Source organism: Nyctereutes procyonoides, unplaced genomic scaffold, assembly GCF_905146905.1.
Source record: "Nyctereutes procyonoides isolate TBG_1078 unplaced genomic scaffold, NYPRO_anot_genome, whole genome shotgun sequence".
Taxonomy (NCBI): Eukaryota; Metazoa; Chordata; class Mammalia; order Carnivora; family Canidae; genus Nyctereutes; species Nyctereutes procyonoides.
Window position 1 is genome coordinate 3182607 of NW_026575146.1, and position 209519 is coordinate 3392125.

A 209519-nucleotide genomic window follows, 5' to 3' on the forward strand; every position below is an offset into this window, starting at 1 on the left:
ACATGCGGAACTGTTGTATGTGCAGGCCATTCTGGAGATGTTAACTGGAAGACAATTGGCTCAATCACTACAGAGTTTAGAAGAGGTTTAGATATGGAAGTTACCAAATCTAGAGTATCTGAAGGTGAACAACAGTACATGGGATTTTCCAGTTAAATGGGCAGAATGAGTGAAGAAAAGAACCAAGGATGAAGCTCTGGTGTGCCCTGGTGTTAGGGAAGAGCCTGGAGATGGAGAAAGAGTATTTATTCATTTATTTGACAAATATTTCTGTGTTTGCTCTGTCTGATGCACCAAGATTGATAAAGGGAAGACAAATAAGATGTGGTCCATGCGCTTAAGAGAAGTCCAGCTAAGAGCAGCCAAAATAAATACAGGAAAAGTAGGAGGATGTAGTATAAGGGGAGATTTAGGAACAAGAAAAAAAAAATTTAGGAACAAGAGTTTCAAATGTCACAGAGAGTTTGAGCAAGATAAGAACAAAAAAATACCCTAACGGAATTGAAAATTCAAATTTTCTGGGGCACCTGGGGCCTCAGTCCATTAACAGTCTGCCTTCAGCTCAGGTCATGATCCCCGGGTCCTGGGATTTAGTCCTACATCAGCCTCTTGCTCAACAGGGAGTCTGCTTCTCTCTCTCTCTCTCTCTCTCTCTCTGCCCCTTACCCCTGCTCCTATTCTCTCTCAAGTGCATGCTCTCTTGCTCTCTCTCTCAAATAAATAAATTCTTTAAAAAAAATTTTTTTTAGTCTTTGCTGAGAATGATTTCTTTGCCTTTGTTGAAGGGTAGTCAAATTGCTCAAGGTGCTTAGTGATCGAGACATGAGCTAATGCAGGGTGAGAGCAAACTGCTCTTTCAAGAGGCTCAACATAAAGAGTCAGGAGATAGGATGGGATGGATGGAAGGGAGGTGGACAGTGAAGCACATGTGGAGCTTTCTGCTTTGAAATAAGAGGGAGAAGATAATCATATTTACACACTGAGGGAAAGTTAGTATGGAGATAGAATTTGGATGTACAGAGCAATAAATGCTAGTCAATGGAGCCCATTTCCACTAAGGGCTAGGAGAGAAAGATGGAATCCCAAACACTGGCTCAGTGGATTAGCTTTGTTATCAAGGAGGAGTAAGTGTTTTAAGGAGAAAAAAAGGGGGGGATTGAGGACTAAAGATGAGTACACATGCAGAAAAAGTTGGAATAAATATGGGTAGGAAAATGCTTCTTACCCAGTCTTTTATTTTCTGTGAAGTTAGGACCAAGTTTCCCTGCTAAGAAGGAAGAGATGGAGATGCTCCAGACAAGTCAGGAACACAGCATGGCTGGGTGGCTCTGCATTCCTTTCGGTGTTTTGTCTAGAAAATACTTTTTTGACATTCAGTGTTATCAGCACCCTGACAGCACTCAATGAAAACAATGAGCGATAAGTCCCCATGCACTCTCTGATATCAGGACTTCCTAAGGCCCATCTTTACCTCCCTAAGGTAGCAACTGCAACTCCAAGAAAGCACTAATTAAAGGTGAAAGCAGAGCTGAATAATGGTAGAGTGGCAATATGAACACAATAATCCAAAAAAGAGATACTATATATTTAGGAGGCTATTTCAGGAGGCTAATATTTCAGTAACCTAAGACTTGCATTGTTCTCAAATACTCACCTCCAGCATCTCTTATAAAAATTTCTATTAGTGTCAAAGATCTTAAGTTTGACAGGAACACTGTTTAAAGTTCATCCCTGTACAAACGTCCTTTCCACACATTGGCTTTCCAGAAATGTTTGGTTGAGTGGGCAAGAATGGAGAGGATGTTAGAGTTAACATGAAGAGAATGGTAAATACCCCAAGTCTATTTCTGCGCCACACTCACTAATGGGGGACTATGGCAGCTGAACCTTTTACTTTGCAAGAATAATGAATTATTGAAAGTGCTTATGAGTGGTGATGTTGTAATCAGTTTTGTTTTATTTTTAATTTTACACAAGGATAAATTTTTAATGCAGATAACAGCAAAGATAAATGAGGAAATTATGAGTGGTAGATCTACTCTGCGGCAAACAAACGAGATTCATGCTCTGAACACTTCTGTTTGTAACAACACACAGTGTGAATGGATCAAATTAAAAGCAGACAAAACAAAGCACAGGCAAACTTTTCAAAACTCTCTTTACGTTAACAATATTAAACTGTGAATTTTACATACTGGATATTTATTTATCTATTTATTTTTAAGAATTTATTTATTTATTCATGAGACACACAGAGAGAGGCAGACATAGGGAGAGGGAGAAGCAGGCTTCTCTGTGAGGAGCTCAATGCAAGACTTGATCCCAGGATCCCAGGATCACGCCCTGAGCTGAAGGCAAACACTCAACCTCTGAGCCATGCAGGCATCCCTATTTTTTATTTTTGAGAGAGAGCAAGACAGCAGAGGAGGTGGGGCACAGAAAAGCAGACAGAGAATTCCAAACAGACTCCATGCCCTGCACAGAGCCAGACACGAGGCTCTGTCCCCTGACCCTGAGATCATGACCTGAGCTGAAACCAAGAGTCAGATATTTAACCAGCTAAACCACACAGGCACCCCCATATTGGATATTTTAAATTGAGACGCATTTGTAAGATATGCCATAGAATGCATTCTTTTTAAATGTAAAATTCACTGCTTTACAGTATATTCACAAATATTTTCACCATTCCCAAAACCCCATACTCATAAATAGTAACTGTCTATACCCTTTACTACCTCAGCCCTGGAAACCACTAATAAACTTTCCTTCTGTATGGATTTGTTTATTCTGGACATTTCATATAAATGGACCAATGCAATAGTGGCCTTTTGCATGTGGCTTCATTTTTCACATAACATAATATTTCAAGATGCAACCAAGTCATAGAATGCATTAGTAATTCATCCCTTTTTATCACCAAACAATATTTCATTGTATGGATATTCTGTATTTTGTCTATCCACCTCTCACTGACAGACATTTATGTTGTTTCTCCTTTTTGGCAAATACGAATAAAGCTCCCAGGAACACTTGTGCATGAGTTTTTGTGTAACCATATGCTTGCAACGCTCTCAATATATATGCTTAAGAGTGGGATTACAAGGCCATATAGTAAGCAGCTCTATTTTTTGACTTTTTAAAATTAAAACACAATTTTACTATTTGTGAGGTGGCTGCAGTATTTTCCATTCTCATCAGTAATGTATAAGTGTTCCAATTTCTTCACATCTTTGCCAATGCTTGTTATTTTTCTACTTTTTAATTATAGCTACCCTAGTGGGTGTGAAGTGCTATCTCATTGCAATTTTGATTTGCATTTCTCTAATGACTAAAGAAGTTGAGCAGCTTTTCATGTGCTACTGGCCATTTGTTTATCATCTTTGGAGAAGTGTCTATTCATACCCATTGCCCATTTTTTATTTGGGTTGTCTTTTTATAGTTGAGTTTTATATTCTTTACATATTCGTGATACTGCAGATATCATATATATAATATGCAAATATTTTCTCCCATTCTATAGATTGTCTTTTCTCTCTCTTGATAATATACTGTGACATGAAGTTTTCTCATGGGTGTGGAGCCTATTTAAAAAAGAAAAGAAAAGAAAAAAGGCATACCTATAGACTCTAACATGATTTGAGAAAAAGCAAAATCAATATATGACAACTTTAAATAAAAGCAAGGTGAAAAATCTAAAGCTGGAAAATATAATGCCAGCAAAGGATGATTTAATAATTTTAGAATGTTTAGCTTCTAAAATGTCAAGATAAGACATGAAAATTTTTTTAATTTTGATGAAGGCCAATTTATCTGTTTTTGATTTTGTGGCTGTGTTTTTGATGTCATATAAAAAGAAACATTGCCTAATCCAAAATTACAAATATTTATGCCTATGTTTTTTTTCTTCTAAAAGTTTTATAGTTTAGCTCTTACATTTATATTGTTGCTCCATTTTGAGTAAATTTTTGTGTGTAGCATGAGGAAGGTGTCTCATTGTCCCAAAATCTTTTATTGAAAAAACTACTTTGACACCCTCACCCCATTGAATTGTGTTGGCATGCTTGTTGAAAATTTATAAATGTAAGAGTTGATTTCTGGAGTCTTAATTTTACTCTCTTAGTCTATATGTCTATCCTTATGCCAGGACAATACTGTCTTGATTAATGTAGCCTTATAGTAAGCTTCAAAATTGGAAAAGGTGAGAAAAAACTTTTCTTTTTCAAGATTGTCTTGGCTATTCTATTTTGGCATCTCCATGCAAATTTTAGGATCAGCTTGTCTATTTAAGTAAAAAAGACAGTTTGGAGATTTGATAGGAATTATATTGAATATATAGATCAACTTGGGGGATATTGCCATCTTAACATATTAAGGCTTCGTGGGATATTTTTCAGTTTACTTAGATCTTCAATTTCTTTTAACAATATTTTATAGCTTTTAGCATATAGGCTGAAATTCTTTGGTTAATTTTTTTAAAAGATTTTTTAATTTATTTTAGGAGGTGGGTAGAGGGAGAGGGAGAAACTCAAGCAGACTCCATGCTGAACATGAAGCCCAATGCGGGGCTCCATCTCATGACCCTAAGATTGATCTGAGCTGAAACCAGGAGTCAGATTGTTTGAGCTGCCCAGGCACCCTGGCTAATTTTATTCTTAAATATTATTTTGATGCTACTATAAATTAGACTGATTTCTTAATTTTAATTTCTTATTTCTATAAGAAATAAAATTGATTTTTAAAGTTTTTATTCAATTTATTTAAACTTGATTATGTATATGCAAACTTGGTGAACTTTTCATTAGTTCTAATAGTCCTGTAGTATATGCCATAGAATTTTTTATATACTAGATCTTATCAGTCTGCAAATACAGTTTTCCTTATTCATTTCAAATTCAGATTTTTTTAATTTTTTAAGATTTTATTTATTAATTCGTGAGAGACACAGAGAGAGGCAGAGAGAGGCAGAGACATAGGCAGAGGGGGGAGGCTCCATGCAAGGAGCCTGAGGTGGGACTTGATCCCAGAACTCCAGGATCATACCCTGAGCTGAAAGCAGATGCTCAACCACTGAGCCACCCAGGCATCCCTCAAATTCAGATTTTTTAAAACTTAATTTTTTGCCTAATTGCTCTGGTTGGAACATTTGATACAATGTTGAATAAAATGGTGAGAAGACAGGTCAGAATGGCTAAAATTAACAGGATAGGAAATAGCAAAGGCTGGCAAGGATGCAGAGAAAGGGGAACTCTCTTACACTGTTAGTGGGAATACAAGCTGATACAGCCACTCTGGAAAATGGTATGGACATTCCTCAAGAAATTAAAAATAGAGCTACCTTATGACCCAGCAGTTGCACTACTAGGTATTTACCTCCAAGATACAAATGTAATAATCAGAAGAGGCACCTGCATCCCAATATTCATAGCAGCAATGTCCACAATAGCCAAACTGTAGGAAGAGCCAAGATGTGCATCAACAGATGAATGGATAAAGAAGATGTGGTATATGTATATATACAATGGAATCAGCCATCAGAAAAGATGAATAGTTACCATTTACATCAGCATGGATGAAACTGAAGGGTATTAGGCTGAACAAAATAACTCAATGAAAGAAAGAGAATTATATGGTTTTATTCATATGTGGAATATAAGAAACAGCACAGAAGATCATAGGGGGAACGTATGAAAAACTGAATGGGAAGTCATCAGAGAGGGAGAAAAACCACAAACTGAGGGTTAGTGGAGGGGAGATGGGTGAGGGGATGGGGTAATTGGGTGATGGGCATTAGGAGGGCACATGATGTGATGAGCACTGGGTGTTATATGCAACTGATAATATTGAACATTACATCTGAAAATAATGATGCACTATATATTGGGTAATTGAATTTAATTAAAAAAGAAAAAAAAAGAAATGGTGAGAAGAGTTATCATTGTCTTGTCTCTGAACTTAGGAAAGCTTTCAGTCTTTGCCATTAAGTTTAACAGTAGATGTGGATTTTCTGTATACACCCTTTAGCAGGTTGAGAAAGTTCCCTTCGATTCTTTGCTTGATGAATCGTTTTATCATGAAAGAGTGTTGTATTTTGTCAAATGCTTTTTCTGTGACTATTTAATCATGTGGGTTCTATCCTTTATTCTATTAATATGGTTTATCACATGAAATAATTTTCTTATGTTGAACTAACCTTGAATTCCCGGGATAAATTTCACATGCTATGGTTCATATTTTTTTTTACATGTTGCTGGAGTTGGTTTGTTAGCACTTTGCTGAAAATGTTTGCACTTATATTCATAAGGGATGTTCGGCTATAGTTTTCTTATGATGTCTTTATTTGGTTTTAGTGTCAAAGTAATAATGGCCTCATGATGCTCTCCCCTTTATCTTTTGGAAGAGTTTGTGAAGGATTATTGTCAATTCTTCTTTATGCATTTGTCAGAATTCAATAGCATGGCCATATAGGACTGGGATTTTTCTTGGGGGAAGTTTTAAAATAATTAATCAATACCTTGTACTTGTTATAGGTCTATTCAGATATCTGATTTTTCTTTAGTCATTTTTAATTTGTGTCTTTCTAGGAATTTGTCCATTTCATTTAGGTTTTCTAATTTGTTGCCATAAAATTGTTTAGTATTACCATTATTATGTTGTTTTTATTTCTATAAGGGAGGTAGCAATGACCTTTCTTGCATTCCTTGTTCTGGTAATTTAATTTGTCTTGTCTCTGTGTTGCTTCTATGAGGCTTCTATGTAAAGCCTCAAAGTCAGTCTAGCTAGAGATACATCAATTTTGTTGATTTTTTAAAAAAATATTTTATTTTTGGGGGGCAGCCCCGGTGGCGCAGCAGTTTAGCGCTGCCTGCAGCCCAGGGCGTGATCCTGGAGACCCTGGATCGAGTCCCGTCCCGCGTCAGGCTCTCTGTTTGATGCCTGCTTCTCCCTCTGCCTGTGTCTCTGCTTCTCTGTCTCTATGAATAAATAAATAAAATCTTTAAAAAAAAAGATTTTATTTATTTGAAAAAGAAAGAGAGAGCAAGTGAGAGAGAGAATGAGCGAGTACATGAGTGGCAGGGAGGGGCAGAGGGAGAGGGAGAAGCAGACTCCCCACTGATCAGGGAACCAGCTACGTGGCTAGGATCCAAGACCCTGAGATCATGACCTGAGCCAAAGGTAGATGCTTAACCAACTGAGCCACCCAGGTGCCTGAATTTTGTTGATCTTTCTGAAGAACTAACTTTTGAGTTGGTTGATATTGCCTATGTTTTTTCTATTTGACATTTCACTTATTTACTCTCTGGTCTTTATTTTTCCTCTTTCTGTTTGTTTTGAGTTTAGTTTGCTTTTTTTTTTTCTGAAGTTCTTAAAGTAGATTGGGTTACTAATTGAGATATTTCTTCTTTTTAAAGTAGATATTTATAGCTATATATTTCTTTGTAGCACTGCTTTAGCTGCATCCCATATGTATTTTCTTTTTTCAATTTTATTCATTTGAAAGTATTTTCTAACTTATTTTGTGATTTCTTCTTTCATGCATTGGTTATTTTGGTGTGTGATACTTGATGTCCACATAGTTGTGAATTTCCCAAATTTCCTTCTATTATTGATTTATAATTTCATTGTGTTGTGGTCAGAGAATATATTATGTATGCTTGATGCCTTTAAATGTATTGATGTCTAAAATATTATCTCCATTGGACAATGCTCCCTGTGTGCTTGAGAAGATTAAGTATTCTGCTATGGCCAGATGGAATGTGTAAGTGTCTGTTAGGTCTAGTTGATTAATAGTGTTAATCAAGTTTTCTAGATCCTTGATTTTCTGAATACTTGTTCTATTATTGAAAATAGATTATTGAAGGTTTAACTATTATTGTTAATTGTGTATTTCTCCTTTCAATTTTGACAATTTTTGCTTCATGAATTTTGTGCTTCCTTTGTTAAATGCATATATATTTATTATTATTATATCTTCTTGATGGACTACCCAGTTTATCATTATGAAATTTCCCTCTTTGTATCTAGAGACAATTTTTTTAAGTCTATTTTGTCTGATATTAGTATATCCATTCAGCTCTCTTTTGGTTACTGTTTCCATGATATATCTTTTTTTTGCATTCTTATCTTAATGTATGTATTCCTTTAAATCTAAAGGTATTTAGATTTAAGACTATACTGATTTCGTCAATTTTTCCCTTCTATTTATTCTGTCTACCATTTCACTATTTTCTAAATGTTTTATGTCTTTTATGTTCTATTCCTCCATTACTGCCTTTGTTTATGCTAAATATTTTTCAGTGTATCATTTCTATTTCATTTTTGTTTCTTTCATTATATTTTTAGTTTTTTTTCAACAAAAAGATTACCCTGTGGATTACAATTAACATTAGGTTGAATGTCTAGCCAGACATTCATGTTTACCCAGAACCCAGAATCTCAGAAAATAGTCTTCGCAGATGCAATTAGTTAAGATGACATCAGACTAGATTGGGATGGGCTGTAAATTCAGTGACTGGTGTCTTTTTAAGAAGAGAAGACCCACAGAGACAGACATAGGGAAGAAGACCATGCAATGACAGAGACAGGGATTGAAGTGATGCAGCCAGAGCCAAGAAATTCCAAGGATTGTCAGAAGTCACCAAAAGCTATAATGAAGCAAAGGAAGCATTCTCTAGAGCCTCCAAGGAAGGCTGGAATCCCTGCCACTTTGATTTCAGACTTTTAGACTGAAGAACTGGAGAGAATAAATTCCTACGTTCTTCAGCTACTCAATTAGTGGTAATTTGATGTGAAAACCCTAGGAAACTAATACATCATGATTTATAACAATATAGTTAACGTTAATACCATCTTAGTATCAAAAGCATCAAAAATTATGCTCCTATATATATCTCCTTTCCTTCCCCTTCAATTGTGCTATTTTATATAAATTATATATTTATATGTTATATGCCCATGTATACAGATTTATAATTATTATAGAACTATCTTTTAAGATGAAAAAACTTACAAGTAAGAACTGCATTTATATTGACTTTTATATTTACCTGCATAGTTACTTTTACTAGTGCTCTTTATTTCCTCATGTGGATTTGATCTACTGTCTAGGTTCTTTCTCAGAGGTCCACTCTTTCTCAAAGGTCTCCACATGGGGGTGGGACATGATTTCAATTTTCAGCCTTCTATGTAAAGCCTCAAAGTCAGTCAAAGGTAAGGGCTTATGGTCTTCTTAGGTCTTTATGGAATATGCATACAGCCCTACGTGTGCTCATAAACTTAGAGATTACCAACAAAACCCTCCATGAACATGGCATTCCTCAGCCTTTCCTTTTAAATGTTTTCATTAAACTATGTTTGCCCCAGCTATTATCACCACCTCAGATAGCTACAGAGTTTAACTATCACTGGTTATTTCCAATAAATGCCCCTAGATAAAGGCAGTTCACATTGGGTGATCTCTCATTCAGGTCAAATAAAGATATGCATTGCAAGTGGAATTTGCAAAGAAACTTCCAGATAGTTTAAATAATTACATTTCTCTAAAAATGGGACTTTGAAATACCTCCAAACCCATTCTGACTTCTCCCGTTGCTGTTAGGCTGCCAGTCTTCACCATAATTATAAGTTCTTGGTTGTCAAGATTTCCGTGGAGCTTAGGAGAGGAAGATGGGATTGGCATAGGTCAAAATGCCACAAAGCTTGTTGTTCTTACTGAGATTCAGCCATTTTCCTTGAATAAATGTTCCCTGGATTGTTGCAAATCTTTGGTTAATTTCCTGAGTTCTGAAAAAAGTTTATTTTGACTATATTTGCCAGTATTTTCATTACTCTTATGTAGAAGAGGACATTTGAGGTCCATACTCTGATATTCTCAATAATGTCACTCTCATATTTTGAAATTTTAAATAATGAAATAAATTTATGACCTAATAGTACATATTACATAATTTATAAATGAAAAGTTCCCTTGTTTTTCTTCTCATCAATTGTACATTTCATTTCTCATGTGTACCTCCCCTAGAAAGAGGGAAAAGAAAAGCAAAGGATATAAAACTTTATCTTTCACTTTCCCTGTGTTGCTGTGGCAAAGAATTTCATAAAGATAGAGTTGAGTCTGATGACTAAATGAGAGATTTGAGTTATCTTTATGTGTAATTTTTATGTTAATTATATCCTTTGTCATATTTTTAAAGTATTAGAGGTATCATACATATAATATTTGCTAAGATATAGGTTAGTCAAAAATGGTTAACTCATCTTTCAATTTTCAAGTAATACAAGGAATGCAGGAAAAAGCTAAATGAGGAAGTAATCAGGCAAAGGCAAGAGATGATTCTCACAGAAATCTGGTCCAGATTTTTCAATAAGTCAGTGTCATTAAAAAAGGGATTGTGCTAGTTTAAAAAGACACTTAAAATATATAGCAACCAGATGTAATATGTGGGTTTAGATTAGATACTGCATTGGACAAACCAACTATAAAGAACATTTTGTAGAATTGGGTATTATTGAATATAACCTGGGTATAGGTAGGACAAAAATTTACTGAAAAAGAAAATAGAAATCATTAATTGGGAAAAATAACTCATAAAATGATATTTACAGTATAATATCAATTAAGTAAAAAATATGCTTAAGAAAAATCTAGAAATATAAAAACTAAAGTAGTTAAGTATGATTATTGTTGGGTGATAGAAATTTGATGTTAGGGGCAGCCCAGGTGGCTCAGCGGTTTAGTGCCGCCTTCAGCCCAGGGCCTGATCCTGGAGACCCGGGATCGAGTCCCACATCGGGCTCCCTGCATGGAGCCTGCTTCTCCCTCTGCCTGTGTCTGTGCCTCTCTCTCTCTCTCTCCTCTCTGTGCTTCTCATGAATAAATAAAATCTTTAAAAAAAAAAGAAATTTGATGTTAATAGTTCTCATTTTTACCTATATAACCTACATCCCTATATTTTACATGTACTATTTTTTAACACTTTAAAACATCTTTCTTAGAATAGCAGATTTATCTCATGTTCTCACATGAACAACATGCATTTTACAATGTTCACTTCCAAAAATTCCCACAAATATACCTACATTATGCAAGACATACCTTCTCCACAGCACATGAGTGAGACTCTTCATAAATCCCATTATGCTTTTGGTAGTATAATCTGTATGGATTTTAAGGCAATATTACAAATAACATCAGGCATCTTTGTTACTAGCTAAAGAATTCACTTAATTTGTGGGGTGCCTGGGTGTCTCTGTCAGTTGTCTCTGCCTTATGCTCAGGTCATGATCCTGGGGTCCCGAGGTCCTGGGATCCAGCCAGGTCTCAGCAAGACATCTAGTCTGCTTCTCCTTCACCCTCTGCCTCTCTCCTTGGCTTGTGCTTGCTTTTTCTCTCTGAAATAAATAGATAAATAAAAATCTTTTTTTTAAAAAAGAATTCACTTAATTTGTAAGAAGTTTTGGCCTCCTTTGCCCACATCACAAAATATTTCATTTAAAGGATGCCCCTCAAGTGTTTCTATCACATTCAACCAAAGATGCACACAGTGTCCTTTACTGTCTGAGAGCCGTAGACACAACTATCACAACAGCTATTTTTTTTTCTTCAAGTTTTTATTTAAATTCCAGTAAGTTAACCAACAGTGTGATATCAGTTTCAGGAGTAGAATTTAGTGCTCATCACAAGTGCCCTCCTAACACCCAGCACCCATCTAGCCCATCCCCTAGGCCACCTCCCCTCCAGCAGCCCTCAGTGTGTTCTCTATAGTTAAGAGTCTGTTTTCTGGTTTGCCTCTCTTTTTTTTTCCTCCCTATGTTCATCTGTTTTGCTTCTTAAATTTCACATATGAGCAAAGTCATATGGTATTTGTCCTTCTCTGACTGACTTACTTCACTTAGCATCATACATTTTAGCTCGTCGAGCAGCTGGGCGGCTCAGTTAGTTAAGCATCTAACTCTTTTTTTTTTTTTAATTTATTTATTTTTATGATAGTCACAGAGAGAGAGAGAGAGAGAGAGAGAGAGAGAGAGAGGCAGAGACACAGGCAGAGGGAGAAGCAGACTCCATGCACCGGGAGCCCGATATGGGATTCGATCCCGGGTCTCCAGGATCGCGCCCTGGGCCAAAGGCAGGCGCCAAACCGCTGCGCCACTCAGGGATCCCGCATCTAACTCTTGATTTTGGCTCAGGTCATGATCTCAGAGTTGTGAGATCGAGCCCCAAATCGGGCTCTGCACTTTCCCTTTCCCTTTGCCTTCCTCTTACTCTTTCTCTCTCAAATAAATAAATCAATCCATCCATTTATCTTTAAAAAAAAAAAATACACTCTAGCTCCATCCACACAACAGCTGTTCTTAACAAAAGCCTCATTAAATGTTAATTCCCTGTTACCCATCTTCTGAGGAGTTACTAATGAATTGAGTTATAGATTAGTTTCCTACTTGGACAATGGGGATCATAGTTTCACTTATTCAGTACAAAACACTTGAAGTTATCCTTGATCTCTCCTTTTCTCTTATACTTCATTAAAGCCACTGCTAACATCCTGGCCCAAATCATCCCCTTCCTTTGCCTGGATTACATTAGGCTGCAAACAGGTTTCCATGCTTCTATTCCTTGCTCCACCATAACCTAGACTCAGTACAGCAGCCAGGATGATCCCTTTAAGAGGACCTCAGCATGGAGTAAGTCAGACTCCAAGCCACATAATGACTCCTCACTTCACATAAAAGGCAAAGGCTCACAAAAACCTTCAAGGCTCTTGATCTCGTGTCCCATTACCTCTTTCTCTGTCTCTCCTGCTATTTCCCCCAGCACTTATACCTCCTCAGCCACACTGATTTTTCTTGCCATTCCTTGAAAATATTTAGCACACTGCTCTCAGGGGCATCTGTACGTGCCACTGCAGCCTGGCTGGAACGCTCTTCCTCTAGATAGTCACTCTAACTTTTGCAAGTCTTTGCTCAAATGTCTTCTTAAGGAGGCTTACTCCGATCACTTTTTTAAATTGCAAGCTGCCTCTCACCCCCTCCTTCCTGATTCCTCTTTCTCCTATTTTTATTTATTTTCCATAGTGTTTCCTTTCCATGGCCTTTTACCAGAGATCACGCATAATGTTTCACAAAGACAAAAGGGTCAATTTATCAGGAAGGCATAATAATAATAATAATAAAGTATACGCTTGTTACAAGCTTCCAAATACCTGAAGCAAAAACTGACAGAACTGAAAACATATAAATCCACGATCACAGTTGGAGATTTAAACACCTCTCTCTCTCAATCATTGACAGAGCAAGTGCAAAAGAAATCAGTAAAAGAAAATTGAACATCTGCATGATGCTTACCCAATGCTACAGCCCAAGCTGCAGAATTCACATTCTGTCCCGTCTGGTGCACATGGGTTGCCATCAACATTGGCCGTGTGCTGGGTCGTAAAATGAAAGTCACAATTGGGGCAGCCCGGGTGGCTCAGTGGTTTAGCGCCATCTTCGGCCCAGGACATGATCCTGGAGTCCTGGGATGGAGTCCCATGTCGGGGTCCCTGCATGGTCCCTGCATGGAGCCTGCTTCTCTCTCTGCCTGTCTCTTCCTCTGTGTGTCTCTCATGACTAAATAAATAAAATCTTTAAAAAATTTTTAAAAATAAATAAGTCACAAATTTCAAAAGTTTGAAAAATCTGAACACAATGGAATTAGAAATCATTAACAACTGCTATCTATAAAATTCCCATTTGGAAAGTTAATAGCATTCTTCTAAATAAATAAAAGAAGGAATCGTAGGAGAAGTAAAAAAGTATTTTTGAAATAAATAATGAAATAATATCAAAATTTGTGGGATGAAAATGAAGCAGTTTAAGGGAATTTTTATCTTTTGATGCATATATTAGAAAAGAAAAAAAGGCTTAAAATCATTTATCTAAATTTCCACCAATAAAAAGCTGGTAAATAAAGAGCAAATTGGGGGCACCCAGGAGGCTCAGTGGTTGAGTGCCTGCCTTTGGCTCAGGGCTGATCCCCAGGTTCTAGAATGGGGTTCTGCATCAGGCTCCCCACGGGAGCCTGCTTCTCCCGCTGCCTATGTCTCTGCCTCTCTGTGTGTCTCTCCTAAATAAATAAATAAAATCTTTTTAAAAATAAAATAAAGAGCAAATTAGGGGCACCTTGGGTGGCTCAGTCGGATAAGAGATGGACTCTCGGTTTTGGCTCAGGTTATAATATCAGGTTCCTGGGGGCCAGTAAGTCCCAAATCAGGCTCCACATTCAGCAGGGAGTCTGCTTGAAGATTCTTTCCTGCTGCCCCACCCACTGGGGCATGTGCTCTCTCAAATAAATAAAAAAACTTTGTTTTAAAAGAGCAAAAAGAGCAAATTACACACAAGGTAGAAACAAAGAAAATAAAGAGAAGAGGCAAGAGTCAGTGTCATGTAACAAACAAGGGAGAAAAGCAAAGTTGGTTTTTTGAAAAATTTAATAAATTCGTAATGCCCTATCATAAGTGATAAAGAAAAAAAAAAGGTTACACAAATTACTAATATTAGTCATGAGAGATAGGCCATGAATGTAGATCCTGTAAACCGAAGTATAAGGAGTCCCTTTCCTGGCACCATGCTCCATGCTCCCTCTGCTGCTGCTCCTCTGCCCTGGGCAGTTTGTCCCTGCTCCTAAAACAATGTTCACTACCATTGGCAGCTGCGAATGCAACCCTCAGGAATGCCCCCCCCCCCCCAGCCCCAGACTGCACTGCTACTCAGAATTAGCTCCACACATGAATTTTGGTCATAAAATTTCTCCTCTCATAACATATTTCTGAAACCTACTAATTTATCAACATTATATCTTCAGGGCTATTATTCTAATTTTGTAAACTGAACGTAATTGGTGTCCTATGTGGCTCAGTCATTACACTGAGTTACATTCAAGGAAGCATGATTCATAAGTCAAAGAGTTTTAGAATAAGAATTCCAAGCTTTATTTGTCTCTGCCAAAGAACATTAAAAAAAAATATTCCACAACATAAGCTGTTTTAGTATTTTTCAAAACAACCTTTTCTCTCTGGTACCCTGGATCCCAAAGTTTCCCAAACTTTTCTCCATGTTCCAGCTCTGGTACCTTTGCTCTATAACTTGTATGTTTACCCTGTACTACCCCAGCATCCTTGACAGAAAATCTTGCCACTAATTGAATTTAAATTCACACACAAAAAATTTTTTTAAAAAAAGTCTTGCTGGGGATCCCTGGGTGGTACAGCGGTTTAGCGCCTGCCTTTGGCCCAGGGCAGGATCCTGGAGACCCGGGATCGAATCCCACGTCGGGCTCCCGGTGCATGGAGCCTGCTTCTCCCTCTGCCTATGTCTCTGCCTCTCTCTCTCTCTCTCTCTGTGTGTGTGTGTGTGTGTGACTATCATAAAAATAAAATTAAAAAAAAAAGTCTTGCTATTTCTGCATCACACTGGACCAGTACTAGTAAACAATAGGATTTGATAACTTCCTGGTCCTCCCTTGAGCAGAAAGGAGTGAAACATAGAGGACTTTCAAGAATGTGATTCTTTTATTGATTCCATCTCAAGAAATACTGAAGATTTTCTGAAGAACAAAATTCAATACTTTCTTATCCTCTCCAGTTGGCAAAAAACAAAGAAGATAATTTTGATTTTTTAATTGTCCCTAATTTAAAATATTCAAAGGTTTTTATAAGAAAAATCTAAAGAGGGAAGGAGGGACTTCCAGATTTGGGAGTTCCCTAAGCATTTGTAGTAGACTTAAGTGGGCATGATTCTCCCCATTCCCATATAGATACACACTCATTTGCAATAGGACTTTGCTGCTTCTCCCATTGAAGTAGTCTGTCCCCGCCCCCCCCCCCCAAAAAAAAGTAGTCTGTCCCTATCCTTTGAATCTGGGCTTGGATATGTAACTGCTTTGGAAAATGGGACATTAACAAATATGGCAAACCATGACTTAGAGTGGGTTTGCACATTGGGACTTTCTCTCTTGCTGTTCTTGCTACTCTCACGTAAATAAGCTTGGGCTAGCCTGATGGATGACGATGAGGGACATATAGCCTAATCATTCCCATGACCCCTGCCAAACACTGCCAACTGCCAGACATGTCAGAAAGGCTGTTTTAGATCATCTAACCTCCAGCTGACCCATCAGCTGACCATGGATGTGTGAGCCAAACAGACAGAGATCAGCCAAGTTAAGCCAGATCAGAATAGCCCAACCAACTAATCATGAGCTAATTAAACATGTTTCAAGCCATGAAGTTTTGGGGTGGCATGTTATGCAGCAAAAGCTAACTGAAACAGCACTGAAAATTATTCACTCATTTTTCATGATTAGTTCAACAGGTATCTATGTGTGTAAAGCCCTCTGCTAAGCTCAGGAATCCAAAGTCAAGTAAGTTTCTACCTAGAAACTCTAGGTAGTTTCATTCATTCATTCATTCATTCATTCATTCATTCATTCATTTATTTATGATAGTTACACACACAGAGAGAGAGGCAGAGACACAGGCAGAGGGAGAAGCAGGCTCCATGCACCGGGAGCCCGACGTGGGATTTGATCCCGGGTCTCCAGGATCGCGCCCTGGGCCAAAGGCAGGCGCCAAACCGCTGCGCCACCCAGGGATCCCTCTAGGTAGTTTCTACCTAGAGTGACCCACAAGTGTACAGATACCAGCAAATAGATAAGAGCGGTACAGTGTGATAAATACTGAAAAGAGGTACAAGTGAAAAAGGGGGATGGAGATCATAGACAAGAGTGATTCAAGGGCTTAGGAGGATCTAGAAAAAAACAAGTGACATCAGAAATGGATCCTCACCAATGAACCAAGGTTTTACCAAACAAAGAAGTTGGGGGAGGGCATTCTAGACAAAGGAAAGGTATAAGTAAAGGCTGAGAGACCCGAAAGTATATTCTGTGTTTGGGAAATGGTGCAGGAATGTAGCCTACAAGGAGATGGAATAAGAAGTGATGATTAAGGAAATATGGTCAAATGATATATTTGGTAATAAGTCCTATTATAATATCATAAAATTAACAAGAAATCATTAAGTGAAAAATCACAACAAAGTTATTACAGTAGAAGTTATTGCAATTATTTTCCTTCTTCTGATTCTCTTTGACTTCAGACCCTGTTGCAGTGGGTAAAGCTACTGCACTGCAAGTCTCCTCATCTACTGTTTATTCTGATCCTTTAGTTCACACCATCAACCTCATTCAATTAATTGATAAAGTTTTTTTTTATGATTTATTTATTATTTGAGAGAGAATCTCTGCCTAAAGCATTTCCTTCTCTGGAACTTCTCCATTTGTCCATGTGTCTGGCATAGTTACTAGATTTTATGAGAAGGGCAGGAGGAGGAGGGGAAGGGAAGGAAGTAGGCATTCCCTGTGTAGCCTCAGTCACAACCTTCCAGAATCAAGCCTCCACTATGCCTGGCATGAGTGCTCAATAAATGCTTGTTGAATGAACAAAGTGACAAATTCAGCTTTCATTTCTCCAAATATCAAATGAGACCCTAAACAATCATTAAAGTATCTACCAATCCCAAGATTCAAATGTTTCTCCCGCAAGATAATACAAAAGAATACAAAATGTATACAATGGTTCAATTTATTAATTTAGTCTTATGTAATACATCACTGTATTTGCTCTTTAAAAGAAACACAAAGTATAAAACTATAAAAAATGATCCTGAAAATTATACAAATTGTCTTCAAAGCATGATTTTAAAAACAGACCTTTAAAAAATGTGATTGAAATGTTCCCCAAAGAATCATAAGAAAAGGTAAAAGGTGAAACATAAACATTGACACTGAAGCCAATTGCTCAGTTCAAATTGTATTAATAAATTGTGATGAATTACAACTTTATTTCTGCTGCTGTTAGCAGTATTTCTGTGATGGGATTCATGAATTTCATTAGGACTTTAAACTGAATAAATTTGTCACATTACTAATGCTGTAAATTAATTCATAACTTGAGCATTTCACAAAACTTGAGAGCAAGGTGCTTTTTGGCTTTGGTAATAACTGCAAATTACTCCCGTTTTGTAATTGTGGTTAAATACATACAACATAAAACTTACCATTTTAAGGTGTACAATTCAGCGGCATAGTCATTCACAATGTTGTATAATCAACACTATCTTGTTCTAAAATATTTTCATCACTAAAACAAAAGCAGTTCCCATTAGCAATCACCTCCCACTATCCCCACTCCTCCCCGCCTGCCCTTAGCAACCATTAATCTGATTCCTGTCTCAATGGATTTACCTATTCTGGATATTTCACATAAATGGAATCACAGTTTGTAGCCTTTTTATATTTAGTTTCTATTACTTGGCAAATTTTTCAAGAACTACCATACCCTTTAGCATTTCAAGAAAAACCAACCATAAATGTAAATCATGGGAAGAAAAGATATATTGGAATCTAAATGACATATGAGGTAAGTGAATGAGTCAGTACAATTACCTTTCAGAATGCATTCAAGTTTTTAGAACTGATTGGTGCTTGAACACTGATCAAATGAACATTTTATATGCAGCACAAAAATCTTAAGAATTCATTTCCACTGAATTAGTAACAATTCAAAACAATTTATTTCATATGCCAGAGTTTTTATCACAAAGCTTTTGGAATGTTGTAGGAAATCAATACCATTCTCTATTTCAAATCTCTTCCTAATATAAGTCATAGTTTTTTTAAGTTGTCAATTGATACAAAAGACACCCATGTGACGTAATTAAATATTCACCGGGTAATTCTACTCTCGGACAGATGTTATACTTAAATCATTTCCATTTACATGGTTTGACTTCTTATAATCAAATAATGTAGTTAAATCTGAATGCTGACTTGTTTTTTATAGCTACAAATTTGTAAGCTGAGACTTTAAAAGAAGCTGAATGTGTTATTTAATCAAATCTAAACTTACCAAAACTACTAGACATAATGCTGATTAGAACAAGTTTTTAAAAACTCTACGTACTTCATCTCGGTTATTTTGATCAACAGGTCAGAAAGCTGAAGTCGAAGCATAAAAAAGCAGTAATGACAATTAACATGGAAAAAAAGGATTTCACTGAAAAGAGAATTCCAGGAGGACAGCAAAGAGCAGGATCTCCTATCTTCAACTTCAATCTTTTGAGCAATAACACATTATCGCTACTGTTTTTATATTATTAGATCAATGAATAGTGTAACAATTAATGTTACTCTTTGACTGAAAAGGGGTGTGGAAAGCTATCATGTGTCAGTTTCTTTGCCATAGAATGAACCAAGGCTTACATCAATCTATTTATATGTTTCAGGATCTTGTCTGAGAAAAAAAGAATTCTAGCACTTTATATTAGAAGAACATAAAAATTAAACCTGATGAACTTGCTTTTCCTGGGAAAGGATGATTTTACTTGATGAGTTGGTTAGTCTTAAAGAGTTCAACAGAAACGTAGTTTTATTACTTTCAAACACACTATATTATCACTACTAGAACTAGCTATGTATTGAAGAACCATTTCCTATCACAATACTTGCATGCAAATAGATTAATAAAATGATTTGGGGGATGCTTAAAATCCCTGGTGTTAGTGAAAAGAAAAAAACTTAAGTTGTCATTTTGCTTCAGAAATGCTTTTCTTTATAGTAAACAATACTCAGACCAGCATGTCAAAGAGAAAAAAAAAAAACAGTAGATTCATATCAATGACTTTTTACTACATAAAGCACATTCATGAAGCATCCTGATAACCATTTCTTTGTAACTATTGAATTAATGAAAAGTCACTCCCCAAATAACACATTTGAAGTCAAGCATTCTGAACACAAAAATGTCAGTTTTGAATTTTTCTAAGGAGGGCAGCCCTGGTGGCTCAGCGGTTTAGCGCCGCCTTCGACCCAGGGTGTGATCCTGGGGACCGGGGATCAGGTCCCACATCGGGCTCCCTGCACGAAGCCTGCTTCTCCGTCTGCCTGTGTTTCTGCCTCTCTCTGTGTGTGTGTGTGTGTCTTGTGAATAAATAAAATCTTAAAAAAAAAACTGTTCTAAGGTAAAAAAGGAAAAAAACACCTCAAGATGTATCTCTGTTAATATATCTCAAGATCTATTAAAATCCTCTTGGCCAATTTATGGCCAAGATTATACATGCAAATAAGTACTTGTAAAAACTCAGCAGAAGACCTAGTTTTTGCAAAGGATTTTCAGAACAACACCCGTACTTCGTTTATTTCTACTTTTTTCCCTCTTGGTATTACCCAATATAACTTTCCAAAACAGATATTAGGAATCAAGTATGGTAGGCAACAGTATTTTCCAAAGTAATTTCCTTGTATCTAAGTGTCCCTTCTCTTTCTGCATTTGTAAAGTAGAAGAGTAAACCATGTCAGGACACATTTCTCTGAAGTATCCCCAGAAAGTCATCAGTACTCAACTCTGAGTACCTCAGTTTTTTCATCATTAAAATAGAAACTTGGAAAGATTTATCTTTTGAACTTACTTTGATCTTTTAAATCAAAGAAAAGAAAATAATTACATAAAAGGTGACATTAGAAGGAAACCATCCTTCCTCTTCTCTTATTTAGAAAGAAGTTTACTAAAGTCGGCCTTCATTTATACACCTCAAAACTTTTTTTGGAAATCCGATTTAGATCAAATCCTAACAAAACCCATCACTGAATTACATTAAATACAGTCGATGAGTCATTGATGAGTTGATTTTCTTTAAAGGGATGACAAATATTCTCTTACTTTCTAGGCCTCATGAGTGTGTTAAATAAAACTACTTAGAGCAATATTTAGACAACCAGCCAAAACACCTATTAGTGAAATTCCTTCCATCAAGACTTTGTCCAGTCTACTGAGAGAATGAGGGCCAATTGCTTTCTTCTATTACAATTCTGAACATTCACCCCTGGAGGTGCCAATCCATCACCTTCTGATATGATATATCATGCAGGAAACACATTTTTTAATGTTTGCATAACTATCCCTTAGAAAATTTTTTAAATTAATAAATTCTAGGTCTTTTTAGATTGGGATGCAACATGTAAAGAAATCTATTTTACTTCTAAATGCCAAAAACTACATTCAGATTGCCAGAGGTTAACCATATGCTATCAATATAGTAACATAAGCTACCATATGTTCAAGGGATAAGGAAGTTTTGTTGAAAACCATATTATCTTCAAAGTTACGAAGATCCCAATATCCATGGTCAGGGGATAATTAATAGCAAGTACATTGCTGGGATATGTAGCATAGGGTTAAAGAGTAAAACAGATTCTACACTACTAATAAACCAGAAACTCAATCGTTAGTATCTCCTAATGATAGGGTTGAAAGGATTCTCATATTTTTGTAGGATTTAACCCAGTATTTGTCTACTTCTACTCTTATTCTAGAAATCTAGTATGTTCACATGACTGCAACCACTGAACAAGAATGAGAACAAATGATGGCTAAAGGTTAATGCTAATAAACTGTAAGTTGCACTGCAATTTACTTTGAAGAGAAGAAACACAAGTGAAATACTAGTAATAACAGTAAATCTTAAATATTAGTAAATACCAGTTTTTAAAAAAATGTCCAACCACCATAGTACCCAATGTACTTTGTCATATAGCTATAAGATGGAGACAACAAACATCATTTAACTTAACCGAATGGTAACAAATAAATTGCCATTACTCTTAATTTTCAATTATACGTGTATATATACACAAACATACCCACTCCAATACCACATCATTCAGGAGAACAGCTGGCAAGTCCCAGGCTCCTCTCTAAGTTCTCATACTTAACTGTGAAATCAGAATCCCCTGAAGGCCTTTCTTAAAGCAGACTTACTAGTTTCTACACCAGAGCTTCTGGTTAGGTCTACAGTGAGACCCAAGAATCCACATTTCTAACAAATTCCCAGGTGACGCTGATGCTACCGGTCCAGGGACATTTTGGGAACCTCTACTGTAAATAATCTGTGAATCTCAATAGACAGAGAGAAAGAGAAGGACAGAGAAAGGGAGATAAGTAGATAACAGGTGATACTGTAGTTATTAAATTAATGAAAAGAGGGAGAGAAGGAGCGAGCAAGAGTGCATTCTAAAGAGAGAAAGAGAAAGACATGCAGTTCTGGCAAAGGAGGCAGCAGATAAAAGTGAATACAGATATTTTCTTCCATCTTGATACTTGCCCTTTATCTTGCTGATTAGAAAAAACTAAGAAATGAGCAAAGAATGACAATGACATTTAAATGACATACAAACCTTTTCACACTTAAAAGGCTAGATAGATTTGTTCCCATGACAAATTTTAGAAAAACAGTATCGGCAGAAACTCTTCAGCCTTTCAATACTCTTAGATGGGACTACTTTCAGGAGAACACTGAAAGGGCACAGAAAGTTAATTGAGTTTTTCATATTAAAAAAAAAAATTCTCACCAGTAAAACATGGGTGAGCAACGATAACAAACAACTCCTACAATATGCGGAAAATCTACTTAGAAACACTGCTTTTGGAATCTTTCAAACAAGTATTAAAATTTTATTTAAACAAAAGTTTTTCCTTTTAAGTTACTGAGCCACATAAAGGAAAAATATTAATTTTATTAGAATTTGAACAAATGTTGCACAAAGAAAACATTTTAACAAAATCATATGGTGGCATAACAAACAAAAAAGAAAACAGCCAAAGATGTGTAAAAGAAATATAAGGTGGAAAACTGTTAAATATCTCATGATCCAGTGTAGAAACAAGGAATCTAAACTTAAAAACCAAACAAGCACAACCATAAAACAAAACATTAATGTTTGTGCTATCCTAACCAGACACATTCTTCAGCAAAACTTGGAAAGGCAGTTCTATCTTAGAGTTTTTTTATCTTATTTCTGACTTTTTCAGAAATAGACAATTTATATAATTCAATCTCACAGTTCAAAGTTTAAGTACTGAGAAATATTCTAACTGAAATGATAGGTGAGACAAAGCAATTGATCAGTCTTTAATGCTATATTTTCAACTGTAATAAGGGCTTGATCCAACCAAAAGGAGTCTTAAGCAGTTCAGAGTCCTTCTCTAATGCCCAAGGAACACATCTGCCCAGTTTAACTGCCATAGTGTTGTTACCCTAGTAACAATAGAGCACTCTCAGGGACTAATGTAGCAAGAGAAGACACAATATAAGTTTGATATTGTATAACAAGATAACTTGTCATCCATTTTAGACTACCAAATACTGAAAGCTAATTGAAACAAATTATTTAAGTATTCCCCAATCTTTGAAATTTATTTCTAAATATTGATATATTCATTTTTTAACTGACCACATTAGGTTAATAATAGTGTAAATCAATTTGAAAACTATAATACAATACTTCAAAAATAGGACTCTGAATATTTTTCTGTTATACCTTAATCTTCACACAAAGATGCAATTCTTACATTTTGGTAGAGAAGTATATGGGAAATAAACCTGGAAATGGTTTAAGGAAACTGTCAACAGAGACATATTTTTCCATTTCATGATTGTCACTTTACAAAGACCCCAAATTTCACATTGTTAAACGTCTTAAAATAGTATCAGTTGTGACTTTTATAAACATAAAAAGGCAAAAATTCTAAATGCTTAGGAAATAAAGTTAAGCCCTTTGCATTCTGATTATTTGAAATTTATTCATACAATATGTCCAATCTGAACTTTAAATGAGGTATATTTTCTTCTTTCCAATATCAAAAACCTAGCAAAATATCATACCATGAAGAGTTTCAAATTTAAATAAGTTCATGCTTTTTGTTGGCTTTCATTTTATAAAACACATTGCTAAGAGTCTTTGGATGTGGTGTCTTAGAAAAAAAGGAAGTTGCATGTGGTCACTCTTTGTATAAGAGCTGCAAATACATAAGATGAAAACACTTTTGTGGGTATTTTTAAAACATGATAAATGCATTACCAAACATTAATCATGATTTTAAATATTACATAAATATATATTAAAGATCATCAATGTATCAACAATTGTATAAGGGGAGCACTAAAATAAAAATCTTTTGATTTATGGCAGTCCTTAAACAATTGAATGTCTTTATCTGAAAAACTTATGCTGCAAAAATTTGAATCAAAGTTTTGCTTTCTGAATGCATGGGTTATAACCCACAAAAAACATGAGGGACAAATTGGTCAGGATCTTGTTAGTTTAAGAAACAAAAAATTTAAAAACCAAAATATGCACACCATTAAAAATACTAATTCTGAAAATTATGCAGCTAAAAATTAAATCACCCTGTCCAGCAAGTTCCAAAAATTTCACACATTTCAAACATTAAGGCAACTTTTTCCCAACTAAACAGTACTTTATAAAAATATATGTCACTTCAAAACATTATATACATAGTGGCAATAAATTTATCTAGTTGTAATCTTTAATACATTAATAAAGTGTCACATATTACAAAGAAATTATACTAGGTGCTTGCATGTGTGTGCAAGTAGAATTACAGTTTTTAAAGTACAGGTTTTAAAACTGAGCGGAGTGAACGGCCCTCTTTAGTGAGTTCTCGTGTCACACACATACATGGCAATGGGATGGCTTCTTCCCGTTTCTCTACAATATTGTAACTGCATTTCTTCAAGTGGTCAGCCATGCTTAGGATGTCAGCAAATTTCCATTCATTAACAGAACAAAATGCAGTGCTGAATCGCCACACCTAAAAGAAAATTCCACTTCAGATTTAAACAAGTCAATTTACATTAATCAAAATACACTTCTTACTCCACCTGCAAACATTTCTACTGTTAGAGAAATATCCTATAAAGTTCCAAGCAGTTAGCTACAAAACTGAAAAGGAGTAAATCCATTTGGAGACAAATCTGTTTATCAAATAACTATAGAATAAATCACTCCTATGATATTTTAACTTCGATAAATGCAGTAACCAAAATAAATAAATAAAAAGCAAAAATCGACATTAAATACTACACCCAACTTGACTTATTAAGTAATTTTTTAAGAGATTTTGAGAGAGAAAGGAGGGAAGAAAGGAGAGAGAGGACCCAAGTGGAGAGAGGGACAGAGAGAATCTCAAGCTGACTCCCCATTGAGCATGCTGAGCCAGACAAAGGGCTCAATCTCATGACGTGAGCCATGCACCAAGCCACCCAGGTGCCCCTAAGCAATTTTTAAAAAATCATAACCTTGTAAATTCAGAGGTACTTCCTAAAATAATATATTACACACTCTTCTTTCAACTTATCCAATTGTCCATATAGAATTACTCAGAGTCTGGAGATATTGATGATACACGTATTATTTTTTTTCTGAAGTTTTTCTTCCATTCCTATTATACTATATGAAGTATACTAAAAAATACACTAATATGGGGTGCCTTGTGGCTCAGTTAAGTGTCTGCCTTTGGCTGAGGTCATGATCCCAGGATCCTGGGATCAACCCCACAATGGGCTCCCTTCTCAGCATGAAGTCTACTTCTCCCTCTCCTCTGCCCCTTCACCTGCTCATGCACTCGTGCATGTTCCAATAAATAAATAAAACCTTTAAAAAATACACTAATATTTTGCCAAAGTGCCTTATCATTCCATTATTTATAAGCACTAAAGGTACTTAGTAATATTCATGAGTACAGGTATTTCAATTTATTCAACACGTTTCTGAAAATTTATATAAAACGCTTTTGTAAAATGAATCTTACTTTATTCCAAATCATTGTAAAATGCCATTTCTAGACAAAAATTCAGCTGCCATCCCTATTCATGTGTCTGTTGGTAAAAATATGAGCTACTTCCCCTTTAGCCAGCTCAGCAACTCTAAGCGATGAAACAATGTCATCTTATTAGTCCAGCAATGACAGTTGTGGCCTCTTCTCATCTTTACAATTCTAAATATAAAGATACCCAAACACAGGTAATAAGCACAAATGGAGGACAGACCCAGGTACAAGCATGAATGGGACAGATGAGGCCTAGGCATCCTAGCTAAGCTCATCACCAGGCAAATGTTAGTGCACACTGAATGTCCAGTAAACAGCAGATACTCTAAGAAAGCAGCCACGGATTTGAAGAAAGCCTTCAGCACTCATTAGACCGTCTCATGAAAGGAAGGTAATGCCTTCCAAGGTGGCCAGATACCTTCAACTTCTTTGGGAACACTTATTTTTCAGCTGGCAACAGAAATCACCACTGTTCAGCATAAAAGGTACTTACTCCCAGTATTCCTTAGGGTTATTATATTGATTATGCCTACTGTAGGGTTCTTTCCCAGGAGTCCATGAACGCCTAGAGAGTAGCTACCAATAGACATTACAGATATCACTAGCCTCCCTTACAATTCCCCATACCTAAGAAACTATAGGAAGAATTAGGAGTTTTGTTAAGCCTCAGCAGAACAAATTCATGAAAGATTCAATCACGGCAGACAGCCTCCCCACTTCCACAAGAATCTGGTGAAACACTAAGAAAAAAATGGATGATTCCCATCTTCTGATGACATGGTTTCTTAATAATGGGCTTTCATCCAGAAGTATTCCTCAAGTACTTACTTAGTGCCCACTACATGGCAGTGAGGTTCTAGGCAGTAGATATTTGGTTCCCAGAGTCTCACTTCTCAAGGACCTTACAGTCCAATGAAACCAACAATTCATCAGTGAATTATGAAAACAGCATACAGAGTGCTCTAGTAGGGGTATGCGGAGTAGAAGAAATATATTGGAGTACAGAGCAGTACACCTCCCTGAAAGCTTCAGGGTAAGGTTCCAGAAGGCTTTCCTAAAGAAGTAAGATCTGTAAAATGAGCAGATGATGAACACCACAAACTCCAGAGACAGGTTTCCTAGATGTGAATCCATCAATTGGTTGGACAAATTACTTCAGCTCTCTAAACTTCAATTTCTTCATCCATAAAATAGAGACAGAGTAAATAGGTTAACAGAAGTCTAGGATATTGCAAGTGTTCAGATGTAGGTATTGTGTTAGGGAGCACATCTGAAGGCCCTAAGGCAAGAAGTGAAGAAAGAAAACATCAGGAAACTGTAAGTAAATCAACATAGCTGGAATATGAAATGACAAGAAGAAACTGAAGAAGTAAGTAAGAACAAGATTATTAAGTCTTAAATGGTTCATTAAGGAGTCTTTCTCTGTCCCAGAGCAATGAACAAACATAAAAAGTATAAAAACTTAAAAACTATTAAAAACTATAGTGTAAGAACTGTATTTATGAAAATATTTATCACTCTAGTCCTTATAAAGAGAGTATGTTGGGAAGTGACCCAGTTAGGAATAGAAACCCAGTCAGGAGACAGAACATGAGAGACTCCTAACTCTGGGAAACAAACAAGGGGTAGTAGAAAGGGAGGTGGGTGGGGGGTGGGGGTGACTGGGTGACAAGCACTGAGGGGGACACTTGATGGGATGAGCATTGGGTGTTATTCTGTATGTTGGCAAATTGAACACCAATAAAAAATAAATTAAAAAAAAAAAAAGAAAGAAACCCAGTCAGGCTATTGTGGAGAGTTGAAGAGGATAGAACTAGGCAGTGGGAACAGTAAAGCAAACCTGAGGGGTATGAAGAAGGAAGCCTCAGGAGGGTTTTATGATTACCTAGATATGGAAATAAAGGGGAATAAAAGAAGTCAACTCTTACTCCCAAATTCCTAGTTTAGGCAATCTGATAAATAATAATGCCACTCGCTGAGATTAAGAGGGACAGAGGGGCACCTGGATGGCTCAGTGGGTTGAACATCTGACTCTTGGTTTCAGTTCAGTTCATGGTCTCAGGGTGGTGAGATTGAGCCCCACAGTGGGTTCTGTGCTCAGTAGGGAGTCTACTTGACATTCTCTCTCTCCTTCTGCTCCTCCCCAATGTGCACAAAACTCTCTAAAATAAAATAAATCTTTTTTTTTTTTTTAAAGAGGAATAAAGATGTGGAGTAGGTTGGACATGCTGCTTTTGATGAACCTGTGAGATAATCAAGTGAAGATGCTTGTATATAACACTGTGGAGTTCAGGAGAAAGTGGCCAGGATATGGATGTATGAGTAATCTGTATAAATGATGATAATTTAAACTCCAAGAGTAGGTAAGATTTTCTTGCAGGAATAGAATCCCTAGAAAATATTTCATCTCATAGGTCAATATTAGTGGGCAAGGACAAAAAGAGATCATGCTCAAAGTACCCCATCTCAAATGGTAGAAAGATACCAAGTTATCTGTATGTGTATACACACATATACACAGCAAGTATAAAACTTTCTGCCATCAAAATTCCCATTTGGGGAAAAACATAATAAAATAAATAGTATATTCAAATTGTTGGTCAAAGCCTCAGAAGAACACAGATGATGATGTAGAATTCTGAAAAACTGGAGCAATAAGTAAAAAATCTGAGAAAAACTAAGGGTGGTAAAAACAAAGCCAGAAATTTGAACTCTGCAACCAAAGTGAAATTTGCCAAACTTTTCTTACTTTATAAAATGCAAAATGTTTATATTCTAAAATGAAAAACTCCTGCAATAAAATATATTTATAATGACTTCTAGTTTCTATTAGTGCCTCAAACAGAAAGTAGACAAAAGTAGGGGTGCCTTTCTGGCTCAGTCAGTAAAGCATATTGACTCTTGATCTCAGTGTTGTGAATTTGAGCCCCATGTTGGGTGTAGAGATTACTTTAAAATATAATAATAAATAAAAATAAAACAAAATAAAATAAAGGTGGGCTAAAATGGATTTTCACAAGAGAAAAATGGTGGACCCAGGACTTGCTCCCAGATCTGCTACATCTACAGGTCAAGCCTCCAATATGCAACACTCTCTTGTACTCTACTAAACCCAGAGTCCCTACCAATATCAAATCTAACTACCCTACTCTTACCTCACTTCGACCTAACACTTTTCCACATCCATCATGTTTTCTAGACCCCAAATACTCCATTGGTCACTTACTAGTAGTAGCAGCTGTAACTCTTCTCATTTCCCTCTTTTTAAGTTCTACCTGAAATACTAAGTTCTGAGAAAGAAGTTGCTAGGAATGGAAAGAAACTGCCAATTATAAGCAGCAGAAAACCTCTTCTTGCTTCTTCCATTGTCCTACAGTGAAAATGTTTCAGATGGAACTCAAATTAGAAGGCAGTTAACACAGACTCAAAAGGAGTTGTTACAGAACAGAGTATAGAACTGCTCAACCGAAGTAACAGAAGTGGCCTTCGTCATATTAAATTAGAACCTAGTACTAGGATGGCTGTAGTAAACATGTGATTATGACAAAAAGTCTAGTTTTTCATTAATTATTATTTTTAAAAAGTCTGTTGAATTAAAGTATAAGTTTTAAAGGGAGGTCAATTTTTCAACAAGATTTTAACTTTATTAATTCTGCAACATTAAGTATCTACTGTATGTCAAATAAGGGGATGATATAGTTAAGATTCAACTAACCTTTTCTTTTATTTGCCATGACGAATTTCCTTCTGGATACTTCCTTTTCCCCCACTGCAGTATGACCATTCCACGAGACTGAAGCAGGCTGCCACATACATCCCTCATTAACCTGGATACACAGGAGAGCTGGCATAAACTGAAGCCATCAAGAAAGCCTGCAATATGTTGTAGGACCTCAAATGGAAGACTACTTAGATGATCACTATGTAATCCCAATACACAGTTTCTAGCAGGCTCTACTAATACTGTAGATACACATGGTTGAACTCCAAATGACCTCAAATGGCGGTCATGGATAATCTTTGCTCCTTGTGTTGATGGACAAAATCTACGCTGAGAATAGGTACAACCATAATATGCTAAAGGACACCTCTGTTCCATCCAGCCATTGAGTCCAGCATGAATGTCACCATGCACATTCTTAAAATGGGAAGAAAATTCTTTTCTCCTAAATAACTGTCCACAAACAAATGTAAACATTGAACGCTGCTTGGGTTGGTACCTAGCAACACATTCCAATACTAAATCCAGCCCAAGTGTCTGAAAAGGACTTGGATTTGAAAGCTGTGGGTTGGCATGATCACAAGCTGAAGCTGAAGCTATTTCTCCAACCATTGTATTTGTAGCTAATATTGCAGATGGAAGTGAAAAAGTCTGAGTCCCAAAGTCAATGTGATAAACATCAACCATGCGACTATCAGATATACCCCTCCCACCTGGAGAATCTCCTAGACAAAAGAGCAATGCTGCTGTAATTAGATCTATTCCTTGGAGGCCCATTGGATCTTCTGCAACCTCCAAATCTGATGTATCTACTGCTTTATCCTCTTTTGGTTTAGACCAACAGGAGTTAGAAAGAAATTTGAATGGAGGATGACCTAAAGATAAGACATCAACATTCCTCAAGTCTCCTAAATCTACTTTTCTCCAACACAAAGCTCCTTCATCCCCATCATCTGGCATGAGGATATGCTGAACTGTGCCATTAGGCAGAGCACTAGATGGTAGTGCTTCCCTAAGTTGTGCTGCTACTGAAAGTGAACTGGAAGGTGGTGAGGTGCCATCTGATGCTATACATTCTCCATTCGTTAAGGTACTTTGTTTTGAATCACCATGTAATTTCTGATTTTGGTCCATGGCCTGTGTACATAGATTTTCCAAAGAAAAGCCATTACAAAGAGCAGAAGTGACATAAGAACTGGTATTCGAGTCACACAATAAATCACTGGAACCATTTTGTTCACACTGGACATCCAGACTTGCGTTGTTATGGTCAATTCCACCTACTGCTCCTATCTCATCCTCATAAAGATGGTCCTGGTCTTTCAAGTGTTTATTTTGCAAGCCTCCCCTGGCATTTTGCTCTTCATTCATTTCACTTGGGGAAGCGCAAAGACTTGTACTTAACATGCCAATGTCTCTTGTGGCAGTATTCAGGATATCTAAAGCAGCTGCCAAACTTCTGGTTGTTTCTACAGTAGCTTGATAAAGTGCACCGTAAGATTCTTCATCAACAGACACCAAACCATTAGCATGTGGTATTTCTGGGACACTTGATTTAACTGAGATTTGTTCTCTAGGTTCTGATACTTTATCAGTCGCTTTTGACATCATGGTGGCTACTTTGAGAGACTCTAAAAGCATCCTTTGGTCTTGAAGGGCCAAGGCCATATCTAATTGTGCCACTTCATCAACATCTCTGCTTAGATTTTCATATGATTTCCGATCTGCATAACTAACTGGCCATCGGTTCCACTCCATAGTACAGCACACCACACTTGCAGGACACATCTCTAGATGTTCAGCAACTTTATTTCGAGCCATTGTAAATGGACATCCAAAGTCACTATTTAAGCAAGGCACTCGTTCATATGGACATAAAAGTCGATGCTCATCAGCTTTACAAGAATGGAAAACTGCTCCACACACCAATGGACAACCAATCAAGTCGCAGGAAATCCCAGGTTCTGGTCTGGTCATACACCGTCTACTGACACAATTCACACAGTGTGAATGCTGCAGCTCCTCCTCCATAATGGCCAGTCCAACTCTAGTTGTTGAGATGGAAAAAAGAAATTAGGCAAGAAGTGGTTAATTTTTAAAAACTGCTGAATAACATAAATCAAGTCATAAAGGTATAGTGACTTATCTTATGATGAAATATATAAAATAAGCATACTGAACAAGTTTATTTTACATATAATCAATTTATCTTGAAACAACTTGTGTACTTCATATCAAGTAACAATGCAAAAGTTCATTTCTATATACCATATAACAACATGCCTAAGAGGCCAAATGTTTCAAAATATAATGCTTATTACAATTCTAGTATACTGTGTAGTATATAAATTGATGCCAAAAACAAATTTATGCATATTTGACTTTTAGATTTCATTTTTTTAAAGGGGGAAGCTATTCTTTTTTTTTTTAAGCTTTTTATTTATTAATGAAAGATACACAGAGAGAGAGGCAGAGACACAGGCAGAGGGAGAAGCAGGCTCCATGCAGGGAGCCTGACGTGGGACTCGATCCCGGGTCTCCAGGATCACGCCCTGGGCTGAAGGCGGCACTAAACCGCTGAGCCACCCAGGCTGCCCTGACTTTTAGATTTCAAAGAATGCTTCAGCTTTCACTTTTTCAGTTTCAAATAAACTGATTCTGGAGCACTCCATAGTACACTGACCTCATCATATTCTTAAGAGAGAATGATCTGAATTTCATGAATATATTTAACTAATACTACTAGAGGTTTTCTTTTTATTCCCCTAAATACAGGAATTCATTTAAGATTTCATCTATTGATCACTCCTACATATGCCTTAATACATTCTACACCAAATCACCACAATAAGCCTTAATTGAAACAAACAGGGAATTTACAAAATACAAGTTCCAGCTCCAGTTCCTGGCTATGCGCAAATCACTTACTTCTGAGGGCCACAGTTTCCATTCATTCATTCAACACCTATTTATTGTTTAACTACTATGCACTGTGTTTGGTTTGGCAATATAATGATTAGTCAGACATGGTACCTCCTCTCAAGGAGCTAGAGCAGGAGGTCAGAGATACAACAGTAAAAGTCATGTCATGTTATTATGTGATCAATCTGACAAAAGTAAAATCGGATTAACACAGAGAAGATAATTATCACTAAGTGTAGGGGCTTGAGAAGAATTCACAGTAATCTTCAAAGATGGGAAATCTTAAGCATGGAAGGAGAGCATTGGCAAGGAAGGGAAGTATTCAATGCTGAAGCAACAGCATATGTAAATGGAGAAAAACAAGTAGCAAAACATGATCAGGAAACCACAAATTTCCTAGCATTGCTGGATCACAAGGTGTAATGCTAGGTAGCTGTGAGATAGGGCAGGATGATAGAAATAAAGCAAATCATGAAGACTGTGCTATATGTTGCTCTAAGGAGTTCAGACTTTAGGTAACAGGAAATCACTGTGCAGTATATCAGTACAATATACTGATTTAAATAGAAGTACTAATCCTATTCAATGTGTTTTTGTCTATAATCTTCAACTTCTTTATTGGCTTGTTCCTACGAGCAGTAAAAACTTAAAAAAAACTATTTCATTTTTTAAAACCTAAATAATAAAACCGTATCTCCCTCTACTATTGTTTTTCCTTTTCAAGCTTCCAGAATAAAATGAAAAACCAATTAAAACAACAACAAAAACCCTTCATACCTCCCATAAGCTCTACAGTCCTCTAATCTGGCTTTCTTTTGACTGCCAGTCATTAAAACTTCTCTGAGATCCTCCGGGCTAAAACCAAAGGGCATTTTTTTTTTTTTTTTTTTTTTTACAGACTTCATTATGACTATTCCCTCTTTTTTGAACAATTTGTCTTTCCTTAGGATGTTTTATTTCCCTGGTTTTCTCCCTACCTTTTTGGTTATTCCTTAATCTCTTCTTCTAAAATGTTCCTCTTCAGGAATCATGTCATTTTCAACAAAAGAAATGTTCATTCTATACATCCTCCCTGGGTGCTCTCAATTTCTATACAATATATGTTCATTCTATACATCCTCCCTGGGTGCTCTCAATTTCTCAAAAGCTTCAATTACCACCCATATGCTGAAAACTTCTCTATAACCCTTGCCCAGATCCCTCTCCCAAACTTCAGATCTCTACAGCCAAATGAGACAGGCAACTCATCTCAATATTCCCCAAATTAAATTACACTGTAATAGACAACAATTTGCTGGGCAAATAAGTCAATTATTAGCCTGTTTTCATCACTTCAATGCATACAAGATTCCTAATTCTCTGACATATTTTTCTACAAGTGCTATCTGGGTTCCAGTTAGCTAATGTAAAATAATTACTCCTGAAATTGCTATTTATTTTTGTCCAGTCCAGGGTTGATTTTCCTCAAACAAAAACAAAATAACAAAAGTCTACCTCATATTGTTAGAGCTCTACTGATTAAGTAGAGAAGTTCTGAGTTGATATTATGGCACTTACTGATAATAGGGGTGAATCAAATACTTCTGAATGTTTATAGGTTAAGACAGAACCCATAAGTTAAACACAGACATGCTAAAGATCACAGTAGAAGAAATGACAGCCTAATGACGACAAACATTTGTAAATTAAACAGATGTTAAAAAAGAAACATTAGTAAGAATTAAGGCAAATTTTACCAAGTGATTAGATTATGAAAGCAGCTGTAGTGTTCTTATTTTGCAACAACTAGATGGAGTTCATCTCACATGCTGAGGGTTATAAGCCTGTTACTAAAAAAGAACCTAAAAATACAAGCAGTTCCACAGAAGTGACCACTGCTCTCGCAACTTGTAGGAACACTTAATGTTATGTGCACATGATATGACCACACTAGGCCGAACACATCTCGGAAATATCACTTAATTCAAAAGTGTTTAAAATAGCAACTGCTATAGACAACTAAGTTCAATGTAAAACAGCAACAAGTTTGAAAGGAAGACATAGAGGGCTCTCAAGCTTCAAAGTAAATAGTTAATTCCACACTACTCCCTTCAGAATAAGAAAATTGTTTTAAGGGCAGCCCGAGTGGCTCAGCAGTTTAGCGCCGCCTTCAGCCCAGGGCCTGATCCTGGAGACCTGTGATGAGTGCCAGTCGGGCTCCGTGAATGGAGCCTGCTTCTCTCTCTGTGTGTCTCTCATGAATAAATAAGTGAAATATTTTTTAAAGAAAGAAAACTGTTTTTAAAAAATAAAAATATCCACAGCAATGAGTGCACAATATCTCTTTACTGAAGCAGACTTAGAAGGAAAAAAGAACACTAATTTGTACCAGTTTTCTCCTGTCTCCAATTTTCTCACTTAATGTTCCTTAATCCTCATAACAATCAAGAGCAAACTGAGGTTCAGAGAGGCTGAAGGGACTTGTCCAAGGTCATCCCCTAGTAAGTGGCAGAACTAGGATTTCAATCTGGATCTGGATCAATGCACATGGACAACAACAGATACGTTTACTCATAAAAGTTTAAGAAAACAGGCAGCACTTCAGTAACTGGTGATCCAATTTTAAGACGTTATTTGAGGAATGGAGGTTACACAATTTTGCTTGTAGTTTATTCCAACACTTAATCACCCCTGTGGTCAAGAAAGTCTTTTTGGCTCTCTGTGATTACAATAGCACATAGCTTTGCTTTGAATATCAGTTTTAAAGACTATTTTTAAAATAACTTGCATTTGAAAGTAAAATTTGCAGAAAAATATAAATTTCGCCATTTTCAAAACAGCTAGCTATACAAAGAATCAAGTGTAATTCATTTTACAAGTAAATATATTAAGAAATAAGTTAAGAAAATGGACTAGAAAATAACCAGAGTATTCTGGGAATAAAACCCTCCGCTTCAGAAATTAAAACTTTCAGATCCATCCTTTTTCTTTCTTTTTCTTTTTTGATCCATCCTTTTTCTAATCAAGATCATTACCAGATTAAATATGCCTCCATAAAGTATCTTGCAATTGCTCATGAATTCTGTGAAACGAGTTTAAAACATCCGTCCCTGATATATCAGTTGAACAGTGACACAGCAGGCCCATCAGAAAACATGTTGCTAAAAATGAGGCTTCAAGTTCAACATAACCTTAATTTAAAACTCAATATTAAGTTTTATTAAACTCTCTTGAAAACGAATCTTAACATTCCAAGTAACATCTCTATAATTTACACTTAAATTTGAACAACTGGAAGAAGTCTCATTAGATTAGAAAATATTTGTAAAAAAAAAAAGTAAAAAAAAGAAAGAAAATATTTGTAAATGATTAAATGTTTTACAATAGTTTCAATTTTTTCAAACAGAAATTCTTGGCCAATTCATACTCTGTGACTGACAAGCAATCCATAAAAATAGTTTTAAGACATGGCATTGTCCCATACAGTGAAAGGAGGCCTTGTTATTTAAAGCTATTTCTATACATAAAAATAATTGCCTTCAGAAAACCATTTCTTTATTTTTCCAGATTCGTTAAAATAATTAAGGAGATAAATAAAGCATTGCAAGTTAGTGTGTTTTTAAAATATGCTAAGTCAAGTCACTCAAAGCACTCAACACAGCTTGCTGCTGCTATGTGTACCTCTGTCAGCAAGACACATGCAAAGATGGGCGGCGCCCTCCCACCCCATAACTGCTGCCTCAAATCTTTAATCTCGGCCCATATGTTACTTTCCAAATACCAAAGACAAAGGTATGGATCTCATATGATGCTGTGTGCTCATTACACATTGTATTTTTCCTTGGTTATACTAGTCACAACTAGTCATTATCCTTTAATATCTACCTCCACAGGAAAACTATAAGCTCCATGAAGGTGGCAGAACCATCTCACTCTCATCCATTCCTATGTTTCCTATATTCCAGACTGTGCCTAATTGGAGCTTCACTTATTTTAGAAAAATGAATAAATGAAAGATTTATACTATAATAAACAGGCAAATGGATTCCAAAACGAGATTCTTGATTTCATGGAAAACTACATATACTTCATCAAAAAATACAATTTTACAAACCTAGTATTACGCAATCAAATTAAGTCAAAATTACCTTATTGTACCAGCTATAAAAAGTCTATAGCGCTCAAACATTTACTGAGTTCCTAAGTCATACATTCCAAGCATTATATATAGAGTAAGATAAACCGTCTATTAAAAAAAGCAAGTCCGGGATCCCTGGGTGGCGCAGCGGTTTGGCGCCTGCCTTTGGCCCAGGGCGCGATCCTGGAGACCCGGGATCGAATCCCACGTCGGGCTCCCGGTGCATGGAGCCTGCTTCTCCCTCTGCCTGTGTCTCTGCCTCTCTCTCTCTCTCTCTATGACTATCATAAATAAATAAAAATTAAAAAAAAAAAGCAAGTCAAAGGGACAAGGAAATCAAAGAAAGTTCATTTCAACCTTCCATTATTTTAAAATCTTAAAAAATAGTCATAAAAGGCACAGAAGTAAACATTTACTAGTATATTTTCCCACTATTTTAACTCCCTAATCAACTGTGTGCTCTGGTTACTGGTTACTTGGATATAGAGGCATCAGTTTCGACACGAAAAGCAGAGGTTGAGGTGTCCACACATACGCACGTGCCTGAGTAGGTACAGGGCTAAGAAAAGCGGCTCAAAAAAGGAAGTGGCATCAGCCAACTGTTTAATATTGCAGTTAATATGGTACTAGATGAAACAATTCTATTCTATGTTGCTTCAATGTGAGGCTGAAATAGAACTAGACAGACCTGTTCAATTAGTTAACACAAGTCTGTGACTGAAATTTTACATTTAGCAATCAGTTATAAGCTCCTCTGCGTAAGTCTCATCCTTCTTGTATAGTACTAGAGTAATACAATTAGTTGTACAATTAATATTAAATACAAACACCTGCTGGGTGATTTGCTGACCAAATGCAGTTTTAAAGACCACAGCAAATCTATAACCTCAGCTGGACATCTTATTTCACTGGTTTAAAAGGGGTGTGTGTGTGGGGGGTGTGTGTGTGCGGTGACTAGGCAGGATTAAAAATCCACTACCTTAAACTCCAAACTCAAAGCACTTGCACTCCTGATGAGTCCAAAATGGCTAAGTGGGTTACACTGTATTCATTCCTTTTATCAAATTTTAGCTCTTTTTATTTATAGAATGACGACCTAATTATATGGAAAATTGTCAAATGTTTCACCCTTCCAGTTATGATATAATCAAAACATATACCTTCTGTGTCTAAATATGGTCATGAGTAGCTAATTCCAAAGTGATAGTTCTAACTACTTGCAATGTTCTCCACTAAATAAGCAAATGAAATTATTACAGACTTACATCAGAACTTAAAATAATATTAATATTTAACGCTTTGGACTAGAACCTGTTTGCGTCGATCCTCAGATAAAAATAATACACCTAAATGGTGGTACTCAGCTTAGTAAAATGGGCAGCATGGCACAGGGGAAGGGGTTTCCAAGGGATCTCAGCTTTGTGACCTTGAGGCAATTACTCTACTGTGAAAACAATTTAGAACTCTACAGAGATTGGTTATGTGTATATCCAACAGGATACAGTCTAATACTCAGAAAAGGGATGTACTCACTTTACACAACAGCCATGTTTATGTAGGCAAAGCTTTCTATAAAACTATTTTTTATATCAGGTCATTTCTACTTGTAAACCTTATAAAAAGCAATTGCATGAGAAAATAACCTATGTTAGTTAACATTTTCCAATGAAAAGATGTACCTTTTTTGTAAAGGATTTTCAGAGACTGGATTTTAATTGAGGTATGCTTATCTGTATTTAACTATCTAGCTACCTACAATGTAAAAACCATGAGCCCAATGCCAATCTCACATATTTCATCAACCTGAATTTGAAATTAAGTATTTTACATAGTCTATGATTGAAGACTGTCAAAGAAGCCAAATACGTCCTTTGAATGAAACAATCCTAGGAACTCAGTTAAAAGAGTATCCAAGAAAAAGGGGGGGGGGGGAAGATGTATCCAAAATCATACAAAGTAGCATAGGACTTATCCCATTAAAAGCCACATTTCAGTAATACAGTGTATCCAATAGTAAACACACATTAACCACACCCACGTGGTGACCTCAAAGTACCTGCCTAACTATATGTGTTATTTCAAAGTGTTATTGTCCTTTAATAGGTATTTTATTATGACACTTTGTATTTTTTTTAAAAGTGTCCAACGCTAGAGATGGGAGAAATACTGGATTGAAATAAAATACCCAGCACACCCAGAGTGCATAAAAGTTTGCCTGTATCAGAAACTTCAGTTCTCTGAGAACATTTACAAAACTCCACCGAATATTTCCAGAATCATACACACACACAGAAACCTTATGCCACTGCATGAAAGTACTAGATAAAAACGAATCGGCAACTTACAAGTTACCAAAACACCATGTTATCCCCGATTAAGCTTCTGGAGTCAGAAACTGTGACTAAGCATGAAGAACAGTGATTCAGCGGAAACTGTGTACAACTGAAAAAAATGAACCCTTAGAAAAATTCTTAATATAAATAAAAAAAGTATTTTCTTTAAAAAAAGAAAAAAAAAAAAAAAAGGAAGTGAGAGCACCTAGGTGGCCCGCTCGGTTAAGCGTCTGCCTTTGGCCCAGCTCAAGATCCCGGGATCCCACACGGGGCTCCCTGCGGCGGCGGCGCCGGGACCTGCTCGTCCCCGTCCTCTGCCTGCCGCTCCGGGTTTGTGCTCTCTCTGTCAAGTAAAAAAAAAAAAAAAAAAAAAAGACAAAAGAAAAGAGAAATCCTAAACATGCATTTTATGCTATTCTTTTCCCTTTGCTGCGTTGGAAAACTGGAGTGCTTTCTAAAACCTTAATAAATACGGGCAAATGCACAGTCTGTTCCTATAACTTCTTAGGTCTCTAAAGGACACACAAGGCAGTATTGCAAAGCAGCACACGCACACGCACAAACAGCCCGAAGAGTTCGGGAAGTTCGTATTTATTCAAAGTGCTAAGCTTTCATCTATCTGCACTGGTATCAGAATGCCCGTAAATAGCGTCATCTTGGATCAGGGTCAACAAAGCGGCTATGGAATAAGAGGTCAATTCCTTCCCAACAACCACCCTTTATCTGGGACTTACGACACGGCTCGCAAAGAAAAACAAGAGGCGAACGCAGTGCGGGAAGCGGCGCGGTCGACAACACGCGGGGCCTCCGGCCGACAACCGACCCCGACGACCGGACTCGGAACCCAACGCGCACCCCACGGCCCCCTGCGAGCAAGGGCCCGCAAATGACTTACAAGGGGCCACAGCCCCCGGACCTAGAAATCAGGAAGTTTCCCTTTAACAGGGGCTGAGGCTAAGACGGGAGCCGCTCGCTACCATGATGGCAAAGTTACCAACTTCACTCATCCCGGAGGACAGCGGAGGGCGCGGCCCCGTCTTCCTCGCACCGACCGTCCCCCGTCACACACCCCAGCTTCGAAGGCAGAGGGGCCCGACGCCGGGTTCCCGAGGTCCCGAGGGCGTCCCGAGCCCCGCCCCCCGCCCCCCGCCCCCAGACAGGCCAGGTGACACGGGGGTCGGTCCCCGGCCCCGGGGCGCCATTTGCCGTCCCTCCTCGGCGGGCCGGGCGGGACCGCGGGCGCGGACGCCCAGCCGCGGACGGCGGCCCGGGACCCGCAGCGCCGGCGCGGGCGGCTCTGTTCGCTCGGCGCAGGCCCGGCCCTCGGGACCGACCCACGGCCGCGGGCCTCGCACGGCCCGGCCGCCGCCTCCGGCCTCCCCCGCCGGCCTCCCGACACTCACCGCCCCGCGCGGCCCTGCCTGCGGAGGCCGCCGTGCTCGGCTGCTCCGCGCGGTCCCGGCCGCTCCGCGCCCCGCAGCCCCGCGCGGTCCGCCTCCGCCGCCGGGCCTCTCAGCCCCGCCGGGCCGCCGCCTTTTCTCCTCCCGGCCGGGGCCTCTGCCACCTCCCCCGGCGGCCGCCCCCCTCAGGCGGCCCCGCCCCGCTCGGCCCCGCCCCGCCCGGCCCCGCCCCCCAGACGGGCCCGGCCCGGCCACGGCGGCGGCTGCAACCCCGCGGAGACGCGCACGCTGAACCCCGCGGAGACGCGCACGCTGAACCCCGCGGGGACGCGCACGTCGAGCCCCGCGGGGACGCGCACGCCGCCCACGGATGCTCGCCCGGAAGCTGCAGGGTGGGGTCTCGAGAGTCTGGGGCTTCGCGCGTCTGGCGGGCGCTGGGTGCTTTCCGCGCCAACACTGCTACCAAGTCCTGTTGGACTTTGGGAGCTCGTATTCCTAGAAGGAATCGTAGACCCGGAGTTCGGGAATTGAGGAACCAGGCCCATGTGGACTGGCGTGTTTAGCGCCCTAAATTGCAGGACAGGCAGCCAGATCCCTTAATTCTCCGTGCGGTGCTCTTCCCATTAGGTCATATTGAGGAGGAAGCGGGGCAGCTTTCTTTGCAGGTCGCTGCCACCGGCCTTCCTGCCTGCTAACCCAATGCACCTGAGTCCTGCAGCTCAGGGTCCCTTGCAGGTTCTACCTATCCCGGGACTGAGCTCAGACCAGGACTGAGGCGTCGCGGAGCCTTACCGGGACCCAGGCAGGATAGCCCAGCAAGGTCTAGTTCCGTAAGGGCCTGCGGCTTTCTGCAACAAGGCGGTCTGCATGGAAAGGTGCCTTGATGCCACTTTTGCAGAAGACTTTACAAACGACTGAGGATTAAAGAAGTATCACATGGCCATGCCAAAGGATTGGGGTCCATATTGGGGCTCACTGCCGGGCCGCTACTACCAGCAAGCCTTGGTCTAAGGCCAAGAATCAGATTCAGAACCGTGGGGGGAGGGGACATCTCTCATCCCCTCCCCATAGACCAGTGTCCATCCCCTGGGCTCCTGCCCAGTACCAGCAAGAGACCTATTTTTGATAGAGAGAAAATTACTAATCCTGGCCTTGCAGGTGGAAGCAGAGACAGGAAAACACTGTTCTGTAATCTTTTCTATGGCTACTATTTACCCCCCCACCCCCCGACCGGTATGGCTTGGAAAAGATCACACACAATTTGCCATCCTGCAGAGAAGTGACTCTCGGATATTTAGATTTTCAAGACCAGTATAAAAAAAAAAAATCCCAAACTGAAGAAAGAACTTAAATTATTCGCTCTTATTGTGCTAAGAAAAACGGTAAAAAAAAAAATGGCACTACTGCTATTAATGCGCTTCATTTCATACACGAAAGGAGATTTTAACACCATTAGCCAGTACATGATCACAGAATAAAGGTCAGTTCTTTAAATGAATGAATTTAGCTTTTTGAGAAATTCAGTCTATTTTTCTTATTTTGTCAAATTTGCCTGCGAGTCCAGAGTTTGAGAGACAGAGAATGATGCAGAAAGGACAGTGAAGCAGGCAGGATGACGTGGTGGGAGAATACATGGGGGCTGCTACAGTCTTGCCTCCCTCCCTTGCTCACTATCCTGGATTGAGTCACATATCTGCCCTTTGCCTCAGTTGCTCTCCTACAAGACGAAGTGCCGGAATAAATAATCCCTAGAGCCCTCTCTAGCTTTAAAACCTCATGATTCCATGATTGTACTTACTGAAATCTGGGGCTTTTCCCTTTACTGCATCACCGAGCTGATACTTAGGTCACCCCCTCAGGCTGAGTCACTCAGGCTGTAAACTTCAATCCTCTTTACCCTTTCTATCTCAGTACTTTTCCATGCCCAGCAATCCAAAACAAAACAAAACAAAACAAAACACAAAACACACACACACACATAAACCCCTTTCTTCCTTTCACATTTATTCCTAGTTACCATCCTAGGCACATTTGGATTTCTGCTGTTCTCTACGAGTCATTCCTCATCCAGTGTTTCCCCCCTCAAACCCACCACTGACACAGTTCTTCCTAAGACATCCTTTTCATAATGTTATGCGTCTATTCAGATATCTATAGTGGCCAGGGCCCATTGGTAAAGTCTCAACACCTGCCTTCAGTGGCTCAAAGAACATCTTTCATTCTAGCCTGAATAGTTTCCTTTTTTTCTGCATCAAACACCATGCACAGGGATCCCTGGGTGGCGCAGCGGTTTGGCGCCTGCCTTTGGCCCAGGGCGCAATCCTGGAGACCCGGGATCGAATCCCACGTCGGGCTCCCGGTGCATGGAGCCTGCTTCTCCCTCTGCCTGTGTCTCTGCCTCTCTCTCTCTCTCTCTCACTGTGTGCCTATCATAAATTAAAAAAAAAAAAAAAACACCATGCACAGTACAGTTCCAGGTCACTGGTGCCCATGTAAGGAAGGTCAGGCACTTCCTCCTTCTTAATCTCCAACCCCATGTCCTCTGTGAAAGACTGCTGTAGCACATACTGTTGATTGTCAGCACTTGGACCTGTGCCTCATGGCGGTGTTACCAGTCTTACAAATGTATGTCAGCTTACAGAGGATCTCAAATCCCTGGAGGTGTGTATTGCATTGGTTTTGTATCTCCCCTCAGTATCTAGTATCCTACCGTGCATACTGTAGATACTTAAGGAATACTTGCTGCTTCATAAACAAAATATGTACTCTTCTCCTTTCATCTTATCCCCATTTCCATTTTCTGTCCTATGTTCTAACTCCTTGGATAAACTTCTCTTAGTGCCCTTTCTAAGGGAAATGTATCTAAAACATCAGTGACAATCAGAGAGAATGCCACAAGTCACAGGTTTCCTCAAATATTCTCTCTTCTCTAGTATATACGCAGTTGACATGGACTTCTAGAACAAAGCTATTGTCTGTGTGGCTTAATAGAGGAGTGAAAGGAATCCTGGAAACTTAAAGTAAAAAAAAAGAGGTCTTTCTATAGGACATTGTTAACATTGTCAATCGTGTGCATTCTAATGTTTCACACCTGAGTTGCATGATAAGGAGTAGGTAAGTTTGAGCTACCTACTGCCTCAAAAAAAGGAGGACCTTACAACTCCTCCAAACACACTCTGCAGGCTGTCTTGCACTGGTTTAGATGGAGGCATAGCTCCTAGTGTTTTTTTTGTTTTGTTTTGTTTTGTTTTTTCTAGAGGCCATTCTTAAGATGGGGAAGATAATGAGAACCATAAGAGTATAATAACATCACAAAGAGAAGTACAAAGCTTGGGATCCCTGGGTGGCGCAGCGGTTTAGCGCCTGCCTTTGGCCCAGGGCGCGATCCTGGAGACCCGGGATCGAATCCCACGTCGGGCTCCCGGTGCATGGAGCCTGCTTCTCCCTCTGCCTATGTCTCTGCCTCTGTGTGTGTGTGTGTGTGTGTGACTCTCATAAATAAATAAAAATTTAAAAAAAAGAAGTACAAAGCCTAAACACCAGACTAGACTGTAAGAAAGAGAAGTTGCCAGAGAATGTAAATTCTGTTGATAAGGCAAATTCAACAATCAGACAAATTGTTCTTCCTTTTGTTCAATGTCAGGAAAATAACATCAACATACAAGAAGGTTTTCTTTCTTAGACGAGCCTACGCTCAGGTAGCCCAGGGACCAAGGCAACAGATAAGTCTGGACTGAAGTTTAAGTCATGTACTAATTAAGGAAAGCATCCTTGGCCAGAGACAAGTGTGAGAGGGTGGGGGATGATTTCAGCTGTGAAATCATGGGACAATTGGAATTCCCAGCTGGGACTGCAGTGGGAAATATCATTCCTCTTTTGTGCTATGCTTGTAAGGAATTACAAAAAAGAGCCACTTTGAATCACCTAATTGCCAGAGTTTAGAATCTAATAGCTATAATTATATTTTCTATATAAGTTTCTTTGAGGTATGTAGAATATGACAATTAGCATAAATTATATGGTAATTTAGAAAGAACCTACGAACGATAATATTCATAACCCCAAATCAACCTTGCAGCCGTAGGCAAATAGAGGAATTTGAGCCAAGGAGCCATGGAATGTTGGAAAAAGTGAAGAATCCAGGTACTGTTTGTTTTTTTTTTTTTTAAGATTTTATTTATTTATTCATGAGAGACACAGAGAGAAAGAGAGGCAGAGACACAGGCAGAGGGAGAAGCAGGCTCCATGCAGGGAGCCCGACGTGGGACTCGATCCTGGGTCTCCAGGATCACGCCCTGGGCTGAAAGCAGCGCTAAACCGCTGAGCCACTGGGGCTGCCTGGTGCCTGGTACTGTTCTTATATAGCACAGACTCACCCTACGACATTGTTGAAATTATGTGCATTTAAATGTTTCATGATTTCAGTTATTATAATAAGACATTAATATAATTCCTACCACACAAAATATATATCCATTGACCAAATAAACACACAAATACTTCTGTCCCCAGAAAGGCTGTTGAGTACCTGCACGGTGTTGTGTTTACATTTCAGGTAGCCACCACTAGGTTGAACCAAATGGTGCAGGAGCCATAAGCAGGCAGCCTTCTCCCAGGTGGGGGTAATAAAGTAGTCTCAATCAATTGTCTACAAATATAAATGTAACTTTAAATATTACCCCACTCCCAAATGCGCTCTTAGGTTAACAAAGTTAATTTCAATGCATCAATTTCACATTATTCACAGAAATTGTATATAGGTTAGGTATCTGGGAAAAACCACTTTTAATTTATCCTGGAAATGAGCTCACTGTTCAGTGCTCATACCCTCATCTCTGTTCAGTTGCAGAGGAAGCAAGTTGCCATCCTGCAGCTCGGTGGCCTGCTAGTAACAGGAAGTGGGCCGAGGGCAGTTGTTGGGATCAGAGAAGCACATTGTTACAAAGTTGTTACTTAGTTCTAGCCCAGAGCTACTGCTGCCTGAAAAATGGAGCAGGGAGTGTTACCCTAATTTCTGATTATTTTTGTAAAAGCTCCTGGAGATTTAGATAATTGTGTCCAAACCACCTCATGTTGTTTTTAATTTTTTTTTTTTTTTTTTGAAAACCTGTGTGGGGGAAGACGATCAACCTCAAAAAAGCCTACATCATCAGCAACCCTTGTTTTCTTAACTCACCTGAAAGGTGACACAATAGAAGTCCAGACTTACTTCTGTGGGCAGCCAATCCTCAAGCTATTTGAGTCTCATTTCCCTCTGGAGCTAGATAGTCTGTGCTCAGATGCTGGCTTTTCTATTAGTGGCTTATCCTGGGGCAAGTGCTATAGAGTGAATGTTTATGTCTCTACCTAAAATTCATATTTTGCAGCCTTAATCTTCAAGGTGATAGTATTAACAGGCGGGGGCCGTTAGGAAGCGGTTAGCTGATGAGGGGAGAGCCTTCATGAATGAGATTAGTGTTTATAAAAGAGACCCCAGGGAGCTCCCTGGCCATTTCTGCCACGTGAGATTATAGTGAAGTGGGCCCTCACCAGACACTAAATCTGCCAGTGTCATGATCTTGCACTTCTCAGCCTCTAGAACTGTGAAAAAAGAAAAAGAAAAAAAAAAAAAAAGTCTGTTGTTTATAAACCATTCAGTCTGTGGTGTTTTGTTACAATAGCCCAAAAGGGTTAAAACTAGGTAATTTGGGGCACCTGGGTGGCTCAGTGGTTGAGCGTCAGGCTTTGGCTCAGGTCATGATCCCAGGATCCTGGCATCAAGTCCTACATTGGGCTCCCTGCAGGGAGCTTCTCCCTCTGCCTATGTCTCTGCCTCTCTCTGTGTGTCTCTCATGAATAAATAAAATCCTTAAAAAAAAAAAAAAAAAACTAGGTATATTACTTAACCTCTATCTGTGTGCCACACAGACTCTGAGATGGTCCCAAATGATCTATGTCTCCTAGTAGGCACACCTTTGTATAATCTTCTCTACCTTGAGTATGGGCAGGATCTGTGACTTGCTTCTAAGCAGAATGTCAAAGGCTTTGGGTTATCGTTTACAAAAGATTATGACTTTTGTCTCCCTGGTGGGTTCTCCCCTTACTGGCTTTAATGAAACAGGTCACCATGCTGGGGAGACCCACATGACACAAAAGTGAGGGCATCTGCTGGACAGACAACAGCCAGCTAGGAACTGAAACCCTCAATTCAATGTTCCAAAGGAACTGAATCTTGCCAACAGCCACGTGCATGAGATTGGAAACAGAGCCTTTCCCAGTCAGTCTTCCAGCTGAGACCTGAGCCCTAGCCAACACCTTGACTGCACTCTTGTGAGACACCTTAAGAAGAGGCCTCATTACGCCATGCTCTGACCCATAGAAAATGTGATATAGTGTTTGTTGTTTTAAGCCACTATGTTTGTGGTGTATGTCTTCTGTTGTGTAGCAACAGAAAACTAATATATCACACCTTACCTTTCTCATCTCTAAGATGGGAAAGATAATAGCACTGCCCGCCTGCACCCAACATAGGCTTTTGTGCAGCTTAAATGAGTTCATTTAAGCTTGAGCCTAAGTGAAGTACTTAGAACAGCGCCTAGTGCATATGAGCACTCAGTAGTGTTGTTGGTCTTTTCTTCAGGTAGATCCTGGAAGTAAAGTCAGGCATCCTACCAAGGAAGGTATAGCAGACAGAAGCTGAGAGAGCTGTTTCAGTGCTGCTTCAAAACCATGTGACAAATTATGACATCGTGTTGGACAGAGGGAAATTCATTTCCACTTGTGTACTGTCAAGGGCAACTTTGCTGCAGAGCTGGAGAGAGCTGCAGGGCTACCCATGGAAGCCAGGGGAGCCATGTCCTCACGGAGGGCAGAGACTCAGCCTCTCTCTCAAGCCGATGGGCAATGAGGAAGAACCTAGACAGAAAATCATCAGTGGGTTTATTTTTGAGCACATGTGACAAACTCCCTGTGAAAACCCAGAAACCACTAAGCCGGCCTGTGAGATCACCCTCTGAAGAGTAAAATATGCCCTACCAATTGAGATTTGTAGCTGAATCCTTCCATTAAGGCTTGTTGTGTCAGTCAGGTAACCCTAGAAGCAGGGTCTGTTGTCTATCTTGTGTATTCCTATATCCCCAGAATCCAGGGGAAGATGATATAGTTTATGAAAAATAAATATTTACTAAGTGACATTTGTCTTACCCCAATATTTATAAATTGTTATTACTCCTACTTTGAAATGACAGTACCATTTTCACTGATCTTTCTCATGCCTGACCTTACACTTGACAGTGAAGGAAAGAGAGTGCATGATAATACTGGGCCAGAACCTCACCTGCCCACAGCTACTATGGTACATTTCCAGGAGCAATGGCAAGCTGATCTTGAAGGTGTGTGCTTTCCACTCCAGGGAAATACCTGAGATGGCAAACTAAGTTAATTTATCTTGCTAACGCAGATAATTTCCTAAATAAATAAACCAACATTATTTTCATTTCTCTTTAGTTATATAAACAATTCAGAATGTATTCAGAATATGGAAGATGGGACTGGAGAAAAAAAAAGTGTGTAAGCAAATCAGTAATTATGAGTTGATACTAATGATTATTCAAGGTGGATCAAGTCACTGCCCCAGGAAAAACTCTATCACATAAGTCTTAAAAATAAAAATGCAAACTTTAGATAGTTTTCTCATTAGAAGAAGAATTACATGTCTTTTAGAGCATGGATGAGAGAACAGAAAGACCCAGAAAGCAAGAGTGGGCCTTTCTAATTCTCTTTCCAGTATTCAAAGGATTGAAAGGTAAGAGTATTGTCCGTTTCTAAAGGTCGACAAAGCTGAAGCTAATATCTGGTAAATAGCCTGCTGGTTTCTCTCTGGACTGACTCTCCCTTGAGGGAAACAAAACCTGGGAAGAAATACAAGTCTTGTCCTCTTCCTTAAGATTGGTAAGTCTGAGGTGTACGCAGCTGTGTAAAAGTCAAGTGGGACACATGTGTTCCTTTGATGATTATGATGTCTTCTAGAATAACTTAATAAAAGACAGATAATCCTGGAATAGGTAGTACTTTATCAGGGACTATGGACATTTGGTGGCAGCAGCAGATCTGAAGTGTGGGAATGGTGGATTCTCAGTGACTCAGGATGGTGACAAGGACCAAATGGGGAGATGCAGGCTTCCAAATTTAGCTCTGAAATTTCACCTCCTCTTCATTCCACCTATGAACTTAGGTGAGAAACTAAATCTTCCACCCAACCACCCTAAATCCATATCTGTTTCTTTCTTTCTTTTTTTCTTTTCATCTGAACTGTACATTAATTCCAGTATAATCAGAACTGGCATAGGATAAAATTCTGACATCACCCTGCCAGATTTGCCTGGACCTTCCTGAACAAATTTTATTCTATGTAGATGTTTTATTGAGTTTCTTGTACACAAAGGAAGAACCAAAGTTAATTGCCCCTGATACCCTTCTCACAGAATTCCTGGAGCTAGCTTCACTGGCATTTTATGTTCCCCCAAGGCATTATGACTGTTCATATCACCCATATTTTGTAAGTAGGAAGGACAGTAAAATCAATTTCTGAGCCAGGGCCTGAGTCTAGGACCTGGCTCCCACACACTGTGATTTAATTAACAAGACATTGAAAACAAACACAACTCACACAAGAACTAAATTATCCCTAAATTGACTTAAAAATCACTTATCAGATGCTTAATTTCATTTCCAATGTGATTTGGAAAGATTGAATGCAAGCCTGTGTAGGTCATTCATTAAAACTGATGTCACTACACAAATGCCTCATCATCTTTTTTGGGTATTGAATCGGTACCCACATCTCTCTCAGATATTCCGGAGTCCAGTGAGCTGGCCACATCCTAATCTGCTCCTCCAGAATCTCTCTGCTTATTGTACTCAGAGAAACACTATAAACAAATAGCATATGCTTCTGTTCCTTCCCTCCCTTAGTGAAATCACATAATAATGTTCTTCGGAGAAATAGAAGTGACTGAAGCGTCAGCATCAGAATAACTCTCAGCTGCTTCCCACATTTGGGTAAAAGCCTTTAATGTTTATTAAAGAAGATAAACATTCGTGAAAGAGGAGAAAGCGCACTTCAGAAAGAGACAGAAGACAACTAGTACTATTCAGGGCTGGCCTTAAAACAAAGTACATCAAATTAAATGCTCCTGATGGTTGTACAAACTCAAAGCTAAGACAGCCCTGACTTGACATTATGTGAACAGCAGCATCAGAGCATCCTTTAAAAAAGAAAAAAGAAAAAAAAAAATCCTGAGTTGACCTAAGATGTTTGAGAAGATATAGACGTCAGGATCAGGGATGAGGGGGGGTAAAAAGAATTCACTGAGATGAGGAGCTGCTCAAGAATGTCCTCTTTATTTCTTAAGAGCCCCTAAGGCACATGTAAACCTAGATTATCCACAGTAGCTTCCAGCCTCAGCCAGACTTTGCTTTAGTAAAGGCAGGTTCCCTGAGCCAGAAAGGATATGACTGGCGCACACACCAGGTCAGGAAAAATATTGTCTGTTTCCATCCTCTATTCTTGACTCAGCTCGTGAAGTCCTGGGTTGGGTTGTTCTGCTTGGCTATTTTCACTAGCAAAGGCAAGGTCTTCTGCCCCAAAAGTCAGATGAGTCTATCTGGATAAGTACCATTGCACTAAGCTAAGTTTAGGTGAAGAGCCCCTTACATTCTTATAATACATTTTAAATTATTTAAACCATTATAATCCAATTATTATAACTTTGCTATCACTTTTGTGAGTTACTCAAGATATCCCTCCTTAGCATTTGGGGAAATAGGGAGCATTTAAGCAGGCTCTACCTCCTGGTCTTTCAACGCAGAGCTGGAAATAGAACTGGGATTTCCTGATTCTCTATTTGCCCTCTTGTAGGAACAAGATGAGCAAATAAGTTGGACCTTAGCGATGATTAACCCATCATTTTATAAAAGAAGACACAAAATGCAGATACTAAGTGCTGTCCAAGGCCAGTGTTAATCATTGCAGTCAGAACAGCTGGGACTCAGCAAACCTGTCTTGACACTCATGTCACTTTGAGCAGCACCTTGTATTGAAAAGAGCAACACAGGGGGGCCTGGGTGGCTCAGTTGGTTAAGCATCAGACTCTTGATTTCAGCTCAAGTCATGATCTCAGGGTCATGAGATTGAGACCCACATTGGGCTCTGCACTGGACGTGAAGCCTGCTTGGGATTCTTTGTCTCCCTGGGACCTGCCCTCTCCCCTTGGCTCTCTCTCTAGAAATAAGGGAGGGGGGGGGCAGCACTGCTGTGGGGAACTGATACCTCCTTTGTCAGAGTGTTTCCAAGTCTTGCTTTCCAGAGTGGTGAAGCTCACAACCACCAATTCTGAAAGAGGACCTATTTCTGCATAGTCTCTACATGTTACATACAGGCTAGTGAGAGAACAAGTTTCCTTGCTTGAAAGTGAAATCATACTTGTCAGGATGGCAAGGAAATTATTTAAAACTTTGGATGTCGGTGTACATGGAGAGAAGAAGAAAGGGGATAGGTAATTGAGGAGGATTTGGTTGATGAAAATATTAGGAATTAGATCCTGAACCCATCCTATAGGCAGCAGGGTTTCATGGGTCAAGGGCAAAGGTGCTCAGTGGGATGGAGAGGAACCTATGGGGATAAGTAGATCCCAGAAAGGAAAACAAACAAAACACTTCACTTATTCATAACTTTACAGAGCTGCTCAGATTGAAGTGGATTAAAAAGATAGTTTTGTTTCTAACATTAGTTTGAAAGGTACTTCAAAAAGTCATCTATATTGTAATACAATTTTGCTGTATTTGTGACATAGAAAATAATGGCTTTGTGTCTTATTTCATTCACAAATCCGTTTAAATAATAAAGCATGCTATAAAAGGGTTCTACTATACAAGGGTTGTACTATACATGGGTTCTACTATAAACCACACAGGAAAGAAACATTACTTACTATTTTTTTAATACACGAAAAAAGTCTTTGAGATTATGTTTGGAAATAAGGCATTTACTTAAAAAAATAATCCTACATTTCTCATAGAAGTCAGTCAGGCCAAATTGTTTATTGATTGTGTTTCTCCAATTTGCCCTGATTGACATGGGTTCAATATATGACTAATACTAACTTTAGACTCAGAATGAGCTGCTGAAGCCCCAACACAAAGGAATTTATTGTCATTCAGAAGCACTGGAGGTGGGGAGGGAAAAGCAATGTAATTGGAATCAGCACCTGAGATACAACCACTTGAAGAATGCCTGGTCACAGGGAAAGGCAGGGCCAGGGCGGAGCCTTCTGTCCTGAGAACTCTGATAGGCTACACTCTGCTTTGACCTCCCCTGACCTGGCTGCCTCTGGCTGCATGACCCAGGCTTCCTTGCCAGCTCTTTCTGGCATGGCTCCTGTTGGCTACCTCCTGCTCTGGCTTGAGCCAGGCTGGTCCTGGCCTGTGAGTGTGCTGTCCCCTCTGTCTCTGGCCCTGGCTATCTCACTCAGCCTCTTGTCTTCCCTGACTCCCTTGGGAATGAAAAAAGCAGAGGCATACTAAAAGCCTAGAGGGTTTTTTTTTTCTTACAAATATACACTGGAAAGAGTTCTTTTTCAAAATTAATAAAGGGTCCTCATAAAGGACCTTGTAACATAAAATTATTAAGTGTTCCATACTAAGATCCTATATACATGTCTACTATTTTCCCTTATGAAAATTTGCATTTTCCAGAGTTTGAAGCAAGATTGCATGAAATAAAATCTCATAAGTATAGTCCTGCTAAAGAGAAGGAGATCTAAACCCAGGAGGCAATGAACATTTCTAATAACAGACCAACAAATGGCGAAAACTTAAAGAGAGGTCTGTGGTTTCTACCAAACATGTTAACTTTTTAAGGTTAATTTAAGACTGTGTGTGGTGATTCTGTGTTAATAATAGCTCAGAAGCTCAGGACTCCATATCTTACTATCAGGCTAGAACTAGCTTAGTGGTGAAACAAGTGTCTGGAAGCACAAACTGATGCCAGACACGATGGATTTCCAATTAAGATGTGAGCCAGTGTGCTCAAAGCCATCTGGGAATTTAAAAAAGCAACTCATGCTAAGTTTCCATATTTACCCTGGTTTCTCTGACAAAGATTTATTTTTCTGCTTTTTTTTTTCATTTTTTTCATAGAACTAGCAGGTTCTATTTTTTTAAAAAGTCCCTGTATTTTTTTTTATGTTTCACTATGTTAGATATCTCATGTAAGTGGAATCATGCAATATTTGTTCCAATAATCGGTTTATTTCATTTAGCATAATGCCCTCCAGGTTCATCCATGTTGTTGCAAATGGCAGGATTTCCTGCTTTTTTGAGGCTGAATAATATTCTATTTTATGTATCTACTACATTTTCTTTATCCATTCATTCATCAGTGGACATTTAGATTGTTTCCATCTCTTGGCTATTATGAATAATGATGTAATGAACATGAGAGGGTAGATATCTCTTTAAAATCCTGATTTCTGGGATGCCTGGGTGGCTTAGTGGTTGAGTGTTTGCCTCTAGCTCAGGGCTTGATCCCAGAGTTCTGGGATCGAGTCCCACATTGGGGTCTCCTTCAGTGAGCTTGTTTCTCCCTCTGCCTATGTCTCTGCCCCTCTTATCTCTCATGAATAAATAAATGTTAAAAGCCTAAAAAAAGTCATGATTTCTATTCTTTTGGATATATAACCAAAAGTGGTTGCCAGGTGCTAGGGGAGGGGGCAGAGGGAGCTGCTTATAGGTATACAAGATGAATAAATTCTAAAGATCTGCTCTGCAACATTGTGCCTACAGTTGATAGTTCTTTTCAGACAGGAAAAATAAAAATTAAAAGAAAAATCTGTCTCGGGACTACATATTTTAATCAGTGCTGAGGACAATGCTGTAACTGGTGTCTACAATAACATTTTGTAGCACATAAGGAAAAGTAGATGTGTTCAGGAGATTCTGTTTAGAAAAACAGAAACCTGTGTATTTATCAAAATTTCTATTTTAAATGGTTAAAACAAAACAAAAAGTACCACCAAATAATTTTCCAGCTGAAGAGAGTAACACTTAGCGACTTTTATTGCTTGGCTTTTTAGAATATTTAGTTCCCAGAGATTTCTGGATAGTCAAGTTTTCATTAGAAATTTATAATAGAATTTTCTCTAAACAGAACTAACAATACTACTTAGAGCATTTGACTAATCAACTTAGATAGACACAGATCCCTAGAGCTACTCACAATTTAAAGTCAGGATCACCTGAATTAACTCACCTCAATTTCTGCACTAAGAGCTAAAAAATAGTCTATCTATTTACAAAAAGGAAACCCTCTGTCTTCTTTAAATTATAGAGTCATCTGCTCAGTGGAGTTCATTTAACAGACATTTGCTGAGTGCATCATATATGCCAGACTATGACTATTCCTTTATAAAAAATAGACAAGCATTAGGTAAAAAATTTTTTTAAAGATTTTATTTATTTATTAGATGCAGAGAGAAGCACAAGCAGAGGGAGTGGCAGGCAGATGGAGAGGGAGAATCAGGCTTTCCACTGAGCAGAGAACCTGACACAGGGCTCAAGCCCAGGACCCTGGGATCATAACCTGAGCCAAAGGCAGGCACTTAACCAACTGAGCCACCCCAACATCCTAAGCATTAGGTAAAATACTCTTTTTCACATATCGACAAGAAATAAAAGTTCAGAATTTTTGCATCATTTCTGATTTATTGTCATCTTTTGATTTAATAGATATTATAGGCTAAACTTAATCATTTTAATATAAATAGCAGGTTTTCCATGTGGATGTAGAGAGTTTATCATAAAACTACACACACAAATAATAGTGGAAAGGAACTGATAGGTTAATTTCATTACAAAATGGAGTCAGTTAACCAGTGCAATTAATAAATTGGCATATTAATAAGTTTCATGCTATCTTGACAAAGCAAATTATAAAGGATATATCCTCATAGACATTACATGAATGATTTCATAAATCAACTTAATCTATTGGCTGATGACAGTAAAATTAACAATAATAATATCCTTAGATCAATATCAATGATACCCAAACCCAAACTGTCATTTTGGTGTACAGTCAATCCTGTATAAGTCCACATTGTGATGAGAGAATTTAACATTAGCAACCCACTGAGTTCTCTGGGATACTTCTTTTGTGGCTGTTTCAGGGAAGCCACTGAATCAGGATACAGTGTACTCAAAAAGGAACTACCCCATAGGCCTGCATACAGATCTTTGGAAACTACTTTAATAGATATGCATAATACAGTTTTGCAAATCGTAGTGTAGGGTCTATAATGGACAGTTTGTTTTATTTACTATTGCCTCTTCAAAAAAACAAACAAAAGGATAACTACTTCAAAGTTATTTTTGGTTGATAATTCTGTCTTTAAACTATTATTAGGAATCAATGTAGCATGATATCTTGTCTACTGATGTGACAAGGAGTCTCTTTTGGACACAAGACCACACAGCAGTTCAAAACTTGGTGTTCCTGACTTATCACAGGAATCTTACAATGTTGGGATCAGCGTTCAGATACACAGATGTATAATTTTTGTCAACTAAAATAATTGTCAAGTTATCTGGAAGAGAAATTTAAGGCTTTTTGACATTTATTATTTTCTAAGGATGATCTTGGTTGGGCCTATGGCTTTCACCTCCTAGAGAAGTTGAATGGCTACAGGAAAATGTCTTCACATTCTTTGTTTTCTAGTTATCCATTCTAACCTTAGCTCTTCCCCTCAGGAGCCATATGAATGTGTCCTTAATTGGTGACAGAGAAGTTGTTAGCTACTTGCCAGAGATACATTCTTGAATTCTTTGTTACTCAAGTATCTATTAAAAGCTCCATTAAGAGAAACAATGTCCATGGATGATTTTGGAAGGATGCACATTTCATTCATTCCTTTATGTTTTGTTCTCACTGTATTCCAAACATCTATGTCAGTCAAGGGGTAGGTATTTCACAATATTTGTTAATTGAATGAATGCATGAAATTTACCACTGGATTAAGCCTCTTAAGAGCTAAGAGATGAAAAGTATAAAATAAAATGAAAAGAGCAACAAGGTGTAGTGCCAGGGGATCTCTGGGTGGCTCAGCAGTTTAGCGCCTGCCTTTGGCCCAGGGTGTGATCTTGGAGTCCCCGGATCGAGTCCCACATTGGGTTGCCTGCATGGAGCCTGCTTCTCCCTCTGCCTGTGTCTCTGCCTCTCTCTCTCTCTCTCTCTCTCTCTCTCTCTCTCTGTGTGTGTGTGTGTGTGTGTGTGTCCCTCATGAATAAATAAATAAAATCTTTAAAAAAAGATGTATTTCCAGAATATATTGTTTTATTCCCTCTAAAATTGTTCCTAAATTGTATTTGGTATGATGCCCTGGGATTGTACTGAGAATGTCTTTATCAATCCTCCTGTGGAACTCATGTTATTAGAAACCACACTCTCTACTTCAAGAAACATCATACAGGGATGCCTGGGTGGCTCAGCAGTTGGGTGCCTGCCTTCAGCTTGGGTCGTGATCCCGGGATCGGGGATGGAGTCCTGCATCAGGCTCCCTGTGAGGAGCCTGATTCTCCCTCTGTCTGTATCTCTGACTCTCTCTCTCTCTCAGTCTGTGTCTCTCATGAATGAATAAATAAATCTTAAAAAAAAAACACCTTAGGACATTTATTTATTTTCTGGTTCTAGTTTAACAAATAGTCTTGCTCATCTTGAGAAATTGATTTGTTCTATTTTACACATATCACGAATTATGTTACCAGATTCCCTTTTCTAATTCCCTGCCATAAAGAAAAATCTGTAGCCTCAAAATGCCAGCATGATTGCATTTTCAATTAATTCAATTTTACTTCTATTTTTTGTCATATTTGTTTTTCCATTTTCTTCCTAATATAATTTGTATAAATTTATGATTTATTGGCATATTTGGAAGTTTATTATATATTTCATGGATCCCTTTAAGTTATTTTAAACCCCCTTCACAATAAAATAGGGTATTAGCAAATGAAATATTTTATCCATCAATTAAATTAAAGATTAAATTTATCATACAGAAGAATTTGACAATTTATAATCTTTGGTTTTAAAAGTCACTGAGACAAGACAATCTTATGGAGTCTGTTTGCTATTTGTTCTACTGTAAATCTCCTGCGTTCTTCTGGAAAAAGCAACTCTATCTTTTGGAAACTACTTCTCTTTCCACTGCACTCATGCTGTTCTCTGTTTAACTCTGCCTCCTAGAAAGCATTGACACTCTAGGGATGGGCTTCTAAACCCAACTGTTCTACTCAGGCATCCCTTTGATTGTTTGTTGGGGACAGGAATGTAGTATAGGCAGTCTGTCCTATGATGGAATTAAAATGTAAACTTGGGTGCTGTGAGTGATCACATTTCCTGCCTCACGAAGAAAGCCTACCTCCGTGTGCCAAAAAATTGGCACAATGCAGAGACAGCAAGTGAGAGAGAGAAAATAAGCAAGAGAGAGGAGCGATCTGATAACATTCAAATTCTTGATCTATAGTGTCCTGCAACCCAACTGCATCTTTGCTTTTCATGTAGTTTGGATGTTCACTCCTTTACATGTTGTAAGATAACTAATTCTTTTTCTTTTTTTCTATATTGGTTCGAAGTGGGTTTCTGTCACTTTCAGGCAAGAGTCCTTGCCGATGTATGTTGCTTACAAGCTTCGTTGTGTGGAATCTGGAGCATCAACCTGCTTGTGAAGAAAAGCTTTGACCCCAATCCTAAGTCAGCCCCACAGCCTACCTTTGCACAAAGATGTGACTTACTCTTCATTTTGCAAAGGGTATAGCTATCTCTAATTTTTTCTATGTTTTCTTTTTCTCATTTTTTTGTTCTAATTTTCATTTAAAAGAAATTCAGCTATGCCTCTTCTACATCTGGTGTAGAAAACATTTAAATGTTCTTCTGCAAGATACCAGGATGGCAGGTATTTGTCAGCAAATTCAAACTCAGTTTGTTTGCTCTCCTGATTTGTCGAAATTTGGACTTAGACAATGGTTACTGTAGATATAGGGACACAATAACTAGCATCCAGATTGTTCTACTTCTATCTGTGTATCAAACCAACAAAATTATACATGCTGGAGTAGGTAAAGTGGAAGGAACATGAACTTTAGTTCATGCAGACCTGGATCCGTGTCTTAGCTTTGCAACTTAGCCCAGCTACCCAGTCTCACTCAGGTCCTTCTTAGGTAACTTTGAGAAGATCAGTAGCATCTACCCTAGAATGCTGTTAGATAAAATACGTGTGAAGCCCCAGTACAGTGTCAACATATAATAAGTGGGAGTGAAAAGCCATTTCCAGGCTGGAAACACAATAGACCTTTAGAGAGATTACATCTTCTATACTGGCTCAGACTTTCATTAGTTTCAGTCAAACATGAGGAAGGTTTGACATTTTATCTTATTTGGTCAGTGAAATCAGAATCGCCTTAAGGAGTGATGCCAGCTATCAATAGCTAAAATCTGTAAGTATCTTCAGAAAATAATTTTCCACAATACTTACCATGTCTTTGAAAAACATGATATAATGCTGTTTAGAAGGAATAAGATTGTCTCTCCATTCTATCAACAAAGATGTTTAAGACCACAAAAGTGGGGATCCCTGGGTGGTGCAGCGGTTTGGCGCCTGCCTTTGGCCCAGGGCGCGATCCTGAAGACCCGGGATTGAATCCCATGTCCGGCTCCTGGTGCATGGAGCCTGCTTCTCCCTCTGCCTGTGTCTCTGCCCCTCCCTCTCTCTCTCTCTCTCTCTCTGTATCATAAATAAATTTTAAAAAATTAAAAAAAATAAAACCACAAAAGTAAATTTTTGTAGTCCACTGTGAGTATAAAAACATATTTTAAAATGGACTGAGTTAATTTAAATTTAAATGACTATCAATTTTCATACTATTGGCAGTGAAAACAACAAGGAAGATCCTGGGAATTTCTGCTTTAACCAATACAGAAAGAAGAGAGACTCCTTCCTTTCTTAGCCTCTGGTCTCTTTCACAACCTTGACAGTTAGAGGATTGTTTAACTTATGAAATGCCTTTTATATAATCTGTTCTGGAAGGCATTTTGTTTATGCTTTGACACTGTGCCAGCTTTCATAAATTCCCTCCTTTCTCTTTCTTTGTTTCTTTCATCATTTCTTTCTTTCTTTTTGCACCCTCTCTCACATCTAACAGGAAATACTGGATGTTCTGTCTCTGGAGCCCATCTCCCCCCCACCCCCACCATCCCTGTGGCTCCCCTTTCCACTCTCAAAATTGGCTCCAAGAACAATAGATTGAATAAACATCTATCTATATAATGGTAATAAATTAAATTTTGTGTGTTTGTTGATAATTTTATTGCAAGTACATTATATAAAGAAAAATTTAAAGGATCTTAATCTTCAGCCATAAGCTAGTGGGTCATGGTCATGGCACAATGTATAAGTGTCAGAAATAGACACTAACCTGTTAATTTACTCAGTTCCCCAAATGTCAGGATGATCCGTAATTCAAGCTAGGTTATGGATTGCAATTCTAATTGTTAAGCAGAGAGATGCACCCTTTTACTGGGATCTGCAGCCAGAGAGATAACGGCACTTTGACAAAGATTGCCAGGTACCACCTTTGCCAGCACGTAGACCTAAGAACAAGGACAACAGAGGAAAAACAGTCAGAGATGGAGAAAAGAGCCTGCTGGTGCAGTCTCTTGCTTCTGTTCACAGCTGTGCTGCAATGAACTGTCCAGATAATTAGCACAATAAATAAATTCCTTCCCCCCACCTTTTTTTTTTTTTTTTGGCCTTACCATGGTTTAAGATTGATTTTTAGTCTGACTCTGAGAAAGTTCCAACATGTCCATTACTTTTTCGTTGAAATGCAGTGTCACACAATCGTATTTGTTCTAAGAATATGATTTTTATTTTTTACATCTCCAACCCCAACCTCTCCTGGATGGGAAGCTTACCAGTTAGTAAATAGAAGAACTATGATATACTTAGACTATAATATGGAGTAGAGATCACTGTAAAAAAAAAAAAATGTCACTGAATCTGGATATCCAGATTTATTTTCTAGATTTTTTTCATTCATTATTTCCAATAGTGTTTTATTCTTCCCAACTTGAAAGCACCTAGAAAGAATTGAGAAGACATAACATCATGGATTATACTTGATTAAATACCAGGAATCCTGCTGTTGCCACATACTAACTTACAATGTCCTAGGCCTTATTTTGTTCAATGACCCTTGAATAAAGGAACAATAAATGGAAAGATCAAATAGAGTCTGCATTAATTTTATATTACTTAAGCTTCTTTTCTCTGGATTTAGCTTAGCATATGTCACACCTGGTGGCCAAGTCACCACATTAATCAGCTGTGTACAAGCTTTGTTCCTACCTTGCCAAGGGATTGTGACTTTGCAACTCGCATGCCTGGGAAAATTAGATTTGTCATTCTTTCTCAGTTAACTTACCCATGTAGTTTTGCTATTATAACTTGAATTTTCCAGCCCTAATACCTTTAAAAATAGAAGCAAGAATCCCAGGATCCTAATTCTGTCGAATGAGTCACTTTTTATTTCTGCCAACGACCCCTTAGGGAATGTCTAAGGTTTAAATCCTACAAGAGTCATGGGTGGATTTCCTAATAGGTTATGCAGAAGGGTGTGGAATCTGTGGTTTAGGAATGAAAAGCAAAAGAGCACCTGCTATTAACATTCCTCTCCCAACCACCTAACATTTTAGGATTGAGGAGACAGTCTCATGAATGAATATTTATTAAATAAATGCCAGCAAATCACTTTACTCTGAACCTTAATTTCTCTCTTGTAGAAATGAAATTTGCTTTCTTTTTAAAAATTTTTTAATTAATTAATTATCTATTTACTTACTTAAAGAGAGTGTGAGCAGGGGGTGGGAAAGGGCAGAGGGGGTGGGAGAGAATCTCAAGCAGACTCTCCACTGAGTGCAGAGCTTGACACATGGGACTATATCTCATGATCCTAAGATCATGATCTGAGCCAAAATCAAGAGCTAGAAACTTAACTGACTGAGCCATCCAAGTTGCTCTAACATCTTATTTTTAAAATAATCTCCTTGCCCTATGTGGGGTTCGAACTCACACCCAAGATCAAGAATTGCACACTCCACTGACTGAGCCAGCCAGGTGCCCCAGAAATGACAATTCACTTTCTAAGTATGTTTGTAGCAGAGAAAAAGATTTGATGTATTATGTGGGCAGTGTTTAGAAATTAATGCTTAACAAACATGTCTGTTCACCTGGTCCTACTTGCCTGTCCAGTCTTATCTTTCACTATTATCTACCCTCATCTCTCCAAAGTCTATCCTTAACCCTACATGCCATCTGTTTTTTTGTGAAGTACTTTGTTGCAGATACTGTATAAAATATTTGACATACATTATTTCTTTTACTGCTCTAAGCAACCCCAGAGGATAGGTTCTTTATAACCTTCATTTTACAGATGAGGAAAGAGGATCCAGAAAGGTCAGTGGCTCACCTAAGATTTTAGAACACATAAGTGGGAAATTAGAATTCCAAGCCAAGTATCCAGAATTCAGACCCTAGAACACAGCCTTCCTCACTGGCCACATCTAGTTCCCCCTCAAAAGTGAACACTAATATCTCCATCATCAGGACTCTAGTGAAAATGCATAGAGGTCAGTGTCTGCCAAGGTAAAATTAAGTGCAGGTGGAGAAAAGAGTTTGTTTGTATTAAGGAATTAAAACAAGGGGGCTCCTGGATGGCTCAATCAGTTAAAAATCTGCCTTTGACTGAGGTCACCATCTCGAGGCCCTGGAATCGAGTCCCTCGTTGGATGTTCTGCTCAGAGGGGAGTCTGCTTCCCCTTCTCCCTCTGTGTTTGCTCACTCTCTCTCAAATAAATAAATAAAATATTTTTTAAAAAAGAAATTAAAACGAAAATAAAAACAGATGTTACTAGGGTGCCTGACTGGTACAGTGAGTTAAGTGTCTGACTCTTGGTTTTGGCTCTAGTTGTGATCTCAAGGTCTTAGACAATAGATATTATGCAGTATTCTCTGTAATATTGCAGGGTGTCAAGCATCCCTGATGCTTGGCTTCCAAAAAGTTCTTATAACCATCCACTATCCTGAAGCAAACCAAAAGTGCCCTTGCTTATTTTCCCAATTTGAGGGGACTGGTTTTGTTTGTTTGTTTGTTGTTTTTGTTTTTTACTAAATTGTAGATTCTGGTATGGCTTGTTTTATTAGTTATTAAGGTATAATTGTTGCTGGACCTTCATAGTATTTTGGTCCAAATTTTACATATAGGCAAATACTGTTCTTTCTATCCTAGCATTCTTCTCTTTCCCCCAGCCCTGCACAAATCTGGCTAATCCCCACTCATTGTTCAGGTTCCAGTTCATATCCTACTTTCTTAATCTCTCAAACTGGATTTAGGTACTCTATTACAGAGCTTCTTATCATATGGTACTGTTAAGAGTTGGAAAGTTCAGTGGTCAGGGCCGGGGTTCCCAACAGAAAGTAATGGAGTCAGGACAACTAAAAGACAACAGCAAAAAAGAAAAAAAGAAAACAGCACTAACATCCTGTTTTGCAGCCTTTGCAAAAATGACTTCTGCAAAATGTCCTAAAATAAGACAATTAACCACAAAGCATTTGTCACTATCATGATCAAGGGGCAGTTAAGACACATACTCCCAGTTGTCAGCAAAAAAGACTATCAGCACGTGAACTACCTAATAGGTAGACAGATGCGTGACCAAAGCCCTGAATGGCACAACTAAGCACACCCTGATTGCTGAAGATAGTACTGCAAAAGCTCAGAAAAACCCCTAAATTTAGAAACTCTGAGGGCAGCCCTCTCAGGTCCCCTTCCTCTCCAGGAGATCTGTACTATTGCTCAATCAACTTTGCTTTGCTGCCCACCACTCTTTCTCTGGTCTACCTCTTCATTCTTAAAAGCTACATGACCAAGAACCACAGGCAGTAAAGGCAGATAAATCCTGCAACAGTACTTGTCTGGTTTTCATATTTGTCATCTTTGCTAGTAGGGTTTTACAAGTATCAAACCTGGCATTATGTGAAGGATACCTCAACAATTTTCAAATTGGATAATTATAAGCCTAGAATTTGACCAAAAGAAATAAATGAATATGGCCTGAAAACTTTAATGTTGAGTTTATTATAAATGATGTTCCATAACCTCAACTCTTTCTTGTATAGTGATCTGAACCCAGATGAAGAATTTAACTTGAAAAAAAGGAAAGTAACTTTATAGATACCATATGTACTATGTTAGGAAAGTGTCTTTCTAGATCAGAAAAAGAACACTCCTGTATAGGGTCTTGAAAACTGAAAATGTCCACCTCATCTTTTTAAAACAATGTCTCCAAAGATAATAATGCTATTTAGTCAAATGGGCTAAATTTATTTGATCAGCATGTGCATTAAAATGTGTTGGGGGGGTCAACAGACACATGAGAAAATGCTCAACATCATTTGGCATCAGATAAATACAAATTAAAACCACAATGAGATACCACCTCACACCAGTCAGATGGCTAAAATTTACAAGTTAGGAAACAACAAATGTTGGCAAGGATGTGAAGAAAGGGGAACACTCTTATACTGTTAGTGGGAATGCAAGCTGGTGCAGCCATTCTGGAAAACAGTATGGAGGTTCCTCAAAAAATCAAAAATAGAGCTACCCTATGACCCAGCAATTGCACTACTAAGTATTTAGCCCAAAGATGTAAATATAGTGATCCAAAAGGGCACCTGCATCCCAATGTTTATAACAGCAATGTCCACAATAGCCAAACTATGGGAAGAGCCCAGATGTCCATCGACAGATGAATGAATAAAAAAGATATGTATTACAAGGGAATACAACCCAGTCATCAAAAAGAGTGAAATCTTACCATTTGCAACAATTTGTTTTTTTTTCTTTTTTAAGATTTTATTTATTTATTCATGAGACACACACACACACACACAGAGGCAGAGACATAAGTAGAGGAAGCAGGCTCCATCCAGGAAGACTAATGTGGGACTCAATCCTGGGACTCCAGAATCACACCCTGAGCCAAAGGCAGATGCTCAACCACCGAGCCACCCAGGTGTCTCACCATTTGCAACAATTTGGATGAAACTAGAAGGCATTATGATAAGTGAAGTAAAACAATCAGAGAAAGACAATTATATGACATCACTCATATGTGGAATTTAAGAAATAAAACAGAGGAGCATATGGGAAGGACGGGAAAAATAAAACAAGGCGAATCAGAGAGGTAGACAAAGCATAAGAGACACTGAACTCTAGGAAACAAACTGAAGGTTGCTGGAGGGGAGAGGGTGAGGGGATAGGGTACCTGGATGATGGAGATTAAGGAGGGCATGTGATGTAAGGAGTGCTGGATGTCAGATAAGACTGATGAACCACTGAGCTCTACCTCTGAAACCAATGATATATTATATGCTAATTAATTTAATTTAAATTTAAAACTGTATGTTGGGGGGAGATGGGGAAACGAAAATTGTTTCTATTGTAATGCAGAATGTTTTAATGGTCCCTGTGGGGAAGGCCTTGCACCTGATGTGTTAAAAGGCAGACCTAAGATTGAAAATGGCCCAAACAGGGATCCCTGGGTGGCGCAGCGGTTTAACGCTTGCCTTTGGCCCAGGGTGCGATCCTGGAGACCTGGGATCGAGTCCCACATCAGGCTCCTGGTGCATGGAGCCTGCTTCTCCCTCTGCCTGTGTCTCTGCTTCTCTCTCTCTTTGTGACTATCATAAATAAATAAAAATTAAAAAAAAAAACTTAAAAAAGAAAAGAAAATGGCCCAAATAATTCCATTTTTTGTTTGTCCTCTTTCTCCAGGGACTCTAAAAGCACTTGCAGGCCTTATACCTAGTTAAACACATTTTTAAAAAAACTAAATTGTTTTCTGCTTTCTTTCTTTCTTTTTTTTTTTTTTTAAGATTTTATTTATTTATTCATGATAGACAGAGAGAGAGAGAGAGGCAGAGAGAAGCAGGCTCCATGCCGAGAGCCCTATGAGGGACTCGATCATCCGGAGCCTCCAGGATCGCGCCCTGGGCCAAAGGCAGGCGCTAAACCGCTGAGCCACCCAGGGATCCCAGTTAAACACATTTTTTATTGCACCTGACTGTAAATTTTCTCTAAATCAACATTCTGTATAAATATGGGGAAAAATAATTAGGTTTTTCTTTATGCTCTAACTTTATACCTTTGAAATACTTGTTTTTACCTCTTCTCATACAATGGAAGAGGAAAATGGGTTTAGTACTATAACAGTAGACCTTGAACATCCTTGAAGCCTGCTTTCTCACAATACAGGTGAAATAACTGAAGCCCAAGAGGTCTAGGGGCTCCTCCAAGATGGTGGAGACAGATTTAGCATCCAGGTGTCCTCAGATCTTTCCCCAGCCCTTCACTTTGGCTTTTGCCTTTTACCACTTGACCCAACCAGCTCATAAGCCATTATGTCAGCCAGGTCTGTCTTTGAGTTACCTGCTTCTAGCTCATCATACCCCAGACCATGTGACCTGACAGTATTTATGGTTTCTTGGGGGCAGTAAGAATAAGTATGATTTATGTTTGTTCTTTGAAGAAGGATTTTACTTAAAAAAAAAATTGAGTTACTATGTGATCAATATAAATAGTTTTGTTTTTAATTTTTTCCCATAAAAAATGTTAAGAAATGGCTATAAAGCAAAGAAGTCAGTGATAATGATGGCTTAAAAACAGTCTCTAAAGATGCTTTTTTTTTTAAGATTTTATTTATTCATTGATGAGAGACACACACAGAGAGAGAGGCAGAGACACAGGCAGAGGGAGAAGTAGGCTCCATGCAGGGAGACTGACATGGGACTCGATCCTGGGTCTCCAGGATCAGGCCCTGGGCTGAAGGCAGTGCTAAACCGCTGAGCCACCCAGGGCTGCCCTAAAGATGCTTTCAAAGGAGGAATTCCAACAAGTTTAGATCAACGTCTAATTTTTTTTAATAAGTGAAAAAATCTCATTTAGTTATACAAGTTTTGTAATATGTTCAAGGCATTATGGTTTATCATCAAATATAATTAAATTTTTACAGAATGGTCTGATTTACTTGACTTTTAGTTATACTACAAAGTCACATTTTGAATAGTGAAATGTTCCAGTTGTTTCTACAATAAGGAATTAAGAACATTCTGCATTAGAAAATGAATTTAAGATTATTCTTATGATCAGTCTAAGCATAAACAGATCATAAATCTTTCCACTAAAGGACCAATTCCAGAATACATCCCCCCAAATTTTTATTTGGGTAAATGGAAAACATATATTTTAAGAGACAGTCTAAAGAGTCAAAATGCTAGTGCTGGATGACAGTGTGACCTGGCCTCTCTACAACCATCCCAGAGACCTGTAGTACAGTGGCGGTTTGGATCTCCTGGTGCTTCATGAGGGGCTGACGGAAATGAACTTACTTGTGGTTGACCCTGACTTTGCTCTCCCCATTGCCTGTATTTCTATATAATTCATAGCATAACAGCAAGCAAATCTGATATTAACCAATATGCTTGAGATTATCATGAACCACATGTTCATATATGGTAAGAGAAATATAATGTGAGCATCTTCAGAAGCGTGAAAAGCAAGACAAAACTTATGTGTTTATATGTTTCTGTACTTGTTGAAGATCAGACATAAATGAAATACAGTTCCAACCACTTTTGAAGAAATGAATCTCAACTTTGAGTTTAGCAGAAGACTAACAATCATATCTCATCTAATTAGCCTATCATATTAATACAGTTTTCTTTTAATGGTTAGTTATTGCATTTGCCTAATTGATCTATGTATACTTTAGAAAGTATTGCACTGTTCAAGTGATAGATATACAACTCGTTTTGGTTTAATATGGTGTGTAGCATCATTTATAGAATTTGGGCATGGGGCTTTGGTTAAGGATTCTATGATAAAATCAGAATAAATTTTCAATATTGCAATGTAAAGTACTTTTTTTCTGGGATATTCTTTGTTATGAACACAGGATCTACTTACATTTTGAAGTATATATCATTATTATGTTCAGAATAACTGATCCATGTAGTCAAATCAATGACAAATAGTAAAAGCAATCTGGAAACAAAATTGTCTGTGTTCCAAAAGGCAATGTTGAAGTGTCTTTGGTTTCAAATAATGAAAGACATTTTTAATAAAAAATTTAAAAAAAGAAAGAAAAAAACCAAAGGTCAACCATAGTAATGGTCACAGACTAAGCAGAAGCAAGATTCCAGTTAGAAGAGAATAGTTTTGATCAAAGTTAACAGAGAAGTCTTCAGAATAATGTTTAAGATAACCAAGACTAGCTATTAAAACAGGTAGACATAGGTGAGGCCAAGTTTCCAATGAAGCGCCTGGATAAATGCAAGTATGTTGCAATGTAGCTCCCAAGTTTAAGTTGTACATCTCTTTCAATAAGAAACAAATATTTTAAGCAACAAAATATTTTAAAGATGAAGCTGACAAAAAAAAAAAAAAGTTGAAGCTGACAGTAGCAGATCTTTGTTTTGCAATCGCCCCTGTTGTTAAAAACACTGGGAAGGGGAGGGAGATGATTCCGAGTAGAAAAACAGCATATGCAAAGGCATTCAGGTAGTGAGGGGATGGGATTTTAGTGGGACTAGAGTTTTGTTTGGAAAAAGTGACTGTTTTTAGTCTGCTTCAGCTGCCTTAACAGAATACCATTGACTGGAGGTCTAAATAAGAGAAATTTATTTCTCACAGTTCCGGAGGCTGGGAAGTCCAAGGTCAAGGTGCCAGCTGGTTCATTTTCCGTGAAGGCTCTGTTTCTGGCTTGTAGACAACAGCCTTGTCACTATGTCCTCACATGGCCTTTCCTAGGTGCATGCTTAGGGTTACAGGGGGAACAAGGTCTCTGGTGTCTCTTCTTATAAGGATATTAATCCCATCACGAGGGCCCTAGCCTCATGACCTCTTGTAACTCTAATTATGTCTCAAAGACTTCATCTCCAAATACCATCACTCTGGGGGATAGGTCCCAGAGCATGAATCTGGGGGGGACACAATTCAGTTCATAGAAGTGGCTATTATGGGACTGGACATGTAAAGCTGGGCCAGCTACTAAAGTAGAAACTTTATCTTGTTCCAGAGTTTGGGACATTTCCAATGTCAACAGGGAGCCAGTAAAAATTTTTAAGAAGAGAAGTGACATGATCCAAGTATATTTTGAAAGGTAATTTTTAAAAAAATATTTTATTTATTCATGAGAGATACAGAGAGAGAAGCAGAGACATAAGCAGAGGGAGAGGCAGGCTCCCCATGGGGAGCCTAATGTGGGACTCCATCCCAGGACCCCAGGATCATGACCTGATCCAAAAGCAGATGCTCAACCACTGAGCCACCCAGGTGTCCCCTGAAAGGTCACTTTGACAAGAAGCATCTTTTGGCTACTGCTTCCTCCTGCTTTTAGAGATCTTGTTGTGGCTGGCTGTCAGAAATCAGGAACTACACTCGGTAGGTTAGAAGGTATTGAAGAATTACAATTATTCATAATGTATCATTGGAAAATTATTGCTAAGCAGGCTGTGTTAATATCTTTTGTGATCATCTTTTTTTTTTTTTATACCTCTTTTTAAATCCATGTGAGTAATTTGAATCCTAACAGTGTCTGGCAGTGAATGGTTCCATGAACCTTCAAAGCATTTCTTCATGTCAGTGGTTTATTTTCTCATCTTAATGACAAATTAGATCACTTTATCTCCTCTATAATTTCAGATAAATCCCGCAGGGCTATCACTGATAGTCTCATCTCCTTGTTTCATTATTCTCTTCATTTTTCACCTTTCTTTGGTTTGGACTTGAATTTAGGGGTCTTCACATTATTCTTTAAAGACATTTATTACAGAATAGTCCCTACTATTTTATTCATGTTAAACATGTTTAAGCTGAAAAAGATCCTTGAAAAAATAATTTTAAAAAAATTTTTTTAATTTTTTTTTAAATTTATTTACGATAGTCATACAGAGAGAGAGAGAGGCAGAGACACAGGCAGAGGGAGAAGCAGGCTCCATGCACCAGGAGCCTGACGTGGGATTCGATCCCGGGTCTCCAGGATCGCGCCCTGGGCCAAAGGCAGGCGCCAAACCGCTGCGCCACCCAGGGATCCCCAATTTAAAAATTTTTTTTTTTTTTTTAAATTTTTTTTTTATTTATTTATGATAGTCACACAGAGAGAGAGAGAGAGAGGCAGAGACATAGGCAGAGGGAGAAGCAGGCTCCACGCACCGGGAGCCCGACGTGGGATTCGATCCCGGGTCTCCAGGATCGCGCCCTGGGCCAGAGGCAGGCGCCAAACCGCTGCGCCACCCAGGGATCCCAATTTTAAAAATTTTTAAGTGAAAATGACAATAACAAGAAAAGTAAAACCAAAAACAGAACAAATGATAATGCCTCTTGTAAAGAAGCAGTGTTTTGCTATCTGGTGTTAAGATGTTTCTTTTTGTTGTTTGTTTTTGTTTTTTTCTAAATCATTTAGCTTATGAACAGGATTTTAAAAGGTTTCAGGCATAAAGGCAAGAAAAAGAAAGGGACATCATTCTTTCCAAGTGAAAAGCCCAAAGGGACCACAAGGTTTGGTGATGTCCTAGATTTCTGGGAAAGTCAACACTGAAATGATTATTTGTTTCTTTTTGAGTTGCCACATTTTTTAGGTCATTGGTGATAGGTAAAGTTGTTAATGTTATCTTTTTTTTTTTAAGCTCAGTAAATCTAAAACACCAAATAAAATTTAGAATACAGATATATAATTTGAGACTGTGGTGCTTTTATATTTATTTCTAGTATGGAATGTTCAGGACTGTAAGCTGTCAAATTTTCATAAACTGCTATAGTTTTATTATTCCAGGGTGAAGATTTTCTTCCCTAAAGTTATGACCAAGCCAGGTCTCTGACTTAAGCCCCTGTTTGAGTCAACACATACTGGCACTTTTGACTACTCTTAGATATTTTCCACCTGAATTTGGAAGGAAACAGTTACTTTTCGTTCCAATTCAAATTGCTATTCCAACTGCAGTGAGAAGTAGTATGCATCTGAGCAAATTCCAGAGCTGGCCTTATTTCAGAACTTGTATGCCAGTCTCAGGAAAGGTCTGGGTGGTCCCCCCAAGAGCTGGGTTCACCTGCCTCTTGGTCTATTGGCTGCTGCAGTGAGTGTTTCAAGGCAAAGCAGGGCTGACTGTGGATAGCAGGAAGTCTCTAACTGGTTTACCTTTCATGCTCTCATTTGCGGATTTTCTCCTTATTTCCCCTAATGAAGGAGACAAAGGAATATCTTTCTCAGAGGCTGGGACCACACAGTGGGGTTGGCCAAACTCTGTGTTTGGTGCCAGAAAGTCTATGATTCACATCCAGGTTCTAACTGGGAAACCCTACATATTGCCTACCCACCCTTCCTCAAGTTACTTGGTTTTGATTCCATAGGAGTTATTTTATAACCCTTTACATGCTAAGTAACAGGCATACAAATTTTGTCCTGTCCAGTATGAGTTTCATTGACTTCTGTCTCCCTCTGCCTCTGGTTGGAGTAGACAACAGTTTGGCTTCTATTCTCAATTTACTTCAAGCTTCCTTTAAACCATAAAATAGGGATCCCTGGGTGGCGCAGCGGTTTGGCGCCTGCCTTTGGCCCGGGGTGTGATCCTGGAGACCCGGGATCGAATCCCACGTCAGGCTCCTGGTTCATGGAGCCTGCTTCTCCCTCTGCCTGTGTCTCTGCCTCTCTCTCTCTCTGTGACTATCATAAATAATAAATAAAAATTAAAAAAAAATTTAAACCATAAAATAAATGCTTCTTGACTTCTTTTTTATTTTTAATTTTTTAATTTTTAAAAAGATTTTATTTATTTATTCATGAGAGATACAGGGAGAGAGGCAGAGATAAAGGCAAAGGGAGAAGCAGGCTTCCTGCAGGGAGCCTAATGGGATACTTGATCCCAAGACCTTGGGATCTCAACCTGAGATAAAGGCAGATGTTCAACCACTGAGCCACCCAGGTGCCCCTTGACTTCTTTTTTAAACTGGCTATACCATCTGCCTGGTTCGCTTATCAAATGAGTTTAACAAAATATTTCATAAATGCTCATATTAAAAATCTATACGAAAGTCACTTTTTTTTTTTAAATTAGCTTTTAACACTCAACTTCCTTATTTGGAGAATGAGCATAATAATCCCTCCTTCATGTTCCTCCCTGAGTTTTGGGAATTCAGTGAATTATAATTACCTGGGTTGAAATAATACCTAAGAGCTGAAAATGTATATTATCTCCTTTTGCGTTCCTAGTGACTGGGAAAGAGAACCTATACCAAAGCGCTCTTTATTGTAAAATACTAGACTAATAGGAGGTATTGTTATTAGCAGACATTACTGGCAGTGCAGAAGCCAGCAACCTCTGACCTCATTTTGAAAGTGGTCAGAGGGTTCACCTTAGGAGGCATTCAAAGACTCAAAGGTACAGACCTCACGTGCTGGGCAAATGGGGACATGGTAGTTTCTGATTCCCGTGAAGAGGCATTAAAGGCAACTCTAAGAGTCGGCTTTTCTTTTCTGGGCCCTTTGCCACTAGGAGTTCAGAGGTCAAAAGTGCTTTCTCCGCAGGAGCATCAGCTGGTCTAACATACAATCACTTGCCACCTCTCTTGGCATTGGCCTGTACTGGCTGCGGCGGGTGGACACAGAGCAGGATTTCTGGAATACAAAATCTCACAGTGAATATAAAGATTTGTCAAAACACTTAGAGATTGCCCACACTTATTGGCTAGCTCTGTATCCTACTTTTTACATTCAAATTACTTATTTCAATTCCAGAATACGAAATCTGAAACTTTGGAGTAAGAAGCTAAAGTTCAAAATGGAGGTCACTACAGAAATATTCTGTGCTGTTTTTTTTTTTTTTAAGATTTTATTTATTTATTCATGATAGAGAGAGAGAGAAAGAGAGGCAGAGGGAGAAGCAGGCTCCATGCAGGGAGCCCGACGTGGGGCTCAATCGGGGACTCCAGGGTCGCACCCTGGGCCAAAGGCAGGCGCCAAACCGCTGAGCCACCCAGGGATCCCCTCTGTGCTGGTTTTTAGCAGTCCTAGCATCCTTAGCTTCCATTTCCACCTTTCTCCATGATCTCAAAATGAGCAGATACATGAAACACCTTGCTCATGAAACATTACTAACTGGAAGGTAACTTGGTTTCACCTAGTGAGAATCTGAAGGCACCCCCCTTTTCCATACAGTCAGGGGCTCCACCAGGGCTCCCGAAGACAGCAGGTCCCGTCCCTGGGATCTGGAACTGTCACCTCACAGAGAACTGGGTCTTTATAAAAGTGATTGAGTGAAAGAGCATGACAAGGGGAGATTGTCTGGATTAACCTGGATAGAATCTTGTCTCACATTTAGATCTTTCATCCATTTTGAGTTTATCTTTGTGTATGGTGTAAGAGAGTGGTCTAGTTTCATTCTTCTGCACATGGCTGTCCAATTTTCCCAGCACCATTTATTGAAGAGATTGTCTTTTTTTCTAGTGGATAGTCTTTCCTGCTTTGTTGAATATTAGTTGACCAGATTAACCTGGATATAATCACAAGTATCACTCTGAAAGAGAGGCTGAGGGAGATGTGATGCAGACAGGAGAGGAAAAGGCGCCCTGCAGGGAGAGACTGGAGCCGCACAGCCATAAACCAAGGAATGCCAGCAGCCTTTAAAAGTGGAAGGGACAAGGAAGGGATGTCCCCCAGAGCTTCCAGAGGGAATGCAGCCCTGCCAACATCTTGATTTTACTGCAATGAAACTGACTTCAAACCTCTATCCTCCAGACTGGGAGAAAATCAGTTTTGATGGTTTTAGCCACTGAGTTTATGGTAAATTGGTTACAGCAGCTCCGGGACACGAATACAGATGCTTGCACAAAGACTGTCTTGTAGAATCTAAATAACAAAACTGAACTGGGTCTCCTGGGGGGCTTAGTTGGTTAAGAGTCTGGGTCCTGGGATCAAGCCCCACATCCAGCTCCCTGCTCAGCAGGGAGTCAGCTTCTCCCTCTCCCTCTGCTGCTCCCCCTGTTTGGGCTCTCTTTCTGTCAAATAAATAAATAAATAAAATCTATTTAAAAAACGAACAAACAAAACTAAACTAAATAAAAACAAAAAACTTCACCATGCATTTTTGTTTGCTCAGGCTGCCATAACAAAGTACCACAGACTGGATGACTTGAACAACATTTATTTTCTCACAGTTTTGTAGGCCAGGAGTTCAAGGTTGAGATGTCAGCAGGGTCGATTTCTTCTGAGACCTCACTCCTTAGCTGATAGATGCTCGTCTCCTTCCTGTCTACACATACCTTTCCTTCAGTGTGTATGGTCATGTCTGTGTCCTAATCCTAATCTCCCCTTCTTATGAGGACATCAGGCATATTGGATTTGGACCCAACCATAAAACCTCATTATACCTTAATTACCTCTCTGTCTCTCTCTTTAAAAGATATTTATTTGAGAGAGAGAGATAGAGAGAGAGAGAGCAAGGACAAACTGGGGAAGAGGTAGAGGAAGAGGGGGGAGGGGGGAAAAGCAGACTCCCTGCTGAGTTGGGTACCCCACTCAGGGCCGAATCCCAAGACTCTGAGATCATGACCCGAGCAGAAGGCAGATGCTTACCAGACTGAGCCACCCAGGCGCCCCGCTTAATTACCTCTTTAAAAACCCTGTCTCCAAATACAGTAGCATTCTGAGGTACTGGGGTTTAGGATTTCAACATAAGAATTTTGAGGGGGACACGATTCAGTCCCTTACACCAAGTAACATAATTATCTTTGTTTCTACTCATGAGAATAAACTAAAGCTCAAAACATTGCTTAACATCACTTAGCAGATAATTCTAAGAGCTTGGATCCGAAATGAATTTGCTCTAACTCCATCACTGAGTTTTTTCCTTTTTTTTTTTTAAGATTTTATTTATTTATTCATGAGAGACAGAGACAGAGACAGAGAGAGAGAGAGAGAGGGAGAGAGAGAGCCAGAGACACAAGCAGAGGGAGAAGCAGGCTTCATGCAGGATGCCTGATGTGGGACTCGATCCTAGATCTCCAGGATCATGCCCTGGGCCAAAGATGGCACTAAACCGCTGAGCCACCCAGAGATCCCCCCCGAGTTCCTTTTTCAAAAAAGAATAAGAACAAAAATAGACTATTTGGGGTAGAAGTAACTTTTGTTAAATATTATTTCTTATTAGAATGTTTTGATAAGATAACCAGTTTTCAGCCAGACTGACTGCCATAAGGTTATCAAAGTTAAGTTAGGACATGGAAAGATGGTTAATGGAAATGAGAGAACCCCCCCGTGAGCATTAGGAAATTAAAGCAGAATGACATACATGAACTTCTAGTATTTGTACTCAGTATATAAAGAGTTAAGCGAAAAGTAAAGAATCAAAGAGAGATGAGGTAGTTGTCTTCAAAGAGTCTTGTTTTTTTATATTTCACCCCATTGATTCAATCTGAAATTGAAGGAAAGAGGGTAGTTCTAGGCAATCAGGACCATTTATATATATATAAATATATATAGACATATATATATTATATATATACTACTATAAAGCAATCTTATAGCTGATTTCTTGAAGTATCACTTTCAGGACAAACATCTGTAATGAATTAGAGTTATTTTTAGGAGAAAGTTAAACATCCTACATCATAAGAGTTTATCTTTATTCCTTGTTAAATATAATGCTTCTCATAATATGTATTTTACGAGACTTCATCTTTCTTAATGAAAAGTTTGATCAAATTCTAAAATGTTTTTTAGTTTGGGGGAAGGAATTCCAAACATAGCATCATTCATTGAACAAGTATTTATTGAAAACTATCTTCCAGATATAGTTCTAAATATTGGAATAAAGAATGAAAACCCTGGGGTGCCTGAGTGGTTCCATCGGTTAAGTGCTCGACTCTCGGTTTCAGCTCAGGTTGTAATCTCATGGGTGGTGGGATTGAGCCCCATATCGGGCTCCCTCACTGATGGGGGAATCTACTTGAAAGATTCTCTCCTTCTGTTCCTCCCCTGCTCATGTTCAGTCTTTAAGTAAAGAAATAAATCTAAAAAAAAAAGAACAAAAATCCTGCAGAAAAATCCTGAATGAAGCCTACATTTTAGGGGTAAAGCAGATGGTAAATGATTACATGTCAAAAATTAAATACAGAGTACAGGCCAGTCATGCCTTAAAGTGGTTGCATGGAGGCTCTATAGAAGACCACAGCCTCATGAGAGTGGCTTCCAAATTCCTGACCCACAGAAATCGTGAGAGATATAATCATTGTTTTTTAAAGTCATTAAATCTTGAAGTGATTTGTTATCCAGCATTAGATAACTGATATGCTGTTTATAACAAGAATTCAAGTATCTTCTTACTACTGATTTCGTAATAGCTTTGTGTTTTCTACTGGTTACATGATTATTATTTTATGTTAAATGTTAGGAAACAACTAAAAAATCGATCTTTCCCTCCAGACAGTGTTTCAAAAGCAATTGTTGGTATAGAGTGGCATTCTTAGACAAATCTGCTATTTCCAAAGAGCTACAGAGATGATTACATGAGATCAGACTCTTTCAAAGGAATGTGAACTCCTAGTCAGAGAACTGAGTTTTCTTTGTTGCTTAATTATGTGCAAAGAGGACTTCCAGGTAATTATAACATCTGAAAGGTACACAAAAAGGTCAACCTGTTCCCCTCACTTATTTTCCGTAGGTTAGTTCTAACTTCCAAACAATAAGATTTATGACTAATAGATTTACATATAGACAATAAATGTACCTGTTATCTGCTTTCCACGCCATTAACTGACTTGAAAGAAGTTTTAAAAATTTATGGTATGTATAATTAGTTGACCATAACAGTTTTGAACCTTTCAGAGATTTCCTTGTTCCCACTTGTAGCCTCTACCTCCTGAGGAGAGAAGCATATTGCTCCAGAATATCTATACAGAAGGAAAACCTTCCATATTTAGGTATTTGAAATAAACCTGTATTAATAAGGCTGGGAATTCTTTTTTTTAAAGGTTTTATTTTCTTATTCATGAAAGACTCACAGAGAGAGGCAGAGACATAGAGAGAGAAGCAGGCTCTTCACAGGGAGCCTTATGTGGGACTCAATCCCTAGACCTGGGATCACACCCTGAGCCAAAGGCAGATGCTCAACTGCTCAACTGCTCAACCACTGAGCCACCCAGGCATTCCAGTTGGAAAATCTTTGTAAAAACAACGACAACAAAACCACTTGGGATTTCCACGTGATTCAAATCTTTGGAACAAATGATGATCTCACTGATTTCTGCCTAAGAGTTAGTGTTGCTGGTCAAAACACAATCTACTAGGAGTGTGTGCTGTTTAAGGTGCTAATCTTAAGAGAAATCTTTCTACAAAATTATTAGGGCACAGCTTCTTTTCTAGCTTTCCACCATGTCTAGAGATTCAATGTCACTCTTCTTTGTCCTGGGCTATGAAAGAATTAGTGTGAGGGCTCTCTGACATAAGTAGACTAACACGCATTCATACTCAGTGTTTCTCCTGGGATGCCTTCACTTAAATTGCAAATGTATTTGCCCTGGAAGTTTATGCCACTTGTCTTACTCCTTTTGTACACCTTCTTTAAAGCTGGTTCCTTGGACCCTGCTAAGTTGTACTTATTTCATTCGGTGGTGATGAAAGAACAATGCACTGATCCTTTTAAGTGTATGGCAGACAAATGCAACTTGTTTCTCTATTTCAATGTCATATAACATTATAGAGTTCTAGAACGTTGACACATCACATTTCTGACGAACCCATGGTCTTCACAGTTAAAAAGGAGATAACACCATTAGAGAGATTCTCCGCAGGCACTTGCCCATATAGAGGAGGTGTTCTCAGAGTGTGGTTCTCTGTACCAGCAGGATCAGCATTAATTGGGAACTTGTTAGAAATAACCAGTCTCCACTCAGACCTCCTGCATTAGAAACTCTGGGCTCAGGACCCAGCAATCTTGTTTTAATAAGCTCACCAGAGGATTTTGAAGTAGGCTGTAATGTTGTAGTTGAGAACCAGTGAAACAGTACGTTCCTATCCAAAGGATAAGACTCATCAGGATATTAAGCCTCTGTGAGGCCTGATGCAATTATAAGCTATAACTGACATTCACACTATCCTTGGTTACCTTCTTGATTTCTTCTTAGAATCCGAATCTGTTGATGATAAAATTGAGTTGCTCTATAGCTGAAACAAATTTAAATAAACAACTCAAAATGAGAAAATTGTCTGGTAGGGGGAGTATTTTTAGAAAAATTTCTTAACAGGAGTCTGGGAAAGAGGTACCACAGAAAGTCCTCAAGAATCTCCAAATTTTGCCACTGACAGAAACTGCAAGAGACCATCATATGGTCTTTTTGAGACCTTTGAGAGCAGAAGGCAGCTACGTGACATGTTATTTGTTACCTACCCAAACATCTGAAGATTCAAAAAAACCAGAATTAAGTTAGCAAACAATTAAATGCTCCATAATAAATATCATTGAATTGTGCTAAATTTTTTACTATGTAAAAAGTCAGTGCTATTGCCTAGAGGATTAAAAATAAAGATCTCTTGGAAGAAGCTATGTAGCTAAAGAGTTTTGACATATAGCTCCATATAAACGGTAAAATCAAAGTACATGGAAAAACACAAAAGGTAGCTATAATTTTTGCCTGGATTGGGGAAGGAGTGGCTTGGGAGGGGTATAAAAAATGAGAGAATATTTGAGCTAGGCTCTGATTTACTTATCAATCTATCTATCCATCTACCAACTATCTCTATCATCTATTATCTATATTTATATATATATATTTTAAAGATTTTATTTATTTATTCATGAGAGACACACACAGAGGCAGAGACATAGGCAGAGGGAGAAGCAGGCTCCATCCAGGGACCCCCGATGTAGGACTCAATCCCAAGACTCTGGGATCATGCCCTGAGCCAAAGGCAGACCCTCAACTGCTGAGCAACCCAGGTGTCCCTCTATATTTATATTTTTAAATATATTTAATATTTTTATTTTCCAATAGATTTTATTTTTAGAGCAATTTTAAGACACAGAAGGTCCAGGGATTTCCCATATACACCCTGCCCCCAAACATGTATATAGCCTTCCCCATATCAACATCTCCCAACTAGAATGGTACACTTGTTATAATCAATGAATCTAACCTGACACATCGTATCCTCTAGGGACCCTAGTTTAAGTGAGGGTTCAGTCTCAGAGTTATTCTATAGGTTTGGATAAACTTGTAATGTTATAGATTCACCACTATAGTATCATACAGAGTTGTTTCACTGCCCTAAAAATCCTCTGTATGCCTCTTATTCATCCATTCCTCCCCCCAGTCCTGGTAACCAGTGAACTTCCTACCATCTCCATAATTTTACCTTTTCCAGAATATCATATTGTCAGAATCATGTGGTATATAGTGTTTTCAGATTCATGTCTTTCACTTATGAAGTTTACATAGTTTTATAGCTCATTCTTTTTAGCACTGGATAATATTTCGCTGTCTGGATATACCATTTTTTATTTATCCATTCACATACCGAAGGATATCTGTGATTGCTTCCAAGTTTTGCTGATGAATAAAGCTGCTATAAATATCCACATGCAGGTTTTTGTGGGGACATAAGTTTTGAACACCTTCGGGTAAATACCATGGAGCATGAATGCAAGATAGGATAATAAGATCAACAAGCTGTCTTCCAAGGTGGCTGTGCTATTCTGATTCCTGCCAGCAATGGATCGGAGTTTATGTTCCTCCACATCCTCACCAGCATTTGGTGTCAGTGTTTTGGATTTTGGCCATTCTAATAGGTGTGTAATGATATCTCACTATAGTTTTAATTGGCATTTCCCTGATGGCATGGGATATGGAGCATCTCTTCATACGCTTAGTTACCATCTGTATATCTTATTCCTTGGTGAGGTACCTCTTAAGGTCTTTGGCCCATTTTTTAAATCAGTTGCTTATTTAGTTAATATTGAGTTTTGATAATTCTTTGCATTTTTTGTGTATTTTTTAATTGGAATTCGATTTGCCAACATATAGTATAACACCCAGTGTTCATCCCGTCAGAATTCTTTGCATATTGTGGATAACAATTTTTTTGTGGATGGCAATTCTTTATCAGATGTGTCTTTTACAAATATTTTCTCCTGGTTTGTGGCTTGTCTTTTCATTCTCTTAACAGTGCCTTTCACAAGGCAAAAACTTTTAATTTTAATGAAGTACATATATCAATCTTTCTTTCATGACTGTGGCTTTAGTGTTGTCTCAAAAAGCTCACCAACAAACCCAAGTTCATCTATAGTTCTCCCAAATTATATTCTGGGAGTTTTAAAATTCTGAGTTTTACATTAATGTCAGTTTGAGCAAATTTTTGTTGAGTATATAAGGTCTGTGCCCAGGTTCTTTTCCTCCTCCTTCTTCTCCTCTTCCTTCTTTTTCTTCTTCTTTGCATGTGGATGTACAGTTGTTCTAGCACTATTTGTGGAATTTTATTTTATTAAAAAATTTTATTAATTTGAGAGAGAGAGAGAGCATGAGTTGGGGGTGCAGAGGGAGAAGAAGTAGACTCCCTTCTGAGCAGGGAGCCCCATATGCGGGCTACGCTGTAGATACAAGAGGCTCCCTGAGGATGGAACAGAGGGATAGAGGGAGAATGTGAGTCATGAGGACAGAGGCCACTGAGGCTCAGATCAGCAGGGGCCTTCCAGCCTTCATATAGATTTAGGTTTCTGAGTGAGCCGAATAACCATGGGAGGACTTTGCACAGAGCTGGGACATTATCTGCTATATGTCTTAAAATGATCACATTGGTGGTTGTGTTGGGAAAAGACTCTAGGAGGCCGTCACAATAACCCAGTTAATGATCACAGCAGGGATTAGCTGTTCGCTGTGGAAGTGATGACAAGTGATTGGAGTTCAGATGCATTTTGAGGGTGAACTGATGGGTTGGATATAAGAGGTGAAAGAAGAAAAAAACATGAGGACAACTGCAAGGTTTTTGTCTTGAGAAGAGAAAGATGGAGTGCCATTTACTGAGGTACAGAAATCAGCCAGTAGGTTTATTCTTACACTATTAGTTCACAAATCTTCCAATTAGGAAGTGTATTTTGTTTTTCGCTGCTCATGATGTCATCATATATCTTTAGTAGGCATCTGTAGCCAATCCCATGGATGTGAACTCTGGGGATCGCTCCTGATAAAGCCTCCCATCCTGCTACTGGAGAGGCTAGTGTGTCCATGCTTGCTTGCTTGTAAGAACGAAGGGTGATGGGATATTAGCTTTAGTGTCTCAGTGACTCTTGATAAAGGAGGTAGGAAGGATGGAGGGAGGGAAGCAAGGAAGGAAGGAGGAAGGAGGGAAAGTTATTGACCATTTCACCCCATCCCATCTTTTAACAGACCATCCCATCTATTTATGATCCTCTTGAGGGAGGTAAAGACTTTTCAGTGGGAAAATCAATGTTACAAGGTGGTATTATATTAATGTTATGACATACCAAAATGTGTGGGGAAGTGCCACCCATACCATAGTTTCAGAATGCACTAAGTTCATATTTACAACCCTTGAAGTACAATGTATCAAACTTAAATGATGATGTCCTTCACTCTTAGGCGACATCAAGTGTATTTGCAAAGTCTGTCGATAGCAAATCTACTATGTGGCAAAACTCATTATAAAATTACATTCCTGATTTTTTATAAGTATTTCCATTTATAAGTGTCAACGGGCAGTCTTTTACTATAATACAAACACTCGTTCCTCTGGCTCCAAGCTGGCATTTCAGCATTGGATTCAAATTTTAGATCAAAATGTGATATCTTCCAAATAAAACTGGCAAAGAATATGGTAATCTAAATTTAGTAAGATCAACAGAACTGCTTTTGTTTTTCCTCATGTGTACTTTTAATGTTGTATGCATTAAATTATAGTAAAAAGACGACTATAAACAACATGCAGCCCCTCTATTTTCATGAACAGCACAACAGATTACAGTAAACCGAGTTTATATTCCACCATCAAGTGTGGTTCTCCCATTAGTTCACTTTGTGACGGGTCATTAAGAATATCTTCAAATCCAATAGTCTCATCATTACCCTTTAAAATATCCAATGAAAGGTTTGAGCTTGGAAGAAATGGAAGATGCTGAACCTGCTGCACTGCCTTGAATTCCATTTGTAATTTTAGTGGAGCGAACAGACCCTGGATGTTTCTTAGTGTAGAAAAATTCATTTTATCTTGGTTGAGCTGGAAATTTTTTTCTGATAATTCAAGAGGATGACTGGGCAAAAAAAGTTCATTTTTCACACAAGGGAGACCTTTTCGAAGAAGATCATGCTGTTCAAAAGGTCCACTTGCTGAAACCTCAGTAACTGGAATACTGTCCTTCAGCTGAGATCCAAGTCCTCTGGCATTCATCTTCACTTGCTCTGTGAACAGCCTTCGGCTCTATTACTGTCAGCCGGTCCCGCCCCGGAACTGCTTTTTATACAATATTCTGGATATTTCAAATCAACAGAGCTTATACAAGTAAAGTAGAAATCAAACATGATTTTTTTTTCTTTTGGTACACAGTTTGTGTTAGTACCATGAAAACTCATGAAATCTTCCTTGACTTATGGCAGTGGTTCTCAATTTTGCCCCCTAGGAAATACGTGGTAATGTCTAGAAACATTTTTGGTTGTCATAACTTGGGGGTTAGGATGTGCTACTGGCATGTAGGGGGCAGAGGTGAGGGATACTGTTAAAGATCATTGAATGTGTAGGGCAGGCCCCACGAGAGTGTTCTGACCCACAATGTCAATAGTGTTGAGGTTAACAATCCCTGATGTATGCCATTGCTCACAATTCATTTTATAGCTTATATCACAATCTCATTCCTTGAACTGAGCTTCGTCGTTCAACTGTTCAAGTCAATATTTGAGTGCAAAGGTAGATTGGCACTATGATGTATTTCTAGGATGGGACAAAATACATCACTTTAGGGTTACATGATTATTGGTTAGTCATTACTTGAGGTGAAGTATCCTATGATTCTTTATTAGAAACTGGCAAGTGGGTGGCGGAGGGGCAAGATGGCGGAAGAGCAGGGTCCCCAAATCACCTGTCCCCACCAAATTACCTAGATAACCTTCAAACCATCCTGAAAATTTACGAATTCGGCCTGAGATGTAAAGAGAGACCAGCTGGAATGCTACAGTGAGAAGAGTTCGCGCTTCTATCAAGGTAGGAAGACGGGGAAAAAGAAATAAAGGAACAAAAGGCCTCGGAGGGGGAGGGGCACCGCGAGGAGCCGGGCTGAGGCCGGGGCGAGTGTCCCCAGGACAGGAGAGCCCCGTCCCGGAGGAGCAGGAGCTGCACCAACCTTCCCGGGCGGGCGGAAAGGGGCCCGCAGGGAGTTGGAGCAGGACCCAGGAGGGCGGGGATGCCCTCGGGCTCCCGGGGACACTAACAGACACCTGCGCCCCGGGAGAGTGCGCCGAGCTCCCTAAGGGATGCAGCGCGCACGGCGGGACCAACCGGAGCAGCTCGGAGGGGCTCGGGCGGCGGCTCCGCGGAGGGGGCTGCGGGGCGGGAGCGCGAATCCAACAGCGCAGGCCCCGGAGCACAGGGCGCCGGGACACAGCCCAGGATCCGGCCTCCCCCGGGACAGGCAGAGGCCGGGAGGGCCCAGGACAGCGAGGACGCTCCTGCCCCGAGCTGAGCAGATCAGCGGCCCCGCCCCGGAGCCTCCAGGCCCTGCGGACGGAGAACCGAGAGCCCCGAGCCCTGTAGTTCCTGCGGAGGCTGAATCCAGGCTTCCAGAGTTGCCATAGCAACTGCTGCTGTTCCTCCTGGGGCCTGACGGGGTGAACAACCCCCGCTGAGCCCTGCAGCAGGCAGGGGCAGAGCAGCTCCCCCAAGTGCTAACACCTGAGAATCAGCACAGCAGGCCCCTCCCCCAGAAGACCAGCTAGACGGACCAGTGATACTCCCCCGTGTTCCAATACAACTTGTTTCTGGCCACTCTGCACTGAGCAAAATGACTAGAAGGAAAACCTCACTTCAAAAGAAAGAATCAGAAACAGCCCTCTCTCCCACAGAGTTACAAAATCTGGATTACACTTCAATGTCAGAAAGCCAATTCAGAAGCACTATTCTACAGCTACTGGTGGCTCTAGAAAAAAGCATTAAGGCCTCACGAGACTTCATGACTGCAGAATTTAGATCCAATCAGGCAGAAATTAAAAATCAATTGAATGAGATGCAATCCAAACTAGAAGTCCTAACGACGAGGGTTAACGAGGTGGAAGAACGAGTGAGTGACATAGAAGACAAGTTAATGGCAAAGAGGGAAACTGAGGAAAAAAGAGATAAACAATTAAAGAACCATGAAGACAGATTAAGGCAAATAAATGACACTCTAAGGAAGAAAAACCTACGTTTAATTGGGGTTCCCGAGGGCACCGAAAGGGACAGAGGGCCAGAATATGTATTTGAACAAATCCTAGCTGAAAACTTTCCCAATCTGGGAAGGGAAACAGGCATTCAGATCCAGGGAATAGAGAGATCCCCCCCTAAAATCAATAAAAACCGTTCAACACCTCGACATCTAATAGTGAAGCTTGCAAATTCCAAAGATAAAGAGAAGATCCTTAAAGCAGCAAGAGACAAGAAGTCCCTGACTTTCATGGGGAGGAATATTAGGGTAACAGCAGACCTCTCCACAGAGACCTGGCAGGCCAGAAAGGGCTGGCAGGATATATTCAGGGTCCTAAATGAGAAGAACATGCAACCAAGAATACTTTATCCAGCAAGGCTCTCATTCAAAATGGAAGGAGAGATAAAGAGCTTCCAAGACAGGCAGGAACTGAAAGAATATGTGACCTCCAAACCAGCTCTGCAAGAAATTTTAAGGGGGACTCTTAAAACTCCCCTTTAAGAAGAAGTTCAAGTAACTCTGAACGTGAATGGGCTTAATGACCCCATCAAAAGGCGCAGAGTTTCAGACTGGATAAAAAAACAGGACCCATCTATTTGCTGTCTACAAGAGACTCATTTTAGACAGAAGGACACCTACAACCTGAAAATAAAAGGTTGGAGAACCATTTACCATTCAAATGGTTCTCAAAATATACCCTAAAAACTACAGAACACTTCTGAAAGAAATTGAGGAAGACACAAAGAGATGGAAAAATATTCCATGCTCATGGATTGGCAGAATTAGTATTGTGAAAATGTCAATGTTACCCAGGGCAATTTACACGTATAATGCAATCCCTATCAAAATACCATGGACTTTCTTCAGAGACTTAGAACAAATTATTTTAAGATTTGTGTGGAATCAGAAAAGACCCCAAACAGCCAGGGGAATTTTAAAAAAAGAAAACCATATCTGGGGGCATCACAATGCCAGATCTCAGGTTGTACTACAAAGCTGTGTTCATCAAGACAGTGTGGTACTGGCACAAAAACAGACATATAGATCAATGGAACAGAACAGAGAACCCAGAAGTAGACCCTGAACTTTATGGTCAACTAATATACGATAAAGGAGGAAAGACGATCCACTGGAAGAAAGACAGTCTCTTCAAAAAATGGTGCTGGGGAAATTGGACATCCACATGCAGAAGAATGAAACTAGACCACTCTCTTGCACCATACACAAAGATAAACTCAAAATGGATGAAAGATCTAAATGTGAGACAAGATTCCATCAAAATCCCAGAGGAGAACTCAGGCAACACCCTTTTTGAACTTGGCCACAGTAACCGGAGAAGGACAAACAGTGTATGTTCTCATTCATTTGGGGAATATGAATAATAGTGAAAGGGAATATAAGGGAAGGGAGAAGAAATGTGTGAGAAATATCAGAAAGGGAGACAGAACATAAAGACTTCTAACTCTGGGAAACAAACTAGGGGTGGTGGAGGGGGAGGAGGGTGGGGGGTGGGGGTGAATGGGTGACGGGCACTGAGGGGTACACTTGACGGGATGAGCACTGGGTGTTATTCTGTATGTTGGTAAATTGAACACCAATAAAAATTAATTTATAAAAAAAAAAAAAAAGAAACTGGCAAGTGTGCCAGATTAAGGCTTTTCATGAGAGTACCATCAAGGTTAGTGAATTTTGGAAGATAATAGCCACCTTTGTTTTATGTCTAAGAACTTGATCTATGCTTTGTTTAGTCATTCCATTTCTATGGCTGTTTATTCAGATGAGGGGCAATTATAGCTGGTAATTCTAGATGCTACAACTTAAAAAAATCACTTTAGTAAGGAAGCATTTCATACTTTTTAGATTTTTGTTTTAGAGTAATTTTATTTTTTAATTTTATATTTTTATGATTTGAGAGAGAGACTGCGAGAGCACAAGCAGGGGGAAGCACAGAGGGAGAGGGAGAAGCAGACTCCCTGCTAAGCAGGGAGCCTGACATAGGGCTGCATCCCAGGACCCTGAGATCATGACCTGAGCCAAAGGCAGATGTTTAACTAACTCAACCACCCAGGCTCCCTACTGTAACTAATGCTGGCAACAACAAGTTTTTTGGTGAGGCTAGAATCCAATATGACTGCTGTCCCTAGACAAAGAGAGGCATCAGGGGTACAGGCACTCAGGAGAGACACCATGTGAATGTGAGAGCACTGGGAGAAGGCAGCTGTCTGCAAGCCAAAGGGAAGCCTCAGAAGAAACCACACCTACCAACGTCTTGATCTTTCAAATTCCAGTCTCTAGAACTGTGAGAAATAAATTTCTCGTGTCAGTCTGTGGCATTTTGTTATGGCAGCCACAGCAGACTAACACAGGTGTGTGCCTAGGAGCAGAACTGCTGGATCAGATGGGAACTCTGTGTTTATACATAGGAGTGGCATAGCTGGTAAGTGGATGTTCAACTGTAAAGAAATGAACCAACTATTTCCCAAAGTGGCTGTAGCATTTTTCATTCCCACCAGCAATATAGGAAGGCTCCAGTTTTCCCCATCTTTGCTCACACTTGTCATTGTCTATTTTTTTTATTATAGCCATCCTAGTGGGTGTGAAATGCTATATCTGTGTGTGTGTGTGTGTTTTAAATAGACTTTATTGTTCTGAGCCATTTTAGGTTCACAGCAAAATTGAGCAAAAAGTACAGGATTCTCATATTGCTCCTACCTGCTCCCAATCCTATCATATCCCACACCAGAGTGGTAAATTTGTTACATTGGATGAACATATATTGTTAACTATTGTTACAATCAACAAAACCTATATTGTCATACTATCATCACTCCAAGTCCATAGTTTATATTAACATTCATCCTTTTTTTTTTTTTTGAGTCACAAGACTTATCATTTACAAATCCCGCAAATAGGAGTGGGTGTACAATGAGCTGGGGGAAGGGCAGTCATCCATGCCAGGTCATGAATAAGCAGGTGATAGAGAACAGGGGAGAAGTATCTGCACTACTTATAAGGTAGTTGTGGAAGAGGTCACTAAGTTTTCATGGGCTTGACTCTATTTTACTTTAATATTTTAATTTATTTGAGTATGTTTGACACATCATGTTACATTAGTTTCAGGTGTACGACTTAGTGATTTGACGAATTTATACATTATGCTATGTTTATGGGTGTAGCTACCATCTCTCCCAGTACATCAATGCATCACTGTTACAGGATCGACTGTATTCCCTATGTTGTGCCTCTTATTCCTATAACTCATTTATTCTGTAACTGGAAGCCTGTATCTCTCACTCTTCTTCACTGATGTTGCCCAACCTCCATATTCCTTTCCCTCTGGCAACTATCTGTTTTCTGCATTTATAGGTCTTATCCTGCTTTTTATTAATTTATTAAAAAATTTTTTTTGAAGATTCCACTTATGAGTGGAATCATGTTGATGTAGGCTGGCTGGGTCTGAGGGCCCAAAGGGGATCCTGCAGGACCAGCCAAGGGGGTCCTTGGCTTCATGCAGGATGGAAATCAAACATGAGCTGAAAGGCAGTAAGAGCAGAGTTTAGCGGAGACAGAGAGAGATTATAGATACAGACAGAGCATCTGAAAGACTCAGAAAGAAATGGAAAATGGGTCTTGTCTTTGCTTGGGGACTGAGGTTTTTATTGAGGACGGTGGTCTGGTGTACATGTCTTTTAGTAATCCAAGAACAAAGATGAGAGTTTAGGTGTCCTCCACAAGTCACTTATGCTCTGGAGTCAGGGGTCTTGGTGAGTCAGTGGTCTTGGAAAACCTTCATCATGACCCTGCCTAGTCACTCCTTAGGTGTTACCTATTGTACTGAAAGACCAAAGAAATCATTAAGTCCTTGACCTTTAGAAGGAGGACATACTCCATCTGTTGTATAAGGTATGTGTGAGGCCAGAGTGTAGGTCCTAATGAGATTGGAAGCAGGAGAAGGAGCGAATAAAGAAGTTTTTCATGGGGTCCCTTTAGTTGCTGGGTCAATATATTTGTCTTTCTCAGTCTGACTTATTTCACTTCGGGTTCATTCTTGGTGTTGCACATTCTATGGGTTTTGACATACATATAGTGATGTAGCCACCACTGCAGTGTCGGAAGAGTTTCACGGCCCTAAAATCCGTCAGTGCTCTGCCTGTGCATTCCTCTCTTCCCATCCTCCAATCCCTCACTATGGTTTTGATTGCATTTTATTTGCGTTTCCCTAATACTGTTAATTATCTTTCCATGTGCTTATTGGCCACTTAGATAGTTTTGTTTGGAGGGAAGGGAGATATGGGTACAAACTTTCAGTTATAAGGTGAGTAAGTTCCGAGATTCTAAAGTTCAGCATGAGGACTTTAGTTAGCAGTACAGGACTGTACACTTGTAACTTGCTGACAATAGATCTTAAGCTTTATTACCACACACTGAAAAAGATTTTTAACTATGTGGGGTGATGGTGTGTTAATTACCTTGGTCCTAGTAATCATTTCACAACGTGTATGTATATCAAATCATCACACTGTACACTTTAAATGGATATACAATTTGTCAGTCATTCCTCTTGCTAAAGTTGGGAAAAAAACCTTCAGAGTTAAGATGCTACTATTTGTACTACCTGATAATCGTTTTTGAGGCCAGTTAGTGGCACTATATTGTGGCAATACAAAATACATAGGATATTTTTGAAGTAATTTCATAGGACTTTAGGATTTCTTATGCTTTCAATGTCTTCATTTTGAAATAAAAATGTCTATAAAACACACACACATACACAAAATCTTTGCTCATTTTTAAACTGGGCTTTTTATTATTGGATATCAGTGCTTTTTAAGGTTGAATTTGCTTCCAATTGGAGAGGAAAAAAACCCCATGATTTAGTCTAGTGTAGGGGCCAAGGGCAGGCTGCCCCAGAATGGGCCATTTTGGCATGAAGATTATTGAGTTAAAAAGCAGTCAGACCCCAGCAGATTTTGGAAAAGCTTTTTACTCCCCGCTCCCCCCCCCCCCCGACCCCCTACTACTGTCTAAAAGAATTTAGATAGAGGACCTGCTCCAGGAAGAGAGCTATCACCATAGTTAACCACATTATCTTATGAACTGGGTAAGGCCTATTTGGTCAAAGTCCTTTGTGCCCCATTATTTCTCAGTGGCTCAGCAAACATTTACTCTTTTTCAACTTCCTGTGAATTGCATTCCATCCCTCTGATGTCCCAGACTCCATCCCTTTCTCTTAGTTCAGAATGACATATAGACATTTTGCTTGTCATGGAATTTCCATGTCTGTGTGGATTCCCCGTATGTTCGAGATTATATCTGACTTTCTCCTGTTAATTTGTCTCATGTCAATTTCTTAGTCCATCTATAAAGACCTTGAAGGGAACAGGAAATTCTTGCTTCCTGACACTAGTGTGAGAGAAACATGGTTAATATTTTATGCTGGCCTCAACAACAGATCCACTGACAATGCAGTTGTCTTGTAATTTCAGGGCAGAGCTACCACATTTTTTGAAAGCTGGATTCATGGAAGTCCAAAAAAACCTAAACAGCTCAATGCAATATTAAATAAGTCTTAGAGATAAAAGTTAGTGTAACAGTTACTGATATCAAAATCAAAGAATAAAAATCAAACAGTACGTACTATCAAATGTGGAACACACGGGAATAGTACAGTAGGAGAAATGTGAAATGATTTCTCAGTGTTTATAATTAGCCAGGTCTCTTTAGTGGACTGGATTTTTGCAAATGGTTCAGCAGCCCTCACAACTCTGCTTTGATGTGAGCCATGTTTATCAGTTATTCCAATGAATTAAATTCAACAACTATTTACTGCATACCCAGTGGAAGGCAATGCCTTTTCTACTGAATTCATTTAATTCTTGATTAAATTTTAAAAAAGTTGCATTTCCTGCTTATGAGCTTTTTAGAAAGGGAAAATAGCAGTGCCCCTCTTTTTGGTATTTATTATTCACTTGGGTAAAGAGATTCTGGAATTTAACGCCACGTGTTTTGGGAAAAAGAAAATAAAACCTAGAATGGGAAATACCATCATTAACTAAAGGACTTAAAGGAACCTTAGAGTTCATTTGTAGTTTGATAAAACTCCGTCTTTTCTTGAACTTTCAGAAATGATTTCACTATCTCTTCAAGAACCCATTTTATGTTCTAAACTTTCTTTCTTATGGATAATCAAAATCATATTGGATGCTATACATCCCTCCTCTGCATTTAGTAGGGAAGGTGACTAGCTTTTACCCTCCAACATCTTGATACAAAAATGAAATTCTTCACCCTTCCTTGCCTGATGTGTGAGGACCTCCCATCTCCACTTACATAGGTGACATATGACTGCCATATATGTGGATGGGAATAAGGGTGTTACTATTCATCTGTGTATTTAGTAAGAGGAAGCTAAATTTCTCTTTTTACAAATAATCCTCCCAACTCAATAGAAGTTCCAATATCTTTTTTCCACACCTTAATGATCTCCTTGCCTGTTCCTGCAATGTGCACATGCCACACTGGAAGCCATAATGGACACTAGTAATACTAATTTAAAAACCTTTTTTTTCCCACTGCAATCTTCCTTCTATATACAAACGTTTAGGCTATGTCTAGACACTTTTGGGTGTATTTTCTAAGAAATATGATAATGCTATTTAAAAGTGGTAACCAAGGGTGGTCTATGTGTTCAGGGTTCGATCAGAGAAACAAAACCAGCAGGAGAGATATAGTAAAGTATTATAGGGCATTGGCTTGTGATTGTGGATGTTGGTTTGGCAAGTCCAAAGTCTATAGAGCAGGCGGGGACTCTCAGGCATGAGTGGACGCTGCTGTCCACAGGTGGAATTTCTTCTGGGAAGTTTCACTTCTGCTCCTAATGCCCTTTTACTGACTGAATCAAACCCATCCAGGTCATCTAGAATAATCCTCTCCTTTTAAGTTGGCTGAATACGGACTTTAACCAAACTTATAAAACACTTTCACAGCAACACACGGATTACTATTTGATTGATACTGGAAACTGTGGCCTACCAGAGGTGACTTATACAACTCACCATTCACAGGTGAGAATTATCTCTGTGGTCACAGAGCAGCCACAGAATGATTATCATTATTCCATTTTATATTCATATGGCAACAGCATTTGGTTCAAAGTCAGCGTTATATGCAACTCAACCATTTTTTTTTTAAACAGTCCATGATGCAAAATTAAACAGAACCCTTGTTATATACAAGATCCACCAAACTTGCATATACTGTTGCTGCTGTGTGGGTAGATTTTTTAACATAAACTTTTGTCTGTATCAATAAACATGTACATACAGCAAATTTATGCCTGGCTAGAAAATTTTTGCCATTCCCTACCTTGTTCTTAATGAATAAGTATGTAATTGAAGATACTTTAAAAATAGGCTATTGCAGTTGTTCCCAAATTTTTTGGTCTCAGGACTTTCATATGTATCAAAATTACTGAGGGCTTTAATGGCTTTTATTTATATGGGTCATGTCATTAGTTTGGGCTGCTATAGTACTCTGTCCAGGGAGCTGCAGCTATTTACAATTCTTGGGGGGTGCCCTCCGAAGCTCATCTGAGGGGTGCCCTGCTCACTCCCCAAGCCCACTGACTCCGTTAGGACTGTTCGGGTAGGGGATCTGGTAAGTACCCTTTTATGTAATGGTGGATAAACTACTTTTCTGATAGAGACAAACAGTCTCAAAACTGAGGAAGAACAGAACAGATTAGAAGAAAGGAAGAAAGAAGAGAATTAAAAAGTGGTTTAATCAGTAAAGATCTTTATCTTAATGCTTGAAAGACCAAAACCATTTAAGAAGGAAACTTGCCAATCCTTTGCTGTATGCATAAAGACTATGAGTAAAAATAATCATCCTTTTAAAAGAACTTATTGCATAAATCAGATGTCTGCTTATCTGAGTTGTCCTTAGCAACTTAATAAGAGGACAGAAGTGCTATGTATTTATTTGTACTGTATCATGCTGGTAAGCAGTCATGTGGGAAGCAAGGTAGAATGGTCACCTGCAGAATAAAAGAAGTAACCAGGTAATCAATTATAGACTTAAAAAGTGAGAAGCCCAGAAGAAGTTTTAAGTAAATACAACATCCCATAATGATGCTTAATAGTTTAATAACTAATCACTGATAAATACTGATACAATAAAGCAAGATCAGGCACTAAGTTCTCTTCTTAAGCATAGGTTTGCATTTACCAAAGACATCTTTTCGTGTCTGCCAAAGGAAAATATTTTCAACACAATCAATAGGCAATAATGCTCTCCTCTTAGTCAGTGGAAATTTTTATGAAGAGTCTGAAAAAGGTGCATCTGGGTGACTCAGTGGTTGAGCGTCTGCCTTTGGCTCGGGTCATGATCCCGGGGTCCTGGGATTGAGTCCTGCATCAGGCTCCCCAGAGGGAGCCTGCTTCTCCCTCTGCCTATGTCTCTGCCTCTCTCTGCATCTCTCGTGAATAAATAAATATTAAAAAAAAAGGAGTCTGAAAAAATAACTGGATGTAGCTCTCATGTGATTATAGGAAGCTGGGAAACAGAAGGGGGCATAACATGCCTTTGCAGTTCTGAGTACAGAATTAGGGATGTGGTAAATATAAACTAAATGGTAATGACAGAAAATAAACACAGGTAATCTCCGTAGATATACTCTAAACAAGTCACTAACAAAGTGAGGAGGCACTAGATTTCTAAGGAAATTTGGGAACAAATATTTGCTCCATAAGGCACTTGTGCTGGTATACAAATCACGATCTCACACAAACAGTATCAGTCCTTGGACAAAACTGTTCCCTGATCAGGCTCTATCAGAAGTGTGGAGCATAAATAAGAACCAGTTTCCAGGAGACAAATATAACAAAGGGCTTTGGAGGAAGACTTTTAAGAAAAGACTGAAGGGATGGGTTATTTGATAGGAAGAAAGAAAGTTACTGAACAATTTAATAATAGACACCTATACAAACGATCATCATACAGATAGAGGAGGCTAAATTTTATTTCTGGTTTGTAAGAAGTTGCATACATAAGTTGCAGTACAAAGGATTCAGTTTCCATATAATGAAGGTCAGTTTCAACAAGCACAATCAGTCTTAAGTCACTGATACTAAATAATGGAAAAGAATATGAGGGATGGTATGGGACCTTCAAAGACAAGGTATGTGTGTCCTGGAAAGGCTGGCTGAAGGTAAGGGAAGACAGGTTCTCGTGCTATTTTCTGTCTGTGACATTGCGCTTTCTAGAATTCAGATGCAACACCTTATACCTGTCCTGAGACTTGGAATGCTCCTTGGGTTGTCAATTACCCTGCAGGCTCCTCCTCTAAAGGAAGGCTTGGGAGTGGTTCCTATTTAACCTTAAGGAGATAGCATTCTTGTGGGTTTCACAATATAACAGAGATACATGGAGATTCTCATACATTTTATAAAATATAGTTAATTGGTCCCGTTTTGAAGAAATATTATTAAAGATTAGATTTCCCTTATCAGAGTAGACAGGCTCAAAATACATTGCTTGCACTGTACTGTTTTAATGATATTTCATTTTTATATTGGCATGCCAGTTAAAGATCATGAAATGACGTTATTGGGGGGATTTTGTTTAAATTCTAGAAAAACTGAAAGATACCTTTTTTAAAGTAAGCTCCATGTCCAACATAGGGCTTGAACTCATGACCCTAAGATTAAGAGTCACGTGTTCTACCCACTGAGCCAGCCAGGTGCCCCCCCCAAGATACTTTTTATTTAATTTAACTAAGCCTGATCTCATTTTAGCATAGGTGATTTTTGCATTTCAAAAGGTTATTCTGTAGTTTAATAAAGAATTCAAGCACACTAAAATTTCAATTTACTAAATCTAGTAAATGAGAGCAGGAGAAGATTTAAAAGACAATTTGTTTCTTTGTCTACTTGAAAGGGCATTTTAAGTTGATGACTAATCTTGTATGGCTCAATTCCATTCCTGAATATTTATCAAATTATGAGTTTGTAATTATTCATAAAGCATTTGTGGTCACATCTTGAATTACCATGTCGATAGTTTTTTAGTTCGTTATTAAGAGGACATGAAAAGGATGAATCCCTAAAAAGCCAAACACATGGATCATTCTGCCACAATAAAGACCACGAGAAAAGCTGAAGCTGCAATAAACAGTAAAGTTATCTGGTTTGAAGCAAAGGAATATGGAATTAGGCACATGTATTTTACACTGTATACAACTCATCTTTTCAGTCCTAATAAGCTGACTCGGATTCATGTAATGGAGAATACTTCCCCAGAGCCAAATACATTTAAGCTCTTTAAGGATTGGCACGATCTTTTTTTTCCTCACTGGTTCATTAGAACAGCACCCACTTCAGAACAACTATTTATGAGCACAGTAATAGTTCAGAAAATATAAAATGATGGAAGAAGGAAACAGAAAAGTCCTTCATTTGCAGCCAAGAAGATGTGGGGATTAGATCTGTATTTGTTTTGACCAACTTTCTGGGAGAAATGCTGTGACTGTTTTGAACAAATGATAAATGTCTATAAAATATGGAATTCTATAGTAAAAACAATTTTGACATCTTTTGTTAAGAGACCAAAACAAAAAACAAGAAAATATACTGAATGTTGTATAGCTCAGAAATTAATAAATCCCCAAATTTCAATTTCCACTAAAATATTTATTTAATGATATCTTACAGAAATAAATAAGAACAGTTTTTCTCTAATACAGATAGGTGTATTTATATATTTTTTTCTTTTCTTTTCTTTTCTTTTTTTTTTTTTACAAAATCAAAGCATATCAAATTGTTTTCCCTAAAACTTTAGCTCAAAAAGGAATACTAGGAAACAAACAGAAATACTGAAATATGCTGATCATCAAATTATAACCATGGACCTTTTGAATCTCAGCATGACAGAAGATTTAGAGAAAGACCATGAGATTGGGAGTTAGGGCATCTGGGCTCCACTGTTGCCTTGCTACGTGTCACAAGCATGGTTCTCTGTATTTCTGAACCTTGGTTCTCTACCTTTATAAGAGGAATGATATTAGTTATTCCAACTTCACAGGACTGTTGGGCAAATTAAAGCTGAATGTGAATGTACAGGAAAGCTCTTTATAATATGTAAAGAGCTACAAAAATAATAGTCTTGTTTAATTTCATATAAAAGAATCAATGCATATCTTCCTTCAACTGAAGAATAAGCACCAAAAACGTGTGTGTGTTTTCTTCAGTGGAATTATGTCACCCTATAAACCTAGAATAAGAAAATGCACCTTAACTAAGCACCAAAGCTTCTTGGACAAATGTGATATAAGGGATATTTCTATTACAGTTTTCTGGGCAGCTAAATAGGAGCTAATGAGTCCTGAGGGTCATTTAAAACTCTGGAGGCTCAAAGAAAATGAAACAAGAATAGTTGTGTTACATCAAATGTCTAGGATAAAATAACCTACTCCTTATTTAGTGATTTCAAAGTCCATTAATTCTTCACAGAAGAAGAAACACTCAGTTATCAGCTGCAATTATTTGCTTATGTAAATACGACATTCTCTTGTTCCAAAGATCAAATACTAGTCCTTGAGAGAAGTCCTAGTAAAATAAAATAACAAATTATCACAAATTTAGATACTAGTGGTTAAAAGTCTAGTTTCCCAACAACACAGGAAAGGAAAAGAATCCAAGACATCAATATAATAATGAAAAAAAAAAAAACAAAAAACAAAAAACCAAAACACAAAACCTGGCCATACTTCCATGTTATGATTAAGAGATAAAATGATAAAAACTGCAATATTTACAGATATATCAATCTTGAAATATGTAAAAACAAGGAAAATTAAAAATAGAAAAAGCAGTTTAGATAATTTTATGATAAACATGAATACACTTAAAATGCTATTTAAAGTTCACTGCATACACTGACACTGCTTAACACATCATAGAAATAAGAAAAGTGTTCAATGTTTCAATTTTTAGTAGCAACATACAGAGAAAAGAAAAACTTGCCTAATGTTAACTTATTGTTAGGAATATTATTACTGTAAAGCCACTATGCATGGAGGTATAGTCTAAAGCTACTCAAATAACTAGAAGTTAATATAATTTGCCATCTACTTAAAATATTACTACCAAGATATTGGTGAATCATGTACTAAAGATACTGAAGGCCCTTCCAAAACGAGATTTATGTGGGTCAAATATACTAGGTCATATAAAATTAGACCAGTTTATTCTCTCCCTTACTCCAATTCTTTTTAAGACTGATCTTATCAAAAGAAAAGTACACATTACCTCTCTTAATTCCCTTGCATCATCAGATGTAGTTATTCTTTGGGACAAAAATAAATGTTGTATTAGGAGTGTAAGATCAAAAATCTTTATAGATCTTTTGGAAACAAGATAATTGGAAAGGACTCAGTAACTACTAGGACACCATACAACTAAAAAAAGAAATTCATTCAATGAAGAACAGTATTTACTGACATCTACTGGATTTTTTACTTGTAACCTTCTCTATAAGCAATGAAAAACTTAACTACAGTAAAGTCTCTGGATTGAATCAAGTGTACTTCATTCAAGTTCTTCAGTTTCTTTGGTAAACAGATCTGCCAGATCAGCCAAGGTTAAGACGGAAGCTTCGGGATGCTTCACCGATGAGCTCGTGTGACTGCAGGGTTTCCCAAGGAAGTAGAGTCAGAAAGAAACCAAGGAATAAATGGTTACATTTGTGTTATATTTTGCTCTAGTCTCATAATAATATTAAGACATAATGATATAAAAATATTCTTATAATATAAAAACATATTTGCTCGTGTTTGTAAGTGAACCATAAAAATCTTCAAGAAGAAAGTCAATGACAGGATCATGAGTACATCTCATCAAAATTAGTGAAGACTTCTGTATAGCACTTTTAGGTTTTGTTATAAAATGTCTTTTCTCTCCCCAATTCCTAAAATAAACAGAACCCATGCCAAATGCTGCTAAAGCTCTCACCTTAGAATTTGCCTTCTTACTACCCAAAGTTAGTGTATTTGAAGAGAATTTCAACAGCTCTTGTAACTGCTATTTTATTTAAGCAGCTTAACTATAATTGCTGATTTCTGTTACACATGGAAACAGCAGCAATAAAAAGTCTTCATGTCTGATGCAAATAGCTTTCACAGTAGACTCTTTCCTTCTCATAAACCACCAATGGAAGGAGATTTCTGGTTCAAATTGCTTCTTTGCTATGCACTGTGCCTCTGTATAGACATCCCTTCCAAGACAATCATTCCTCTGTATCTGCCAACCATGCCTATCTCATAAGGATATATAGTAAGGCATTGGTTTATGTTTTCAAAATGACTTTGAAGAAAATTATGGAATAAATATTAGAAGGTTTTATAATTTTTAAGCTTTATAAAATTTTATAATTTTAAAGTTTTTTTTTTAAGATTTTATTTATTTATTCATAAGAGACAGAGAGAAGGCAAAGACACAGGCAGAGGGAGAAGCAGGCTCCTCGCAGGGAGCCCGATGTGGGACTCGATCCCAGGACTCTAGGATCACACCCTGAGCCAAAGGCAGACGCTCAACCACTGAGCCACCCAGGAGTCCCTAAAATTAAGTTTTTAAAATTAAGGTCACTCTGGTCTCTCTGCTTCTGTTCTGCCTTTGGAACAAATATCACAATCATCAGCTGAGTTTTAAGTCCAGATCTTCTCATGTGCATGTGACCAGCATGTGTGATGTATAAAGCAACACTGTAAGTTTCCTTTTAGAGATATCAGACGAAGGCTTTTAGGGTGGGCATAAAGATAGATTTCTTTAAAAAGTAATCCAATATGGCAAAGAAATGTAGGGCAGTTTAAATATTTTTAAACATTACAATCTCTATTAATAAATTAAGTCAAATATAGGATGTCCAGAGCATTAACTGGAAAATTTTAGATAGGTAAAATGTCCTGTTTTGCCTTTAAAAAATGTATCTGGTCATTTAAGTGAAGAAGTCCCAACACTTGTATAACCTTATATAAACAGGTAACATCCATCAGGCTTGTAGCAGATTATGATGTACCTCTTCTCAGCAGTTTTCAGCATTGCCTGCATTCTTTCTTCTATTGTTGCTTTAATTAAGAATCTGTGTACAATAGTAGGTCTAGAAGGTATGAAACAATGGTAAGTTCAAAAACTTCTTAAAACCAATTAGAACAAACAAGACTTCACATATTATATGCTATATTCATCAGTCACATGGTGCCCATTGTGGCAAGTACTAATCAAGGTGCTGGGGCGGTGGTCAGCAGTAAATAAAACAAACTAGTCTTAATGAACTAACATTCTAATGAGGGCAGACCAGACACACAATAAACACATAAATTAGATGATACAGATAATGCCATAAGGAAGCTGACATATGAGTTGAAACATGACTGATGGGAATGAGGCTGCTAAGCCAAGGAGCAGAAAGAGCATCTAAACAGAAGCAACAATAAATAAATGCAAGCTCTTGGGAAGAGAACATGCTTGGAACAAGCCTAAAATGTATGAAGGGCAGAAAGAAGCCTAGTGTGGCAGAAGTGTATTTTAACAGAGAGGCAGGGAGTGGAAATAAGATTGGAGAGTGGGCAGGAAACAGATTGTGTAGGGTCTGGAGGGACAAGGCAGGAATCTGGGTTTTATTGTGGTTATGAAGGGAAGTCATCCGTGGGTTTTATGCGTGATTTGATTTATACTTGATTATACTGTAGACACCCCTTTGGCTGCTGCGTGGGAGATGGCCTATTAGCAAAGGGAAGACCAAGAAGTCAGTTAAGGGGTTCTGTAGGAGTCCAGATAAGATGGAGAGTTGTGTTCTGGTTGTTTCCATGGAAACAGTAACTATCAGGTCTGGAATATCTTTTGCAGGTAGAGTTGGCAAGGCTTCAGTGATGGTTTGGATGTGTGGCACAAAGAGAGAAGTATAGAAGAGTCTTAGATTTATGGTCTGAGAAACTACAGTTAAGAGAGTCAGATTATAAGATGGGGAGGGCTTGGAGTGGGTGGGAATGCAGTAGGAATACACTTTCTTTTACCCATGTTAAATCTGAGTTTTCCATTAGCTAGGTATCTAAGGGGAGGTGGAGTCCAGCTATGGGTGAAGCAAAAGCAAAAGAATGAGAGTCTGAGACAGGAGCTGAAAGGGCATGTCTAGACCAGGGACATATATCTGAGAGTCATCCACATATAAATGTTACTTAAAGCTCTGGAACTGGATAAGCTCATCTAGAAGTGTAGATAAGAAAAAAAGAACCTGCAGGGACCAATGGCAAGAAGGAGGTCATTAATAATATTATGAATCACATTTCAGTGGCACAGTGAGGACAAAAACTCAACCGGAAAGGCTGAGAGAAGAAGGTTAAGAAGGGGAAGGTGGGCAGTGGAGTGTTTTTAAAGCAGATGATATTAAGACATATTTATCTGGTCATATATTACAAGAGGAATGTCCTTGAGAATATGAGAAGGGATGGGACCTATAACAAGTGGAATGGCTGGCTTTTGAAAGAAAAGGGACATTTCACCCACTGTAATAAAAGGGAAGGAACATACTGTGCCTTCCTGCTTATTGCTATAGATGAAATATTCATACCTCTACCTACAACAAAGGTTTGCACTTGAGTATTATTCTGGCACTCTCTCTTCTCTCTTGCTTCACTAGTTCTCCATTTCTAATGGATTGCTCCTATTTCTCCCATATGAAAGGAAAAAGCAACAACAAAAAAACTTCCTGATCTCATACTCTTCCTTTTCTCTGTTCTTTGAAGCAAAACTGCTCAAAATACGAGTCCCATCAGCGATGTAGAGACAGCAGTGTACTGTGCTTAAAAGTATGATTGAGGAGGCAGAGGAGCTATGTTTGAAACCTGCTGCCACTTTTGCTACCTATGTGACCTTGGACAAATTACTTAAACCCTCTCTGCTAGATAAGTGTTTGTTGATAAATAAATGAAACCCTATTCTCTCTCATACTCAAATCAGGCTATCGCCTCCACAACTACCAAAACTGGTTTCGATCTCCATTCTGCTAAATTTAAGGGTCAATTCTCATTTTTTATCTTACTTGGCATTTTAATAATACAGTTGTTGATACAGTTGGTCATATCCTTCTTCTTGAGTTACGTTCTTTACTTGACTTCCAGGAACCTCTCTATTCTGATTTTCTTCCCAACTCATTGTTTGATTTCCATCTGTTACCTTTGCTGGTTCTTTCTCTTCTCCCATGGCCTCTAACTTTGGTGTGCTCTGGAGTCCGGTCGTTGATCCTCTTCTCTATCTATACACATTCCCTTGGTAATCTCACTCAGCCCCGTGACTTAAAAATACCATTATATGCTGTTGACTTTCAAATATATCTCTAGCACAGACTTCTCCTGAACTCAGGACTTGTACATCCAATTACAGAATACCTATCTCCATTTTTCTAATAAATATCAAACAAACATCTCAAATTTCTATTTAAAATAGACTCCTGTTCTTTCCTTACCAAACCTGCTCTACCCTGTAGTCCTTCCTGGCTCATCTGAAACCTACTTCATCCTTCTAGTTTTCTAGGTCAAAAACCATGGCATTGACCTTGACTTGCTCACATCCCATGTCTACTCTGTCCACACATAACTACTGGTTCTCAAAATATGTCCAGAACCTGACCACTTCACATCATATCCACTGCTGCTCCCATGGTTCAGGTCACCTTTAACTCTTACTAAGATTACACAACAGCCTCCTAACTGTTTTCTCTTCTTCTACTTCCCATATGTTCCCCTTTCCCCTGGCCCTGAACATATAGCACTCAGAATGATTATCTCAAAACAAGTTAGAACTTGTCACTCCTCTGCTCAAAGCCTGCCGTTGGTTCCCTATCTTATACACAGTGAAATCAAGGTCCTCATAGTGACCTCATAGGCCCTATAAAATCCCCTCCCCTACCAGCTCTCTGACTTCATCTACTACTACTCTCCCCTTTACTTATTCTGCTTCGGTAACTCTGGCTCCTTACTATTCCTCAAACATACCAGGCACAGTCTTGACAGGGTCTTTTCACTAAGTGTGCTATCTGCTTGAAAATCCTTCCCCATACAAATCTTGCATGTCAGGTGGCTTTGTGGGTTAAGCATCTGACTCTTGATTTTGGCTCAGGTCATGATGTCAGGGTTGAGAGACTAAGCCCCATAACCCCATGTCAGGCTCCATGGAGCCTGCTTAAGATTCTCTTTCTTCCTCTGTTCCTCCCTGCCCCTTGCTCCTCCTTCTCTTTAAAAAAAAAAACCTGCATGCCATCCTGCTTAGCCAAATGTACTTTTTTTTTTTTTTTTTAACTGGGCTCCATGCTAGGTCAACTTGGGGCTTGAACTCACAACGCTGAGACCAAGACCTGAGGTGAGATCAAGAGGTGGACATTTAACCAATGGGACCACTCAGGAATCCCCTGCCAAATGCACTCTTTATTTTTAAAGATTTTATTTATTTATTCATTAGAGACACACAGAGAGAGAGAGAGGCAGAGACACAGGCAGAGGGAAAAACAGGCTCCAAGCAGGAAGCCCAATGTTAGACTCGATCCTAGGTCTCCAGGATCATGCCCTGGGCTGAAGCCGGCGCTAAACCACTGAGCCACCCGGCTGCCCCTAAATGCACTCTTTATCCTCCTTCCCTACTCTACTTTTCCAGCTCCTAACATAGCATATATTTTACTTATGTTATTGTTCACCATCTGTCTCTCTACCAACTCTCATAATTTCCATGAGGGCATCTCAAATACCTAGAACAGTGCCTGGCACACAGAAGGTGCTCAATAAAAATTTACTGAATGAAGTATGTGGGTATTGATGCAGGTATATTACTCAAGTTGGTGATGGAAAGATGAGATGCTTCAAATCTGACTTTATCTGTGTTCTACATATGTGGCAAGACTGTCATCAGTGGGGAGCAGGAAGTTATAGAAGACTTTTAAGATCATCTCTTCAGAAAATGGAAAAAAAATCTATCCACTAGGGAAGCATAGTAGGATTGTCAGGTAGTGCTGAATGGCCTTTCATCTGAGCTGAATCCAGTCCATGCTTTGGAAAACAGTGATAAGACAAGGCGGCAATGTTTAAAAATATAAGAAAAAACAAACCCAAAAAACCCCAACCAAATAAGACATAACTGCATTTTAAATGACACTGGACAGTACTTAGAACAAGTGTGCAGTTATTACAGTTATGTTACTTTGTCATATTTTACTATGGGTTTGTTTGATGAACATGTCTCTTTCATGCTGAAAACTAAAAGTCCTCATTTGTTCTCCTGGCTATTGCTTACAGAACAATCCAGCTTTTAACAGTAGGTCATACAAGATGGCATCTCCTGTTACTCCTCTCCACATACTCTACTCCTAAGCAATTCTAAACTCTTTTGGGTCCCTAGGGATCTCCTGGTGTTTATCTCCTCTGTGTTCCTGCACATGCAACTCTCTTTGGCTGTGTGAGCACCCCTTTCTAGCCTAGCTTTGAAGTAATTGTTCAAGACTCAACCTAATGAAGCCTTCCATGACTCTAAGCACAACTAATGACTCCCTTCTGTTACCACAGTACTTCTATTACATTTTTGCACACTCTGCTGCAATAGGTCAGCTCTTCTGCTTCCTGTACTACATAGCAACCTCTTTGGGGGAGCAGACTATGTCTTACTCAATTTGAGTCTTCAATATCTAGTATAATGAGTGACATATAGTTGCCACTCAGTCAATATTTAATGAACACTCAGTACAGATTTTTTTTAAACATTCAAGGCATCTACCATCTAGGAGGTAATACATCTAAGAGGTCTTATGAAAGGTAACTGTCTATTCTGACATTTGAATGAAAGTAGCAGATATTACACAATACTCACTATTAGGTTGGGCCTCAGCTAAATCTAGTTACCTCTTAGAGTAGCCCTAAGGGACTATCTTTTCCTAAGGGAAAGAATTTAAAAAGGAGTCATGAATGGGATATGCCTTCTTTTAAAAACAGGCTACTTAAAACAATCAAAAATCACTTCTCCTCAAAGTCATGATGGATGCTTTCAACTGTGCAGCTTAGTTTAAGAAACTGTTTTGGTGAAGTGAACAGCGTAATTTTTCCAAGAAGGGAGACACAAATATGGGAGAATTCAGGGATTTGCTGTTTGGAGGAGGGAGGGTTGGAAATCTCAAAATGTCTTTTGGTCATATACTTGAACATTTAATAAATAAGTCATTAAAAATGAATAGGTTATATGAACATAAATGAAGAGTTTAACCACTGATTTATATCTTAGAAACTGGAAGCAAATGTAACTGATGCTAACTTTAGTCCTTACTTTGTTTGTCCAATCCGGTGCACCCTCCCAATGGCCTGAAGCTCATGGGCAGGGTTCAAGATGGGCTCCACCAAGAGAACATGAGTTGCTTCAATGATAGTTAATCCATTAGAACCTGTGTGCAGGGGCAGCAGCAAGATATTGATTTGGGGATCATGTTTAAATGCTGAAAGGTTCTCCTAAAAAAAGAAAGGTATATTTAAATTTTAGCTGGATCACTTAGAGCAGTATATTATAGCTCATATTAAGAAGCCTAATAGTATTCAGGTCACTGTGAAATGAATAATTAAGACAATTAAATATAAATTACCGATTTCAGAAAATGTAAACTTGTCTGACCTTCGTGAGGACAACGGTCACATAAACTCTCTTATTCTTTATGATACAGTGGAAACACAAGATACATGTACCTGATGTATGCCAATTAAACTACATGAGAGAGAAAAAGAAAGTGTGTGCCAGAGTGAGGATGAGATCAGAGACATGAATCTGTTACATTTTTACTTGGTCTTCTTTTGTGTTTTTGTCTCAGGGTGTGCGCCAGTCGTCGTGCTGAGCGTAGCGTAAGCAATTTGACCACATAGGGTTTTTCCTGGTGTAGTGTCTTGAGAACCTAATCCTGGCATGAGGGCCCTGTCCATTGAACAGGTGTATCACAGATCATCTTTTCCTCTATTGAAGCAAACGACCTCAAGTCAGAAGATCTTAAAAAAAAAATGACCTTGCTATGGGTATAAATGAATAGATAGAAAATAATTAGTTTCTCTACTTTGCTTTTGAATGTTAGTTTTATAATGAATCAATAACTCAAATCTTTACACAAGACAATAAATGCAAGTAAGCTATTAACAGCAGTACTAAATCTCCCCTCAAAAAAAGTAAAAATATTCTTGACGTACCTGAAATGTCTTAACACGACTGATTTGAGCAAATTCCATGTTGTTGTCAGTGAGGGCTTTTGAAATAATATCTAATACATCTTGCCACTAGAACACATAAAAAAAATAAAACAAATTTTTGTATAGTTTTCACATAAAAAGGAATTGAAAAGGAACTAAATCTAAGTTACTTTTGTACTTCAGAATTAACATAAAAACAAACTTTCAAATGTGGTTCCACCAATATTATTTTACACTACCAAAATGGCAGTGGTTTTTGTTTGTTTGTTTTAAGTCAAATGCTGGTTAAATTTAGGGTAAAAGACATAGGTGTTTTTGGGAACTGAATTAAGATAAACATAAATAATGGAATGCTTAATGGATAAAGTTGCCTATCTTTTAAAAATAAAAACTACAACTTTTACTTCATATTTTATTCAATAGATTACTTTTTCTTTTTCTCAAATAACCAATTTAATTTGTGGAATGAGACTTTCAAGGTTACAGATTCTAATTTTTAACATATTAACATTAGAAAATGCCCATAAAACATTAACAGGAAATGTAGCTATAGAAATTGCCTTTGTAAAGCATCACCAAATTTCTCTAAAAATAATTTTATCCTATGGAAATAGAAAAAAAAAAAAGAACATGGAAAATCTAACAGTAATTCTAAATCTCAACTATATTAGAACAAACATTAAACATGAGTTCTTAGATATGAGCTGACAGAAAGCCAGTCTGAGGTAAGACTCAGAATGAAAATGTTGATTATACCGTTGAGAAGACGAGTGCTTTAGCCCCTGGGTCTCTAAGTTGGATTCTCATCAGAGTTCTGACCACAGCTTCCACTTTTGTAGAATGGCTGCCCTTTGGACATAAACAAGAAAACACATCACTACCAAATAAATTTAGTTTACAATGGAAAGGAAAACCAATATAAAACACTTTTATTACCAAAACTACATGTACATCAAAACAAACTATCAGGTTCTATGTGTTCACTCTTCTTTATTTTGTATTTGCTGGAAATTTTCTTTAGCTAGAAGCTATAGAACTTAAATCTAGGGAAAACTGCTTCTGAGACATACCAGAAAGTCATATAGTGATATATGACCATAAAGAGAAGATTTTTAGGTTAAAGTAGGTAGGATTTGTAGTTAGAAGATTTTATTATTTTAGATCAGCAGAATTTATATATTAAAAGCACTCCTCACTTCAGGTATTATATGGCATTAGAAATCTTAAGAATATAATGAATCAGAATTCTAATGTAAGCAAACTGTGAAGGATCCAACTCAGGAAGGATCCTTTCTTGCAGGGAATTACAAAGGACAGTAACAGAGGTACAAATAACATCTACTTGGATAGCAGATTTCTATAAAGCTAAATAAACACACAATGGGTGGGTTTTACATTTTCCATAACCATTTCCATTATTAAAGTATGAAAAGGAAAAAAATGAAGAAATAATAAAATGAGGAAATGAGCAAATGTTTTCATAGCCTTCTGAGAAAATTTTCCTCCTGGAATGCTCTAGGAGATGGCAAGACATGAAGATATTAAGGGTATGGGATTTTTAGCACTTTTACAGAGACACTCAGAGGTAAAATATGTAAATGAAACAAGAAAGAAAGGCATTGCAACTTTTAGTTAGCAAGACAGAATTATGGAAGAAGTTTTAAAATTCTAATACTAAAATCCTAAGTCTACATAATTATATAATTCTCTGGTATGCAGACTGCTAATTATACGTGCAAGGTTAAAAAATATAAAGGATCTGTTTCAGTCTAAAAATTGTCTTAAAAAAGAGCAAAATTATATCAAATAAGAGAAAGCAGGAAATCAGCATGAAGTATTGTTAATGAGTTTAGATAGAAACATACGTATCCCTCGCAAAGTCTCATTTCAAAAATATATTTTTTTAAAAATATTTTATTTGAGAGAGAGAGAATGAGAGAAAGAGAGCACAAGCAGGGGGAAAGGGCAGAGGGAGAAGCACACTCTCTGCTGAGCAGGAAGCCCAATGCTAGGTTCGATTCCTGGACTCCAGGGTCATGACCTGAGCTAAAGGCAGACACTTAACCAACTGAGTCACCAAGGCGCCCCTCAAAAATATTTTCAAATGAAATACCATAACTATAAAACCTTCCATTTATTAAGTTGCTTATGAAAAGTTCAAAAGAAAACCTAATAATCTTTAATAAACAACATTCCAAATTAGAGTGCTAATAACTCTGTGAAGGAAAAGACCAGAACATTCACTTTTATCAATGTCTGGACAGTCAGTGGTAGCTCTCAATGAGCCCTTGCATATATCACAGCCTGGAACCATTAGGTCCTAGTTCAGTTACTTTCATTGTGAACGAATAATAAGGAAGCCTAGAAATCTAAAGCTCTGCTTGGCAGAAAGGTACATGGGAGTGAGACTACTTTAACACTCTTTTCTTCCACATGGATGGAAGTGGCTACTGAGAAGAGAAAAATGCATAGAATTCTTGATGGGTAGCCCATGTATACTGACTTGCATGCCCTGCATAATTTTAAAAAACAAATCCAATACATGCAAAATCCTGTTAGGCCAATATGTTTAAATAGTTTCTTTCAAGAAAAAAGATTTCCTATTTTAGACTATTTGAAGCCATTTAAATGATCATAAATTGTCATTAAAAATGTTGCTTCCAGTTGCAAGAGGATATGTTGAGTTTATTTTTATTTTTTAAAGATTTATTTATTTATTTATTATAGACAGAGAAAGAGAGAGGCAGAGACAAAGGAGGAGGGAGAAGCAGGCTCCATGCCGGGAGCCTGACGTGGGACTCGATCCCGGGACTCCAGGATCGCGCCCTGGGCCAAAGGCAGGCGCCAAACCGCTGAGCCACCCAGGGATCCCCTGTTGAGTTTATTTTTTAAAGATTTATTTGCTCAAGAGAGAGAGAGCGCACATGCACACATTGAGTGGGGAGGGCAGAGGGAGAAGGAGAGAGAGTCTTAAGCAGACTGAACACAGAGCACTTATGTGGGCCTCGATCTCATGATCTGGAGATAACAACCTGAGCCAAAATCAAGAGTTGGGATATTCAACTGACTGTGCCACCCAGATGCCCCTGTTGAGTTTATTTATTTTTAAAAAGATTTTTATTTATTTATTTATTTATTTATTTATTTATTTATGAGAGAGAGAGAGAGAGAGAGAGAGAGAGGCAAGACACAGGCAGAGGGAGAAGCAGGCTCCCTGAGGGGAGCCTGACGTGGGACTCGATCCCAGGTTTCCAGGATCACACCCTGGGCTGAAGGCGGCACTAAACGGCTGAGCCACCCGGGCTGCCCTGTTGAGTTTATTTTAATAATGATTCCTAATTTGCTACTAAATGAAAAGAAAATGCTATGCACAATTAAGGATTACTGATCTAAAAAGTTACCATAGAAAGGCAGTAAGCTATAGGAGAAAAACTGAATAGAAGTTAGATAGGATCTGGTTTCTCTTTGATTTACCACATCTATCACAAGCACATTTTGGATAACTTAAAAAAATTACATAAAATCAAAATATGCTTATTGGACAACTAAGCTAACAGAAATATAAGAATTAAAGAAGTTAAATACTTTTTTAAAGCCCTACCTTCTTAAAACAGCACTAAGAATTGGCATTTATTCTGTTACACCTCCTTAGGCATTTTAGAAGCCTACATAAAAATGCATATGTACTCCACAAATATTTGTAAACTTGTTTTATAAAATGGTCTTTTCATTTAACATTGTATCTTAACAATCTATTCATAGAGGATCTTTATATTTATTTATTAATATACACTTAGACTCTTGCATTCTTTTTTGCTATTATAAACCATACTTTAGTGATACTTATAGCTTTGGATACAAAGCCATATGTGAAAATATTTTTGTTGGATAGGCACGTTAAAGTGGAATTGTTGGCCAAAGACTCAAAAAATTTATTAAGATACTTGGATCCTGGTGGATTTTGGTGGGTCAAATTGCCATCTAAAAATGCTGGAAATTTTAACTACCAATGGTTAAAAATGTCTGCTTCTTTGCACACTTGTTAAAATTTAATTTTTTGCCAGTCTGATAGGTGAAAGGAGGAACTAAATTTTCATTTAGTCTATATTTTCCTGACAGTGAACTTGAGTATCATTAGCCATTTAGAATTCTTCTGTGGAGGGTGGTACCATTTCATTATATATGGGTTGATAAACACTAATCTTTTTTTTTTTTTAACCAATTAGGAGCTACAGGAGAGGTTAATAAAGTCAGCAAACCTAGTGGCTTTTGGGGGGGATGGGTGTGAAGAGGCAGAGGGAGAAGGAGAGAGGATCCCAAGTGGACTCCATGCTCAGACTAGAACCTGATGTGGGGCTCAATTTCACAACCCTGAGCTGAAATCAAGTCAAGACACTTAGCCAACTGAGCCACCCAGGTGCCCAAACCCAGTGGGCTTTTTTCTTATCTTCAATCTTCAGAAACCTAGATTCCCACCACTCTATGCCCTTATTCATGGACTTCTTTTCTCTTCCTTGCTTGTGATTTTTATTTCCAAATGAAAAAGCAGGAGTCCCAAGAGAATACTGAAAAGACTATGGTTGGTCTTATAACAGAATCAATGAAAGTGAACAAAGAGATAGGGCAAACTTTCTTCTGCATTTTACCATCACTCAAGTCCCTTCAACATTTCAAGTAAGTTCGTATTTGATTATCCAAATCATTCATTTACTTATTCAACAAAAACGCCAAGAACTATATTAGGCACTGGATACACAAAGATCAAAAGATATACCCCCCCTACTCCCCAAAACATACAGTCTAATGCATGTTACAGAATATGGAGAAAAACAAAAAAGATGGTTTATACTGCTGATTTGACCTAGATGCAATTTAAATGAATGTTTTATTATACCATCTTAATGAGTACTATACATATTCTACTGCTCTTTTTTAATGTTTCTATCTCAAATGCATAAATGAAGTTTGGCTCAATTCCGTTCTTCAGAAGATTATTCAATATGGCCACATACTAAATATTCAGTTTGTCAAAAAAAAAAAAAGGTTAAAACATGAAGGGATGAGTTATATACAGGCAAGGCTAGAGGAGATCACAGAAGGAGGCACAAAAGAGATTAGGATGAGGAACTGTGCACAGGAATCTATCCCTATGCAAGGTGTTAACAAAGTAACAAAGTATGAATATTCTCCAGAAAGGTAACCTGATAGCTCGAGTCCAACTTGGCTTATTTTTTAGCTATATCAGTAAACATACAGATACAAAGTTAAGCTGGAATGATATGTATTTGCTAGCAGGGTGCATGGGAACAGACATCCCACAAAAATGCTGGATCACTTAATATATTAGATTGATAAAGTTGTATTTAATTATAAGCACCTTTGTCCTCTTCTGAAACTCTTGTTCCTTTCATTGTTTCCACCCCTTCTTTGAATCTCTGTTTTTTCCAGATATATATCCACCAACCCTGACTTTGTGATCAATGCTTGGCTTTTCTTCATGTTTGTGAAACATCAAAGATGAAGGCTCAACTTTGGAATAAAGACAAATCATCTGTACTCTGCCTTCCCATGACCATATCTTCACGATTTTTCTCCTTAAGGCACTAGTTCTAAGGTTACCTGGAGAACCAGGACGAGAGACGTACAAAGTGTCACCAGTCAGATCAAGTCAGTACTTCTGGTGTTCCACTCATGAGATAAGCAGTGAAGAGTATTATATCATTAATGAAGAATACGGATGGGATTGTCCTTTATAGCAAAGGAATCATAAAATATTCTTTATAAAAATCTTTGTTCCCTTGTCTGTAATTTAATCAACAAAACCAAACAAGGTTTCCAAGCTACATATACAGGTGGTTTTTCTACTTGGTGGAAAATTAACCGCAAAGTTAAAAGCTCTAGGCTTTTGGGTAGAAGTCAAGGCAACAAAAAATAGCAGATACCCATTAGCACCAAAGACCAACAAAGAATATTTCTTGTGAAGTCTGGCCTAGAGGTTGTCTAGCTATATAACTAAAGATCAGAAATGTCATGCAGCCTCTTATCTACTCTAAGAGTGTTAAATGTGTTAAAAGGATGGAAAACTCACTTTTATTTCTTTGTCATATATTCAGTAGAAGAATTCTAATAATAAAGCAATCAAGTAGTATTGATTTAGACTTTGATAAACGCTTCCCCTTCATAATGGGACTCAATATCTTACCAGGTTGTTCATAGAGTAAGGTACTGCTTTTCAATCCCTGAAGTCTTATTATTGGGGCAAGAGAGAATAGGTAAAATCTTTGAGTATGGGTAGAAGATAAGCAGTTGTTGGCTTCACTCTACTCCCTTCATGACTATTTCCTATTGCTGAGAATCCTTGTTTAGGGAAGGCAGGAAAGGAAGGGGAACAGATATGACATCTCCCTACCATAGCAGCAAAGTGCTACTTGCATTTGATTTATATAAATAAAACTAGTGCTCTATGACTTTTCAGTCATAGCACCAGGTATCGTTGCTTTGTATTATAGCCCTTTGTCACCAGTCTTTTTCCCTGGAGCCCTTCTATTTTCTCTTTTAGTTAATCTGTCTACTTCTCTCACTTTTTCTCAGCAGTATCAATGGATTCTCGTTATGCTTTGCTCCACTGGTAGAATTAAGAGCTAAAGTGGCTGCTGGGTCTTGAAGAACATCAGGAAAATGAGTCAAACAGTAGAGATGAGGAATGCAGTCAGTCTTATTTTTCACTGAATATTAGAGAGAATATTGTTTAGAGACCACTTTAGGTCAACATGCAGGCCGTATCTTTAGAGATTTTACGTGTATTATATATAGTCCATATATGTGAAATACATACATACTAGTACATGTGAAATGTTTCAAATCATGGGGCTGTAAGCTACTTATCAGTTTAAAGTGAAATCAAAATGAAGTCGTTTTCTGAAATCTGCCATTCATACTCATGCTAAAATTTCTTGAAGTAGTACAGCACAGTGAAAAAAATATTACAATGAGCATTACATGGATATTGGTGCCAGATAAAGTTGACATAGACATTAAGGAAGTTTTCTACAAAAAAGTTAGAAGGGCCATTAGACTGAGGTGCTTGTAAAGTTTTTCAAAAAGCAAAGTTTAAATCTGCAAGATTAGACTTACATTCCTTTCTAAATGACTTCAATCACTATTCTGTTCTACAGTGTATAATACTGTTCACCATTTTAGTGACTTTCCGTAGATATGAAAGACATTTATAATTAGGTAATAAGATGTGAATGCTATATATACATCATGTTATAAAAATGATCCTGTAACAGAAGCTAGGATGTGGAAGAGCAAAGAAAGATTGAAAGAGGAATAGATTGAAAGATGCACTAATGTCCTCTTATTTTGAAGTGAGGAGATAACAGATACTGTCTACAGCTAATACTTTAAGAAACAAAACCTATGTATATTATTGAAAGTCATATAGGTGATCTTTCTAACTAAAAATAGAAACTGATCACAGTGGCAAGGCAAATAAGGGAGAATGAAGGACAGCATTTCTTTTTTTTTTTTCAGCATTTCTTTTCATTGTGTGCCATTCCATTTTATTCTGAATTTGTACTTCTGTGTAAATTATTGCTGCTAAAAAGTGTTATATTTCTTGTCTACCCTTATTTCTTACAGATGGACAAGAGGTTTAGGGGGATGGGCAGGAGGCCTGTAATTCTGGGACCTTTTTACCTTGTCACCTCCACAATACAATCAGCACTGTGTTTATGGCAAACAAACTGACCCTCTGAATTCTGACAGTGCTCTAATGCTGCGTACCTGCTGTGTCTCTTACTGCTCTAGGGTCAAATGGATGCCTAATCTGAGCTATCTATCTACCACAGATGAGGAGCTTCAGCTTTGTGAGAGGTAAGGCAATTACATCTGAAACAGAGCACAGATTTTATTTTAATCTTCCAGTCATTAGATGGATTGATTTTTGCAACCAGTAAAACATACTACAAAGGTCTTGAGATTAGATATTTTTTTGAGTACCTTATCTGACTAAAAAACATCCTGTAAAGAAGATAAATTTATACAACTTAGTCACTGCCCCACCTCAAAAAAGGACTATGTTCTCTAATCAGTAACATGATCAAATATCACATGGTGACAGATCATCGATATTTTTCTTTAGGTTTTCATGGTAGGCTTGTAATTTGCAAATAACATGAATGTTCAGTATAAAATCATTTCTGTCTTGGTATTACCTGACTTTTGTTACTTTTATTCTCGACTTTTCTTTTTGAAAGACAGCTAACTCTTTGAATGTGACTGTGCTATCCATAGTAGTTTCTGCTGAGTAAGATTAGTTAACATTGTTTTATTTCTGTTTGCACCTGTTCACCATGCTAAAAACCCATATTGGTAGTGACAGATACAATTTAGTGCAGTTATATAGCTTGTATGATTGGTCTCATGAAGTAGGAACACTTCTCAAGCTAATGCCTGGGGCAAGTCCTGGGTTCTTCAAGCATTCACATGTTACTTGAATGAAGTACAATGGATGCCACATGTGCGGTGGGAAATGTTTTAAGTGCACTAGGTCTTAAAAATATTATTCTGTCCCTTTAAACATTTGCATAATGATTTCAAAAGAGAGAGATTAGCAACTGTAGAAAAAAAAAGGTTAAAAATTTTATTGGCACCCAAAGGCTTTTAGGGATATTATTTAACTGCTTATCTGTTTATCCATCCACCATCATCCATCCATCTATCCAGATATCCACTACTTAACTGAGTACCTGTTATATACCAGGCATTGTTCTAGATGCTGGGGATATAGTGCATAAAACAAGTTCTCACTTCATGTACAATGTCCTTTCCATATTGTAATGGAGTTTACACCCTGCAAATATAAGTTTTTCAGAACAGTAATTTCAAAAAGATAGTTTACATATTAGAAGTATCTACTGGGTGTTTGATTTTTGTAAGCCATTGCTAACTTCCATACCAGACTCCTTAACAGTTCAGAATTATAAAGTGCTAACTTGGCCAGTGAAGCGAAATTTTTTTTTTAATAATTTTTTTTAATTTTTATTTATTTATTTATGATAGTCACAGAGAGAGAGAGAGGCAGAGACACAGGCAGAGGGAGAAGCAGGCTCCATGCACCGGGAGCCCGACGTGGGATTCGATCCCGGGTCTCCAGGATCGCGCCCTGGGCCAAAGGCAGGCGCCAAACTGCTGCGCCACCCAGGGATCCCGAGAAATTGTTTTTTGTGATTATAATTATATTTAGTCATAACATTTTCTAACAAAAACATACAATTGCATTCTAAAATTACCAGTTAATGTTCATATACAAGTATCTTATGTAAAAATATTTAGATAAGTATATTTAAATATAATTGTGGATTATATTCACCAAATTATTTCAGGCTCAGTCAGAATTTTGGAATCAGTTTTTTTTCCATCCAGATGTTTGATTATATTTAGAAAGTACAAGAGAGACTTAATAAGTCACCTTTGAATAAATCAACAAAAACTCAAAAAAGAAGAGAAACAGCAGGTAGCTACACATACGATTTGACACATGGTATTTCTAAAATTCTTGGGGAGTTTGAGTGTAGAAATATAGTTCTTTTTTTTTTTTGTCCCTTCACAAAGAGTCTGTGTTAAGACAGCTCTGTTAACAATAGTTTTATTTGTTAAAAATGCAGATTCCTGGGCCAGATCCCAGGTCTAATGAGTTAAAATTTAAATGGGAACGGGGCCTGATAAAAATCTTTATTTTAGAAGTAGGCCAGTTATTAAACACTCAAACATTTGAGAAGATGAAGCAGTAGTGCACATGTGTAGGATGGGTGGGAAGGCTGCTGTTTTCTGTGGCTATACCCACGTAGCATATTTTCTCCTGGATAGAAACTTCATATGACATAAAGAGTCGTGTCCGTCATAGGGTCAGGGTTTCCACTGACAAAAATGCTTTGTATGAAACCTATCCAAACTTGGAACACAGAGAACATGCCACGTGGGGCATATGTTCTGCCAGGAAGCCTACTTCACCATCCAAAACGCCTGGCAGTTGTCAGAACTTGCAAGGGGAATTTTGTTTACTTTGTGAAATGCCCAGTAGGTTCCAAGGGTCATTTAGGAATACTGTCACACAGACATTAGGGTAGATACAGTCTTTAACTTACATGTATCTACTAAAGGGAACATTGTCATCTCAATATTCAGTTTATCTGACCAATATTCTATGGTCCATCAATAAGATTCCTTATATTGTGAAATACCAGTAGGAAAAAAATGTCTTATATTATTAAATATTATTTTTATGTTTTCCAAATATCTTTTATCCAAGACCAGCTAGATAATTAACCACTATGTGTGATATATTGTCTCTCCTGAGAATCTTGACAGTAATACTTAAGTGAAATAAACATTTCCGATAATACAAAAACTTCAATGAAATAAATTACTTTTCATTATTGTTTAATAAAGGCCAGAGATTTGATAATCAACATAAAAGAACAAGTCCCTAGGGTTAGTAATAGTTTGAACTAATATTTATATAATTTCAAAGTAATGCTTCAATTATTCATACAGAGTCACCTTTATTTTAAATATGATTACTCTCTCAACTTCACAATACATGATATGACTATTCAGTAGGGTAGTTTCAGATGCAGTGAGGGTCTGAGAAAACAACAGGCAGATGTTTCATAGAGGAGGTGGCAGACAAGACGGAAATGTGACAGACGTCAGAAAAGGGGACAGGCAGCAGCAGGCAGAAGTGGCAGGCACAAACGGGGACAGTAAAGGCAGGGAGAAGCAAAAGTAAATATGGCAAGAAGAAGCAATGTGAGGATGTGAAGATGAAACTTATAAGTGTAGTGGGTACAATATTCAGTCATGTTTAATAAAAAGGAAATACAAATATACATGCATCTATGACAATAGAAAAATTAAGTTTAGTAGACTCTGTAATCTTGTAACTTTTTATAAGATGCTTTAATTCATGTATGTGCTCATCAGTATGTAGGAAAGACAGGAAGAAGTCAGAGCATAACAGTATTTGTACACTGATATTCCTGTCCCAACAGGACAGTGAGTGTAACCGTCCTGATCTCTCTCCTGTGTGTCTAGAAAAAGTGCCATTAAATGAACAGGTGTTTGTGTTTGATGGGCTCCATGACTCAGTTTCATAGAGGCTGTGCTGTTTACTGGTAGCTAGAGCAATCACTTCCTAAACCTCATGGCATGAAGCCTGACGCAGCAGTTCTTTCTCACTCCTTCCTTATGCTGTGATGAATGCTTTTATCTAAGGGTCAGCAGCCCTTCTTAGCCACGGATGCCATCCGTGGCCCTTGGGATGCCTGAGGCTAAAGGAAAAGACAGCAGAAGAGAAAGAAGGGCTGAGAAAGACTATTTTTAAGAGAAGGAGGGGGAAAGTGCAGAATTGGGGAAAAAAGGGAGAGGGAATCTGGCAGGAAAGCAGTTCTTTGGGTGGGGAGGAAGATTGAGTCTGACCATCAAATGCCTCATTAGGGCTGGTCAGCGGATTGCACCACAGACCACCTTCCTCTTCACTTAGCCACTCTTGGGCATTTGATTTAAAAATACACATTTATCCAGGGGATTCCCAGAGGGAGCAGGACTACACGACTCCTTGAAGTCATGACCCTCTCATCACTTGATCACAACAGTTGTGTTATTCCCACACTGCTATGCAGTTCCTACCCTCCCATTCTTCTCTCTCCCAAACTCTGGTGGTTCCCCAGGAACTAGTGCTTTATGGTCAACAAACTTTTTTACACTTTTAACCTTTGGTGGAAATATTGTGTTCTATTTCCTTGCTTTAATTAGAACCTGGCTGTCCTTTGAGCACACCACTTTCTCAGCAGGCCTCTGGATGGAGGAATTCACTCTTTCATATTCCTTGCATTATGAGTATGGGTATCCTCTGGTCCCTCATGCAGGTTTCAGATAATTATTTCTCATTTTTGTAAAAATTTCCATTCTTTTGGGCTTCATGAAACCCGGTTTTTCCCTAACTCTACCTGTTGCTGTCATCATTTACTGAACACTACCTTTCTTTTTTTTTTTTAATTTATTTTTAATTTATTATTTTTTTTGAACACTACATTTCATTCATGGAATAATCTTGGTGACTAACTCTATACCTCAACTCTAGATATGATACATTGTCCACTTGAACAACTTCTTCAACATTTAAGTCTTACCACTTCATTTTCTATCACATTATTTCTTCCACCTCACTTGGGTCACTTGCTTCTGCAGTCACATCTGGAATACTGAATACCTGTTCTTTCTGAAAGGATAAGAGAGCCCAGCCTCTGACAAGGACACTTACTCTTATAGCTTATTTGCTCACTAACCCAATCTCTCCTTATTTGACTTCAGTGAGATCTCTACTTTCTCTCTCATGGCTTCATACATCATTATGCCAGTAACTCTGAATTTTCTATCTCTTGTTCCACATAGCAATACTCTGCTATACAGTTCTACTTGGATGTTTTAGAGATTTCAAACACAAATGCACTCCTCTTCCAAATACCTTCTATCAGTAACTGTACTATTATCCAACTGATTTTTCACATCAGAACCCAGAGGGTCCCCTACTAAATCTCTATCAATCCCTCCAGCATTCTATCTTACTAATCAACTTTACTTCAAATATCTCATGACTATATCCATTTCTTTCTATCTCCACTACCCCTGACCTCATCAAAGCCACCATCACTATTGCTGTAGCCTCCTGATCTGGTCTCTCCCAAGTTTTTCTATTTTTTTCTACTCCTACTAATCTAATTGCCACACTGCACAAAAGGGGCTTTTAAAGATTCAAATCCGATCATGGCACTTCTCTGCATATAACATGTAATGCCTTTCTGTTTATATGGAAAGAAAATTCTTCAATCTTCAGTGGCCCTTCAGCATCTGGTCCCTCTGTGGTTTCCACTCATTTCATTCACTTGTCCTTTGTGCCTTCTACACTGCAGCCACTGAATTCCACTGTGTGACTTCTTGTCTATGTATTGTTTTTTGTTTGTTTCTGTCTGGCAGGCTCCTCCACACAGGACCATTTTTCTCTTCTTCCCAGCCTGGTTAATTCATTCATCCTTTAGACATCTACTTAACGGTCATTCCCTCAGAGAAGCCAGGTCTGATTTTCTTTTGTAGGGCTTATCACAATTATATGTGAATTATTTGTGTATTGTCTGTGTTCCTACTCCAACTCAAATTCTGTCCCCCACCCACCCCCCCTTACCAAACTGTAAAATCCACAAGGACAGCTATCGTGTCTGTTTTATTCAGGAGTGTATGCTGTGTCTGTGAGGCCCAGCACACTGCCTGGCACACACTATGTGTCCAATAAATAGGTATGGAATGAATTAATGAATGAATGAGTGAAATTTATTCCAACTTTGGGATTCTGGTTATCTCAACACACTAGAGAGTAATATCATTGATACCTTCAGGTTTTACTCAAAAATGGTAGGAATAAACAGCAATTAGACATACTTTAATTTAACCACACTTTTGTCAGGAGGGGGAGCCCTAACTCTTGAGTTTCAAATTACAGTTCATTTTCCTCAAAAAATACAATCTTTAAAAATAAAGGAGTTTTAATTCTCAGGCCTATATTTCCTACTACAATCATATATTGATTTGTCCTTTGTCTAAATTTGGTTAGGGGGATCCCTGGGTGGCGCAGCGGTTTGGCACCTGCCTTTGGCCCAGGGCGCGATCCTGGAGACCCAGGATCGAATCCTACATCGGGCTCCTGGTGCATGGAGCCTGCTTCTCCCTCTGCCTGTGTCTCTGCCTCTCTCTCTCTCTCTCTCTCTCTCTGTGACTATCATAAATAAATAAAATAAAAAAAAATAAATTTGGTTAGGAAGAAAAAAAAAGCATGTTTAAGGTGGGCAAAGAACAAAAAAGTATTGAGAAAGTTTTTCATTACATAAATGCCCCTTAGATAGAAAGTCCAATTAGAGATCCTGTTTGGATTTCAAAAAAATTTTTTTTAAAGATTTTATTTATTTATTCATGAGAGACACACAGCAAGAGACACAGGCAGAGGGAGAAGCAGACTCCATGCAGGGAGCCCGATGTGGGTGGGACTTGATCCCAGGTCTCCAGGATCACGCCCTGGTGTAAACCACTGAGACACTCAGGTTGCCATGGATTTCTAGTAATTTTCTTAGAATTCTGAATGAAGCACAGGAAAAAATTAGGAAAATAAGGCCATGTTTTGGCTATACCATGAGATACCAAACCATGTCATTTAAAAGAACACTACCTCCGAAGTACATTAACTTCCTAAGCACTCTATTTTTGACTCGAATAAGGCTGGGCTCATTCCTTTTCCCTGCTATCCAGGGCAAATGAGAGAATGAGGAAGAACCCCTCTTTAAGTAAATCTCTAATTTAACCAGAGCTCTATTTGTAGTGGACAGAAATACTATCAAAGATGATGGATGGGGAACTGAGATTCTAAGACATTACCTTCTGCCACAGTGGACCTACGGCCAGCCACGTTAGAAAAAGCATTTTTGTGTTCCTCCCACAGACGGTGTAGATGGTAAAGCTGATTTCAGGCAGTGTTCTTACAGATAGAAACAGTGGTTTCTATACTTACTGTGCCAGCCTTGCTCTGATTTTGATGCTCTCACTGCCAAACGCTGATTTCTATTACACTGCTCTGACTATGCTTCCGCATGTTTTTAACCTACTTTACCTTCACAGGGATGTCTTCTTCCTGGCTGGCTTTCTCTGAGGTGAAGACATATGAGATTTCTTTGTGAGATGTGGTCTGGCGGCAGATGGCACACTTAATGGAACTTCTGTGAGACCCCACGCTGTACTGTTCAATTATAATTGAAATGCATTCATTACAGAAACAGTGTCCACAGGTCAGTACTGCCCACTGAAAAAGAAAATACACAGAACATATCTTAGGGAGATGCTATCAAAGACGCATTTTAATTTATAAATATGTTAAAAAGAGGAGAAGGGAATCCTAATTTCACTTCCTAAATGTTTTATGACATTAACATTCTAAGTCATAAAAGCTAAGTTGTATTTTAACTTCTTGTACTTTGACTACTTTTGAACTACTTTACCTTAACCAGAGTACGCTTTCATAGTCTTTAGTTCTACTCACTCTAATTGTGAGCATTAACAGTCAGCCACCATTATTTTGTAAGAAGTTGTTGTTTTCATTTCAGTATTTAGGAAAAATGCAAATTACTCTTTTAGCATGCAACTGCAGATATAATAGAGGGATTGAGAACAACATTAATTTGGAGATAATATCCTCAATATATTCTATATAACTCATTAAGTGGATTTACATTTGCACATGCTACAGTATTTGATAGAATGTAAGATGGGCTGATATCTCAGATTTATTTTAAAAGTGGTTCTGAATACATTAAAAAAGCCTACATAAATTAATTAAAAGACATTTTCGAAAACTCTGTTGTTCTACTTCAAGAAAAGTACAATAGTTCTGACTCTTGGAGTATACCATGGAGACTCCCTCTTTTTGGCAATGAGGGATATAGAGGAGTACTGGTTTTAGGTGAGGTGTCAGTTCTAAAAGCTATGGCATCTTATGTAAATTATTTAACTTTTTTCACTTGGTAAACAACAACAAAAACTGAATGGTATTATGAGTGACTAGATTCCTAAGCACTAAGCTGTGTTTTTCTAGATTTGGGCATGTATGAACATGCATGGAAAGAAGCTGCTTAGCTGGGCCCACACGAGATACTTTGCAGGATAAACTAAAAAGCCCCTCAGAAGGGAACTCACACTAAGGGAAGAGAAGAATAAGGTATATGAACTTGATCTGAAAACAGTTTTTGAGAAGGGGGAGGAGCTGTTTAGGGTTCATGCTGCTGTCTAGCTGCACATCTGCTCTCAAGGACTTGTGGCAGTCCTTGGGAGTAAAATTAAAGAGCTGTTTCACTAGCAAATTTTTTTTTTTTAAGATTTATCTATTTATTTGAGAGAGACAGAGAGCACATGTGTACACACACAGAGGGGAGGGGCAGAGGGAGAGGGAGAAGGGCAGAGTCCCAAGCAGATTCTGCACTAAGTTCAATTCCATGACCCCGAGATCACAACCTGAGCTGATACCAAGAGTCAGTCAGTCGCTTAACTAACTGAGCCACCAGGAGGCCCTTGCTGGCATTTTTATAAACATGGCATCATTTTTCTGTACCCTGTGTACCTTTTGTGCCAGTGAGAATGAAACAGAGGGGCACTTCCTCTATTTGAGAAAACTTTTGTGGCTCATGAGAGCTCAGAATGGAAAAGCTGAACAAGACAAGTCCATCTATACCTGCAATTCAGGAGAAATCAGACACCTGCTGTCAGGGCCTCAGAAGTGACTGGAAGCTGACTGAAGTAGCTCAAACAGAAGACAAGTGGCAATGTCTCCAAAGGTGTTAGTCAGTATATGAGTTATCTCTGACTGATTTCTCTAAATTAGGATGGGAAGAAGAGAACTGGGAAGCTAAAGAATCTAGAGTTCCTACAGACTGTGGTGAGGAACAGAATTAAAAAAGTAAAGTATTGTTACTCTTGTTGTAATCCAGTATGTTCTCCTAACTGAAGGAAATATGGGTCATACTATAATATGGGAATACTAAAATTAAATGAAATAATATACATGAAAGAACTTTAAAACCAGGAAATGTTTAAGACATAAATTAAAATTTCTAATTCATCCAGTTGCATGAGTTTCATTGAAACTAAAAGTAAAAAAGACAGTGCTTACTTCATGATCTTTTCCATTTTTCTCACTTTTATCACATTTTTACCAGTGACTTTTCTCAGAAATCACTAGCATCTGTACATTACTATTCTGCTTGGTTTCCAAAGTAATATCGATGCATTTACGATTCATTATCAATAAAATATTTAAAATCTCATGGTCTCCATAAATTGTAGAAACTAAAAGGTATTTTCTTTCTGATTACTACTGGTCAGAATGTGGAGCTCATACACTTAACTCTTTACTCTTGGTTCCATTGAAAAAAAACAGCCAAGAACACTTTTACAGACTTCAAATTTTGAGGAGGAGCAATTAATATTCTGATATTGTATATATTGACTTATACAAAGTAAAGATTCAAAATCAAAATCAGGGATCCCTGGGTGGCACAGTGGTTTGCCACCTGCCTTTGGCCCAGGGCGCAATCCTGGAGACCCGGGATCGAGTCCCACATCGGGCTCCCGGTGCATAGAGCCTGCTTCTCCTCTCCCTCTGCCTATGTCTCTGCCCCCCCCCCTCTCTCTCCTCTCTCTCTCTCTGTGACTATCATAAATAATAAATAAAAAAAAACAAACCAAAAAAAACAAAATCAAAATCACAGTTAGTAGGATAAAAGAATCTCTTTGAGGAGAATATGGTGCCAAAGTTTATAGAAATTTGTACACTGGGGCACCTGAGTGGCTCAGTTAAGTGTCTGCCTTCAGCTCAGGTCATGATCCCAGGGTCCTGGGATCAAGTTCCACATTGGGCTCCCTGCTGGGTGGTAGCCCGCTTCTCACCTTGCCCCTGCTTGTGTGCATGCTCTCTTTATGCTCTCCCTCTCTCATAAATAAATAAAATCTTAAACAACAAAAAAAGAAATTTGTATGCCAATATTCAAAAAGAAGTATTTATTCTTTATTATAATGGCCTTGTAAAAATAACTGAATTCCCCTAGGACAGATATTATTTGTATTTTAAAGCCTGATATTATTAAATATTAATAATTCCAAGTAAAAGCTATGTTGCCACACCTTTGTAATACCTTAAATAAATCAATGTATGCCCTATTATATTTTCATATAATTACTAATAAACAGGTTTATTTATTTAGACTTGATCTTGTGACTAGAAACAATATGCAAAACTATGCACCTTTAATGAAAAATATGGGGTTATTCTAGAAATATGTTTTCACCTATTACTTAAGGAGGGACACTGCTCAAACATATGTGGTACTCAGCTGGTCATTTTAACCTTTGGCCCTGTTTTTAAGACACAGGTAATTTTTGCCTTGTATATAAAATTGTCAAGAGGGACGCCTAGGTGGCTTAGCGGTTGAGCATCTGCCTTCAGCTCAGGGCATGATCCCGGGGCCTGGGATCGAGTCCTGCATCAGGCTCCTCTCAGGGAGTCGGCTTCTCCCTCTGCCTATGTCTCTGCCTCTCTTTCTCTCTGTGTCTCTCATTAACAAATAAAGAAATCTTAAAAAAAAAAAAAAAAACTGTCATGAGAGAAAAAGTGAGCTATTGTACGTAAATGCCTTTGAAAAGTGTAAAGCATCTTATAAATACATATGATACTTATTATTATTTCACCTGTTTTCCCAGCTGCCGAGCACAGATTGGACAAGGTTCTGGATTAATGCCTCCTGATGTTTTATCTTGAGACTGTTCAAAAAAATAATTAAAAAAGATTAGTTGCATTTTAAAATCTGATATGCACTTTATAACTCATCTATAAAAGTAAATGCTGGCAATTGCTAGTTAAATAACCTGATAATTAAGGTGATTTAGTAATGTATTACTTAATATTCCTGGGATTTACAAATAACATTCAAGGAACAAATAAAAAATGGAAATAACTGTCATTAGAGTTTATTAAAGTTACTATATTACGAATTTTTGTGACTAAGGCAAAATGAAAGGCAAATTATAACAGATAAATTCTCAAAATTTTACTTTTAAGCTAGATTTTGTATATGTATTATTTAAAAAAATACAATTTGGAATTCTGAAATAAAGGCCCCTTAAATACTATACAGACAATATTTATTCTGTGCATCCACCGGACATGTGATCACAGACTTGGGAAGAGGCAGCATTTATTTACATATCTCCTTACTAATATGCGTTTCTTCTCATTTTGTAATCTCATTAAGGCAAAGCACATAACTAGAGAGCAGAAATATCTGATTTGAGACCTATTTTGCCTGGAAATTATATTGAAATATAACAGTTCTCTTCAAAATATCTTTAAAACTATTACAAAAATTTTTAACTCAAAGTCATGGGCAGGTTTTAATATTAATACTGAGGAAAACATAAAGAAAAGTAAATTAGACTCATTGATCATTGAAGTTTAAAGTCTGTGGTTTCATCAACCAAATATTTTTAAAAAATTGGTTTTGATTATCTTTTGACTTTTGTTAAGTAGTAAAAAAAAAAGTAAATTGTGCATAGATTCAGTAACTCTATAGGCTCAAAACAATTCCATTAACTAAAACATAACGAGTTTTTTTTAAATTGAATTTTTTCTTCTATTACTGATTTCTGTTTCAGATAATATATAAGAAACCACCTAAAATCTTAGTGGCTCAAACATGAGTTTCTCGTGATTCTACAGGTCACCTGAGTGATCTGGGTGTGGACTGAGTTCTGAGGGGCTGGATGGTCCATTATGGCCTCATGTTGATGTCTAGCAGCTGGGAGACTAGCTGGTCTGAAGAAAGGGCTAAGCTGAGATTTCTGCTCCTGAAGAAAGGTAATCTGGGCTGCTTCACAAAGACTCAAAGTTCCAAAGAGCAATAAGATTGTGAAAACTCCAATGTACATGTATTTTTTACATCTCCGTGCTTATGTCACAGGCCAAAACCAGGTCATATGATAAAACCTAGAGTCAGTATGGGAGATCATCCATGGGGATGCATACAATATGGGGCATTAGGCAGCATTTTTGTAAGCTATTTTTCATAATTTACAACATCTCTTTTTAAAAAATGTACTTAGAGCAAGAATTACTATTTTTCCATAAAGGGCCTAGTTGTAAATACTGCAGGCTTTGTGGCCATATGGTTTCTGTTGCAACTACTCAACTCTGCCATTGTAGCATGAAAGCAGCCATAAACAATATGTAAGGAAATGAGTCCAACAAAACTTTATACTATGAATACAAAACAGGTAGTGAGCTGGATTTGGCCCATGTATAGTATTTTGCAGATCCCTGATTTAAAGTTATAAATTTCTTCTAAGTGCATCTTATCTGCACATTGTCATATGTTCAATTCAGGACATTTTCTAATTGTGATTTCTTTAACTCACAAGTTATTTAGGAGTGTGTTAATTTCTGAATATTTGGAGATTCATCTGGCTATCTTTCCATATTCATTCCTAGTTTAATTCCTCTTTTGTCAGGAAACATAATCTTGTAGAATTTCAATCCTTTAAAAATTTTAAGAGTTGCTCTTTGAATCAGCACAAGGTCTATTTTCGTAAATGTTCCATGTACCGTTAAGAAAAGTATATTTTGGGATGCCTGGGTGGCTCAGCAGTTGAGTGTCTTAGGGCGTGATCCCAGGATCTGGGATTGAGTCCCACATACGGGAATTTTGGGGAGCCTGCTTCTCCCTCTGCCTTTGTCTCTGTGTCTCTCGTGAGTAAATAAATAAAATCTTTAAAAAAAAGAGTGCATTTTATAGCTGCTTTGTCGATTAGGTCATCGTTGTTTAGTGTTCAAATGTTAGCTATCTTTACTGATTTTTTTCTATCCATTTGGCTGACATAGGAAAGAATCTTGTGATAGCTTGTATCGGCTTATTACCTTCTTCCTCTGTGTTAGGTATTTCAGTTCTGTGTGTGTTTTATATCCTATACATTGGCATGCTGCTTTGCACAATCAGTATTTTCTATTTACCTGTATACTTAGGCTTTCTTTTGCCCTGCATTCCTCCTTCCTGCACGTCCATCTTTCAATCTGGGATAATTTCCCTTCGATTCAAAGAACCTCCTTTAATATTTGTTATAGAGTGAATCTATTGGGAAGGAATTCTTTAAGTTTTTGTTTATCTAAAAACATCTTAATTTCGTTTTTCAAAACAGCATTCTAAAGATGCTGTTCCACTGCTACCTGGTTGCACAGCATAAAACCATTGAAACCTGGCAATAGTGGAATGTCATCTTTAAAATGCTAAAAGCAAACAGTTTCTCTGTGTAGTCAACAAGGAGAAGGTAGAGTCACCAGTTTTATGGTGCTCCTTTGAAAGTATTATGTCTTTTTTGTCCCAATTCTAATTGCTTAAAACTTTTTTTCTTGATTTTTGGTTTCTCACAGTTTGATTATGATACTTGTAGGTGTTTTTTAAAAAAATATTTTTATTTTGTTTGGATTCTTTGAGCTTGTTGAATCTATAAGGCATTATTTTATTGTCTTTCATCAGTTTGGGGAAACTCTCAGCCATTATCTATTCAGGTTGCTCTGGTACCATTTACCTCTTGTTCTCCTGGAACTTCAATGACATGTATGCCAATCATATGGCTGTGTCCCACATCTTTTTCGCTATATCCGGTTCTTTATTTTTATTTATGTTTTTTCAAACTCAATATTTTTGGTTGAATTACACCTGAATTCCCTACTTCTGGGTCTAGTCACCATCCAATGAGTTTTTAATTTCAGGATTGGATTTTGCCTTTCCAAAATGTCCATTTGATTCTACTGTATACATTCTAGTTTGTTTTATCTATAATGTCCAGAATTTCCCCTTTCATGTATGAATCATAATTAAAGTCCTTTCCTGCTATGTCCACAATCTGGATTATGTGTAGATCTGCTTTGATTGTCCATCTTTCCCCTTTTAATTACTGGTCACATTTTCCTACCCTTCATGTTTCTTGTAATTTCCTATTGTACGCTACACTTCCTAGTTTATTTACACAACAAACTGCACGGACAAAATTAAATGTTATTTTTCTCCACAGAGGATTGCCTCTACCTCAGTAGGCAGTTAGGTTGATGCGTGAGTGGCTGATTATCTCAATTCAGTAAAAAACTGAGCTAGTTTTGGGGATGGGTTGTAAGGTATGTTCAAAATCAAGCCACCAAGTTTTAAATGTCTCAAGGATAAGACCCGTTACATGTTTATTGTTGGCCCCTTGCTCCCTTGGGGAGGAACTATTTCCTAAGTGCTGTGAAACTGAGATTTCACTGTATTTCTAGTTCAGGCCCAGCTGTCATGTAACCCTTATCACTCAGCGTGAAGTTTGTTGTGTATCTGAAGCTCCTCAAAGTTCCAAAGTGTAACACTAACTCACCTGGCCACCAAAAATTCTACTGATTTCTTTCTCCTATTTGAGACCCTCTGCAATACTGACCTTAATCTCAGCCTGTATCCAGATACCGCAAATGTTTTCAGGCAAGACAATAGCCAGCAATCTCAGCTCACCTAGAAAGAGCTCTTCCTTCCCTGGAATGTCATTTCACCTCAACCTTTTTGCTTCCACAAGTCTCCACTAATTTAAAAATAAGATGTTAATAAGGTAATGGCCAGACATCACTGCTATTCTCATATGAGAAGTAGCAGTCCCCAAACAAAGATCTTGTGTGGTTGCTTAGTATTCAGAAAATTTCTTCTGAAGAACCCATTTTTTTAATTGAGATCTAACTGACACATCACAGATTAATTTCAGGTATATAGCATAGTGATTCAATATTTATTTATTGGAGATCTCCCTTATGCTTTGAAATTTTACTAGAAATTTACCAGTTTTTTGTTACTTGATCAACAATATAAAATGTTCACCTTTAAATTTCCTCAGAACTCTTGAATGTATGTCATTCTGCTTTAAATAATTAATTTATATTTTATTTCCCAAGTTGGTTGAATCACTAACAACTTATTAAATCACAATTTGATTAGTGTCTATGATCTGTCAACATCAAATTACATTAAGTTGCTTGAGGCTAAGGACCAAGTCTGTCTCAAACTCCTATTATAATACCTATACATCATAGGTGCTTACTTTTGTATCTGGTGATTGCCAGAAAATAGAAAAATTTGCTTAGTTTATTATTTTTTATTTAATTAAACATAGTCACATAAAATTGGGATTATACTCCATTTATAATTTTATTTTTTTCTCTCAACTTTCTAACATGAGCATTCTTATCTCATTTATTTTCTGAAAACACCATTTACAATATTTATACCATAACCTCATTGACTTTATATGCAAATAATTCATGACTTTATATGGAAATACAGTACTTTTCATTGGACACTTGGTCTTCTAGTTTTTACTATTATAAATAACACTGCAATAACTATCTTTATGTTTAATTCACTTCCCAAATTTCTGTATCTTTAGAGTATTCAGGAAAAGTTCTAAGAACTACTGTTTAAAGGATATGAATTCTCTAAAATTGTTAATACATGTTAAAGTATTTTGAAGAAAGGGCTATATAAATTTATATTTCCATTGGTAATATACAAAATATCCATTCACTGTCCTTTTACCACTGTGGAGTGTTGTTTTAAAAATCTCTGCCTACTTGTTGGCAGGAAATGGTATCAGTTTAATTTGATTTTTCCTTCATAATGTTTTTTCTTACATTATTAACTGAATTGGATTTTCAAGGCAGAGTATAACCTTAGAATTTTTATTCTTTTAAAAACGATTCAACAAATACAGGATGGATATCAATTTATATCCTATAACTAACAATTAATTATCTCTTAGTTTTGACTTTCACATTTAAAGTATAAAAAACTAATATTCAAAACTCACATTCAGGAACATCAAGAAATTTTTCCAAATGTTATTTCTCTAATGCTAGCACTTTGTGTGAAACTGACTTTTAAAAGTTTGCCCCATCTAGGGTAACTGGGTGGCTCAGTCAGTTAAGTGTCCTATTATTGATTTTGGCTCAGGTCACCACTTCAGGGATGTGAGGTGGCAGGGCTCTGTGCTCAGTTTGGAGTTGGCTTGAGATTCTCTCTCCCCCTCTTCCTCTGCCCCTCCCCTCCCACACTCACTCATGCTCTCTCTCTCTCAAATAAATCTTTTTTTTTTTTTTTTCCTCTCAAATAAATCTTAAAATTTTTTCCCCCAATCATTTTCTCCTGCCAGGATAATACTAGCAGTCATCATAGTAATATCAGCAACAATACGATAATATTAATTAATAAAGACCTAGAAAGTGCTTAATAAATGAGGAACGGCTCTAGCATTTCATGTATATTAATTTCATACAGTCCTGAAGAGAGTCCTACAACAGAATGTTGTTATTCTCATTTTACAGATGAGGCAAACAGAGGTAAATAACTTGAATAAAAGTCTCATATGTAAAAAATACTGGTGTTAAGATCCAAACCTGAACTGGGTCCCAAAGTCTTCTTCTTAACTACCATGTTATTTTACTTATATGAATGTCCAACTTTTCATTTTATCCACGCTAGGATTTATTGATTCACTTTACTGTATTTTGTATGAGTTTTCTTTCTTTCTTTCTTTTTTTTTTGTATGAGTTTTCAGTACCAACTCTAGTCTACTGCCTTCCTTCATTTATCCTATCCAAAAATCTATCTTTCTGATAAGGTACTGCCAACAGCCATTTATCCCTGCAATAAAATTGAACTATTCATCAATGTCCAATATAATACATTGCTCACAACTCAGAAAATGTGTTTTAAATTACATTAAATAATTAATCATTATATCTTCTGATTTAGTAGCCTTCCAAATATTTAATAGCTCCAAATAACAAATTGAAAAAAATTTATTTACGCATTAATGTTGCACATATATGTACATATAGATTATGCAATGCAACCTTTGCCCAGAGGTATACTGTAATACTTTCACTATTCAAGATTCTGAACAACAGTCTGTTTACATTGTTCTATATTCTAAACTGCGCATCCTTTATATAATCTGGTAACTTATATTTTCTATAGGTTCACCTGTTGTGATTTGTGTAGCTACTACAGACATAACTAGTATTCTAATATAATTAATACAAACAAAAGATTAAAGAAAACCCTGTACCATTAATTATGGGACTAAGAGATTAAATGGAAGGAGTCACTAAAGTTTATTGATATATAGCATGGGAAAAAGTAGCATCTTTTAAACACAATACCTTCTCCAAGTTAGTTAGGTAAAGAAGCTGCCCAAGTTTTTTCTGAAGCTGTGAAGTAGCAACGGCTTTATCATTTAGTAGTTTTATACGATTTTGTTCTACCTAAAAAACAAAACAAAACAACTCTTTATTCTCTCTTATAAAATGGTAAAATTATAATAAACATTACAGTTCTTCCTCAGTAATTTGTGTCCTATTTTAAGAAAACCCACTGACATGTGAAAACTCAATTTTGCCAAATGGATACTAGATATTTTAAAAGGAAATACACACACAGAGCTCTATAGAAGACAAAATTCAATACAAAATTCTTTTAAATAGGAAATTTCCAAAAAAAAATAAATAAATAAATAAAAATAAATAAATAAATAAATAGGAAATTTCCCTATATACTTTAAGTTGGATAAAAATCCACCCAAATTCTATTTGTTATCATTTTTCAGTAATATATCCATGGGATAAAGAAAACCTAAATGATCTGCTGCTTTGGTAAGAGTTATTTTATGAAACCTAGGGAAGACTCTTCCTGTATATGCATACTCACACCCACACCCATATCTCTTTTGCCCAGTAGAAAATAGAATGAAGATTATAAAAATAAAAGAAACTTGATTACACACAAAAAAATTACTGACAATTCATATTTTAAAAGTTGAGATAGTGTAAAATGAGTATTTAAAAATTTTTCTAAGGCACAGTTACTAAGCTTTATTGAAAGAAAAAGATTTAGGGGAGCCTCGGTGGCACAGCGGTTTAGCGCTGCCTGCAGCCTGGGGTGTGATCCTGGAGACCTGGGATTGAGTCCCACATCGGGCTTCCTGTAGGAGGCCTGCTTCTCCCTCTGCCTGTGTCTCTGCCTCTCTCTCTGTCTCTATGAATAAATAAACAAAATCTTAAAAAAAAAGAAAAAAAAAAAGAAAAAGATTTAAAAGATAAAACGGGGTGCCTGGGTGGCTTAGCTGATTAAGCATCTGGCTTTGATCTCAGCTCAAGTCTTGATCTGGGGGTCATGAGTTCAAGCCCCTGCATTGGGATCCATGCTGGCCATGGAGTCTACTTAAAACAAAACAAAACAACAACAACAACAACAAATACACAAGGAATAAATTTATAAAGAGAATTATATTTTAATATGGGAGGAAAAGGTTGGGAGAGTCATTTTTTAATCCTGGGATATAAAGAGGACTTATTAGAAGATAAGTTGTTAATATTTGCTTATCAGTAGCAAAGGAAAAATGCAAAAGAAAAGCAATGCAAAAGAAAATGCAAAAGAAAAGAAATGCAAAAGAAAAGTTTTCTGAAAAAAACTAAGGTAAGAAGGACATATGTCTAAAACTGACTAAGACCACCTTTAGATTTTGGCATACAGAAGGTACTCAGAAACACATGAATATGCAATCTGAAGAGAAACAAAACTAAATAGTGAATTCTATGCATGTGTTAGACATTGTTCATCCTTGTCCATACTGACTTATAAAACCAAACACTTTTATATGGCTAAAACTAAGAGCAGAGACTAAATACATTCTTATGGAAGAGATGACTGTCTTAACTCTTCTATGGACCTCGGATTTTTGTGACACCTATTGGCTGTGTTTGTGTGATTTATTTGCAAATTACCTCATGTGGTTCAATGATATGAAGAACGGGTGGGTTGGGCTTTGGCTCCCTAGGATGACGCACTCTTAGTCGTTCTGTAGCCATTGCAAGTTCATCAATAGCAGACACGCGATTCCTCAGAGCCATCCAATATTCATGAAGTAACTGGAAAACAGAAAACACAAAGACTGGTAAGCAGAATTAAAATTGGTTAAGACCACCAAAATGTGCCATGATTCAAAGTCTTCAGTGAGCTCTAAGATATACTTTTTTTCATTAAGTGTCTATGATACAAGCAATTTTGGGGCCACTTTTTAGGATGAGGACATATGACTGAATAACCTCTATAGGCCCCTATAGAATATTTTGCCTTTAGACTCTTAGGAACAGAATACCCAAAGATATTTTGGTGAGACCAAAGATCTTTACAGGTCAATACTAGCCTGGTGGAATCTCTGCTTTCTTAATATATATATATATATTTTAAAAGAGACCATGATCTCTTTATTTTTTTTTAATTTTTTATTTATTTATGATAGTCACACACACACACACACACAGAGAGAGAGAGAGAGAGAGAGAGAGAGGCAGAGGGAGAAGCAGGCTCCATTCACCGGGAGCCCGACGTGGGATTTGATCCTGGGTCTCCAGAATCGCGCCCTGGGCCAAAGGCAGGCGCTAAACTGCTGCGCCACCCAGGGATCCCCAGAAATATTTTTTATTATAAAATATTTCACATTTTCAAAATAATATGTACATATGGTAATGAGAATACTAAAATAAACAACTGAGCACTTAACATCCAATTTAAGAAAGAGAACACTATAAATGCCTTGGAAAATCTGTTCCTGATCAACTGCATCCCTCTTTCCTCGCACATTCTTCCTTCAACTCCTACAATGGACTAACCACTATTCTGAATTAGACATTCTGTACTTTTCATTGGAGTTATACTAATCTACACATTCTTAATAATTAGGTTATACAAGTTTCTGAAATTTATAGAAATGTTATCAGTTGGTATAAAATTTTTGATATGCTTTCTTCACTAACACTATACTTTGAGGTAGACCCTGACTAATATGTCTAATATTAGCTTATTAATTTGCATTGCTGTACAAGAGTTCAGTCTGCAACGTTATAGAGAAAAAATTCAAAGATCTGAGAACACTGTATAATAGGCAATCCTCTGAAACATAGTCTGTCATCAAAATAAGCCCAGAGGAAAAATGCAGGGACAACTGGACACTGTATATAGCACTGTCTTCTTCTCACTGCTTGTTGTAATTAATGTGCGTTTGCATTTAGAATAATAATGTGAGAAGAAAAATAATTATTATGAATCAATGACTTTAACTATAAAATTATTATTCCTCAGTTTATCAAACATATGAAATGATGTTACAGATAGCATATTTTCTCCTCCTGGATAGAAATTTTTATCTTGCTTTAAAAGTCAAGAACTTCAGATTTTAAAAAAGGATATAAATGGAATTATAGTATTATAAATGAAAGTTTTTTCATTTCCTCACCCATCTCACCTGCAAAACAGGATGATGGATAACAACTCCAAATATAAAGAATAATTTAAAATTAATGAATTTTGGAATCTCATTCAAGTACAAAGCTGTGGTATATAAAATTATCAAAATATAAAGGATCACTTTCTACTTTATTAACTGCAATGGTTTCCAGTCTTGTAAGCTGAGAAATATTTATTATGTTCTCCAATCTTCAAGATTATTGATGTTTAAAAAAAAAAAAAGGATTATTGATGTTTGAGGACGCCTAGATGGCTCAGTGGTTGAACGTCTGTTTCAGCTCAGGGCGTGATCCCAGAATCTGGGATGAGTCCCACATCGGGCTCCCTGTAGGGAGCCTGCTTCTCCCTCTGCCTATGTCTTTCCCTCTCTCCCTCTCTCTGTCTCTCTCATGAATAAATAAATAAATAAATCTTAAAAAAATAATTGACGTTTGGTTGTTATTCACAGAGCAAAAGCAAAACAAAACACAATGAAAACAAAACTCCAATTTCACAGACCTGCAGTGTAAGATCAAGCTAAGAATAGAATGAAACACTTTTACAGCTAAATAAAAGGCTTTGTATCTATTTCATTTTAATAATGACTATCTTTTAGTAATTTAATATATGGGAAGTTCCTTATTTATTCAGTATTATTGTATTTATTTTTTTCATTACAATCATTACATTTTAGGGAAACAAATTAGGATACTTCAAGTCTGTAAAACAGATTTTTAAAAACTCTTTGAAAAAAGCAAAGTCAAGTAGTAATTAAAATTAATATAAGGAAGAAAAAATTTCAATATTGGAAAAAATACAGAAATACTGTACCTTATATTCCTTTTTCCATGCTTCAAAAAGGTCCATTGAAGTACTTCCTTCATCAATGAATTCAACATCAAATCTATGTGATTTTGCAAATGAGAGCAATGCTTTCAGAGACCGCTCTGTTTCACTTATTGCCCACAGACCCCGGCTTGTGGTGGGTATTCGATCATCCACCAATCCTTCTTCATCCTCTATCATCTCCTCAAATATTGCAGTCTGGCCTTTGACTCTGAAAACATAGGAGAACAAAACAATAGTAATTACTGTCAGTGGTTTAACAAGCATTATAAAAATCCTACTGGCAGAGGCAAGAGAGAAGCAAGGTCAATAACTTTTCATCAACAACTTTCAGTTGTTCAGTTTCAGTTGTTTTCATGTCTACAAGATCATGCTTACAAGTCTTTAGAAAACTACAGCAATCCTAAAAATGCTGAAGGCATCATAAATTTGTCCAGTATCTTGACAGCAATGTGACATGATAAAAAATGGCTATAAATTTTCATGCTAAAATCTAGCTCTGAGAATTATCATAATACAAAACACAAACTACCATCACTACCACCAACCATGCAAAAGCAAAACAAAACCAGACCAAACCATAAGATGATCACAAAGTACACTGTCAATCTTTTTCAAGGCAATCAGAACTTAGCCTTTTCTTAATTTGTTTGTAAAACAGGAATAATTTTGCTAATTATCATAGCTATTAAGCACTTACGAGGTACCTTAATTCTTGACACGGAATGAGATCTTCAAATTTGTGTAGACAAAGTATATTAAATAATGACAGCTAACCTTTTACAGAACTCTTACTATGTATCACATACTATGCGCTAAGCACTTATGTGCACTTCAAAATTTAATATTCATAAAAAACTCAATGAGGTAAGCATTTCTATTTTCATTTCATGAATAAGGATACTGAGACTTACAGAGGCAATCTGCCCACAATATGGGCAGGGATTGGAGTTGAAAAGTGTTGGACTCAAAAGTCTGTCACTTCCCTAAACTGTTTCTTCATCACACATTACTAGATGACATGAACATTTGGAAGTAACTTCGTATAAGTGAAACCGAACATGTTAAATGATGACATGCCAAAATTCACTGAATTGATGTAATTAAAGAAAAAACGCAGGAAAGTTACTGTGAGGAAAATACATAGTCTTATAAATCAAAACACCAAGTCTTGTAAACATTTCATTCTCCTGATGGTAATCAATCAGAGAACTCACGTGTGGGAAAACAGCTTTGATTCATATTCTGTGAACAATTCATCAGCCTTACAAAAGACACAGCTGTAAAAGAAAGAAATGATCAGAGAAATATTTACAGAGATAACTAGCAATCAGGCAATTTCTAAAAGTGGCTTAGTATTTTATATTTCATTTTATTCTTTACAATCCGTATACCATTTAAGAAAAAAATAGTTTTCAGTATGTGGTATTTTAAAAGTTAGATTAACACTATGTTTCTTTCCACTTCGTCTGAATTTAAATGAAAAAAACCTTTATTAGATGAGCTACTGTTTATTCTCTCAGAAGAAACCTAGCTTAATGGGGTGATGCCATTTCATTGCATGACTTCTCCTATTACCTACCAGTTGAGAGGAAGTCTGGTTGGTCGGAGGTGGCAGATTGTCGCCGATTCAATAACATTACGAGATGGAGGTCCCTCCAGGTTTTTTACAGCCTCTCTTACTAGCTTCTGGAATTTATTTAGCTCTTCCATTTGTGTTGTAAGTAAGAACTGAAGACCTCTGCAGTCGTGGAACCTAGTTTCCATCACCAGCATCACACACAACACAAAGAAGAATATGTCAATTCCCTCAAATTCAGAAAATGGTTGCCAAATAAAATATTAAAGAAACTGCAACATTTTATTTAGCCTACCTTGACTGAATTTACCTTAGTGGTATGTTCAATCTATTAGTAGATAAGGTATAATAACATCGGGTTATTTACTATAAAATATATCAAAATTTTGATAGTCTCTGTCCTCAGGAACTGAAAAAGAGTCTGTGAAACCTGTCTCTGTCTCACATGTCTTTGAAAGACCAAGACTGAGACATTATTTCTTTTTTAATAACAACTGACCACTAATGTCCCTCCTGAAATCCTTGCTTTATATGGAGAGGTGACTGCAGGATGAAAAATAAAGAGAAAAATTGAGAAAAAAGAAGAAAAACAGCCAAGAATTATATTGCTTGCTACAAAGAGTTTATAAATACATATATACATATACACGATGTGTGTGTATATGTATATCATCACATATATTTTACTATATACATATTATTTACATGTATATACATTTTGTTAAACATTTATTATATGATGTCAAGCATTTTGCCAAGCTCTTTACCTGTATAATCTCAACAGATACTATTGTGCTCATGTTATGAAGCTTAATGAATTAAAATAATTTAATTAAAATTACAAAGTGATCATGTAGCAGAATTAGGAGTTAAACCCAAACACAATGCCCTTAACTTTTTTTTTTTTTAAAGATTTTATTTATTTATTCATGAGAGATACAGAGAGTGAGAGAGGCAGAGACACAGGCAGAGGGAGAAGCAGGCTCCATGCAGGGAGCCCAATGTGGGACTCAATCCCGTGTCTCCAGGATCACGCCCTGGGCTGAAGGTGGCGCTAAACCACTGAGCCATCCAGGCTGCCCTCTTAACTCTTAAAACTGAGTGAAATGGGGTATCCCTGGGTGGCTCAATAATTTCTGAAAGAATTTGCACAGGGATACAAGAACACAACTAGGTTAGGTATATTATATATTATTCACATCAGTATTATTTACTATTATTCATAAATTATGCAACAGGGGCTAAAAAATGATCATACATCAGCATTTAACTATTTCAGCAATATTCTTTCTTGCAGGTCCTTTAAGTGAAAAAGAAGAATATGTTATAATCAACATATTATTGGTAGGTACTATCCTAAATACACAAGCACTTTGCAGACATTAATTTGCTAATCTTCACAACAATGCTGTGTGGTTTTATAGATGACGAAACTAACAGCTTATCTAACCTTCCCAAGGTCAGAAAGCTAGTAAGTGGTGGAACTGGCTGGATTATGAACATAGGCAGTCTGACTCGAGAATCTACCTGTGCTCTTAATCTAAGAAAAACTAAGGTTTTGCTTTTCTAAGAATTGGTTAAGAAGCAAACATGAAAATTTGGCTTCACAGATATGGATCTCACTGAAAAACACAGCCCCAGTATTAAAATGATCTTTGAACGTAGATGCAATACAAAAAATATTAACTCACCTAGATGATAAACTATACATTAAAAATTTTACTTTAAAAGTGTTTATTACTTTCTATTTATGTCTAATGTTTCTGAAGAAAAAATGTGTAATAAATGGCATGTTTTACATTACCTACTGGTCATTTTATAGCACTGGGACCTCGACTTTTACAAGGGGCTACATTCTCATAAATAACAATTTGCAACTTTTAAGTAGTTTCTATGTGATTTAAGAAAAACAACTTCAAAATAATTTTACGATTTTATCAACTGATTCCACAATGCTGGCAAAACATATCAGCTTTAAAACTTGATAAAATGAATCATGACTTAAATGACAATTTATCCTGGAACGGTGACTCCTGGGTTTACCAGGGAAAAAGGAAGTGCACTCAAGAGTATAATGTACTGCATATACCTCAGAAATGAAGCCTGTCCAGTTCTGTATGGTGAAAAAGATGATGACTGTAAATCTAAATTAGTAATGACACATGGAAAATGTAGCATATATCTTTAGGGTTTTAGCAGGCATTTTAAAAGAAAGGCTTTTAAAAGTAAAAGAAAACACTTTAAAACATCTGAAAGATATTCTTATGCTGAATTTTTCACTGAAAAACTAACATTAATCCCAAGGCTGACCTTATACTAGGATGTGATCTAAGAAGCAATAAAAGATCCTCTCTCTGTCCCCTACCTACAATCAATAGACCTGCCACAATACTTCAAGTTCCCACATTAGAGTGATATTCCTTTGAGTTAAACCACTGTGGATACTACTGATAAAGAATAAGTTGGTCTTTGGGAAAAATTACTCACCAGTTATACAAAAAGCAACAACCCAACTTACCTACAAAGAACCCTGAAGAATGATGAGTGTTGATGAGAAGAAAGATGGGGCAGAGAGCAGGTAATTTTACAACATAAAACCTGAACTACTGTAATGCTATGATGCTTAGCTCTTTGTGGGTGAATTACAAAGTGGAAGCATGAATGCCTAACCTCAAGGACAAATTTCTCCAAAACAAAGTCTATATCAAGACTTTGCTTATAGTTGGCTTTGGGGCATCTAGCAGAGGTACAATGAATATACTTTAAGTAGATTTAAAAAGCAGTAGAAATGGACTATTTAAAAATGACTAACATACAGAAGACAGGTTTCCTCTTTCAGGCTTATATCTAATATTTGTTTGAAATGTACTCTTAACAATAGGTAAAATCCAGATATTCATAATCACAGTATGTTTGATAGTTAATTCCACCTCTTAACATTAAATGATCTGAATATTTGGGGTCATTACTCATAAAGTTATTCTATTTTGTACTGTTTTCTTACTTCTCTGACATAGAAAGCTTGCCAATTTGTTGCTTGTAGTTGCTTGTTATTTCATTTCGCACTCGCTGAGCAAGTTCCTCATCAATAGCAAATTCTATTGCTCTGTGGATCACATTCAGCCACCAAGGAGAATTAGAATAAATCTGTAAAGAGGACAACAACAGCTCACTGTTTCTATCACTGGGAAAGGTGCTGTGAAAAATTCAAAGGAAGTAATAAATGCTAGTCTCAAAGAAATTGAGACAGTGGTGGAGACAAGCATACACACTCTATATACAAACTTTTGCATACATAATTAACGAGAACACCTGTTTCCTGAATTACTGTGGATGAATGAGAATTTATTGTATACATCTGAGTAACACAGTTGTGCTAAAAAAAATACACTACCAAATGAAAACTCAGTATTCACTGTATATATTTGAAAAGGTGACAGGTCTCCTTCTCAGTATTATAAAGATATTCTGCTAATCTTCAACTAATTGAACTAGATGGTAACTCAATAATACTCTATGATTACTGGCAAAATTATATGCCTGAATACTAAATAATTAATGAATTAGGAAGAATACAGTATGGAGTGACTGGTTAAAATAAAAAAAGACTGTGTGTTTTGGATAGCCCCTTTAGGCTTATTACTGATTTCATAAAAGAGAAATTTTAGAAATGACAAATGGCACGTGTTCCATAAGAAAAATACTCCTAAAGTTCTGACATCTTTAAAGAAAAGATTTTAGAAACATACATATCTAAGGTCAAAAGGAGGTTATGGAAGTCTTTACTTTCCTCAAAAGACAAGTTATTGTCTACAAGATAAGAGAAAACCCATCATAGCATAAAAAAAAAAAAAAAGAGCACAACTTCCAAGTACATGATTTATCTACACACCTGTTTATTAATCAACAAATACTCTGAATAGCAAATACATTTTTTATTACAGGACAGGCACTATACAAGGTGCTAAGAATTCCAAGATGAATAAGAAAGTTCAAGTTTTTCTCCAAACCAAGATAAAAACCAGAGTGCTATACGGAGACAAACACAGGTAAGAGAAGTTATTTTGGGGATGTACCTTTCTCTGGAGCTCCTTTATGGTCTGCTGCACGGGCTGTAAAGCTTGCTGAGCTTCAGCGACTTCTGTATTACACTTGCTCATATAATGCTCTCGCAGTTGTTTAGCCTGTGTTGAAACAGGAAATGAATATAAACTTTCATTTCAGGTCTAAAAAAGAATTTAGTATAATATTGTGAGAACAATGTGGTTATTTATGTATGTAAAACTATATAACATAGTTTAAACATAGACCTCTACAAGTATACTGTTAAGAACATAAACCCATGCTAGAAATTAAAACAGATATTAAAGAGACTACATTTACTTATAAATCACAATTTTAAGAAATCCCAAGAGTCTGCTTCCTATATTTCTAATTTCTTAATTTAAAAAAAAAGGGGAATGGTAAGAACAACAGTATTTCAAATCATGAGGCAAAGCAATCTTTTAGAATTTCTGATTTTAGAAACAATACTTGAGGGACACCTGGGTGACTGGCTGAGCATCTGCCTTTGGCTCAGGCTGTGATCCCTGGGTCCCAGGATCAAGTCCTGCTTCAGGCTCCCATCAGCCTGCTTCTCCCTCTGTCTATGTCTCTACCTCTCTCTCTGTGTCTCTCATGAATAAATAAATAAAATCTTAAAAAAAAAAAAAAGAAAGAAACAATACTTGAGGGTATACAGTAACACATGTGTTAGGGGACATGAGATAGTGGGAAGAAAACCAAAAAGACTCCTGAACAGGAAATCCTAATGCTTCTTCCAATTAGAGGTACGTTGACCCACATGTACTGCCAACACTAGACCCTTCAATTTACAAAAATGTCAATTTCATGAGGTTCAAGTCAATAGATATATCTCTTTGGACCAGTCATTTCACTTCTCTGGGCTTCTGTTACTTCATTTGCAAATGTTGGTGGTTGAAGTAGATTTCTTGGAACTGTGGCTTCATAATCTATGAGCATTAGGCAAAAGTGATAATGTGGTCTACTTAGAAATATACCTACCCAGTGTGACACATTTTTCCCTTTCCTTTTTCCATGATGCATTTCTCCTTTTCCTGTCACAACCTTCCAATTAATTTCTGTTAAAATTCCTTGGCTATAATTATTTGGTCATTAGAGCTATTTACTAATAGACTAGACAGTATGCCAGTGTTTCTTGTCACTGAAGGCATTTAAAAAAGTGATTGTATGTAAGATCAGATGCCTGCAATGGGAATGAGATTTCACTCAAAAATCTCCAACACCTCAAGTCATGATCCCAGAGTCCTGGGACAGAGCTGAGCATTAGGCTCCCTGCTCAGCGGGGAGTCTGCTTCTCCCTTTCCTTCTGCCCCTCCCCGTGCTCACAAACAAAAAACTCCAACATTCAGACTGTCATCTAACATCAAGAAAGGCCTGTACCTACTTATACAATCTCCCTTTGTATCTTAATTCAAATAAAAAGGGTCCCACTTACAGGTTCAATAATCAAACATAATATATACTACTCTTTTGATTTTATTAGCTTTGCCATCTATTCTTTGACTTTAAAAAAAAGCAAAAATCCATGAGGGAATTAGCATAATAGACTCATTAACAATTTATAGTGAAATGATTTATGTCATTCCTTCCAATGAGGCAAGACTCACTGCAGAAGGAACTTCTTCGAGAGGACACAAAAAATATCACCAAAATACTGAGTTTATTTATTGCCTTTAGTAATACATAGAAAAGTGGAGGAAACACAAAGATTTTCATTTTTACTAATAAGCCATATCTTTTGCAGATCTGCCATAAGATCAACAAGGTCTCCTTCCTTTCTATTTCTTTCCGTGTGCTGCTGGCTACCAACAACCATATCTATATACAAGTAGTTCACAAAAGAAGTAAAATAATATGGAGTACTGCAATTCTCTACCATCCAAAATCACAAAGCAAAATCTGGAATATAAAAGCAGGAGGGAAACATATGATTAACTTTTATTTAGATGTTGTATGCCCTAGGAAATATTAATGGATGGAGGATAAAGTCTGAAAAAAAATTCCTTTACAGACAGAATAAAAAAATAATTACCTCTTCCTCAAGTCTGCCATCTCGTAAGGTAGGAGGTATTCCTGGGTGCTTGGCTACCAACAATTCCATCAAGTTATGGGTAGCATGTAGTCTCTACAAACACAAAAGGCAATAATTTTGAGAGCCAAACAGGCTGATTGCTTAATCTTCACTCTTGGATTCAGGCATACTGGACTTATCTGTCTTCTTGCCCATCTTTCTACTTGTGCTTCTTTTTTTTTTCAGGAGCATGTCACCTTTGTATTTCCGCCGCCTTCCATGAGGCAAACACATTTGCTTACAACCCAAGGTCTGACTTCTGTAATCCTTATCCATACAGAATGTAAGTAGGCTTGCATTTAGTTTTCACCCTTTCCCCCATACACTCCTCCTAATACTCGCTGAGGAACATGTGAACATGTAGGTCCCAAGGTCTAGATTCTGAATGACAAAGAAGTCCCATTAGAAACTCAAGCCTAAATTTACTAAGATTAATAAAAGTGATCCTTATTTACCATTTATCTAGAGAGCCTTGTGTATATGATCCACTGGACATATATTCTTCCCAATCCATTCCACAACCTTGTTTAAGAAACAACAGAAGTCCGGGATCCCTGGGTGGCGCAGCGGTTTAGCGCCTGCCTTTGGCCCAGGGCGCGATCCTGGAGACCCAGGATCGAATCCCACGTCGGGCTCCCAGTGCATGGAGCCTGCTTCCCCCTCTGCCTGTGTCTCTGCCTCTCTCTCTCTCTCTGTGACTATCATAAATAAATAAAAAAATTAAAAAAAAAAAAAAAAAAAGAAACAACAGAAGTCCTAGTCCAGGAGAAGAGGAGTAGAGTTTCTGCCACTTTATTTCCATAGTGTCATCTATAGGTTTGTTGTTGCTACTAAATCTGATAGTGTTGCTGAGGCTATTATAATCTATGAAGCCATGCTGAAAAGACCTAAGACGTTTGTGGTGACTCTTCAAATATGAACTCTACAAAGATCTGTACCATGGTCCATAATATGTAGCCAGACAGAGTAAACCTTTAGAGTCTCAAATCAGTCGCCCAAATCACATCTTATCAAGACTCTTTCCTGATTATCCTTTAGCCGGTAGCTATTTTCCAAGTAAAGAGTCAATTAAAGGAAATTACTTATTCTCACAGCCCTTGACTTCAGAGGGAGCCTCTAACCAGCTGCAAACTCAATATCATACTGAGAAGCCTGGCTTGTACTGAATACAGAGATAAAAGATATAGTTTTCTCCTTTTTCTTACACCATCTTTAACTTCTCCCCTTTTCAGCCCTTAAGTTCAACAAATCCAGGTCACAGCCTTGTTTTCATATGTTTTTCATTATTCTTATTTTTATCGTAATTGCTAGGCTCATGCATACTCATTTCCCAGAAGACGAATCAATCAAGTCTGTGCAGTCAATCTTTCTACTTTATTGGACTCACTTGGCATAATCATAGTACCCTATATAGACAAAGGCACGTATAATAGAAGAAATATACCTATATTACATATTCTGCTAAATACAGAGATAGATATATTTCATAAGACTATTTTCTTAAGACTGTAAATTGAAGACAGTTTATGCCATTATGAAATAAGACCTTTACTATGAAACTGATTTTGGTTTTCTCTGAGAAGGGTGGTGCTCAAATTGTGTTAAGGAAAAGTTTTCAATGATCTGATCTTAACATGATATTAGTGTTCTGTATGTCGTATTAATAGTAGATTCTCCCTTAAAAGATAAATGTTATAATTCAAATATCCAGATCTTCCTGAGATACCTCCAAAAATTAAATCAGATCACGAAAAATTATTTTGCATAAAATAAACAGACTAGTTGAAATTGTTTAGTGTTTACTTACTTGGAGTGAATCTGTTTTGAGTTTTCCTTTGTGTTCCTCAGATGAACGCAACACTTCTCTGTACAGTTCTGCTGCCAAGGCATACTCACCTGAGGAATTAAAATGTATTGAAAACATAAGAAAGTCATATATTTACCTCCCAATATGATCTAGTTATATATTATCTAAAAATATCTACTGTAAATAGAACAATGATTATACCTCACAGCTTTTCAGAGGTATCTGACTTGGTATTAATATGACTGTGCCAATAAAAAAGCTGATGATAAAAGAAAAAAAAGCTGATGATAGCTCTGTTTATTAATTTCATAGCACAGAACACCAATCAGATAAACTTGTGTTTTAAAATTATACTGAAAGGAATGCCTGGGTGGCTCAGTGGTTGAGCATCTGCCTTTGGCTCAGGTTTGATATTAGGATCCTGGGATTGAGTCCTGTATCAGGCTCTCCATGAGAGCCTGCTTCTCCCTCTGCCTATCTCTTTGTGTTTCTCATGAATAAATAAAATCTTAAATAAAATTACACTGAAAAAGTCTGTATAAACTTTTAATTTAGACAAATGATTTTCCTCTTACTGAGGTTAAAAGGCGCCAATTAGTAGTCATTTTGATGTTTGAAATTAAGAACAAATTTAAAAATAAATATTCAAAACACTATGATCAATCTGCACTTAATTCTCAAAGAAATAATCTATTCCTTTTAATAGGTATTGTGTTTGGTAGCCAGCATGATTTTCAATTAAAAACTACTTTCCAAAAATGTCAGGATTCTTCTTTCCATTTCTGGTCACAAAAATCACAATTAGTCTGAGATTAATGTTTTATTATTATTATTATTATTATTATTATTACTCATAACTAGCAGCTCATTCAAATAAAGTAACTTAAAAAGTATCAACTAAAGTACAGGTTGGCAAACTATTGCCCATGGGTCACATCTGACAATATCTCTGCAATTTTGAGCTAAGAATGGTTTTTCGCCTTTTTAAACACTTGAAAAAACTCAAAAGAATGCTATTTTGTGACATGAAAAATTATATGGAATTAAATTTCTGGGTCCATGAATAAGGTTTTATTGGAACTCGGTCACACTCATTTGTTTATGTACTGTCTGTGACGACTTCTGCATTATAACAGCAGAGGTGAGTAGTTGCAACAGATCCTCTGGATCAAAGCCTAAAATATTTATTATCTGGTTCTTTCAGTAAAAGTTTTCTGATACTTCAATAAAAGGAGACATGAAACATTTTAAATGGCTTGAACAACAGAAATGTATCATATTTGCTGTATGGTGAAAAACTCAAAACTAACAGTAGTAAAATCATAAAATACAAAAAAAAGAGATGTTCCTATTTTTGCTGAGAAACCTTTTTTCATGATCATCACATATTTCCTTTTATTCACTTCAAACTGGTTTTATTAATATCATGGATTTAGGACTTTGTTATAGACATAATGAAAGAAATATGTATATACCTTTGTAAATTGTGTTGATTCTCTCTTTCCATTAAAGCTGATATATATATATATGTGTGTGTGTATATATATATATATATATAATTGTGGTAAAATATACCTAACATAAAATTTGCCACATCAATCACTTTTAAATATGTGGCATTAAGTTCATTCACATTTTTGTGCATAAGACTTGCTTGCTTTTATGCCATTGCTTTATATTTAGTTCTACAAGTCATGTAATACAAAGTTTTCTAAAGCACACATTTCGCAGTATTTTACAGTCAATTTCTATTCACTTTGATAAAGATGAACATTATTTTTGCAAAAATAATATCATATTATAAGGTGGGAGTAACACTCAATTATCTTCACACTAAGAAACTCCCCTTTTTCAGTTCTGAAGACTCTTATGAAGTTTTTCAAAAGACTAAAAAACATTGTATTAGTATTTATACTGTCATTTAGAGAGAATAATTCATTTAACAATTTTCCTTTCATAATCACAACTTTTTAAAGATGGTATAATGACTAGACTATAAAGCAGTTGAATCTGAATTTTCACTATAATTCTTTTTAAAATTTTTATTAAAAAAATACATGCCTCCTGGGAAACACATAAAAATTTAGTAAGTGATACAAGTTTAAGCCAAATTTAGAAATACTCATTCTTTGCTACTTGATGGCACTAACATTTCCAAGTAAATTAATGGCACTGAATTTGATACTTGCTAAAAGCTAATTTTCTCCAAAAAGTATGTGCAGGAAACACATTGTACAAAGTTGGAGTAATACTGTTTTTAAAACCATAATCAGGGAGGACCTTAGAATATGCATTATATATACATATGTGTTTGTATATAATATAAACAAATCCCTTGAATTTGCAGTTACTTTTAGATTTCTTTTAGAAGTCAGCTCTTGGGGCACCTGGGTGGCTCAGTGGTTGAGTGCAGTTAACTCAGAGCCAAGTCCCTCACTTCAGGCTCAGAGCACCCTCCTCAGGGGCTGGACATATCAGCCTGGAGAGGACACAGAGAGAGGGGGAGAAAAAAATATACAGAAAGAGGGAGGCAGAGACATAGGCAGAGGGAGAAGCAGGCTCCCTATGGGAGCCTGATGTAGGACTCAATCTCAGGACCCCCAGGTCATGGTCTGAGCCAATGTATATTCACACTTCACATTAAGAGTAATACTTCAACCGAGACTAAGCAAGTGGTACTATCTGTATTTTATTGCTAAGGAAAAAGATTAACAAACTTTGAACAATATACACAAGTTCAGAGAGCGACAACTATAGCAAAGAAGAAGCCCTGTCTTTTTCAGTTCTTGTCTAGAGCTACTCCTACTCAGCTTCTGTGAGTCTTCTGAACTCTAAGCAAGTGTTCAGGATGAGGGACATTGCCTAGTTCTGGTTCTGTTATGCTGAAAAGCTAATAACCAGATAGACCACCCAGTTTCAAAAGGCTTAGAATATTTCCTTGTATCAGACAATACTACGTTTTCTTGGGCAACTAATTTCTTTATGGTCTTATTAGTAAATTATGAGAAAAATGGTAAATTCTCTCCATGACTATGTACCCAAGTAGACTAATCTATTAGTAATTTTTGTAGTAAGGTCAAAAGAACTGGCATTTATCACAAAATGCCTTTCTAGTTCTAACAATATAAATGAAGAGCTAAATATACTAATTTGGTGAAGAATGTAGAAATAAAACAGCATTTGTATATACTAAATTATAAAGTGCTTAAAACTGTATATTACTTCACATTATGAAATACTTCTATGGTTTCAAGAACTTGATTCCAAGAACTTTATTCTTGAAATCATAGAACTGGTAACTTTTATTTCTTCTAATATAGTTTCAAGAACTATATTCTACTCAGTTTTGAAGAGATTAAAATCAAATTATCTAAATCAAAGCTATTAAGAAGATTTTAAAGGTAGATTTTATAAAAAGGCACACTTGCATCAGTATTTTCCTCATTACTTACAAGAAAGCTCCTAAAAGTCATTATGGTATAAAAGCTATAAAAATATGCAAACTTATTCTATTACAAATGCAGTAATAGATAAGTAACAATAGACTCTGTTGAATATAGAGTATTTGATGATTCATTAAAGTTGCAAAAGAATTAAGTTTAGTGGGCGGCCTGGGTGGCTCAGCGGTTTAGCACCGCTTTTAGCCCAGGGCCTGATCCTGGAGACCCGCGATCAAGTCCCACATCAGGCTCCCTGCATGGAGCCTGCTTCTCCCTCTGCCTGTGTCTCTGCCTCTCTCTCTCTCTGTATGTCTCTCATTAATAAATAAATAAAATCTTAAAAAAAAAAAAGAAGTTTAGATAGCCAGAAAGGTTATCATAAAAGTTTAGAATAAATTTCTATTTATGAATTATTCTAAACACAAAGATAGAGGCACTGAGCTCAGTGCAAGCTTATTACTAAGGTAAGTTGAGGTCATGGAAATGAAGCTAATGAGTAAATGAAGTAATAGAAAGATGGCTGTACAATTTTATACTCTCAATATCACTGTATGAATGAGAATTCCAGTTGTTTCTACATCCTTGCCAACATTTAACACATTTAATAAGCCTTTTCAATAGTCACATAGTTATGTTCTTGTGGTTTGAAAGTGCATATATCTAATGAACTTTCTGTCCAAACATTTTGCCTATTTTCCTTACATTGTTTTCCTATTACTGGTTTTTATTTTTATTTCTATTTATTTTTTTTATTTTTTTCTATTACTGGTTTTTAATAGTTCTTTTTGTATTCTGAATACAAATCCTTTCTCAGAGATGTGATTTGCAAATATTTTCTCTATTTAATGGCTTATCTTTTTTTTCTAGATTATTTATTTATTTAAGGGTGTGTGAGAGAGAGGAGCAGGCAAGGGGCTGAGAAAGAGGGAAAAGCAGACTCCCCACAGAGCAGGGAGCTAGACATGGGTCTCAATCCCAGGACTCTGGGATTATGACCTGGACTCGAAGGCACTCAAACAACTGGGCCACCCAGGCGCCTCACCTTTTTATTTTCTTAGGAATGCCTTTTGAGAAGTAGAAGTTATTCATTTTGATGAAGTCAAATGTATCAGGTTTTTTATGGACTGTGCTTTTGGTGTTGTCTATATATATCTTTACCTGATACCAAATTACAATTTTTTTTTATCCTTTTGTGTTTCTCTAGAAGTCTTAGAGTTTTAGGTTTTAATTTCGATTTAATATCCTCTGTATTATGAATTTTTATATAGTGCAACATTGAAGTTTTATTTTTTGAATGTGGATATCTAATTGTCCAGTACCATTTACTGAAAATACTAATTTTTTCTCTACTGAAATACTCTTGCATCTTTGCTGAAAAGTGAAATGATCATAAATAAGTAAGACTTTTTCTGGATTTATACTCTGGTCCATTGGTCTCTTTGCCTATCTTTATGTCTATGTCATACTGTCTTGATTAATTTAACTTTATAATAAATCTGGATTCAGATAGTGTAAATCTTCCGATCTTTTTGTTTTTTAAAGTTGTTTTCGCTATCCTAGGTGAATTTCAGAATCAGCTTGTCAACTGCTATAAAATAGCCTGTTGGGTTTTTTTTTTTAAGATTTTATTTATTTATTCATGAGAGACACAGAGAGAAGGCAGAGACATAAGCAGAGGGAGAAACAGACTCCTCACAGGAGCCGATGAAGGGCTTGATCCTGGAACACCAGGATCACGCCCTGAGCCAAAGGCAGACACTCAACCACTGAGTCTCCAAGGAGTCCCACCTGTTTAAATTTTAACTGGAAAAATTTGATTGCATGAACTATACATCAATTTAGGATGAGTCAGCATGTTAACAAAAATGAATTTTCTGATCCATGAACATGGTAACTAGGTGTTAATTTCTCTCAGCAATGTTTGTAATTTTCAATGTTTCTGTGACTTTTGTAAACATCTTACACATTTCTTTTTAAGTTGATGCTTATGTATTTCATGGCTTTTTGATATTACTATGAACAGGACTGTAATAATTTCTAATTGTTTATTTCCATCATATAGGAATAAAGCAATTTTCTATATACTCATCTTGTATAATGCAACTTTTCAGAACTTACTTACTAGTGTTAGTTTTCCTACATGGAAAATCATATTGCAGCAAATAAAGACAGTTTTACTTTTTTTCCTATTCAAACTGGTAACTTTTATTTCTTTTAATTAAGTTACAGCACTGGAGAGAATTCAGGTACAATGTTGAAGAGAAGTGGTGATGGTATATTCTTCACTGTTCATGATCATAAAAAACACTGTTTTTAACCATTAAGTATAGCATTAGGTGTTAAGTTTTTTTCAGATATCTTTTATCAAAATGAGAACATTGTCTTTGATCCCTGGATTGCTGGAAGTTTTTATCAGTAATGGATATTTAGGTGTAGGTTTTTTCAGATGTCTTTTATCAAAACGAGAACATTGTCTTTGATACCTGGATTGCTGAAAGTTTTTATCAGTAATGGATATTGAATATTGTCAAATACTTTTTCTACATTTATGGAGATGTTCACAAGGTTTTTCCTTCTTAATTGTTAATTTGGTGAATCATATTAATTTTTGAATATTAAACCAATCTTGTATTCCCAGAATAAATTCCACTTGTGATAAAAGTATTATTATTTTTATATACTGTTGGATTCATTTTGTTAAAACATTTAAAAAAATTTTGCATCTATGTTCTCGAGTGATACTGGTCTGTGGTTTCATAATCAGGATAATGCTACCTTAAAATAAGATGGGAATATTCTTTCCTTTTTAATTTTCTGTAAGAGTTTATATAGATTTGATATTTCTTCCTCAAATGTTTGGTTGAATGCACCATGGAAGTCATCTGGGCCTAGTATTTTGTTTGTGCAAGTTTTTTAACAATTTAATTTCTTGAATAGATACAGGGTTATGCAGGTTATCTATTTCTTCTTCAGTTTTTGTAGTTTGCCTTTCTGAGTGAGCTTCTATAGTTTGTATCTTCTAAAGCATTTGCCCATTTATCTAAGTTGTCAAGTTTCTGGCATACAGTTGTTCATAATATATATATATATTTTAAGATTTTATTTATTTGGGCAGCCCAGGTGGCTCAGCGGTTTAGCGCCACCTTCAGCCCAAGGAGTGATCCTGGAGACCTGGGATCAAGTCCCACATCGGGCCCCCTGCATGGAGCCTGCTTCTCTTCTGCCTGTCTCTGCCTCTCTCTTTCTCTCTCTCTCTGTGTGTCTCTCTCATGAATAAACAAATAAAATCTTAAAAAAAAAGATTTTATTTATTCATTCATGACAGACACAGAGACACAGGCAGAGGGAGAAGCAGGCTCCATGCAGGGAGCCCTGGAACTCTAGGAACATGCCCTAGGCCAATGGGAGGTGCGCAACCACCGAGACACCCAGGCGTCCCTGTTCATAATATTCTTTTATGATTTTTTAAATATCTGTAGACTCTACTGATGTCACTTTTCTTATTCCCAATTCCTGATAATAGTGATCTGTGTCTTTTCTTCTTTCTTCTTAAACAGTTTGACTAGAGGTTTATAACTTTCTATCGATCTCGTCAAAGAATCAGCTTTTGATTTCATTGTTTCTAATGGTTTTATTTTCCTTTTAATTGATTCCTGTACTGATCTTTATTATTTTCTTTTGCTGACTTGGTATTTCATTTTCTTTTCTTCTTTTAAAAAATTTTATTTATTTATTCATGAGAGACACACTCACACACACAGAGAAGCAGAGACACAGGCAGAGGCAGAAGTAGGCTCCATGCAGGGAGCCCGATGTGGGACTTGATCCCAGGTCTCCAGGATCAGGCCCTGGGCTGAAGGTGGCGCTAAACTGCTGAGCCACCCGGCTGCCCTGCTTTTCTTTTTTTAGTTTCTTAAGGTATTAGCTTATGTCAATGATTTATAACTTTTTTCTTTTTTTCTTTTTATTTATTTATGATAGTCACACACACAGAGAGAGAGGCAAAGACATAGGCAAAGGGAGAAGCAAGCTCCATGCACCGGGAGCCCGATGTGGGACTCGATCCCGGGTCTCCAGGATCGCGCCCTGGGCCAAAGGCAGGCGCTAAACCACTGCGCCACCCAGATCCCTATAACTTTTTTCTAAATTGGTGTTCAGTCCTATAAATCTCCCTTAAATTACTTATCAAGATTCTATAACTCTTGATGTTATGTATTCATTTTAATTCACTTCAAAATACTTGCCATTTTCCCTTACGATTTACTCTTTAATCCAAGGGTTACTTAGAATTATTCTAATTAGTTTCAAAATATTTGGGAACTTTCCAATTATCTTTGATTGACATTTAATTTAATTCCATTGTAGTCAGAGAATGTACTTTTTAAGACTTGCATCCTTTTAAATTTACTGAATTGTTTTACAGCCCAGAACATGCTCTGTTTTGGTAAACATTCCATGTATACTTGAAAAGAATGTGTATTCTGTGTTTTCTTCGGTGGGGTAAAGTGTCCTGTAATTGTTGACTATGTCAACTGGTTGGTTCTTAATGTTAAGTTTTCCATGCTGCTATTTTCTGTCTTCCGGTCTGTCAATAATTGGAAGATGGGTGTTGAAATCTCTGACTATAATTATCTATTTCTCATTGTACTTCTATCAATTTGTGTTTTATCTTAAAACTTTGGTTTTAGGTGCATAAACATTTAGGATTATTTTCTGATAGAATAACACTATATCCTTGGTAATATTCTTGCCTGGTGGTAATATATTCTCTCCAGCTTTCTTTTGGGTAGGGTTAATATGGCATATTTCATTTTTCGTTCTTTTTTTCATTTTTTCATTCTTTTACATTTCCATCTTTAAACAACAAAAGGGTTTCTGGTCTATAGTGTATTATTAGATATTGCTTTTTTAAAAACCATTTTGAAAATCTCTGCCTCATTGGGGAATTTAGACCACTGCATTTAATGTGACCACTGATATGTTTGGGTTTAAATCTATCTTGCTATTTGCTCTACATTTTTATCTGTTCTTTGTTTCACCTTTTTTTTTTTCTTAAGAATTTTTCATCATTACTTTTTGTCTCATCTTTTAGATTACGTCTAATTTTTTGTTGTGTTTTCAGTAGTTGCTTTGACTTGTCAGTCTGTTGTCATGATACCATGTTACTTCATACATAGTATAAACACTCTGCTATATCATATATCCCTAGGCTCTCTTCCCACACTTGGTGCTATTATTATTCTATACATGTTCATGTTTTGTTTTTTGTTTAAAGATTTTATTTATTTATTCACGAGAGACACGAGAGAGAGAGGCAGAGACAGAGGCAGAAGGAAAAGCAGGCTCCATGCAGGGAGCCCGATGTGGGACTCAATCCTGGGACTCCGGGGTCACACCCTGAGCTGAAGGCAGATGCTCAATCGCTGAGCCACCCAGGCATCCCAACATTTTCATGTTATAAACTTTATATTTCTTCTTATATTCTTCTTCTTCAGAGATTTCAATATATTTATATTATGCTACTTGAAGTTATCTACAATCTTACCGACATTCTTTTCAAATTTCTCAGTTTTTATTTTCTTTGTTTTTCATGTTGAATGGCATCTACGGCTATTTTATTCTTTAATTTTAATTATTTTTTTCTACAGTGTCTAATCCACTATTTAAGGATATTTTCCATATCAAACACTGAAATTTTCACCTCTAGAAGTCTAAAATTTATGTTTTACTGTCTCTACATGTTTTTAAGTTTTACTCTTGAGCCTACAAAATAGTCTGATGATTCTCATATTTATATGGAAATGTGTTTACTAAATGGTGGTCACTTTTAAAGCTAGTTAAATAACTTCTGCTTCTGGTCATGACAAAATAACAGAGAATGAATTTACTCTCCTTTCTGAAACAAGTGAAATAACATACATAATATATGAAACAATAGACTGTAAGACACCGGACATTAGTCAATAAAAATGGTAATCCCTGAGAGATGGGAAATGTAAGATTCTCTTTTCAAGGTCCTTGAATTTTATGCATAATGTGTTAAGTGTAACTATAACCATACACATTTTATTTGTCTATCTCTCCTTATTAAGAATTTAGGTCCACAAGATCAAAGACCTTATTTACTGTATTTAGTTCTGAGATCATAACTGATGCAGAGGAGACACTCTAATATGTGCTGAAAAAATGAATTTACAAACATTATTTTGTAAATTGATGACTAACATCCCCCTGAGTGTGTGAAAATGTAACTTTTCTTCTATTTCTAGATATTTTGCTTGTCCTCAGTTGTTCACTACTATAGACTAAGGTTAATAATTTATTGCCAAATTTTTGTTCAAATCCTACCTTTCCTAAAAAACAACAAACTTTTGAAGTGGAAATGTTTGGTGAAAGCATATGTAAACTTTGAAGGTTTTTCAAATGTTCTGCATAAGTGATCTCCATTAGGTTGAACCTACCTAAAGATCAGTAGTGTGTGAGAATGTCTTTCGGGGAAGGGGAGGGGTTTGATTTCCACTGCAACTAATCTGTCTCATTAAGTATTCAGAAGAATCAGAGATAATAAAGCAATCACCTTCTACCTTTAATGATGTGGATGCCGGCTAAGCCATTGAGAGCACAAACTAGTTGCCGATGTGCTTCTTCACATTCAGTTCCACATTTCTTCTGCAGAGATGTCAGCAGCTCTTCCATTGTCATGGTGCTAAAAGAAAAGACAGATTGTTCAGAAATGAAAAGGAAATCCTAAATGAGAGTATTATATTACATAAGATCAAGAGTATCAGACCCTTACAGAGTCTTTGTATATCTTCAGGATCTTTCTCTTTACCTCCATTTTTACCACTATCACTTTTAACTCAATTGCCTATTATTGTTTCAGCAAGCATTCTTCTATGTGATCCCATCATTCTTTGTTCCAGTTTAGTTAATGGAGAGGGAACTAGAAAAATCTTCCTAAAATACAAAGTACAACACGATATACTTGAAATAGTATGGGTGTCAGAAGGTAAGATTAACTCTGAATCCCCAGCATTATAATTTAATTAATCCCCGTGGGTCTGACTTTATTTTTATCTAAAAAGAAAAAAAAAATTCTTCAAGGATCAGATCAAATGATCCTTTCCACCCATTTCCACCCAAAGACTGTCTAACATGAAACATTTATATAGAAATTATTTCCATCTTCTAACTGTCCATAGCCATTTATATGCACCTTTTATGAAATGTTTGTTTGCCTTCTATCGTAGAAATCTAAAATCTTTCTCATCTCCTTTACTTGTTTATAAACTGCTTAAAGGCAAAGACAAAAATGTAAATCCTCTTCATATTTTTTAATAACACTCATCATTTTAATACCGGGTGCTAAGAAAAAAAAGGCCAGTTGCTGAGTCACAGTCTGATGAACAAAAACTTTCTGGAGTAATAGACTAGTGTGGAAATAAATATCTTAATGTATTAAAATGAAATAATCAAACAGACTCAGCACAATTACAAAAAAAAATACGTAATAGTATTCCATTTCCTCTAATTCCCTGATGTGGAACAAAAAAAATTAACAAGAACAAATGTTTTTCATATGTGAAGTGTGGCCAAAAACAACAAAAGAAAAGCCAACACAAAAACAGAACAAAATGACAAAACCCCAAAATAGTCCTAACTTTAAAAGAAATGTTCAGGGCAGCCCAGGAGGCTCAGCGGCTTAGCACGGCCTTCAGCCCAGGGCCTGATCCTGGAGACCCGGGATCGAGTCCCACGTCAGGCTCCCTGCATGGAGCCTGTTTCTCCCTCTGCCTGTGTCTCTGCTTCTCTCTCTCTCTGTGTCTCTCATGAATAAAAAAAAATAAAATCTTTAAAAAAAATGTTCAAAATCATGAAAATAATTTTGATAATGTGACTTTCATAAATGGGATTCTATACCAAAGAAACACATTACTAAAAATAACTGACAACTCATTATAACACTTTGAATGAAACCGTGGGCTAGGAAACTAATAGCTTAAATATCACTACTATATTATCGATTGCAGTATAAGGAAATTGATAATAAAACCTTTTCTGGAGTGGCAAGAACTCCCCACGAACAGCCTGTGGGTGACAGCAGGCCTGCCTGAGTCTCAGCAATGGATACAGGATAGAGGTGACAGTCCTTCTGTCCAGGCTGCTGAGCTTCAGCGCCCAGTCTGAAATCTTCCTGAGTTTTACTACAGCATCTTGGCAGCACACTTCATGCTGACGGTGATAGAAATGTCTTTCCACTGGAGAAAAGTGAAGCCAGTGGATTTCTTCTGTCTGAGGGGGTATCTGGATCTGTGGGGAGAATAAAAAAATGATTTCACCTGAAAATTCAACTTTCCATCCCAACTTTTGCTTCTCTTTTCTTGTAATGTCCTTAATCAGTAAAGAACTTATCCTACTGACTTGGTCAATCACATCCTTCTTTGCAGACCTCCATAGTATCTTGGCAATAAAGCTGTAGAGATGCTGAGGATTCTTCTTGCAGTAAGGGCGATAAAGAAGTCGAACCCACCAGTGTTTGACACAGTAAGGTTCAATACCAAGAAAGACCACCAACCCAAAAAGATCTGAGAAGAAAACAAGAAAAAAAACACATTGAGAATAACTGTTTCTATATTTCTTCATTACTATTTTGAATAACCACTTTCATAGACATTATACACAGTACACAAATTTTCTATGAATTAAAATACAGATTGTACAGACTTGAATCTGAAAGTTAATTCCACTTTGACTACATTTGTTTAGTATTTATTTTGCTCTAGGATTCATGCTAGGAGCTAAAATGTGAACCACTACACAGACCTTGTATTTAATCCAAAAGTCTGAAATTTCTGTCAGAGGTAAAACCAGAAAATGACTCACTTGTGTGTGCCTGATCAAGAGATACATAAGAAGAGTCAGACACTGAAACTATTGGATGTAAAAGTTGCTGGATATGAAAGTAAGTTTAAATGACTTAGGTGATACGAAGAATATTCACTGTTCCAATATTTGTTATACTTTGGTTTAATTATTCTAAAACTGAGGAAATAAGACGAAAACAATGATAAAAAATATAGACAAGATTAATCGACATGGTGATGTTCATAGCAACAACAAACAGAACAAAAAGGACTCAAATAGAAGAATGAGTAAATAAATTATGCAGTATTCTCCATAAGACAAAGCTTTTTTTTTTTTTTTTTTTTTTATCCAGTAGGTCTTGTGTTTGTTAGATTTACTGCATGGTACTTCTTATATATTTCATGATTGGGTACACTCAATTTTATACACCATTTTCTGTTCACTTAACATTAATACCCTACATAGTTTTCATTTTTATGATGAAGTTTTAAAATATGGAAAACTGCTTAGGATACAATAAAAAAAGGATATAAAATGCATGCAGTATGAGGATAAACCTATAAACCTTTATGTAAAATAGAATAGAATAATGGTTATATCTTCAAATGAAGAGTATGGTGGAGTGTAATTTTCTTTATATTTTTCTGTATTGTTAAACATGTTCACATTAGGCTCTTGAGAAACCATGACAATTGTTTTTATAAAAAGGCCATGACCTTACGTACAGCATTTATTCTGAATATGCCCAACAAATACTTAGGTTGAATTAAGCTACTTTGATGATTTCTAAGAGTTAGTTAACATCTGAAAGTATTGCCTATATACAGATTTCGATGGATATATTATAATATATATATGTTTTTGTTATAATATATATTATATTATATATATGTTTTTGTTTAAATCAATCTAGTTGCATATGTACTATCTTTTCTTTGAGATCCCAAATATGCCTCAAACTCAACTTGCCAAAATCATATTTATAACCTCTTTGCCCAAATATGCTTCTCTTCTGGTGCTCTTCATTGGTAAATACTCTCACTGTCCATAGATGCAAGTCAGATGTCTTGGCATCTTCTGATCACTGTTAAGCCTTATTAATTTTTTTCTTATCCATTTTTTCCCATTTCTTCAGGACCATCTTAGTTCAAATCCAAAGTGCCAGTGTCACTTATCTAGATTACTTGTTGTAGCCAACTGATAATGTACTATCCACTCTTGTCACTTCTGAACCATCTCCACATGGCAATTTGAGCTTTTAAAATCCAAATCTCGCCATGAGATGATCCCCAACCACTTTGTTTAAATCCTTTCAGTAGCTCCTACTCTTCTTCAGAAAATAAAACAATAAAAACAATTCCTTATCATGGCCTACAGAATCCTCCATGGTCTGGTCTACGTCCATCTACTCAGCCTCTCAACCTACTGTGTTCTCCCTGGCTCTGTGGATTCTAGTCACACTGGTATCCTTCTGATCTCTTTCTGCCTGATCATCTTTATTAGATTTTGTTTCCTTTACAACAGAGAATTCTTCCCTCCCTCTTTACCTGGCTCATATTAGTATTTCAGATCCTGGCTCAGCTGTCACTTCCTTATATATCTCTATTATGTGATGTCACAGAACAAGACATCTTTTCTGAAGCCTATTAGAGTTTGACTTTTACATTTATTTCATACATTAAAATTATCTTGACCACAGTCTCATATTTGTCTAAGTACTTAATGAATAGAACTTCCCTTTTATGCTGTAAGCTCAAGAAGGTCAGGGACTTTGTCTATTTTTTGCTGTTATACTTCACAAAGAATAAGTGAACCAATAAATGCACCGCAAAGTACTTAAGTAATTTAGAGTCAACACTTCTAAAGAAGCTAAAATGAATAAACAAATATATAAATGGATAATAAAAACAACAAAAGCAGCAGTGGAAGCAGCTACCATTCACTGCATATTTAATACCTGCCAGGTACTGTGCTAAATACTTTGTATACTTTATTATAATTAATCTTAAAACATCTTACTTTAGAGATTAAATAAAAACGTGAATGTAATTTCTTTAATGGACATACAACTCAATGTGGTCAACCTGGTTGTTAGGAAGTGGTATGATTTCGCCTGGAGGGGATATTTGGCAATGCTTAAAAAACAGTTGTGGGAAATATCAGAAAGGGAGACAGAACATAAAGACTCCTAACTCTGGGAAAAGAACTAGGGGTGGTGGAAGGGGAGGAGGGCGGGGGGTGGGGGTAAATGGGTGACGGGCACTGAGGGGGACACTTGACGGGATGAGCACTGGGTGTTATTCTGTATGTTGGTAAATTGAACACCAATAAAAATTAATTTATTAAAAAAAAAAAAGTAGGTATCACAATTGGAGGAGTGTTACTGCCATCTAGTGGGTAGAAGCTAAATATCCTAAGATGCAAGGACAGGTCCCAACGAAAAAGAACTATCCAGCTCTAAATGTTAATGGCGCCAAGATTGAGAAACCCTCCTCTAACATCAAAAGAAAATAGTTTCATTCTTCTGCATGTGGATGTTCAATTTTCCCAGCACCATTTACTGAAGAGACTGTCTTTCTTCCAATGGATCGTCTTTCCTCCTTTATCGAATATTAGTTGACCATAAAGTTCAGGGTCCACTTCTGGGTTCTCTGTTCTGTTCCATTGATTTCTGTGTCTGTTTTTGTGCCAGTACCACACTGTCTTGATGAACCACAGCTTTGTAGTACAACCTGAAATCTGGCATTGTGATGCCCCCAGATATGGTTTTCTTTTTTATTCTTATTTTTATTTATTTATTTTTTTAAATTTATGATAGGCACACAGTGAGAGAGAGAGAGAGGCAGAGACACAGGCAGAGGGAGAAGCAGGCTCCATGCACCGGGAGCCCGACGTGGGATCCGATCCCGGGTCTCCAGGATCGCGCCCTGGGCCGAAGGCAGGCGCCTTTGGTTTTCTTTTTTAAAATTCCCTTGGCTATTCGGGGTCATTTCTGATTCCACACAAATCTTAAAATAATTTGTTCTCTCTGAAGAAAGTCCATGGTATTTTGATAGGGATTGCATTAAACGTGTAAATTGCCCTGGGTAACATTGACATTTTCACAATATTAATTCTGCCAATCCATGAGCATGGAATATTTTTCCATCTCTTTGTGTCTTCCTCAATTTCTTTCAGAAGTGTTCTCTAGTTTTTAGGTTAGTTTTAGGTATAGATCCTTTACCTCTTTGGTTAGGTTTATTCCTAGGTATCTTATGCTTTTGGGTGCAATTTTAAATGGGATTGACTCCTTAATTTCTCTTTCTTCAGTCTCATTGTTAGTGTATAGAAGTGTCATTGATTTCTGGGCATTGATTTTGTATCCTGCCACGCTACCAAATTGCTGTATGAGTTCTAGCAATCTTGGGGTGGAGGCTTTTGGGTTTTCTATGCAGAGTATCATGTCATCGGCGAAGAGGGAGAGTTTGACCACTCTCTTTCACCATACACAAAGATAAACTCAAAATGGATGAAAGATCTAAATGTGGGACAAGATTCCATCAAAATCCTAGAGGAGAACACAGGCAACACCATTTTTAACTCAGCCACAGTAACTTCTTGCAAGATACATCCACGAAGGCAAAAGAAACAAAAGCAAAAATGAACTATTGGGACTTCATCAAGATAAGAAGCTTTTGCACAGCAAAGGATACAGTCAACAAAACTCAAAGACAACCCTACAGAATGGTAGAAGATATTTGCAAATAACATATCAGATAAAGGGCTAGTTTCCAAAATCTATAAAGAACTTATTAAACTCAACAGCAAAGAAACAAACAATCCAATCATGAAATGGGCAAAAGACATGAAGAGAAATCTCACAGAGGAAGACATAGACATGGCCAACACGCACATGAGAAAATGCTCCGCATCACTTGCCATCAGGGAAATACAAATCAAAACCACAATGAGATACCACCTCACACCAGTGAGAATGGGGAAAATTAACAAGGCAGGAAACCACAAATGTTGGAGAGGATGTGGAGAAAAGGGAACCCTCTTACACTGTTGGTGGGAATGTGAACTGGTGCAGCCACTCTGGAAAACTGTGTGGAGGTTCCTCAAAGAGTTAAAAATAGACCTGCCCTACGACCCGGCAAATGTACTGCTGGGGATTTACCCCAAAGATACAGATGCAATGAAATGCCGGGATACCTGCACCCCGATGTTTCCAGCAGCAATGTCCACAATAGCCAAACTGTGGAACGAGCCTCGGTGTCCATCGAAAGATGAATGGATAAAGAAGATGTGGTTTATGTATACAATGGAATATTACTCAGCCATTAGAAATGACAAATACCCACCATTTGCTTCAACGTGGATGGAACTGGAGGGTATTATGCTGAGTGAAGTAAGTCAATCGGAGAAGGACAAACAGTGTATGTTCTCATTCATTTGGGGAATATAAGTAATAGTGAAAGGGAATATAAGGGAAGGGAGAAGAAATGTGTGGGAAATATCAGAAAGGGAGACAGAACATAAAGACTCCTAACTCTGGGAAACGAACTAGGGGTAGTGGAAGGGGAGGAGGGCGGGGGGTGGGGGTGAATGGGTGACGGGCACTGAGGGGGCACTTGACGGGATGAGCACTGGGTGTTATTCTGTATGTTGGTAAAGTGAACACCAATAAAAAATAAATTTATTTAAAAAAAAAGAAAATAAATGAGATTTCCACTTCCAACTACACCATAGTGAATCTGGGCAGTCTAATATTTCTACTACAACAACTACAAAAAGAAGAGATACAATGAAGAATCATAGTGTTAAAGACATCAGAGAATTATGGAAGCAAAGAGGAAAGATAAACTATCAGAAAGTTTAGAGAAGGTCTGTTTCAGGTAACTTGGGCTTGAGGAAACTTTTGGGGCTGATCATCATAATTGTGTAAATAGATTCATGGGAATATATGTAGGTAAAACATTGACAAATTTTATATTTTAAATATTTACAGTTTTATCGTATGTCATTTTTTTAAATTATTTATTTATTTATGATAGTTACACACACACACAGAGAGAGAGAGAGAGGCAGAGACACACAGGCAGAGGGAGAAGCAGGCTTCATGCACCGGGAGCCCGATGTGGGATTCGATCCCGGGTCTCCAGGATCGCGCCCTGGGCCAAAGGCAGGCGCCAAACCGCTGCGCCACCCAGGGATCCCCTCGTATGTCATTTATACCTCAGTAAAGCTGTAGAGACATTTCTCCAAAGACATACAGACTTTGGAAGGCCAACATACACATGAAAAGATGCTAACATCACTTATCATTAGGGAAATGCAAATCAAAACCACAATATCACCTCACACCAGTCAGAATGGCTACAATCAAAACCACAACAAACAACCAGTGTGAGCAAGGATGTGGAGAAAAAGAAAATCTTGTGCACTGTTGGTGGGAATGCAAACTGGGGCAGCCACTGTGGGAAAGAGTCTGGGAGTTCCTCAAAAAATGAAAAATAGAATTATCATATGAGCCAGCAATTCCACTACTGGGTATTTACCCCCCTAAAAAAACAAACACTTATTCAAAAAGCTATATATCCCTGCATTATTGCAGGATTATTTACAACAGCCAAATTATGGAAGCAACTCAAGTGTTCATTGATAGGTGGGTGAATGGATAAAGAAGATGTAATATATACACTAGAATATTACTCAGCTATAAAAAAGAATGAAATCCGGCCACATGCAACAACATGAATGGATCGAGAGGGTATATAATGCTAAGTGAAATAAGTCAGAAAAAGATAAATACTATAGGATTTAACTCCTATGTGTAATTTAAGAAACAAAACAAATGAACAAAGAAAAAAAAAAGATAACAAAACAGACTCTTAAATATAGAGAATAAACTGATAGTTACCAGAGGGGAGGTGGGTGGAGGGATGAGTGAGATGGTAAAGGGGATTAAGAGTACACTTACTGTGATGAACACTGAGCAATGTATATATACAAATACTGAATCACTACACTGTACACCTAAAACTAATATAACACTATATGATAATTATACTGGCATTAAAAAAAATTACTCAAGAATTTGTTACATGGTATAAGTGCTTAAATACCTGTCAATACCTTATGTATCCAAAATAACCTAACCAGGAAACTGAGGAATTACTGTTATATTCTTTCAATGTTAAAATTAGAAAAATGTAACTCTGACAGTCATCTTTTTCTTGTACCCTCTCAGCTAACTTTTGAGCCTAATAAAATCTTATTAACAACTAAACACTTAAAATTTGGGCAATTTCCAAATGTAATAGCAGACCACTAAATTTGGCCTTTTAATTAGCCTGATATTATTGATAAATTATGCAAATATTTAAACACATAGTTAAGATCGTCCTAGAAAACATTTTGCCCCTAAAAATAATTTAAAAGTTAGTTTTTCAGATCATAGCAATGAATACTGATATTTTTATCTTAAAAAATGGTAAGGTAAAAAAAATGGTAAGTTAACTTGTTGAAAACAATGTATGAAAACCTGAATTTCAGTAAATTTTTTTTAAAAAGAAACTTAAGTTTTGAGGATGAACATTTCCCACAGGACTTCAAGAATATCTACATTTTATAACTACATTTTATTTATTTTTTTTTTTTTATTTTTTTTTTTTTTATTTATTTATGATAGTCACAGAGAGAGAGAGGCAGAGACACAGGCAGAGGGAGAAGAGCAGGCTCCATGCACCGGGAGCCTGACGTGGGATTCGATCCCGGGGCTCCAGGATCGCGCCCTGGGCCAAAGGCAGGCGCCAAACCGCTGCGCCACCCAGGGATCCCTATAACTACATTTTAATAACAGCTTTTCTGAAAATTTATTATGTAAAACAACATTTAATACAACTTCTAGTTTTAAATATTCACAACTTGAATGAAATTTGTAATGCAACGTCTGTTTTACAGAAAAAGTTAAGTTATATGGATGAGATGAATGTAGAGGCAAGAGTTACAATGTGCATGTGGGAGTGGAGGAGAACCTGACACAATCTAAATGCCCAAGAGGAACAGTTGAAGGAATAATGGTCTAAGTGTATGAGGCGATATTAAAAAGCTATGAACTTTTATAACTCTTACAATTAATAAAATTGTGATCCCACTCTTTATGGATCAGCCAATGAAAATCATGATCCTTATTTTTGTAGATAGAGCCAATTGAAATTAATTCCTTTTCCCTCTCCTCTCTCTCATTAGGCTCTCTCTGTTTTGTACTTACTGCTTTGGAACTCTGACTTCAATTTAGACCTGCATCTTTAGACCTGCTGAGGAGGGCACAATGACTGTTTGACTTATGACTATGGGACTACTCATGGTGTATCTGTCCTCATAGATAAAACAAAAACCCCTCAATTTCATTTAAAAAGATAAATGCTTGAGGCCACTAGGAATTAAATATAAATATATGTACATCACTTAAGTAAGGATTTTAACAAAGTTAAACATATATTTTCTTCAAAAAAAGCAAGCTTTAAAAATACATGCCAAATGTGAGGAAAGCACACATTACCCTCCAATCCTCTTTGCACTGGAGTGCCACTGATGCACCAGCGATTAATCCCACTCAAGCGCTGAGCCATTTCTGCAGCCTAATGAGAGAGAAATATGAAATAAAAAAGAAAAGAAAAAAAAGACGGCAAATCAGGAATATGCTTACTTCTGAGAACAGTCCATGAAAAGCTATGCTTCAGGTCAGACATATTCACTCTTATTTAACAGCTATCACACTCAAAGTTAAATGTCAAAATGAATGGGTCATCTTCTAGCAGTGGCTCCCATTAGTAGCAAGCTGCCATGTGCCCTCCTCAAAAGAGGAAGAGTAGTTCAAGTTTGTGTAGAATGAAAAGCCTCCCTGAATGACCGATACATCCCCTAAGACACTCCATTCTTCAGATGTGGACTAATGTACTAATAGATACCATTCATAAATTGAGTTTAGGTTACAAACTGGCCAAAGAAGACAGAATAAAGATATATGATGAACAAAAGCTGAATCAATACTCTGCATTCTAAAGTAGCATGGTCTGTTATGATATGGTCTCTCTGATAAAAAATTGCCGGTTAACTTTGGTCCAAAACTATCAGGCCCTATATGATAAGCTTTCCACTTAGCAGAAATGCTTAGAAAAGTCCCTAAACAGAGTTTACTTTCATCTGCACCACACATAAACTGCCATCTTATTGAAATACACATAGGCTCTGCATATAAAGCAATAATTCACCTAGTACCAAAATAATTCCTAAGGGTTATGAAGTTCATGGAACAACAGAAAAGCATATGTATTGTGTTTAATAGCAAATTTTTTGCCAATATCAGTATTGTGGGCTAATTACACTTAAATTATTAAATTTTTTATGGACAGTTTCCCCAATCTCTTCTTTTTTCTTCCCCAGTGCTCATAAGATTCTGCAGAAATGCTCACTTTCACAGCAGGACATTCAACCATCTGGGCTTCATCAAGGCAGATCCTCCACCACTCCACAGCTACTAGGGGGCTGGGAATGGCCATATAGCGCTTCTGGTTCCGTAAGCGACGTCCATCCTCACTATTGCTGTGTGGGATATCTACATAGTTTAGTTCTGAACGAAGGACATCATAGGTAATGATAACTATATCCTGTTCAGCCAAAAAATGAGGTTGTAAAAAACCATCTTTCTTCACTCCTTGGTATACCTAGGAAATAATCACCACAGATAGAATTATTGCAGAAAGGCTCATTAAAGATAACTAAAATATTCATTCCTTTATATCTTTACTGAGCTCTATTTGTTTAGTACCAGACACGCTATGAGATATATTCTCAACATGCCTAGAGAAAGATACATTTTAGGGTGGAAGACCAATGACATAAGCAATGTGAAAGGAAATGTAACAGAAGTAAAAGTGGTAGCACAGTGGAAAGACCAATGTTGGAGCTGAGAAGGTAAGTTCAGAGAGGAGTGAAAATTTGAGGTGGATCTTGAAGAACACTTAGGAGTTCTCCCAAGGGGAACAAGAAGAAAAAGGTAGGTAGTGCAAAAGCACAAAGGTATGAAGAAGTAGAACAGTAAGAGCTATAATTTACTGAATATCTTTTATATTTTGGACACCATGCTAAGCTTTAACTCTTATCTTCAATAACAATCTTGTTCATAGTTGTTATTACTCCTATCCTACACATATGAAACATCAAGTTTCTTGCTCAAAACTAGCAGAGTCTAGATTCAAAGCAAGGGCTATCTACCTTACAAAACAGAGCTCCTCAATGGCACAGATGGGTGTTTTACTTACTACTATATTCTTTTTCCATGTCTATAAGCAGTAGCTGAAATATCGAAAACCTTAAGTAACATTTGTGTGGAAAGAACAAAGGGAGCGAAGAATACTAACATAAAAAACTCAAAACTTGGGCAGCCTGGGTGGCTCAGTGGTTTAGTACCTGCTTTCGGCCCAGGGCGTGATCCTGGAGACCCGGGATCGAGTCCCACATCGGGCTCCCTGCATGGACTCTGCTTCTCCCTCTGCCTGTGTCTCTGCCCCCCCCCCCTCTCTCTCGATGTGTCTCATGAATAAATAAATAAAAATCTTAAAAAAAAAAACACCCTCAAAACTCAACAAAATGGGTTTAGAGGAAACATATCTCAACATAGTAAAGACCATATATGACAACACAAGCTAACATCATACTCAATGGTGAAAAACTGAAAGCTTTCCCTCTAGGGTCAAGAGTACGACAAGGGTATCTGTTTTCATCACTTTTATTCAACATAGTCCTGAAAGTCCTAGCTGCAGCAATCAGATGAGAAAAAGAAATAAAAGGCACCCAAAATGGTCCAAATTATTAAGAAGGGAGTTTAACTGTCACTATTATCAGATGGCATAATTGTATATATATATATAGAAAACCCTAAAGATTCCACCTAAAAACTATCGGAACCAATTAATGAATTTGGTAAAGTTACAGGATACAAAATTAATATACAGAGATCTGTTGTACTTCTATACACTAATAATTAGGAAATTAGGAAAAGATCCTAATTAGGAAAGAGAAATTAGGAAAATGATCACTTTCACAATTATATCACAAAGAAAAAAATACTAGAAATAATTTTAACCAAGAAGGTGAAATACCTATTATCTGAAAACTGTAAGACACTGAAGACAAAAACTGAAGATGAAACACACAAACGGAAAGATAAACCATGCTTATGCATTAAAAAAATTAATATTGTTAAAATATCCATAGTACCCAAAGCAATCTACAGATTCAGTGCAATCCCTATCAGAATAGCAATAGCATTTTTTCACAGAACTAGAACAAATAATCCTCAAAACTGGTATGGAACCATAGAAAGCCTTGAATAGTCAAAGCAATCCTGCAAGAGCTGAAGGTATCACAATCCTCGACTTCGAGATATACTGGAGAGCTGTAGTAATCAAGAGTATGGTACTGGCACAAAAAGAAATACAAAGAGCAATGGAACAAGACAGCCCAGAAATAAACCCATACTTATATGGTTAGTTTATCTATGATAGAAGGGCAAGAATATACAATGGAGAAAAGATAGTATCTTCAATAAATGGGTGCTGGGAAAACTGGACAGCTACACGCAAACAAATAAAAGCGATCCACTTTCTTATACCATATAAAAATTAACTCAAAATGGAATAAAAATCTAAATGTGAGAGTTGAAACCATAAAACTCCTAAAAGAAAACACTGGCAGTCACCTCTTAGAAGTTGGCCTGGCAACTTCAGGCAAGGGAAACAAAAACTAAAGTAAACTACTGACACTGAAGCAAAATAGAAACCTTACACACAGCAAAGATCACCATCAAAAAAAAAAGGCAGGGCAGCCCAGGTGGCTCAGCGGTTTAGCGCTGCTTTCAGTCCAGGGCCTGATTCTGGAGACCCGGGATCGAGTCCCATGTTGGGCTCCCTGCGTGGAGCCTGCTTCTCCCTCTGCTTGTGTCTCTGCCTCTCTCTCTCTCTCTCTGTCTCTCTCGTGAATAAATATTAAAAAAAAAAAGACCAAAAAGGCAATCCAGTGAATGGGAAAGATATTTGCAAGTGATATATCCATTAAGGAGTTAATAGACAAAATATATAAAGAACTTATATAGCTTGACATAAAAAAAAATATGATTAAAAAATGGGCAGAGGATCTGAACAGACATTTCTCCAAAGAAGATATACAGATGGCCAACAGACACATAAAAAAGATGCTCGACATCACTAAACAGAAATGCAAATCAAACAACGAGGTATCACCTCACACTGGTCAGAATGGCTAGTATCAAAAAGATAAGAACTAACAAGCATTGGTGAAGATATGGAGAAGAGGAAATTCTCTAGTGCACTGTGGGTGGGAATGTAAACTGCTGCAACCACTGTAGAAAATAGTTTGAAAGTTCCCACCAAAATTAAAAAAGAGAAATACTGGGCAGCCTGGGTGGCTTAGCAGTTTAGTGCCGCCTTCAGCCCCGTGCGGGATCCTGGAGACCTGGGATCGAGTCCTGTGTCGGGCTCCCTGCATGGAGCCTACTTCTCCCTCTGCCTCTCTCTGTGTCTCATGAATAAATAAATAAAATCTTTAAAGCAAACCCAGAAATATTATATACTATATGATCCAGTAATTCCAGTATTTACCCAAAGAAAATGAAAACACTAATTTGTTTTTTTTTGTTTTTTTTTTTAATTTTTTTTTAAATTATTTATTTACGATAGTCATACAGAGAGAGAGAGAGAGAGAGAGGCAGAGACACAGGCAGAGGGAGAAGCAGGCTCCATGCACCGGGAGCCTGACGTGGGATTCGATCCCGGGTCTCCAGGATCGCGCCCTGGGCCAAAGGCAGGCGCCAAACCGCTGCGCCACCCAGGGATCCCGAAAACACTAATTTGAAAATATAGTCACCCCTAGGTTTATTGCAGTATTATTTACAATAGCCAAGTTATGGAAGCAACCTGTGTTCACTGACAGATGGACAGATAAAAAAGATATGGTGTATAAAAATATACAGTTGAATATTAGTTATAAAAAAGAGTAAGATCTTTCCATTTGTGACAATATGAGCCTCGAGGTATTAGGCCTGATGAAGTAAGTCAGAGAAAGAAAGATAAACCCATATTTCATTTATATGGGGAACCCTAAAAAAACAAATGAATAAACATAAAGTATAAATAGCGAGAACAAACTGGTGGTTAGCAGAGCAGAGGGAATTGAGGGGGTGGGTGAAATAGGTGAACGGAATTAAGAAGTACAGAGTTCTAGTCCTTTTTTTTTTAAGGTTTTTTTTATGATTTATTTATTCATGAGAGAGAGAGAGAGAGAGAGAGAGAAACAGAGAGAGAGGCACAGACACAGGCAGAGGAAGAAGCATGCTCCATTGAATGCAGGGAGCCTGACATGGGACTCGATCCCGGGTCTCCAGGACCACACCCTGGGTTGAAGGCAGTGCTGAACAGCTGAGCCACCCAGGCTGCCCCAGAGTTCTAGTTCTAAGATATATAAGTCACCAGGATGAAAAATACAGTATAGGTAATATAATCAATAATACTGTAATAACATTGCATGGTGACAGATAACTACACTTATCATGTTGAGTATAGCTTAACATACAGAATTGTCAATTCACTGTTACATACTTAAAATTAATAGAACACTGTATGTCAATTATACTTCAATAAAAAAAGAAATACTAACATTAGTAAATTACAATGTACTATGTACCAGCACTTTTTATCAAATCATTTAATCTTCAAAGTATGTGAGGGTATACTATTTTTAGAACTTAGCACAATTCTTAGTATATTGTAGGTGCTCAATAACTGTTGAATGAGTAAATTCTTATTTTACAGATACGGTGAGGCTTCAGAGGATGATTCTGGAGCTAAGAGGTAGAGATCAGACAAGTAGCTACTGTTAACACAATGGTGCCTTTGGACTGCATTTCTGTCTGAGAGTATAAATGCATATATGAAGTCTTTTTTGTTTACATGATGAATTTTTTCAAAAGCTTTCACATCTTTTCACTCAAAGTGCCTGATGTCAGACAAGAATATAGAATCCACTCTTTCATTTCATTTTCATTTCTTGTTTTCCTTTTCAAGTTCTGACTTCATATTATCTCATTAAGTTAATTTTTGGGATAAAGAACAAAGTGACAAAGATTATGAAACTTATCACAAGGAAGCAAAAACTAACATTTTCCTATCCCTTTCAAGAGCCCAAACTGCCTTACCAAGACTCGAAGAGATGATGACCTCACATGCCTGTTGATTTCATCCACCCACTGATGACAGATGGAACTGGGTGAGATGATCAGAGTTGCTCTTGTTGATACTGGCTCCATTGCAACAAGACAGTGGGGACAGTAAAAAGGTTTAATCTTCAGATTCTTCTCTTCATAATTCACACATTTTGCATGTTGCCACAGGTGGCATTTCAGGCACTGAACACGAGGTTTACGGTCTGCCTGGTCAAGTTCACCACATATGCATTCAAAGCGATAATCAGAGGAATTACAGGGACTCAAGATAGTAGATTGCGGCACATCACCATCAGCAGGGTTTAGAGATTCAGCTTGGTCCTCAGCTGCATGTTCTTGCTTGCCTTCAAAGATACATGCACTTTTAGATGTGGCAACATCAGTAATTCCAGATTCATTGGTAGCTGGATAGTGATCTTGTGAACTGAGACTGATGTTAGGCTGACCTTTTCCCTTTTTTGTGGATGTAACAGGCTTTTTCCTGAATTTACTACGATTTCTCCGAGCCTTATAATAATAATAGTAAGGATCATCATCATCATCAGATGTGTTTGACGGCAAGTATTCAGAATCTGTGTCTTTGCTCCCTGATTTTCTGGATTCTTTCTGAATTTTCCTTGGACTCCCTACTGCCTAAGGAAAATATTATTTAATTAATTGATTTCAACATGATTACATTTCTGAAATTATATTCCCAACCTTACTTATAAGTTTTCCATAAAAGCCCAATAGTCTTTCTTTGCTACCATTTTCCCAGAGGAGAATCATTCCTGATCAGTGGCTTTCAATATGCCCTCTGTAGTCTCTAGGTCTAAAAAAGGGAGGCTCCATTATGGTAAAGTAAAATTTGAAGACAATAAAAATTAGAAAGGTAGTATATTGAAATTAACCTCTTATAATTTATAATTTGTCTAAACCGATAAAAGACTGTAGTTTTTATAATACATAAATAGACAAACTAGGATCATTATAAACATACCAAGCACTAAGACATAGCATTTAAAGAAAGTGAAAATTAATCTACTAGTTACTACAATTAGCAAATAAATTCCTTTTTTCTCCTTTCTACCGGTGTCCCTTCCTGAAATTATTTACTGAATGCCAATTCTGTGCCAGGTATAGTGCTAGATGCTGGGGATACAAATATGAGAAATACTTAACTCGTGGTCTCCAAAGGGGTCAATTGGAAATGGGAGAATAATAACAAGTGAAACGATGGTATAGGAATGTGTAAGAGGGTATGTAACAGAGGGGCTGTGACGGAGAGGTAGGCGCTAGCAATAGCGCCCTAGAAGTGATATAAGAACTGAGATTGGGGAATCCCTGGATGGCTCAGCGGTTTAGTGCCGCCTTCAGCCCAGGGTGTGATCCTGGAGTCCCGGGATCGAGTCCCACGTCAGGCTCCCTGCATGGAGCCAGCTTCTCCCTCTGCCTGTGTCTCTGCCTCTCAGTCTCTCTCTCTCTCTCTCTCGAATACATAAAATCTTAAAAAAAAAAAAAAAGAACTGAGATTGAACAGAGAAGTTGGAACACTTAAAATTAAATGAATGGTTTTAATTGAAGATTTTCCTTTTGAGATGCCTGGGTGGCTCAGCGGTTGAGCATCTGCCTTTGGCTCAGGGTGTAATCCCAGTTCAAGAATTGAGTCATGCATTGGGCTCCTTGCAGGGAGCCTGCTTCTCCCTCTGCCTGTGTCACTGCCTCTCTCTCTGTGTCTCTCATGAATAACTAAATAAATACAATCTTAAAAATAAAAAAAAAAAAAAAAAGAAAAAGATTTTTCTTTCCTGGTGACAAATGGATTACTAGAGCACAGAAAATCTTTGTAGCATTCTAATCTAGAGAGGGAAAATGCTGGAGTCTCCCTACTCCAGAAAGTGAACTTTTTAATCTGCCATTTCTTTCACAGTAGACAAGCTCGTTGTCCAAAACTTTGACTTATTGTATTAGTCTTTATCTGATTTATTTATTTAAAGTTAGTTTACTGAGCAGCCCGGGTGGCTCAGTGGTTTAGCACCTGCCTTCAGCCCAGGGCCTGAACCTGGAGACCCAGGATTGAGTCCCACATCAGGCTCCCTGCATGGAGCCTGCTTCTCCCTCTGCCTGTGCCTCTGCCTCTCTCTCTGTCTCTCTCATGAATAAATAAAATATTAAAAAAATAAAGTTAGTTTATTCATTCATTTATTTATGGTAATCTCTATAACCAATGCTCACGCTATTCTGATTGATTCATTCAAGCCCCCTTTACCTGATTTAATAGCTATGTAACCAATTTTTTAAATGCAAATTTGAAATTAAGAGCCCAAAAAGCAATTTTATAACAAAATGTAAAAATTTCCTAAGATGATATGAGAAAAATAAGAATTTATACAAAAAACTGAAAATGTATATAAAGAGCTAAGCAAATGTAAGGTATCTAATATTTTTAAACTACAGATGTTTTTAACTGCTGACAAAAGCATGATGAGGATAGAGCTGCTTAACTTATTTTTTTTTCTCTTTAAAAAATATATTCTTTAGAGTTATTTTAAACTCTATAATATGCTTAACCCACTAATATAATTCATCCAGTAAATATTTATTGGGTATTTGCTATGTGCCAAGCACTCTTCTCTGGGCTTAGTAAACAAAATAATATTTCTACTCTGGTGAAACTTATATTCAGGAAGTAGAAAAGATAAGTCATAGCCATATGTGATTAGTTTGTTTTTTACCTTTAGTGTCTAAGAGCCTCAGTATCAAATGGGATCTATTCAATGCCTTCTATAAGGCATCACATACAGCAACTTAACAAATGTTCTGTTACCTGCTTTTTTGTTTTATCATATATATCCTCTTCCTTGTAATTCTTCCCCAATGTAAAAGTTCCAGAAAAACCATGGCCTTTGATCTGTTTCACAAGACCTTCAAAAATTAAACATTTCAGCATCCGTTTCAGAAGACTCCTGTTCCGCTGAACATCATATCTATATATAGAACTGACATATTTATAGATGGAAAGGATGGAAACTCCTTTTTTTCCATTCATTTCTTTCACAGCTGTCAGGATCATCACACGTGTAGCTATATGCAAAAGGATATGCTAGCTCAGTCAAAATAATTAAAATCAAAAAAACAGAACACAGTTAAATGCATTGAGAACTAAGTTGAGAAAATATAAAGCAAAGATTTATTGGAGATATATTGCTTGTGTATCATCATTTTGAAGAATATGTAATAAGTTTATCTCAACACATTAATAAATTATTATAGAAATAAGGAAGAATTATTCTTTAATTTGTTAACCTTAGAAAGCAACTATCATTTAAAATTGTATTTTAAAAAACCTCTCACAATTATCTATATATATGCTACCTAAGGGAAATATTCATTTGCTAGAAGAATTTGAAGTAACTATGACTGAGAATAAACAAAACCTGGATTAAACTGTAAGATTAAGAAATTCAAATATAAAAGACTGAATAAGAACTATCTAGACTAAAAAAAAATCAATCAAATGAAAGAATAAATCTTTACTTTTGTTAAGACTTGTAATTGACTCCATTTATACAAAGTATAAATGACTATGAAAACAATTCATAACAATTACAATATAGCTCTATACAAGGAATGAAAGAACTATCACAAAGATGACTGTAAAAAAGGTATTTTCTTTAAAGATTTCATACTTACGGGGGCACTGAACTTTTTCTTTTGGTTCAAATTCCATATTCTGGGTTTCTGTGTTTTTTACTTTTCCTCCAGAATAATGTGATGGAATGAAATAATTCACCACTTTTCCCTGATATAAACAACATTCAGTAGTCACACAGTGCTTTGTTTTCAGTAATTGGGATTGCTTATTAAAATTAACCCTCCTTCTACTAAGGAGATGCAAGAGAGTTGTAAAAAATGATGAAAGAGCTAGAATGCTATTCATACATACAAACCTTTTTTTTTTTTTTTAATATCTCAGGGCTTACTGCTGGCCATCACTTTTAAAAACTGTTATATTATCTTAAATTACCCAAATGTTAAGTGTAGAACTTCTAAAATTACCTTTTAAAGGCTTGTTTAAGTATGGAATTAATATAGAAGTTACTGACAATTAAAACTATATATTCTAACATTTTTCTTTTTTACAATTAAATAGATATTTTCTATTCCATACTCAAATCTATAAAGTTAACTTTAACTTTGCAAATCTGACCTTATCAGAAGATCACATTATCATTAAAGTTGTGAGCACCATGGGCCCTACAAGTAATCAATTATGTCCTTAACTAGAGTGTTGATTTTAGATCTGGTTATTTGAAATTATGAGCTACATTTGTCTCGGGGCACCCTCATAAACTCTAAAATTTATATTTTTAAACACAATTATATATTTTGGAATGAGGACTTAAGAGTTTGATTCATTTAGCAATCTATTAATCAATCATTAGATTCTATGATTTACATATCTGAGATCTGTACAATTAAAAAAAAATCACTCAAAAATATTTAGTGGTAATATGGAAGCTTGTAGTACTGGCAAAATATTCAATGAACTCACAGTACTTTCCTAAGAGAGCTTATCTCCTTCCTAGTTGGCCAATACCACTTACAAAAACCCTGCCAGGTCACAAACATCCTATTATCTGTGCCCACTTGAAGTTAACTATTAACTTATAAAAATCATTAGCCTCAAAGTAAACTGAAAGTGCTGGCTTAAGTGCCAAGCAAATGTTCGCCATATGATGCTCTTTGAGAACATATGTCCCCTGCTTTCTCAGCACTACAGTACTCCTCCTACCTCAGGAAGAGTGAGAGCATCTTGTTTGACATCTTGTCGAGTATGTGTCAGAATCAGAGCCAAAACCTCCACTGTCTTTCCGAGACCCATCTCATCTGCTAAGATTCCACCAAGCAACTGTGGCCCAGCATTTGGGTAATCACGGATGATGCTAAAGGAAAAAACAAGAAAAACATATCACAGGAATCTAAGTAAAAATTACACTATTCCTAAGAAAACTGGAAGAAATCCATAAAAGTCTAAGTTTTCTTTAAAATATATCTTAGGGTGAAGCAATCTGAAACCCTAGGTCAAAAATAAAGAACTGTGGTAATCAAAAAACTACCCGAGCTGACAACTAAGTCTGTAGAAACAGGAGTGGTACTGGTAAATGCCCATCATTTTTTTCTCCTATAAATAACAGGAAACATGTCTGCTTTCTTTTGTGTCTGTGAATAAAAAAAGAGGCCAATATCTACTGATTCACCCATTATGTTATTATATTTAATGATTCCTAAGGCTTTTTTTTTTAATTTTTTAATTTTTATTTTTTCCTAAGGCTTTTATAATAGAAATTAATAATGAAAATATAAAAATTGGTCCGTAAGATGACATTTTCACCTAAAATTATCATCTTTTTGAACGTCAATAACTAAGCATCTTAAGTCTATTATATATAGCATTCATTTACTGAAAAATGAAAATTACTATTAATTTCTATTTGTTCTACTTCTAAAAAAGGTAAAGATATGAAGTCTAACAGGACTTTAACTTAGTATTCCTTCTTAAAGTTATTTTCAAAACTAAAGACATATACTACCAATCTCAAATAGATTTTCATAATATTTATTTTTAATACCAAGCACAAGAAATTTGTCTTACCAGCCTGTATATGGATTGTAGTAGAGTTTCAAATCCTCAGGTGTAACAATCTCACGCCATAAGAAGTGCAAGGCATTTTCTAAAGAAAAATATAACCATGAGAAAAGTTTCTGTTTGTCTTCCCTTCTGCTAATCACATTGAAATAAAAATAAGTTAGCAGTCAGGACACCCTGGAAAGTCACATACACCTGGAAAAGGTTAGGATCTCATTCTTTTCTTCAGATATCTTTCTTACAATTATTCTTCCTTTGCTTTAGATACCACTATTTTTCTATATAAAGTGTTAAGACAGAAAAACAAAGTGTAGCAAATCACAGAGGATTAACAGGAAAAGAAAACTAGTATATGTGACCAATTCCTACCCAATAAAGGAAAGTAGCTTATCCTTTATAAATCTTTCAAGAAGTTGCCTGAGTTTTTAAATAACTCAACAGACATATGCTAGTGGGTTAATACATTAACCTAAACCAGACCTAACGTTTTACATGGGCTGAGAGGAACAGCTTACTTAACTGAGGAACTCACTACTAAGTGTCTACTTAAGACACTGAAGTAGAGAATGTATTTCAATCAAAATCTTTCACTATCCTTTCCCTTAATATTTTAAGTCATTTAAACCAACTGCCAAATTAGGAAGTATGTCTCTACCTACCAGTGAAACAGCAAGTAATTTTTTGTTGCCTTCTTTAGGGATTAATAGATGAAATACGAATAAAGATATATAGGTTTTATAAAATGAAAAAATTAAAAGATAAAAAGCTTCAATTTATGGGAGCCAGAGGGAACATAACTATTAAATGACACATGAGACTGAATCAAGAAAATGCATTCTGTGGAGAAAAAGAATGGATTACTGATTCATGCAGCATAGTTGAATCTCAAAAACATTATGTTGAAAGAGGTCAATTTCTCTCCTGCCTCAGGTGTCCATATTTTGCCAAACTATTTACTGTTTCAAAAACAGGCAAAACTAACTTATGATGGCAGTAGTTGCCTCCTGAAGGGGCTGAAGTAGAACTGACTGGGTCATGAGGGAAGTTTCTGGAGTGACAGAAATATTTCATGTCAACATTGTAAAACAGACATAAAAGAGATAGGTAAAGTCAATTTTAATAATTTTTTTAGCCTAGTATAACCAATATATTATCACTTCAACCTGTAATCAATATAAAAATTATTAGTGAGATGTTTGGCATCCTTTTTTGTACTATTTGAAATCTGATATATATTTTAAACTTAAAACACATAATTTAGACAACCATTTCAAGTCTTAAGAGGCAAGGGTGGCTAGTGGCTTTTGAGGAAATCTCGTTCTATGTCTTAATTGGGTCACTGGAGACACTGATGAGCAGATTTGTGCAAATTTATCAAACTGTGCCCTTAAGGTCTGTGCATTTTACTGTAAGTTATATCTTAATTACTTAAAGAAAAGTTATTTCATTTTGAAGAACAAATGGTCTGTGGCACACCTCAGACCTAACAATTTCTTCAATGAATAAATTGTAAGTAAAAATACAGAATGTGAAGAGATAAAAATCTATGGATTACAGAAATTTAAGAGACAACAACTAATTCCAATGTATGAATGTTATGTTATTTATTCAGATCTGAATAAATTATAAGAGAGAAAGAGAAATAGAGAAACAGAGAGAAAGGGGAGAAGAAAGGAAGGTATAGAAGGGAGAGATTTAGTGATATTAAGAAATTCCTGGGTTTAAAAAGCCATTATAAGATATATATTTTATATCTGTTTTAAAGGAATCCTTTGTTTTAATAAAATAAACTGAAATATTAGCAGATTAAGTGATATATGAAATGGTTACTTCAGAATAGAGTATGGAATGAGGGGGAGTGGGAAGAAATTTTGACTATAAATGGATATTATTTTCCAAAATTAAAAATTAAAAAAAAAGAATTTTATGGAATAAAAAAGTACAAACTAGATCCTATGGGAGAAATAAGAGCTATCCATCATTAAAATAAATCTATACAGAAAGAAAGAGATACAGTTGATACTTCACTTCCTAGAATCATACAAAAAAAAATCTCACCTGGTGCCTGTCTCTTTAAAGATAATGAATAAAGAAGTGGTATAAATGACACCCATAAATTCACTTTAAGGAAAACACTTAACAGATAAGATTTTATTATTTATTTTGTGGAGCAAAGAAAATAAATGCAAACCCAGAAGAATTAGTTACACATCACTCTCCCACTTTGGTAAATTTGCTTTCTGTTGCTAATATCCATCATTAAATTATGAAGCCTCTTGCAGATACTTAGCAAGATTCCCAACTGATCAGGTCCCAAAAGCAATTCTTAGTTGGAAAGACATGTAAAAAATGTATTGGTTTTTAAAAATTCTAATCAAGGTAGGAAAAATTAGTTCAAACACTTACAGATGAGGGAACCCACAAATTAATTTCTCTAGATTTTAATTTTAAAGAATTTCTTAAGCTCTCATTTTGTTCACAGTAAAACCCATTCTATTGTTTCAATATGATTTGCTTAACAATATCCCCCATCCCAATTATCTCTCATATAATCTCTATGATCAATTTGCCTTTCTTTAAGCATCTTATACTTGCCATTAGTAGGAGCACTTCTGAAATGCTCTTGTTGTAGCATCCAATTGACAGCCTCTCTCTGGTATGGTCTCAACACAGGAATCAAGGCAGGATGCTGGACATCCACTTGGATGGACTGTGTTTCTTGCTGATGTGTTTGCTTCACAAACTGATAGAGTTCATCAATCTCCTGTCCCTCTGGCTCACTCTCTGACTCTTCCTCATCCTCTTCCAACACGTCTGTATATCCAACAATAAATATACTCAAAATAACCCGATCTACCTCTTGACACTATAAGCAATTTTTATTCTACTATGTAGTTTTCCATCTCTGGGCTGGAGGGCTCTACCTAAATTCTTCACTGATCAAAAAGCCACCCTTCAAGATAGTTCAACCTTTTCCATGGCTTTTTCTTTCTTTTTTCCCTTGGTTAGAACTAATGTTCTCCTCTGTTTCATGTAACATTCTTCTACTTTGGATATAGCGATAGATTGCAATCAATCTGGCAGTGCAGTCATTTATGTGTATTTTTCCCTTGTGCACTGAACTGTAATGCAAAGGCTGTCTTTTGTTTTTATAGCTCGTCAGAGCAGCTAGCATATGCTTTGCCCATTGTAGATATTTAATAAACATTTGAATGTGAATATCTTTTGCAGTTTATAAAAGGATAATTTATTTCACTTTTACATCTTAACATAAAAAATCCATATGCAGACATAATTTTCTATGTCTAGTAAGACAAAGGTTCCCATTTTATTTCTTATGCTAAAAAAGGACAGGCATTCGGTAGCAACAGAAGCCAACTAGGAGATAATTGCTTAAGCCACTAATACCAATTTGTAAAAATATCAGATACATTTGTTGGGCATGACTGCCATTTGGAAGAAGACTGGTGCCTACTATAACATGAACAAAAATTCAAAATCTTGAATAACTGTACAAACCCACTTTAGCTTATGATTTACTTCTGAACTGTTCCAAAAAGGCCTATCTACACTTTTACAGAATGCACTTCACATGCCATAGAGTGAAGACTGTATCACAAAATACATAATTTGCTTTTTTCAACAAAAAATATGCCATACAAGATTTTCAAAATTGTATAATTAATGTCTAGTTTTATGTTAGGTTATTTCACACTTTTACTATACTTGTATATTCTCGTACTGATAACTAAATTGAAGTTTTTCTTTGAAAAAAAGAAAGTTCAATTTGTATTATTTTTAAGACAGAATAATTCTTACCATAACCTTAAAAATTCTAGATGTACTTAAAAGCATCCCTTCCAATTCTGAAACCAGAGATTTTCTTCTTTTAAGTCAATATACAAAATGATTTATTTTTATTAGTTTTTTTTTAATTAAGTAGGCTCCACACCCAACAACACCCAACATGAGGCTTGAACTCATGACCCTGAGATCAAGAGCTGCACACTCTACCAAATGAGTCAGCCAAGCACCCCTACTTTTATTAGTATTATGAAGCTTTGCAAAAGAATGTACTAAAGAAACAACTCAATGGTCAAGCTTAGAAACTGATTTCCCAAATATTCCAGTATGAAATGTTCTGTAATTTGAACCTGAAATAATGCTGACCCACCATGAGCAGGGCTTGGAGAGTTTGAGCGGTTTTTCCAGGAGTGTTAATGGGCTGCACCAAGCCATCCACACTCTCTCCTTGGGAACCAAAGGTAGACAACTCTGAAGCTGCAGTCCTGACCAAAGATGCAACATCTTGCCAAGAAACAGTAGCAAAGTTAACTGGTCTTTATGGGAAGCAGGCTTGAGATTATTTGTCAGACTGCAAAGGAGAGGTGGAATAAGGCCAACCAAGAATCTCTGGCCATGACAAAATAAAAGCACAAGAATGATGCAAAAATTCTAATCAGCTTAGATCCTTTAGACTCTGACTATTGACTGCAAATATTTCTTGGGTACTTCTCTAAGCTCAGTATTTAGCAAGGAAAGACACAAATTAGTGGGGCATTTCAGATACATATAATTTTATCAGATAGTGATTTTATAGAGATTGTTTAATTTTATTATGGTTTATCATTTTTCTGCTTGTTATGTATATGATTTGGGAAAACCTCCCAATTCTTAAAGTATCAGCAATTTTTAATTTACCTGGAATAACAAAATTGTATAACTTTTCCATCACTCTTTTCATAAGTTGATTGAATTTCTTCATTCTTGAATTTGCATCACTCAAAAAGTCTAGTTTCGCTAGACCACCTTCCAAAAGATAAATTCCAACCTACAAAGAATTAATCAACATAAAAATAGTTTTAATAGTCCTATACATTCTTTATGAGGACATAAAAATTTTTTTAACCATTACTGTTTTTAAACATATTTACAGTATTTGCTCCACAAACATTAGATACATACCTACTAAATCTCCCTCACAAATTTCAAAACTTCAATAACAAATTCATTCTACAAATGTAGTGCCTACTATGTGAGATGCACCATTCAAGTTGCTAGAAAAAAATACTTCCTAAACTGGAAATGAACTTGGGACAATGTGATGAGAATACCAATTCCACCTACCAAGTCAATGATTTTCAAACTTGATGAGTATCAAAATAATCAGTGAAGTTGGTTAAAAATGCAGATTCCCTCAGAAGATTCTGACACATATGCCAGGGTTCTTAAGCAGTTAGGCTTGGGAATACCTATTACTAGATCAAACACTAAAATGTATAGGAAAACAGATCTTGATTGATGTAATATATCCTGATTCTTGTAAAAACAATTCAGTATGAAGTTCTGTAGTCAAAATATTTGAAGTTGAATACTGGCATTGGTGTTTAAGAGTTAAAAAAACAGGCAAAGTAATTGATTTATTTAAACCCAAATGCTGTTATTTGCAATAGGAGAGAAGCCTCTATGAAATAGCCTAGATAATACAATCTTAAAACTTCCTAATGGTAAATACTCAATAAATGCATTTTCTTTCATTTCCGTTATCCTGGATCTGATTCCATAATCACACAGAGGCTCATATTCTTTTCCTAAAAAACAAGAAGCCAACCCAGCATTATTTAGGAATGAGTAACAAAGAGTATGTTTAATTATTATTTGTACTCTGCCTTGTATGCATCTAGAGTTAGCTTACTGTAACAGCAATAAACGTTTAAATATTTATAAAAATGGGTTAAGAAAACAAAATAGGTCAAGGATTGGTCCATGGGGAAGGTGGACAGAATAGATACACAAGCCACGAATTCTTATATACATGCTTATCACTGAGCCACAATTTCCTCAAACACAATCAACAAGGAAAGGGAGTAAGTGTTTGCATAGTTTCATTCTCCAGGGAGGAATTAATTACAATCTAATGCTTCTAAGTTTTCTTTCCTATTATCAATTTTGAAAGTATACCAATGCAATTGCTTTTTTTTTTTTTACAATTGCTTTTTTTTTTTTTAAGATTTTATTTATTTATTCATGAGAGACACAGAGAGAGAGAGAGGCAGAGACACAGGCAGAGGGAGAAGCAGGCTCCATGCAGGGAGCCTGACATGGGACTCGATTCCATGTCTCCAGGATCGGGCCCTGGGCTAAAGGTGGCGCTAAACTGCTGAGCCACCCGGGCTACCAGTTTTTTGTTTTGTTTTGTTTTGTTTTTATTCATGACAGACACACAGAGACAGGCAGAGACACAGGCAGAAGGAAAAGCAGGCTCCACGCTGGGTGCCTGACGTGGGACTGAATCCCGGGTCTCCAGGATCATACCCCAGGCTGAAGGTGGCACCAAACCGCTGGGCCATCGGGGCTGCCCTATAATTGCTTTTTAATGTAAGAAACACAAGACACAGATTTCAATTGAACAAAAGTGAATTTAACATTTTAGAATTTCTTTTCCTTTCAAGCTTTGGCCTGAAGGCATATTAGCCTACTTTATAGTTTATAAAGGACATCTATTTACAGCAATGCACTTGATTCTCAACATGACTATATGAAGCAAAAAGAATGTTTATTATTTATATTTTATACAGAAAGATGCTGAAATTTGAGCATTTAAATGAGTCACATAAAGATACTTAGCTAGGAAATAGAAGAGCCTGAAATGAGTTATAAATTTACTCATTCATTTGCTGGAAATCTGTTCAGTATCAGGACTTTTACTAGGCTGTGAAGATAAATGATGATGTAGTCTGCTGAAGGAGAAAAATCTAAAATGAAAGTACACTACAAGTGGTCATGGTAAAAACAAATGTGTATAGAGTATTATGGGGAAAGGGCATGTAACACAATCCATGAAATTTACAAAAAGATCTCCCTAGAGAAGTGAACTCTGAGCTGAATATTAGAGAATGCCCAGGAGTTATTAGGGAAAAGGAAGGGAAAAAACCAGGCAGAGAACCATTAAACGAAAGCAAAGATGCAGAAATATGGCCAGAAAACATGTAGGAAATAAATCAATTTGGAATTTCTGGAACAAAATAAAAAGCAGAGTAATAAAAGAAGAGGCTGGAAAAGTAGAAAAGGGCCTATCAAAGAAGAGAGTTATGTGCCGGATGACACTGGGTTCTGTAGGCAGTGAAGAACAGAATTTCATTCCATTCACGTTATACTAATCCAGAGACAAAGCAGATGGAGCTGAAAAAGCAAGCAGGGCAACGGTTAAAGGACTGCTACAGGAAAAAGGAGAGATGACAAGACACTGAAAGCAGAGCTGGAAGAGTATCTTGAAAAAGGACAGCCTGGAAATGATCAGCTAGAGTATACATTTTTTACAGTTACTGAAAGCTCAAAATAAAGTACACTTTGAAACTTAATGAGAGGCTTATTTCTGGCTTTTAGACCTTCCTTCTAAGTTAACTTCAAAATGGGACTGCCCAACACAGAAGAACCTTTAAGAGACACCATAAAAATTGAGTACCTTGATCATGTGATTTCCTTCTGATTTTTGGTAAAGTTTTATTCTTTTCTTCTTTTGTAGCCACCCCAAATCTTCTAATATTTCACCACTGAAAGATGATTCCACTCGAATACCCTTGTCACAAGTACCAATTGGCTCATTGAGTCCTTTTTCTTGCTTCTCTACATCTTCACATTCTGAATTAACATAGATCAGGAAATGATCGCTTGACTCTGAACTCATCAGAGTAAAACTCTTTTCAGAAAAATGTTCAATTAAACTCTGTTCAGGAAGAAGCTGAAGAGTTAATTCTCCCAGAAATGCCTTCCAAGAATTATCGAAGTGATAGGGAGAAATCACGATATTCAGCTTTATAGACAAAGGAGAAAAAGTGCCACAAGTCTCTTCTTTATCGTTTGATTTTGAGATGCTCACTGCCTCCGAACACCTCTTTTTATCTTTGTGAGCCACTTCTTCCTTTAGACTATCACCTAGGATGATGCAGTGAGCAGAAGAGAAATCTGAACCAGAGCAGGGGTTCTCATCATCAGTTAGGGTGAGAGGTTCATTTCTTCTGTCTTCATGCATATTCCAATGAAGCTGCTGTTGTTTTTCCTCATCAACTCTCACTGGAGGAGCACGTTTCCTCCGGCTACTCATTTTCAAGTTTTCTTGGTTAGCAAATGTGAACTCTAGGAGACAAATGCAACAAGTAAGCATTCCAAGAGAGAATTTTGGTATTAAAGTGCTCCCAGATGAATAATTCACCATAAACTAACAGCTCACACACATAATATGAAATCTTAAAAAGATACAAAAAGCAATGGTTAATTTTTTTAAAATAAGTCAAATACAGGTAAGGTCACATTGATAATCTCATGCATCATAGAAATTCAATGGTCTTACCAGTTAAGACCATTGATAATGGATAAACGTAATACTGTGTTATATAGAATAAAATACATTCTAAAAATGCACGTAATGAGCAGCATGACACTAAGGTAAATCTCTCAAATATCCTGGAAATGCTATTTGAAGAGTTTTAGTAACATTTAAACTCATCACAACAGAAATTCAATTTTGTTTTATAATCCCAACAGGTTAAGAAAACTTCCCTTGACCCACACATAGCTGAAGAATTCCCGAATATATATATTCTCTCCCAAAAGAAGAAAATAAAAATACAGAACATATTTCTTTTTTATGAATTGGCATAAATAAGAATAGCTGGGCAAGGAATAAGCTGGTGATGGCAATCAGGGGAAATGGAGCAAAGACAAAAGAAGAAAGAGATGAAAAAATGTAGGAAAAAGAAGAGAAAGCTTTGTCATCTCTGAAGTGGAAATTGGTCTGACACCAATTAGGTAGGGTCAAACTACACTTTTCCCAAAATAATAGCCAATTTCTATATGAAACACACAACTCAGAGGTTAAATCATGAAGTTCTAATGATGATTGATGCCTAATTCCACCTATTCTAATGATACAGCTGGAAAAAAAAAGGATGTATAAACAGTTAAAATTTAGCTTCAAGGTAGTTTAAGAAATATTTTCAATTTGGAAAGTTTATGGACTGAAAGATGCAAGATGTCAAAATGTCAATTCCTAGATGTTGACCTACAAAGTAATCCTATTCAAAATCCCAATAGGCTTTTTTCACCCCAGAAACTGACAAGTAATTTTAAAATTTATATTAAAATGCCCAAGATCTAGAAGGGTCAAAATAATTTCCAAAAAGAAGAATAAAGTTGAAAGACTTACACTGATTCTAGGACTTATACTGAGGGTAATTAAAACAGTGTGGTAATGGTATATGACATACTGATCAATGTAACAAACTAAAGCATCCTGAAATAGACCCATACATGTATGGTCAACTGATTTTTTTTAAATGATTTATTTCCTATTTATTTATTTATTTATTTATTTATTATCTATCTATCTATCTATTTATTTATTTTAGAGAGTAAGAGTGAGCATGTGGGGGGGGGGCTGGAGAATGGGAGAGGGAGAGAATCTCAAATAGACTCCCCACTGAACGGAGAGCCTCATTTGGGGCTTGATGTCAGGACTCATGAGGTCACGACCTAAGCCAAAGCCAAGAGTTGGATGTTTCAACTGACTGATCCACTCTGGCACCTGGTCAATTAATTTTTGAAAGAAATTCAAAGGCAATCTATGGGTAAAAATATTCTTTTCAATAAACAGCCATATGCAAAAAAATGAACTTTGACCTTTACCTCTCACCACATATGAAAATTAACTTGCAATAGATCACCAACTGAAATACAAAAGCTAAAACTATAAAACTTCTAGAACAAAACGGGAGAAATTAAAGTGACATTAAATTAGGTAAAAAAAATTTAAATAGGGCACAAAAACAGAATGCAAAAAATTGATAAAGTTTCAACAAAATTACATATTTTAGCACTTCAAAAGATACTGTTATAGAAAGGAAATGGGAAGTCAGATGGGATGGGATGCAGTATTAGTAAAGCAAGTATCTGATGAAGGATTTGTATGTGGAATAGAAAAAAGCTCACATATCAATAGTAAGACAACCTTATGACAAAATGGAAAAAATTCTGAACATACGCTTCACCAAAGATGATCTACGAGTGCCAAATAAGCACATGAGAATATCTTCGCCATCATCAGTCATTAAGGCAATGCAAATTCAACCTACAATCCATGACAGGGAACTATATATGTATGTATGTACTAGAATAGTTAAAATTTAAAAGACTGAAGAGGTAGAGCAACTAAAACTGAACTCTCAAACATGAGGAAAAGTCTATCAATTTTCTTACAAAATGAAATACAAACTTTCTGTGCAGCCTAGTAATCCTACTCCTAGATATTTACCAAAGAGAAATAAAAACATAGATTTACAAAAAATATTTATTTTTTTTTAAATTTATTTATTTATGATAGTCACAGAGAGAGAGAGAGGCAGAGACATAGGCAGAGGGAGAAGCAGGCTCCATGCACCGGGAGCCCGATATGGGATTCGATCCCGGGTCTCCAGGATCGCGCCCTGAGCCAAAGGCAGGCGCCAAACCGCTGCGCCACCCAGGGATCCCCTACAAAAAAGATTTAAACTTGAGTGTTAATAGCAATTTTAACAAAAGCCAAAAATGGAAACAGTCCATTACCTGGTAAATGGATAAACAGGGGGATATTTCTTGATAACCTACTGATACAACATACAATGAGATGGATGAATTAAAAAAAAATGGATGAATTTTTAAAGCATTGCGCTAAGTGAAGGAAGCCAGATGTGTAAGACCTTATATCATTCTATTTATGTAAAATTCTAGAAAAGGCAAAAACCTACTGATCGAAAGTCAGTGAGTGGTTACTAAAGCAGAGGAAGTGGGAAGAGGTGGACTGATGGCATGGAGCAGGAGAGAAAGTTTTGGGATGACAGAAATGTTCAACAGGTATTTACGTAATTGTATATACTTGTCAAAACTCATCAAATGGTACACTTAACATTGCTGGATTTTACTATATGTAAATTATACCTTAATAAAGCTGATTTTAAAAGTGCAAACAAAAAGGAGATGCAGAAAAGACTTAAAATTAGAAGAGAGGGCAGCCCGGGTGGCTCAGCGGTTTAGCACTGCCTTCAGCCCAGGGTGTGATCCTGGAGACGAGGATTGAGTCCCACGTTGGGCTCCTTCCATGGAGCCTGCTTCTCCCTCTGCCTGTATCTCTGCCTCTCTCTCTCTCTCTGCGTGTCTCCCATGAATAAATAAATAAAATCTTAAAAAAAAAAATTAGAGGAGAATGCAGTGCCTGGGTGGCTCAGTCAGTTGGTTAACCATTTGCCTTCAGGTCAGGTCATGATCCCAGGGTCCTGGGATCAAGCCCTGAGTCAAGCGCCTTGCTCCATGGGGAGTCCGTTTCTCCCTCTGCCTCTGCCACCCTCGCCCCTAGCTTGTGTTCTCTTTCTCTCTCTCTCTCTCAAATAAATAAACAAAATCCTAAAAAAAAATAAAATTATAAGAGAATATTAAGAACAGCTTTATTCTGGGATACCTGGGTGGCTCAGTGGTTGAGCATCTGCCTTTGGCTCAGGGCATGATCCTGGGGTCCTGGGATGGAGTCCCACATTAGGCTCCCCGTGGGGAGCCTGTTTCTCTCTGCCTATGTCTTAGCCTCTCTCTGTGTGTCTCTCATTTATAAGTAAATAAATAAAAATCTTTTTTTAAAAAAGAACATTTTTATTCTAATTAACTTGAAAATTCTATAAAAATGAGTAATTTACTGACAAAATATAAATGGATAATTCTCTTAGTAGTCACACTGCATGTGGCTTTTTAACTTTAAATAAGCTTAAATAGCATCATAAACTCAGCTCCTCAATCTCACTAGCCACACTTTTAAGCACTTAACAGTCATATGTGAACAGTGGCTACTATACTAGACAGTGCAAATATAAGACATTCTCAAAACTGCAAAAAGGCTAGCAAGTAGTACAGGTCTAAGTCAATCATGAGAATTCCATTTCCTTAGCCAGTGCCTGCTTTATGAATCTGCAAGTAATAAACTGTAAACAATCTCTTACTATGGTTAACTGTAAGTACCTTATCTTGTCTATGATCTTGGAAGAATAATACTGGAAGCCCCCAATAACCTATGTGTTTATCTTCGTCCAGTTCTTATCAGAACATAGGTTAGAATACTGGAATTTGGTCATTCTGCTAGAACTCTGAAAAGTTCAGCTATATCAACTTATTAGTTGATTATGGCCACAAATAATGCCAGATAATTGTACAGCACTCCAAAGCTCAGTATTTTAAGAAGGCAATCATTTAACCTCACAGATCTGCAGGTTAGCTGGTTAGCTGAGGGTTGGCTGATGTAGGTGAGGTTTCTGGAGGAGTTCAACCCTGCTTATAATGTAGTTCTCATTTTCCTCCTAGGACCAGTAAAGCAACTCCCAAATATACTTATCACCATAGCTGAAGGGTAACAGTGTAAATCCAATCACACAAGTACTTTTTAAAGTGTGGTCACAGCAAAAGTACAAGGTTCCACAAAATAAATAAAGCAAGTCACAGTAACGGACCAAACTGAAGAGGGAGGGTAATGTACCATACTTCTCTACCGGGTAGAACTGCTAATGGCAGAGTGTGGATATGAGGCGGCAGTGGTGGTGATGGTGGGTTACATAATTTATTACCAACAATGCTAATATTAAAAACATGGCAATTACGGAATTGTTAACTCTAAAAGACCCAAAAGGAACTAGCTATAGAATCTCACAGCTGCAAAGCAATGGCTTACAGAAGAAAAGATTCTAATTCTAGCTTTGGCATTTACTGTGTGCACAGATAGTTATCTAACTATCTAACCTCTCTGTGCAAGTTTTCTCATTTCTAAGATGGGGATGATAGGATTATCCTTAGAAATAATATAAGTGCCATAATATAGTTAACAGAAGTTTAGCATACATTCAATGAGCAGTAACTGCTAATCACCTCCATCTTTGAAACTATAAATTATATATGCTAATAACCAAGCTGTAATGTGGTAGGATGGAGGACCATGCATCTGTGTGTCTCAAACTTGACTGCACATTAGAATCATCTGGGGGAACTTTAAAAAATCTTGATGCCCAAGTTCTACGCTAGCCAATTAAACCAGAACTGAACATACATTCATGATTAAAAAAAAAAAATCTTATTTGGATTCTTTTTTTTTTTTTTTAAGATTTTATTTATTTATTCATGAGAGACAGAGAGAAAGAGAAAGAGGTAGAGACACAGGCTCCACACAGGGAGGCTGATGTGGGACTCAATCCCAGGCCTCCAGGACCAGGCCCTGGGTCAAAGGCAGGTGCTAAACCTCTGAGCCACCCAGGGATCCCAGAATGACTCTTTTCTTAAGGGATTTCTATCCAGGGATAACTTCTTGAACCAAGAAGATGTCATCAAAACTACTTATAATCATAATGTTAATTGGCAGCTAATAAGTCAAGTACCAGTAAAATTCTGTAGATTTCTAATCATATTCCAAATCCTTCTTCTGGTTTTCTATACACTACCTGAGTCCCATTTTTGATTATTCTACTTCTTATTCCTCCTCCTTAAATATCAGAGTTGGGTAAAACATGTTTATTTGAGGTTTTAAAATAGGAACCACATCTTAATTGTCCTACATTTAAGTGTAAAAAGCCTTTTGCTTGAAATGCCCTCTCATACTTTTTCTACCTGTTGCTGTTCCAATCTTCCCCAGAAAACCTTCCACCACCAGGCATGCTGAGTTAAGGGCCATTCCTCCCTGATCCCAACTGCTGTACTGTTCTAACTGTATGACTTTGAAGGCTATGACAGCTGGGCAGGAATGGTATCCTATTCACCACTGTACCCCCAATGCCAGCATGGAATTGATATTCAAAACAAGGTGAAACAAATATCTCTAATTCCCCAAATACCAAATATCCTCCCTCTTAAGTACTATGTTCGTTTTTAGACAAGAGTCTCTTAACCACATTCTAGAAGATTACAAGTCATGTGAAACTATTCTTTACTATTTCTGGCCCTGAATGAGACAGAGGAAACTGACTGACCCATACCTTCAAGAGAAAAACAAAGACAGATTTTTAGAAAAATAAACATAAAATGTTAAGTTACTAAGACAATATGACAAATGATTACTAAACTTTGATTTAGATTTTTTTCCCCTCCAAATTATTATCTCTTCATTAAAAGACACATACAAATCCTGACTTAAAACAATTCCATGGTAGGCCTGGATTTAGAACTTAAGAACAATAAGAAGTATACCTGTGCCACACTGCTGCCCAAGGCGAGCCTTATGCAAGCAAAGCCCAATCATCACGGATTAGTGAGAAGCTTTTGATGATCTAGCATTATCACAATCTTTCTGTAGTAACGACTTCAGCAAGATGAGAGTGTTTTCATCTAGTGAACCCCAAAATGTGTCAGTCACATAAACTTGAAAAATGCCCTCAAAAAGAAGGCATTTTTCACCAGTACATTCTCTTCCTCCGAATCTTTGTAGCCGGAACTTTTTTTTTTTTTTTTTTTTTTTTATATATTAATTTTTATTGGTGTTCAATTTACCAACATACAGAATAACACCCAGTGCTCATCCCGTCAAGTGTCCCCCTCCGTGCCCGTCACCCATTCACCCCCACCCCCCGCCCTCCTCCCCTTCCACCACCCCTAGTTCATTTCCCAGAGTTAGAAGTCTTTATGTTCTGTGTCCCTTTCTGATATCTCCCACTCATTTCTTCTCCCTTCCCTTATATTCCCCTTCACTATTATTCATATTCCCCAAATAAGTGAGAACATACACTGTTTGTCCTTCTCCGATTGACTTACTTCACTCAGCATAATACCCTCCAGTTCCATCCACGTTGAAGCAAATGGTGGGTATTTGTTGTTTCTAATTGTAGCCGGAACTTTTAATAAAAGATCTAATAATTCTGCAAGTGGAGTTCTTAGGCTTGGGCCAAAAGAGGACATATACATAGCAGCATCTTTCAAAAGTAAACTATTTTATTGTCAACTGCTAGCTTATTGGCTAATTCGACTTGGGAAGATCTAGCAAGCACAGGTTTACCCAGTACATACACACGTCTCTCGTTAATGCTCAGTAATGCTCAGCATCATTTCTGACTATAAACCAAAGGGTCTTTCTGGTGACAGTACAGATGTTACGCATCATTTCTATTAATGGACGTTTCAACATCTTGCTACCATCCAATAACAACAATTTTAAGTAGCTGTAATGACTTTAAAATGATACTTTGTTCGGTTAAAGAGTTAAAGTAATTTAAATACACGTAGGAAAACATCAAACATCTAGTATTTCTGCCTCCTGGGTCCTGTAAAGTCACTTAGAAAAAAAAAAACAGCACGAGCTTAATGGCCATTAATTAATAGGGCTATGTCTGAAAGTGACAATCATCAAGTAACACAGGTATCTTTGCTCATCAACCTAGCAACGACCACGGAGTCAAAACGCACAACGTACAAGGATGGTTTTGAGAGCGAATGTAATTCATCGGACTCCAAAGGTAACTGAGAACTTTCAGACTAACTTGGAAGCCTCGCCTCCCCCTTCACCACATTACAACCCCGAGCACCAAGACGCTAGGCGGCGGCCCGGATCCAGTCTCCAGGGGCGTGTGCCCGACGAACGGTGATACCCACTCGGTTTTCTTCCGAAACTCAAGAGCGGTTCACGGAGTCTGAGCTGGGCTGGCAGCGCCGCATCACTCGCGGCAGGCCGGGCGAACAAGCCACCCGCGAGGCCGAGGAGCGCGACGGCGGTCCCTCGGACGCTCGGTCTCCACACCGCAGGCCCCAGCCCCCGGGGAGAAGCACAGCCTCCTTTCCCACGGCCCTACCTTCCCCCGGGGGAGCCGAAGCGGTCCAGCGGCCCCCAAGCCTGGGATGGGAAAGGGTCCGAGAGACTCGCGCGGAGGCTCCCCTTTCAGCCCTTTAGCTTCCCGGGTTCCAGAACAACAGTCTTCCCTCCCGGGGACCTCCGTCTCCGAGTGGGGGCGTCTACCGTCCCCGACCTCTGACCCCTGACCCTCCATCACCCAAGCGCCTACCTAGGCTGGTTCTCTAAGCCTCTTGAACCGCTCTGCACCAAGGTCCGGGGCTCTTCTAAAGCCCCCGCAGGTCACGGGCACGCATTCGCCACCCACCGAACACCAGCTTAAGACGGGCACGCGCGCTTTATGCTGGTTTGTGTCGGGGTTCCCGGGGGGCCCAGAAACCACAGCTCCCAGCTGCCGGGTGCGCGCTAGAGCGTGGGGTCAAGGCGAACGCGCACGTCGGAGCGCCCCGCCCCTTTTCTCCGGTGATGGCTTCATAAGTCGCTTCTGCGCAAGTCCACACGGTGAAAGCCTCGCGGAGGATACAGTTGGAATCTCGCGATAGCGCTGCCCCACATTAGGAGTTCAGGATTGGTTGGAACCTCCAAGGGGGAGGCGGGGCCCTACGCAGAGTATTAGGAGTGGGCGGGGCTCCCCTGGAAGCCTGGGATGGGAGTTGGTTGGTGGCGTGAGGGACCTGGCCGGCGAGACCTCTGCGGACGCACCTCTTTTATTCCTTCGAGAAAGCAGAGTCTGAGCACGGATGAAGCTTAGCTCTTTCAGGAAAGTTATTTTAAGAGACTTTTCAGGGAAATATGAGTATACAATTTAAGAGGAGGGAAGAAAAACTGCGTGTATTGTGTGAGTCTGGCCTTCTAATATCTTTTTTTTTTACCCCCCCCCGCCTCGCTGAGAGGCAGCCTCTTTTCCCACCGATGCAGACTTAAGTTTAGTTAACTTTGGAATAACTGAACTCGTTAAATGGAATAACAAGAACTCGTAAAATGATCCTCAGGAAGCGTCAGGCACTCAGTGATCAAGGAGAACCTAGTAAGGATTCAGCATTATGCTAAAAAGGGGCGTCTTAGGTCCGAAAGTTCTTGCCTAAGAGAACATCCGTTGTAGCTGCAGAGACAGGTCAGAGCGGTCCATAGCCTGCCCAGTACAGAGCTTTATCACAGACCTCTACACTTGAAAGAAGCCACTTACATCAACTAAATCCTGTCAAGTTTGCTGGAAATCAGTTACCTTACCCCAGGCCTCGTGAGGCAAAGTTGAAAAATTAATACTACCTCTCTGATTTTGCCTCGTTTTATTTTTCCCTTTTTTCCCCTATGATCTTGTTTTGTTTCACATATGAGTGAGAGATCATATGATAATTGCCTTCCTCTAACTGACTTAACTTTGCTTAGGAGACAAACCTTGAGGCTCTTAAGCAATGAGGGTTGCTGGAGAGGAGGGGAATGGAGGACTGGAGTAACTGGGTAATGGGCATTAAAGAGGGCACCTGAGGGGGATCCCTGGGTGGCGCAGCGGTTTAGCGCCTGCCTTTGGCCCAGGTGCACGATCCTGGAGACCCGGGATCGAATCCCACGTCGGGCTCCCGGTGCATGGAGCCTGCTTCTCCCTCTGCCTGTGCCTCTGCCCCTCTCTCTGTGTGTGTGTGACTATCATAAATAAAATAAAAATTAAAAAAAAAAAGGGGCACCTGATGTACAGAGCACAGGGTATTGTATGAGACTGATGAATCACTGACTTCTACAAATGAAACCAATAATGCATTATTAATTAATTGAATTTAAATAAAAATAAAAAAGATAAAAGAATAATAGCAAAGAAAAAAAGGAAAAGTAATATTAATGCTGGAGCAATGGGCGAGCAGAGTCCTTCTTCACTGAAGAACTGATCATGTTAGTAAATACAAGAGGAGGGATCCTTTCTTTAGGAAGTATAGTTTGAAAAGTATTTAAATGTATATTGAACTGTAAAGTGTTATGTTTGACAGTTTCATTTCACTTCTTACCATTGGAGCAGAGAATTAATTAAGCTCATAGTTTGCTTTGAGCCCGTCTGGTGCCAGGCAAAATTAATTAATTAATTAATTAATTAATTATTTTCCCAGAGAGAATACATTTTAATCTGCTCTAGAGTAGTGAATGACATAGCATCATTAGAGATATTCAAGGCTCCCTTGCTAACCCTGGGAGCAAGGGACTAACAGGAAACTAACGATGTCCTGCCCTGGGTCAGAAGCAAAGATCAAGATACACTTACATACATAGAACAAAATAGAATAATATGTAACTGAATACAAAATAAAACATGCATTTTGGACCTGTGGTATGCACATTTGTGTAGTATAAGGGGATGTAATGGAGAAGTGAGCTACCTAATCTGCCCAGCCCACTGCAAAATGAAAAATTATTAAGAATTCCAAGATGGCAACAGGCAGCAAACCTTTGTGGCAGAGCACCACACCTGGGAGGGCCCTTCTGAGGAGGGCCCTCCTGTACACCTGCACAGTCACACACCTGAACCCCATCCTGGCAGGGAGGATAAAGATTAGAATTCATCTCCACAGACCACCTGTTTCCTGAGTGATCTCACTAGGCTAAAGCTATAGATTCAGTTCCTTTTGGGAAAGGTAACTTTATTGTAGCCACACTCTAATTCAAGTTTCTTTTGGAAATGAATAAATTGTTCTTAAGGAGGAGGACTGGTTGAGAGAGAATAGGTGAATTAATACAAACTTAACTCCCTTTCTGGTAGAAACAGGATAGCTGATGATTTATGGATAGAACTTTCTATTTTGCAAAGCACTTTCGGGTTCATTTTTCTATTTGATTCTTAAAATGATAATATGAGGTATTTAAAATTCTCATTTTACAGAAGAGGATTCTGAGAGAAAAATTTGATGATTTGCCACTGTTTAGCTCTGAGAGAAAAGAGGATATAGAACTCCTCTTGACTACTCAATCTAGGCTGTTGCTTCTTACTACTAAGTCATGTATTTGTCTATCAAATAAAAATCAGCAATTGACCCCCAAACTTCCTAGGTTGGCATGGGAAAAATGAAGGCAAGAAGTTTATAATTATTTGGTGACACAGGGCTGTATATATTAACAATAAGGATCAGTCAGGTCCAGGACTGTTTTTTTTCCCCTTAAATAGGTCATTAATAAAATTACTTGAGAAGTTTATTCCATATTGTACTTACTTTTGCCTGCTCTGTGAAAGTGAAGATGATGGCCACTCAGTATGATTGAGGCTTGCCAAAGATGACTCTTTTGCTTTTTCCTCTACTACCAACCTGACTTGGGACTGCTTTTCCTCCTCCTGACAAAATGAAAGTATTAGGATAAAGTCACTATTCCAGAATGAATTGCAATGCCCAAAGCCATTGTTAAAAATCTGTGTAGTTCTTTTTTTTTTTTTTTTTTTTCAATTAACAAGAGGGTTTATTGAACGTTTGCGCAAACGGGACTCTCCGCCTCCGAGGAGGAAAAGAGCCCCATTAGCAATTACAGGGATCTTTTAAAAGGCAAAAGGAAAGAAACCGCCTAAAGACAAAAGAACCGCGGGAGTCGCAGGGCATCCAGGTTAATTTCAGGGAGGGTCAACATGAACCTATTCAGGGACATTCCAATCAGGGTGTGGGGGAAAATGGTTTTCTTATTGTAAACAGAATGCTTTTAGTTGCTAAAATTTCAGGAAGACGCCTGGATGGGCTGCCTCTGGATTAGGGCTGGCCCTACTTACAAGGGGGGAGGTTTCTTCATTCCCTCCTCTTGTTTGGGCTGATTTTAACCTTAAAATCTTAGGGAACATTTATTTCTTCAGTTTGGAGGGCCCGACATTGCTGAGTTAATACCAGAGCTTGGGTAATAGACTATCTTTCTCGGGTGAACTGGAGCAGCCGGTTGAGGACGCAGTGGCCGAAAGTTAACAGTAGTTCTAACAGAGAGTGGGAGAAAGAAAGTCATGCAAAATTGGTGCTGGCAGGGGTGATCAGCTGTGTGTGAGGGAGTGTATGCCAGGTCAAACAAAACTGATATCAGGAGGATTGGGCATGTTTTGCTGTAGTATGAGCAGGATATGTTGCAGGGCAGGAGGTGTGTGAGCTCAACACAAATCTTCATGTTTAGAACTTCACAGCTTTTCTTCAGCCTAGCTGTGGATAGATGTAATTGTTAATTTTCACTTAAAAATTTCCGTGATTATTTACAGGTTGGATTTATTTCAAACTCCAAAGTTATGTCTCACCTGCTTCAAACTCAACCTGAAAACTGAACATTCAAGCTGTGTGCCTTCTGTCTCTCACAAATTATAAAGCAAAATTTGTAATCTGTACACAAAATGCTGCACTGGACATGAATTTATAAGGAGAAAGTAATTCACTATTTCTAAGTGTTTGTTTTGGTTGTTAATAAAGCAATACTTATAAACTAGGTAAAAGCACGGAGGAAGTTGAAGCTGAGTTGGTTGGGTAAAGAAAGATGTGAGACACATATTCAGTGTTTCTCAATGAAGATGACATAATCTGTATCATTGGTCCCTTTCTCAGCAACTCCCACACTCTCCATTCCCAATTGTTACTTTTTGCTAATATTTTTTCCAACCAGTTTTGTCAATAGGGCCTCCAAGCATCAAGCAACAGGAATATTGTAGGTGATTCTATTGATGCTTGTGACTTAAGTTATATTTATTATGCAGTTTTGAAAAAATACAAATAAAATGTGTAGGGTTTTTTGTTTTTTGTTTTTTGTTTTTACTATTTCAAGGGTTACTATCATGTGTCATAGTAAAGTACAAAAGTAGTTATGAAACACTTTCAGAATGAATCTAAAATCTCAAGCTTGGTCATAGTACAGTTAGCATAAAGTGATACTTGCCAGAGAATATAGAAACTTTCCAAAGCTTCCATCCACTAGAAGGGTAGCACCAAGCTCAAATATTAGCACTGGTGTATTGGTTAGGCCAGTTCTCCAGACAATGGCAAAAATAGTCTGAGTGCAATCTCCTTTAAATTATGTTAAATTCTTGAATTCCTTTTTGAGGTCTTAAATAAACTTAAATACTTAAAACCTTATTTTTTTTTTTTTACTTAAAACCTTAAATAACACATGGTAATAGGATATAATGATCAATCATGTCCATGTGCCGTAACACCCCTGTTCTATTTGCTCCTGAGAAATTTTAAACAACAAACCGAACTATCCAACCATTCCATATAATTCTAGTGAAACCAATTTAAAGAGAGATGTTTGGGAACCACTTGAGTAGATAATCTCCAACATATGACCTAACTGACTCCTGGATAGTTAAAAAGCAAGCTCATATAAATCAAATCCTTAGTTCTTCTAGCCATGTGTTATAAACTAGGACTCCAATCCCAGAAACCTATTTTATACCTTAGAAATACCAAAATTACTTTTACAAAACTTAACTCTCAATGAATCACAGACCTAGACTTTTTAGATACTCCACCAATAGGTATATGACTTTTTAGATACTACACCAAAGGCATGTACATGAAACAAATAATTGATAAGCTAGACTTCATTAAAATTAAAATTTTCTGCTCTACGAAAGACAATATCAAGAGAATTGAAAGACAGACCACAGTCTGGGAAAACATATTTGTAAAAGACCCATCTGATAAAGGACTGTAACTATAGAAATTAAAGAATATACAAAGTAAAAAAGGTGAAGATGATATAAAAAATGGTGGGGAAGGAAAACTGTAGAGCTGCAGAATGTGATTAAATTTAAGTTGTTATCAACTTAAAATAGACTGTGACAGTTACAAGTTGTTATATGTAAGCTCATGGTAACCACAAAGCAAAAACCTATAGTAGATACACAAGAGATAAGGAGATCACTAAAGAAAGTCATCAAATCTCGGGATCCCTGGGTGGCGCAGCGGTTTGGTTCCTGCCTTTGGCCCAGGGCGCGATCCTGGAGACCCGGGATCAAATCCCACGTCGGGCTCCCGGTGCATGGAGCCTGCTTCTCCCTCTGCCTGTGTCTCTGCCCCCCCCCCCTCTGTGACTATCATAAATAAATAAAAATTTAAAAAAAAAAAAAAAAGAAAGTCATCAAATCTCAAAGGAAGAAAACTTTTAACAAAATGAGAATAGGTACATAGCTATCAATAATTAGTGTAAATGAACTAAATTCTCTGGTCAAAAGACATAGAGTGGCTGAATGGATAAAAACACAAGACTCCTCTTTATGCTACCTATGACAGACTCACTTCAGATATAAGGATACACACCGACTAAAGGGAAGGACTGGAAAAAACATTATTTGCAAATAGAAACCAAGAGAATTGAAGTAGCTATACTTATATCACACAAAACAGGTTTTAAAAGGGACTGTATTAAGAGACAAAGAAGGGCATTATACGATGAATAAAGAGGTCAATCCAATAAGAGGATAGAACATTTACAATATTCATACACCCAACACAGGAGCACCTAAATATGAAAAGCAAATATTAACAGACCTAAAGGGAGAAATAGTAGTAAAATAAAAGCAGGGAACTTTAATACCCCACTTAAATTACTGAATAGATCACCTAGATAGAATATTAACAAAAAAATATTGGCCTAAAATGACCCACTATATCAGATGAACCTAACATGTATACGGGGACATTCTATCCAAAAGCAGCAAAATACACATTCTTCTCAAGTGTTCATGGAACATTCTCCAGGAGAGATCATATATTAGCCCACAAAAGAAGTCTTAATAAATTTAAGAATATTGAAATCATATCAAGCATCTCTTTTTGATCACAATAGTATAAAGAGAAGAAAACTTAAAAATTAAAAAATATGTGGAAGTTAAACAACATGCTACTGACAACCAATAGTTCAAAAAAGAAATCAGGGATCCCTGGGTGGCGCAGCGGTTTGGCGCCTGCCTTTGGCCCAGGGCTGGATCCTGAAGACCCGGAATCGAATCCCACATCGGGCTCCCGGTGCATGGAGCCTGCTTCTCCCTCTGCCTGTGTCTCTGCCTCTCTCTCTCTCTCTGTGGGACTATCATAAATAAATAAAAATTAAAAAAAAAAATCAAAAGAGAAAAAAAAATCTCGAGACAAATGACAATGGAAATACAACAAACTAAAGTTTATGGGATATAGCAAAAGCAGTTCTAAGAGTTCATAGCAATGAATGCCTATATTAAGAAACAACAAAAATCTCAAATAGCTTAATAATAATAATACGTAATACTAATAATATAATAAATATATAATACAATTACATGTTCTCAATAGATGCAGGAAAAGCATTTGACAAGGATTAACATCCATTTATGATTAAAGCTTTCAAGAAAATATATATAGAAGAAACTTACCTCAACACAAAAGAGGCCATCTGAAAAAAACTCCACGGTTAACACTATATTTAATGGGGAAAAAACTAAAAGCTTTCCCTTGAGGATCTAGCGCAAAACAAGAATACCCACTCAAAGTGATCTCTGTTTGCAGATGACATGATCATACATGTAGAAAATGCAAAGACTCGACAACAAAAAAGTGTTAGAACTAAAAAATTAACAGTAAAGTTGAGGGATATAAAATCATCAAAAATCAGTCACATTTCTATACACAAAACAACAAACCACCCAAAAAGGAAATTAAGGAAACAATCTCATTCAGAATAACAATACAAATAATAAAACACTAAGGAATAAACTTAACCAACGAGGGAAAAGCCTTGTACACTGAAAGTATGAAACATTGATGAAGGAAATTAAAGAAGACACAAATAAATGTAAAGATATTGTGTGTTCATGGATTGAACATTGTTAAAATGTCCATTGTACCTAAAGCCATCTATAGATTCAATGTAATCCCTATCAAAATCCCAATGGCATTCTTTACAGAAATAGTAAAAATGATCCTAAATTAATACGGGACCACAAAAAACCCTGAATAGCCAAAGCAATCCTGAACAAGGAAAACCAAGCTGGAGGCATCACACTTCCTGATTTCAAAATATATTACAAACTTATATAAAAGCACTTATGTTACTGATTTCAAAATATATTACAAACTTATATAAAAGCACTTATGTTACTGATTTCAAAATATATTACAAACTTATATAAAAGCACTTATGTTACTGGCATAAAAAGACATATAGACCAATGTAACAGAATAGAGAGCCCAGAAATAAATCCATTCATCTATGGTCAACCAATCTTTGACAAGGGTGCTAAGAACACATAATGAGGAAAAGATAGTTTCTTCAATAAATGGTTTTGGGAAAACTAGATGTCTACATGGAAAAGAATGAAACAAGACCCTTATCTCATGCCAAATACAAAAAAAAAAAAAAGAAAGAAAGAAAAAAAGAAAAAAACCAACTTGAAATGGATTAAAGAATTAAAAGAAGACCTGAAACTGAAAGACTATTAGATAAAAACATAGAGAAAATTTTTGTTGGCAATGGTCCAGGCATGGTGTTTTTGAATATGACACCAAAATCACATGTAACAAAAGCAAAATAGACAAGTGGGATTGTATCAGACTAAAAAGTTTCTGCACAGCAAAGGAAATAAGAGTGGGAAAGAAACCTACAGAATAGGAGACAATATTTACAAATCATTATTCTGATAAGAAATTAATACCCAAAATATATATAAAGAACTCAAACAACTCAATACCAAAAAACCCAAACAACCCAATTCAAAATGGGCTAAGGACTTGAATAGCTATTTCTCAAGAGGCATACAAATCACCAACAGTGTATGAAAAGATGCTCAGCATCACTAATCATCAGATTGATGTAAATCAAACCTACAATGAAATATTATCTTACACCTGTTTGAATGGTTATTATAAAAAAGATAAAGGATGACAAGTGTTGGCAAGGATATGGAGAAAAATGAACCCTGGTACAGTTGATGGGAATGTAAATTAGTACAATCATTATGAAAAATGGTATGGTGGTTGCTCAAAAAATTCTAAATAGAACTACCATATGATCCAGCAATAATACCATTTCTGGGTGTATATCCAAAAGAAATTAAACTACTATCTCAAAGAGTTATCTGCATCCCTACATTCATTGAACAATTATGCACAATATCTGATATATGAAAACAACATAAGTGTTTTCATAAGTGTATACATAGCCTTAAAACAGAAGAAGGTCTTGCTGTTTGAAACAATGTGGGTGAACCTGGAAGATATCGTGGTAAATGAAATAAGCCAGACACAGACAAATACTATATGATCTTACTTATATATGGAATCTGAAACATTTGAAATTATAAAATAGAGAGCAGAAAGGTGTTTCCCAGGGACTGAAATGGGGCTAATGGGGAGATGTTCAAAGAGTTTATAGATTCAGTTATGCAGGATAAATAAGTTCTGGAGATCTAATGTGCAGCATGGTGATTATAATGAATAATGTATACTTGAAGTTTGCTGAGAGAGTTGATATTAACTGTTCTCACTACCAAAAATATAGTAACTGTGACTACATTAATTGATTGTAGTAATCATTTCACAATGTATGTGTATATTTAACCATCAGGTTGTATAACTTAAATATATATATTATATATGTCAGTACCTCAATAAAGCTGAAGAAAAAGAGGGATCATTGAGAAATTTTAACAATTTAAACTGCCTTCATCAAAAAATGATTTATTTGTAGTCAAATAGGTATTATATATTTCATTGTATTTTGATCCTTTGAAAGATAATTATCTATGTAGAAGAAATTTTTAGCCAAACAATATAACAATAGCTAATGCATTGCCTGCCCCTAATATTTTGAACAAAGGACTGTTTTCTATATTTTGTTTGACAGAAGGGTGGGAGGTAGCAGTTTCCCTGTTTTTACCAGAAACCAGTGAAGGAGTTCTAGTGCTTTAAGTGCTTATTTTCTCCTGTGCACAATATTTCTTCAGTTTCTTTCCAGATGAGTGTGATATATTAAAATCAAACTGAAAAGCACAAGTTTTCTATCATTAAGGAGTATAATTCATAATGAATATATTGGTAGAAATGAAATATTTAATCAAATATTTAAAATAAATTTAAATCATCAGTGCTTATTGCCCTGATTACCAAAGAGGCATCTTCTTATGTAAAATAGTATATTTATGAATGTGGGTTTTCAATCATTTTGAGTATGGATATGCATTTAGAAAACTCTTCAGGTTTATTGAAGTTCTTTTGTTCTAAAGGTCCAGTTTTAGTTAATAAGTTTTTCATCATTCCCATCCTTTTTATGGTGCACACTTAAAGGAGATGTAATGGAATATTTCTGTAGTGACTTCTGACTGTACAATCATTAGAAAACTCAAAATCTTGAAATGAATAGTGGGAAAAACTATGTAGATTTAAATAAAACTTGCTTATAGATTCTATGTACCATATGCTTTATTTAATTAGAGATAAATATAACTCCATAGAAACAACAAAAAATACTTTGTTACTATTATCTCTAATCCATTCTTGTTTCAGAGTGTTTTTAAAAACATTAAAATCATTTGTGGCAGTTATCACAATGTCATTCTCAACAGGTTTTCTAAGTTAGTCTGAGCTCCTTATGATTTAATATCCTCCCATTTCTTTAATTTTTTTTACTTATGATAGTGAGAGAGAGAGAGAGAGGCAGAGACACAGGCAGAGGGAGAAGCAGGCTCCATGCACCGGGAGCCCGACGCGGGATTCGATCCCGGGTCTCCAGGATCGCGCCCTGGGCCAAAGGCAGGCGCCAAACCGCTGCACCACCCAGGGATCCCTATCCTCCCATTTTTTATAGAAACATGAGTGCCTTGCTACTGAGGGATCAAGTCATAGGAAAATTGTCATCACCCACACTTTGAAGGAAAATGCTGTGGCTTGGTAGAGACCCTGCCTGAAAGTTACAGGAAGCTTTGCTAGTTTGGATGAGGTTTCAAATAATCCACAAATAAGGTCAGAATAGAGGCCAATCTCTGTACAGAGCTGACTTCTCTGCCACTTTACTGCTAATATATTGTGAAGGAAAATTGGTGAAGTCCAGGAGGCAGATGTATCCTGGGCAGACACAGTAGGAGCAGTAATAATATGAGAATAACTTAAAGGATACAGAAATTGCCATCCTCACCCCCAACTCATCTATGTCTAAAATATCTTCTCACATCTGCCTTGGTTCTTGAAAGTATATGATTCAATATTTAGTTCTCTGGATAAAGATACCACATATGCAGGAATCATTGTTTTTAAGTTTTACATATGATAAATTCTGCTTAGTGAAAATTTTACAGAATTGTGTGTCAAACACTTTACAAATTTTGGGAGAATATAAAGATGAATGAGGTAGAATCCTTGCCAGTTTTCTCACTGTCTAGTAAGAAAAGATAGACATATGTTTAAAAATAGTGTGATGAACTTTTGTACGTGCTATGACAGAGTGCAGATTAGTGTGAGGGCACAAATGAGTGAATGATGAACTCTATTTTGTTGGGATGGCTTGAAATTGCTTTATTGAGGAAAGGACACTTGAGTGTTGAAGAATTAATGAATATGTTCCAGGTAGACAAGGAGATAAGGTATCCTCAAGCAAAAAGAGCTCCTTAAGTATGAAGTCCTGAAAATGTAAAGCAGATTGGGTTCTTTGAAGAAATTGTAGACTGTTGGATGTAGATGGAATGAAAGTGAAAGTGAAGAAGTGGTGAGGGAAGAGCAAGACGTGGAGTAAAATGAGGGAGTAGCCAAGAGTTTGACTATTAGGAACATTTTATACCTGGATGAGTCATTTGGAATGTATCCCATTGTCAGCATGGGGGGAATAGTATGATTTCAATCAGGGAAATGATATGGTCAGATTTGTGTATTAGGCAATTTTAGTTATGCTATTGAGAGTGGAATGGTTGGGAGACTTGAGATAGGGAGACCATTGAAACAGCACTGCCGCTAGTGAGCTCAGATATGGTAAGCCCTTGGACTAAGACAGGATTGGGAGGTATGGAGAGGAGGGGAGCATCTATGAGTTGGGTAGTGTCTTTTATAAAGATAAGGAGTATATCAGCAGGTATAGTTTGGATGGAAAGATGATTTCAGTTTTGGTCTTGTTGAGTTTCAGATCCCTGTGGATAGATATGCACATAAGGGGCACTGGATTTAGATGAGTTGAATTATTAAATGGATGACTACATGAGAATGACTACAAGAGAATTTCTCTAACATAGGTTAGAGAAAAAGTCTGGCCTAGAGACAGAAATGAGCACATAGGTGGTAGAAGAAGTGAAGGGAAAGAATGGAATCACTCCAAGACAGCTTATAAAGCAGGAAGAGATAAAGACCAAGATTAGAACCCTGGGGAATACCACTGTTTAAAGAGGAAATGTAGGAGCAGGAGCTGCAAAGGAGATAGAGAATATGTGGGCTGAGTGGGAAGATGGGAAACCCAGAAAGCATGAAGCCACAGAAACCAAGTGAGGACAGAGTGTTATTGTTGGGGGAAGAGTTAGCAGCACTGAAACACCGTAGAGAGATCAAGTATGCAGAGAATTAAAAAGATCCCATGGATCTTTTAAGGGGTCATTGAGGAGTTTAAGTAGTGGTGAAAAGGGAACTTGCTTACAGTGGGCTCAACAGTGAATACAGTGAAGAGTAATGGTCATTCAGTGTACAGTTTATTTTTAGGAGTTGGTTGTAAGTGGAGAGAGATACACAGAGATGGAGGGTCAATGAGGAATTTGTATTTACTTTTATGTTTATTTTTAACTGCCTTATTGATGTATGATTGACATATATATGTGTATGTGTATGTTCAAGATGTTCAAGATTGACATATATGTATGTGTATGTTCAAGATAATCATTCTTATTGTGTATTTGGTGTCCATTCCTGCCTTCAGCACCACTGTTTTCCCAAATAGGGATCCATTCTGCACTACTCATTCTGTTCCTCCAACAAATCTATCCTAAACAAATGCTGAACTAGGAACAAGAAGACTTGGATTCCAGTCTCATGTCTCATCCCAATGAGTTTTAGCAACCTATACAAGTCACATAATTTCTTTGTCTCTCAGGTTACTTTTTTTTTTTTTAGGTTTCTTATTTTTTAAAATGATTTTATTTATTTATTTATTTATTTATTTATTTATTTATTTATTTATTTGAGATAGAGAGAGAGAATAGCTGACAGAGAGGGAGAGGGAGGGGGGAAGAATCTCCAGAGGATTCTGCACTGAATGTAGAGCCTGATTCTAAGACCCTGGGATCATGACCTGAGCTGAAACCAAGAGTCAGACACCTAACCAACTGAGCCACCTTGGTTACCCTCAGGTTACTTATTTTTAATCTAGAACTGTTGAGAAGGCCCTTTCTACCTCTATCTTTCTATGTTTCTTTGATAACCCTTGCATACAAAGGTGTAAATATATTTGCTGATTGATAACAACTTAAACGACATCTGTCTTTGGGGCCATTTGTATTGCAATAGTATTCAAAACCTTAAAGGCCTTCACGTGCTACTTCTCTCTACCTCATTCACTTTGTTTCCAGCCTAAAGTCCTTATGTATCTTCAATCATGCTGAGAACTCACAAACCTTAGGGCCTTCATTCATAATTTTGTCTATAGTGTCCTGCTTGAACATTATAGTCAGAGAAGATTGTGTGTCAGTTAAGGAACAGAAAAATCTGTTTACTTTTTAAGTCATGCCCAGTTCTGTGTATGTGAGATTTATACATTGAGCATACAACAGGGAAAAATCTCATGCAAACAATTTAATAATGACTGGGAATAGTTATCCTGGAAGACGAGGGGCCTTTCTTATGGAATGTGCACATTTTCTCTGTGATACACAGCATGATAATTCCTTAGTGCTAACAGAAGAAAATCCCAAACTAGTTTTGTTTTGAAATATTAGCAAATTTAGCATGAGATTAATAGCATCAAAAATATCTGTCATATATCTTGTGGGAAACAAAGCTATTCGAACCTGCATAAGCAAAGAAATATTTTATTTCTCCCTGAAAAGATAAAATCTCCCACCAGGGAATAACCATTTACTTTTAGCTACAATAACTAGATTAGACTATGGAGCAACTAAAGGAAGTGGGTAGCTCCTTTGGGCAGAAAGAGAATGAATCCATGTTTTGTAAATTCTACCTGTGGTTATCTGTGACATTTAATTAGTTTAATAAAATTAAATAAACCTGATTATGTAACTGAAACGTGTTATGAAAATAAGATTATATATAAAATAATTAGATTTCAGGATAGAGGAATATGTTCCTCTGTCTTGAAAATAAATCTGGATATAGAAGATGTATCATTTGCTAGAAAGATATTGATTATACCTTTAAATAATCAATGAGAGTGTGGAAAATAACATAAGTTGAAAATATATCAATATAGTGAATTAACAACTTTATTGTTCTCTTTACATATATGATAGACTACATATAATTTTTAAAAACCTTTTCCTTGCAAAAATATACATGACATGAAACTGTTCTTCTAAGCTGTTCCAAAAAACTTTGTTGAATATTCCAGTTCAGCAAATAATATTAGGAATGAAGCCATGTAGCAGTTTTCCAAGTTTAACCATCTATATATCTGCTAGGACAGATGTTAAAATTATAGGATTTTTAAAAATGTGACATGTCTACTTTAAATCTAAAAGTTAGTCTAACTCTATTTTTTCATTGTAACACCGTTTAGAACTTTACTTCATTTCTTTCATTGCATATCTAGCTCCAACCACAGGAAATAGATGCCCAATAAATTGATGATGAACTATTAGTTTTTTATTTTTTATCTATTTATTTTTTTTAATAAATTAATTTTTATTGGTGTTCAATTTACCAACATACAGAATAACACCCAGTGCTCATCCCGTCAAGTGAACTATTAGTTTTTTAAAGGGAAAACAGTACTTTATTCCTGATCCCTTGAAATCAAAACTATTGAAGATAATGAGAGCAATGAATAATTATCCCAGAACACAGTTTTTAAAAGCCTCTAGTATTGGTAGAGAGATTGTCATCAAGACAGACTGTCCTAATATCTGGGAGAAAATTATCTAGAGGTAAATATAATTTTTTTAATAAAAATGCATGGCCATTAAGAATTTGTATAATTTTAAAGCATTAACTTTATCAGTTGGGAGGGATTCGATATCCAGTTAACAGAATTTCTGATGGAATGTAGCTTAAGTTAAATAATAAATGCAAGAAATCTGGAAAAGATGATTACAGGTTGGCTATAGCAGTTATAGTAGCTCAAGGAGAACACTGCCCTTTGTTAGCATCTCCATGCTTTCAATAGCCTTCCTTTCATGACTCAAGATGGTTATGGCCACTTTAGTCAGCAGGGCCACACAACCAGTATCTTGAGTAGAAAGGAAGAGGCTGGGATACAAAACTTTCTTCTTGCAATGACTTTATATATGGAAACAACATTTATATATCAAAGCTTCCCAGAAGGTTTTTCTCTTATGCCTCATTAAACATGACTGTTATCATATGGCCACCACTATCTCCATGGAATATAGGGAAGAGTATCCAATGAAGGAGAATGGAATAATAAGATTTCTGTGACAAGCTTATATTACTTATGAGACATCTTCTAGGGTTAGTAAAAAGGCCTATCATTCCTGAGATCAATGAATCTTAGCCAGCTACCTAAATACAAGTAAGATTCAGTTAAGGAAGACCTGACAAGTTATAGAGAAACATTTTTTCTGCTGTTCTGGAATTGTCTATTTTGGCTAAGACCCAAAGCTGGCAATAAAGACAAAGAGCATTCCACCTATTACAATCCATACCCACCAGTGGTTGGGGCTAGCCATCATCCTGTAGGGCTTGCTGATATGTGCCAGTTTTGAAAAAAGGCTCTGATGCCACTCACCTGTCTCATCACTCATAATAATTGGAATTTGCAATCATTGCAACAATTGGAATTTGGGAGAATGCAGTGTTTGTGAAGGAAGGCTGTTTTTCTATCTCCTCAAGGCTAGAGGTAGGGGCCCCTCAAGAGAATGACTTGAAGATTGTGATGGCTGTGAGAAGGAGCTTGGGATTTAGTTTCCTGAATGATATCCACTCACGTCTGGCTCTTCAAATTTTTGAATTATTTGGTAGCATGGACACAAGTGATCAAGTGAACTCACAGAAACTACTTGTCATTATTTCCTTCTTCTCTGCTCCATAGACTCTGTTTATGTAGGATGGTTTCGTTGACTCCTGTGTCCAATGCTTCTGAATAGTTACGTGAACATAGTTGTTAGAGGTTAATGGTGCTATTTTGGTGGTATTTCAGCCAGGGATCAAAGAAAATCCAGATTACCTCTTCTCACTTCTCCTCCTTCCTCAGGTTTCTGTGCAAGCCACATACCTAAGAAACAATAGCAGAATGGGCATTCAAAAACCACATTATCGATGATCATACAGGCTTTCAATAACCCTTGGTAAAGTAGAATTTGGACATGCATCTTAGACTCAAGCCCTAAGCAGTGCCCCTATGCTATTTGGCTCTGCTCCTGGTTCATTGTGCTCAATAAAGGAGGAATCAGCACAATGAAGAGACCAGAGAAGTGAGAGGAATATGAAAAGCAGATAACCCCACTCCAAATCTAAGCTTCTAGAGTCGCAGACCTAGCTTGAGTGTATAAGAAATTCTTTGAATCAGAAATTTAAAAATGAATGGGACTAAGTCTACAACACAAATTAGACTGTTCTAATAACTTGAATAGCTAAAAAGTTATATTATCTGGGTATAATGGTGAGGGAGTAGATCCTCAGGAGGAAAATGAAGCCCAATGGGAGAGATTTGGCATAGCTTTTTGGAAAAAAAACAACTATGTCATCTTTGTAGCTAAACAAACTGTCCATAAACCAGTCTCATAGATATGTTTGTGACTATAAGTCAAGTACATGGTTTTCATGTCTGCACTGTAGTGTGTGTGTGTGTGTGTGCTTATGTAAGTATATAGATATATATATGAATTAATTTATTTTTAGCTATGAGCTCAAGACAGAAAATAGAAAACTTATATGAAGGAACAGCAAATTATTTAAATCAAATAAAGGTAAATAGTAAAAGCAAGGTATGAGTCATTTTAATTGGGGATAATTGATGTAGTTAGTAGGAATTGATGTAGTTAGTTAGTATTTGGACAAACTTTGGTTAAATGGTTGACCAAATACTCTGGGACAGTACTCACAAAGTAAGCATTATTCTTATGGAGTATATGCTATGAGTCAATCAGGGATTTAACTTTGATGTTCTAGAAGCCAATGCAAAGCAGAAGCATATTTTCATATGTGATTCAAGGAGTTATAATGTAGAAGTTAAGTAGTTTGCTTAAAAATATGGTCATCACTAATACTGAAAGCACAAAGAGATATCCTCTGAGTGTCTCAAAAGAACACTTTGTATTATAGCAACAGTATCCTTAACATCATTCCTGTTGAATAGCCAATGACAAGTTTCCTGGAGTTGTATAAAAAATTAAAATTTGGATGAAATAAAGTAACAGTAGCCATTTTGATTACAAACATAAGCATATCACCTATGATAAATACTACACTATTTTTTACAAGGTACCCTTAGGATTTTTCTCATGGCTCCTAACTTTGTGTTTCAATGTAAGGGTTATCTGAGTTTAATGAAATCTCAAGTAAATTGGAATTTCTATTGTAGTTTCATCTTTTGAAGAGGAATGATGTATGTTGTTAATATAATGTGCATTTTGATTTAGAAAGAAATGAAGATCGACTGGCTTTTATTCAGAGTTAATTACCCACTTAATTTGCTATTTCTGGTTCTTTAAGATCAACATATAGAACTGAAAACATGTGTTTTGATAGTTATTGATCACTGCAGAAGAGTTTGGAATATATATGTATGTGTGTGTGAAAGTGTGTGTGTACCTTTAACAAATATTTGCTGAATGAATAAATGAATGGAGGAATATATTCCTTTTAGTCATTTACTGGAAAGATTCTTGGAATTTCTGGTGTTATGTCTTATTATGTCTGAGACAAAATTTAAACACTTCCTATTGAAACATATTTTTAGAAATATTATTAGTACAATTTTTAATAACTTGGATACAGGATGGATACGTGAGTGCACAGTAACACTTTTATTTTCAAGCTTCAAAGTGAAATCAATAATTATAATAAGGACCTGACCCAAAATTAAGATCTGGGAATACTTAGTAACCAGTCATTAAGAACAACGTATATCCCCAAGCTGTTTTCTTTAGCAGGCTGTTTCTATGTTGAAATCTGTAATTGGCAAAAACAAAGCAGAACAAAATTACATGCATAGGGGTAAAGAGCTAACTGCAACTCCTTTGTACCTTAGAGACATTCACTGCCTTTTTGTTACATACCCTAGAGTAGGCTACTAGCATGTTGTGAAACTTCTGATTTGGAAATCCTAAAAAACAAACAAATGAACAACAAACAAACAAAAGCAATCATGATGATTTAGATATAAACTTACTGGGAAGCAGTAGCCAGTGCAGATAACCCTACTCAGTCATACTAACACTTTAGTTGGTTTTATTCCCAAATACATGTCTTCTTTTTCTTCCAAGCTAATCTTATTTTTCTAAAGATTGCATTTGTTTATTTAAGGTAGATCATAAGAGAGAGCACAAGCAGGGTGGAGGGGAAGAGGGTGAGGGAGAAACAGTCTTCCTGCCGAGCAGGAGACCCACTCTGGGCTAGATCCCAGGACCCTGAGATCATGACCTGAGCTGAAGGTAGGCACTTTACCGACTGAGCCATCCAGGTGCCCTCCTCTAATTAATCTTATTTTTCAGCTTTATAATGCCTCTTTGATCCCAAATATACTATCCCATCTAGAAGACACTTCTGTTATAGCTTTTTACTAATTCATGTTCTTTTTAGCCAAGCACAAATTTTGCTTTCTCTGTCAAGTAGTCTGACTCTTTGACCATAATCCACTATTAGGTATCATCTCAATTCTTATGTGTTTAGTGACATATTGTCATTAATGGTGATGTTGCCTCACATTGTTCTTATAACTTTCTTCTATTATTTTTTCCCTTTCTTCTATTCTTAAATTTGGAATCTTTACCTATTTTTGAATGGAAAACCTTAAAAATTTTAAAACAAAATGATGTATCCTTACATAATTTCGTTTTTTTTTTTTTTTGGATTATTTTATCACTTGGTTAGCTCTACAATGATCTGATTTTGCAAGGTATGCTCCATAGAGTTTATTAGAGTAGTAGTTCTTGACCAGGGATTCTGGGAACACTAGAGATTTCCCAAAGATTATTTCAAGGTTTACTAGAAAATTAATTATTTTGAAAGAAGTCTAGCAGGTTTCTCATGGTAAGACCACTTAAGCTAATTAAACCATCATCATCATCATCATTATTTGGTTTTACCTAGGTTATAGCAATTTAATAGCATAATTTTGCAGTGTTGTCAATGAGGCATTTCAATTCTTTGCATCTATGAGGAGAATATAAAAGGACTGGTTACCATTTTTGGTGATAAAAGGATTGGTTACATTTGGATAGACCCTCTTTAGGAATTTATTAAAGATAGAAGTTACTCTCTCTATACTTAGGTACTCCATACATGATAAGATATTAAAAAAGATACTTCAACCCAAGTCTTATTTTCTATAAATATAACCATAAGAATAACAATATAGCTTTAAACTTTTTCTGTATTATAATATTGATCACATCTTAGTGTTTTCTATGTGGCAGGCAGTCTTAGACGCTGTTCACTCACAATCTCATTGACCTTGAATATTATTTCATTCTGTTGCTATTTGTATTTTAATGTTGAAGACAGAGAGTCATGAGTAACTTGCTCAAGTTTACCTAGTAAGTAAGCAGAAAATCCAGGATTCAGAACTGCCTGAACACTGAATGCATACTCATTAATTTGTTCTACATTGCCTTTCTGTTTATTGTTTCATTGCTAGACACTAGTTAATTCTTTCTTGCTTTTTTGTGTATCTAGTAATTTTTATTGAATACTTAACATTGGATGTAGTAAAAGAACTATAGAGATTGGGGTAGATGATATTTTAACCCAGAACAGGCACATGTATTTTTCTGTCCACTGAAGATTGACTTTATTTAGTCAAGAGCTGAGCCAGAGTTGGGTTTTGTTGTTGCCCTAGTTATCTTTAGCATCCAACAGTTTCCATATTGCTCAGTGGGGATTCCTCTTGTGATTGTCAAGAGGCCTGAAGTGAGAGCATTTTTTTCTCTGTACTCCTGCTACACCCTCAGCTTTCAACAGGCTTGCAACACTTGTACCTCTGAGGAGGTCTCTCTCCATGTCTTTCCTCAGCAGTAAACTACTGTCTCTTATTACTTGACCCAAGGCTCACGGTAGTAATTGTTTTTCTTTGGTTCTCCTGCATTGGCTTCAGTCTTAGGTTCTGTGTGCCCAAGCTTCAGGAGTGGGGCTTTATTTCCAAATACAACTTTCTTTTAACAGAGTTGTTTTTCTAACAAGTTCTTTTCTCCCCTTTTGAATCTTTAAATTGCATAAATAATCATAATTATTTATTATGATAATAATCATTATTACTTATTAATGTTTTCATTCTTATCAAGAATGAGAAGCTAAATTCTAGCCTCTTATCTTTCATATCATTCTCAGTCATCTTGGGTGGCTTCAGGTACCAAGTAAAGTTATTCCTGCACTTTCTTAAAAAATTTGCCCAATTTTATTGATCTTATTCTTCTTGTACAGATAGGCACTGGAAATTAAATAATTAATTACTGATATACTGGACATATAATGTTATTTTAGTTTCAAACATACAACACAGTGATTCAACAATTCCATATATAACTCAGTGCTCACCATGATAAGTGCAGTCACCATAAGCATTATTACAATATTATTAACTATACTTCCTATGCTGTAATTCCTGTACATTTAAAAACTCATTTTGCTCCATCTGCCTCTCCAACTATTTTCCTTTTCATCACCTTAACTTAATTTTTAAAAAGATTTTATTTATTTGTTTGAGAGACAGAGAGAGAGCATGACTGCATGAGCAGGGGGGAG

At 37.1% G+C, this 209519-nt stretch overlaps 3 protein-coding genes across 4 annotated transcripts; all 3 read right to left on the bottom strand.

Annotated features, from left to right (window-relative positions):
• Positions 1-22583: 22583 nt before the first annotated feature.
• FBXO30 (F-box protein 30) lies at positions 22584-40352 on the bottom strand. The gene is made up of 3 exons (XM_055310976.1): positions 40215-40352; positions 29434-31486; positions 22584-24701 (listed from the first exon to the last, which is right to left on the bottom strand). The coding sequence occupies exons 2-3, from the start codon at positions 31468-31470 to the stop codon at positions 24498-24500; spliced, it is 2241 nt and encodes a 746-aa protein (XP_055166951.1). The 5' UTR covers positions 31471-31486; positions 40215-40352; the 3' UTR covers positions 22584-24497.
• A 39996-nt stretch (positions 40353-80348) lies between these two features.
• Positions 80349-80805, bottom strand: LOC129500978 (proteasome maturation protein-like). The gene has a single exon (XM_055311914.1). The coding sequence runs from the start codon at positions 80803-80805 to the stop codon at positions 80377-80379; it is 429 nt and encodes a 142-aa protein (XP_055167889.1). The 3' UTR covers positions 80349-80376.
• Positions 80806-91799: 10994 nt separating this feature from the next.
• On the bottom strand, positions 91800-188903 carry SHPRH (SNF2 histone linker PHD RING helicase). 2 transcript variants are annotated; one of them, XM_055310135.1, is made up of 30 exons: positions 188705-188903; positions 180127-180797; positions 177363-177492; positions 175257-175475; positions 172668-172746; positions 171807-171957; positions 170705-170813; positions 169839-170095; positions 167006-167665; positions 162207-162458; positions 161294-161372; positions 153304-153467; positions 152936-153192; positions 151467-151588; positions 141443-141531; positions 139597-139689; positions 137558-137665; positions 136486-136628; positions 133485-133658; positions 133120-133182; positions 131888-132113; positions 129556-129699; positions 127936-128037; positions 121401-121472; positions 117778-117966; positions 103815-103907; positions 103059-103145; positions 102160-102338; positions 96878-96958; positions 91800-95488 (listed from the first exon to the last, which is right to left on the bottom strand). In XM_055310135.1, the coding sequence occupies exons 2-30, from the start codon at positions 180763-180765 to the stop codon at positions 95392-95394; spliced, it is 5058 nt and encodes a 1685-aa protein (XP_055166110.1). In that variant the 5' UTR covers positions 180766-180797; positions 188705-188903; the 3' UTR covers positions 91800-95391. The 2 variants fall into 2 exon arrangements, with proteins under 2 accessions (XP_055166110.1, XP_055166111.1); XM_055310136.1 differs by lacking the exon at positions 188705-188903 and adding an exon at positions 188495-188583.
• Positions 188904-209519: the final 20616 nt, after the last annotated feature.

Coding starts and splice junctions, on each gene's coding strand:
- SHPRH (XM_055310135.1), bottom strand. CDS start 180,765: ATGAGTAGCCGGAGGAAACGTGCTCCTCCAGTGAGAGTTGATGAGGAA. Junction 162,459..167,005: donor CATCATCTCTTCGAGTCTTG/GTAAGGCAGTTT, acceptor ATTATTTCCTAG/GTATACCAAGGAGTGAAGAA. Junction 128,038..129,555: donor ATATCATTGAACCACATGAG/GTAATTTGCAAA, acceptor TTTGTTTTTTAG/GTAGAACAAAATCGTATAAA.
- LOC129500978 (XM_055311914.1), bottom strand. CDS start 80,805: ATGAATGCCAGAGGACTTGGATCTCAGCTGAAGGACAGTATTCCAGTT.
- FBXO30 (XM_055310976.1), bottom strand. CDS start 31,470: ATGGAGGAGGAGCTGCAGCATTCACACTGTGTGAATTGTGTCAGTAGA. Junction 24,702..29,433: donor CATGGCAAATAAAAGAAAAG/GTTAGTTGAATC, acceptor ATTTTCTTTTAG/GTGTGGCGATTCAGCACTGC.